The sequence below is a fragment of the Centruroides vittatus genome, unplaced genomic scaffold (assembly GCF_030686945.1).
Source record: "Centruroides vittatus isolate TY-2023 unplaced genomic scaffold, ASM3068694v2 scaffold_576, whole genome shotgun sequence".
In the NCBI taxonomy this organism is placed as follows: Eukaryota; Metazoa; Arthropoda; class Arachnida; order Scorpiones; family Buthidae; genus Centruroides; species Centruroides vittatus.
The window spans coordinates 54,167-342,524 of record NW_027122713.1 but is presented as its reverse complement, the minus strand read 5'-3'; the positions used below and the strand labels follow the sequence as shown (position 1 = coordinate 342,524).

Below are 288,358 nucleotides of genomic sequence, written 5' to 3'. Positions count from 1 at the left end.
ACAAATATATAAATTTGTACTATCAACATATACGTGATATCACATATTTGCTTAATCTTCATATTAAAATCTCTATAAATAATTGTATCATAAACATAGATCCTCATCAATACGATCTAATTGGTATCTGGAATATCGTCGTAAAGCGAGACATAACATTTATCATAAGCTGAATAGAGTAAGTCAAGATTAATTCCCGAAAATGCAAGTTTTTTAATACTAAGAAAGCCAACACCACGAATAACAAAAATTTTGTATCGGTCGTAATAACCGGGATGTTAAAAAGTGTGCGGTCGTAAAGCGGGTGTAGTGAACTACTGTACTTTTCCTTAAATTAGCTACAAATATTCAAAAAATCTTGTCTCAATTCCTTAAAATTTATGAACATATATTAATAAATAAATGAAGAAAAAATTTATATATATTTTTTTATAAAATATCACCAGAAATTAATTCTGTAAAAGCTCCTGACCAAATCATGTTCCTCAATCAAAATGTTGTTGACCATTTCGTGAGAAAACTGACGTGGTTAAAACTATAAAACTTGACATCATTTTTTTACATTATTTTTTTGTAGGGCTACAACCTGTTACAACTTTATTAAATATTACTTACAAGCCAAAATTCTTCTAGATCATAGTAAAATAGGCCAATTAGTAAAGCTCTTCTTAATCTCTCCCTTCAGACAAGTCTAAGCTATGAAAATAACATAAGAATCTATGTTTTCAGGTTACTTTTTTCTTCTTTAAAGGGTAAATATTATATATTTATAGCCTGAATTGTGTAGAATTTCTATTAATACTGTTTAGTAAATAAAAGGCTTCCTTATCTTAAATATTCTTGTACAGAGAAGAGGAGAAAGAAAAGTACAAAACAAATAATTCAACATGATTTTTATTAAACTTTTTAACCTTTAGAAACATTTACATAACGAATAACAATTTAATAAGTAAATAAATTGAATAAATTCGTAAACAGGTTTAAAACATAAACATAAATCCATTAATTTCTTTATACAATAGTTTCTTTGATGTGCGCTTTTTCTAGATATTTTAATGATGTGGTGGTTTGCTGTGGGGAAAAATGAAGAAAAAATTAAATATATTATATTATAATTTTATATAAAAATCAATCATAAGCTTAATAATCAAGTAAGAAACATAGACTTATATAAAATAATTCCAATTTTAAATTAAGAAGATATTTAACTAATTAAACTAAAATTTTAGTTAAAAACTTAATTTTTGTAAAGCCAGAACATAAGAGTGGCCATTATTGAGAGGTGGCCGTTGTTCGGAGGTTATTTTCTATAGTTTTTGTTTAAAAATTGCCTAAAAATATATATATGTTACCAATTTAAGGTTACATATATTCATAAGAAGAATATGCATATAAGTAGCCTATATATGACCCTAACTGGTCACGTGTACTCATAAAAATCACGTCTTTATGATTAAAATTGTCACGTGTATTCATAAGTAGATGTATACACCACTTTTATGGTAGCATTTGCTCATAAGACTCATATATATGAATACGTTTACACGCTTATGAGATCAGTAAAAAGACGAGAATAATCAATCATAATTAATTCTCCGTCTTCTCTTAATTATCATTTAAAGTGTGATCATGTTTAAGTTGAATTTATTAATTTAATTTGTATAGCTTTTTCTTACCAGTCGGGGACGTTCTTTATAGAGTCGCATGTGTAGGTGGCAGGGTTGAACGCAGAACCATATCCACAATTTAGAAGTCTTGGTTTTTCGTTGACACAAACAATTAATTTGGTACAGTCGTGAGGATGAGGATATCTTGGGAATGGATAGAATTTGGTGGACAAACCTGTGATTTTCTCTGGGCATTTGAAACCGACGATATCTGTAAATATTTTCTATTATTAATACATCCCTAACATTTAATCTTAAACTGAACGAATTGTATGTAAATTAATATAATCTTTGTCATACAAGTTAGGTTTTAAAGTTTCTTACTTATTTTGTAGTTTTATGTTATGAAAAAAATTTGAAAACTGTAGCATATTAAAATATTTTAAAATATGACGTCTTTGTTAGTAAGCCAACCATTGATAAAGGCTTCACCCTTTTAGACCTTCATGCACGCGCATATACATGCAAGATTTAGGCTGTGTGAGGCATATAAACCGTAGATTTGTGAATCTTCTATATAAGTTTACATAATTAAACCAGTATCTTTCTTTTTTCTCTCTTCTCTCTCTCTCTCTCTTTTCCCTTTCTATTTCTTCTCTCTTCTCTCTCCTCTTACATGCTATTTGCCCAGAATCCTGGAAAATGCTGGATTTCTAGTCTAATACTAGAAATTCATCATTTTCTAGAATCCTGGGCAAGTATCGTGTAAGAGAAGAGAGAGATTACTGCTCTAAATTCCAGTTAGGTGGATTTCTAATTCAGTGCCACGAATCCAATATTATCTAATATCGTAAATAAATATCTGATGATAGTGGTTTTACATTATTTAAATTTATAGAAAAAGGGCCTTATAAACCCAGTGCTAACTTGATCCTAGTTAGATGCAGTCAGTATCAAAATCCTGTATTACTTAGTTAAAATCCTCAATAAATATCGCGTGATATTATATAAACTTATATAAAAGAAGACTGAAAAATTTACTTTCGCCTAAGGCATGGCACAAAACTAAAATTATTATTAGTGTATTCGCATTTTAAGCCTGCACGAAATGTATAACGTGGTATTTGTATCACACAATGCATTCAATGTATTTATAAATAGAAATTAATATATAAAAAGTAAGCTGTAATTAATATCTTGTCTTTTGTGTGTATCTAAAAATATAAAAATTAAATTCTAAGTTTTTAAACGGATTAATATTAGTAATTTAAAATGTACCTAGCAAAATTTCAGGTTTGTTTGTGCATGTTGAATATGCCTTATAGTTTATATGTACTGTAACTTCTATGTGTCGTTATGACCTGCTATGTGTTTACACGATTTTCTATTTGTCATTATGACCTGTCTATATTCTATTAATTTCGTGTTGATATTTTGATTCATTTACTATGTTTACACCTTTCAACTGCATACTAAATTTTCAAACTGTTTAACTTATATAAATTTTTAAAATTTTCAAAGAAAAATAAAAAATTGCACAGAGAAATAAGTACAATATTACTTTCATCTCTCTCCTTTTTGAATTTCATACATGAGTCATATTTAATCCTTTTTGAATTTCATACATGGAAAATATATACCATATACAAAATTCTCGAACCTGCTGTCCATGTACAGTGAGGCTCAACAGTTAACTAACCTTAACTGCTGGACCACCTGATCTCATCCTATGTAGCCTATAAGTAGCTAACTGACTGAAAACCTGCTATAATTTGAAGGTTATAACCTTCAGTTAACTGACTTGGTTCCCTCGTATATACATTTATGTAGAAAACAAGTTAATTTTTGTATGAGCGAGTCGAGTTATAATATATTTGTAATTAAATGAAATTTCAATCTTACCTTCACTGTTACAACCGTCTACTGTATCGGGCCAGACACATGTATGACTGTGAATGTCATAGGCCAGACCAGGTTCACAATAAGTCAAATTAGCGATTCCCCATTCGCATACAAAATAATGAGTACAGCTATCTCGTTTGGCAAATATCCCCCATTGCCACGGGCAGTTGTCACTCTTAATTGGAGGTTCTATAAAGAAAAATATATAATAAATTATATCGGTTAAACATACCAATTTATAACGTTAAAACTTTTATATTGTTCTTCATATTGTATGAATAAACATTATAGTATGGCGTGTTTAAAAAACAATGATAAAATTTAGTATAAAACATAAAAAAACGCGTACTGAAGACCCTTTCTCAATAACCATTTTCAATTTGACTAGATCATAAGAGATTTTGGCCAAACTCGGGCACTCTTCAGTTAATAGCCAAAATGGGGAATGGCTCGATAGTTGAGGGCCAGTTCTGCGCACCAGGCTCCACCTATCCACGAAATTCGAATCAATTCGAACACGAATCAGTCCGAACTCGAACCGGGACCCTCAAGAGCAGAAGGATGACGACTCTTCATTATATTCGTATTTTTGGTTTTTAGGCCACACGTATTGAATTATAATCGTGTTTCACGCGTTTAAGGGGTGGCCCAACAGTCAGTTAGCCGAGTTGGCCGACTTTTGGTCACTCCGTACATTACAGGAAATGATTTTTCCTTGCGTATAATCTATAAGCATGAAGACATTTTATAGTATTTTACTTCACAATATTGTAAATATGTCACAATTGATTGATTGATTAGTTGATTATCAGGCGTGAAAATGTTATGAAATGTATACTACCGTTAGTATAATACGTCGAAATTAATTAATATGTTAATTTTATACGTTTTAATATATTAATTTAAGGATAAAAATTTAAATGCCAAACCAGATTTAATAAATTTGACTATTTTATATTAATAATCTCATTCATATTCATGCGTTTATTATATATTAAAATGAATATTTTAATTATTTTTCTCTCCATTCCAACCGGTTCTTACATTAAGAATAATAAAATGCACTTAATTAAACGTACGCACAGTAAATTATACCTTACAAAATTAGACATTTTTCCCTATTTTTTCAATATATTTTTTAAAATTTTTTATGCTAATTAGTCTTTTATTTAAATTTTCTATCGAATATTTTTTACCACGTTCTTAATTATAATTTACAAGTCTACAGTTCAAAGTACTGTACATTAAAATAATCGTTTGGGTTATACTTTAAAAATGTGATTAAAATCGACGAGGAATAGCTGCTTGCTTCACTGGAAGAGACTCGGTTGATTGTGTATTATATACGGTGGAACCTCCATTAAAAGACACTCCCGAATAGCGGACGCCTCTACTTAAAGAGATTTTTACAATCCCCAGACCCTTCAAACAGGGTATATATTATATTTACCTCTACATAGCGGAACAAATGTCCCGATAGTGTCCGCTATTCGAAGGTTATACTGCATTAACTAATTTAACAGCTTACAATTTTGCTTTTTGTATACGTTTAAACGATCCCCTTGAATCCATTTTATAGTCCATACCCCGTTTTTACGATCGAAGTGCGTCGTAAATCGAACTGTAACTTTACACAGTTTCAATGTGATGAAGTGAAGATTTATTCCTTTAAATACCTGTATAACACCACGCTAGTGCTTAAATACAAGGAGTCGTAAAATAGGGGGTCGGTTATATCAAATGTACACCATATAAAATTCTAAAAAAATTCGTTATATCGAGACTTTTACATATATTATCGATAGAAGTTTATGTACAAACCTCTCTCTTTTCTGTCTCCGCAATCCACTCTCCATGGGTAATTGCAGAAGTGAAAAATTGGGTGTTTGTCATCGAAAACTAATCCGTTTGGGCAGATTTCTCTAGTAAATGTACCATTTTCGCATTTGTAATACTTATCGCATGCTTTCAGATGTGGATAGACAACGACACCATGTTCGGGACAATTGTTTACAGGTTCAGCTACTTGTTCCTTTGCATGGTGTGGTGGAGGTAATTGAGGTGCACCTGAAAAAATAAATAATTAACTATTTACATGGATTAACAACATATATTTAAAGTAATTTATTAAATAATATCACTCTCGCGTTATTTCTTAATACAGTCGAACCTGCCAACAACGGCCACCTCTATTTTTTTTTACAGGAACTCTTTTCTTAACCAAATCTTCATACAAAATAACCTCCAAACGACGGTAATTTTTTATCTTCCCGTCAGTGTCCGTTCTTTACAGGTTTGGACGTGTATTAATGGAAGTTAAAAAGTAATTTTATTGTTTATAAACATAATTAAATGCTCAAATTTATGTTTTTTAACGGGAGAAAAATCAAGTTTTAATAACCAAACAATTCAATTTTCACTTAATTAAGTGTAGTCACACTGAAAATTTCTAATGTTAAACCTGTGTAAAATGTTAAATATTGGATAATGAAAGAGATAAAAATTATTTGTAGACACCGTCCAAGGTTAGTAGTGGACATTTTTCTATCTTTAAAATGCAGGACCGGTTAGTCTAGGTCGAAATTAGGTCAACACGAGAGGGTCTGATAACTGGACCGTAACTAGGACGTTTCCCCCTTTCGAAGGCCTGGCACCTTAAACTAATTTACGACTACGACTGAAAATTATATTGATGTACCCCCGTCTTTTCATATTCTTCACTCGAATTATATATATAAAAATTGTTGATTTTTCTTTCTTCAAACTTCCTCGTTGATTCCAAATCAATTCGTGTCAATGTGTCACAAGTCTTCTTCACCTAACCTGTGCTTTGTGTATCTGGAGCATTAAACGTGCTAAGGATCAGATATGTCAATTATTAAACGTTAATCAGCGATTAAAATAATTATCATTATCCTTATTTTATAACATAATAAATCCTTTGAAAGGATAATTAAGATTTTAGATATTTTTTCCTATTTTTCTGCAATTGCATTCATTAAAATCTGACGTATTTTGACAGTATATATTAATGATGATGATTTATAGACTATAGGAGATTTCTCTATTTACCTTAAAGGAATAATTAAAATTCTTACATCTACGCATTCTTCTAAGTTTTTCCTCTCATTATTCCTTCACATTTTACTTTATATCATTAGAAAAAAAATAGGAGAAATAACCTTAATTTCCTCATTTTTTTTTTTTTTTTATTGCAATTTCAATGTGTTTCTCTCTACCCACTACTGTAAAATTACTCCATTTTAACAAATAAAAGTTTCAAATTTATCTATTTATTATATTAATCTGTATAATTTGGCATTTTTAAATATATTTTTCCTGCAATAAATTGTTTAGGATATAAAATTTTTCGTTGTCTCCTTAGTTTCAATAGGAAACGACACATATTTTATTAAGCAGTAACTTACTAAAAATAGTTTAATGATTTTTAAAAATAGAAAATGTTACAAAAACATACGTTAAGGGGTCATGAAATTTGCACGAGAGTTGCTCCTGAAATATTATAAAAATAGAACTTATAGTGAAGACTGCAACATCCTTTCTGAATACATCTCTAACGATGGGCTCAATGGATCATTCAGTAGAAGAATTACCAGAAATTCTACAAGTAAATTCCATAATTCACGTAAAATTTAACCTTTTTGCCCTTCCAACCCATCAAATTCTTTCGACTTTCTTTAAAATTTTCAACGAAACCTTAATTAAACGTACTTCGACGCATTTAGCTCATTTGTTGCGGGTATAATATCGAGCCTGTTTATAGAGATAACCCCTATTAATTATAGAATTTTCTGTCATAATATCATCAAAGAAATGGGTTAATCGAAGTACCTCAACTGGTTCTAGACTAAAACACATTTCATACGAATGATTCTGATATTTATCCTTATGGCTCACGTATTGCTCCGAAAGGATGTCATAACGATCGCACGAAGGACTTCAGGAAATTGTTTAAATTAGCGTTAAAATTACAGAAAAATATTGTTAAAATTGTAGATATAGAAGGGAATTTTTTAAAATTTCTAACAGAATTTCTTAAATTTCAATTACTCACATAGGACGCTAGAAAGTAAAACGTGAAGCGTGATGGCAAAGAAAATCATCCTCATCTTCGGGTGCCAATGTATCTTTCTTGAGAGATACGCTGGAGAAAGTCAATGCTCGTAGACGATCGAAAAGAATAAGAGTACGAGTCACGTGTTCGAGTTGGGTGGCGCTGCTATCGGTTGTCAAGACCACTTCCCCAACCCCATTTCGAATTCTAAATCACTCCAATAACAATGAGCAGCATACAACAATATTCACGTTTTTCGCCTCGCGTATCCTGATTATTGAACCGATTTACTTGAAACTTGTCATTCGTGATATTATACACAGAGTCGAAGGTCTTTGCCCCAATCACATGCAATTTTTTTTGAACTAAATTCCAAAATGGGTGTCGACCATACGAGTTTTTGTGGTAGAAAATTCTCATCGAAGCATAAATTTTCCTCTTTCATGAATACAGGGTTATAAAACCCTTAATTTCTCACGGATTTGAAAGGGGTATTTTCTCGCAGCTTGCAGCCTTACATCAGGATTAAAATTATTAAGATTTGTCTGTAGAAATAAGCAAAAATTGAGGTGGAATCGCTTTAATTTGTACGTTTTCTTAGATTTGGTTCAAGTGATAAATTATATAACAATAGAGATATCGGGTAATGGAAATTTGAAACCGCACAATGGACTGCACGAATTTGAGGAATTGGAGTTAATCTATGAAAGTTTGAATTCAGAAAGTGTATTAAATTCTCGATTAAAGTATTAAATTGCCATTGAGAATTGATGAGTTTGAGTGGAATCGTTAATTTGGTTTATGGGATGAGGCAACGCAACACGTGGGCGATCTGCCAAGAGGAGTGCCTCGCGGAAGGACTTTCTATGGAAAACTGGCGTCTATTTAGGTGTTAGACACGAAAAGATAATTCGTAAAACTCCACGAGGTCTAGCCCGTTGGCCAGGTTCGAACCCACGACCAGTTTTATCCATTCGGCCATCGATGACTTTTCAATGGTATTTAACGTTTTCTACTTTACTCATTAACTCGTTTATAAATCTCTGAATAAATTTATCTTGAGAAATTTGCACAAAATTACTAATTAAAGACACGTTTCTCAACGTTTATAATAGTCCCAGTCTAGAGGTCAACCTCTTATAAAAACTTCAAACTAGAAAAAAATTTCTTTGATTGCACTTATCTATATACATATCATTTATGTAAAGATTTTAAAATTTAGTTCATTTCAACCCACAAAAACCTATTTTAATATAGAGCCCAGTTTCTTTAGATTGCCTTTTGCTCATTATAAATTGTAATATTCTAATTTTAATTCCTATTTTATAAAAAAAGGAAATAAAGAGGTTAACTAAATCATATATATTGTATAGATTTATATGCAGAGCTGGGCTTAAGTCTTCTTGTAGCCTTAAGCTATAACACATATAACGGATCCTTCCCCTTTATCGTATAATAATAAAGTAAACAGACTATGTGAGGCCATAATATGAGGCCACCTCAAAGACGAACTCGTTCGACTTAAACAGTCAAATTCGCAATCGTCGGTCGCTTCGGTTAGCGAGGTTCGTTCCAAACCCGCTCCTTCTATTTCTTCCCCCCCGTTATCGTACGCGGCGGCTCTGAAGCTTCGTCCCCCCCGATTAACGATAAAGTTGTCTTTATATATAATAACGATGAGTCCAAATCCTTACAAGAGGTCATGGACAACGTAACATCGAACGTGGACTTGACTAAACTCAAAGTCGGCATTACGGGTTCGAAGGAAATAAAAAATGGCTTGTTACTCAATTGTCATTCGCAAGAAGCAACCAAACGACTCGTCGCCGCTCTTAGCAAACGCCAAGATATACGCATCAGGTCTCTTAAACCTCTAAACCCGAAAATCCGTCCTTTAAATGCCACCCTACTTACCACACGCCTCCTTAGGCCGCCACGCAACACGCCACGCAACACGCCACGCACATATAACGGATCCTTCCCCTTTACCGTATAATAATAAAGTAAACAGACTATGTGAAGCCATAATATATAGACTCATGACACGAGACCCTAAGCTACAACTGGTTTATTTATGTGCAAATCCGGCCCTGTTATATGTCTTTATAGTAAATAACCCATAAGAATTTAACCCCATAAACCTAAACAGTATTCGCTATATCTGTTCGTAGCAACGTTTCCTCGCATTTTATAAATATGAGACTCATTTTTAATTGTTAAACCCACGAAATTTTCCAAGAATGCGGTCTACAAACCCATAAAGCTTCCAGTAGATGGAGAAAATCGTGCGGTGTTAATTCTGACCATAGTCATTCAGGGATTTTGCACAATAAAATTTTATTATAATATTCGATTTTAAATACAATAAATTGAAAAAAGTTACATTTCGAATCATTAAAAATCCATCCCGTCTGATGAATTTTTAAAAGATGAAGAAGAGGAATTTATAAATGCATCAGAAAATTGCCGATAATGCACGGTCGATAGAGTAGTTTATTAATAGAACAGTGTTAAACTCGTTTGGTTTCCTTAAATTTCAATTCCCGAACTCACCACAAATAAAAACGACATCGGCATTCAAGGACGACATTCGAATCATGTGATTAAAATGCGTCCATGACCTAAAATTGTAGATTTTAACCTTCCGTACCCCTTCACATTTTCTCTCTCCATCTTGCTTCATCGATTAAAAATGGCGACTTACCATTTATGACTTTATAAATTAATTGGGAAAAAGTCACAAGAACGTCTCAACTTTATCATTTTATTCTTTTAATTCCACGAAAATTGTGTATTATAAAGCAAACTTCCATAAATTTTAATGAGAATTTTTATAATTTAAAAATTATAAACGCGAGCTCGGGGATTTTTTCCCCGAGCCCAAAGAAAATTTAGGGGCCTACAGTGGTTCATATCCCCTATAAAATTATTGCTATACTTACTAACTAACCGAAAATAAAACCTTAAGACTGCTTTTTATTAATAAAGAAACATTCACATATGTATTACATTCGTTTAAAAAATAACTAAAGAGGCCCACTCTGCTCCCAGGCCCCATGCAAGCTCTCGACGGCCCTAGTTTCCCTCTCTCTTTGTTCACTTGAAAATACATAAATTGGTTTTATACATTTTTTATACACGCGATTCTATTACACAGGTTTGAGCCTAGGCCCCTCTACAGCGCCGGGCCTCATAACCGCAGCCGTGGACTTACCCCCTTTCATCGACGCTGCACACGAATCACATACTGTTTAATGTAAATGTTTAAAATGTACAAGGTTAAAAAAAATTAAGCTACGATATTTCTATAAAATTTTATTCTATATAACCATTATTTCATTTATTTAAAAAATAATAATAAAATAAAAAAATAATAATAATAAAAATGGATGCTGTATCGGAGAACTTTTAGTATCGCCATCTATCGTCCAGGTCTGGAACGAAAGGAGTCTCCGAATGACCCAGTGTTTTGTCGTGAAGATCCTGTGTTTGAAAATCCTCCACTTCTTGAACGTCCTGTGCTTTGTGAGGATCCAATATTTCTAAACTGTCCTGTTTGTTGTGAAGAACCTACATTTCCTGAAAACCCTGTTTGTCTTGCAGATCCTGCACTTCTTGGTGGTGCTGCTCTATTTAATCTTGGATCATCATCTCGATAGCTATAATAATTTTCGCTGTAAAGATTAGAGAAAAAAATTTAAGAAATTTTTCATGGAAATTATTTTATTTCAATTTATGCATTTGAATTTTCCGCTAGTTAAAAATCAAAATTTAATTTCAAATTGAATTGACAGTTGAATTAATGTGTAGCTTTTTTTATTGGTTAAAAAATAGTATAATAATTCAAACTAGCCAATGAGCAGCTCGGAAAACAACAAATCTTATTCGATCCTATACTTGTATGAATTACTGGACTAAAAAATTCATGATTATTTTTTATAAATGATTTGAATAAATTTTAGAAAATTTTATCAAATTATAAATATTCCTTCGAATGTTTAAATTAATTAATGAATATAAAATTAGGCTGTTTAATTTAAAAAATGAAATTAATTAAGTGCATTTAAGGTTGGTGATGAGGTTGATGAATAGGGCAACGCAACAGTTGGTCCTCCTGGGAGGACTTTCTAATGGAAATTGGTCCCTATTTAGGTGTTAATTAAACATTAACTTACCATCCAGAAACTTCTTTGTAAAAGTCACATTTGTTCAATGCATAATTAAAAACTGTTGGTTCTTCGCAAGAAAGTAAACGAGGTTTCCATTCGTTCTTCTCTGTCAATATGCAAACAAAAAACTTTTTACAATCTCCTGGATGAGGGTATCGTAATTGACCGTATTGTCTTATGTCATCTTCTGATGGAACCGGACAAGAAAAACCTAGAAGTGCTAAAAACAAATAGAAAAATTAATTTTTCTCGTTATTTACAAGTGGTTTTAAAAATATAAATGAAAGATAATCTGACAGATCAATAATTCGAATGTCCATTTTTCAGTAAGGTGGATCTGTGTGGCATAATGGGTAGCTTTACAGGAGTTTCATTAAACTTACCTTCTCCATCGCAACTTTCTACCTGATCCGGCCAGTCACATCTCGCTGTTAAATCATTCCATGCCAGTCCTTCGGGACATTGAAACGAATAAGAAGTACCATCTACACAATTCCAGAAACGTCCGCAATCGTGCACATTGGGGTACAAACCCCAAAGATGAGGACAATTTTCGGTGGGTTGAGCTTGCTCTATAGGAATAATTTTATGCGGTAAAACGTTTGATCATGAATTATTATTATTATTATTTATGAGAATTTAATTATTAGTAAATTTCTTATGGTGAGTACTTACGAACTTGTGGTCGATCGCTGCAGTCAACATCGAAAGGATAATCGCAACGAAGATGATTTGGAGAAGAGAGATGATTAAACATCAATCCGTCGGGACAAAGATTTTCTGTCATGGTACCATTTTTACACTCGTAATAACGATCGCACTGTTTCTCGTGTGCAAAATATCCATTTTTATAATCTCTGCACTGGCAGAAACCTAATCAAATCATGTTTTTTTTTTTTAATTTTTTAGAATTTGCATTGAAGCAGTATTTATAATAGAAATTGAATAGAAAATATTATTCACGAGTGTAAAACTTCTCATGCAATTGAAGCCATAGTATAGATTTACTACATTTTATAATTCAAAATATATATATAGGGGCCTACTTATTAAAAAACTCAACAATACGCCTCGTGGCACCATTTTCTCCAGAAGAATTAGAAAATATATACTTGGGTGTTTTATAAAGTCTGAAACCATAGGAGTATGTTAATCTTTATTTATTATTTTATAAGTAAAGAGTGGCACTGAGAAATAAGAAATAAATTCAAGTTATTTTGATAGTGAAGCCAGCGTGAAGTCCCGATGGATAAAATTGTCAAACACCATTATCATTTTTTAACGCTCTATCCTGTAGATAGTAGACAGATTTCAGGACCAGAACCACAATGGGAGCGATCAATTAATGAAAATCGGGATACGAGATCCAGATTAATTAATTTATGCATGAGAATTTCTAATTAGATTCAGACTTGAACCCGGATCCTTCAGAGCCTCCTCGACCATCCTGCCTTCAAAAGTTATCTTTACTAAATATAATTTCATTTCGCGAACCTGATTACTAAATAGCCTGCCATTAAATGCCAATTATCTGTAAATAATTGTGTATATAAACATATTACATATTCACAAAACAGTAAAAAACCTGAAGTAAATCTTACTAACTACAATATTTTAAATAATTGTCAGTTTTCTTTGATTTTGCACCTACAGAAAGTTTAAATATATCATTAATTAATTGCAGCCGGAAAATATCATCAATCAGGAAAAATTAAGGAGAAGAAGACGGGAAATATCATTAATTAGAAATTGTACAATTTCTAATTAATATTTTCCATTTTCTTCTTTCCGTCTTTTCAGAAATATAAAATATTACCATTAACTTAAATACATTGTAAGACTATTCAGAAAGGCTTAGAATCATATTACCATTACCATTAACTTAAATACCACTTAAGCGAGCGTCGTAAATCGAACCCAAATTTCCCATAGTTCCAGAATCATAAAAGTCTGACATTACGTTTATTGTTATTATATATCCATTCAAATTATTTAAGCTATTATAATTTATCTTTTTAAAGCACATTTTTATCATTAAAAGAACACTTTCTCCATCATAAATAAGATACCCCCGCTTTACGACGGACCCAAATTTTCTATAACATTTTATGTAAGCTTCACATTATTCTATTGTTCGTTTACGTGTAATAATTTGCATATCTAGTAACGTAACATAATTTATAATACTGAGCCTGCGATATATTGTAGTTCGACATACGACAGTTTTCAGAAAACCAGTCGTAAAATGGGGTTTACTACGAATTTCTAGTGATATGAAAGAACAAATGTAGCACTTCATTAAAACAGGAAGCGTGATGGAAATTTATAATAAGGGAAAGTTAAGGAGAATCATTAATTTTTCATTGAGTTCACCTATCGTAATTACAAAGGGAAAGAAAAATAGCACAAGGTTATTTGGTTACAACTCGTCTTTTCAATCCCTTAACTAATTATATTCAAACGAAACACGTTTAAACCCCTAAATTGTCAACTTTAAATATTTTATTTACTCATTTTCATAAATTAAATATATATAAATTATTTATTTTAATATTTATACATTGCTAAAGAATATTCCAAGGGTGTGAATTAGCCGATAGACCTTAGCATAAATGACTTTATACAATTTATAAACATCCAAATAAAAACAATTTTAATGCTAATTAAATTGAATTTAATATGAATTGACACGCAATTTGCCATCTTTAACCTTAAAAATTCTACTTGTTTATCTTGATTTAGGTTACGCAATAGTAGAATTTCTCGGGAAATACCCAAATCTTTGAAATTCAATACGAAACAATACATAAATAATGAAAATAAAAGTAAAAATTATAAATTAAACAAGTGTCAAGTCTACTTTAACGAAGATAATTGAGTACACCTGGTCGGAATAATCAGAATTAATTTGATATTTAAATTATTCATGCCGAGCGCTTCCAATTACTTTAAGCTCTTAAATTGGCATTGAAAATAAAGACAATAAACAACACGTAAGCCATAATATATGGCTTACGTGTTGTTTGATGTCAATTCTTTACTTAAATAATAATTCTATAATTGTTCGACCAATTTAATTTACAAAAAAATAATTTATAATTGTGATTTCTGCGCCTATTGGATAAGACTACTAAACACAGTTAGTTAGTCGCGGATTCGTGCCTCCCCACGTGCTATTTTCCGGATTTTTTCACTTGAGGTACAGGGAATTTAATCTTTAATTATTTAGAAAAATTAAAATTAATAATTAATAATTAATCTTGGTAAATACTAAAAAAAACATCGTTTATGATTTTCGGAGAAGGTGCGAGCATTTACATACGTAACTATGAGGATCTCATTTTATCTCTGCAAGGCCCAAGCCCGGAATAATCTGGACGTGGGCCTTGCAGGGGTATTAAACTTGGGCCTTGCAGGGGTATTAGGCTTGGTCCTTGTATAAAAATATAAATATATATAAAAACTCCATAACTTTTTATGGAGTTTTTATAATAAATTATTTATGATTATACAATAAAGGAGTTTTCTAGTCGATAAGTGTATAGCTTCTACTGAGTTCTACCCAACTCCGCAACTAATTAATGGATGAACATTTTCATTGAGATTTAAAAATTGGAAAAAAATTATATTATTTTCCTATAATTTTACTCATCTCTTTAATTAAATGCAAATTTTATGGATAAGTTCTCAACCTGTTCTACTAAAATGAAGTATCTAAAGATCGCGGTAAGGGAATCACGGTTAAAGGAAGGCAAAAAAAAAAAAATTATCAACTGCATCCAGCCTATTTATTAATCAGCAGATGATACAGTTACACAATTACTTTATCTGATATAAATCAGTTTTAAATATTTATACAGTCTATTTTTTTTAAATTAGTTCTATTTTTGGTTTTCTATTTAACACGTTCCTGAACTGCAGCTCTTTTCCTTAACTTCTTAATACATTTTTGGGCTTGGAGGACCTTGAAAAGTCGAGAAATGCAAAAAGGTTGGGAGTTTCCTGTATGTATGGATGTTACTGTATGGGGGGGGGTTTCCTGTATGCATGGATGTTACTGTATGGGGGTTTCCTATATATGTGGATATTAGTGTATGGGGGTTTCCTGTATATGTGCATGTTAGTGTATGGGGGGTTTCCTGTATATGTGGATGTTAGTGTGTGTGGGGGTTTCCTGTATATGTGGATATTAGTGTATGAGGGGTTTCCTGTATATGTGGATATTAGTGTATGAGGGGTTTCCTGTATATGTGGATGTTAGTGTGTGTGGGGGGTTTCCTGTATATGTGGATGTTAGTGTGTTTGGGGGCGTACGGAGCATAATAACTCTTGATTTTGTCGAAAATTTCTGAAATTTTTCAGTTAAGTTTGTATATTAGGAGTATTGATGCTATTAAATTTTGATGGTTAAAGGTCGATGGGATTAGGAGATAGAGGGGAAGTCATTATTATATCTCGAGTGACTCCCTTTAATCGTTATTAGTATTTAAATATTTTTTTTTTTGTTATATAAAACTCGTTTCTACCCTAAAAGTTAATTATTATAAAGTGGCAAAAAAGTTAATAATATAATTTTAACTCTTGCCGGGAAAGTTACGCAACTCGTTGCTGGATTTTTAGTATTTTAAACAGTAAACTTCATTAAATATGCGTATAAATGATACGTAATGCAACTTACGTAAGCAATTCTATATATAGATACACAATTAATTCACTTACTTTATATAGTTTCCGTGTCACATAAAGGTGAGAGTCATTATAAAATTACATTAATTATAATTATTTTACAATATTTAAAATATAAAATTTAAAAATTCATATATTAATTAAGGGTAAATTATATTTTTAGGCTAACATGACTAGCATTATTAACCTTAATTTTATTTTTATTACAGCTTACGCCATTTTGAATTTTTAAAAATTGTGCTTTTAGAAAAATTATATTGCTGACATTAAAAATATCATTAATTTTTATATAACTTTAGGCATTATAAGTTGGCCAGAGTTCAATTGAAAGCATTATTAATCATAGGCCGACATGGAGGAGGTGTTCATAAATGACGTATGAATTGAATTATGTATCAAACAATTGTTTCGACTGATTTGCCCTATATTTTAAACACATTAAAATTTTTGCAAAGATATTCGCGATTGAAATGTCTGATAAGATCTTTTATGTAGTTCTCTTACGATAATTGTGTTCTTAATACAAAATTTCCAGTTTGAGAGCATTACTGGACTTGCTGTAGCCCTAAACTATAGCATTCAATAGTCTTCCTTTCCATCAAATGACAATATATGTAAAAATGTGAGGCCCTAAGTTGTAGCATATAACAGGTTCTTCCTTTTCACAAAATGACAATACACGTAAGATGTGAGGCCTTAAGTTACAGAGGCCCTAAGCTGCAGCTTATAACTTATAAGCATACGTGCAAATTCGACCTGTTTTAGCACTAAATTTTTGATTATTTCGATAGAAATTACTTCTAAAAAATTGTTTTTTTCTGTATTTTTATTATTAATTGATGTAAATTTCTAATATTTTGCATAAAAACTTACGTCATAATGTACAGTTTAGTGAAAAGCTAATAAGAAAAAAACGAATGCATTTGATACTCTTAAGAGCATCGATACTAATAATTAACTATAGATTGAACTAATTAATTAATTATGGCACGTGATATCTGATATTACTATCCATATCAACAGATACGTAAGAGATCTTTCCCTTTTACCGTGTAACAATACGTATTAATTATTTAAGGATGGCGGCCCATGGAAGTTTTTCCCGTTTAGTCAGGTTTTCGTTTTATTCATGTTCCGTTTTAGACAGGTTTTACTGTATAACCATTTTCTACCCTATTATATGAAGTTTTTATCGTTTTATTTTCGTCATTCATGAGTGAAAAATTCTCATAAATACTTCTCAAGTTCCTCACTGTCGTAGGACGAAAGATACGTTATAATCCTTTTGTTTTGTGTTATATTTTATTGTTAATAGCCATCATTAAATTATCTGGTGTGTTAATTCCTTCCTCTCTACATTTTCACGTTATTTCCTCATTCATACTTACTTGTAACTCCTAAGATATGCGCTCTTTACATAATACACTTTCCATCTTGAATCCTGTTTTCTCTATATTTGTAACTTTAATGAAGCATAACCTCAACATCTAACACTTTTCTGTTATAAATAAATTATGTTTAAGTACTATTTAAGTACTTAAATATAAAATTACATAAGATACAAATGTATAAGAATGCAAAAATGTAGAGCACTTATATTTTCGTATTGAAGCAACTTAGAACTTCAGAAAAAAAATAATTCAAATCTGAAATTTTACCCATTTAAAATTAAATTTACGAATAAAAATTTCATTAAAAATGTATTTTATAATAATTAATTCTATTTGAAGCCATTAAATTTAAAAATTCTTTTCGTAGTGTAGCGTAGGAATGCCCACTTTTCTTCTTGTTCTTATAAAATCCACGGTACTTAATTAAAAATAAATTATTATTTGATTTTAAAAAGTTGAATCTTATAGGAAAATCTACTAAATGATGTTACTAGTCACGAATTTTAAACATTATTTTATTTTTAAATTGAATTTTAAACATCTCTACACCGTTTACAAAACGGGAAATGTTCTTACTTCCCAACCTTGGATCAATAAATTAGAGAGTTTAAAGGTGAAGTATGAGAGAAGGAAACATGAAAAATATCACACTATGTCAAGGATGTCGTCCTGATTCACGCAAATCTTTGGATTTTACTAAATCGTGTTAAAACTTTAACAAGATTCCCATGTTAAAGATTGAGTGCCACTACCATTCACGGTAGGAGCAATCAATCTTTAATATAGGAATCTTGTACACAGTAAAGTTATAATTACACCCCATCAAATTATATATTTTCCCTTATAAATTTTACATCAAAAGAATAATTTTGTAACCATAAAAACAAATATTTAAATAAATCGAAATGGAACATTCTAACGCTCTTGGAGAATCCACGACGAAGCTGAAATATAAATTTGTGAAGATCCTGTTGAGTCCCAGTTTTATTTTCGCACACAAAACAAAAATTTTTCTAGAAAATGACCCCAAAAAGTTATATTTTAAATACGTTTACTTACAGGCAGGAAGTGCCGCAAGAAGCACCAAGACTATCGAGGTTGGTACCATAATCACTTGCTTCATAATCCAACTTGCTTAACGAGAAACTGGAAAATTGCTCTTTAACTAAGATATATCTTCTGAATTACTCAGGGAACCGATCTACAGGTGGAAAGAGGACAAAATTTCAAATCTTCTGATTGGTTAAGCTGTATGCTTTAAGGAACTAATCTATACATTCACTCACTCTCTCTCTCTGTCTCTTTGTTTATTGCATGCAGAGCTCATCCATACTAGATTTGCAAGATAGAGAAACAGGTATTATTTCATAATGATTTTCTATTTTTTGGTTTGTTTGGCATTACGTGTGCAATTATTTATCTAGAAATATGCGATTCTGTAACCTGTTTATTATGTACACGAGCCAATAATACAAAAATACATTTCTCTGGAAATTTTCCAAAAACAGAAAATGCCCGTTCATTTTTTTTATCCCCTCAGAAAAAAACCGGATCAAATAACAAAAAAATAAGCTTACAAATGATAAGTCATGTATAAATGTCGATAAAAATAGAATTTCAAAATTTCTATTCGTAATTTTTGGGTTTTTATACTTATTCGTGTAGTCAATTACGAATTATTACATCATCTAGTTATTGAGGTTGTCTAGAAAAGCCACCTGTTTAGTAAGAAAAAAAAAAAAAAAAAAAAAATTGGGGTCAGAAATACTAACGGGGAAAATTTCGTTGTTGTCAAGGATGACCTATAACCTAGGGGGTCACTAGACGAGTGAGATGGAAACCGGTCCATCAGCTTAAATAGCTCTCTATCTTCTCCTCTGCCAAAACGTTGTAAATCAGATTTTAGTGTATAAGTTCAGGGAGAAAACCTGTTTGTAATGTTTAATACGTTTTCAAACTGATCAAACTCTTTAAATTTCTGTTTAAACTGTCAAAGTATTCGCCAAACTTCCTCTTCTAACTGTTTAAAGAATTCTCCAAACTTTCAAATTCCTCCTCCAACTGTTCATGTATTCATTTAAATTAGCCAAAATATTATTTAAATTAAACTCTGTTTAAACTGCAAAAATTTTGTTTAAACTGCAAATTCTTTACTAAAGTTCCATATAAACCGGCCAAAATGTCCTTCAAAATTTCTGCCCAAACTGTGAAAAATGCTTTAAATTTCAATTCAAAACTATTCAAATTTTTCTTCCTATTTAAAAGTTTAAAATTTTTGAACAATAAACTGTTCAAAATAAAATAATTTAAATGTAAGTCTCATTAAAATGCAATAAAATCTCAAAAACTCGAGCTCGTATGTAAATTTCTTCAACGTTCAAATAATAATTTTACGGTCATTGAATATAATTTACTCGAGAATGAATCTGCAATGCTTACTTTCACTAAATGAATAAAATATTTAAAATTTTATAATAAAATAATATAATTTTGGGCACCTTTTTGTTGTTAATTTAAGTATCACATTTTGAATTTTTTAAAAATTTCATTTTAAATAAAATTCCTGCAAAATTTAATATTTAAAAAACAAATACACACGCCAATTAATTTTCTTTTTAACGTTAATTAAGACGCAAAAATGTAATTTTAAAAAGAGAAATTAAATTAATTTTAATTAATTTTCGCTTTTCTTTCTAAGACGAACTGCGTTAGTACGTTGCGAAACGTGTGTAATAAAATTTTAACGGCGTAAAACTTGGTTAGAACAGTAAACATTTTACTAGAAAAGAAATAAATTAAACGGTGAAAGTCAACGTTGAAAATAAAAGAAAAAAGTTACCTTAATTTATAAGAAAATGATCCTCAAGTTTTCATGTCGTCGGAGATACCGGAATTAATATGTTGCAGTTGTTTAGTGATCCTACATTTTGGCCTTGACTCTGAAGTTGTGCAAGCGTGAAAGATGCAAATTGCCGTGTTGAAAATTTCTAGGAAATAATAATGACGATACGAACTGACAAGTTTGAACAATAAGCCATATTTAGTAATAAACCAAGAATTCCTCCATCGAAAATTGTAACTTAGACACGTGATGTAAGAAGAAATCTAACACTTATAATATTAATTTAGGGTGAATTTTTATACTAAATCTTAATATTTTGAGTGATTTTAGCTTATTTACACACTAAATTTGCGTAAAATGAAGTTTTCTTGAAGAAATGAGTCAATAGGAAAGCACTAGCTTATGGGAAACTTCTATGGTAGAAGTCTTTCCATGATGAGAAGACGTCGTATATTCAATTTTATGCAGTTATACATACTAAATTATAACATTTTGAGAGTTTTTAAGGCTTATTAATACTTTAAATATGCGTAGAATCGATTCAGTATGAGGAGCCTTCTTGAAGGCCGTACGTAGGAAGGTGCTACAGACGTCTTTTCTGGTAGAAGTCTTCTTACAATGAGAAGACATCATATATGGAATTTTATACAGTTATGATTAATTTAATTAATGGAAAATTAATACCAGTTACATGAAGACACGACAGAAAGACTTCTAGTATTAGTATGCAAGTTAAACATGTTTTTATAAACTCTTTATCCATATTAATATACGCAAATTTAAAAATATATATATATATACGAAGAAATGCCTCATCGAGTTTATTATAAACAGTTAAATTATTGTTTTACGTTTATACAGAACGGAACACGAATATTCTGTCATATAATACAAGTGAATGTCATTTAAAGTATGAATAAAACCACAAAAATTCAGGTCATCGGGAGTACAGAATTGTATTATAATTAAGGAAAACGTATTAAAATTCAGTTTAAAATAAATATAAAAAATGGTAAAACAGTTTATTTTTTAAAATTAATTTTAAATATACAGTATTTATGCTTGATTTTAATTGATCATTTGCATTATGTAATTATAGTAGAATATACGCGTTAGTTCGATTTTTAAGTGAAATTTTGTATAAATTATCAATACGGAAAATAGATCATTTAAGTTATTACATTATTTAACAGAAATATATTCGATTTTATTTGTATTTGTACACCACAACACGACACGGGCGATCTGTCGAGGGGATGCCTCCCGAGAGGACTTTCTATGGGAAATTGGCCCCTAATTAGGTATTACAAACGTGAAAAAAAACCAAAAAAATTTAGCTTGTTGGTGAGACGCGAACGCATGACGAACTGTCAGTGTTCAGTGGTTTCAGCCACTCGTCCACTGGTAGGTATTGTCATTCGTAATTTGCATTAAGAACATAAGTGGACGCTAATATACCCATCTTAGATAATGATTTAAATTATATCTAATTTATATGGTAAAACTTGTGTACGTAAGCTGGTTCCTTGCCAAATATTCAATATTTCTATTCTATCAAAGTTTTTATACATAAATTTTGTTTAATTATGCTTTCTCGGTTAGTTAGGATACATTAAAGTATAACATATATATATTTTTTTATTATAGCATATTTATGCGATCGAGAACTAGAATATATAGGTCCTGTAAAGCCCCCTTAGTCCTTACAGACACTAAGAGGCCTTTAATTAAACATGCTAAGGGCCACAATGGCAACTGCCAGGTGATGAGAGTCAATCAATTCAACTACGAACATTTCAGAAATAATTCAGACTCGAACCCGGATTCTCCAGACATCTATACATATATACATAAATATATGATTTAATATGTAAGAGGAAAAACAAAGGGTTTTTCATGTAGTTTACGAATAGGCTTGAATAATGTATCACACATAGTGACGAAGTCGCAAAAAAAACTTACAGGGTGCCACAAAATCTATATATTCTTTCATTTATATGGTCCGCATCATTGGGGCCTGAAGGATGCCGGATAAGTAATTTTGTCGAATTACTGATGGTTTTATTTATTTTTTAAGTTCTTTCAGCCCTGTGGGCACCAAAAGAGCCTTTTTCGACCTGTATACACGTACACATAAATCAACCGGGTCCTCGAAGGTCTGAACCCTCGAATCACACTAATCACAAATTGTGCTGAAGTTTATTCTTAATTTAAACTTCATTCAGTTTTTCAATGATGTTTATAGCAAGTATTCACACATTTACACATCGTAAGTTATAACACTTTCAAACTGCAGAATGACTTTGTGTATAATATATACCAGAGAGTGATGAGTTTTGTAAGTTTTCTTTATAATAAAGTTATTATAATAAAACCAATTTTTATGGAAAATTGAGATAAATCTCGCTACTTCTTGGTAGCGAGACGTCAAAACATTAACCTACAGAGCCATTTACAGTTTTGCTCATTACGAAATTTCAGATACTGTACTGCTCGACTTTCGTGGAAATGGGCTCTTAAATGTGTACGAAAGTTGAGCAATAGAGTTTCGTATTATCGAGTTCCCTTCCAGAGAATTAAAAAGACAACTTATAAAGTTTCTTGTTAAGGCAAGAAAGTGTTATTTTTATATAGTAAATATGTTATGATGCATAAAAGCATTATTAAGAATTATAAATAAAACACAGAACAAGCAACAAAGATTACTTTTTACACAGATTATTGTTGTCACCAAAATCAAAACTGGCAGGAATTCTGCTGCCTGATTCAATTGAATTGTTGGGGTAAGACAATACAATACATGGGCGATCTTCAGGGAGGATTTTCTACGAGAAATTGGCCCTTATGTATGTTAGACACGTAAAGAAAATCCGAAAAATTCCACATGGTCAGCGTATTGGTGAGGCGGGAACTCGCGACCAACCATCACTATTCACTGGTTTTATCCACCACTTGCTATTTCGAATTTTTTTCCAGTTAAGACAGTAAGAAAACCCACTTAAGGGTATCAAAATGTCATGTACGAAGGAGCGAGATGTTCGAAATGCTGGGACCATCTACTTTTTTTATAGAATGCACTGAGTAATCCATAAATTGTTCATTTAATTTCCTACTAAAGCATCCAAATTACATAGAAATATCAGCAAGTATTTTTTTCCGGAATTTAAATAAAGATATCTGAGTTGAGTAATTGGATTATCCAAGTATGATGTATTAGTTCAAAACATAAGTCATCATTCCTTGATTAAAAACTGCAAAGTCATTATTTATTTTATTATATGATGATTGGTTTTTCCGACTTTTAGTGGATCTTATACATTGTAATCAAGAACATTCTTCACCCTGCAGAGAAGTTTCTTGATGACAAGGTATAAGATATTCTACTCGTATTTTTAAAACCGATGCATTTTTAGCACCAATAAGTAAAAGAAAAATGAGGATTTTTCATGTAAATAATAAACACCGGGTACACTACTGTACAAACATCACAATGAAACCTTTATACAAATGATAGTTACTCGAAAATCTTACTCTTTGAGTCAAATTATTCTGCACACTTCACACAAATTTTAACAAATGTTGAGTGACAAACACACAAACTTGTGACATTTACTGTATGATCTTTAAGATACTCTGTCTTTTCTCCTGTCACAAAGATGATGAATCTTTTTCCTGAAGTCTGGACGTTGCTTTGTCACTCACTATACTGGATGTTCACGCAGATCTCATTGCTTGATATATTGATTGTCTTTCAGCAATGCTGAAGAATATGGTGAATAATAAACCCCCATTTTCACAGCCATCAGAAACTGCGGGAGAGCATCACATCGATTTCTTTGACACTCAGAAAATGTGCTGACAAACAACAGCCGTAAAAACGAGGTTTGCTGTAAGTATACATTAGTGAGCATTGAACCCAGCGGTATCGAGTGTTATTGGAAATGTGCATCGGCCATTAATTCATTTTACAGCAAACAAAACTAAATCAGGGTTTAAATCCCGTTCTTCTGATGCAGTTGACTTGCCATAGAAAATAACAAGCGGGATCCGAGATATGCTTATTTACAGACAGGGATGGGACTGACAGTCACAAAATTTAGGAATTTGATCATTAACGGTTGCAAAATTACTTTATTAAAACGGCTTGAGATACAAATGTATTCCTCTTATTATTACAAGAGCTGAGCAAGCGGCTCCTTTCCCACAAGCTCTGTTATTAACGATTACGTTCCTAAAAATAAATTACTATATTTAACACCAGGTTTTAAAGGTTTTAAAAATTCAGTTATATAAAAAGGGAGTTTGTAAAACTAACAGCCGTAAAAGCGAGGTTTGCTGTAAGTATACATTAGTGAGGTCGAGGCCGAAGTTTTCAACGCGAAAACGTGTACGTCGGACGTACAGCGCCGCCTTCCTGTAAGCCTTGAAGTTTGACAATGGCGTTTGGAAAGTCAGTGGAATCATGCTCGACATTCCAAACGCCATTGTCAAACCTCTAGGCTTACAGGAAAGCGGAGCTGAACGTCCGACGTACACGTTTTCGCGTTGGAAACTTCGGCCTCAATCTCGCTATTAATTTAAGAGATTCCATTCGAGCACGGACTCTTATAGTGGATGCACGATCCGAATCCACATTAACACCTTTTTTCTGAGTGGCAATTATTATAATATTAAACAGCATAAGCTGAAATTTTTAAAAACTTTTTCAAAAATAATATCCTTGCACCTAAATTAGAAAAGTGTGCCGAAATAACTTACATTAATTGCATTTTTTTTATTTTTAATTTTTTGCCTACACTGAAGAGAGAATTAAGTAGTTTTTCTAAATTTAGATTACCTTATGCTAATTAATATAGTTTTAAACATCAAATGCTCTATAATTGATTAATAATAATAGATGTAGCACTCAATTAACACTAAACAATATACTGTACTGTATTTCATTTTTAAATGTCCACAATATTTAAAAAAATCCAATGAGTTACGTCGCCATCTATTATCTAAAAAGTAAATTAATTTTTTTATAGTTTTTGCAGAATCCTGAGATTAAAATTTTACCGCTTCGTCCGTCTTAATTTGAATAATAATAATAATAAATCCAACAAGAAGCATCATAAATTGAGATTAAAATTATATTTTCGGAAACGAAATTATATAATGAGTAGCCAATAAAAAGAAAACACCCAGGAACGAGTTGCTCATCTTTCCTGGCAACATTTAAAATTTTGGTGGCGCCATCTGTTATGATATTTTATTTTAAAACTTTTCATATTTTTAACTACAGGTAGCCCTCGATTTTTTTTAGCTCTTTCCTCCCTGTGAGCACTAAGAGGGCCTCTTTTAGTAGGCCCATTATGGGTTCGGTTAGGCCCACAATGGGTCGACCGGGTAGTGAGGGACGGGGCCCGACATATCCGAACGGACCACCCCCCAAAAATTCCTGGGGATTATTCGACCCGTTTGGGTTTGATCCCGGGTCCCCCAGAGCGGTAGGCTGCCACCTTGACCGCTCGGCCATCCGGCCGTTTCCTATACTAGACTGATTTTCTTTCAGTGTTGACGTATTTACGACATTGTACAGTACATTCGTTAAAATAAAGATTTTTATTGAAGATATTTATTTTTTCTGTTTAATATTATTGGTATGTATATATTTGCATTAAATTAATATTAAAATACTAAACGTTTAGGTACCCACGAGTAAAGTTATTAAACCTAATAGTCCAATAAACGGCGTCCGAATCCAGAGCGCCAATGAATACGAATAGTTCGTATCCCGTATCAGTTCGTTCAGGAAAACACCTTACGACGCAGTAGCACTTCCGCCGATCACAAACTATCGTTAGTGAGACGAAACCTACTTCTCATTGGCCAGACGATACCTTCTTATTAGCCAGACGGGTTAATGTTACCTATGGTGCCAAAATGGTGGCTCATCTGTGATTCAAGGAAACAGAAGAAAGAAAACAGTGGAGACGCACGTTCTAACCTAACCTAACCTATTCTAATAAATTACCATAATTATTACCAACCAAATTATTAGAATAGGTTAGGTTAGAATGTGCGTCCCCACTGTTTCCTTGAATCAGAGACGAGCCGCCATTTTGGCACCATAGGTAACATTAACCGCCAGACGATATCTACTTCTTGTCAGTTAGACGATATCTAACTTTCCTTAGCGAGACGAAACCAACTTCAATTTTCCCGCCCAAACTGACCTTATATCAGTGTTTCCAACCATTCGTAAATAAATGTCGCTACATTAAAATAAATGTCCCTGATTTCGCCACAGATATTTTGAAAAGTCGCTACTCAATAAACAACAAATTTCCAAATCGTCAAAAGGCTTTATTACAAAACAAATTTATTGATACAATACAAGAAAAGTTGTACACATAATAGTTGCGTTATAAAACAATTAACGAAAATAATTGAATTGTTAACAACACGAACCACATATAATTATAATACATATACAGGGTGGGCCAGCGAAAACGAAACGGCAGTGTGTTCGTGTTCATCCAAGCAAAGCGCTCGGACAGGTCGATTTTACTCTCGAGGGGACATCTTTTGCAATAAAGTTTTTGCGATTCTGAATACGACAGACAACAAGAAATTTTAAAAACTCATTTATTTTGTAATAACTAAACAAGCATTTATTTCGAAAAAAATGTTTGTTTAGTTAATATTCAGAATCGCAAAAACTTTATTGCAAAAGATGTCCCCTCGAGAGTAAAATCGACCTGTCCGAGCGCTTTGCTTGGACGAACACGAACACTCTGCCGTTTCGTTTTCGCTGGCCCACCCTGTATAACAAAAATAGAAAAAGGAAAAAAATAATAGGTTTTAAAACAGAACTCAATAGGAGTGGCTTTCGTATTCCGACAACTGTTTGTCAATGTCAGCCTCTCTTATTTTAAATGAATACATAGCTTTGTTGATTCTTTTAATGTTTTTGAGTAATTTCGTAATTAGTACAACACGAATTTGCATTATGTAACTCAATTTTAATTCTTTTCAGTGCCGAAGTTAAATTAACTCCAAGACGATTTCTTTTTTTGGTTTTAATGTCAACCAACATTGAAAATACGAGTTCCACATCAGCATTTCTATGTGGACTAGTTAAAGCACTTTGTGCCACATGTACAATGTTTTTAAACAAATACTCATCGTTGAAACTTTTGTTTTTTTATGTTCCGGTCCATAAATTACAAGTATTATCAATGGCTTCATCAAATTTTAAATAAAGTTTAATTTTTTTGTATTCATTTTCAAGTGTGTCGACAGTAATGTCAATTTTCATAATTTCAATAATTGGTTACAAGTTGCATATTTTATTGACATTAAAATATTGTTTTTATCAAAAAATCTAAATTTTTATAAAAAATGATTTGCAATTGGAAATCTTTTAAACGCTTCACTCATCGCTTTCTGGTAAAACTTTAGACATTTCAAAATAAATAATTCATTGTCAGTATTACTTAAATCATTAATCAGTGCTCTTGTGGTTACCTCAACATTAATTTTTTCGATAGCAATAGATTATGTGGATTATATACATTAAAAGTTTCAATATTATCATTATAAGCCGATAATACTTTTGGTTTGATAAAATTAGAGGCTAATAATTTAATAAAACGAACACTTTCTATGTAAAGATGAGATATGATTTGAAGAAGGCATTAAACTCATTGAATACGGGTAATATCAATTTTAAAAATAATAAATAAGCTTTAACATGTAGATTCTACATTTGATTAAAAATAATCTGACATTGTTTTTTCTTCAAATTCTGCGACTGGAAAAACTACAGCAACACATCCCTATGTAATGATGAACGGTCTATGTTTTCTTCATCCCCGGCGACAAAAACGTGAAATGAAGAAATAGTCATTGTTTGTTCTCGAATCTGGCGTTGTGTCGTCTCGATATTATTGTTGTCCTTACTTAGCGAGTTATTAGTATGTAAATCTTGTCTCTTTAGTTTCCAGAGACAATTTATAGAAAGTTGAGTTCGACCACAATCGAATTGGATTCCTCTAAGATAAAATTATGATGGTATATAATTACACTTTAAAAGATTTCTTTACATTCCTGAATTGCAAATACCTATAAATATTAATTTTTTGTATAATTTATATTGTAAAAAACTCGATTAAATATGTTTTTAACCTATTAAGGTTGGTTCACATCTACAGACACCGTACGTAGCAGACACGGCACAGACAATAGTTTTCACATCTACAACCCAGCATGCACAGACGCCTTCAGGCATACTAGGAATTGCACGCACTTAAATCATAAAGAAATGTATATTTCCGAACTAATTCAATGAATTCCTCTTGATTCATCATTTTAACCAAGCTCTGTCTGTGCGTGTCGACGATGACGTTCATACTAGCCGCGCTGACTCCCACAGAGTTGTACAGACACGCGCCGGCACAGACAAAACACTCTCGCAGACAATGCTGGCCGATGCCGGCCCGTGTCTGTGCGGACACGATCTGCTCACGCGCGGTATATGTAAACATGCCCATTGAAAATGTAGGTAATAATATTTTTATGTCTGTGCTGTTACGTGTCTACCACGTACGGTGTCTGTAGATGCGAACGAATCTTTATGCGTAGTACACACGGCTGATATGTGTTCTTTTGAAACTTCGTTGTCCAATAAAATAACTGTAATTAATCTCCAAGTTTGTTATTTTAAAGAGTTTGCAAGGATAGCAGCCAATTTCTTTTCTATAATTTTATTTCATTTCTTTCTGTAAAAATGATCATAAGAAAGTCCTTTGTAATACACTTCATATCTGTCTTTACACGCTGATTTGAAATTCCCTGTATTCCTAATACTTCGAAACTACGATTTTATTCGGGAGTTACCACGTTTTCAATTTAGCAATTTAAAAAAAAAAAATCTCCGGGCAGATTTATTTTTGTTAAAAAATGTTACCTTTAGAGATTTCTAGCTTTTCACACTGTAGAAAATTTAGAAATAGTTTTGTATATCGTAATAATATTAGTCTTCGCCAGAGAGTGCTATAAAGTAGAGAAAAATCTGTAAATTTAAATTTCTCAAAAAATAAATAAAAATCTTTCAAAAGTCGCTACTTTTGGCTGATTTGTCTGCGATCGCCGCTACGTCGCCACGTTCTTCTAAAAGTTGCTATTGTGGTGACAAGTCACCACGGTTGGGAACACTGCCTTATATGAGCTACGGCGGTCGGCGGTCGACCAATCAGAGTCTCCGCTCGTCTGTAGCTCTATGGGTGCGTTCGTTAATAGTGGTCGTTCTGCGTCTCCGCTACTACGGGAGTGCGCTGCTGTTTGTAGGCATTTAGGAACGACGATGAAAGAAAGAAAGATGGCGGCGCCCGCACAATCGATAGTATAGTGATGAAGGAATCTATAATTCTAAAATATGAGCTTTTAAAGGCAAAAGAAGAGTCCCAATTGTAAAATTTAACCATAAAATGGATTATTTGTTGAAAGAGCATTCAAAATAGCCACGAAAGAAATTCTAAAAGACACATCACCGCGTGTACTAACTTGCGCTTTCACAACTTCTAAATTTTCATTCATAAAACCACATAATGGACCCCGAAACGAAACTATCTGAGCCATGGAAAGCTATTGCTTTCCACTGTAAACTACTGCTACAAACGGTCGTTTTTGCCGTTCGACGGCGCGCACTCCTATCGGAATTTAGGAACGCGTTCCGCAGGAATTTTTAAACGGATGTCACTCTCGCGGAGTTACGCGGAGGAATAAAAGAACGCACCCTATGTCAGTTACCGTATCCTTTCAACCAGAGTTACCACTCCTTGGTTTTAAAACCCAGATCTGGGGTTTTCGATCTTCTCTTGGTTTCTAGGTTTTTTTCTAATTTTCGTAAAATATGACTTTACATATACAGGAGAGTCTCGATTATCTGACCTAAACAGGAGGACAAAAACATCGGATAAGCAAAAGTGTCGGATAATAGGGAAGAATTGAGAAATAGTTTATTAAATATCAAACTATGTTATACTTTTAAAAATTAAGCACCTAAACATTATATTTTATGACAAATCAACATAAAAAAATCAATGTTATACAGTCATTTCTAGTATGAACATTGGTTCTTTATACCTTTTGGTGGTTCCATTCTTACATAATAAATTACAGAATCTGATGACAGATAATTCTGTGTTTGCCGGTAACTCTTTGGGATCTGCTTCACTATCATGAACTAATTGCATTCTTAGATGATCTGATTCGTAGTCACTGTCAAAAAGAAAAATGTCGTCATTGGAGAAATTGTCGTTTTTCTCCAAAATTTCTGAAGATAAATTCTCATAAGCAACAAGATAATGATATAAGTCATTTTATATTTGTTGAAATAAAATGACTTAACTATTGAATCATCAAAGAACAGGTTGCTCGCTAAAGAAGAAATCAGTAGGAAAAATCTTAGCTGTTCGCTGTATGAAGCCGAATTGTGAACTAATTAGAGATGCAGTACAAGGAGTTTGCCAACAAAGGTATAAGAAGCGACAAGAAGAGCATAAAGATTGTGCAGTACTGTTAATGGAAAAAGAACAGAGTAGCTGTGAAATAACATTAACTGCTGTGTAAGTTAGGTAATAAATGGTTTTTTAGATTTGTAGTACAGTATAGTGTCTGTAATTATAACAGCATGAATGTACTATGATAAAGTATTTATAATTACATTTTAATCATGAATTTTTCTGGGTAAATAATCTGAGTTTTTAAAATCTCCATCTCGGTTTTTTCCCATCCAGACCCAAGTTTTTTCATATGTCGTGAGTGGCAACCCAGGTTCCAACTATGGAAAGTTTGACGGATGAACTTTGTGTGTTAGGGTGCGTTCTTTTATTCCTCTGCGTAACTCCGCGAGAGCGACATCCGTTTAAAAATTCCTGCGGAACGCGTTCCTAAATTCCGGTAGGAGTGCGCGCCGTCGAACGGCAAAAACGACCGTTTGTAGCAGTAGTTTACAGTGGAAAGCAATAGCTTTCCATGGCTCTTTTTTTTTTTTTTTTTTTTTTTTTTTAACTCTTTCCGCCCTGTGGGCACTAAGAGGGCCTCTTTTAGTAGGCCCATTATGGGTTCGGCCAGGCCCACAATGGTGCGACCGGGTGGTGAGGGACGGGGCCCGACATATCCGAACGGACCACCCCCCGAAAAATTCCTGGGGATTATTCGACCCGTTCGGATTCGATCCCGGGTCCCCCAGAGCGGTAGGCTGCCACCTTTACCGCTCGGCCATCCGGCCGTCAGCTTTCCATGGCTCAGATAGTTTCGTTTCGGGGTCCATTATGTGGTTTTATGAATGAAAATTTATAAGTTGTGAAAGCGCAAGTTAGTACACGCGGTGATGTGTCTTTTAGAATTTCTTTCGTGGCTATTTTGAATGCTCTTTCAACAAATAATCCATTTTATGGTTAAATTTTACAATTGGGTCCCTTCTTTTGCCTTTAAAAGCTCATATTTTAGAATTATAGATTCTTCCATCACCATAATATCGACAGTGCGGGCGCCGCCATCTTTCTTTCTTTCGTCGTCGTTCCTAAATGCCTACAAACGGCAGCGCACTCCCGTAATAGCGGGGACGCGGAACGACTGCTATTAAAGAACGCACCCTTACACAACAATTGGGACCGAAGTGCAAATGTAAAAAGGAGCATCATCGCATCCATTCGGCAATATTCCGAAATTCTTAATGAAAGAAATGAAAAATCTAAACAATTAAAGATGGATACTTTTTCTGAAAAACGTAAGAGATCCGAAACTTTGAAATATCATTTGTCTTTCTTAAGATTTTTTAATAAAAACATTTCACTATATTTTATCATAAAATATATTATAAATTAATTTTTAAAATGTATGTATTTTGTATTATATTGTATTAATAAACAAAATTATTTGCTTATTCTTCACGGTTAATGTTACCTATGGTAGCGAACATGGCGGCTCGTCTCTGAAACAGTGGGGACGCACGTTCTAACCTAACCTATTCCAATAAATTACCCCTATTCTAATAATTTGGTTGGCAATAATTATGGTAATTTATTAGAATAGGTTAGGTTAGGTTAGAACTGCGGCGTAAACCGAGGGCTACCTGTATTATAAAATGGCAAAAAGCTTAATTTGCAGGGTAGGGATGGGTTTTATAAAAATTTGTAAATGCTAATAACGAGTAAAGTTGTCATTAAGTCTGACCCTACTCCAGATACACACGACGTCCGATCTATTAAAGATACATCTACACGCACACGTAAATACAGTATATTATGTAAACACGTGTGCCTGTGTGTGTAAACATAACAAAACAATAAATCAAATCAAAGTTTCATTAAACTATTTTAATAAATCATAACAATGTACCAATTTTTAATATTACAACTATTTTGTACTTATAATACATAAAATAAATGAAAGCATAAATCACAATATAACATTTGTTTTTATATACAGCATTGGAAGACAATATTTTCAAAAAAAAAAAACATTTTCTTTGTAACAAGAAACATAATTTGTTGGCATTACCATATATATAAAGCTTTGTACAACGTTGCTCATTTGTTCAATTCAATATTGCATATATATTTTTATATCACAAATATATTTTATTTAAATATTCTACATCACGATTCTTTATAAGATTATATTTAACAATAAAATTGTTAATTTCATATCATAAAATTTAAAATTTTGTCCAACATTTTAACAATTCTATATTTGTTTCCATATTACATAGCAGTCTTATAAACTTTTCCATTTATAATATTAGATTTTATAAATTTAAAGTCTTTATTAATTCTTAATAGAAACTTTATTAAAAATTAATAAATAAAAAATTTTAATACATGTATTTAAAATATATATATAAATGGAAATTAAATTCATTCAAAATTTAAATGTTTTATATCAAAATATTGTTTTTACACTTAAATATAATTAAAATAATTATGACTAGATAACTTGTGACCTTTATATTTTACCTATGAAAAATTATTTATATTAATGTAATTACTACATATATAATTATATAAAATAAAATTAATTATATTGTATGCAATCTTGGTAGTAAAAAATATTTTGATTAGGAAATTAATAAAAATATAAGTATATATATATATATATATAAAATGGTTGTTATAATATGGACAAGTTGCTATTTCTTAATTCTACTTAGCTGCAATTTTTTTAATGGAAACTTAAAATTTTTCAATTTTACTATTAATTTTTCTGTAACAAATAACATTTTTAACTTAATGTATTATTCCACCTTACATAGATATAAGATATGTTTTTGCATAATTCCCTTATTTGTTTGGCCCCATGCATAATATTATGCAATTTTTACATTAGAAATGACACTTTACCAATGTAACATTTTAAAAATAGACAATTTACTTAGTGGCAATGTTCGGTGACGTCGACAACGGTGGCCTTCTTCCAGCCGAAGAGAAAATATCCGACTCCCGATCCGAGTACCACGGCAAGACATAACCATATGTTATATGTCATGAATATTAACATTAAAAAGTAGCTGATAATCATTTGTACAACGTGCAACACAGTTTGGAGACCATGAGACCAACTCAGCATTTTATGTCTGAAAATATAAATAAAATTTTTATCATATGGTTACTTTTAATAAATACGAGTTATAATAATGAGTATAATTAATTAAACAAATCTTATGAATTTGGTAAATTATTTTAAAAAGATAAATTTAATATACAAATTGTTAGTAATCACATTTACTATTCAGCAAGCTGATCCGGAACATCTTTACTGCTATTAAATCAATTTTAAAAACTGAATATTTTTATAATAATAAAGTTTTCTATTTAAAACATTTTTTAAAAATTTATGCTAATCATTACTTAGAAGAAAAAAAATAAACTTTGTCAATCTCTTTTTATCAATTCCAGTGAAGTATGGAACTATGTTTATCATATATCCTCTGCTGGACATTTCTAAATTTACAGTATGGCTATCCAAAATCATACTATGTGAGAAGGGCAAATTTAGGGAGTGCACAGGATACAACCGCACCCCTTCTGGGAAGTTTATTCTGATTAAAGAAGGTAGTAAAAAATTTTGTAAGGCATATTGTTTCTTTTCTGCACCCCTCTAATGATTTCTGGATCTGGTCTGTTACATGATAGCAGTATGAGACAATTTTCTATTAAATGCTATATATGGTGTGTCAGAAATAGAAAGAGCTAAGTTTGAAGCAATGTTTCAAACTTAGCTCCAAGCATGCATCAACAAATCACAACATGAAAAATTGTACAGACTGACTACTTGTTATCTAATTCATGTAAACAAAATCTTGCTTTTGAAATAAAATTAACACTTAATATCATAGTACTTCATATATTGTCCTATTATTTCTGACACATCCTACAGCGCATGCCTTGTAACTACAAGTACAGATAATATTATTTAAGTTCTGTAATTAAGCCATTTTTAATAAAATTGTTATTTTGTAATTTAAATTAAATTTAAATTTTGTATTTCTAAATTGCAAAAACTTGATTTATTTCTTTACAGAAAAAATTTGTTTTGATTATATATCAGTTGTGATTTATAAATTCAAGGCAATCCACTAAAATATGAATTTCAAATAAGAACTGTCTGGCAATGTAGCCAAATCTCTGTTCTATTGAGACAAATATAATTTTCCTATTATATTAATAGAATAAATTTTATAAATAAATAAACTTTTATATTTAAAAGTTAGAATTGTAACTATTTGTTAACTATTGTTTCTGAATAGTAAATATATTGATTTTTTTTTTAAAAAATCAAGTTATTTCAGGAAACACAATTACTTTCCAATGCTTTTTATATAAAAGTTTTAATTTTGTGTTTTAGTATTTATTAAAGTTTATAAATATAAATTTAATGTTTACAGTTTTAAGTACTAGTTTTAATTATTTTATTTTATTATAGCTGTATTAATATTTATATTTCAAGTATTTAAAATGCAAATCAAATTTACCAATAAAGAAGAAATTCTAATTAAAATCAGCACTAGTTTGAACAATTGACATCCTGGTCAACTTAGTGTCAGTATTAATATTTTTTACTCTAGTCTTTTAAAATTTTCAGTACTCTGAACCAATGCTTACTTGGCTCTTATTTATCTACAGTTACTCTTAATTAAGAATAACAGATTATTATTGGAGTCAGATAGTCAAGCAGAAAAACCCAGGAGGAATCCTCTAAAACTCAAAAACTGTCACTTTGTGAAACCCAGGAGAAACTCTGAATCAAATTCTCCGAAATAATATAAAAGCTTATACAAGATGCAATTTAAAACATATAAAAACTTACCTTGTTATATTATGAACTTCTCTTATAGAGCCACCATTCTGTTCTGTGACTGCTACTGTAGAGAATTGGATCGAAGAAAGATGTATTTTAAAGAGATGCTCTCGAAAATACTTTAAACCTTCGTAAATGAAAGCTAATAAAAATATTCCTATTACAGAACCAACAATTCCTAAAGAAAAACAAAAATTAACAAAAATTATTTCAAAATAAATAAAGAAATTTAACACTTGTTATAGAAATTCAAACTTAATATTACAAATATGGAATTATTAATTAATATATTAGAAACAACACTTAATAAAATCTCAGTTACTATTTCATTTCATTCATTTAATAATTATGAAATTTTACTAATTAACTTAAGAAAAACTTTTGTATGTTTAAAATAGCTCTCATAGAATTTTCATAGCAATATATTGATCAAATAATACTATGATAGTTATTTCTGCAGAATAATGCCCAAAATGCTGGCAATTGACAGCCCTCCTACATTAAATTAATACTCTGAGTTAAAAATTAAAAATATTTTTTCTAATAACATTAAGTTATATTCTCTGCATAGAATGATATTAGTAAATTCGCAGAAAAATTAGTAATTTCATCATTATGATAAAAAAATAACTCCAAATCCTTTATTATATTTAAAGAATTTGCTTTATTGGTGTTCAGCTATTAGAGTGACCTCTAATAAAGCAGATTTTTGCTATATCATTCTGATATTTATATTTTAAAATCTATATATAATATTACTATTTTTTCATATGCCAGGATTATTTTTAGCAGTTGCAACATGCCAAAGATCTCGTGAAAATTCTTTGCGATAAGATTACAACACAAAGTTTATCAAACTATAAAAAGTTTCATAAAAAACTTTACAAATTTGTCTGATCATTAGTTCTTCATAAAACAGATATTACAATAGAGTTGATAGCTTTAAGTTTATATTATAATAGCCTCTGTTCATAAAAATCTGAATTGTATTTGAATCTAGATCCTTCAGAACGACAGGCTGAGATTTTTATTGCATCAGCCATCCAAATATTCTGATTACAGATTACTGATAAAAAAAATTGCAAAGTCATGTCCTTCATCAAGACACTTTTTCCAATTCTATTTTAATCTTATGCAAGTTAAATAGAATACATATAAGAAAAACAATTTTTATACAAACTTTCATTTTAACATTATTTTAAATCTGTTGACTAATTTTAAAGAATATTTTGGAAATTTTATCAATAAAAATTATTATTTATAAAAATGGATTTATACTTTATACATGATGATTATCTGTATTATAAAAATAATAATGGCAAATAAATTCTTACCACCAGCAGTCGAAACAGCCCACTCTTTAAAAAGTATTGTAACCTTAACACCAGCATGAAAATACATCTAAAAATAAATGAAGCATAATTTTTAATTAGCAACAGATACAAAAAGTACAAATATCTGATAGCTCATTATTAAATAAAAATACTGAATAAGGATTATGATGATGCTAATCAATAAATATTTACAATATATAGAGCTGAATGTATGGAAAATTGTATAACAGATACTAAGGCTGTGTTAGATGAATTGTCCAACAACTGTTGATTAGTTTAGTTGCATAAAATTTTGGCTAATGAAAAAGACATTTTGTACTTATAAACTGCCATACAATAGTGATAAAGTAGAAAATAAAATGTATGACAAATGACAAATAGCATTAATGTCACAGTTTAAATATAAAAATCAGCAAATGAAAATTTATAAATAACTCTTTTAATGTATTTAATAATAATACAAATATAAGTGCATGCCAATGTTTGCTAATAATCTATATCTCTCTTACATCACATAAAACATGCTGAGGAATTTATAGTTACACAATCACTTCTCATATTTCAGCTACTATATTTGCATACCAACAGGCAAGAGATTGTAAACAAAAAGAAAAACAACTCTAAATATTAGAGTTGTTTTTATTTAATATCTAGAATTGAATTTTTCTAATATCTAACAATTCTAATACCCATACTCTAATATTTTTGATCTAGTCCATAGATAAGCTGAGGTAATCCTGAAGATCATATTTTATATTTATTTTTTTATCTTTGGTTTTAGTTTTACTTTATTTTTAATTAATTTTTTTTTATGTCTTTTAATTCATATTTATAGCTTCTTAAATGTGGGCTGTTTAAGAGTTGACTGTTTTAGAACACTTGTTTCAATTTTTTATTTTGTAACATTCTTAAAAATAATTCTTTAAGGTTAAAACCTGAAGATGATCTATGGACTAGATCAAAGGCATTAGGGTGTGTTTACTTTTTTCTTTTGTTTACAATCTCTGTCCTATATGGCATGAAAATATAATGCTAAGAAATTTTTTATCATATATAAATTCAATCCTAAAGTTACTATTAATATAAAGTTCTGTGGAAACAGCATAGATTACATACAAATAAGAGTTGATTGTTAATTAACACCCAAAAAACTGATTTTCTTTACATATTTATCTGTCCTTTTGAATAACACAAATGTCTGAGATGTATAAAATGTCTTCCTCAGGCAATGTAAAATTAGAACAAAAATATAGAACAGTTTTTAAAAATATTTAGTCATGTGCTGAGCAAACATAAAGAATGAATTTACATAAAAATAACAAATTTATAAAGGTTAAAAATGTAACAATAATATAAAAAATAGGGGTGGATCTATAGCATAGTAAAAGATTAAGATAAAAATTTGTAATGGGTTAGTCAATGGGCTGGTTAATGATGTTGTGCTTGGTAATTAATAAGGTTCTCCAAATAAAAACATGTTTTGAATCAGAAATGTGTTGTAACAAAGACATCTTTCCATTATGGTGTATATTCATCTGCCCTTTGTTAATAGCATTTTATGATCTAGTACATGAATAATTATTTGCCTAGTTGTTGCCCCAATATACTGTAGGACTAGATTATTGGCAGGGAGTCTGATTTTATCTGAGTATTAAACTTATTATGGTGTTTACCAATGTAATGCAACAATTGATAGATAAATAAATAACATTCTATTTGTATAAAATTAGTTTAGGAAGAGTCATGTGACCAGTTGGGAATAGTGCAAATGGGAACAGACTATAAAAATGAGGACACAGGCTATAAAAAGGACATCGTACATTATGAAAGAAGCTTCAAACTCCATGATTCAATGTCCAATGAGTGCAACCAACAATGCTTCCACAAGCACTGCTGGTTACACTCAAGAGCTAATTTGGCCTTGTAAATAAGGAGTGTGATTTTGGTCAACTTACAATGAAATAACTACATAGGAATTGTTGCATGCAACATCCTATGTGAGCATCCACAGACACAGACAATGGACACTTGCTTTCCTCTAGGATTGAGTAAAATATTCTACAAATTATAATCATAAAACTGATTGAGACACATAATCTTACACTCTCGACTATGGGATGCTTTGTTTGTCATTTTGTATTGATCTAATACCATACTTTATAATCTACTTGTGAAACCCCTCAGAAAAGTTTACCGTATTTTACGGACTATAAGACGCACTTTTTTCTTCAAAAAATTGCCTCCAAAATTCAGGTGCGTTTTATAGTCCCGTAGCGTCTTATAGTCCGTAAAATACAGTAATAGTTAAATAAAAATTTATTAATGTAATTATTTGTCTCTAAACTTTGCCCTCCTGAAAAATTTTCTGCAGATGCCATGCATGGGACAATGGAGAAATATCGTTCATTAATTTATTTTGTACAAGTATTTGGGGAATAGTTGTGCATTTTCTGTTGTTTGTTGATAATGGAATTTGGATCCTCTTGGGGATTAGAAAAAGGGCAACCCTGATGAAAGGAGAGAGGTATGTGTTCCAAGTACTCCAATGTACGTGTGCCCCTGATTGGGAATTACGCGACCGTTTAAAATCATTTATTTTGATCATAGATATTATTTTTCAATATAGTTATCATTTAGAAAGGCACATTTTTCTAATGCATTTTTGCATAAAGAAAAAATCTTTCTGGTTTTTTCTTGATCCATTCCCATACCAAAATTAATTTAAGTATCCAAAGTAAATCATTTATCTTCCAACATCTTTAATTTTACAAACAAACAAATGGTGCTAGATCTGAACTGCAATGAATGTATAGAATAATCTCACTTCAAATTCTTAAATATCTTCTCTATTTCCTTAATGCATTTAGATCTTGTGTTACTATAATGCAAGGAAAAAAAGGTGGTTCTTTCTGGTTTTACTCTGCAAATATATATTTCTTGACTGCTTGTAACATTACACAGAATTGACTTTTTCTATCTTTCCAGATGCTCGATGCAAGCTGCTGTATGGAAATGGTCAAGAAAAAACAGTTTTCTAAGCACAATATAGAAAAATGATTAAACATTTGGAAAAACTTATCATTCTACATGGCAATTATGTCAAGGGATGAACAGATTTAAATATACAATTTTTATTACTTCTTAAATCTTACATTATTATACTTCTTCCCAAACTAATTTAAAAAAAAAAAATTGAAACCTTATCAGTCCTTGTACAATATGCACCAAATGATATAGTACAGAAATGATGAGATGAACAATATTGTTTTAGTAAGGTATATTCTGGCACATACTGTACTTCTTAACTTCTGTGAGAAGGTTAACGAGCGGTATGAAAACAACGAAACAAAATTGAAAGAAACAAAACACAATGAGTTTTATTTTCTTCGCTCGTAAATAAACAGGATACAGGGGATACCAACAAACACCTTTTCCACCGACAATACTCGAGAGCAAAAATACCGAAACTGGTACAATAAATATTCCCGACAATATCTCCTTAAACATAAACCTTAATTCTAGTGTACATAAAAAAAAACTCCCGACAATATTACTTAAATTATAAAGTTAAAAATATTATACAAAGAGATAAAAGGAAGAGAATATCAAGAACGGACAGGAAAGAGGGTACCCACGACTAGATGACGATGACAAAACTACCGGCCGAAATATCACGGTGAAACGGGGATCGGCAAACACTTTCACTTTCTCTTTCACTCTCTAGAACAGCTCAAATCGTCCTCGTCCCTATCTTTCTGGCACTCGGCGCACTTGGGAAACACCACTATCGCTCCTTCCAACTCGAGTTCTCGCTCCAGAATGACCCACGTCTTCCTCTCTCACCCCTCAGGGCTACACTCCCTCTTTTGTTTTAGGGGTGAGTCATCGAAATAACAAAGAAAGGGTGGGAGCGGTAGGTACATTCCAGGAAGAATGGACAATTAGGTTGGGAAGAAAAGAACAAAGAAAATAGAAAATATAAAATATGAAAATGATATAATTACATATAAAAATATACAATTTAGGCATGGCGTAGCCACACTTCACACTATTATTAGACATAATTAAATACCATGTATATCACAATAAATTGTTTTATCTGTTGATTTTCATATTTAAACTGTTACATCATCCATGCAAATTTCACTGTTTATCTCTGATAAATATCAAATGATAAAATAGCAAAATTGGTATGCTGATGCAACAATTTCCTCACAGCTTTATTTGTTTATAAATTGTTAACAGAACTGAAAAAAGTTGCAATTTCTTTAAAACCTTTTATGTTTTAAACGTATGCCCTTATAACTTTTCAATCCTATATATTATCATGCTAAAACTTTCAATTTTAATGTTAGTGCTTCATGATGTACAGTACATGGTATTTTGTGTTGTTTCAGTTTTTCCCTCTATCCCTTCGTTTTTTCCATGATACTGCCTTTTCCCAATCTACACTATGTTGGCATCCGGATTGGCCAGTGGGAGCAGAGATACAGAGAGATAGCAATAAGAAAGAGCATTTTGGGCAAAGGGACAGTCGCACATCAACCAGGAAAGGAGCTGCGTAAGGTGATCCAGGACCAGGGGAAGGCCATCACATAGGAATCTGTCCCCATTGAAATATGAACATTCAAACATTGAGCAAGCACATACTCAAGGCAAAAAGGAGTAAGGGGAGCTTTGAGCAAGGAGATTAGTTTTCAGTTTTTTTTTTTGTTCCCATACATTCAAGGAGTGTATCATGAGTAGGTGGGTTTTTTTTTGTTTACGCAGCTCTCAATTGTAATGTGTTGAGTAGCCATTGAAGGGAGAGAAGGAAAGGAAAGGGAACATGAATCACGTGATAGTTTGTAGTGTTATTGTTGTGTATTGTAAGTGTCAAATGAATTGTGAACATGTGGTAGTTTGTATTTAATTTGTATATTGTCAAATGGGAAGAATTAAAAACCCCAACTTATTGTTAAGCCTACTCGTTCATCATTCTTTTGTTAGTTCTGCAGAGACTCGTTCTATGGGACTCTTTACAAATGTATTGGGTTGATTGTTACACACACACACACACACACACACTGGGGTAAAAGCACACGTTGGCTAAGTGACATGGAGGGATGTGGGTGCTAAAGTCATCCCCAGTTGACTTTGTGATTAACCACTATGTTTATATCTGAATGACTTAAGTAATTAATGCTTCTGAAAGCAAAGATTAGATAGACGTCTAGTAGTGTAGCTGGCAACACAGCTGCTATTTTCTTCCAGAATATTCTAAATTTAAATTTATTTCTAATTATAAAACTTGTGAAGAGATGGGTGCTTACCTCTAAAACAAATTGTTTTGTTTCTAATAATTAAGTAACCATAAGTTAGGTCAATAAAAACTCTGGCAGATCATTTAGAAACTTCAATTTGTTGTCATGCTTTTTAGTTATATATTTTAAAATATTCAATTCTTTAGAAAATATCCCTATGATCAAAAAGTATTGGGAATGGTTCAATAAAATACAAGATTTGAATTTATTCATCAAAATTTATTTCATCTCCTTCAAATTAATCCCTCCCACTGCAATGCACTTATGCAAACATTTTTCCAATCCTTGAAACATGCTTTAAAGTCATTTTCATAGAAGTCCTTGAGGACTTGCAGTGAATTTTGTTTTATGGCATCAATTGACTCAAAACAGTGACCATGAAGTGAAAATTTTAGTTGAGGAAACAGAAAAAAGTCACACAGTGCCATATCACATGAATACAGTGCTGTTGGAACCATATCTGTTGAATTCTTGGCTAAAAATTCACAAACAACAAGAGCATTGTGAGCAGGTGCATTATCATGGTGCAAAATCAAGTTCTCTCATCACATATCAGGTTGTTTTCTATGAACTGCTTCATGCAAATGATGCAAAACATTCAAATAATATTCTTTGTTGACAGCTTGGACAGTTAAAAAAAATTCATGATGCACAACATAATTATCGAAGAAAACAGTCAACATGATCTACATTTTTGACTGACCCTGACATGGTATTTTCAGTCTCATTTCACCCTTTGAGTGCCATTCATTTGATTGCTTGATTGTTAAACAGTTTCAGTGTCAAAAGCATAGATCCATGTTTCATCACCTGTAATTATGTACTTTAAAAATGATTCACCTTGAGAAAGCATTTCCTCAACCACTTGAACATATTGTTTTTGGAAAAAATTTAATATTTTCATATACTAGTTTAAACTCTTAACCTTTTGTCAGGTGTGACCCCATCCTCAGAATGGTATTTTTCTTCTTATGTACACCACCGCTTGTGATCGGCATGAAAAGTATGTGTATTTTCAAAGGAATATGTGCACTAAACAATACCAAAATGAGAAGTGTTTTAGATTCGAAAAACAGTTACTACTTTCAAAAAAATACATGTAACTCATCCTCATTATAAATTGCGCCTGCTTGTGTTACGTGGATGTGTAGAAAAGATGTAAGTAATTCCTTTCATTTCTTCCCGCTTTTTTTACCTTTCTTACCTTATTTTTGTTAGTAAACATTAAGAGTTAAAAAATATTTATTTTTGAATAGAAGCAAACATTTATTTTATATTATGGATAATTGGTAAATTATAAGTTATAATGGTTAAGATATGTTTGTGGTTTTATATTTTTTACTAGACAAATAGATTGGTTCATTTTTACTACTTGTTTATACAACTTTATGCTTTTATAGGTTCATACGACTACAAGACATACCTTGTATTCTTCAAAATCATTCGGAAGACAAGGAGCAAAATGCCAATACTACTATAGAAGATGAAAGTAAAGGCAAAAAAATTTTAGGAAGTGATCATTAAAGTTGTGGTGTTACTGCACAATGTTTTATGTTAATATATTTATCTCTCTCCCTTCCTACATACCTACATATATGTATATATTCGTGTGTTTTTTTTTTGGACCAGCTGGACTACCACCCCATAATCTAGAGTTGTAGGTTGGAGCACCAATAATCGTTTTGTGAAATGTGGATCACCAAAGTTATGCAATGGGACAAGAATGATCTTTTATCTTTGTCCTGCAACACCAAGCAATTTTTTGTTCTTTATAGTTTCATTCTTATAAATACTCAGGTCAATAAATGCATGTTTTAGTTACTAGGACCATTGTTTTTATCATCCTCTCTCAGTTCCATACCCCCTCAAAAACCCGAGCAACACTGGGCACATGTTGCTGGTTATGTATAAAAAAGATATTTTATTTTTTATCCTAATATACACATTCACATATAATTTACATTACTAGCATCATGAAATGTTAATTAAATTATTGATTTGTTTTAAAGAAATTCTTACCATAGCTTTTATTTATCAGGAATTATTTCAATTATGAATTAAAAATTCAATCTGGAGACTGTCCAATTATAAAATTTAATTGATAAATTCGTTTATTTCATTACAGAAAAATTTAATTTATTGTAAGTAAAACTTCATATACAAAGTATAATATTCTAAATAAATAATTTAAATTGTTGTTGCTGGTTTTTTAGGTTATTGCAGTATTTATTAATTTCTAAGTTTAACCAGTTGTCTAGTAGCAGTTGTTAATATTCTATATTCTAAGATGCACTGACTTGTAAAATTACTACATTTTAATGTATATCACCTGTGATTGCATATACCGTATTTACTCACACATAAGATGAAATTTTTATTCATTTATCACAGCTTCAAAATCCTAGGTCGTCCTATATGCACGAGCGAAAGATTCTTTGCATTTTTGCAAATAATTTTTGTGAACCGTGTATTTGCATTTTTTACTGGATGCTTACCCTCTTGTATTTAAAAACAAGTATTTTATCTGGGTTGTTTGAATCGTTCTTGTATATTGTCAGGAATAAAGATGAATAGCAATAGGAAAAGCAATTTTGAATTGAATTCCAGATTGAAATTCCAAAATCACACGGGAGCATGATGTGTTTTAATCCATTCCCACGTGAAAACAGATGATTATTCGGAAATCAGAATTCAGAGAAACTCATAAGTGTAATCGTCAGAGAGTGGATTCAATTGTTAAGAATTGGCAAAAAAAGGTTCTTGATTGTCCAGCTTTTACATGAACAAATTATGTTGTCAATTTTACAAGATTTTTCCTTAAAGTTTAAAATGGTAGTAATTTTTGTGGGACAATGTGTACATTTATGTTCATTTGATGTTTTACTTGTGATTAAACAAAATAAAATTAGAATTGTATTAAATTTAATAAAACTAATTTTCTTTATTTTGATATTTAAAGTCACACCTCGTCCTACATGCGAGGTCGTCTTATATTTGAGTAAATATGGTTACTCAGAAAATTGCTACAATAAAAATAAAACCTTTTCATTACCTGCAGTTTATAAACATGAAAATATGGTAATGCAAAAATTATGAATAAAATCTTTAAAATCTATAAAAATATCTTTGTTCTCAACTTTGGAAAATTAAAATTATTTTAAAATCTTATTAATAATAAATAAATAAATACACTCTTGAAATGAATACATCTTACCATGTGATCCATATTCATCATGTCATGCTTAGGTTTTCCAGTTGTATCATTCGTTTCATGATCGTTGTGACTGTCGTGACCATTATGTCCATTGTGACTATCAGTATGATTTTCATGCATTCCATCATGTCCACTCATTCCTTTACATGTATTTATACACTCAAATACTACAACACTTAGAATAATATAAAATATTGTCAAAAATCCATTTCTTGAACTCATTCTTCTACTCTTTTCTATTTGGTATATCTTTAAAATTAACTTTTCAAATCCTGAAAAAAAAAAAATGTTATAATTTCAAAAATTAAATGTAACATTCAAAAATTTCTTTATGATACTTCTTAATATACAGTACACTGCTTTGTGGATGATCATTTACAACACTACTCTTAAAACTGATAAATTTTCCATTATACCAGTATGCAATGTTGTATTTAACTACCATAGAAATTTAGCTATGTTCAAAACATAGGTTGAATTAGATTTAGGGTTCCCTGATTTAGGGGGACAGTGTTCCCCCTAAATCAGGGAAGTAATTTACAAATCATGATGTCTTATGAGCAGCAGTTGGATTGCTATTTCAGTGACCAATACAAGTGCTAGATAATAGACCATTCTGCCAGCTTTAACTCAGTAAAACAGATAATCTAAAATTACTAATGACTATTTGAACTATATACTGTTCTAATAAATACCTCCCATGTCTATGTAATGAATAAATTTAAATTTTTTAAATTTTAACTTGATAATTATTTATTTATGTAATCTTACTAAAATCTAAATTACTCTTTTATGAAAAATTAGAAACATTAACCTATTTTATGAAGAAATTGTTGTCTAGAGCAGTGATGTGGACCAGTTCTGGTCTGTGAACAATTTATTACTTGACCATTACGAGCTCTTCAAATTTTATCATTTTATATATTCCATTAAGAAACTACTTAAAAATGCCTTTTAACGTCTTTTAAAAGCATATTTTATAACTTTTGTTTTTCTTTATTATTTAAACACTTAGTGACAATGACTGAAATTGAAATCAGTCCAGGAAATTACTTGAAAACATACACAATCCATTTTTTAAAAATAATTAGAATCAAATTTTGGTTTTGTACTTTTCTTTCTAATTTAGTCTAAAACTTAAAATAAAATGCATTCGAACTTCACTCTCTTTGTTTTATAATCATTTTTATTTAATTTCACAAAGAGTACTGGTCTGTAGGGATTGGAATAAAAAAACAAACAAAAAAAACTAGTCTGTGAACACAAAGTTTGAGAAGCACTGGTATAAAAAAATAATAAATTGCTAGACAACATTTCAATTTGCTTTCAGGTTTATCAAAGATTAAAGATTTGTGTTTAAAAAGACTTTAAAGAACATCAAAATATTGCCAGAAAGTAATTTCTTGATAATAAATTTAGGCATTCCTTGACTTTCTCACACGATACTTTGATACCTTTAAAATTACTTTTTCTATACCAACTTCACATTATCACACAATTATCTGACAAACAAGAAGTTTCGAGCTATTGTTCAGTGATGCTGTCTACCAGTTTTGATTTTGGCATTGTAAAAACTAATTTTTATTGTATGATTTCAGTTTAATCTATAACATTAACATTTATAACATATTTACTGTAAAAAAAAGAAAAACACGCCTTTAAAAAATCCAGCAAAGAAATTTACTAATAAAAATGTTTTTTTAATCAGTTTAACCAATCTTCTTCAGTTACAATGAAATAGAACTTGAAAATAAAACATAAATTTAAAAATAAACAATAACCAGAATTCTAAAATAAATACATAAATAAATAACTGAAATGTTCTATTTTCAAGTTCTATTTCATCGTAACTGAAGAAGATCGGTTAAACCAATCGAAAATGTTTTTATTAGTAAATTTCTGACCGCGCATTGCTATGTGATTTCCCATCATCTAGGTGTACTCTATCTCTCCTGAAAGTTTGTAACTGCTGTATTATTGATACACCCTGTATATATATATATAGCCTATATAAAAGAAAGATACATTTTCAACATTCCTGAGAGAAATAGAAATAATGTCTTGAATAGAGAAATTCATTATAGGACTTCGTAATATAGAAGTCTGACTATAATATATACATGCAGTTAGCTGTTACTTCACAACTGTTCACTATATAATCTTCACTCTAAAGAATAATATAAATTTTATATTATGTCCATATATAAATACTGTACTTTTGTTTTTATATCACATTTTTGTATTATTATATGCTTAAAATCATATATATGGGATGTCATCCTCACTTTATGACACAGATTATGAAAAATACAAAAGCTTACTTAACAGCAGTTTCTTAGGAACCAATTAAACTATAAAAGTATATCTATTACGTATAATTTACATTTATTAATTTTCTCAACAATATACTCACTTTTTTGATTTAATTACTATATCATTAATTAATTATGTATAGTACAGGCTTGTTTAAATATTAAAATTAATTCCTGTAAATAAAAAAGAATACATATTTAAAATCTTAATTTTTTAGATAAATTTCCTCTTAATTAACTTTATTTAATAAAATTTAATTGATTATAAATCATATATTAAAGCTTACTATTTCTGGAAAGTAATTATTTTAACCTAATTAAAATTTATTTGCAATAAATTCATTAAAAGAATACATTTTTTTAATACAAATTTTTTATAACTTTTTTGCTTTTATATTTTAAAAAAAGGAAATAAGATAGAAATTTCAAATAAACATATCCTGTACCCCTCCCAAAAACTATTCCAATATTAGAAAATATTCTATAATAGATATAAGAAAAACAGGATGTATAATGATAAAATATTTATTTTTCCCTCACAACTGTAAAAACATCACAACTGTAAAAATTGATTGATTTTATATCTTATTTTTATTTCTTGCTTTTCATTGTTTTCATTCTATTCATTTTATGTATGCTTTCACTGTTTATTCACATTTTGCATGTTCCTTGTTATTGTTTTTGCTTCTCCATTAAGCATTACCTGATTTTTTTTTATTTTAATATATCATTAAATTAACTGAAAAAGTTTTATTAATGAATAAAACCAATTCAATTTCATATTTTTATTTGCAGCTTTATAAATCCTCTATTTGTAAAAACTAGAATTCAGTTCAAACATAAGACATATAATACTTTAACATCTTTTATTAAAGATGTTTTGAAATTATAAATATCAAACAGAACAATAATTACAGAATATACAACTTTTATTAAGATAAAAATAATGTTAAAAAGTATTATAAAATTTTTATGCATATAGAAAATATACATTGTGTCTTTGGCAAACTTTAAATTTTAATAACTTTGGATGTTTACATGATAGAAACATACTGTAAATGGAGTATAAAAGCTTAAATTCCTGAGTTTTTATATATTAGTGTTATTAAACTTTTTGTTAAATTTAATTTATTTGCAGATCCTTTTAACTACTGAAAGAAAATTTTAAATGTTTATTACAGCCTGTAGAACTGAAGATCATAGCAGCTGCATGACGCAATAAAACATTACAAATTAAACTTTTATATACCATTTACATTGTATTTCTATCATGTATATGTCTAGAGCTATAAGAGTTTAAAGCTGTATAAAAACTTTATCATCACCCATTATATAGAAATTCAATATATAAAATATGTATATTTACTTATATAAGAGATTCCCCTGGTGATAAATTTGACACATTATCAAAGATAAAAACGACATAAAAAATCAAAATATATAAATGTGATAAACAGGAATAAGAAATTTTTAAATTATGCTCAAAAAACATTAATTGTTAAATGTTATTTTCAGTAACAAAAAACACATTTTTGTTTCATGAAAAGCATTAAGTAAACATTTTATATATATATTTTTTTATTATGAAATAAAATTATCATTCAGATAAATAATTTGTATAAACACAGAGAGAATAATGACTCAATATGATAAACAGATATATTTTCAAATTTCCAGACCAATATTAGGTAATTTCCAATAAAGAAATGATGTTACCCAATAAAGACGATGTTATGCAAATTTAAGTTAATATTCTAAGTTTTGTTTATGCTCTAAACGGTCAATGCCATTCTTGTTGTTTCCGCAGTAGGGCACGTGCGTGACGATGTTACGCGCACATTTTTAAATCTAATGTTTTAAGTTCTCTTATTTTAAACTTGTTATATTCTATGCAGCTAATGCCATTTTTGTTCTAATTTTTTTAAAAATTTGTTCAGAAATTTTATTTAATTCTATTTCTGCCTGAAGACATCGTTTATAAATATGTCGAAAGTGCTCGCAGGAAAATAAAACATTTATTTTAATGTTCTTTAACACCTCTTCATGTGAATATTTCTCTTGTATCAAAGAAAATTTCTAAATTGAATATAAAGAAAGTTAAAATGTTGAAAGTAAAATATCTGAAAATTTAGTTATTTAGTTTGAAAGTTGTCCTATTAGAAAGCAACTGCTATTAGGCTAATTCAAAAACATTTCTATGTAATAAATTATTAACTCCTATACTTCTGTCTATTTTGATTTTGTTTTTAAATAATAACTTCCCATAAGATAAAACAAAAAATAAAAATCAATTATAAATGCTTCTCTTAATCATATTTTACTTTAGTGCCATGAAATGCAGCAGAAATTTCTTTATTCTCGAGCATTTTCAGTTGTCTTAAACAATCCTCAGGAAATTACATTCAAAATTACACTCTAAGAGAGCAAATAGCAAGCTTTAGAAAATAAAGAAATTTTTATTGAATTTCACAGTTGTAGGGTTGATAACTTTACTGGAATTGCACTTGTAAAACTAAGAAGTTAGATATTTTACTTTTTTAAGCATATTTGCAAAACTTCCAGTAGAAGTAGCAATGATACTTGGTGATTTTTGTATATCTTAAACCAAAAGGTGCACAACATATGGTTAGTAAACCACATTCATCCTGCTAAATGTTTCAGTGCAGCCCATTGCTTAAGTTTGGTAAAAATATTTTTATGTTAATAAGCTTATTCAAATACTCATAAATGCATTAGCATTATTTAAATTTAAATCTGTATAATGTATTTGAGTTTAAAAATAGTTTTATATTGTTAGATTTGTAAACAAATGTTTGTTTAATGTATATTTGAATTTGCTTTAGTGGAAATATTTCAGTCTGTTTAAACAATGATACAGTAATAAGGAAACATAACAATTATGTGGATAGGGGTATTTGGAGGTAGAAGTTGAGAGGAAAACAAATAGGAGTAGGTCAAGAAGATGGAAGGACCATACAGAGATACTGGTCTGAAGGAAAAATGATTAACTGGAGAGAAGTATACAAAAGAAACAAGGTAGATAGTTGATAAAAAAAATAACAACACTACAAAGGCATTGAGAAAGACAACTTGTAACTATGAAACTGAAGTCAAGTTAGGTCATATGGGAAGCAGGTTATTGTATTTTGCATGTAAACACACACACACACACCTACAGAAATAATTTGTTTCATAACATTTTGTCAAATATAAAAATTCAATGTTTAAGTAAATTGCTTTATCAGAAAATATTTTATTAACATTCTGAAAATCATTACACAATTCAAAACAATATGATTATATTCATAAACAATATAACTGGTCACTTGTTAAAGAAGTCCTCAAGCATAAAATCTAATGCAAAATGCTTTTCTCAGAGTAAAAAATTTCACTCCAAGAAAAGCATCTTGAATCATATAAAAAATATTTCTCTTTATGAATTGTCATAATTTTAACAAATCAATATTTATAAGATTTAATAGGAATGTTAAAATATTTTCATTTTTTTAAAATTTGTATTTAGGTAAATTAAATTATACAGATAAACTACACAAAGTAATTCATCAATGGCTGTTAAAGATACAAAATAGATAGATGCAATACAGAAACAAAAGCACAGATGGACCAGACAATAATTTCTCTATAATTGTTGCATCTTATGTATTCTATATATGCATCACTGAAATACCTGAATTTCTCATGGGATATAATTTATGCTATTTTATATATTTTATATTTTGAAGTAGAAATCTGATTTTTATTTTATTCCTTCTTTCCATTATTATAAATTACAATATTAATATTTTATGCATTAAAAAACTAAAACTTTCAATCAAGATCAAGTTTATGTATAAATATTAATGATGTTTATTGATTATAATGTAAATAAAAATTTACAAAATAATAAAAAAATAAAAATGCTAAAACCATTACAACGGCATTCTATCTGAGCATATTGAAACTAAGATGAAACTTATTGTAACATTTCAGAATTATGCATAAAATATAATAATTAGAAAATTGTAAATATAGCTAAATTGTTGAGTAAAGTACAAGTCATACATTGCTTCTATAGAAGATAAATCTCACTGACTGAATTGAAAGTTATAATTTCATAGCCCATAAACATAACTGATGATTAAAAAAAAATGGAACCTCAAAAACAATATACTGCATTTTTAGGAATGACCGACATGCTGCATATAAACGGGGTGACCAGCATGCCAGTTAAACTGAGACTAAAATTTAAAATTAATCAGTAATATTAATTAGTCAGTGTGGACTATACCATGACCTTAAAAATAACATTTTCCTCTCAAATTGTTAATCTGTGTAAGCAGAGATAATTTACTGCCAGTTTCTTAAATTTAATATGTTATTTTTGCATTTTGAATCAAATAACAATAAAATACACATAAGAAAAAAGCGCATTCGGAATTCCACGAGTATTTTAAGTCATTAGAAAAAAAAAACAAATTGAAGAAATTAATAAACATTAGAAAGTTCAAAAAAATTTCCATTTATCTTCAGCCACATCAAATGATTTTATAATTATTTTAATACGAAAGAACAATATTCAATTTTGAAGAAAATTTTATTTTTTGAATTTACAAAAATAAAGGATGTGCAATAGATAAAGCAGAAAAAATTGCTTCAATATATAATATCTGTATTATATATTAAAGCAATTTTTTTTAATATTTATATTCAAAAATAAATTACTAACCTAACCTTAAAATATCTTAAAATAAAGAATTATCTTAAATAAAATTATCCATTCTTTAAAAACTTTTATTATGCAATATTTTTTTAAAATAAATTTATTAAATTTTATTTTTAGTATTAATTTAAATAAGCATATCTAAGCATATTTAACTACAACTCTCCTCTTCTTTTCCTACAGTAAAATGTATACAGATATAAATAATATTTTTGAAATTATATATTTTTTTTATTAAAAATAAAATAATTAGCAATGATAATTTTAAAGTTTTAAATAAAATTATTTAAATTTTCTGTTGCAGTAATAAAGCATTTAATTGTTTTTTAATGTAAAAAAAAAAAAATGTTCATATTTATGATAAACAAATTAACTTATAGAAAAATAAACAGTTACAATGTAATAAATTAAAATATTAACAGAATTACTATTAATAATATTATTATTTATATTTATTTTTTCTTTATTTTTTCTGAATTGTATCAATGTTACATGATTAATGACATATTTTCATCTCTCATTTTCTATATTAATATGTATAAAAATCACTTGATATAGTAAATATCTGTTTAAATTATTACAATTTTTATTTTTAATTTAATAAAAATTAATTTATTATTTTACTTAAAAAGTTATTGAAAAGTTCATATTTCTAGATACAGCAATGAAAATTCTATATATAAAAACACTCAGTTATAAAAAAAAAAAATAAATTTATAACTTATTTTAAATTAAATAAATAAATATAATAATGTTTTACATCTTAATATTTCAAGATAAAGGATTAATAAGTTCATAAATAAAAATTTTCGGTAGACGTTACTTTTAGGTCATTTACTTATGTAATTATATACGGAGGAAGTATCTAAAAGTAACACCTACCGCTAAGAATTAGGTATTGATATATATATATATATATTTAATATTTTAATTATAATTATTATTATACCTGTATAAGCGGAATATTTAGGAAACAAATTAATTAATTTTTACTTAAAAACCATCCTTTCCTTCATCATCCTATGGAGGAATCGATGAATAAAGTTTCCGTACTTCACGTGTGAAATTGAAATCGATCCAATAAATAACAATCACGTGGATTAATTCAGTGATAAAGCGGATATGACGAAATAACACTAGAACAGCGCATGATCCATTGAGTGAACGGGTGGAAAATTGTCACGTGCTCGACGTGACGTGCGAAATATTTTGAACTTGCACACGACAATTTGTCAACCTCAATGCCAAAATTTATCGATCGAGTATCATTTCGATACATAAAATGGTATAAACAATGTCAGTTTGTGATGAAATAGATCTATGAACGATCAGTATCATAATAATAACAATAATAATAATAATAACGTTATTATAATCTTAATTAAAGAAATAATTCTATTGATTTTTATAAAGAGCAATCTCCTTATTATCATTTTTCTTGCTGCAAATTCGCTGATAATTCAGAAAAATAAGCATTAACATCAATTTTGCAAAGTAGGATTTCTGTCATTAGTGATAAATTATATATATATTAAGCAAGCAAATATGTGTTAAGCAATGATAATGAGTATGGAATTTGATAAATCACTGATAATATATGTATCTAACTTTTTAATATAAAGTGAGGCCCTATATATATATATATATATACTCGGTTAATTGACGTTTGGACCAACCTGTATTTAAATTTCTTATCTTTCAAGTGAATGATATTTGAATGATGTAAAATATTATCTTACGAACGAGAAGCATGAAATTCTAATCAAAATCAGGTTAATTTTGATTAGAATTTTAATGAAAATTATTGAATTGATTTTAATTAGAATTTGATAAAATTTCGCATCATCATCAAGTTCTGTAGAAAATATCAAATAATTGGAAAGATTGGACTTTCTAAACACTTCTAAATTTATTTATAAGCTTAATATTGATTTATATTTTATAATAAAATGTTAATTTCACTTTAAAGAATGTAGATAATAAAACCAAACATATTTCGCAATACAACTTTGTAAATGTTGTTATCAAACATTACTGTAGTCCTATAGTATATAGGGGTCAAACTGTTATATTTGTTTATAAAATATAACATTATATAAACAATGTGTTTAAATACATTTTTTTTTTAATTTAAAAAGTATAAGAATTTATCTTTATTTAATTGCATATATTATAAAGTTAGCAAAACTTACAGAATTAATTATATTTTTCATGTGTAGTGTAACGTGCATGCAGTATTCTATTCAACTTTAACCTTTATGTATAAAGATTAAAGTTCTATATATAGATTTTTATTTAAAGTAAAGGTTTATATATAGGATAATATCACATGTATAATGTAGAACTTTAACATACGTAATTAATAAATTTTTCATTTATTTTGGTATATTATTTCCTGTCGTTTAGTTCTTTGAACTTTGAACTATATAAATGTTTTTTAATTAACTAAACCGAAACAGACTATTAATTTATAAATGAATGAATCTCTTCTGATGCTGTTCACTTGAGTAATCTAAATTTCGTATTTTTACTCCATAGTCATACAGACTATGGAGTAAAAATACGAAATTTAGATTACGATAGGTTTCGATCTAGTGAGGTATCATAGCCCTCAACTAGTAAGGTCCTCTATTTACTAGAGTTACCACAGATCTCATTTATAGTTAACATCCTTCTTACATGATATGCAGAACAATACAAAACACGCAACTTCATGAGTCCTCATGAAGTTACTACAATAAAGATATGAGCCCACTATGGGACTAGTTTTAACACATTATCACATATCTTAGACCTTTTATTGCTCTCAGAGCGGAGAGAAGACCATGTGCTAACAGCAACTGCACCCGTTAAGAAACAAAAAAAGTAAATAAATAAAAAAGAAAGACCTCATTTATGAGGACACACCCTCCAAAATGCATTTTTATAGTAATTAAGTCAAAGGCTTCCGAAAGTGAAGGCTCATTACATTAATTCCTGTTACTATAACGTGCCTTTACTTTTTATTATTGTAACTCCTATATTTAGAAGAATTGTTTTTTCAAGACTTCATGCTCAACTCGGTGCGTCGAATTGGTTTGTGGTATTTTCCTTTTTGGGGTTTCACCCTGTACCATAAGTTGCATACCACAGTTTGGTGTGGTATGCGACTTATATATACTTTAATACTACAATTACTTTTCTACCGACTCTTGAGCAACAGCTATTTTTTGATTAATTAATAGTGGTTTCTAGTTTTTGCTTCTAATCAGTGTTTCGTTTCGTCTTTCAATAGCCGTTACCATTCACAATTAAATGGTATAACTCTAGGTAATTTAAAAACAGTAAAATATTACAATTATTTTCTTTTCTGGCTTTCTCAATTGAATCGAATTAATATAGACTATAATATCAGTCTGTTGTATAATTTACAGGTAATTCCATTAAGTTTGTTTGCTTCAAAATTTCAGGAAATATCATAACTTTTAACTTTAAATAAATTTGTGGTACTACACTAGTACTTATTTACGTAATTCTTCATAGAAAATTGAAATTTTCATGTTAAATTAGTGTTTGGAATTTTGGTTCTTCGGAAGACCATCAGCAAAATATCCTTATTTTTATGAAAATTTTAATGGTTGCTTTAATTTACATTCAATAAATGATAAACAATATGTCAACTGTCAGCAAAATATTCATATAAATGTGGATCGTTTCAATGGCCTTCTACTAAAGATCAACAATCTTACTGAAGACCAATCAACAGAAATATGGATTTCTTGTTGATTGTTCTTCAGCAATTTACAAAAGCAGGATTTGAATTAACCTGTAAGTTATAAGTACTTACTAAATATAAAATTTAATTTAAAAGAATGATAGATATTATTTAAGAACCCGTGAAAATTGTAAACTTAATTCTATTCTCTTTAGTAAGATCATTTCAAAATATGGCATAACTCAAGCAGAGTTTTCAAAATAATAGAATATAATCACCATTTTAATGGTAATTTCGTAAATCTATATTTATACTTATAAATGAAATCGGCAGTTAAATTTCCTAATGATATTTATTCATGCACTTTCAAACTCGAAGATACAATCAGTTGTATTTTGTCAACAAAGTTTTGATTATAGAGTTTGATCATGTGATAGTTCTTACATGACCTAGATTTTAATGAATTGATAAATTCAAATGAGTTTTTAAGATATAAAATATTAATTAAATATTGAATTTTATGTTTTATAATTTTCTAAAATATTTTACTGTTAAAAATTTCCGCGTATTTCTTTTATAGTAACCGATTCATTGATCAATTTTGCCATCTATAACAAGGTTATAACTGTTTACATATACAGATATTGTATATTAATTATATACAATTAATATTATTTTTAAAAAAATGAATAGAAAAATAGTTTTGTGTTATATTTTTAAAATAAAAATAGACTTTAACACAGGTTTTAATTATGAAAAATATAAATAAATAAAATTTAAATACGATGTCTTTCAACGATACTCTCACCGAGCAGTGGTGAGAGAGTTGAACTTTGACCTTCCGAAAGTGAGTAGAAAACTCACTTATTTGATAATTACTCTTCAACACATCATACTAAAAGCTTTGTTTAATACACTTTTTAAATTTTATTTTATTTTGAACGTTTATATTATAAATATATCTAATTTTATTGTATTGTATCCATCCATCTCCTCTGTTCTCTTAGAATATTTCAGGACTATTGAGACTCTCGAAGCTAATTGTTTTGTTATAGCTACCCCCAGTTTTTTCTGTTTCTGCACCTAATCCATGAGCGTAGCCAGGAAGAGGCATGGGAGGGCACGCCCCCCAGTTAACCTAGTGCCCCCCAGAAAATTACAACCTCTACTAGGCTTCCCATAACAAAACCCTGGCTACGCCAATGATCTAATTAGCTATCATTGAAAGTGCTATAGAATACACTTTAACTTATCAGATTGTCATAGCATTGGCGTAGCCAGGATTTTGTTATGGGAGGGGCCTAGTAGAGGCTGTACTTTTCTGGGAGGAGCACCAGGTTAACTGGGGAGGGCCGTGCCCACCCATGCCCCTTTTTGGCTACGCCCATGTGTCATAGGTATATCTTGAGGCTTTGTGTAATAATATATAGCAGGAGTGGACAACAAGTCGATCGCGAAGCCAATTTTGGTCGATCGCTCGCGATGTCTTTACTTTATGTGTTACATTTGTAACCGAACGCAACGCCTGAACGTAACACGCAAAAGCAACAGTATGCATGCAGTTATGACTCAACTCATAGAAAAACACAGCCATTTAGCTTGAATATTTGGTACTGTCATACGGTAGCTTCTTTTCTCTAGTACAGGTATTAACAATATTATACTTTTTCTCCCATTATTATTAAAATAATAAAATAAATTCCAAATCTGTCTTTATCTCTAGCTAATTTAAATTAATAAATATTGTTAATAATTACTCATGTTGTTTTAAATCCTCTCGATGTGAGGTTTTTGGCCCTTTAAATAATGATGTTTTTTACGTAGGTAGATATACAGGGTGTTTCAGTACGACGTGTACTCCCGCGATTGATAGATTAACAAAGAATAAGTCTAAAAATCTTATATCATTCTTCCATGATAAATTTTCCTGGCCCAAAATAATCGCGAAAGAAATCTTAAAATCAAATTATCAGCCATACTGTGCATTTTTATAACAACTTTTTCATATTTACAAACACAGTACCACAACTTATACATCGCAATTGATAAAAAAAAAAAAAAATAATAAATTATATTTAAAGTTACTAAAAATCTATCTTGAAAGATTTTTGTCGGTACCGCCTGTACGGAATGAACTCGTAGCTGCAAATATCAAAAGTTGGGTCTGGAAATTTATTTTTTTTTATGATCCTTATATCTCTAGAACTTAATAAGTGATTTAAAAAATAAAAAAATAGTTTTGAATATATATTTTGCTTATCTATCCATAGCTCGCGGGAGCGCACCTCGTACTGAAACACAGCGTATAAACATAGTATGTATTTCACACCTCCCCCTCTCCACTTAGACTATGCCTATGACAACAAGTCGATCGCGACACATTTTTAAAATAAAAAGATCTTATGCACACAAAAGTTGGCCACCCCTGATATATAGCAGTCCCTTAACCGTTCACAAAATAGTTTAAAAACTTTATATCTTAACTATAAAGCTTTAGGGCCTTCATAGAGTAAGTTTCTTAGCTTAGTTTATGTGTAAAACCGACCTTTTCTTCTCTTCTTCCTAGTACTGTAAGACCCTACCTGATATAAGATGCAAGCATACTGCATCAACAATCCAAGTTTTGTAATATTTATTCTGTTATCCACACGATATGATCCATTGTCTCCCCGAAAAGAAATTTTAAAAGAAAACCGGAAAATTTCAGTATTTTAAGTCATAAGCAGGCGCTATACATTGCAAAACGCCGTGTTTGGGTTTTTGCTTGTTTTTTTTCATACTAGTTTATGATGAAGATGACAGAAAATATTTAAAATAGAAATTAACATATTGAAGGAACATGATTTTAGTGAATCAATCAGTTGGTTAGTTAATTAAAATCGTATAGACTACGTTTTACTTTCCCTAATACCGAGCCCTAAGCTCATGGTTCTTTGAATTTAAGCCACGGATGGACCTCCTTCAGCCAGTGTCTATTCACAGTAGAAACTGATATTGATCTATCAATGGCATTAATCCATGCATTTCTATTCCAGGAGTTTTATTAGCAATATGTTTCAAAATACGCAATCGTTAATTGTGCATATGGGGAATTGGTGAGAACGTGGAGAATTTTATTACAGTAATTCAAAAATATATTTAATTATTATAAAATTAAATTATAAATAGCATTAAAGAGAAATATTTCGATTTAGAAAATAAATATTTATAAATATTTTAAGCCAAGTTTTATAATCCTAACTTAAATTTATTTATAATTATAAATTTAATCGATAATGTTCTATTTTCTTTCAACTTTTCAACATATACAATGTGAGAATGTATATATATTCGATTCATTTTTGTATAAACATTATCAATAGCCTTTGATATCAATACAAAGATGTACAAATTGAATTGTATACACGATTTCAATGGCATTAATATTGTACACGTATAAAATCAGGCCGTGTACGGAGGAGCTGGGATAGAGGGGGACTTTTCCCCTCTCTTTAGCGGGTCCTTTTTTGCCTTTTTTAAACAAATGAAATAATAGAATTCCTTATTAATAAAAACAAAATGAAATTGAAACCGTTTATAATTTTAAAAATAATATTTAATATAATAAAGTTATTTTTATATTTATATCTCATTCCTAAATGTTTTTCAGAAACTTTTCTTTGAAATACGAGCGATTATTTATTGTGACACGATCACAATGCCGGGCTGAAATTTTTAATCATATTTTTAATTTATCTAATTTAAAATAAATTATTGAGGTGGAATAGTCTTCTCTCCACCTCAAATTAGTAGTGGCTTCTCCTGTACCGGTACATCATACTTTTCCTTTAACAATAGAGTCGTGCTTTCAGGAGAAAACTTTTGAATTGGAATAACATGATTTTCGGTTTGTACCGGAAGTTCATATAAAGTCAATCGGGGCCTCTTGCGCTTACAGTTTCCATATCTGGTCTCGGATTTCATCTATCTAATTTCTGGTTTTGGGATTAAGAAGAGATAGACAGATAGACGGACGTATCCCTACAAAATTTCAGAAATTTTCAACAAAAAGCTTCAAACAGAGAGAACAAAATCGTGCCTTCCCCACACACACTAACATCCCTACATATAGAAATAACCCTTTGAATTTTTCTTTTTTGCATTTCTCGACGTTTCAAGGTGTTCTCAGTCCAAAAATGTAAAAAACTTGGGGGAGTCACTTTTTGACCGATCACCATACTGTCCCTCTGTTATATATAACAGCAGGGAAAGTAATTAAACATTCAAATTTAATGCAACATTAAATTGGTACAGTAGAAACCTGTTCGAAAGGGATCTTGAATAAAACGGAAACCTGCCAAACCGGAAAAAATATGTGGTGCCATACGATTTCGGTTTATACAGGCTTATGTACAGGTTTTACATAAGTTATAAACATGAAAAAAAAATGGCATAAATATTATTATTGTTATCTTTTTCGATTGACTTTTGGGCACTAAGAAGGCCTTTATGTCGATGGAGATATTTAAATTTGTCGCGTAAATCTATACACGACGAACAACAAACTAATAACAAGAAAAACTTTATTTTACAATGCGGAGTCTATAGACAAATGGAAATAAATTATAAAAAAATAATAAAAACAGTTTTAGATGCCAACCTCAGGAGTATCAATCGAGAATTCATCCAATTTATCCCGACAAATCTCAAGGCACAAAGAAAATCCCATGAGAAACACTCTATGAGCCGACAAAGTGTCAATTGCCAACATCGCTCTTAAACACAGATCTTCCTAGAAGACCACGTTTTTTAAACTCTTCCATCCCTCGACTGCCCTCTATACCAGTGTTTCTCAACCGCCGGTCCTCGAAAAATTATTTGATCGTACTGACGCAGTTGATTACGGGTGAAATTTAAGTCGTGAGCCTAGTTACTTTCAACCCATCCTATAAATGGGTGGAAAGTAACTAGGCGTTGAGAAATAGCTATAATTTCTATATTTCTAATACGAAGATAATAAAAGTTATTTCACACGTACTTTACTAAATGGAAGTACGGATGCATATGTTAAAATTCAATGTAGTAACCGGTGCCATCCACCAACGGCACTTTTTTCATTCGATTGTGATGTGGATGGACGGCCATTTTTCTGCTAGTCATTAACTTCGAATGATATTTTTTGATTGTTTCCGGACGAATTGTGGTATGGCACCCTTTTACTGTACGCCACCATCTCTGTGCAGAAATTGCTGATTTCCATATCTCAGCGTGAATCAATCTACGTTTGCTCCTAAACTAACAAATAGTCGGCCATCTTTCTTGCCATTGCGCGTGTGGTCTCGCTCAATTACATCGCCGAAGCAGGAATTTTAAAATTCTCTTGACGGATGCACATGAGAATATTAATTTTATTATTATTTCATTATTATTACAAAAATTAGTGAGATTTTTCAATGCCTACTTAATTTGAACCCACCCTGTAGAGTTTACATTGTTACGCACAGCAATACCAGATAAGCATAATTCAAAGTCACATATAATTATCTATCATACCGGTTTGCGATGAAAAAAAGGTTGAGAAACACTGCACTATAGCTTGTTCAGCTGGTTTCTCCCCGGAAGTGAGAGTCCAATCGAAAAAAGGGGATGGAAATAGAAACAGAAGAGCAAAAGAGGAAAAGAAAGCACGTGATAGAGAATAAATTATTTTGGGATAATAGAAAAGAAAGGAGAGCAAAATAAGAAAATAAAAAAGGAACTTTCCAAACTACATAAGCTAAACATGGCAAACAACCACACCGGTTAAGGTCCGTTTCCCCGAATCTCGCATACAAAACTTCCCTCTTTTACTGTCGCATTGCTCAGATGAGAAAACTTTTGCTTCAGATAAGCAAAACCTTCTCCTTCTCAGTCCTTACCCTTCACAAAGTTTTCTATCAAACCGAGCTTGATACGAAGAGGAGGTAAGAGGATTATGGCTTTCTCCACCAGAGCAGAAAAAGCAATATTCTTTTGACCTTGTACTGTACATTTGCTGCGCGATCGGGCCACTTTTTTACCAAAAAATGATTGCTTCTTGCTCAACTGTCCCATTAAAACTTGCTCAACTGTCCCACATAAAAAAAAAACCAGCAGAATTTAATATATCCTCCTTATATTTCATTCAAAGAACAGTCACAGAAAGTTTGCCTAAAAGAGGCATTTTTCTGCAAAAAGTGGTATTTAAAAAAAACTATGGGTAATAGAAGAGTTTGGATGTCAGATTCATATTCAGCACACTAAAATACATTTAAAAATTCACATATTCTTTCACGGAAGGAATTTGATACAGAGCAGTGTAATTCTCATCAGTATATTAAATCGCACTCTTCATTTCTGCATACAGTGAACATCATTTAAAATAGACAAAATTACTTTTAACTGGAATGGCTGATAACACAATTAACTACCTGCTGATACATCCTAGAAAATCCCAATCTTATTAACATTTTTTAAAATTCTTTTCACCCTGTGGGCACAGTCATCAGTCCGTATTAACATACAAATTGGTACATACCCGGTACCGCAAAGCATTGCCGGGTGTGGTTACAAGGTATACAAAATATTAAACATTATGTGATACAATATGCAAACAGTATAAAGGTAAAGCACAAATCATTACGTCACGATAGTCGCTCGCATTTATATTTTTTTTTATCATGCCGTTTGCTCAAACACGTCCTGATAGTTTCATTGAACTGTTCTTCACACACAAATTCGGTTTGAGTCTGATTTTGTCCTGTATTCAAAGCCATTATTTTGATAATCGTACAAATTACAAGGAAAATAAAATATAAATGCACACGACTATCGTGACGTAAAGACTTGTGCAATGCGGCAACTAGCCTGTTGAAGGGACGAGGGGGGTGGGTAACCAGGGCAAGCAGTGCTATGCAAGTCCTGACTTGTTTATTTTATCTTTTCACTAAAATAGATCAAATCACATTTTTTTTTTTTTTTTTTTAGGGAAATGAATTGTCATTTTATCATCTTCAGTAAATTGATCATCTCCCTTAGGGATTTGATCAAATCCCCACTTTTATCATATCCCTGCGACATATAGCCTATATTATAAGCAATATAAAGGTAAAATGGTAAAATAAATAATAAAAATGACATTAAATACAGATAACAAATAAGTTAAGTACAAAATTACACTACAGAATGATATAATGTTACAGAATAAGGGAGCGTTGGCACCGCTACAAATTACGGGAATGATTGTAAATCACAATTGCAGAGACAAAAGAATACGTCGATGCATAAAGACGATGGTTAGTTCGGTAGGAAGGTACTGGTACACAGGAGTCAGTTCCTTGTAGTATGGCAGCAATTTTTTCGTGTTTTCTGATGAAGGTGAAGAACGTAAGGCTCTTTGTGCCTTTGAAGGTCGCGATGATGACACGGCCAGTTGATGTTCAGTTTGCTTGCAGTTAAATTAATCGCTAGTCTTTCTGCTTCCAGGCAGATACAATGGAAGAGATAGTGATCTGCACCATCCTCCTCGTCACAAACTGTACAGTGTGGTGGTGGGGTGCTTTTATTGACGAATCTGTGAAGGTATAAAGAGAATTTTCCATGGTTGGTAAGAAACTGAGATAATTGCGAGCTAGGAGTAATCCATTTGAAGCTGAGGTATTCTTTAATGTTAGGAATAAAACTGTAGGTCGTAGAGTTGTGTTTACCATTCCAGCTGTTTTGCCATGTCCTAAGCAGGTCTTCTTGTAGTATTCTTTTGGTTGTCGCGTAACTTATTTTGTCGTAGATAACTTCGAGGGAGTCATCGTTGGTGGTTTCCTTTGCAAACTGGTTAGCCCTTTCATTGCCAGCAGTTCCTTAATGCCCACGGGTCCAGCTGATGCTGTAAGAGTTTGTAGACGTGAGGATGGTTTTTCGAATATCTGTGGCAAGAGAGTGTAGCTTTTTGCTGGGGAGGAGAGAGATGATATCTTGACAGTCGGTGATGATAGATATGTTACTGTTGTTGTAATACCGAGTGTCCAGTCTATGGCCTTCTAAATAGCTACAAACTCGGCTTGGAAAACAGTGCAGTGACTGTTAAGCCTATAACTTTGATAGTAGATTTCCTGATGGCTCTGATAGACGACGACGGCACTGCCGATTTTGTTATCAAGTCCTGAGCCATCAGTGAAAACCTCCAGGTCTGGATTAGAAGATGGTTTAGTTGTGATGAGATTGTTCACATAAGGAGGAACGACCTCAGTAATGGGGCTATGTTTTTCTAGATTGCTTTCAAGGAGATTGCAAGTGTCGGTGTTTATGTCATAGCCTTTCTTTAGACTCCAAAGGTTGTAGTTTAAATTGATGATGTTGGTGATAGGCGGTCTACAAGTGATGACTTGAAGGCTGCAGTTAGGCATGGTCCGTAAGCTTTTGAGATAAGAATTAGGGCTTTCCGCTGTGAAGATATTAGCTTTCTGTGTAGATGTACTTTTGGGTCAGCCCATCCCCCTGTGGGCACAAGAGAACTTTTATCAGGCTTATCGTGGAATGGGCCAGGCCCACAATTGGGCAGTATGATGAGGAACAAGGCCCGCCAACGGCCGAGTGGATAAAACCTCTGACCACTAGTCGTGGGTTCACACCTCACCAATGGGCTGGCCATATGGAATTTTACACGTTTAAATAAAAGCGTTTAATATATTATTGTCGGTATAAAAAAAAAGAGGAGCGGTAAAAATAATCGAATTGTATTCGATTAATTAGACTTTTTCGTATATTTATAATATAAAAATCCAATAAGAATTCCTACGGAATTTAATTTCTTCTGAAAAAGTTTAAACAGAATTTTCACAGAATAATATATTTCAAAAAAAATATGGCGAAAACGCCATCATCTTTGAAATTATCTATATATATCTATTAAATCTATTAAAACTGTTTTAAAAAATATCGGGATGATAAGGCTCGGTAGAGGCAAGATGTCAAGTAAGTGATGGAAACAACGAACGTTAATATACTTTTTTTTTAACTCTTTCCACTTTGTGGGCACTAAGAGGGCCTCTTTTTAGCAAGCTAAATTATGGGTTCTGCCAGGCTCACAATGGGGCGTCCGGATGGTGAGGGACGGGCCCAACATATCCGGACAACTCACCCTTTTTCCAGAAACTTCCTGTGAATTTTCGACTTGTCCAAACCGGGATCGAATCCGGACGAATCGAAAATCCATCGAAATTCAAATTCTAAAATTTGAATTTGAATGAATTTACTCTCAAACACTGGAACGTTTCAAATTCAAAACATTCGAAATTGAAAATACAATTTCGTCGAATACGAATTTGAAGTTTAGAAAATATTTGGTAAGATTTACTTTTATTATTGTAGTTTTATTAAATTATGGATCGTTTATTTGCCGAGCTGTCTGTTAGGAATAAAACAACAACTATTATAAGTAAGAGAAAACTATAGGATTCGCAGGTGAATTGTTATGCCCATATTCTACAAAAAAGTGTACTTATTTTTTCTGTTACCACCAAATTATATGGAAAATCCTGCCGTTATTTTTCCTGTCAGACCCGATATTGATCATATAAAAATTCTGCGTAGTAATGACCATTGTATTTGCTCTTGTTACCACACAAAATGTATTCTTATATACGATTGTATCAATAATGGAAAAATATTCTGACAGAGATTGTATCCTCACGTTAATATTGAACTTTCCAAAAGTACGGCAACAGCCAAGTGGAGTGGACTTTGGTATTTATGCAATGGCTTTTGCTGTCTCCTTAGCATTTCGTTTTAAACCCGATACGATTTGGCATGATCGTAGATAAATGTCTTCTCGTTTCTTGAATATATTTAATTGGTCTAAATTAGAGCATTTTTCACCGATACCGCTTAAAGATGCAACTTTCAAATTGCAAACCTATAAATTCCCACTGGCATCCGTCTGTCTGGTTGGCTGTTTCTCTGTCTTCCCTTCCTTAATCTCGAGAACAGAGTTAGATAGATGAAAGTCGAGACCAGACATGGAAAGCTTAGGAGACCCCGATTAACTATAAACAAAAAATCCTTGTTAATTCGGACTTCGGATAGTCCGAAATCCCGTTAGTTCGTAACTGTACATTTGTCCTGCTGGGGATATAGAGATTTACATGTTAAAAAAAAAAAAAAAAAAAGGAAACACTCATTGACGATAGCGTTACGAAATTAAAGTGAGATTTTACAATTAATATTACAAAATATTGCTATACTTATCCTAATAAATTTCGTCTTACTTAATTTCAGGAAAAAGGCTAAAACCATGGTAATTGGCATCATTTGCCTGTTCCTCGTCGTTTCCTTTGACGATATTGGTAGAGTACCTTTATTTCTCTCGATTCAGAATTTAATGCAAATAATATTTAATACGTTTTAATTTACAGAGAGCGTCTGGAAATTTTCGAAAGAAAGTCGGATTTTTAAAAAGTTACATCAGATTATGACTTCTAAGCAAGTCTTGAAAGTCATAGAAACAATTAGCATGGCGTGCAATTCTTGTACGAAATTTATTAAAGAAAAAATTGAATCTCTGTTTCCCAGAATTATCTGCGGTTCTAGGGGCATTGCAGTAAAAAAAAAAAAAAAAAAAAAAAAAAAAAAAAACCCGACTGGATGGCTGAGGAGCCTTGATATAAAAGAATGTACTGCCGACTTCCAAGCAGAAAAAATGTTGGCTATTTTTACCCCGAAGCAGAGAAGAAGAGCGCTTTCAAACTGGCAGGAACAAAGATCATAGAAGCGCAGAAAAAAATGGATGAGTAAAGAGAAGCAACGGCTGAACGTAACAGAAGAAGTAATGATAAAAGGTTTTCGTTTGCTTCAACTTCCAAATCCAATTCAATTCCAAATTGAATTGAATTTGGAAAAATGCCAAGACTCCTCACCAAGTATTTGATCGATAGATGCCATCTGAGACGAATTTGTCCGAATGGAAAAATTAAAGTCGTCATGCACTTGAAGGATATTTATGTCTTTTACCTTCGAGCGTTTTGCTTTATCCTCATAATGACCATAGTAAGTTACATATCATTACAAATGGCCCAACATATTTTTATCTGTAAAATTTTAATCATTTGAGTTGACGTAATTGTTAAGATATTTAAGTAACGTATGCTTATTCGTATTATGTTGTTAATATTTCAGGCCATTTACTTTTTCCCTTTCTTTTTGGTTAATTGTTCTAATTATTTTAGTTGATTTCGCTCCATTTGCTGCTGATTACATCCGAGAAGAGACATAACTTCAGCATAAAATTTCAACTGTGAATCTCCCGCAACATCGAATGAAACTCTAAGGAAATATTTGGCTCGGAAGATTCTTCAAAATTTTTATATTTAAATTCAAATAATTTCGTTAGAAATAAAAATTATAAATACCACATTAAAATATATTTTTATAAACAATTAACCAGCCGTTACACCCTCGAATTTGAGATAACATCTCCTATCTTCTATAATTCATTAACCTGATATATAGATATATATATAAATTTGTCTATTCTTATCGTTAAATAAATAAAGTATTATGCACATTAATATTTTAGAAAACGTCTTTATATCATTTTAAGGAGTTTTTTAAATTGTTGGCTCTTTCCACTCCCCTGTGATACTAGGAGGACATTTTTCCCGTATTCATCGCAGATTTGGCAGACCCACAGTAGGGCAGTCGGGTGGTGAGGACGCGACTCGACATATCCTAAACAGACCGCCCACGAAAAGTTTTTGTTGTTGCTTGCCCGGATTCCATCCGGTTTTCGCAAAACGATAGGCTGACACCTGAACCGTTTAAGCCAAGCGGCCATTTTCTAATGAGTATCATTATAAATTGCTAGAAACAGCAACATTTAATAGGCTCTAGTGCCAGGGCCGGATTTACATAAGGGCATTTGGGGTCTGTGCCCAGGGCCCCCACAAAATAGGGGCCCCCACAAAACTAAAAAAAAAAAATTATGTTTAAACATAATTTTTTTCTATTACCGCGACAGCCTAGTGTGGCCTAATGACGGCCGGATGGCCGAGCGGTAAAGGTGGCAGCCTACCGCTCTGGAGGACCTGGGATCGAATCCGAACGGGTCGATTAATCCCCAGGAATTTTTCGGGGGGTGGTCTGTTCGGATATGTCGGGCCCCGTCCCTCACCACCCGGTCGCCCCATTGTGGGCCTGGCCGAACTCATAATGGGCCTACTAAAAGAGGCCCTCTTAGTGCCCACAGGGCGGAAAGAGTTAAAAAAAAAAAAAAAAAAAAGTGTGGCCTAATCATGAGGGCAACAGGCAGAGAAACCGAACCCGGGAAAAAGTCTATGAAACATCGGAAAATTTCGGGAAAAAATTTCACATAGGTATTTTTCAGTTAAATTAAAATAATTAGTTTTACACAATAAAATATATGTATGTTTACAATAACCTTATTTTAAAATGAAATTTACAACTTTTTAGTTCAAATCTAATTGAAAGTACAGTATTTTGTGTAAATTTTCTAAATCATCAAATTTGCCTACTCTTAAAGGAGGGACCCCCACCGAATTTGTGCCCAGGGCCCCTGGATTGGTAAATCCGGCCCTGTCTAGTGCACTAACAGCAGCAGGTCTCTTGATGGAGGCAGCCATTTTTCTTTCGGGAATGCTGTATCACGTAACTGGTTGTTAGAAGAAAATGTTACCTAGTGTTCGCCCGGCTTAAAAGGTTCTGTTTCTGAAACTATCCGTTAAAAAGTCGTGTAAGATCCTATTTATAATATATTATAGCTATTAAATGTGGATGGACGGATGACTGGGCGGTTTCAGGTCGCAACCTACCTCTCTGGGAACCCGAGATTGAATCCGTACGGGTCGAACATCCCAGGAATTTTTTGGTGGTGGTTTGTCCAAATATGTCAAATCTCGTTCCTCACCCAACCCTCCCACTGTGAGCTTGGCCGAATCCACGAGGATTTGCCAAAAAGTTTCCTCTTAATGCCCACGGGGAGGAAAGAGTTAAATTAAACAGACTTTGTTTTGGGTGTCAGGAACAGATTAATCCATTTTATATTGTTTCTTATGGGAAAATTTATTTCGGTTTTAGAACAAATCAGTTTTCGAACAACTTTTAGGAACGAATTAAGTTTGAAACCCGAGGTTTGACTGTATTTAATTGCACAATGTTTAACTGAACAAGATAATGATATCCATCTTAGCAGAGCGAACTTCGAAAGTTTAAACAATTAAGTTAGTTGCATTTGCATTTAATTTACACTTGATTACATTGTTTATGGTAATATCTAGAAAATATTTTGCTAAAACTGAAATAATTTAGCATTTTATTTTAATTATTGCATTTACACAAAAAAATTGAAAGCTTTCATTTCATGTTATCATGGTTTTGAAAATACATAATTATTTTCAAGAATGATCAACAACAGATTAATTACAAATAGGAATCCAAGTATTTTCTGAGATGAGTCATTATTTCACATTAAATTAATTTATAGGAATTGATTTTTTAAAACAAATATTTCGAAATTTAATCAAATAACAATACAGTACGATTCCCATTTGCACTATCTGATTGATTTCTGGTAACCTGTCAATAAGGATTCACCCTAGGACAAGCCTTTGTATTTCCTGTAGATTTAATATCATAAATTGAAGTTAACTCTTTTTAGCTGTTTTTCATGTATAAAAATGACTATAAATGCAATGTAACTCGTATATAACATCCCACATTGTTGGCCATTTAGACTTGGTATGCGATTCAGTTTTCTTCCTAGAATAGAACCACAAATTATTATTTCGATTTAGACGACTCGCTGAACGACAGTTCTTCAAAACACATTTTCGAAGTCATAAATGTGGGGATCTACTATAATTAGAGAGGAATAAAAGTAGACATTATAGAGTTTAGACTGACTGGAGGGCTTGGGTATACAGAAAGGAGTTGAGGAAAATGACGAGATATGCTAACCCACGGTGAGCTTGATAAAAATGAGGCCCTCTTACTGGCCACAGGGGGAAAGTGTTAGAAAAAGACGGTTTAGAAGAAGAATTTAATTAGCAAACTTTATATCAAATGTATTAATCTTAAAATAAAAAGATATTCTAAAAATTATAAAAGAAACACATACAATTGATAGGTGATATTCTAAAATAACTGAATCTTATCGTGAGAAACACAGATAATAATTCTATCATTTAGATGAGAGACTCTCTTAAGTAATTGAGACTGGTTTATTAGAGTAAATTTTCTTATTATGAATACATGAAATATCCCTTAAATTTCGTTAGTCACCTTTGTGTAGTAATGTATAATTAAAACTGATTTGCAGAAACGAAATTTTAATTTATGAAAATAAATTTATGAGAAATATGCGGCTCGCTTCACGATGGAACCAATTAGATCGTATTAAGAAATTTTACTGTATTTTTTGAATGATGTACAATTAATGGAAAAAATAAACAAATTAGGAAATTCATAAGTTAAAACTTCATATGATTAATTTAGTAAATCTTTTTTATTATAAATAGAGATCCATTTTTTAATATTTTCTACCCTGTAGGAACTAGAAGGGGTCTTTTATCCAATCTCCATCATAGATTTGATTAGTTTTTAACTCAGTGAATGGTTGTCTCTTTAATCCGAAAGAATTCACTTCGGTAGACTATCTTATACTATAAAACTAGCCCGAAATTCATATGTGAAAATAAAACTAGCCCGAAATTCATATGTGAAAATACAATAAAGGAGTTTCTTAACCTGAATTGCTGTAAGATAGTCTACCGATGTGAATTCTTTCGAATTAAAGAGACAACAATTCACTGAACGAATAATACAGCTACCATTAGAAAATTTAACGTAGTTTTTAACTTTTTCCGTCATATGTGCACTAAAAAGGCTTCTTTTTAGAGTCCTTTTAGTGCCCACAGTGGCACTATTATGGGTTTTGGGCAGTCCTGACCGAATGGTGAGGCTTCCCTCACTACCCGAAACCCGAATTATCCGAAAACACCTTGAAAATTTCTTAAGGTTTTCGACTCGAGTTCGAATCCTGATCCCCTAGAGTGGCAGCCCGAACTCTACCATCTGGCTGTTGAAGCTTGAATTTTGCATATACAGTAGCGAGTTATTAATCCGAACCCCGGTAATCCGAATCGCCGGTTATCCGAACGATTTTCAGTCAAACTGTGTCGTGCTGAATCGAACGTTTTTGATACTAGATTTACTTCTAAAGTATAATTTTCATGTTTTTATATTTTTCAATATATTTATTTTGTTTGTACAAAATAAAGAAATAATTTTTAACGATACGATAGCCTCGATTATTATAAAAATTTTCGTTAGGCTTAAAATCGACGAAAATTCAACACGAAGCGACACGAAACGGAGAAAAATTTGAACATCGGACAGGTTAATATATTTTTTCGTACATAATCGGTTATCCGAACAAATCACTAATCCGAACAACCCCAGTCCCCAATTGATTCGGATTAACGACTCTCTACTGTATCTGTTTAAATTAGCTAATTGAATAGCTTTTGAACTAAGAGAAATTAGTAAAATGATGATAAAGTATAAATTATATTACATCGATAATACAAAGTGTGACCCAAAATTCAGTTAATTGTGATGTATTTTTTTTAAAGAACTGTTTCAAACTCCTGCGTGTTGTTATTAATGAATAACAAGCAACAGTTCCGAAATGTGTGTTCAAATAAAATTAATTACAGTTTAATAATTTTGTCGTAAGAAAAGAATCGAATCTCACCTTGCAATATAGTTTTCAATATAACATAAAATTCAATGCCTGTTGATACTTCAAGGGTCGTTATACAAGAAAGATATCTGATCCAATGCTATATTCGCTAGACCAGACAATGTCTTTTGTATCTTATCAAGCTATAATTACGATAATTCTTATCAAGAATACATAAAAATTTATTTCAGAATTCCTTTACATTTAGTACTTATTTTATTTATTTTGTCTTTGCTCATCATAGTAATGTATATATTTAAGACGTATACGATTTTTTTCAAATTTAATTTGCATTATTATATATACTATATTTTACTTACGAATTTAATTTACACGTAGTAAAATTTTCCTGTAAATAATTTGTAATTTAGTTGCTGTTTAACGTATAGTAATTATATTTAATTACTCCACAAATATTTACGAAATATTAAATGAATATATATTATAGTTTTCTTTAACTCTTTCCGCCCTATGGACACTAAGAGGATCTGTTTTCCGTACCCTTCGTGGGTTCAGACATACAATGGGACGATTGCCTACTGAAGGGTAAGGGACAGCTACTCCCGACCGCCGACATATCGGAGACAGATCGCTCCAAAAAATTCCTGGGGTGTTCGACCTCCAGGATTCGATCCCGGATCCCCCAGAGCTGTAAGCTGGTATCTTAATAGCGAGGTTGAGGCCGAAGTTTTAAACGCAAAAACGTGTACGGACGTTCAGCGTCTCTTTCCTGTAAGCCTAGAAGTTTGACAATGGTGTTTGGGAAGTTAGTGGAATCGTGTTCGACATTCTAACGCCATTGTCAAACTTCTAGGCAGTGGCGGCCTTAGGGGGTGTCGGGCAGGGCAATTGCCCGGGGCCTCGCTCTTGCAGGGGCCTCGCGCAACAACTCGAGTAGAAAAAAGTTGATATTTAAAACTTTTTATTTTATCCTTAGCTATTAGTTATAAGCCGCAAATATCATTTTTAAATCCATGCGTATATCTTTTAAGGCATTTATGTGCCTTTGTTTATCATCATTACTAATTTGTCGTCTTAGATTTATAACAATTAATTGTTAACTTTTGTAAATCTTCTAATATAATATTTTAAAACTCTAAATTTATATATTTATAACTATAGCCATTTGCTAGCCCGATAATTCGGCAGTTGTTGGTCTTTATATTTATAACTTTTGCATTTCTCGTCAATCATCAGAAATATCTATTTTCAATTCACATACTTTGCACAAAGGACAAGGGCCTCCCAAAGATCTGCTGCCCGGAGCCTCGCAATCATTAAGGCCGCCGCTGCTTCTAGACTTACAGGAAAGTAGCGCTGAACGTCCGATGTACACGTTTTCGCGTTTAAAACTTCGGCCTCAACCTCGCTAATAGCTCGGCCAACCGGGCGTCAGCAAAAGGTTGATTGGATTAGATCGATGGAATAAGACCACGCGACACATGAGTGATCTGCCAAGGAGAAATTGTAATATTTTGGGCCTAAAAAATTATTAATTGATTTATTAGATTCTATAAATGATTTTAGGCCTATATGAAGATAAATTTTTAATAAGATAAAAATCTTATTAAAAATATCTCATTATCATATCGTAAATGAATAATCCTAGATGAAGTTCGTTCTTATCCAAAATTTCTATAAGAATGAGGATATGTTATCAAAGTTGGACTTTTGATACAATGCAACAATACTTGTTGTTATCTTATATTATTTTCCTCCCTATTTTACTTGTTCTATAATATTTAAATACTACATTCGATATAAACGGATAGACTATACGATAAAATCGAAAAAGAAATGCCATATTATTTTGTAACAACTAAGATTTTTTCGTAGACCATCTAGATCTTTTTTTCTTTTTTTCTTGCTCTAGGGGCACTAAGATGGCCTTTTTTAAATCAAGCCCGTTATATGTTTATCCAGGCCTAGAATGGAGTAGCCAGGGCCTCCAACATGTCCGGGATAGATTACACTCGAAAGATTCCGAGGAATTTTCGATCTCTGATCCCCAGAGCGGTAGATTGACGTAGTGTTCAGAATTTTGAAAATCGAATTCATTAATTCGCTACAAATTTTTAAAATCGTAGAAAATATTACTGCAGAATATGAACAAATTCAACTTCCGAAATTCTGAACTGTTCTGCTGGAGATAGCGTGAATAATTAAACGAAGTTACAATCAGTCTTAACCCATATTTAGCGTGAATGTCGACATAAATAACAATCAAGGATATTTTGTTTAAAAAACAGTATCCAAATGGAAGTTTGAATGTTAACCACGAAACGAAAGATTATACTGGAAGATTTGGAATGAAAATTTGCTTGTGTGATGAAGGCGTTGCTAAACCGATTACAGTATGGATGGCTTTAACAAATTGTGGAATGGCCTTACTGGAACTCCATTGTTTTTTGTACAGGTAGACTAAATATACCTTGACCTAATAGGTCCATTACATACTAGAGTCTTTTTTTCTTTTTTAAACTCTTTCTGCCCTGTGGTTATTAAGAAGGTCTTTTTTTTTGGCAAGCCCATTATGGATTCGGCCAGGCCTGTAATGGGGCGGCCGGGTGGTAAGAGACGTGGCCTGACATATCAGAACGGACCATCCCGAAAAATTCTTGGGACTTTTTCGACCCGTCCGGATCTGATCCCGGATCCCCCAGAGCGGTAGGCTGCCACTTTGAGCGCTCGGCCATTAGGGCCATAACATACCAGGGTCTGGGGATAGGAAGTATCTCCCGGACCCTTGTGCATAATGGACCACGAAAAGGGATCCAGGAATTTTATTTACAATATTTAACTATTCCGTGAATAGGCGAGAAATGAATACAGATAAAGGAGAATAAATTCGCACGAATAGATCAAATTCATTTTTATATTCAAATTGAAAGTATTGCAAGAATTCAAAACAATATTTTAAGATTTATATATATATTCTTTTAAAAAAAAACAAATTTAACTTTTATACATTTACTGCATTTAAAATAATGTAGAAAATTTAAATGCAACGAGAAAAAAATTTCCCCGTAATTGTAGTTCTTAAACGAGTTAACAGATGGCGTTCTCAAGAATATATTACATAAATGTAATATTTAATACGTACATATTTAAAATTAATTAGATATAATTATTAATATATTTAATCTTATTAAAAATAATAACATTATACAATAAGTTTTATAAAATGTTTATTAATTTAATATTTTATAATTGACATTACGAAGTGGCGCAGTGTAGCTGTTATGTACTGTACGTACCGTACATGGGGAGGTGTGATTCACGTACTGTTGATGTTACAAACGAAGAGTTGTGTATATATTGAAAGAAGATTCATCGGAATTTAAGAAAAGAAGCATATTTTGCCTTTCTGTAGATACAAGAGCAGTAGAAAATGCTTTTTGCTACTGACGACGACGACAATGATTTTTCTTTAACTCCAGGCGGTGGAGGGTGAGCATTAATTAAATAATTAATTTTTTTTTTTACCTTTAAATCCCGTGACAAATTGTCCTACAGATTTGTCAATAACTAAATTACTCAAATGCAATGATTGGGTATCTACACAAATGACAATGTGATCAAATTCTATGGTTAATTGAAGTTCTTTTAAATGGAAAATTAGATTTTATGCTCTGTTTGTTACATTTGTGGTTCAGGAATGCAATAACTAAGTTACTGCTTTATAATGAAGGAAACTGCCAAAGAAAAGATAAGATGTGAATGCTGAATGAGGTGTTTCCCACCTACCCTGTATGAGCAAAAAAGTCCAAGGAACCATGCTTTTATATGTGACCCTCTGCAAGATATTTGCCCCAGAGGCAGTGGCGTAGCAGGGGGTGTATCATGCATCGGGCACCACTCGCAGAGGGGCACCCAAATGGTCTCCAAGACAAACTGTGTGTTTCTGGAGGGGGAGGGGTGCCAATAAAGTGTCGTGCCCTGGGCGCCAGTTATGTTTACTACACCACTGCCCGGAAGTTGGTTTTTACTGTGTACCGGTATATTGCTTATTCTGTATTTTCCATGTTGGTCGAGGCAAGTGATGGTAAACCCCGACCGATGCTCTGCTTGTCACATGCTGTGGGGCGAGTGACGGCCGGCATCTTGGCACCCTCTTTGGGTGAGTGTCCACGCCCCCTAAAACTGTGTCATTGGTATTCTGGGAATGGTCGAGTGGGCTACTCAAAACCGGCATAGTTGTCTGGGCTAAGTAATTAAATGCAATGCTCTTGGTGAAGGAACGCAACTCTCGATCGTGCGTGACCTGGAAGTAGGCTGTTCAAGCTGGCCAAGGGTCATGTTTAGAGGTCTAGTTCCTTTGTTTTGCTCTTATTGGTATAGTCTACAGCTCTGGTAATCTGTTTCATTCAGAGATGTAATTGTACCAAAGAGAAGTAAAAATAAATTTATAGATGATGATGATAAATAACACACTTCCCCATTTTTACTAATTTCTGAAGTGTAAAAGTTAAAATAAAGATTTTATAGATTAAATAACAATACTTTTTAATACATCTTTAGGCATATAATAAGAAATTAACATCTTATATGCTTTATATGTATTATGTTTATATTAAAGTTTTTCTATTTGTTTTTAAGATAAATCTACACATAACATTTTTAATATTATGGATTGTATATTTGTTACTGTGTTTTTATAGAAATTGAAGCATTCGTACTAATGATTAAAAACTTATACTTGAATGTAACAAAAGTAAATAAATACATTGTGTAAAAGTACGTGTACATGATCAAATTTTTTGAATGAACTTGCATTTGAGCTACTTTGATAATTTAGACAAGACAACTTCTGCCTTCAAAGTTGTTAAGTTCAAGAATTCTAAAGTAGATTCTACTAGATTCAAGATCTTAAAAGCTTCAATCAGTCAAGATAAAGCATTTTTGTCATGTGATGTGATGTTTTGTCATGTCAATGGTAGTTTGAACAGAAGAGTGTGTGGAAAGCTTATAACTGAATATCAGTTAGGGTGTAATCTCTGAAACATGGCTTCCTGTTGTCATTACAAGAGAAATACAGGTACTCCTCACTTTATGACCTATCTGCTTAACGACCAGTTGAGTTTCAACCTGCAATTCGGGGAATCTCAGGTTGAGTGTCGATCAGTGGCGATTGGTGACATGCGAACTGAGCGTACTGTAGGCTTACTATACACTTTTTAGTCAGTTTGATGTAATTGAAACAATTATGGGCCTTGCCAATGCGCTTAATTTAGATGTTGAAGTGGAAGACATTGTTGAATTAGTGGATTATGCTGATGGAGAGCTAACAAATGAGGATTTAATAGAGTCAGAAGTGATGCAGCATTTGGAAGAGGAAGAAGAGGAAAGAACTGAAGAAGTGAAAAAGAAATTCACAGTACATGGGTTAGCTGGTGTGTTCTGCAAAATTAATGCACCTATGTTGGAACTTGAGGCTATGGATCCAAATACTGAACATTTTAGTAAAGTTGAACGTGGGATGAGTGAACTTTTGAAGTGCTAGAGAAATTTATCAAGAAAAAAAGATTACAAAGCAAACCACACTTAAGAGTTTCTTTTCGACTGTTACATCCAGAATCTCTGCCCTTGAAGGTACAACTTCTATTTCATCGTCGTCATCTCCCTTACCTGGACCCTCTATAGCTCCAGATAACCAAATAAACAAATAATAATATGTACAGGTACATATGCATGTCTTTTTATGAATAAATTTGAAGTTTGTGCATAATTCGTATAATTTTACAACGATCCTATATTCCCGGCGCAAGCTCCTCGCTTATCGACCAATTCGCTTAACGACATAGTCATCGGAACGGAACTTAGTCATAAAGTGAGGAATACCTGTAAACATATGGAGTGACTCACAGAATTGGCATAAGTATTCTCATGCAACATCAATGACATTAAAAAATAAAATTAAATACTTTCAGAACTTTGTATTCAACTGAATATTCAAAAATTTATAAATCCCAGAAAAGTGGAATGTCGACATGAGCAGTGTATCAGTCTAAATGGTGTTATTTCTCATAACTTGCTCTCCTTTGTGCAATATTTAAACTACAAAATCTGGAGCAAAGCCAATATTGCTACCTGCAAGTGTCTATTATGATGTGTACAAGTTCAAATAATGTTCATTTATTGAAGCTTGCAAGTACTTTACAATCATGTAGAGAGAGTATTATTTTAAATTTTTTGATGCAAGAAATTTGATTGTGTAGACATATCTTAAAGAATTCTCTGAATGAGTTTTTATCGTTCAGTAATAAATTTAGTCCGAATTTAATTGGGTTAAATTTATTACTTAATTTAACATATTAAATTATTTATTTAACTAATTCTTAAATAAAATGAGAAATTTGCATTAAAATAATAGAATTTACTGCTGATTTGATAGTTAGGAAAGTATATTCTCCATATTTTACTAATAATTAAAGCATTTTTTTTTTTCATGTAATGAATCATTGTTATAGAATTCTAGTTTCTACTAGAAACTATGAAATATTGAATTGATAGAGTTAACTAGATATAATTATTATTTATTTCAAATACATAATTAACTTTAAATAATTTTAACTTTCTTATATCTTAATTTTGCTACCTGTCTTTAGAACATTATAAGGAAAGTTACTAGCATAGAAAAATTATAATTCCTATACCAAAAAAGCACAGTTGTAACAGTTGTTCTCAGACTTTCCTCTCAACCTCTCATTTGAATGTTAACAAATTTTTCTGATCCTAACATTAAATGTACTGTACACAAAAGAATTTTTGATAAAATTTATTTTTATGTAACATTTTATTTCCAACTTTTACCTTCAAAATAATAATTATTTTTTAAAAATATATTTGTAATATTGTAATATTAGCAATATACTTTTCTGTATAATTCCAGTTTTATTATTTGTTTTTTGGTTGGTGCATGATTTTAATTCTGAGAGTTTCTTTATCTACCAGTCTATATTTCTGGATGAAACAGTAACATAAATATGTTAGTAGTTTTTGTGGTAAGAAAATTAATTTTTTGATTTGAGTTCATTTCATACATTTAATTATTTGTTATTAAATATGTAAAGAGCAACAATATACTAAATTTATGCTCTTTAATTTATCGTATTTTGAAGTAGAACATTTTCAAAAATGTTTTATTAGATTGAATGCCACCAAAAGTGGATTTATAAAATATATTGCATAAACAATAAAATAAGATGTACATGAAAACATATAGAAATGTTATAAAATGTAAAAGAATTAGATATTGTGATTTGATCATTACCATTCTGACATGTAAATTGTTACTTAGGACAATAATCACATACTGCAGCAATTGTCAATAGTAGTCATTTTCAATTACTGAATAATTGCGTTTTAATTTTACATTTTATCAAGATTATCTAGTTTTATTAATAATAATGATTTGCACTTAAATCAATATAGAATAAAATATCCAGTAATATTTTTATGGAGCCAATTTTCTCCAAGTGTTGCCTATATTTTTTCTTTGGCAGTTAAAAATTATTTTTTATCTACAGATTGGCAGTTGCAAAAGAAAACTTACTGTGACTTTTCTGAGTATCTGCACTAGTTCTTTGACATGAAATGCAAGATGACTATTGCTGTTATAATCAGTGTTATTGGTGTTGCTATTGCAGTCTCATACAAAATTTTTGCATTTTGATTTCTATATTTTATTAGGAATCTCTTAAAGAATTTATAAACAGAATAATGTTTATTAAAAGGAACTTGCACAACACTGTTTTATAGAATGTGAGAGGATAATTCATAATTCTGAATTTCTAATTAAGCTGCCAACTATATAAAATATATAGAAAAATCAAAAGTTTTAGTAACTATGCAAAGGTAGATTTACATTTATTTCAAATTACTAAATTAAAATGTCAACATTCTGTAGTGGCAGATTTAGTTTGCTAAACATTTTGTTATAGCTTTATGTTGAAAGATGATATGCATACATTCCTATTTGTGATCAAGTGATAGAGACAAGTAGTGTGAACATCTCTGTCTGACATTAACTTTATTCTTTAGAGATCATCCTCCAAGTTTCTATTTGAAAAGGAAATTGGACTTAAAACCCATATAGCTGGTGACTAGCTGCCACCACAATAAAATTCTGACTGTCTGTTCAGTAATATGTTGTACTAGTAGACTATTATAGTCCCTATTTATAGCCTGTGATATTTAGATATTTTAGCAAAGTCTGAAAATAGTATATTATTCCAGATAAGCAAAAATTTACTATAGTTTAAATTATTTTCATGCAATATTAATTTTTTAGAACAGAATATTTCAAAATTTTGAAAGATTATTTTTCATGATCAAGATACTATGTAAAGTGTATTTATTTTAGTCTCTTCATCTACTAATATATATTATATATCTCAATAGTCTCTTGAGCACTATTGTTGTATTAAATGGCTTTATATTTTCTTAATGATAACATTAACTTATTTAAAATACTTTAAAAATTTTTATAGATGGTGCAACTTGATTATTTATTTAAATATTTACTTGTTTTTAATTTATTCAAAATGAGTATTTGAATTTTCATTTTATTCTTATCAGATATTTTGGATCTGATAAAACATATCTTACAATAATACAGTTAAACTTGATTAAAAATTATTGTGATAAGAATTAAATCAAGAGAATAAAATTTTGCTGATATAAACTATTGTCATTTATATTAACTCTGTCTAGAAAATTTTCCAATTATAATAAATTCAATATTCTAAAACACTAAATATCAGTTTGACTGATCTATTTTAATGCAAATTAAACTTGAGTTTAATGTAGATTTATTTAGGAATAGATTGAAAAAAAAATCTATTAAAAAGGATAAGAGCAAAACAAAAAGTTAAATTTTTTCTATTTAAAACCCTTTAGATGTAAGTTATCATTCTTAAATTATAAGTTTATCTTATCAAATAGTGATTTTATTGCTTTATAAGAGTATTTATCATATATAAAATTTATAATGTTGGTTAATCCTAAAGTATCCCTATTCAACAATGTCTGGAAAGAGATTTAGCAATTCAATTGTAACCAAATCTGGTATGTGACATTTCAGGACGTATAAGACACTTCCAAAAAAAGGTACTAATAATGCTTGTTGCTATTGGCACTGCAAACCACAAACATTTTTTTTTTTTGGACAAGACACTCATGCTCTACAGACTTTTAGTGATGCAGAGGCTACTGTTCACTGTGATCTCCATTTTGTGAAAACCTGAAGTTCAACAGTTGACTGTAATTGATCCTCTATAATACTTCTTGTGTGCAGTGCAGTACTATTATTCAATGCTCTCAATATACCAAACATTTTAAATGTACCCAGCCAAAAATCATGCTGATTAAAATCCAGAGAATGAAGTGGCCAGGCAGTAGAAAATGCACAACTAATCACTACTAGATAGGTGACATCAAGAAACTCAAGATGATGCTTATCGATGTAATTAGCCTGGGCAAGCAGTTTGAGCATTAATATGTCACAAATGAAAGGTTATAAGTGATTTATTGTTGAGAAAGGAAGAAAATATGAAAAGTACAGATAAAAAAATGTAATAAAGAAAGTAAATAAATAAAGTAAACTAAATTAAAAAATAAGAAATAAAAGAATAATAAAATAAAATCAGTTGGCATTTAAGCAGGAAAAGAATTGGATAAATTGGAGTCGTTTGTTAAAATCAGCCGCATTTGAGATTTTCTCCAGTCTGGACTGAGGGAACTGAGTCTGAAACATAATGTCTGATGAGTTGCTTGACACGACTAAAAAACATATATTCGAAATAGTTACATAAAAGTTAAAAATTTCGGATGGAATTAGAGGAGGGAGTTGCGCAGGGTCAGCAGCTCACATTCAGGTTTGCCTGAGACTCATACAAGTTTATTTTTACATAAATTTAATATTTATTTTTAAAGAAAATAATTCTAAACAGTGAACATGAAATATTTTTGTCTTGATAAGAAATGAAGAGCTTAAAATCTATTTTTGTTAATTGTGCTTAAAGAGTAGGATCTCGTTGTGATATGTTCTGCTATGCTGACTCCCACTGCCGAACTGCCCAAGCAAAAGACAAAATTGCTTTCTCTGCCAACCATTAGGTCTACACGACATTAGTGTATGTAGTGTTGACATATTTTTGAAAGATTCATAAAATATATCAAATTGTTAAATTTGTTTTCTGCTACTGTCCCAATTAAGTGTTTAAATTATGCATTAGTTTATTAGTTTGGTTTCCGTTCATTGAGATTTGGCCCAAAAATGTGGCTGCTCCAATTAATCGGTGGCCCAATTAAACAGAATCGACAAATTTTAGTACAAAATGAAATCAAAAAGTCCACACCTTGAAAAAAATGACAAAGTCCACATTGTTCCACAAGCTTCCTGTTATTAGAGCAAGGCAATTAAAGAGCTAGGTAACGTGGTGCCATCTAGTGGGTATAAGGGACATAAATCTGGTTCCTTTTTTTTAGAACTTGGATAACTTTTCTGTAGTTCAACTGAAATTTACCAAACTTTGGAAAAATATCAAGCAAATGTGTGACTTTATATTGCAAAAAACAGCATCCAAAAATGTCAAAACACTTTTTTGTTATTAAGTGTGAAAGAGGCGAAAGTCGACACTTTTGTTTTTCGAATATATCTTTTCTCCAAGTTAATTATATTTTCCAAAAAGTAATTTATGTGCACATCAGGGTTCTACTGAGCATTTTGACACCAAAATCATCAAAATCTAACATGGGAATTTTTTTTTAAAATTTGGACAAAAGTGTAAATGTTACCCCAGTAGCCTAGGCTTCCCCCAGGCAATTATCAGTGAAATTTTACAGAAACTACTGTACACAGCATTTGATGTGTAGATTGCATAAAAGTCAATGACTGAAAGTATTGTCACTGTTGCAGATGGGATAAGACATAAGTGTTGAGCATCTGTCTCTAGGTCATCACAGAGCATATGGAACATGTTGGTGGTACTACTACTACTACTACTACTACAGAGAAGAATGGTACAAGGATGTGTCTGTGAATCCATACCATGTTAACTTTAGATGAGTACAGTGGAATCTGCTGGAAAACTATTTTTTTTTTTTTTTTAGTCCAAATGCAATAGTTGTGTATTCACTGTTCCCTGAAGTGAAAAATTGTTGTTTCTCTGTTAAATCTTCCATTACCACAACATGTTCAATTCTATTCTGGCAAGGAAGGTCAATGTAAAAGATCAGTTTGGCTTCGCTATTGATGGTTAGCATCTGCGGATTGTGACTGATTTTATACAAATAACAATGCACCAACTTTCTCAGTACCTTTTTTATGCTGTCAGAGGATACACTCCAACTTCTGTAACACTGCATGTGCACACTGGAGCCTGCAACATTGTCTGTTCAACAACAGCTGGGTCAATATTTTTGACACCTTGTGAAGTGAGGTTTGTACCCTTAATCGAGTTGAACTTGCAGATGTCCAGTTTCCTCAATTCAATAACAGTTCTAAGAGCTTGTGGAATCCTCAGCATTATTCTGATGGCCAAATTCTCAAAGTAAAGCTACAGTATTGTCATTATTTTTATAAAACAGCTTTATAAGAAATGTGAATTCTGGCAAAGCAATGGCCATCATACCTGATAAAAATGACATTCAACAGTTATCACTTTTTTATATTTAGAACTTTGCTGGAACATGTGTGTCTAGGCAATGAAATATGCTTTTTCAAAATATAACCTACTTGAACCTTTTAACCAGTGCATACAAAGTTTATTCATTCAAAACAAACGTTTTCCTAACCCCTTCTGGGTTCTTTTTCAGGTAAATCAGCCGGATTGAACTCGAATATGAAAATTTGTACGCACTGGTTAAAGGTTCAAGTAGGTCATATTTTGTTATATACAACCCAGTGTGCGGTTTCTGTTTTATATGCTTTTTCATTGCTTGCAATGCCAAATGTGCCATAGTGGTGAGTTTGATACTTTATTTTTTTTTTTCTTTTCAAGGAAATGCTTTCTGCATGTCCTGAAATGTCACCATATCAAATTTGGTTACATTTGGACTTATAAATATTTTCTGAAATGGCATTGAATACTTCATGATCACCCATATATTACATATTATAGTACAGTACATTAAAATATTACCATAGTAATTACAATAACACATTCCATGATACTATATACAATCCAAAGCAAAAGTTCAGACATAAGACCTGTTGCTAAAAAGTAAGAAGTATACAATCAAGTATTTAATGTTTACTGTACATAGAATATACAGTCAAACCTCAGGTTTCAAACGCCTTGCTTTTTGAACAGTTCGGTTTACGAACAAAATTTTGAACTCGTATTTACCCTGGTTGCTGTGTGATAACAATCTTGCTGAACAAGCTACTCACTGAGAGCCAGCCACAGATGGTGAACTTCCTATACTTCTTATGTTAAAAAAGGTCCAATCAGTGACATGACTACCAATTCAGAAGTTAGTGGCTGAGTGTTGTGACTTCTAATGATGCAAGGTGATCTTGGCCTTCATCATTAGATATCACGACACGAATCACCGATAACATTGATGTTTTAATTAATTTCAATGTGCATATGGAAAAGATACTATTTCTGTTTTTTGGTTTGTGTTGCAGTCAAATCTAAATAAAATTAATTAATAAAAACTGTTACTTGACTTTCATGTAAGATAAATGGCATCCAAGAATTTGTTTAAATATGCTTAAGTTAAATAACAAAAATTTATTAATATTATCTATAATGGACTATGAACCCAAAGTTGAGTTTTAATTAAACATTTGGCTTTATTTCCATCTTTATTTAGTTGATATGTGCCATTTGCATGTTTCGGGCATAGAGCCCCTCATCAATCAACTAAACGATACAACAATTAAAATATTACACTAAGTATTTGACAAACAAAATTAACACAAGGTATGGTTTTTACCATTATCATATTCGATCTGCCATGCATACAAGATTTAAACTCAATCACATAATAAGACACATGTATCTTATTTTTTCTATAAATGGAGTAATCCCTTTTACACACAGTATTTATATTTGGTATAAAAACAATGTATAAGAATATAAGCCGTATACAATACAATATTTTTAAAAACGTAAAAATTCTTTAAAAACACTAACAGGAAGTAGATTAACCGATTACCTGTTGTACTGTATATACTGTATTTTATGGACTATAAGACGCACTTTTCTCTTCGAAAAATTGCCTCCAAAATTCAGGTGCGTCTTATACTCTGTAGCGTCTTACAGGTATTTTTTAAAAAAAATTGCTTAAAAATTAAGGTGCGTCTTATAGTCTGTAAAATATGGTAATCTTTTGCTTATTTTACGATATCCAGTTATCACAATATCTAAATGATGTAGACTATGGTTATGTTCATATTACGGAATATAATAAGTGATTTTTCACAGTGCAGCAAATGAGCACAGCCGCAGCGCAGAAAATGAGGCAGAAACAGCCGTAAGACATTAATGAAAAAGAATTTTTATGTCCTTGTGAAAAATAACCTGCCACGGATGGTGAACTCTGTATTGTCAGAGTTTTATTATTAAAAAATAATAAAAAAACTCTGGCTTTTACACCAAAACTAAAATTAAAAATAAAATTAATTAATTTAAATTGAAATCAAATCAATTGAAACTAATATTTTGGAAGGTGTGGATAAAGTGCTTTGTTATCTGTCTTGATTGATTTGGTTATATTTCATCCAGGCAGTCAGAGTTGAGTATTTATAGCATTTTTTTGTAAAATGTTAGTTTTGGTTAGGGTTTCAGTTGGTGGTGACAGAACATTTTGCTTTTAATGTACATATAGAATACAGATATAGATACTATTATATTTTATTTGTAGACATTTTTATGCATGAAATACAGCTAAAAAGGTTAAATAAAAAAAAAAAAAGGCTTTGTTTTGGGGGTCAGGATTGGATTAATCTATTTTATATTGTTTCTTATGGTAAAATTTGTTTTGGTTTTAGAAGAAGTCAGTTTTCTAACAATTTTTAAGAATGAATTAAGTTCGAAACCCGAGGTTTGACTGTACTTTGTATTATACAAATTCAAAACATAAAGGTTGAATATATACAGTATTTAAATCAAGTCATAAAAAGTGCATGTTGCAAACGTTCCTTGTTGGAAGCAAGATATTTTTTTAATTATTAATAGTGTTACCATTTCTCTTTATGATCTCCAAACACAATATTTTCTATAGAAAGTCAACCAGTGATACTCAACCAAATTGTTTTGTTGAGTATCAATGTATCGGGCTTTGGAAAGTTACAAAATTTTGTACTTTGTATAGAATATAATAAAGTTTCTAGATATCAAATAAGGCTTTCTCAATGGCTGCATTTAGTTCTTCAATAGAAGAATATGGCTTGCCAGTATCATACACAGCATGTGTTAGAATCCCTCATAGGTTTTCTATAGGATTCAGATTAGGACAGATAGCAAACCAGTCTAGAACTGAAATGTTTTGAGAACTAAGCAACCTTTTTGTGGATTTGGAAGAATGGATCAAAGCATTATCATACTGAAAGGTTCATCATAAACCTTTTAAGATTTTTCCAAAAGTTAAAGTTGATTTTGAGAGTTCTTTTGCTATTTTTTGTCTGTCTACCATCCAAAAATGCCAGGGAGGTCTGACTATTGAAACAAAAGCCTTTCCACATCATAACTGATGCTGCACCATGGTGCCTACTGAATATGCTTTGTGAATATTTCCTTAAGTCGTATCGGCTATGTGAATTTCATTTTTTTTAACGTAGAATATTGCATTTGCCATTTATCATCATAACACACATGATGGTGAGCCTATTTTTATGGCCAAGTTTTAAGAAAGGTTTACAAGCCTTCTTCCATTGTTTAAAATAACCTAACTCAATAATGCATCTCCTAATGGTATGTTTGGATATTTTCTTACTTGGTTTTTTACTTGGCTTTGTCAAAACATGTCTGTAAATCATATTCAACATTTTGCTGTTTAGATGTGGTCACTAGTGATCTTCTGGAAAGTAATTTTGGCTCATATGGTTCACCACATGCAATAACCTCATTTTCACATTTTTAAAGCAGTTGTAATATCAGAAAGAGATTTACCTTCTGCTTTGATATGTCATATCTTTTGTTACTGCTACACTAGAAAACTGGTGGCTTTTATATTTTATTTCAGTAAGAAATTATTGCCTTTACATACTTAATAGATAAGAGAAATTCTCCATCATTTAGCATGTCATGTGTCTATGAAAGTTTAAATAGAATTTTTTTTTTTAGCCTTAACTTTTGCAACAGTCAAATCTAAACTTTTCATGATTTTGTTTTTTTATAATTTTTGTTTTGAATTTTTAATTGTAAAATATGATTAGAAAAGTGCTTATATCTTAAGTAAAACATTCAATATAATTCATTGATTACTTTTGATTTTATTAGTTTTTATTAAATAATTACCTCTTTCTAAACTTTTGCTCTGGACTTTATCACTATATTATAGTGTCATATTTCAGTTCTGCATATGAACAATTATAACAATAAATTTCTGGGATATTTCTATTATAATTGACAATGCTGATATTTAATGCTGTTTAAGTTGGGTTAAATTATATAAATCAGTTAGTCACATTGATGTTTCTGTTTTTAGATTCTTAATGATTTATATTTGAAGATAGTGATGGTGAAAATTTCTTATTTTTCATTTTTAAATGTATAAATGATAAATCTTTTAGAACTTTTAACTGACACAATTTCATTGAAGCATCCTAAAATATGTTAAAAGATTGTTTTAATAAAAATGAACAGTTTCTGCATAATCTGATTCCAATAATATGATTGCAATTGTATTTTCTACATCAGACAGGATCTGGATTTTCTATTATATCAAATGTTAAATACAGGACGATTCAGCTAAGCATCTGAGAGAGGTAAGTTGCACAAAGACAAATTGGAATCATATAGCAATGCTGGGTCAGAAATGTCTTTGTGTGCTAGTGTACAGAGAAGAGAAATGAAAGAATAGCATGTAAGAGAATGAAATACATTTTATTACTGATAACACATTTACAAAATAAATTGAGGCTTACAGAAGGTGTACAAAGTTGTGACCATGAACTGTAACATGTGCTTGATGTTACTGACATGTGGAATTGCATACATTTTGGAAAATTCTTGGCATATCTTGGACTTCCAAAGCAGCTTCAGAAATGAGTGCTACAAGGTCCTCATCACTTTCAATGGGGATGTTGTACACTGGTGCTTTGATGTAACCCCAGAAGAAGTAATTAAGACATGTTAAGTCCAGTGATCTTGCAGGCCAATGAATGGGACAGTATCCTGAAAGAACGTATGAGCAGTCTCATGGCCAAATAACTCCATCTATCACATGAAGATGGCATTTCCGACCTGGCATTGCTATGTGATTCCAAGTTGTCTTTGTGCAACCTACCCTTTCCAGAAGCTTGTACATGCTTAGCTAAATAACCCTGTATATGTTTTTGAAATAGTTGAGCATACTTATTTGTCCATTACTACACAATGCACTTTCTTAATCAAAACTTCTAGTCTGGTTTGCTGCACTGTATCAAACAATGCATGCATGACAAACTTGCATACAGATAATATTCATGTCATAATGATAGCAAATATTTTTAAATTGCTCAATTTACTGGAGAAGTTTGGAATGATTGTGAGCTATTTTGCAATGTTAACAATATACATCAAATTTATTGGTATTCCATTATTATATTATTAAACTATAAATTATTATTATTTTTTTAACTTTTACAATGTTGCTTGTTAGAAAATTTAGTAGTAGAGGATGACTAATAGATGAGGTAAATACATGGATTTAATTGTTATGCAGTAGCATGATTGAATTAGACAAATGTATATGGTCAAAAAATCCATTTACATAAAGTTTATTTAAATAGTTAGAAACCACTTATTTAAACAGTTAAGTATGTGTTTTAAGGTATTTTGAAATTTTTCAATGAACTCAATATTTCAAGTTGATTATAAATAGTATAAAGCAATTGTATAGTATGAGTATATAACAGTGTTTTAGATATTGAATTAGAAATAAGGTGACAGAGTAAGTTAAAATTAAGTACTCTTGTTGATATAATGTTGACTTCTTTACAAAATATAGCTCAATATATTTTTAATTTAACTAACTATGTCATCTTATTTTTAATGTAATACCTGAGAAAATAGGTTATGTAATAGAGTAAATAGAACACTTAATTTTAGAAGTGAAGACATGATTTATTTCAGATAAACATTTTCAGAATTATAAATTCCAGTTTCAAATCCATAAAATATGAATGGAACAATAAATTGAAAACAGAATGTCAGCAGCTGTTTTATTAAATGTTCAAATGTTTTTTACTTAAAGTATTGTTTGATGGATCTGAAGCTAAAATTTAAGATTCCAAAAATATTTATCTGAAATAAATCATAACCTGACTTTTAAGTATTTTATGTTGAGTATTTAAGTGAAAATGGAATTGTATGAATCAATATAAACGTTGCAAAAAGATCACTGAGTTCAGCGTTATATCCACGTTTGCTTGTCGCAAGTACTTTCGACGAACCTTACTGTCGTCGTCTTCAGGCGAGTTTGTAAATTTGCCGAAAAACTTTAAAAAGAAACAAATCGATGCAGAATGGAACGCATAAAGCTTTACCAAAGCCGTTACGAACGTAAATTAAAAATTCAAAAAACATTCGAAAGCCGATCGAGCATCTAGCTCCACGACTAGCGAGGCAGCGCATGCGCAGACCCGCGCTTACGCTAATTGTATATTAGATAACGCTAAAGCGCGTTTAAACGCTTGAATAACGTGACCCAAATATTGGGCAGCTCAAGAGTGGGAGTGTTGCATGCTTCTAACGTGGTGGTAAGGAGGGATTCCCAGATGAAAACTGTTTTTCTATCATTGCAGCACTTGAGCATATGTGCTTGCGACCATAGTGGATTGAAATCCTGTTCGAGAGCCTTTTTAGCTAGCTCTGTGGTGTGCCTACCCCTCACCACATCGTCCTGGTGCTCGGCGAGGCGGCTGACAAGCATTCTGGGAATCCCTCCTTACCACCACATTTGAAGCATGCAACACTCCCACTCTTGAGCTGCCCAATATTTGGGTCACGTTATTCAAGCGTTTAAATGCGCTTTAGCGTTATCTAATATACAATTAGCGTAAGCGCGGGTCTGCGCATGCGCTGCCTCGCTAGTCGTGGAGCTAGATGCTCGATCGGCTTTCGAATGTTTTTTGAATTTTTAATTTACGTTCGTAACGGCTTTGGTAAAGCTTTATGCGTTCCATTCTGCATCGATTTGTTCCTTTTTAAAGTTTTTCGGCAAATTTACGAACTCGCCTGAAGACGACGACAGTAAGGTTCGTCGAAAGTACTTGCGACAAGCAAACGTGGATATAACGCTGAACTCAGTGATCTTTTTGCAACATTTATACGGTCTTTGGCGTGAATATTGTCGTACTGACAATTGTATGAATCAGTTAAAAGTAATACAATATATATAATGCATTTAATAATATATTGTATGCAACTCTGTACGTTCTATAAAGAACACTGACTAACAAAATATGCAAGTATAAACATTCAGACATCATATACTAGTAGTGTATTTTCTATTAGGACTTCCTATTCTGTTTTTCATTAGGAACACAGATTTATCAAGTGCACATTTTTTAATAGTTCATGAAGCCTCTTCCTGCAGAAATATTCTATTTATCAAATGTTTTCAGGTGTTTAGACCTAGGCAGCCACCCTCACAATCAAACATTAACAAATTGGGAATATGGATTTTAATGTTTATCCTAAGAATGGCTGCCCACTCAGATAAAAACATTTAATAAATAAAATATTTCTGCTAGAAGAAGCTTGAACTGGTATCACTTCACTATTTCACCCAATTTAACCTCTTGCAAAGTGGAAAGTTTCTTGTTTGTTTCTGTTTCTAAAACAGTGGTTCTTAACCTGGGGTGCAAGACTGTTGAGACCATTTTCTAGAGAATAAAATTTCTTTTATTTGAATTTAAAAAATTTTTTCCATTGAGAATAGTGTCTTTTTTGAAATAAGATTGATAGAATTGCACCAATATCAAATTTAAATGAATAAAGTGTAAATTTCTAACTTAGACCTAATGTTTTTTATGATGATGATTTGATATAAATTTTATTTAAGTACTATCAATAAGCTGTACCTAAAGATGAAATAACACACTTGAAAATATGAGATGACTTTAATCCCTTATATAATAATAAAAAATTTCATATAGATGCAAGAATACATCTTTAAACTTTAAGGGATGCAAGCAGTAGGAAAGGTTAAGAACCACTTTCCTACAAAAAGGTAATTGGCAAATACTTTCATAAATTGACTATAAAGTAAAAACATTTTAATATATTAATGTATCCAACTTCATTGTATTAGTTAGTCATTTATTTGAAAATACAGTAAACCATTGAATTAATGGACTGATTGCAGGAAAGGGATGTCTGTTGTTGCCAGAAGTCCACTAAATTGAATGTGCTTTAACCTGTATTAATAACAAACTTAAAATATGCAAGATATTCTAAAATGTTATGATGTATACTGAATAATTTAGTCATATTTATATATTTGTTATTTTATACTCATTTACTCATTCCAATGTTTTAGCATGCTGTTTACAAATAGAAAGGCTTTCTAAATTTTTCCTCTAGAACAAATTCTTTCTGTTAAATCCAAAGTTTGTTCAATCAGGATTTATTAAATTGAGGGTTTACTGTATATTATTACTATATAAAATATCAATTAAATTTGTCATTCACATTAATAACTGTTTAAACATTGGAACTGAATGAGTTTCACACAAAAATTCTGCAATTCATGTAAAACTTTAATATTAAATCTATTATGAAATACTGTGTTAGAAATATAACTTTTTGAGAAGTTATAAAGTAAGATCTGTTAAATTAACCTACTTTATTTAATGTGATTAAATATTGATTGTTGCTTAATATACATTTTTTTATTATTTATTAGGTCAACATTATATATAATATATATATATATTTCAGTAAAGAATAAGCAAACATTTACAATTCTATTCTGAATATATTTGAGAATGTTATAGATGTGTGTTTGAGCAAATTATTGACAAATGTAATACTGATATTTTAATTAAACTATTCTAAAAAAATCTTTAATTTTGTAAAGTACGATTTGCATATGTTTTTAATAATCATTCAATTGAAAATATTTTTAAAAAATATATTTGTAAAGTTTTATGTAATTGAGTTTAAGTTAAGGAATCAATTAAATAATTTAATAGAAATTTTAAATATTTAGACCATATAAAAGTAAATTTTGAAATCTGAAAACTGGAAAGTTTTTCTTCCTATAATATAAATATTAAGAGAATTTTATAAACAAAAATTTGTACTGCTGAAGAAATATAATTCTTCACGGGAAAAAAAAAATGTAATAAATCATTCAGCTGACAGTAAACTCAGACTTTTTTGATACTTCTACCAGGGAGACATTTAATATAAACAAATTGGATAAATTATTAGTTTAATTAAATTTTAATTTTTTAACACATTAAATTTAATTTGAAATTTGTTGCTTTTTAACTAATTTCATTAATGAAAAAATTATCTAATTAAATATGATATTTGATTTTATAAATTTAATTATTCTAAGCTGTTTTTTGTTTGGTTAACAAAGTTAAAACTTGTTTTAAAATTTGAAAAAAAAGTTTTGAATAAAATTAAAGATTTTTATTTATTTTTTTAAAGTAACACACACAAACTACTATACTATGATACGCTTCTTGTCTAGTCTTCTTAATGGCTTGTGAGCAGTAAGATTGGCTTTACTTAATAAGTCTAGCAGTAAAGCCAATCTTAGTGCTCACAAGCCACCACACACAAACTAATTAGTCAAATATAAGAAGATAAATGTTTGGAAATAATTACCTATATTTTTAACAAATGTAAGTTTAATTTATGTTCAGTATTAATTTAAAATGTCTAAAAGTTAATTGAAATATTAATGATATTCTGTAAAAGTAAAATTTTAATAGAAGAAATAAATTCTCTAATATTAATTTAAGATTACTTTTTAATTTATTTTTTTTATTTTCAGATCAAATTTAGCAAGTCTATTTTCATCAGGCCAAAGTAAAGTTGATAACAGTAACCAGAGCTTGAAATATACACCACCAAAACAGCCAAAAAAACAAGGTTTTTATAATAATTTTTTTTTCATTCACAAATATTACTCATTCTGGTTTAAATAGTTATAATTTTAATATTCATTAATTATGATCCACTAATACCAGTTATCTGTTGTCCAAAGATCACCATCTTTGGACAACAGATAACAGACAAAGATGGGAATCTGGACACAACAGACATCATGGTCAACTACAAAATAAACTTTACATGAGATAAGAGGCAGACAGTCTACACTATGATAAATGCAAAAGAAACAAACACTGCACTTCCAAACTGTGGTGTAAACAATAGCTGCTGTTAATATACTGCCTAGAGGCCATTCTGCACATTAACATTCACATTCTGATATTCTCAAAAATTGTACTAGACTTCTACTCTAATGTCTTGCAACAAGCAAATTTTGTTGCAAGACTCTTGTTTACAAAATACTTGATTACAAAATACATTATATCAGGATTGTAAAATTGAAAGTCAATATTATTTTAATATTTAATAAGTATTTTAATATTAATTTTATCAAATATTGTCCCAAAATTTCAAATAAAACGTAATTATACTGTTTATATATACTGATAATTAAACTTCACATTAAATTTATCAGAATTATTTACTAAACTTGTTAATCATTTTTACTCAATAAATCCTTCTAATTTACATCAGTGCTTGATATCTTAACATTATTTTAAAATATTTAATAATGCAATGTCATTTTAATAAATTAAGAAACTATTGTAATTGGCATTCACTATAGTTTATACTGTTACATGACTTGTTTAAATTATTTTGAAGTATTAAATATTTTGTTTAAATTCCCTTTATTTTAATTTATTGTTACTTATTCTACAGATTTTACACTTCCAATAGTTTTAAATATCATATTTAATTTATATATTGAAATATTCAAATGAGATTGTGTTGTAACTATTATTTATATAAAAACCAAATATAAAATTAATACCTAACAATAATAAATTAAAAATATAAAAATAGAAATATTTTTGATGCAGAAAAATTTCTATAATAGTCTTTCATTAACAATTTATATTTTATCTGTTTGTTTATTCAATAAATCAGTAATTGTTGATTGCTGATAAATTACTTCAGTCTAAATCACTAAACAAGTTTTATTGTCAATAGTTACAAGTTTTTACTTATTTGATAAGAATATTTTTATTCTTAAAATTATTTTATGAACATCTTTCTGTACATCTGACAAATTTCTGTGACTTTTGGTCATGTTGTAAAGAGGTAAAACTCTAGATATAGCATACATATTATAAAATGTGAATATAAATTATTTAAATAGTTAATATTTAATAGCACTTACTTAAATTCCCAAAATCAAAATTTTCATATTAATTTAATTTGATATTTTTTCCCCATTATTATAAATTATTTTTATTTTTAACAGCCTTTAATTCTGGTATTTTATTTATTATATATGTAGGCTGTTTCTTTTTCAACCTCTGATGGGCCATAACACAAAGACAAGTGTAAATAACAAAATTAATTTATTACCAAAAGTTAGGTACAAACATGGTTACTTCTCAACATAATCACCGTGAAGATTGAGGCATTTGTCTATGAACATGCTTTGAAATCCCCTCTTCGTAGAATGTTGTCACCAGTGACTTGAGATGGCCTTAACAACAATGTTTTGAAGATCCTCATTAGTCTCAAACCTCTGCCTTCCTAGCCATGTTTTCAGTTCAGGAAAGAGGTGGAAATCTTCACACATTAAAAAGTTCCAAGCTGGGTGGAAGTCTTCACTGTCTTTAAACACCCAGCATATAGCCCCACTTTAGCTCCAAGAGACTTCCACGTCTTTCCTGAACAGAAAAAGTGGCTAAGAAGGCAGAGGTTCGAGACTAATGACAATCTTCAAAACAATGTTGGGGTCCATCTCAAGTCACTGGCGACAACATTCTATGAAGAGGGGATTTCAAAGCTTGTCCATAGACAAATGCCTCAATCTTTGCGATGATTATGACGAAAAGTAACCATGTTTGTACCTAATTTTTGGTAATAAATTCATTTTATTCACATTTGTCTTTGCTTCATGGACCATCGGAGATTGAAAAAGAAACAGTCAGTCATGTAACTACAAGGGCTGACTTGTGAGTTATTTATTATTATGGTAGAGCATAAATTATCTGAAACTATCAGAGTGGGACAATTTTGAATAACAGATCTTGGTAGAAGAGTAAAAATAAATGTCTTTTAAATAGAAATAAAATTTAACATTTTTACTTTATTACAATAGCTAAAAAAAGATTAAGGCATAGAAACTTCATACATATGAAGGGTAAGAAATATCAAAAATATCGTCTTAATTTTATTGTAGGGGAGGGACAAAATCAAATGTCTGTCAAGACTTTTCCATTAAATGTAATGAAATAAATAAAGCACTGGTCTTTCATAGCAATTTACTACATAAAGAAAATTATTACTTTATTACTATTATTTATTACAATTACTACAATTAAAAGTGATTTACTACAGTGATTTTGAAAGAAACCACTTATTTTTGCTTTTTTTACATATTTTTTTTCTTTTGTTTAACTTTGCTAAATTCCTGGCTTGCTTTATTGTCATAAAATTTGAAAAAAAATCTGCTTTAAGTTGCATTTCTAACAATGTCAATGCTGTTACTAATTCATCAGATGCTTAAGTGTACAGGTGCAGTGTGAAGCATTTAATGTGTTAGAAGACTCATTAATCAGGATTTTGTACTTGTACTGTAATAAATAAAACTCAATACCAGTATTGATGATGAGAATGCTGAATAACGAAAAGAAACCATTTTTCTTAATTTCGGCAAATCAGTTTAAAGGCAGTTTCTTGTGTTACCTATTTCTCCGATTTTTCAGATATTGTGTTAATACTGTGTCATAAGACAGCAGAATGGCAGCCTACAGAAAATTTCTGACTATTATTATTTCATAAAAACTTCATAATCTCTGAAGTTGATTTTTGTTAATTGATTTTTGGATAATTGATGTTTTACTGTATTTAAGAAAAAAAATAGACTTAGCCATTAATTTCTTTTTATCGAAAGGAAATAATAATGAGAGATAAGCAAATTATAATTACAAATACATACCTACATTTATTGAAAATACAGTAAATATATAGTGGTGGTGATATCCAATGATGATATCTAATGACTAACAATTAAAAGATGATTATATTACATTTGAATCTACTTCCCCTTTTAACATTTAGATATAGTTTTAATGTAATTTTCTAAATTATTTAATTAAAATTTAAAATTAATTACTATTTATTAATCTATTTATGTAGTGTGTACATCCACCTTAGGCCAAGTTTTAATGATAATTATCATTAAAATTAATTAATGCTAATTTAATTACAAATGTAATCTTGGACTGTAAACTTATCTTTGGAAATTGATTTTAGACTTGCATAAATGTATTAATTTATTAGTTTGTAGTAATTTAATATCACTCACCAATTTTACCAAAAATTGTAAAATAATTTTATTTCAAGTTTTATAAATACATCATGTATAATGTTTATTTTGGTCTTTTTGAATGGTTTTACATTCTGTTATTTTTATCAGTGAACAAATTAATTTTATCTAAAATTAATAGAGATGATACAAGAAGTGAAGGTCTGCTTATCAGATTTTGTTAAAATTATGTTAAATATATCATAAAATATGATGACAGCTTTATTTTTTAAATTAAAAATATATTATTACATTTGCCATTTCTGAAATATTATTTAATGATTTAGTATTACACAAACATGGAAGAATGGGAATTATTTCGAACTTATTTATATTTGCATAGTAATAATAGAAATCTATCTTTTTATAATACTGAACAGCAACAAATATATGAAGGTATTTTATTATAAATTATTGATTTTTAATAATAATAATTTTAAATTTGAATATTATTTTTTCTGTAGAACCGACACAGGGAGTTCCAGCCTTACTTCATGCAGCTGTTGTTACTGCCTACAAATTGTAAGTTTGTTTAGAAATTCATGAATGATTTTTGTCATTTGTATCAAAACTGCAATAGTAGCTTATCACATAAATAGTAATTAAAATCATATACAAGAAATTTTTTTTTATAAATAAATAAAAATTAATTTTACTTTAAATTTAAGTACCAAATATCTTTTAAAAGCTGGAATTTCTTGGATAAAATCACAAACACGCCTTTTGTACTTTTTCAGCAATGACTTTAATCAAAGAACAAATGTTTTCAGCCCAATTTACAGGCCCGTTTTTATCTTTGAAATGGATTCTAACCTGTAAATTAAGCCAAAAACATTTGTTCTGTGATTAAAAGTTATTGACAGAAAAGTACAAAAGGCATGTTTATGCACTTTTTATCTAAATTTAAGAGAGATTATTTAAAAGTACTGAAAATGTTTGTATTTTAAATGTACAATATTCTTATATTAAATATAATTATATCTTTCACGTACGTTTTTCTTTTTCTGTGACAATATACTAAAAACGATTGCTAAAATACTTTTACAAGTCATGCTTAAATTATTTTTTAAAATAATTTAAAGAATCTTTCATCAATTAGACAGAATTAGGATTTATTAATAACTGTAACTATTAAACTACTTAGAAATAAATTACAACTTATAAGTCACATTTTAAGTTAAAAGTGACAGAAGCAACTAGTTAGATATGTGGGAATATTTTATATCACTTGAGTTTCAGATAGTTAGGATATTTTGTTTGTGTAGTTTTCTATGTTATCATTAGATATATCTGAATTTATTATACATTGTCATTATCCAGCCCTAACATACTTTTATTCAATTACAGAATCTTTATAATATTCCTTAGGTAAAGCTTGATGCTTTAGCTAGTGTTGTTATACTATTTTACTTCTTTTGAGTTTGTGAAGAAGAATAAATGTTCAGACCTTTGTGTGTGTGTCTAAGACATTCAATTAAAGTTTAAAGCAACTCAACTTTAAGAATCTCCAATATGAAATAGTTTTAATTGAGTAAAATGCCAGTATTATTTCTAGTAACTTTCACATATATTTTAATATTGGAAAAAAAAATAAACAATGAATAAATGCTATTTTCAGGAACCAAACAAATTGCTTTTATTCAGAAATGTTTTTGTTTTTTTTATAAGAACATCCTCAGCAGAAACTCTTTTAAATTGCAATGAAATGTACATTTTTAGAATACCATTACCTTTGAACATTAAATAAATTACAAAAAATAAATAAATTTATAGATTTTTTTAATTAATTAAGTCTTATAAAATGGATAATAGTTAAGTAAATTAATTAAATAGTACACTTAAAAATGTTGCAGATATGTAGATGACATCTTCATAATATGGAATGATGATAAAAAAGTGCAAAACTTAATACAGGAAATTAATAACTTCGTAGGAATACAACTTAATTTGGACCAAATTAGCAAAGGAGTTAATTTCTTTGATCTATAAATCTTCAAGTTGGGAAATAACTATGCCACGAAAGTATATATATATAAAACCCTTCTAATTATGATTCATACATTGGAGATTGAATGACATAATGGTACTGTACAGTACATAAACTAGGAACTTTTTAGAACTTTAATAAAAAGAGCTGTAATACGTTCTTTTTAATGATACACAGAGAACAAGTGTTCAACTGTGTTATGCAAACAGCAGTTACACCTGGCTTCCCTAGTAATGTTATTAAAGGTCTCATCAAAGCAGCAGTAGAAAAGTACAAATTTGGTCCCAATAAAGAATATAATAAAGAAAATAAAGATGATCAAGCTACTAATAAGAAAATGTGTGTAATTACAGGATTAAAGATGGCCAGTTTACACTAAAAGGAATATTTCTTTAGCTATTAGACATCTTCCTTCTATTATGCAACTACTTTGTACGGATAAGGAAGATATAAAATAAATGTAAGGCAGGAGTATATATGGTCGACTTTAAAAAAATGAACGATAGCTTCTACTATATAGGATTGACATACAGAACCTTAAGGCAATGCCTTAAAGACCAAATATAAACACCAACGGAAACCGATGCATAGCTAATGAACACCCACACTGCCGTAAATATAATTCCTTATAATTCCTTATAATACCTTATAATTCATAATTATTATTTTCAAATTATAGCTCCGATTATTTACGGCAGTGTGGGTGTTCGTTTGCCTAAAAGAGCATTATTGAATCTGTATTAAACGACAAAAAATGTGCTACAGCATTAACAAAATGGGCACTTGATAATGAAGTACAAGTTTCCTGGAAAAACCCTATTATAATAAAAAGCTGGACAGACAAATGTACATTAAGGATTATAGAACAATGTTATATATTTTCACACAAAAGTAATGTAATTAATGCAAATAACTCCATGATTTTAGATTTGTAAATGGGTTGACATTTTGAGTGTTTAAAATTACAACTCTTTTGGGCAAAAAGCGATAGAAATTTAACTAGAAAAGTAATTAGAGATACGATAAGGAGAAAGTTGTTCAAGGTCAAAAGAAAGGATAGTAAGTAGCTTACATCTTTGTTATACCATTATTTCAGGCTATATTTTAATTTTTAAGTCTACTATTTAATTAATTTACTTAACTATTATCTATTTTATAAGATTTTATAGATTTTTTTAAAATTTATTTATCTATCTACTTTTGTAATTTATCTGATTTAATGTTCGAATGTAATGGTATTCTAAAAATGTATTTGTTCCATTGCAATTTTAGAGTTTCTGCTGAGGATGTTCTTATAAAAGAATAAACGTTTCTGATTAAAAACAATTTGCTTGGTTTTTGAAAATAACATTTATTTATTGTTTATTTTTTATTATGGTACCAAGTATGGATGCTTTGTTTATTGATTTTAATATTGATTTTTAAAAATACTTTTTTTTTGTATAAAATTTTAAAATAATGTGGGTATATTTCTTAATCTGATTATTAGTATTTTTACTTTCCTAACTGTTAGGGAAAGTATATATATAATATATATATACACACACACACACACACTCTTTCCCTATGTTATATACATAAAATAGGAAAATTATGGGGATCAGTGAAAAAATGACTCCCCCGAGATTTTAACATTTTTGGACTCAAAAAAAATTTGGGGATTTTTCTGTATGTATTGATATTAGTGTGTGTGGGGGGGCACAATTTTGTTCACCCTCTTTGAAGCTTAATAACTCCTGTATGTTTTCTCAAACATTTCTAAAATTTTGCAGCAAGGTTTCTGTATTAGTGGCATTGATACTATTAAATTTTGATGGCTAAAGATTGCGGGAATGGGGAGATAGAGGGGATGTTGTCATATCTTGAGTAGAGTCAGATCTAATGATTTTACTCATTATTAGCATTTAGTTTTTTTTTTTTTTTAATAAAACTCATCCCTACCCTCAAAACTAAACCTTTTGCCATTTTATAACAATTAAAAATATAAAACTTCTTAAATAAAATATCATAACAGATGGTGCCACAAAAATTTTAAATGTTGCTGGTAGTTAAGCAACTCATTGTTGAATTTTCTTAATTATTTTTAGAAAATACTGCTGTCTAACTAAACAGTTAATAATAAACAATTTATATCTAAAAATAAATTTGTTCAATTTGAAAATTTAGTGATGGAGGACATTATGTGAATCAAGGTAAAATGGGAGCAGCAATCTTGGAAAATCATGATCCCTTAATGGTAAGTTGATAAAAAATTAAATTTTATTATTTGGGCATTATAGTGCTAGACAAAAATACAAATTTAAGTAATGTTTTTAGACTGTAAATGAATAAATTGTTCAAATGAAATGGTAAGATACAAAAGTAATCAATTATATATGTATAATTTTAACATATTAAATAGTTCTATACTCAAATTATTTGAAAATGAAATATTAAAAAAACAATCAGAATTTTTCCGAGACAAGATTATAAGTTCAATAATGAATAAATGTTTTAATGTAAGGAATTAATTTATTGTGAAACCTCCTTGGTAATGAATAACATTTTACATGCGATTGGGCATTGAATCAATTAACTTAATCAACAGCAAATTTCATACAGTATTTTGAAATTGACTATATACTTCTTCAGTTTAGTCAATCATTAGTAGGAAATTAACTATTATTGTAGTAGTCTGAGTAGGAGAAACTAATTTCCGGACCAATTTATTACGTCATTTGTCAAATTGTTATTTTTTGCATTTTGTTGTATTTAATTTTTTTTTTCTTGAAAATAATTAAATTGAATTAAATTTTTCATAATTAACTAATAAAAATAGAATTATTTTGGCTATTAAGATGTGTGTTTCCTTATGTAATTGAAAGTTTTTCCAAGATAAATTTGTTATATCTACTTTTTTTATTCTCACTATCAGTTTTAGTACAACTTTTTATAAAAAGTTTTAGATAAAAATATTTGGACACCCAGTGGTATCTTTCTTATAAAAGTATGACCTTTTTAAAAAGGGTAAGGTCAGACTTGGACTTTTTGTTTAGCGACTCCACCACACTGGTTGCAAGTAAATAAATCAGTCAAAAGTGGCCTAAAAGATCAATTGATCTTTTAGGCCACTTTTTAGTGGATCTGTCAATTCTGTGTTTTATAATGTTAGCTACAGTACATTGAGAACAGCTAATTACAGTAGGAATTTCCCTCTGGGTTGCTCCATTGCCAAGAAATTTCCAAATTTGTCTAGTTTTAGGTTCATTGAGTTGACATCCATAAGGCATGTTTCTTGTTCTTTTAATGATTGTTGATTGTTACAAGTAATGTATCTCTTTGTATGCTATACGTAAATGCTTGATATAATTTTATTCGTATACTTTCTCCCGTGATTGTGCTTGAAATTTACAGTAAACTTATAATTTTATCCCTGTAAAATTTTGAATTTTTTTTAATATTTTGTTTTCAAATAATTTGAGTATAAAACTATTCATTATATTAAAATAATAGATACAATTGATTATTTTTTGTGTTATTGTTTTATTTACAGTCTAAAAACATTACTTGAACTTATATTTTTGTCCAGCACTGTATAATTGATTTCATTTATACATGAAAACTAAGAATTATTTGAAATTTATGTACTGTAGTAGTAAATGCAAAACTGATGTTTTATAAGCTGAAGAATTTTATTACCATTTTATTTTACTTGCCATAAGATTAGATCTAAGACAGTTACTTTTAAATCAGTTTACATATAACTAGTATTGATTTTATTTGAATGTAGTGATGTATGTATGATGTGTCAAGAAGAGCTGTTTTCAGCTTTTTTTGAAACGTTTTTTAATAATTAAATAAGTTTGGTTACCTTAAGAAGCACTCTTTAGTCCCTTTCACAGTGATGTATCTAAATAAATTACCTCACAAACATCAAGAACAGCAAAAACAGATAATTTTAAATGAAAACAAATGTTTTCTTCCAAACATTTGTTTAAATTATAGTAATCTGTAGTGGTCTGCAAATATATTGCAGACCACTACAGATTGATGGAATTTTCTCTTGTCAGTTGTAGTAGCAGTAACTTGCAGCATTGTGTAATAAGTTCTAACAAAATTCCCTCTTTCTTTTTACATAACTCTACCCCTTTTGGAAGTTTTTAACATGATAATAAGTGTAAAAAAATAGTACCCTAGATATAGATTTCTTAAATCTGGATATAATAAACTTGTATCTGACATAATAGCCAGATCTTTATTGTACTTGACAAAATAGATCCTTTCCTGATAAATTTTATAAATCTGTAATACTGGATTATTAATAAGATAAAGGATCTAGAAATAATTATTGAACAGTAGTGATCTATATCATCTCTATTCTAGCAAAAATCACTGTAAACATCATTTATAAAAGGGTTTTCAAACCACATAAATTCAAAGTTATCCTATCAATACACTTATAAACAAGGATTTTCCACAGCTGATGCTTTAATGCATCTTAAGCAGTCTATTACAACTGGATAAATCAAATTTAGTAGCTTCTGTTTTTATTGATCTTTCAAAAGCATTTGACAGTCTGAGCCTCCAACTCTTAGAAACTAAACTGCAAAACATTGATTTAAAGAGGTTCTCCTCTAAAATTGTTGCAGTCATATTTGTCAAATCGAAGGGGTTTGGTTTCCATGCTTACACAAGGAAACCAAAACTTTTTTAGAATTATTTAATTTCTTTAATATGTTACTTAAATAATTTATGGAGATCAATAAGCTAAAAATTAAGTGATAAAATTTCTACTTTGCCAACAGAAATAATTTTGTTTCTGTTGGAAAAGTAAATCACTTACAAATTAAAAAATAAAAGATAAAATGATTAGAAGAGCAAATGGCTTAAAGTACCTGGATATAGACATAGACAGTAATCTCTGATGGAACATGTAGGTAGATAATATTGCCTCATCCTTGGCCAACTTCACTGGAATAATAAGAAAACTTCAAGAGTTACTAAATATTGTCCAGGTAAGACAATTCTATCCTGAACTATGAATAGTTCAGAATTGTTTCATTTGGACTATTCATAAATTACATTATGCAGTATCAGAATAGCTATCAAATTGACAAAATTGATAAAATATGAAACCTAAATAAAAAGCGAGTTTTACTGCAAAGCTATAAATTGATAAGACAAAACAACAAAAAAACAGCTATCTTGGAGCTTTGAGAGAGAAATATCACAATTGTATCTTTGCATAACTCCAAAAGGACCTAGTTATCTTCTCCTGGTTATCAGGCTCACAACAGGGAAACTATCACCAATATACGAAGGGCTAAAATTTTGGAATAACTTGAGCAATGAATGTAAAGATGCATTGAGTTATAAAGTCTTTAAGAAAAATGTCAAGAATTTGCCTCTTCCATAGTTTTATGAGTTATTTTGATTAATTAAATCATTCATACTAATATTATCATTTTTTCTTTTGTTTCTTGTTGTTTGTTCAGAATGTTAATGTTAAGCTTAAAGACCGAAATCTCTTATTGAGCGAAAAAAAGACCACAACGCATTGTGGTATTTGTTAAAACAGCCACAATGCGAAATTCGTGTCGTTGCTTTCGTGATATTTGACCACGACACATTGTGGTGATTGAGAAAAGCCATAATGCGTTTCGAATGTTAGCTGATACAACCTATCCTTCGTATCGTGATTGCAACTTGTGAACGGGCACGTTGCAAATACTTGCGGAGTTTGTATTGTGTTCATTCTTGACCAGTGCTGCTGTTTCTAGGGTAGTTATCCTTTTCTAGAGTAATTTCAAACTTCTCAGAGTAATGTTTCGGGTAGTCTTATATTTAGGGTAAATCCTAGAGTAAAACAACCCTGTGTTCTGTGGTCTTATTACTCATTGTGTCACAAGTTTTAGCCTAAAACCGTTCTGTTTTTCCCTATAACTGGAGGGTTTTATGATAGGACAACAGAAGCTAAAGAAATAATGCAGATTGATGCTAGGTACATGGGTGTACACTGTACAGTGATACCTCGGTTTTTGTCAATAATCCATTCGAAAACAGTTGGTGAAAATAACTCTGCAACATTCTCAATTCTCATAAAAATGACTGATTTATTAATAAAAGTTCCTGACAAAGTAATTATTTTTAGTAAATTAGTTGTTAGAAAACGTTGACACCTCGAGCACTCGCAACAGATTTTCCTGAATGATTAGATGTTGAAAAGTAACAAAGTTACATTTCTGTATGTCATGAATAATTTTGTTACCTACTTATATAAGATGATTGAAGATAAATAAATCATAATGAAAAAGAAAGTTTTTTTTAATCTCGTTATTAGTTAACATCCAGAACATGTGGTGGCTTTTAACCATAATAAATCCATTGCACAGTGGTTTTTAACTTTAGCAGCTGATTTTTATTTCATCGTGCATAGTATATCAAACACCTACAGGTAGTTAGACCTTTAGCCCTTTTTAGCAAAACAAGAAACAAATGTGTATTTTTCTCCATACCTTTTTCTTTGAAATTTTTTTAAGTAGGGAAATTAATTCTAAAAACTTTAAATTAAAATCCAAGTAAAAAGCTACTCTTTAAAATCCGACTTCGAGTGAGTTAAGAAGACAAAAAAAGAACGAAAAGATGCTATACTTTCATAATTTTATTAATTCCATTTCCCAAATGCATTTCGCAACGCCTCATCAGTGGGTAGTTGAGTTTTGGTAACCTCTGTTCCTTTTATGCTGGATGATGTTTTCCCAGCATGCATCTATCTGCATACCGTCATTCAGATTGATTAAATTTGCATATTCTTTTATACAAAAATGTTCTATTATTCTACGTTTTAAACAATTTTCTTCTTTATAAAGTATTTTTATATTATTTCTGTCTATGTTACAAAAATTATTTTTATAATGTAGGTACCACGGCGATTCTTCTCTTTTTAATCTTATTGCTGCCTCGTGCTCTTTTAAACGTACTTCTAACTTCCTTCCGGTTTCTCCGACGTAAGACTTCGTTTGTGGACAAGTACAAGATAATTTATAAATTACACCTGCAACATCAAGTTTGTTTAACATATTGGCATCATCTTTGTTTATGACATTAACTATATTCGACAATTTGTTCTTTTGTTTTGCCACGATACATATAGAATACTGTTTAAAAATTAATTTATATCTCTCATAAAGTTTATGTACATACGGAAATTTAACATATATAATATTATCAATATGATTCTTTACATTATATCTGTAATTTACAAATTGATTGTACCACTTACATAATAAATTCTTTGGATAATCATTCAATAAATATTTTTTAAAAGTTGTTTTATTTCTTTATCTATGTCTTCTTGTAAGGATGTCCTATTCACTATTTTTTTGAGGTCCATAGTAAAGACGTTTTTCTTGGTTTCTACGGGACAATATGATTTGTAATTAATAGTCTTTTTTGTATTACATAATTTTTCGTACTTACGGAATAGCAATCGGTTTTCCTTTCTCAATATAGTAATATCCAAATAATTTAATTCCTGATTTTGTTCTTCTTCACTGGTGAACTTTAAGTTGTTACTCAAACTGTTTGCATAGCTTTCAATATCTTGGGATGAAGTTATTTGTGAGTCATATATAATTAATATATCATCAACGTATATCAACGTAAATTTTTTAAAGAGTAGCTTTTTACTTGGATTTTAATTTAAAGTTTTTAGAATTGAAATTTTACCGATCCCATTGGTTTTTTAAATTTTTTGAATAGTTTTAGGGAAATTAAATTTCTGGAAAAACTTACAGAACTAATGTTTGGCATTAAAAATTGTAAATAAAAATGTTTTGAGGCTAGAATCCATATTTTAAACTTACAAACCACTGTGCGTCATATGATCCGCTGTTGTGGTTGCATCAGCTAACGCTCAGAACACATTATGGCTTTTCTTAATCACCACAACACATCGTGGTCAAATATAATGAAAGCCATGACGCGAATTTTGCTTTGTGGCCGTTTTGAATTAGCAACAATGTGTTGTGGTCATTTTTTTCGTTCAATGAGTGATTTTGGTCTTTGAGCCTAACATTAACACTTCAAAAAGTCCTAAGAGCCACAGTGTCTTTATTGGAATGAAATTTAAATTGAATTATCTGTTTTTGCCAGTTCTTTGTGTTTGTGAGGTTATTTACATATAAAGCCAGTATACTATCAGTGACACTATTAGTTTAGCTATGCTGGCCAAAAATGAATGATAACATATACAATTCACATTACTTAAAATTGTGCAAATTAAACATACAGATGTATAAAAAAAAATTATAATTAAAACAAATTACAACAGCTAAGTTATAAAAACTTGTATTTTCTTACAGTTTCATGTAAGCTTGTGCTTTTATATAAGCTTATCTAGTTTTTAATATAATCTCAGAAAAGTATTTTATAACTATTATAATTAAATATTTTAATCCATGATATAATTTATAACAATTATCCAAAATTTTTATTTTTAATATATTGCTTTCAACTTGTTGCTCTTTTAAGTATTAAAATAATTGTATAAAAATTTTTTAGATTAGGATAATATTGTACAAAAATAAGCAGCACCCATTATCCACTACTACAATTTCTGTACATTTCAATTTTACTGTAAGTATTATTATTTTTATATATATTAATTTAATAAAATCACTTCATGTATGTTTTGACTTTTATGTTTAAAAATTTATTATTTCTTTAGATTCAAGCAAATAATTATGCCAGTTTTTACGATAATCAAAAAGTAAATTGGTCTGTGTTGTTTGATTCAGAACAGTTAGCAAGTGAATTTGCACGACATGTATGATATTTTTTCTTTAGTAATAATCAAAAGTTTTTTTATAATTATTAGAAATATATAGATTTTGATATATTAATTGTATTTAAAATTTAAAAAATTAAATTATTTTCTAATTTATATATAAATATAAACATCCACATCAAACCCCAATACATAGCAATAATTATCCCTCCAACTGCCCTATATCCTCAGGCTATAATTTGGCAATAATAATTATAACTTACTAATAAATTTGGCCCTAGAGGGAGATGTTAGGTGCCATCTTGTATTAAATTTAATAATTATAATTTAATTAAATAAATTTAGACTAAACTGGAAGAAAAGAATTGACTCAAGTGGGACTCTAACCTGTAACTCCTCCTTACTGTGCAGATGTGTTTTAATTAAATTTATAATTATTACATTTAATACAAGGTGGTGCCTAACACCTCCCTCTAGGGCCAAATTTATTAGTAAGTTATAATTATTATTGCCAAATTATAGCCCAAGGATATACGGCAGTTGGAGGGTTATAATTAATTTATATTTAATCTACTTTTTTTATTAATTAAAATGACCTTTTAAAAATCTAACTTTTCTTATCTTCTACATTCTAAGATATTCATTGAATAGGTAAATGGGCAAAAACTTATTTTATAATTTTATTTTCTTTGATGAATAATAGTTCCGATTAAATTTGTTTTAATTTAGGTTGCCTTTACTAAAGCAAAAGTACATGGTTCTCATTTGAATTCACCTTTAATTCAAGATCTTAATTTTGGGGAAGGTAACGAAGTGGATAATGGAGATTCAATAGAAATAAAATATACAGGATGGATTATGAGTAATTACACCTGTGGTGAAGTAAGTAGTTAATCATTATAATTATTTCATAAAAGTTTTTTAGTCAAAGATCATTGTCAAATTGAACCTTGTCTGAGAATAAAAGTTAGTCATTACAAATGTAATAATTTTTTTTACATTAATTTTTTAAATTAAATTATTATATAAATTCAAATAAGTAATTTACTTCATAAATTTTATCCATTAAAAAGTAAGTCCTTGTTTAAAATTGTTAATCAGATGTTATGCAAAGTAATTAAGAAATAAATACAATTAATCATAACTGTTTAGTTCACTGGATTATTTTATAATTTAGCTAATGATTAAATGTTATGCAATTATTCATATAAATAAAACTAATAATCAGTCTGTCTGTCAAAAATCATATTTAAGAAAGTTGAGATACTGTTGATTGACTTCCATATTGAATACATAGTGCTATTTAAAATATTTTATTATGAACAATTCTGATAAACATTGTAATAAAAACCATCAGCTATGAATATTTATACATTTTACTTTCCCAGCTGTTACATGCATGGCATGGGAAACTATGATGATTGTCATGTTTGACCCTCTGGGAATTTTGCAAATCTTGACATTTTGGAACCCCCTGAACCCAAGAAGTCAAAAGGGGGAATTCTGTGTGGGGATATCTACTTTGTTTATATTTCAGGATGGGGTAAAGATTAAAAAACAAAATTTGGCATGGTAACTTGTACATGAGACATTCATGCTATTAAAGTTTGGAATACAGAACTAAGGGGATGGAGTCATGTTGTATTTCAAGGTGCTTAATGAAAATTGTACTTGTTATTGGCATTTGCAATTTTTAAAAATGCATCTCTAAACTCAATTATGCTTTTTATAATAATTAATAATATAAATGTTACTTTTTAATATTATTTCATAACAGATGGTGCCCCACACAATTTTAACTTTGAGCTAGTGTCATAGTGTTTTTTAAACTTAAATATCTCCATTAAAAAAAAATATTTATTATAATTCAACAAAATTACTGCTTTTTAAGCTTTTGTTGTTACTTAAATTTTATATCCTTCGATAATTGCAAATTATCAGACTTCCTTATGGTCTCCTCAACCTCCTGTTTGAGTGCCAAGAAAGTTGAGCAAGAGCCTTTGACAGACTTTTTTTATTACATTGTATTATTTAGAAATATAGTAACAGAATTTTTTCTTTTTATAATTTTTGAATGTATGATATTTATAGACAGATACATGAATTTTTAAAATTGTAGTAGTTGTTGTTAGTTGTTTCCAGTTGTTGAATAATGATACTTAATCACATCATGATAATTAAATAAATCTATTGATTTATTCAGAAAGTTACTATAATGCTTCTTTTTTTGTGACTTTACATTTTTAAAACCCGATATCTCTAGATGTGAGATATAATTTGGATTTTTTACATGTTATACGTGAAAAATATATTCATTACATTTACAAAAAAGTTTTTAAATTTATAACTATTCTTATTTCATTTATCGTATTTTCATATTTACTTCTGGTAAAGAATAATTATAGCCTTTCCATGAATGCCATTCTATTCCGTCAGCAAAAGTACTGTGATAACCATTTAAGTATAAACCATTTAAATTGGATTTGTGACATTGGATGTACCACCATCCACCTTTATAAGATTGCGCACAGTTCTTTTCTGCAACATCATTGTCTCTATCTTTTGTTGTAAACTTCATTCCATTCATACCACCAAAAGAATCACCTTAAATAAATAAAAGCATATTTTAAATATAAACTGTACTTAATTATAAATTTAAATTAAACTACTGAGAGGAAATTGTGATATATTTTTTTACTATTAATTTTAAGTTAATATAATTGTTAACAATTTAAAATTTATTCATATGGTTGCACAGTAAGGTCTCTGTCAACCACTGTGCTGCATCTGATTTCAAGTCCTGTCTAGACTCAAAAATTATCATTTCCCTTATGGTCGACACCATAGTAGGTCTTATCTGCCTTAATGATTGAAGCTGTGATGGACCATAGAGATTTAATGGACTGGCACTTCATATTAATCAATCATTTATTATAATCTAAAATTTTATATTATGTACAGTACTATTATATATATTTTACATTACAGTACGTCTTGGTAATCTGACAATATGTGGGACTGGAACCGTGTCAGATTAAAAGAGATTGTCGAATTATTGGAAGTTCCCAAATTTTGGCAAATTAACAATTTAAACATAATTGATGTAATGAAAACAATGAGCATGTAGACAAATTTGACAGTGAGTCAGCTATTAATGACAGAGCAAAATGCAGAAGTTTGACTGCTGATCAAAACATCTGAGTGTGCTGCTGTCACCAGTAATCAGTATTGCTGAGTTGGTGGATTCCCACTAAACTTACTGGAAATTGGAATTAAACTAATAGGAAGTTGTCTACAATTTGGCAACAGTGTTGGTAATACCTGACAGTTGATTAGTATTGGATTACTCAACATGTTGAACTAGCAAATGGTTGGATTATCAAGGTTTACTGTATATTCTTTCATTGATGTATTGGACTTTGCTGTTTTACGTTAACTGAGATTGTTTTAAAATTTTGTTTTTTTCTTTGGTAAATAATTTTAAATAACACTTTTTAGTCCAAGAAAGCATCATTTGTATATTATTTTGTTTGTGTAGAAAAAACTGTTGAGTTAGGGACTTGGCAATAAACTTATTCCATAAGCAATTTAAAAGCATTTACATGAAATTCAATTAAATAAGAAATAAGTAAACATCAACTGTAGTTATTAATCCATTGGAATTAATAAACCTGTAACCTATATAAATTTCTTAAATTAAATAAAATTTGCCTTCTGGACAATATCTTTTGTATATAGTACTTTGATACATTAAATCATTTTTTGTGCGCCAAATTTGATTAAAACACGATGCATTTTTGCTGTTGTCAGCTGGAAATGTAATAGAAATGTTTCCAGAAATTTAAGCTATTATTCTGTGGTCCTTTCACTGTTTTTGAATCCAGTAAAAGTGAAAATCATCTTGAGAAATAAGTTTGTTTTTTGTTTAATCTATGTTTTTAACATTATTTAAAATGTTTTATGCATTGTAATAAACTAGCTATTAAAGACTATATATACTGTATGACTTCTAGCTTAATTAAGAGGTTTGGTTGTTTCTCTTATTGGCTCTCTGTGAATTGAATGCATTTATAATGTGCAACTGTATTTATGTTTGTTGGGTCAGCTGTTTGGGCATGTGAGAAAACGTAACCACCCAAGGTCCAAACAGGTCACTTTTACAGGTGGTTGCGACATTCAAGGTTATCTTTTTTCTTACAGGCTTTTTACTTGAATTTTTGGGAAACACTTTTCTATAAACTTTTCTGTGTGCGTATGAGCATAAAAGATATGTCAAAAGTGATGAGGAGCCAAAAACCCAAAAAGCATTTTGTAAAGAGCATGGCAATAGAGTTCATTAACACATCAAATTTGTTAATAGAAAATTGAAAGGAAAAAAAATGATTCTAGAGTTGTAGTTTTCATAAAGAAAAAACAGCAAGAAGCATAGTGGAAAACTCAAGAGTAAGTGTATAAAATTGTATTTTCTAATACAGCTTTAGAAAGATGCAAATCAACTTAGTCTGAAGAAATTTCCTTACAGGATATTGGGGTTTTCAGTAATTTATAAATCACACCTCCCCGAAGTGGGGAAAATTAAAGTCCATCAAATAGTTCTTAATTAATATACTTTTTATATTATAGAAAAAAAATGAATATATATGAAATCTTGATTGTTGATTTACATTACTACCTTATCAAAAAATATTCATACCTGCATCTCCTGTGAAATCAGAAACGTGCAATTTATATTGTTGCTTTTCATTTTCTATCCAGAAATTGTTATACAGAGCAAAACGTTTATTTCCTTCCTTGTCCTTCATGTCGATTCGGAGAGAATAATTGCCTTGATTTGTTAATGCGAATATCTTGTCGTTACCTAAATTTATTTCAAAAATATCGAGGTTAATATTGAATGGAGTTATGGTGTGAAATTTCTTGACAAATCACCTACCTAGCCAGAAATCTTCATTCAATTTACCAAATCCTAAGGAATATTCTTCCCAACCCTTGTAGAAATATTCTTTTGGTTGTTTGTAATCTCCTCTCCTTTGAATTACCTTCAAGATGAAAAATGTGCATTAGAATTTAAAAAAATAGACTATAAAGATTTGTAATTAACAAAACATTTGATTAAATAATTTGGTATTACCGTCCAACCTCCTCCATCGTTGTCCATATCACAGTAGACAAGAAAACTCCCAACTGATTCCCAATTCAGAGGCCAAATTCTATAAATGCCAGATGCTTTATTACCATTTTTCTGAATTTGTTGACAGTCAGTTGGGCCCGGATATGGATCGTGAATCATCAAAATATTACCTAAAACTGTGAAATAAATAATTTAAATATTGTATCTAAAATTAATAGAATTAAGAAATATGTATACAAATACAATACCTTCATCCAGAAGGGTATCGATGTTTTTCAAAGTAGAAATAATTTGAGAAATGATCTGAGTGTTTGCATTTTGAAAATGTACAGACAAAACTGCAGTTATCAAGAAATAAATGCAATTCATCTTGTTTATAATTAGCTAAGTTTTACCCAGATAAAGATAAAATAATTTTGTCTGACATAAAATTATTTTATCTTTTATATAGTAAATTGTTTGTTCTCTGATCACGTGAATGAAATTTGATATCGCACATAACTCACAAAGTAAGTTTTGTTTTGCTTCCAGGAATTAACACACACTTCAATGACTATTTTCTCTATCTTCTAAAAAAAAGTATGCACAGAAATTAGATCTGTATTAAGTTGACTCAAGAACTTTACATAATTATTTACAGAAATTTTGAAACACTAGAGCAACAACCTCATTTGAAAGTTCTGTAAATTATATTTTATATTGTTTGGTGTTTTTTAAAAAGTCCATTGCTGGCATTTATTGTTAATAAATAAAAAAAATTAAGCAGTATATTTAAATGTTGAAATTACAGAAATGGTTTTGAAATTTTGAAAATAATTTTTTTTTCTTTCAAATACATGTTAAGGTCTTTACTAAGAATAAATATGGATTGATGTGAATGTTATCAAGTTACTTGCTAATATATAAACATTTCTTAGAATAATTTTACAAAATTTTATATGGAAAAATTAGATAGCTCTTTCCATGAAGGGAAAAATAATTTGGAGAATGTATAATTCTGTTAATCATTGATAAAATTTTAATTGATAAGCAATAATAATTTTAGTGAGATTTTTCTTTAGATATTCAAATGAATTATCAAAACTGAAACTTACATCTGTCACCAAAATGGTTAAACAACACTCTAAACAACTGTCTTTTGATATTAAAACTTTTTATAAATGCAACATATATAAGCAGATACTTTCAACATTAGTCTCCATCAGGCAAGATTTTTGTCAAAATGGAACATCAAACAAAATATTCTTATATAACAACTAACATGCATAGACTCATAACAATCTCTGTAGTAAATGATTAGACAACAGGGAAAACAAATTGATGTAAAACAAATTATCAATTTGTTTTCCCTGTTGCCTAATGATTTACTAAAAAGATTGCTAAGAGTCTATGCAAGTAAGAAGAAATTTAAAAATAAATTTTAACAAAACTTACAATAGAGGACAAGTCATCAATAATGAAATATTTAGTGTGTAATGGTTGTAAAAGTTTGTTTCTTAAATAGTTATTTGCTGTTTCATTTGTATCTAGACATAAATTAAGTCAGTGAAACTGAGCTAAATGTAACTTTGTTTCTTTCTTGTCTACCTGATTAGGATTCTCCTTTTACTTATGTACTGTTTTATTGAAACTACATTACATTACTGCTCTTATCAAATGTGTGTAATTAATATTTAAAAATTTAATATGGATTATCCTTCATAAATAACATAAATAGAAAAATTATCAAAAATCAGTGAAAGAATATAGGCAATTTGAGAAACTTTTTGATAGGAAAAATCCAGTTGTGGAAATGAGTGGAGATAGAAAAGCCAATTTAACTCATCTTCCATTTCAATGATGTCAAATGAAACAAAACTTGAAAATTAATGATATCGGGTATATATGCTTCAAAAAGATGCTTGCAAATTACATTTATGTTTTAAGCAGTGGTGTGCCGTCATTGGAAGTGATGGAAGCGCCGCTTCCACCTTCCAATGACCTTCCCTTGTACTTTATAAAACATAACTTTTCATATTTTAACGTACTTTGAATTAATTAAAATTAATATTTTATTATAACTGCATTATGTATCTTCTACAAATTTCTATACTACATGTGAAAAAAAATGATAAGATTGCTATTGTATATTCGAATAATTCGGTGGCGGATGGAATGTCGAAACCGGGTCAGTTTCCAATCAGCCAGATTATATAGGCATTAGCACATGCAGTTTACAGTGCACCAACGTCACCCGGTTTAGCTGGTAGAAGCGACACATGTGTAAAGTGTCCAACTTTATATCTCGGAATGGTTGTGGGCTGTTAGCCGCCTGCTAGATATTCGGCCACCCTCGCCCGATTATGTGAATCATGAGCAGACTAGATCAACAGCGGGCAACCCCCAGCCCGCGGGCCAGCTACGGCTTGTGAAAAGTTTCTATCCGGCCCGCGAGATCTTTAATAGATTATTAAATTGGAAAAATAACTAATTAATAGTTATTTTTCCAATTCTTTGTAATTTTTGAAAACGATAAGAGAAATAAATGTAGTAATTAACTTTTTATTTATTTATTTCATATTTGCAAAATAAAAAAATTACGAGTCACAAGAAGGCGTCAATTAACTACTACGGCTCGCGGAAAAAACATAAAATTTATTCTGGCCCATGTTATAAAAAAGGTTGCCCACCCTAGACTAGATTTATAACTTAACCCAACCGATAGAAGTTTACTGGCATGTTTTTATGATAGTTCTGTATAGTTGACAGGAGTTTTAAAAAATCCATTAAAATATTTGATATATTTATTCTGCATTTATTCTGCTCTCCCATCTTATATTACTTACGGATTTCAATGTTAAACCAGTGATATTATGATTTTGTATGTCCTATCTGTAAGCGGATGCAGATAAAACGTGTAAAATTCTTGTACAATGTTAAAAAATTAACTGTTACTTTGGCATCATCATTTACAACCATATTTAATGAATGAAATGCACAAGGTACAAAAAAGCTCTAGAATTTATTTTCCTTAAATTTACGATCTAAGTATCAGTAGTCATAAAAATTTGTCTTTCCAATGTTTTCCCAAGACTACAGATATTCAAGTACAAAGTAACTGGTTTCGACTTATTTCTAGTTAAGAAGTAATTAAATAATTGAGAGATCAGGGAATGGGGACATAAATAAAACCCTGTTGAAAGAGCCAGAATTTTACTTAAACAAAAGCTTGACCGAACCAATCACTCGCTCAGTACAGTGGGGAACTGATTTCCGTGTACACCTGGTATTAAAACGAATTAGTTAGAAAACAAATGACTATTAAGTTTAACATAGTTAGATTTTTACAGCTATGGTGAGAAACGTTCAAAATTTACAACAGCCCTGTGGCGTCCTTTGAGATATACTAGTAATGCGACAAAAGAGGCATTTGACATTGACCAGTATCGGCACCTTCGGGATTTGGCACGCACACATTACACACCTACCTAGACCGTCTCTGATTCCATCCATTAGCTACTCGTATCGAGCTATTTGACTAAGTGGATTGTTTTAAAATTTAAAAAGTAAAGAATATTTTATGTTATTTTTATGTACGTTTCTTTACAAAGCTATATTTTAATTATAATTTTTTTTAAAAGTATATTAATACAATTGAACAATATATTGTACCAGGTATGTATATCCATTGCAATTTTTTTCACCGAGTAAGTTTTTATAATTTATCTTTAATTTTAGCCCTTATATTGTGGCTAGAGATTCAGAATGTAATTGTGATATTAAAAATACTTTTAGAGAAGTCGCCAGTTTTTACTGGCTTATCGAACAAATGAATACGAATGGACCCTAGACCAGTGATTCTTAACAGGGGGGCCGCGGCCCCCTGGGGGTCCATAAGAAGTTTGTTGGGGGGCCACCAAATTATGCAAAATTTCCTTCAGAATATAATAAAAAGAAAATTGATGTATAACCGAATATCGTATTGAAAAGTGAAATAAGAAAAATAAAGTTTTCCTATTTAGTTTTTTTTATTTGTTTTTTATTTCTTCCTACCTACAACTTTGTTAGTACAGAAGAAATAAATGCAAATATGCTACTTACACTGCAGTATTTACTTTTTTTATTCCAAAGTAATTCTAAGAAACTATTAATGCCTGGAATTTTAAAAATAATTATGCAAAAATAGTAGGCTTAGTAGTAGGGTTAGAAAATTTAAATATTTTTGCAAAAGTTATGCAAAATTTTTACGACAAGTTGTGGGTGTTTTAGTTTAGTTTTAGCATCAGCTTTGGATCTAATAATAGTGCATTTCTTTCTTATATTGTGTGTTTAGTTTTAATTATTTATAATTAACCCACAAAAATAAGCAAAAAACAGAAAGGAACATTAGAAAATTTTTTTAATTTAAGTAATCACAGACCAGGACCTTCAAAAAGAAAATATACTGAAGAAAATACTAGTGAAAGTTCCGACGATGATACAGTGAAAAACGCAACGGAAAAAAAACCACAAGTCCTAAACTAAAGGTATAAAATTAAGTAACATTAAAATTAGAAAATACGATCGTGATTATATTGAATGTGGGTTCGTAAGAATAGAAGTTCAAGGAATTACAAAATGACAAGAAATCTCGTTAAATTATTTTCGAATATTTTTTGTTTTTTCTATGAATTTTTAATTGTTTATTTTATTTTTTGTTAAAAAATAAATGAGTTTTTATGTTTAATTGTGAAGTTTGAATGTTATTTAAATAGAAAATGAAATAATAAAGTTATGATTTACATTTATTTTATAAAAAAAATAAAGCAATAATAAAAAAATCAATTTATTATAGATAAATTATCAAATAAATTATTATTTAAAAAAATGAGGGTCACAAAAAATTATGAAATATTTGGTGGGCTGCAAGTATAAAAAGGTTAAGAACCACTGCCCTAGACCATCACTGATGAGCAATTAACTGATTGCCCCTGGAAGTCGGCTTCTTACAGAAACACAGCTTCCCTATCATCAAATGTCACGGCACGCCACTGGTTTTAAGTAAGTGTTGTAACAAACCATCTTTGCCTTTTGTAATCTGTATATCTGTTACGATATGTACTAGTGGCAACGCTGTTGTCAAGCTTGGTACTAGTAATCCATCGTCTGTCATAGAGCACACCACGTGTCTCCCCTCTTGTAATGTGTTTAGTTGTTGTAATAATAATACATAAACTTTGCTAGTCATCTCAATAGTGCAGTATACAACTTATAACAATATCAATGTATGATTTTGATGGACAGATTTTACATGTTCATTTTTATTTTTATTTATATCTTGGAAATATACTTGTAGTGCTGATTTATACAGTGGATATATTTTCTTTTATATGCTGTATTATTTAAAAATATAGTATAGTCAACACAACAAAGGATTGCACTTGGTCAATACCAATTGTGCCTATTTTAGAGGAGATAGTGACTGTTAAATCGATAGATCATTTCTCTGGCTCTCATAATTTCTCAATTATTCTTTAGCTACGAATGGTTTGGCTTAAGTATTTGCACGTGTAGCAAAATTACCAGAGAATATCCCATCACTGTCTCTCCTAAAATAGGCACAGTTTGTATTGACCAACTGCAATCTTTCATTGTACCAACATATATATATATATAAAAGGAAACAAAACTATAATTTTACTAATTAACTATCTGTGCACTTACCACATACTTGTAATTTGAATTTCAAGGTTGCAACACTTGATTATAATGTCATTAAGCTATACATTAACTAAAGTCGAATATTATCGGGCGAGAAATGGCTATTAATACTAATAATTTAATAGACAGTTTGGCATTAGAGTTTGGCGTTAGGTGCCATCTCTTGATAAATTTAATAATTATAAATTAATTAGATAATTTAAATAATAATTTAGAATTACTGGAAGAAAAGAAAATCAGCCCGAAGCGGGACTCGAACCCGCAACTCCTGCTTACCGTGCAGATGCGTTGCCAATTACGCTACCCAGGCCTTCGGTCCGATCTCCTTTTCCAGCATATATAAGCTAACGATATAACCATTATATTGTTAGCTTATATATGCTAATGGTTATATCGTTAGCTTATATATCGGGAAGAGGAGATCAGACCAAAGGTCTGGGTAGCGTAATTGGCAATGCATCTGCACGGTAAGCAAGAGTTGCGGGTTCGAGTCCCACTTCAGGCCGATTTTCTTTTCTTCCAGTAATTCTAAATTATTATTTAAATTATCTAATTAATTTATAATTATTAAATTTATTAAGAGATGGCGCCTAACTCTAATGCCAAACTGTCTATTAAATTATTTAGTATTATAGCCATTTCTCGCCTGATAATATTCGGCTGTGGTTGATGTATAGCTTTACATGTATCGGGTGTAGTATGGATGTTTGATTATATAATGTCATTAGCTCTTATCTCTTGGAAAAGAATAGTGAATCACATCATAATTAATGAATGAATCAATAGATTTAGTTCAGATATTATGGTTTTTATTTAAGAATTTTTGTTTTTTTAAATTCAAATTTTATTTTTAAACACAATGGAATATAATGTGAATATAATGTGAAAAGTACAATACATTTATACTTCATAATTATTTCATTTTTCTTATTTTCATGCTCACTTCTGGTAAAGAATAATTATGACCTTTCCAGGTATACCATTCTATTCCGTCAGCATAAGTATCGTGATAACCGTTTAAGTATAAACCATTCAAGTTGGATCGATGACATTTACCATACCACCATCCTCCTTTATAGGCTTCGGCACAATTTTTTTCCCAACGGTCATTATCTGTATCTTTTGTTGTAAACTTCAATCCATTCATACCACCAAAAGAATCACCTAAAATGAAGACAAATAAAATTAAGAGCATAACCTTCATAAATTTTTATAAATTGGTAGTTCTAAAACTAAGGCATAAGCCTCTCTGGCTGGGGTGCAAAAAAAAATGATACATCTTATTTATTTTCTAAGACAACTCCTACCTACTTGATATTCTATCAGCTAATTTCAATATAATATAGCAATAAAAACACTTAACTTCTATCTTCATTTCATTAACATGCAATGTACTGTATTTACTCGTGTATAAGACGAGGTTTTTATTCATTTTTCACTACTTCAAAAACCTAAGTTGTCCTGTACATGCAAGTGAAGGATTTTTTGCATTCTTGCAATAATTTTTGTGAACCGTGTATAGTTCATGCTGCCATTATAGCAGGGTGCTATCAAGGTCAAGGTGAATGTTGCTTTCAAAGATACTGTTCGAAAATAACTTTGAGGAAAGGAATTACCAGTTGCTATTTCTGACTCATCAAATACCAGTCTAGTGACAGGTCACTCACTTTTTATTGTTATGGTATTATACTGTTAGCTTGTGTAATGGAAAGATACTCTTGGTTTTTGACAATGGAAAAAGTACAGAAAACACAGTACAGAGCTTCTTTTAAGAGAAAAGTAATTTTGCATGCAGAAAAGACAAATAACTGTGTAACAGGCGGTGAGTTCAATGTATCAGAAGTGTGTGTGCGCGGAAGTGGCATAATCAGAAAGATTCATTGTTGAATTGTGAAAGTACAAGAAAATCATTTTGTGGATAAAAAACTGGTGAATATCCAAAGTTAGAAGAACAACTACAAAATTTTGTGAAACATATGTGCAATAGGTGTATGCACATGACTGGAAATTCTCCAAGCCCAGAGATCTCGTGAGAGAATGTTGAATTCCACAGCATTCAAAGAATTCAAAGCAAGTCATGGTTGGGCATCCTGCTTCATGAAAAGAGCAGGATTCTCCGTAAGACATTGGACCTCCATTGTTCAAAAATACCCCTGATTACAAAGCCAAGCTGGTCCAGTTTCAGAGGAATGTCATCAATTTAATAAAAGAGACTAAATTTCTAATAAGCCAAATTGGGAATGCAGATGAGACCGAGTAATACAACTAATCCATCAAAAACAAGAAAAGCAAGTATTGATTCAGTCAGTGGGAATGAAGAGCAAAGAATCATGGTCATTCTGGCATGCACAGCAGATGGTCATAAATTACCATCATACATTATATTGAAGTGGAAAACAATCTCTAAGGATGACACTTTTCTAAGAGATGATGTTATTCAATGTCACAAGAAAGGCTTGATGAACAACGAACTTATGATTGATTGGTTAAATACAGTTTGGCTATGTCGACCAGGAGCATTTCTAAAACTACAGTCAATTTTAGTGATGGATGCATTCAACTGACACCTCACAGATGACATATCAAAAATCTTCTAGGGAAAAACGAGCACACTTGTGATGATTCCTGGGGAAATAACATCATAATTATAGCCCTTGGATGCCAATGCATCAACAAGCCATTTAAAGATTGTGTGAAGAAACTGTACACTGACTGGCTTACCTCTGAAAATAGTGAAGTGACCGCAACCGGCCGCATGAAACGGGCTAAAGCTTCACAGACTGCTATATGGGTATCAGTTGCGTGGAAGAGCATTCCTCACAAGCTGATAGCGAAATCATTCAGGAAATGTTGCATTTCAAACTCACTCGACGAATCCGAGGATGATGCTTTGTGGAGTGAAAGTAGAAAAGAGGAGAGTCCAAAGCTTCGGAGGACAAGTCCAAGTAGACAAAAGGTGATAGTGTCAAGAATACATGGTTGTTTGCCTTAATACATGCATTTGATAATATTTTGTGATTAAATGAAATAAAATTAGAATTGTATTAATAAATCTAATTTTCTTAATTTTGATCTTTAAAGTCACATCTTGTTCTATATGTGAGATTGTCTTACACGCAAGTAAATACAGTATTATTACTTGGCATGCTATTATGGTGATTATGACTATACTGTTGATTATATTGTCAAAATTTGAATCCATTTACCTGTAATTATATCTGTTATTATTTTCAAAACAAGTAAAATAATCAAAGAACTAAGAAAGTACTAATTCAGTTGGTATAAAATACAAGTACACCAAACAAAACCTTTATAATCTTTATAATAATCTTTAAATAATTTTAATGTATAATAGACAAATGTATTGATCTTACACAACTTCTGCTTCGGGTGAACAAAATTCTAAACTTGGAATGCAATATAAAGGTTTTGTTTGGTGTTAGTCATTGATCCAGTTTTTGAGAAGGCAATTTTGGAATAAAATACTTTGAAAGAAACAGAAAACACATGTTATTTGCTTTTCTGACAGTTTGGAATGGTTTTTCAAAATGTTTTTGGCTTTCTTGAGAAGCCTTCTTTGGGTTTTCTAGTTAGAATGTTGATGTTTTGATCTTTAAAATTTGTTACAGATTCTATCTTTCCAAAAAATTTGTGGAATGTTTTTTTTTTCTTTCTTTTGGGCATTGTCAAAAACACACACACACTAGGTTTCATCTTCTTGCCGGCTGTTGGATTTCTTTCATAGAGAGTTGTTGGGACAGTGAAACACAAAATAATGGCTCTGCAATCATCATATGACTACCCCATAAGAAAGAAGCCTGACAACTAGCAAGAAAGTCAAACCTAGTTTATGCACACCAACACTACCCAAAAGCAAACAGAAAGCATTCCATGAACATTCCAAAGATAGAATCCGTAATGAACTTTAAAGATCAAGCATCAATATTTTAAATAAAGATACACTGTGCATTTTTTAAAACACACTGTCATTGTTCAATTTAAAATTAATATAAAGTAAGAGACTATTTTGAATGTAAATTTCAAATTAAATTGCCAAAATTTAAGGAACTTCAGAAATATTTAGGATATATGAGAGTAATTAGTAGGCTAAAAGTCAAATAAGAACTTAGAAGCATAAAAGATTGAATGACATTTTCATTAAATTATGTACAAATAATTTAAACGAACATAGTCCAAAATGACTACAAGATGACACAATAAAAACTGTAAAGAAATTTTTAATTCACCCTGAGTATCAGTGGTTGGATCAACAGTTTTTGTATTTTAACCCTACCTAATGAGCAAAATTAAAACCCATTCTGTAGCTCAGTGCATTGATGCTTCGTGTTAACACTCGAGATTAATTTTTAACTTATAAGAGATCTCGTATTTTATCTGTGTTAATAAATTATTTTTAAAATATTCATACCTGCATCTCCTGTGAAACCAGAAACGTGCAATTTATATTGTTGCTTTTCATTTTCTATCCAGAAATTGTTATACAGAGCAAAACGTTTATTTCCTTCCTTGTCCTTCATGTCGATTCGGAGAGAATAATTGCCTTGATTTGTTAATGCGAATATCTTGTCGTTACCTAAGTTTATTTCGAAAGTATCGAGATTAATATTGAATGGAGTTATGGTGTGAAATTTCTTGACAAATCACCTACCTAGCCAGAAATCTTCATTCAATTTACCAAAACCTAAGGAATATTCTTCCCAACCCTTGTAGAAATATTCTTTTGGTTGTTTGTAATCTCCTCTCCTTTGAATTACCTTCAAGATGAAAAATGTGCATTAAAATTTTAAAAAAATAATTAACAAAACATTTGATTAAATAATTTGGTATTACAGTCCAACCTCCTCCATCGTTGTCCATATCACAGTAGACAAGAAAACTCCCAACTGATTCCCAATTCAGAGGCCAAATTCTATAAATGCCAGATGCTTTATTACCATTTTTCTGAATTTGTTGACAGTCAGTTGGGCCCGGATATGGATCGTGAATCATCAAAATATTATTTAAAACTATGAAATAAATAATTTATAAATATTGTATCTAAAATTAATAGAATTAAGAAATATGTATACAAATACAATACCTTCATCCAGAAGAGTATCAATGTTTTTCAAAGTAGAAACGATTTGAGAAACGATCTGAGTGTTTGCATTTTGAAAATGTACAGACAAAATGGCAGTTATCAGAAAGTAAACGCACTTCATATCATCTGTAAGTAGTTAAAATAATTTTTCTATCTGGCTAAAATTTATCTTTTATATAGTAAATTTTTGATTCTCATTAAGTTTTCGATCATGTGAACAACATTTGATACATCATGAGTTACGTGTGATAAGTTTCTTTTTGCTTCCAGGAAATATCATATGTTTAAATGATTTTTTTCCCCTAGTTTCTAAAAAAGTAGACAGAGAAAGTAGATCTGTATTAAGATGAAGCAAGACATTTTAAAATTGCAAATAATTACGCAAACTTTAGAGCAAGAATTTGTCATTTGAAAGTTTTCTAAATTATATTTTATATTGTTTTTTTCTCAAAAGATTTCATTCCTGTTATGTATAGTTTAATGTTAAATTTATTCAGATTTTTATGTAAAATTATTAAATTAAAATTTAGTTTATAGTACGTTTAGATAATGCTGAAATTAGAAAAAAATGATGCAGAAATAATAATTTTTTTCTACAAAAACATCTAAAAATCTTTTACATTAATCCATATTTATTCTTAGAAATGTTATGAAGTTATTTGCTAATACATAAACATTTCTTAGAATAATTTTACAAAATTTTATATAGAAAAATCAGATCCCTTTCCATGAAGGGAAGGGAAATTGGAGAATTTATAATTCTGATGATGATTTTGATAAATCTTAATTGATAAGCAATAGTAATTTTAATGAAATTTTATTTTATAGATATTCAAATTAAACTATAAAAACTGACATTATTAATAACAAATGAATTATTTCATATGCAAACTTTATGTAGCGCTTCTAAACTGTTAACTTCACAACAGCTTTGACATGATTTTAAATTGACAGATATTCATTACTTCAATATGAATTATAACATGTGCTATTTGTACCAAGTAATGTCATTGGTATTCCTATTCTTTTAGAAAACAGGAGTTTTATCAATTTTCTCCATCATAAAATCAGAGGAGGCAGTATATTATTCATTTTTCTGAGTTTACACACTATTTTTGAAATTTACAAGTATTGGGACACAATTTTAGCAGCTAGTTTCTAAACTTTCCTTTATTATTACAATAGTTTAGGTACCACAACTAAAAAGTGCATTTTTATTCACCTTGAGCATTTTTTAATTATGAGGGCTGATTATGATTAAATATCCAGGACAGAATTTGTTGTATGAAAGAAAAGCAATTAAACTGAAATAGTACAACTTTTCCACATAATATTAAATTGAGAAAAGACTGCTTTTATCTTTTTATTTTAATATTCTTTCTTAACCTATTAAAGGTCTTCTTTCCTTCCATACACAAACTTCTCTCAAATCTCTGACCATATAAACTTACTACAATCAAACAAGATATATAAAAATTTCTTAGTGGAATTTTTTTAAGATGAAATGATATCTTCAAACACTTAAAACATATCACAATGAATGTAAACTACAATACACAGATTATTTTAAAGTAATTCAGATTTCACATAAGATCCTAAGTTTTTTTGGAGTTTTATTCCTGGAGATATTGATTTTGTGTGTTGTTCATTATTATGTTCTCCATTCAGTTTCCCATTTATTGTTAAGAAACAGGCAACACCCTACACTAATATCAGTATCTAAAACACTGATAGTTATATATTAAAGTCAAATGATTGCTGGATTATATTGTGCTGTATTACTACTACTATCAATAATTAAATGCTAAGTAATTTGGCAGTAGAGATAGGCATTAGATGGCATCTCTTCCTGAATTAAATTAATATTTTTAATAATTTAGAAGGTTTTGGAAAAAGAATCTGCCAGAAGTGGGACTCGAATCTGCAACTTCCGCTTACTAAGTGGTTGTGTTGCCAGTTATGCTAGCCGAACCTTCATCTGATCTTCCCTTCCAGAACTATTATAGATATAACCATACTCTGTTATGCTCTGTCACTTTTTCTTAGTTTATAAACCAAGTTATTTTGGTATGGATTTTCTATTCCAAATTTCAATTGTCTAGAGCTGCAGCACACCAGTAACCAAGCTGTTTTTTCATTCTCTAGAGAATAATAAAACTGTGAGATCTTGACCAAAATCTGTGTTAAAAGAAAAGTTTTCAAGTAAAATGTGTTTCATAAATAACAAGTCAAAAAATTATCAAAGTCAATGAAAGAATATAGGCAATTTGAGAAGTAATTTTGAGAATCTTTTTGATGGGGAAACTCTAATTGTAGAAATATCCATGGTGAGTGAGTTCCATTAATATTAAATTGGTTTTTCCATATTTTTCATTCCAATGATATTAAATGGAATCAAACTTGAAAATTAATGATATCAGGTAAATAAGCTTAAAAATGATGTATATGAATTGTATTCATGTTTTATGTAAGTACCTTAACAGACTTCTACAAAGTTTTTGCCTTGTGTAATCTGTATATCAATGAATAGTGGACAGAATTTTACATATAAATTAAAATAAAAATGAGCATCTTGGAAATGTATTTTTGATGCTGATTTATACAGTGGATATCAGCATCAACCATTGTCAAGCTGCTACTGGAAGAAGTCTCCATTAATCTTTTCCATTTTTCCCTATTCAATGCTTTAGTTTTCCAATTTATGTCAACTATTTTCCTGATTACTACGTACTGTACACTGCATTACTACAAACAAACTACTTCAAACAACCTTTACTCTGCAGTAAAATTAATTCTTTAATCTAACGTTTTCAGTTAGCTTTACTAACCCTCTTCAGGATTGCCAAAAAAACCGTTATTTCGAAAAATACGTTTGAAAAACTCTTTACAATTTAGAATGCTTTTAAACTTTCCGGCTGCGCAATCTCAGATCATTCTTTCACAGCTGCATATCGGCCGCTCTCCAAGCGGAAGGGATTCGATATGATTCTTTAAAATTAATGCTTTGCCCTTTTTCATTGTACTTGTTAATACACCACGCCTCCGTATATTTAAGTTGCCTTATATTTGCCACTTTCTGTACAATTTTCGCATCGTCCCAGTTGATAGACACCTCGTCCGGATCCGCTATCGCATAGTTGGCTAACGCCGTAACTGGTTGCCTGCATCTTACATTTCTTTTATGCTCCTCTAACCTTACCGCCAGCGATCTCTTCATGGCTCCTATATAATACAGCTCCGTACTCCTCCTTTTATCCTGCACTGGTATTCTGTAAACCCCTGGAATTTTCATTCTGTCTATGGGCGCTTTGTCGTTCCGTAGCAACTGAAATACAGTAGGGTTCCTCCTGTATGCTATTTTTTTTATTCTTCTCTATTCCTATTCTTCTATATATGTTGCTTAATTGAGCTCTATACTCCATTATGGTAAATTCTCCCTTTTCTTCACTCTCGTTATTACGTTTCTCCATTTCCTGCACCAACTGTTTTATTTTGCCACTTTTTACTCCTACATTTTCTGCTATTTTCTTGATGTATTCCACCTCCCTTCTTGTGTCTTGCATACTGCTACAATGCGTGTATGCTCTTCTAAGCAGTGCTCTGAAGGCTGCCAACTTGTAGTTCGTCGGGTCATGGGAAACCCATGGTATCATCTCTGGAATGTACGATGGTTTACGATACACTTTAGTAGTTATTTTTCCTTCTTCCTCCACTTCTACATCTATGTCCAGGAAATGTATTTTTCTATGGCTCTGCTGTTCTATTTCTAGCTCCAGCCCGAAGATATTGCTATTTATATCTCTACTAAATTTTTCCACGTCTGGCTTCTCGTTCCATATATACATACATACATACATCATCTACATATCTTGCATACAGTAATATTTTTCCTTTATATTTATGCAATTTGCTACATTCTAGAGATCTTACTACTAATTCGCATAATAACCCTGACACGGGGCTACCCATTGGCACGCCCCTATGTTGCTTGTATGTAGTATCTTCAAACTCGAAGAACGACGAAAAAGTGGCTAAGTGCGCCAATTCTAATACTTGCCTTCTTACTTTTGCTGCATTTTCTATCTTTTCTAACAAAAAATCTCTCAAGTGCCCAAAACACGGCTCCAACTTTACCGATGGGTACATTGCCTTAAAATTGAAGACTGTCATGTAGCTTTTTTCGTTTAATTTCAATTGCTTTAACTTCTGTATTACCTCTACTGCCTGCGTTACGCTATACTGATGTGCAGGCATGTTTATCATAATAAATTCTTTGAGCTTCCTTTCTAGCAATATCGTAGGAGCAGAGTACTTATCTACTACCGGCCTTATGCTTTTTCCCGGTTTATGGGTCTTCGCAAACCCGAATAGTCTTGGAACGGCCGGGGATGATACGATAATGTTCTTCATTTCCAGCTGCTTAGCCAAATCTGTCTTACTAAACCGTTTTACTCTTGCTTGTATCTGGTCTACAATCATCGGGTGCGTTACCCTGCATTGAGTGTCCTTTATGTAATCTGCTAGCAGTTCTTTATATGTGCCCTTCTTCATAATTACCATGTTTTTAGACTTGTCTGCCCTTGTTAGCACTACATCATTATCATTCATCCATTTTTTACTTTCTCTTATATCTTTCCATGTCTTGTCCTGAGTTTTTCTTTTACATTCACTGTTAATTTTTCGAAATAACGGTTTTTTTGGCAATCCTGAAGAGGGTTAGTAAAGCTAAACGAAAACGTTAGATTAAAGAATTAATTTTACTGCAGAGTAAAGGTTGTTTGAAGTAGTCTATTTTCCTGATTTCGTCACTCCATTATACTGGGGTCTTCATCCTGGCTGAGTCCGGCCCATTGCCATTTTGAATGTTTGATCCTCTCAATGATATCATATACATTTTACTTCTACATTGTATCATTTTAAAATATAGTACAGTAGAGCGTCGTTAATCGGAACGTCGGTAATAGGAATGGCCGGTAATCGGAACGATTTTCAGTCGGACTGTGTCGTGCTGAATCGAACATTTTTGATACTAGATTTACTTCTATAGTATAATTTTCATGTTTTTATATTCTTCAATATATTTATTTTGTTTGTACAAAATGAAAAAATAATTTTTAACGATACGATAGCCTCGATTATTATTATATAAAATTTTCGTTAGGCTTAAAATCGACGAAAATTCAACACGAAGCGACACGCAACGGAGAAAAGTTTGAACATCGGACAGGTTAATATATTTTTTCGTACAAAGTCGGTAATCGGAACAAATGACTAATCGGAACAACCCCAGTCCTCAATTGATTCCGATTTCCGACGCTCTACTGTACATATAAAAGGAAATGAAAATATAAGTTTAATAATTTACTGGTGTTTGCTCTGTACACAGATTACTATCATCATAAAATTCAAATAGTTCTTATTGATTATAGTGTCATTCTTACCAACTCTTGGAAAAGAACAGTGAATCACATCATGATTAATGAATCTAGATTTAGTTTAGATGATATACTTTTTATTTTAAAATTTGTTTTTAAAATTCAAATTTCACATTATATTCCATTATGTTTATAAATGAATGTATTTTTTATTTCTAAATTTAAAATTTACAGTTATTTCCGATATCTTCATTTTATTTTTCTCACTTTCATGCTCACTTCTGGTAAAGAGTAATTATAGCCTTTCCATGAATGCCATTCTATTCCATCAGCAAAAGTACTGTGATAACCATTTAAGTAAAAACCATTTAAATTAGATCGGTGACATTTATCATACCACCATCCTCCTTTATAGGCTTCTGCACAATTTTTTTCCCAAGCGTCATTATCTTTGTCTTTTGTTGTAAACTTCATTCCATTCATGCCACTGAAAGAATCACCTGAAACAGACATGAGTAGAGTATAAATTAAGAGCATAAATTTCATAAATTCTTTTAAATTGGCAGTTCTAAAACTAAGGCATGTGCTTTTCTAGTGGATGCAAGAAAAAATGTTCCATATTATTCATATTTATTTTCTAAGACAATTTCTGCACAGTATGTGCAGAAATTGTGATCCCTCACAGTAATTGCAGAAATTGCAATTACTGTGAGGGATTAAGTCCAAATTTGTTCCAGGATGCAAAATACATTGTGGTTAGTATGGGTTGGACACTACCCAACCGTTATTGCATCAATGCATGATTTTGTTGCAAATCAGACTCCTTATGCACTTATATTTGAACAATGGTGGTACATTTTTTTAGCATACTCTCATTGTTCAACTTAAAATGAATATGAAGAAAGGAAACTGTTTTGAATATAATTTCAAATTAAATTGCCAAAATTTAAGGAACTTCAGAAATATTTAGGATATCTGAGGGTAAATAGTAGGCTAAATGTCAGAACTAAGAAGCATAAAAGATTGAATGACATTTTCATTAAATTATGTAAGAATAATTTAGACCAACATAGTCCAAAATGACTACAAGATGACACATTAAAAACAGGATGAATTAAAAATTTCTTTACAGAGTATCAGTGGTTCGATCAAGTTTTTGTATTTCAACCCTACCTAATGAGCAAAATTAAAACCCCTTCTGTAGCTCAGTGCATTGATGCTTCGTGTTAACACTCGAGATTAATTTTTAACTTATAAGAGATCTCGTATTTTATCTGTGTTAATAAATTATTTTTAAAGTATTCATACCTGCATCTCCTGTGAAACCAGAAACGTGCAATTTATATTGTTGCTTTTCATTTTCTATCCAGAAATTGTTATACAGAGCAAAACGTTTATTTCCTTCCTTGTCCTTCATATCGATTCGGAGAGAATAATTGCCTTGATTTGTTAATGCGAATATCTTGTCGTTACCTAAGTTTATTTCGAAAGTATCGAGATTAATATTGAATGGAGTTATGGTGTGAAATTTCTTGACAAATCACCTACCTAGCCAGAAATCTTCATTCAATTTACCAAAACCTAAGGAATATTCTTCCCAACCCTTGTAGAAATATTCTTTTGGTTGTTTGTAATCTCCTCTCCTTTGAATTACCTTCAAGATGAAAAATGTGCATTAAAATTTTAAAAAAATAATTAACAAAACATTTGATTAAATAATTTGGTATTACCGTCCAACCTCCTCCATCGTTGTCCATATCACAGTAGACAAGAAAACTCCCAACTGATTCCCAATTCAGAGGCCAAATTCTATAAATGCCAGATGCTTTATTACCATTTTTCTGAATTTGTTGACAGTCAATCGGGCCCGGATATGGATCGTGAATCATCAAAATATTACTTAAAACTATGAAATAAATAATTTATAAATATTGTATCTAAAATTAATAGAATTAAGAAATATGTATACAAATATACAATACCTTCATCCAGAAGAGTATCGATGTATTTCAAAGTAGAAGCGATTTGAGAAACGATCTGAGTGTTTGCATTTTGAAAATGTATAGACAAAACAACAGTTGTCAGAAAATAAACGCACTTCATCTCGTCTGTAATTAAAATTACTTTACGTCTGGGTAAAACTTTCCGTTATATAATAAGTTGTCGGCTCTCGTGTGAACAAAATTGTATATCATACGTAACTTGTAAAGTAACTTTATGTTGCTTCCAAGAACTATCACGTGTTTCGATGATTCCCCCCTCCGCTTCCTAGACAAGTAGTCATAGAAAATAGCTCTTTAGTAAGAGGAAGCACGACATGTTACATAATTATTTGGCAAAAATTCCGACACTTCAGATCACTTCACAGCAAGAATTTATTCGTGCTGTGAAGTGCTCTGAAGTTATTTGAAAGTTCTGTGTACTACATTTTTGTGTTAGCTGTTTAGGAGTTTCCCAGGAAAGTGCTTGGCCATTCCTGGCTTAAGTTTAATGATTTTATAGTTAATGTGGATAAATTTGAAAAAAAAGACCGTAAACAGGGAAGTACAGTACTTGAGGTGCTGCAGTACCTCATTGGTACCAAAGAACTCAGTTTTGTTACTTTAAAATAACAATAGAAACAAAATTCTCCCGAATCTGGCTTGAGTAGCACCCGTTTTCGTAAAATCCCGTATACGCCATTGACGGTATACTTCATCTGAAATTTCAGGAAATAGTTTTAAATACTTTCCTCTGCAAAAACATCTGGAGATCTTTACGAAGAATTTTTGGATTAATAGAAATTTTTCCAACTTATTTGCTAATAAATAAACGTAATTTTGCCATTCCTCTTGTTTACAGTTTTACATTTTATAGTTTCATAGAATAATAATTTTATATGAAAAAGTCGAAGTGGGTTGTACCGATTTCTGCTAAGGAATCTGTAACCTGTGAGTAATTGACGATCTTCTAATTGGCAAACAAATTATTTTAATGAGATTTCAGTTTTCAAACGAGTTTGCAAATGAAGGTATAAACAGAAGCCATCTGATAAATATAAATATATTACTTCGCACGAAAAAAAATATTTTTTAGTATAAACGCTCTAATTTATTGTCATTTCAAGGTTGTCAGAGAATTTATAAAATATTTATGATGTTGGCAGATGTCCATTATTTCAAGATGATAGATTACAATATCGATACCAAGTCATCTGGCTTTCACTCATTTAATTTGGTTTTTAAATTTATTTATTGTACTGTACATGTACAGGACGTTGCTGATTGGTTCCGCGTGGTTTTCCGAAATTTTAAAATTATTCACTTTTACACATTTTATTCATATTCACATACACACATTCATATTCACACATTTTAAATTTATCACTCGAATATAGATCTCTAGTACTATAGATTCTTGTTAATTCGAACTCGATCGTGATGCCTCCTGTTTGTTCGAATCAACAGCGCGTTAATAGATTAACATTATCCCACTTCCGAAATTTAAAGATAGAATTTGCATAATTAATTTATTAATTTGAATGTTTTGAAACTGATTTTTTTAAAATCAGTTGGCGTATGATTTGGATGGTTTATGGTCGCCTATGACGTTTGCTCGTCATGTCTTTTTTATGATTTTTTTTCTTTATTCTAATGAATCTGTTATGGTACCTTTTGTTTTATATTTCTCATTGATTAAACATTAACACCACATGGCAAACAGAATAACGTGTTAAAATCATTTCCTTTTTTTCTGTAGCATCCAGAAATTATCTTATAATTTTAACTGTTCAGGCCGTCCCTCTGGGTTCGAATTAAGAGAGAGTACTGTAATATAAAATCTAAAAAAACTAAGTATAACGGTTAGAATTGAAGATAGAATCCTAAGCATAGAGTTCTTATTCTTTGGTTACGATTTTACTACGAGTATTTTTTAGTTTTCTGATTTTCTTGTTTGTTTTTTCTATTTGTAAAAATTATTCACCAGAGTCTGTTTAAATTGAAAAGGGATAGAAAAATAACGATATGGAAAAATTTTTATAATTGTTTAATACAGCAAGAATAAGATATATTTAGCTTATTTCGATATACATTCATTGGCAAAAAAGTTACGTACTAAGGAGTTGTCGATGGAATCGAATGAAACTTTATTAATACGAATGTATGAGCGATCAGCAAAGGACAGTAAGTGATTAGTAGTTTTATGGGAACAATACAATTCAAAGGAATCTGTAGTACCTTTCTTGGATATGTCATGGTTATGCCAACAGATTTTCCCACAAATGTTGCAACTGCCGTTCCAGATTCCTCACTCATAGATGCCCAAAGTTGACATCTTATCTTGTTCCACAAATGCTCAATGGGAGAAGAGACCGGACTGGCTAAGGAAGTGTAGCAACGTTTCTGGGAAATCCTAGATGTTTGTGGCCAAGCATCATTTGAAAAATTGCAGTTTTCAGTCTTACCATGAAAGGCAACATACCAGGAGGCATGATTTCATGAACTTACCGCCGTGGCATCAATGTCTCTCATATCATATATGTTTTTAATAAATTAATATTTTCAAACGTTCATACAAGGTATTTTCAGCCATTTTATAAAATCTTAGTTGCCCTTTCTTTTCCTTTCTGTTTCAGAAATTTCACATCGTGGTGATATGCAGTTGACACACACACACAAATGTGAAAAATTTTTCTCATTTAACCTCATCACTGTTTACGATCATATGAACACACTACAGTATAGTATCCAATCTCTTCAAACCTTAATAAAGTGTGTTTTTTAGTATCGTTAACGGGCACTAGGAAACGGATCAAAACAGTAATAGGGCGCCAAATAATTCGTGTTTTCGATTTATTACATTTTTGTTAGGGTGCGTTTACTTCTGAGCTAACAGTGCTACTTGTTAACACCGGAACTGACGTCAATAGCATGTGTATTCGTGCTTACATGTCCAGTTCCAAAGTAAACGCGAACACTAACAAGAAATATGGCGGTTTCCTGCAAATAATATTGTCAAAGCTGCTATTTTAAACGTTGCGTTACTGATAGAACTACTTGATTCCGAATCGGACGAGGATGATCTTATTGTGGATGTAATTGTAGAAAAAATGAAAAAAGAAAAGTAAGGTCAAATAAAAAATGATAGAAACTTTTATTGAAGAGACTGTACCTTTTTATAATCCAACCTATTTTAAACAGAACCTTAGACTTACAAGAGAATCTTTTGAAAGTTTCCTTTAAAAAATAAACCTAATTTTAGACACAGAAAAATTACTTCCTGTGGAAGACGACCTGTCTCCTCAAAAGCCGCTTTTATGCTGCCTATGGACATTGGCAAATCAAGAGTCATTCAGGTTTGTTTATACGAAGTAATATATGAAATTAGATGCAGTATATAAGAGAATAGCAGATAATACATATATATAATACGTATTTAATGCAATTGTTTTACCCAGGAAATGGATGTGACGTTGCTCTTTTATGATTTAACTAAACTGAGTTTTTAAAATCAACAAATAATTGATATTAAATACAAAACATTTTTTTTTCTTTCTTTTCTCTAAGGGAATTGGTGATCGTTTTAATGTGTCTAGACAGACTGCGTGGAATATTTCAAATAAGGTTGTTAAATGAAAATGAAAAAATAATTTCTTGGCCATCACAGAGCAGAATGATGTAAGAATAATGGAATTTTTATATCCAATCTGGTTTTCCTGGAATTAGCTCTATTGATGAAAAGCATATGGCTATTAAGACATCAACTGAAGAAGCAGTAGCTTATTTCAATAGAAATAAGTATTACTCTGTCATCATATAAGTTTAATTTGTAATGAAAAAAGATATTCAAATGATTCAATTTCTTGAAGTCATTTCCCATATGTAAGTAAAAATTCATTCAAGTATACGAACTTATGTAGTTTTGGATTATTATTAATGCTGTTCATTTCTTTACGATTTATTTAATGCTCTGAACATAGCATTTCTGAAAATTCCAAACGTGTATAACGTAAACTTCACTTTTAATCATAAACAATGAGTCGAACTTAATTTTTTTCACATTTGTTTATGAAAAAGTCATCTAAAGCTATTGAACCTTACACAGTAAAAAAAAGATCATTGTAAACATTTTATACAACAAATAATTGAAATTTACCAATAAAAATACTTTCTGCCGTTTATTTTTCCAAAAATAATTCCATTTTCATTACTTTGTACAGAAAGTAATTTTTTCATGGGAGCAGCCATATTGAATTAGCGCAAAGCTCGACAACGAACTAGCTAGTTACCAATTTCGCTAAACACGACGTCACATAGCTCTAAAGTAAACGCACCCTTAGAGAGAGGCATATTTCTGGCAACATTGCACAAAGTCAATTCTTGAACAAGAGCACTCCACGATCTATGGTATTTAAGATCGGTGATTTTGCTGACCATTCCATGCGACAAATATCTTCACTGTCAAGTCATTGACGAGTGCAACCTTATGCTCGGGAATTTTCATAAATAAAATTGAAATCTGCGCTTAATGCATCTCGGATAAGTCTCGCACGGGATCCAAAACCTCTTCTCTATCATTTTGCAGTAATGGCACTCTTCAAAAAGTGGAGTTCAGTGCAGTCATTAAGCATAATGCTGTCTCCGACATGATACTACCATCTGTAAACTGGTCTTTTTCTGAGATGTTCGCGGGATGTATCGGGTTTCTCCCCCGCTCTCCAGATTCTAATCCGACGAGAATCATTGTGAACCCGGACTCCTGCTTTTTTTTTTTTTTTTTTTTTAACTCTTTCCACCCTGTGGGCACTAAGAGGGCCTCTTTTAGTAGGCCCATTATGGGTTCGGCCAGGCCCACAATGGGGCGACCGGGTGGTGAGGGACGGGGCCCGACATATCCGAACGGACCACCCCCCGAAAAATTCCTGGGGATTATTCGACCCGTTCGGATTCGATCCCGGGTCCCCCAGAGCGGTAGGCTGCCACCTTTACCGCTCGGCCATCCGGCCGTCTGACTCCTGCTTATGGATTGGATGGTTATTCTTATTTTTCAGACATGAATTTAATTGTTCTGCATCTCGTTACATACTTCTTACAAGTTTCTTTGTAACAAAAAGGAACGTAGTTCTTTCGCCATGTAGATTCATTTAAAATGATTTTGTGTTTTTTTTCCAGAAAATACTTGAGCACTGGGTTCAATTTTCAAAAATAAATATATGCTGATATTAATGCTAAACACAAATATGAATTAAATTTTGATTTAGATGGTCCTGACTTGCTACTTTTTTAGCATTTATTGCCTGAGGTCTGTCCCTTTTTCTTTCTTTTAACATTTTAGTTGTGGATATCAGTGCCTAATTGTTGGGTGATTTGTAACGTTTTCATCAGAAGAAACATTTTTTCACAAACTATACAATATGGACGGCCGGATGGCCGAGCGGTAAAGGTGGCAGCCTACCGCTCTGGGGGACCCGGGATCGAATCCGAACGGGTCGAATAATCCCCAGGAATTTTTCGGGGGGTGGTCCGTTCGGATATGTCGGGCCCCGTCCCTCACCACCCGGTCGCCCCATTGTGGGCCTGGCCGAACCCATAATGGGCCTACTAAAAAAGAGGCCCTCTTGGTGCCCACAGAGCGGAAAGAGTTAAAAAAAAAAAACTATACAATATGGCTCTTCCATCAGTTTTTAAAATATCTGATCCAAATTTATCTGCTCGCCAGAGGCCAAGTGGATAAAACTACTGACCCTGGTAGTGTGAGTTCGCGCCTGGCAAACGGGCTGGCCACGTGGTTTTCCAAGTTTTCTTCATTTTTAACACTTAAATGGAGTCAGTTTCCCATAGAAAGACTCCCGGAGGCATTCCCCTCGGCAGATCGCCCACGTGTCGCGTTGCCACAACCATATAAACCAATCCAAATTTATTCACACATTTTCTTACTTTCGAGACCCGTTTATTCAAATTAGAATGTAAAAACGTAAGCTACAAACTGTCAACGAATTATCATGTATGAGACAATTCTGGGCTGTTCTGTGAAAGAGATTTGTTGCTTTTCCATCTGATATTTTAACGACTAAGAATTTCTGTAAATATAAATCGGATCTCTGTTGATTATAAACACTTGATTCGATTATTAGCGAAATGTATAAAGCAAGTCTTTGGTCCTTCTCTAGAAGTGTTACAATGAACAAACATCTCCCTTTCTTTCGCTTGTAATAAACATCGTTTTTATAAATATATAGCCCCTTATTTTCGTTGATTTTTCTAAACAATTTTCACGTTCTTGAAGTTAATAAAGTGAAAATGCAATTTGCCAGTCGAATTAAACTTCCGAGTCCCTTCGGTACGCTTAACCATGTGCCTTTTTATTCGTAGTAGCAAAATCAGTTGTCTTAGTGGGAGTGCATGCTTCTAACTTCGAGATTTTCCTCTTCATTTATGTGAATGGAAATAAACATTAGCGCTTATAATGGTGAATAAAGAATATCGAAATCCAATTGCTGGTCCTCAACATGATTTTCATTTTTTAGTGTACAGTTATGCAATAAAGCAGTGGTTCCCAGACTCTCATAAGGCCAAAGAATCAATATATAGTTATTCGTAAATAAATTGTTTCGTTTTATACAAAGATCTAATAAGCAATATGGGCAATTTTGAAAATATAACGCTTAATTTTCCTAAAGGTATTTTCGACGTACTGTTCGTAAATTGTATGCTAACTGAGATAAAGTACAGAGAAAAATATGGTACTGAATGACAATCGGGGCCTTTTTTAGTTAATGTTCCTCAATATAAAACATGGCGGATCGGAGAAATGTAAATCGAAATGTATTGTACAGTACCTCATGCTGATAACTTGTGGATCAGGTGCACCGGCCATGTGTCTACAATGAGTGGTGCTGTCTTTAATCCGTGAATTGTTGACAGATTTGTAAACGATTTTTGAATTAAATGCACCTGTAATGAAAATAGGAAAGAGAATACTTTAAAACAGCGATTCAAATAGTAGTAATTACTTACTGTGACATCGTCACAATGCCTAGCTTCAATTTTTAATATTTTTAATTTAAAAACATTACGCGACTTCCAGTCGAGACCAGAAGTTTACTTAATCGGGTCCTCCTAAGCTTTCCATACATAATCTCGATTTTCATCTAATTCCGTTCTCGAAGTTAAGGAAGACGATAGTGAGAATAGCCGGGTTGAGGCCGAAGTTTTAAACGCGAAAACGAGTACGTCGGACGTTCGGCGCCGCTTTCCTGTAAGCCTAGAAGTTTGACAATGGCGTTTGGAATGTCGAGCATGATTCTGCTGACTTTCCAAACTCCATTGTCAAACTTCTAGGCTTACAGAAAAGTGGCGCCGAACGTCCGACGTACACGTTTTCGCGTTGAAAACTTCGGCCTCAACCTTGCTAATCTATAGGCCTGCAGCTTGAAAATTACAGCCTAAATATATGAATCTCAAAATTCAATTGTTTCTTTTAAAAATACTTATGTTTTAGTACTGCTCATAAAGTCTATGCGCGTTATTGTGGCGTCACTCGGCAGAAAATTCAACTAGTTCCGGTTGACTATCTATTTCCAACGACGTGATCAACGTGATCAAAAGGCCATTCGCCATTTTTCGTTTGTCTCTAGTAGGGGCAACTTTGTGTGTTAAGACCGAACCAGTTAACGCCCAACATCATCACACAAGACAATGATTGTGTTGTTTTTAATATAGAATACTTGGTTGAGCACTGTTTCATTATTACTTCCCTAGTTCCTGTTATACGTAAGAGGGAAAGTGTGGCGATCGGTCAAAAAATGCCCCCTCCCAGATTTTTACATTTTTGTACTCAGGCGACCTCGAAACGTCGAGAAATACAAAAAAGTCGGGGTAATTTCTGTATTAGTGTGTGTGTGGGGGGGCACGATTTTGTTCACCGCGTTTGAGGCTTAATAACTTTCAGAAATTTTCGACGAAAAGCACGGAAGTTTGCAGGGGGATTTGTTTGTTTAGGGGATCGATGCTATTCAATTTTGGTGATTAAAGGTCAAGGGGTAGGGAGATAATGGGGTCGTGTGTATCTCCAGTAGGGTCGGACTTAATGACGATTTTACTCGTTATTGGCATTTACAATTTTTTATAAAACACTTCCCTACCCTCAAAATTAAGCTTTTTGCCATTTTATAATAGTTAAAAAAAAGTTTTTAAAATAAAATATTTTTAACAGATGGCGCCACACGCAGTTTTAAATGTTGCCAGAAAAGTTAAGCAACTCGTTGCTGGAAATTTTTTATTAAGAACTTCGGAAAAATGATTCGTTTGACCATTTTACTGTTTTTTATTTTTTAACCCCCTCCTCCTCCTTTTTCCCCTTTCTCCTCCTCCGCCTTTCCCCCCTTCTTTTCCTTCCTCTATTTTGCCCCTTCCTTTTTTTTTTTTATCCCTCTCTTTTCTCCCTTTTTCTCCTTCCTCTTTTTCCCCCTTCTCTTAAACTGGATTTTTTTTTCAGTTTAGTATGTTAAATCCTTCATTATTTGCATAATTATAGACTGAAACTGATTAAAATAACGAATACTTTCAGTCAAAATTATTGATTATATTGATGCTTAAAATAAGGGGAAAAACAATGAGCAGCTAGAATGTAGTGAGAGTATCTCAAATTTTATTTCAATGCACAGTACATCTAAGTATAAATTGAATTTATGCATGCAAGGACAATTTATAACTGCTTATTTTGTTTGTTCTATGTTTTGAATCTGAGGATGGCTGTTAAACACAATAAACACAACCCAAACTATTTTGTTTCTTAATTATAATTAATTACTGGATTAAAGGTTGTTTATTCTAGCAGAATAGAATCAAAGCTATAAATTTCAAATGTTCTTTTTGTGAATTGCAGTTGTTTTTAAATTTGACTTTTAATTCAGATTTTGTTTGTTTGCTAATATATTAAAATTTTTCCAGATGTTCGATTCAAATGAAAATTCCGATAAATTTCTCAGGCTGAAGTTGGGAAAAGGAAAAGTAATCAAGGTAAATGAGACATATTCAGTTTTCATAATATTATATTATTATGGATTTAAGTTTCTTGATCAAAGTTTAATGAGTTATATCCAAATTATATCAGAAATTAACTGTATACAGTATGTTCTCACTAATCTGAACTCTGCTCAACCTGAACCAGTTCTTTACATTTAGCAGAAAAATGTTCCAGCCGAAAAGAAAAAAAATTGTAGATTATTTTTAAAACCACGATTAATTTGTAAAATTAATGTGTACTTCACAATTTACAGCATAAAAACACTTTTTTAAATGTGTGGTGCAATCTATGAAAAGGTACCGTAAGTCAGAAAAGTAAGTTTCGCTTTAGAGCAAAAACTCTCAATTAAGGTATAAATTGGCAAAATTTAGATTTTTGTTCATTAGATCCCTGTACAAATTAATGAAGTAACCAAGTTTATTGAGTTTAATTGAATGTAAATTTTATTTTCAAATTTGAAGAAAAACTGTTTTACTCAGTGATTTTACAGTGTTTTGAAAATTTAGTTTGTATCTTGCTCAATTTTTAACCAATCAAGCTGTCTTTCTTCCTTAAATATTCCTCTTTCTTAAATAATATCTTTCTGTAAAATATCAAAAAATGAAACTAATTTTTTTAAAAATTAAGGTACTGTTTTATAGATCACATCACACATCATACCTTGTATATACAGGTATTCCTTGTATAACACAGATTTGCTCTAATGTAATTTAAAAATTGGGGAAAATCCTCTGTACAAAATTTCACAACTTTTAAGTGCAAACTCATTATTCAATATTTTTATTTATTCAAGTAAGTATGCATTTTGTTTCAAATTTGCCCATGGATTTTAGAATACTGACATTTTCAATTTGTTTAGTGCCTTATGTCAAGTAAACTTAGAAAAAAAATTGTGTTGTCATTTTTCATTATTCTTGTTCTAGTATTTCTATCAACCAGGTGTTGTCATTGCTGTTAGACTTTAGTCCTTAAGACTGTCACTGTGTTTTGGTTTTATAGATTAATTTTCGTATTTAGTAACATTTTTAGGTAAGTGTTATTAAGCCTTTTTTTAACTGTAGGTAAGTAATCATTCATAAAAATAGCAAACATGACGGTATCTCAGTATTCAAACACAAATTTTGGAGAAAAAAATCGCTGTGTACTCGACTGAACAAATTCAACCCACTAGAACAGACTTTCAATTAATAACATATTTTTATTTTGTCGTCCATAAAGATTTTTATGATAAAAATAAGAAAAATAAACATACAGATAAACTTGAAAATATGATATTGAATTGTAAACTATCAGAAGAGCCATTAGAAGAAATTTAAAAACAATGAACAATTATTTATTATGACATCATCACAATGCCGGGCTACAATTTTTAATCATATTTTTATTTTTATCTGACTAATCAAATCACACTTTGTTTTTTAAAAGAAATTTAATCAAAAGTACCGTATTTTACGGACTATAAGATGCACCTGAATTTTGGAGGCAATTTTTCGAAGAAAAAAGTGCGTCTTATAGTCCGTAAAATACGGTAACGCATAATGGAAAAATTAATGTAAATCTACATAATTCAACAATTCATTGCACAGAGGAGTGCCAGATTAGTGAGATTGTTTAGCTTAAAGCCTGCTTGAAAGGAACAGATGATGTGACCTATTGACCTTCGGTATCAATTCTTATTTTGAGGTAGGCGAAAAAATAATATTGACATGCAATATTGTACACAGAAATAAAACCCAAGTAAATGGTGTCATACAATTTGCTTTCCCGAGTAACATTTTCATGGGAATAAAGGTACTGTACATAGGTGATCACATTGAGGATATGCCAGATAATTAAGAGGTCAGTTTAGCAAATGTGTACTCCATCACAATTGTACATTTTGCCATACACAGGTCATTATTTTAAACATTTTTGTAAATGTAATATTGTAAGCTAATTTAATAATCTAATTTCTATCACTACTATCTCAATTGTTTAAATGAATTTAAATTTAAAATATTTTTAATAATAGTCAATAACAACTAAAAAAGAAGCCAGTTATTTTAGGAAGGGAGAAAAACATATTTAATATAATTGAGACAAATTTTTTATATTTTAGAAATTTATAATTAAAATTAAAACTTTCTAAACTGTAATACACACAACTGAAATTTAAATTGAATTATATTTATACTTTGTATTGTTACTAAACCTTCAATTATAAGCTTTAGATTAGAATTATGGTTATACTTTACTTTTTATGCACTTACACTTCATAGAAAAGAGTATTAATGTTAAATTATGTTTTTTGCTAGTATAATTACTTTTTGATAGTTATTTTTCTTCATATGTTTTTTGTATTTATTCTAAAATGTAGGGTTTGGAAGAAGGACTCGTAGGGGTTCGTAAAAATTGCAAGCGTCTAGTTATTGTTCCTCCTCATCTTGGTTACGATAGTCAAGAAATGAGCAAAATTCCACCAAAATCAACTTTAATATTTGAAGTTTTTGTAAATAAAGTAAGTTAAATAGAACACTCCTTATTCTTTTCAAGTTTTTAAATAGACTATATTTTTTAATATTCAGTTTTTTTACAAATACATAAATATTCTTTTGAAAATCTCAATATTGATTTGTTTGTCATGTATACAATCCTAAAAATATATGATATTGTACTGAAGTATTTTGAAAATTAGGTTTGTCCCTTGAGTTTTGATGAGCATTACAGTAGAGCGTCGTTTATCCGAATCAATTAGGAACTGGGGTTGTTCAGATAACCGATTATGTATAAAAAAATATATTAACCTATCCCATGTTGAAATTTTTCTCCGTTGCGTGTCGTTTCGCGTTGAATTTTTGTTGATTTTTAAGCCTAACGAAAATTTTTATAATAATAATCGTAGCTATTGTATCGTTAAAAATTATTTCTTTATTTTGTACAAACAAAATAAATATATTGAAAAATATGAAAACAAAAAAATATATATACTTTAGAAGTTAATCTAGTATCAATAAGGTTCAATTCAGCACAACACAGTCCGACTGGAAAGCTTTCGGTTAACCGACGTTTCGGTTGATCGGCTTTCAGACAAACGTCGCTCTACTGTATATACAGGAACTGATTGTTTACTTTGTTGAATTTTTTCAGTATTTTTTCTTGTGCAAATTTCTTGGAAAATGCTAGTTATGTCCTCTCTTTGAATCCTTGTGGCTAGACTCTATATATATTCCTTTTGTTCTCAATATTTTTTGTGGTTAAAATCAAATGGCTGCCGAATTATTGGTCTATAATATAGCTATGTAATTAATTAAACAGTAAATTTCTCTAGAGGTAGGCATTTATGCTATCATCTTGTACTAGACTTTATAAATAAATTTATTATAATTATCATCAATTACAGAGCTATGTTATAGCCCGATAATTCAGCAGTCGTTTGGCTTTACCCTTTTGTAGATGTTTTTTATTAATTGGCTGCATTGGCAACGAAGCAAGAAAACCAAAATTCAACAAACAATAAAGAAACGTATGTTTAGATTTTCAAATAAACATTTCACCGTGCCATCTGTAAGAAATAGCCAGAATTTGTTAACTTGAAGTTTTTCCTTGTCATAACAGTTATGAGGAAAGAACTTCATGCTGTGCAGCTTGATGATTCCACACAGTAAACATTACAATTAGAATTGAAATTTGCAACATACCCGTGTTCACTGGATTTAACCCTGAATGGTTTCTTTACTTCTGCTTCTGTGACTAAAGAAAACTACAAAATGCAAGTTCTTTTGAATTGATGAAGAGATGCACAGAGAGTAATGACAATAATTCTTCAACATTGTCAAAAAATAGATTCCAGAAAACACATGATGTTATATGGCAAAGGAAGAGATGTATACAGGTCAAGGGAGTGTTTTAAGCATAACATCAAAAGACTAAGAAGATGAGAATAAAGAAGAATTTAGCATTACCCATAAATTAAATGATCAGTCTTTGCAATTAATGTTTATTTACTTTGATAATTTAATGATAACATTAATTGTTTCAAAATTCAAAACCTTTCTAGGTGAAATTTGGGAAAGAAACCTCTCGGTCATCCACGCCTTCAGTTAATGAAGTCGATTCTGGAAGCGAGATAAAGAAGAGAGATTCAATATCCACTAAAACCCACTCACCCAGGTTTGATATCTAATAATTTTGATAATTGTATTTAAAAAATCTTACTGCATTCATGTGCATTACTTTTATCTTTTATTTGCATTGTAAAATTGTAGAGTTAATATGTTTTTAAAGAACTAATTTAGTTGTACCAAAACATTAAAGTTGAACAAAATTATAAACAAGTTACTTTATTGGCATAAACAGTTCTAGAATAGAAACATTGGCAAGTGCTTTCAATCAATCAACTTATATTGGGTCAAATTAACTTGAAATGGAGGAATATACTACAGTTGTTTACTGTTTATTTTATTGAGGTTTTGCTTGTTGAGCTGTAGATTCTTCCCAGTCTGGTTTTTAAATTTTGGACTTGTGTTTATTTAGTAAAGTTTGCACACATTAGCATGTAATACTGAATTTTATTCTAGAATGCAGTTTTTACTCTGATTTTGATGGATCTGAAGACGAACATTTTACCAAGTAAAGAGATTTTCAGACTTGTTTTGTGTTATGAGCGAATAATGTTACTATTGACATGTTCAAACATCTCAAACACAAAATTGATGCTAGGTAATCTTTGATCTCCTGTAGATTATGGAGTTTTTAATAAGAATTTTAACTTTTCTTTAGAAAGCCAGTTCCATGTTCAAGTAGGGATTCAGTCCTTTTTATCTATCTCACACTGATTCTCTGCCTAAACTGTGGTAATGGCTTTCTAAAGAAAAATTAAAAGAAAAGAGCTTTTCAACACAGTTTCCTTGCACTTTAATTTGCTGTAATAGTCCAATCCTCCTATCTTCAGTCATTTCCAAATTACAAGATTAGTTCACACCTTTTGTAACACCCTGTATATGTTACACATATATATAATTTTTGTGCGTATACATGCAAATAATTATATTGATGATTGTAATATAGGTAGTTCATATAAATTTAACGTTTTAAAGATCAGAAATAAATACATTATAAAATTCATAGTATAGGAAGTGAAGATTCAATAAGAGCAAGAGGAGTTTCGATTTCAGAACAGTTGTCTCAGGTAACAAAGATTTGATGTATGTCATTCATAAGTGTTTTCTGCATTAGGCGTGATATGATATAATAAACTTGTTTTATTTAGAGCCCAAAGGATGAAAAAGCAAAAATAATATCTCGGATGGCTAAAATGGGAATGTCTCTCTTACCAAAACAAATTGGTGGAACCAGTCAGCAAAGCAGCGAATCTGAAACAGATGTAAGTATAAAATATTTTAAATGATTCTCTATTTCGGTTTATTTTCTGCTTTGTTTAATGTAGTAACTTTTCAACTGTTTGTGCTTTAAAGACACATTTGAAGGTTTTAAAATGATTTGTGAATTTAAAAGTTTTAATGATAATAGAAATTCGTGCAATTAATAACAAGCCAAACGACTACTGGATTACATTGGACTACTACTCTGCAATTATTTTTAGTTAATCTATAAATAATTTGTCACTAGAGGGAGGCATTAGGCATTTATAATTAAATTAACACCTAATGTCTCCCTCTAGGGACAAATTATTTAGAGATTAATTAAAAATAATTGCAGAAAAGTAGCCCAATGTAATCTGGTAGTTGTTTGGCTTATTACTAATGCATCAGGTTTAGAGATATTTGTAAATGCATGCAATTAATTTAAAAACTGTTCGTTTTTATTTCTTTATTGTTTTATAATTAACATTTTCTGTATTAAAATAGGAAGAAATACATTCCAAAGCAAGAAGCTCTCCAGTTACAAGTCAAGAAAATTTGGCAAGAGAACAGTCTCCAAAACCAGTACCAAAACCTAGAAGCACATCGAATGCAACTAATTTTCAGCAACTAAATCAACCTGCACCAACACCAGGTTACTACTCAAATACAATTTAAAAATTCTGTCTTTTTCAAAACAAATTATATTAAATTTATATTTTAGTAACACAACAAATGGCTGTTATGCAACCTCCACAATATTTAGTAAGTATTGTTTTATTACAAATACGTATTAAAGATATAGTATCTTAATTGCACAACATTGTATCTCCGAAATCTTACAGTATATACTCTTTTTAAATTACAAAACTGGCCAAAATGCATTATATTTTCAATAGATGTAGCAGTGTCAATAAACAATTGATGTATGTATATTTGTGCAATTTCCAGATTTGTTTTATTAATTTTTTTTCATTATTTTAAGGATGAAGATAAATTATAACATAGTATCAAATTTCATTATATCTTTAATTATATTCCCTGTTTTAAAAGATTGTCTAGTGTGAAAATTCCCAAATGTTTAATAAACAGATTTGAAATCTTTCATTTGTGTACTTAATTCAAGTTTAATTTAAGTTAAAATTTTAAATATATTTTAATAAGTTTATTATTTATTTTAATGGCATTGTTCATTGTTGTTTGCATCACATATCTGAAAATAAGATAACATTTCACAGATTACCAATTCTTAAGTCAGAAAAGTAAATTTTGCTGTACAGCAAAAAATCACAACCAAAGTCTTAATTTGCATATTTGAAGTAAAACTTTAAAGCCATTTTTCTCAAAAATTATGGTTTTATGAGCTAAATTTTCAAAATGCCGTATCTCATTTAGGTTTAACCATTAGAGCTGTTTTTCTATGTCTGTAGGACGATATGCGCTCAAAAAATGAAAATTGATTTTTCTGACTTAAGGTACCATTTTATAGATTGTCACGTATAATAAAATGTTTGATTATTTGCCATATTATCTATTTAAAATTTAAAAGAATTGTATTTTTCTAGCCAAATAACATTTATCCATTTCCGTATTCTGCATCAACTGTACCATTTAACATGCTTCAACAACCGTTTCCAAATCATGCGATTGCTACCGGTTCTCCTGCCGTAATGACGAGTATTGCTGACACTCATCTTCCGTTGTTGTTGTCCGAGACCAGGACTCAAAACACGGAAGTCAGACTTGCATTAGGAAAGATTACGGAAAAAGTAGATGTAGTCTTACATAAGGTATAATTTTTTATTTAGTAGTGTATGAGAGATGTTGACTTTATAATATTATAATTAAATACATATAGTTTTTGAATTTAATATTAAACAAAATATCTAGAAATTAGCATATAAATCTGCTAAAAGATGGAAAAACTGCTTCATATGAGAGTTTTTCAAGTCAAAAATTATACTATTTACACACAACTTTCATTGCATTCTGATAAAAGTAATCTTTAGTTTTAAATCATATTACATTTAAAGTTATTTTGACTGTACTGTATGTGCTTATATATAAAATTATTAGGCTGTATGAAATTGTTTGAATTGTGTATGAAATGAACTAATCGTTTGATAAAGTGACTCATTCTAAATAATTATTTCCTTAATGTAAATTGACAATATTATGATTATAATTAAATCAAATGCTAATTTGATCTGAACCAGATTAATTTAGTCATAGGTGAATTTGAATATAAAAGTTCTTATTGAAAAATTTATAAGGAAAAACTCTCTTTGTTACTATATATAATAATACTTGTATGAAAATCAATTTGAAGTGATTCCAATAAAAATTGTTACCAGTTTGAAATTAAAATCAAATTACGTATTTTCAGTTAGATGACGTAAAACATCAGTCAGCATTTTCTGGACAAATTCCGTATCTTGAATCGTCTGTATTATTGCAGAATATCCAAAGAATAGTACAGGTATGCAAGATGTTTGTTTAAATATTTGTTAGCATTTACTCTAAAGATGATAATTATTTTAATAGAAAATAAACTTAAGCTATCAAAATTAAACTCTTCTCTTCAATCAAACTGGTAGTTTATATTACACAAAGATTTTCTTCCCAAAACAGAAATCATGTAGTGGCTTTTTTGCCAAAGTACTTTATTTCTCTGTGGTATCAGTCTTTACAAAATGCATTTTGTGCTGTCAAAGTGCATTCTCAAGAGGAAAAAGAAAAAAAGCAACGGAATTTCAAATTTTAATAGAATACTGTAAGGTTTAGACTTTGTGATGAGCTATGTTTGAATGGGAATGTTATCTAAATAGGCAAATTTACTGTAAAGTGTTGTTTTGTAATTGATGAGGGGTTTGAAATGTAAAGATTGTTACCATAGAGAGAGAAGGTACATTGACAAAACAATTGTCTGGTTCCTATCTTGCAAAAAAATATACTTTTGTACAGTATCAAAATTAAAGTTTTCATTCTGTAGAATTTTTTGTTAATAAGTATTTAGTACAAATGTCACTGTTAACTTCCTTCAAAGTAAGTTTGAATTTATTCTGATATAATTAAATATTTTTTGTAATATTTGATCAATTATATACTAAAACAAACTTGTTGATACTCAATTGCTGCAATATATTTACAAAATTTATTTTAATTTTTACAATATGAGGATTAAACTAGATAACAAAACATCTAATATTGTACCTTCTGCAGTATTTTGTTAAAAAAAATTGAGCAGAATGAATAACAAACACAAATTGTAAAACAGCAAAAACACTGAAACGTTTGTGTTATAGTTTTAGTTAAAGAAATAAGTTAATACAAGAAGTTAAATAATAAAAATTTAAAATATAATTTTCAGAAAGTCAAATTGTTTTTATAGTAATTTTTTTAAAACTTCTTAATGTTAGTATTAATATACAAACAGTCAAAATACCATAATTTTCTAGGAATAATCAAATCCACAGATGCTGTAATTACCAACTGATCAACTATTTTTTTTTACCAAAATGCATTTTGGAAATCACGATATTTCTCTAATCAGTAGATTTACTTTCATATGGACTAAACAAGGCAGAGACCATTTCCAATACACTAGTAAATATATAAAAGTATTGTTTATATTAAAAATGAACAACATAATATAAACTAATTTTTTATTATTTATGTTGATATTGAAGATATGGAATAGAAGCGTAGTATAAATTTCAGATCATAGTTTTAATGTCAGTGTTTAAAATACTGCAGTTTTAAACAAATTATTCATTTATTGAGTTTCAAGTAAAATATCAGTTCTGCATATTTTTTAATTATATTTAAAATGAAGATTTACATTTATTCTGAATTAATATCAAAGTTAATGAGCAATTATTTTATTGTGATGATGTCACAATGCAGGGCTGCAATTTTTAATCATAGTTTTAATTTATTTAGTTCAAAATATATGCTGTCCACCTCAAATTAGTAGTGTCTTGCCCCTGTGCATCATACTTTTCCTGTTAGCAATAATCTTGTTGGACATCCTTCTAACTCCTTTCAGGGATAAAATATTTGAATTGAGATAACATGACTTTTGGTCCAAACCAGAAGTTTGTATCGGGGCCTCCTGCCACTAAGCTTTCTGTGTCTGGTCTCGACTTTCATCTAACTCCATTCTGAAGATGGACAGGACGACAACAGTGGAAATTTGTAGGTCTACAAGTTTTTCGAACTACAGCCCAGTCAGTTCCTTTATGACGTGAAGAATGATATTTAAATGTGACATTGTTGTTAGGCATTTATATAATTGTTATATTTAAAGCATTTAGCTAACATCTTTGAATGATCATGCAACTTTAGTAAGCATTCAAGTAACTTTATCATAAACCACACAAAAGAAAAGGTATTTCTCTTCCTCCTTACTCAATATTTTCTCTTTACTACTAACAATGTTTATAATCTCGACTGTGTCATTTTTATTTTGATACTTTAGTCATATATCTTTTCTTCTAGTATTCAAAATTATTACTACAAGAGTAATCCCAAAAGTAAGGTCTCCTATTTTTTTAAAATACAAAGAAATGTTTATTTTCAATAATGTTCATATCATTTTAAAGCTTGAACATTTATCTTTTTTTCTACATAATTGCCATTTCGGTTGATGCATTTTTGTATGCGCTGTGGCAATTTTTGTATTTCCATGTCATACCAGCTCACCACCATGGTGTGTTAAACCGATTGAAATTCATCGCCAATTGACGGATGTGTATGACGAGTTGTGCATAGATGTCAAAAACATCCTCAAGTGGTATAGGGAGTTTGCAGCTGATTGTACTGAAATTCGTGACAAAGAAAGAAGCAGGAGACTGTCAATTTCTGACGAGACAATTGCGAAGGTTGAGCAAACCATGCGTGAAGATCAGTGAATCAGTCTGGATGATCTCTGCATTTTGGTTCTTGGGGTTTTCCGATGCACCAATCATAGCATTTTAATGGAAAAGTTTCAATATCAAAAGGTGTGCGCAAGATAGTCCCGTGACATGGTGGCAAGTCGGTATGACACAGGCATACAAAAATTGCCACAGCACATACAAAAATGCATCAACCAAAATGGCAATTATGTAGAAAAATAGATAAATGTTCAAGCTTTAAAAATGATAGGAACATTATTAAAAATAAACATTTCTTTGTATTTTAAAAAAAATAGAGACCTTACTTTTGGGATTACTATTGTAAATTTAATGTGTTCAGTCTAAATTATGTAGCATTAGTTCATTCAATTAGCCAAAACATAGCCCAATAATAAATCTGGCTTGTTATTTGTTACTTATCTGGGTACATGAGATTAACTAAATTTTACTATTATTATTTAGACTTTTTGCACCATTTCTAAATTGAACATTTAGCACAATCTATAATAAAATTTTCTTCATATTTGTAATGTTAAATTTAAACAGTTGTTCCATAATGTTTAAAATTGATATCTTGTAAATTTATTTGTTGCTGTTGTCTCTACTGCAATTGTCATAGTGTTCTATGTTCTTTTTCTAATAATAATTATGCAGTAGTGTATTATTATCTGTAAAATTGATTAACTGATGTCAACTTTAGAGCATACTAATTCCAAAAATTAGATTTTTTACATAATAATTGTTGATGATCTTCTAAGGCCCACTATTGAACTATTTTGTTGTTAATTTTACTATTATCTACTTTTTGTCTTGAATTGAAAAGTTTCATTAGTACATTTGACTATTGTAATGAAAGACTTGTACTTGTTTGTAATAAATTAGACTCTTTTTAAATTTTAATCATTCTTACATATTAAATTTCTAAGCGTTAATCCCTTTTTTTTTTTTTTTTAATATTATACAGGAATTAAAATTTTCTATCCCTACAGAGTGTAATTGGTTGTCCAAAAATGTCCTGCTCTGGTTATTTTGGATAACTGATGCTCTGCTGTATTAGATTATTTGAACTTTTGCTTAATTACATAAAATTTAAGAGCTTTTTTTTTATAAATGATTATTTAATATTAATTTTGAATCTTTTAACTTTTTCTAGGAGAATAATAAATTAAAACAGGAAATTGATGAAAAGAGTGGAAAAATTCAAAGTTTAAATGAAAAAATATGTGATTTATTACAAAGAAATCAAAGGTAATTTATAATTATTTTAACCAATGTTCATGTGCAATAGTGATGATTTTCCACACCTACCAGATTTTTGTGGGATTGTTTGACAAGAAGTGATCTTTGCACTCGTTAAAAACAGAAAAGGCGATCCTTGTACCTGATGGTCGCAGACAAGTGAAATTTACACTTGCCATCATGAAAGAGGTATCTTTGTGCCCACTGGTCATGGGAGAGGTGATCTTCACTCATACCTGCTGGCCGAGAGATAGGTGATCCTTGTAGCATGTTGGTCGTGAAAGAGGTGGCCCTTTTACTGGCTGGCGCACAGAGATGATCCTTGCCCTTACTGACACAAAGAGATGATCCACGAACAAAGCAATCAATGGCAATGCCCATCAGTGGTGATGTGGATAAAACCATTGAACAGTTGTAACTTTGCACCTGGCCAACAGGTTGGCTACATGGAGTTTTTCAGGTTTTATTCATGTTAGTAATGCCTAAATAGGTGGCCAGTTTTCCATAAGACTGCCCAAGAGGTATTCCCATTTGGCAGATTGCCCATGTGTTGTGTTGCCATATTTGAATAAAACCAAAACTAAAAGCAATCAATGCTAATTGCTTTGTTCTTGTACTCTGTTCATTTTCTGTTAGATGCATGCAATGCTGTTTTTTTATTTGACCCCTAAATTCTATTAGGTGTGCTTAAGGAGCATGGACATTGTCACTTTGACTCCACTTTAAATCGATAGCAAAATCATGGACTCGTTTTTTACATTTACATTTATTTAATTTCTAGGTTCTTCATTGCAATCAATAGAAAATAGCAAAGTTTTATCAAAATTGAGCCCATCAAATTTTGAGAAAGAACTCAATTCTATAACTCGCATAGAAGATGTGTTAGCAACTTTGGGACATTGCTTTATCACACACACTCATGAAACGGCCTTATATCTCAAACAAATAAAAATAATGAACTTACTGGAACTGGTATAATAAAGAGAAAACAACACCTTTCTTTCAAAAATTCCAGCAAACAATAATCATTGATGAAATCAGTTGAAAATATTTTTATATGATTAAAGTTTGCTGGAATTTTTGAAAGAAAGGTGTTGTTTTTTCTATCTCAAAGTTATGGACCCTCATTTTTTCTTTTTTTTATTACATCTTTGGATTCCTGATCATAATTAATGGAAAATGGCAAAATTTAATCAAAATCTATCAAACAGATTTTGAGAACAAACACAATTCTGTAAACCACATAGAAGAGGCTTTGCTAATGCTCTGCCTCAATGAAGATGTATGTTTGTTTGTTTGCTATACACTGCTAGGCCATCATTCAATCAGTTGCTATAAAACTCTGCAGTTATGTAATGTTAATGCATTTCTAACTTAGATAATGTTATACATGCAACTGTGAAATATCGATCGGATTTCTGTATATCAATTAATTTCTGTCTACATTTGATTTGCTGGGTTTACACATTGCATCATCTATTGGCAAAAAAATTTAAAAAGTAGATAATTAAAAAAATGTTTACAAAAAAAGATGTGACCAATATAGCAACACATCACTGATATATTGTTGGAGACAAAATGTGAACAACTGTAGTAAAATCACTTGATTCAGTTGTTTCTTAAGCTCTAATTAATTAATTGCCTGTTACAAAATAAAAGAAAATATGTGAATAATCGCTTATTATATTTGATTGTCGTAATAATAGTTTTCTGTAATTCGTATTTCATTTTCCAGAAAGATTGTTATATTAGAACTTATCAGAAAGAATTAAGATATGATTCATATATACAACTAAGAGATGAAATCAACAATGATGTAGCTAGAGGAGAGCTTGGTCAACTTTGCATTCTTTGAAGTACCTTTACAGTAGAAAAAATACATTTCTTAAGACTATACATACTAGATGAGTCAATTTCGTCTGTCCCTTCACATGCTGTTGAGGCAAGAAGAATTCCACGGCAGAGTCGACCTTTTATTGTAGGCTATTCGTCTGCCATACAAGAAGTCCTGGCATTTTAAAAAATTTGCCGGGGCTACTTGTCCCAGCAAATTTTTTAAAATACCTTTACAGTAATTTATACCGGACTTATCTGCTAATATATTTTAAATTTTGTAATATTTTAATTATATACTATTTTACATTCTACATTCACTTGTAAATTCATTCATTAAAAATGAATTTACAAGTCAAACTGAGAAGTTATCAGTTTAAAAATTAAAGTAATTTTAGATTTTCTGTTGTGTGAGGCATAATCACAATTATGAAGTAACAAATTAAATGTAATAAAAACACGTACAGAATAATTTTAAGTAATGAAATGTATATAAATATTGTAATTATGTTAATTATTATTCAATAACATTGTAATGTACATTAAAACATTGAAAAACTGTCCAAGTTTCACATTTGCCCATTACAATTTCTGTGTTCACCTCATATCACATGGCAAACGTCCAACCAATAGTTTGATTCTTCCTACGCCCACTAAAGTGTTTGTTTTTTCTCTTTCTACAGCTCCTGCAGATTACTTATGTCACACAGTGATGAGCAATTCAGACTTCGCAAACTGCAGGATACAAAATGTCTTTTCTATTAAAATCAAATGTCTTGTAGACATTTGAATGCAGATAGGAGATGAAACTCAGACAGTTACTCTATTGATTGGTGTACATTGTAGGCTTTTTAAATAATTAATATAATTGCAATAATTTTAATAAGTAAAAACGTTTTTGAATTTGTTGAGAAATAATTGTAATTTTATTTTTATCTTGAAAGGTTTATTGAAGAAAGCAACAGTATGCTTGAACAAAGAAGTGATTCCTTACATTCCACGGCTTCTCAGTCTCATGCTAGACTTTTAACTCTTGAACAAGAGAGAGTATGTTGTAATTTACATTAAATATTCAAAATTTTGTAAACAATTTTCTTGCGTTTTTTAAAATTGTATTTATAAGATTAAATAAGTTTTTTTTTACTTAATTTGTTGGTAAAAGTAAATTTCTACCATTTCAGAATATATAGAAAGCTACAAAATCCATTTATCTACTATAATTTCATAAAAATATTTATTATTTTACAACTTGGTTGTGGAAATATAAGAAAGAATAGAATATATTTGGATTATATTAATTACAGAAAGAAAATGTTAGTAATTGTTGCTCAAAATAACCTCCACGTGCCTTGATATAAAAACTTAGATGCTACATAAAACTATTACAGATGTCACGTCTCTTCTGCAGGTATTTTGTTCCATTTGTGGATTGGGGCAGCCCACATTAAATCTGAGTTTTGGCCTGAGGTAGCATAGCCTCTACTTCAGTATCAACCCATATGCTGTAGTACATTGGGTCGAGGTTGAGGCATATGGTGGCCATTCTGTTCATGGGATAAAGTTAATTCCATGATTACCAACCAGACTTGGACTTCTGTCTTCTTATGGGCCAGTGCACTGTTTTGTTGGAAGATCCATTTCTGGTTGCTGAAGTGGAATTTGGATCAAGGAAGAAGAGTAGCTTCAAGAGCATCTTGAGTATAAATTTCATGAATTTATTTTCACACCATTGATGAAAATGAGCAGAGTTTTGCCATTTTCATGGTTTCTACCCCACAGTGTGACTTGTCGAGGGTGTTGTGAGCATGTGACCACTTTTGAAGCATCTGGAGGAGTTTTACTCCAAATTCTATCATTTTGATGATTGGACAATTGTTTAATTGTGAAGTTTTTTGGTCAGTAAAAATGATAAGTCATCCTGTGAGTCTCTCCTTCAAGGCATGACATCTTTAGGCTTTACAGCCTTGGTCTTTTCAGTAAGAAATTGAGTTCTTTGCATCTTGTATGGTCAAAGGCCTGTCTTGTAATTGGCTATTTTCCAGATGGATTCATGCTTTATACCAAGCTGAAGAGCAGTTTTTTTTCTTTTACATTTTTACTGTTAATTTCTTTTGCGATTTCTGATGATCTTGTGCATTCTATGCATGTTGACAGTTGGTCTTCTAAGTAGTTCTAGTATAGTCCTTGAGTATACCAGTCTCCTTGTCCCGAGTTATGGCCCTGTAAATGGTCACATGTGGAACAAGAAGTAATTTAACTATCATTGACAGTGGATTTACTAAGTGACATCAAATATGTTAGTGAACAACTTATGTTTGAAATTTAGTATTCTAAAGAATGTTCCACAATATAGAACTATTTAAATTTAAAAAGCCATACTTTTCAAGAAAAATTAAAGTAAAAGTTTCCCAGAACTTTGTTGTCACCTTTATAGATAAATGCACAAACACAGTTATATTATAAATTAACAATATAACTTTAAGTAATTTAATTGGAGCACTATTATTTTAAATGAAAGAAAGATATAAATAAAAAATTCATATTAAGATGAAATCTAATTGTAGATTAATAATAAAGAACTAACACTGAATAAATTAAAAGATTTTAAATGAATATACTGAAACATCATCAATTTAGTGTGTGCAATCTATGTCCATGTGATTTATTTGTTTAGTTTTTCTTTATCATATAGCATTTTTAAAATTTGGAAAATAAGAAGACATAAAATAAAAACTATAATATAAATGTAATCAAAAGATGCAATATTTTTAAAAAGAAATTTACCCTTTTACAGATAAAACTTTCATCTGAACTTGCTGAAACAATATCTAAAGTGAGTGAATTGCAGTTGGAACTCTCTGCTCAACAGCAACAGGAAATGGATTTAAAGAACAAACTTCAAACTGCAACATACAACAGTCAGAAACAAAAGGATGAAACAGAATCTTTTAAGCTCAAAATACAAGGTATGATAACTAGATATATGCTGTACATAATGTATAAATTTGTAAGAGAAAATTAATAGAAAATGTACTTTAAACTGAAATTTTAACATCGATTTAATCTTGGTTAAAGAATCATCATAAAGTCAACCACTGCCGTCGTTGATATGACAGTGGTTGGCTTTATTATTATAATGTATCAGGTTTTCGTAGAGTTGTTCGTTTAGAAATATTTACCAATATTTTAGAAGCACGCAGTTTGTTACTTGATCTGCCATAGCTAGACGAATATTTAGGTTTTTGAATTTGATTGGTATAAATTTCACAATAAGAACAATTATTAAAATTAAAACTTTGTAAAGGTTACAGTTACATATTAAATGATTATCATACTTCTATACAGTTAAATCCTTACAAATTAGTATTTCATCCTACTAGTTAAGGATATTTAAGAATACTTTTTATTAATTTTGAGTTTTCTTAAATTATTTCTCAATCAATTATAAAATCTTATTTTCTTTAACAGAACAGGAAATTTTAATTACTACATTGCAGCAAAATTTAAAAGAAATTAGACAAGAAAAAAGAGATTTGGAGAAAAAGTTAGAAAACTTGGAAGAAACAATTGAAGATTTTAAAAGTACAAAAGAAATGCTTGAAAAGGTATTTTAATTGTGAAATCTTAATAATGAATATGTTAATTATAGAATTTTACAAAATTTTTCTGTAAATTCTTTGCTTGATTCATTTTGAATATGTTGTGCAATTTTTGTTTTACAATATAATAATATATTTAAATAATCCTTTTAATAGAAACACATTAAAGTTCAAATTTAATTAGTATTAAAAAATAAAACCTAAAATTACTTTTATTCTACAAAAATTGTTTTTGAAATAATTTCATAATTGGGTTCTTAATTTGATAAGGATATTTATATATACAAAATGCACCTGTACCTGTTACTGGTGTTGTCGAAAAAACGAAAAATTGTAAACGTTTTTGAACTTAATAGTTCTTCTTCAGACGAAAAACGAAAGTGACGGAACACAGAAAAAATAGAATATCGAAGTTTAAACAGAATTCAAACAGATGTCTCGTTAAAATCGTTGTATTGGACATGCGCATTCGATGCGGGTAGACAGCTATTCGTCTGTACACACCTCTGTCTACCATAAACCGGGCATGGCCCCCTGTACAGCCCAGTTGGGTCATGTGATCTTTTTCAATATAAGACCACCACATTCAACACGTTAATCAAGAGGGCATTCTCACATTCGTCCACTCCAGCAGCACTGGCCACTGAATTAGAACATATCAAACACCTAGTGCCCATCCACGGGTACCACAAGCTAATCAATGGATTAATTAATCGTCACCATCGCTCCGCACATGTTTCTGACGTCTGCTTATGTGATGTCTTCCCTCCTGAAGATGAGACATGGATCCCCGTCACGTATAATCCTTACATGGCGTCGTTATATAACGGGATCGTCAACAAATGCCACATTAAGATCGTTTACAGATGTCCTACCATCTTGAACATCCTTCGTAACTGGAAGGATTTCTCCAATCCTAATAGACTCCTGGACGTTTACTCTATACCTCTTAAGGACCACAGGTATGACAGGAACCTGCTTTACATTAGTTCAACCAAGTGATCATTGGGAACAAGAATACGTGAGCACAAGGCAGACATTCTACATGGGAGGAACTCTATGGCCCTTGCTGTTTACGTGGCCAACCCAGACATCGAAGCGGCCTTCAACCAAGCAAGGCTCCTCATTACTTCGCCTCACCCTGAACACCTGAGGTGGCTGGAGGCTATCTCCATTTACAGGTCTAGCCATGCCACCACCTGCATAAATTATAAAGATGAACTTAATTTGTCCGTCACCTGGCAGGCCCTCATCAACACAGACCTTTAATAGCTGTCTACCCGCATCAAATGCGCATGTCCGATATAACGATTTTAACGAGATGTCTGTTCAAATTCCATTTAAACTTCAATGTTCTATTTTTTCTGCATTCCGTCGTCATCGTTTTTCGTTTGAAGAAGAACTATTAAGTTCAAAAACGTTTGATTTTTCGTTTTTTCGTCTTTTCAACAACACCAGTAACAGGTACAGGTGCATTTTGTTTACATCCCGATGTTCTGTGGAAGTAGAAGTTTATTTATTTATACTTTAGGAATTATCATTAGAAAATTTAGAATTAAAATTTGCTCTTTTTTTAGAATAGTTTTATGTTAGTGCCATAAATCAATTGCCAAAAAATAAATCGCAAACAGAAACATCATAAACACTTTACCAGCAAAGAATTTAATGAGAATTATAAATGTTTTTGGCTTACTTAAGAAGCCTGCTTATGTTTTAGTCAAAAAACACATTTTGAATACCAAATTACAAAAGAATTTTGATTATCCAAAACAGATGGATTGTGTGATGGTTCTAGATAATTAAATACTCTACTAATGTGGAATGTTTGGTACATTAATATACTCAAATCCAGTTTATTAAATGTACATAACACATTTTGTCCTTGGGTTAGATCTATTTATTGAACAAACATAATGACTTTTAAATTATGCTATAAAAAAAAATAAGGAGGATTTTTTTTCATATAACAGAACAGAAATGTTAAAAATTTCATTTGACATGATCGAATGGTTTTTCCTTCACTAAATATCAAAAATATTTTACTCTGAAAGGACTTTTCCAATTTTCTAATGCCAGTATTCACAATCAAAGATCAAGAGTTTGAAATTAACCAATAAGAGTTTACTTATTAAAAGTAAAGTGAATAGTAATTAAGTAACTTCTAACTCTTGATCCTTGGTTGCAAATTTGGCCATAATTATGTTAGATCAAAACTGTGTTTTACAGCAGTTTTTTGTGCTCTTCACAATTTACTTTGTATAATGTGGAAAACTCATTTTAAACTCTACTGTACTTAAAAAATATATATACAGTAAGACCCTACTTAATGCTGCCTCGCTTAACGCTGATTTGATATAGCGTGGTCTGCTCGAAACCTTAAAAAAAAACGTAAAATTTACACTGATTTAAATTATCGCAGCATTTCATTGATTTGTATATAATACGATTATTTACAAACATGGACCAATCAGAAAAAGGTGGCAAAAAGGTGTACTTTCTTTAAATCTGTTTGTTTGGTGCAATTTTGGAAAAAATATAATATCGTGGATGCCATAGGCAAAATTGGCTTTGCTTGGCAAGAATTAACTGATAAATGCACGAACGAAGTGTGGAAGAAGTTATGGCTGAAGGTATCCAAGAATTCTCAACAAGAAGAGCCTATCACTGTATTGTTAGGTTGACTTTGGTCAACCTAATCAATACAGCAGGACTAAGAGATGTGTAGACAAGCAAGATATTGAGGAGTTACTGTAGGTTTCTGGTGAGAGCCTTGCCAACGATGACCTTCAAGAACTGATATAACAAGGAATTCATGTAGAACTGGAAAATAGGGATTCTGAAAATGAAGAATCCAAAAACACTCTCTCCAGATTTCCTTAGTAAAAGTTTGGTAATGATAACTGAAATCATTGATCAAATTGTAGCGAATGAACCAGATTTTGAAAGGAGTGCAAAAGCAAAATGAGGCATTTTGTATGCGATCTTTCACTACCGACATTTGCTTAAGGGAAAAAAAAGTGACAAATGAAACTTCATGACTTTATTGCAAAAATACAAGAATTTCAGAAAAGTCAGGACCTTCATCACAAAAAATGAACTTTACATTTCTGTGTGCATATGTTAATGTGTTATTTAACATATATTATATAAATGTAGAAATAGTGATTGAGATAGAAATAGAGAGAACCAGAATTGACAACAGTCTTCCAGCGTCTTGCAACCATTTTGATAGAACGATAATCTTCTTCGTAAGTCTTTCGTCCTTTATCCCTTTTGCGCCATCACCAACTGTCGTCTTGATCTTGACGTCACCCACTGTAGTCTTGCTTCACATCTCTTACTCGTTCTCGCTCCCTCGTTCCCTTCGTCTCCCCCGCAACCCCTCATAAATCTTAACAGTTTAGGAATGTTACTTGTCCAAACCCCACATAAATTAATATAAAAATAACTTAAAATTAAAGTAAAATTTGTTTATTTTTGGTTGCGTATTTCCCTATCCCTATTTATTCTGTTTAGATGACCTTGTTTAATGCTGTTTTGTTTAGTGCTTTGTCATCTAGAAATGCATTCCCCTGCATTAAGTGGGGTCTTACTGTATATATACACTATTAAAATAAATTCACATTATTTTAATAATCACCAACTTAAGAAAGTGTTAATAAAGAAATGCTGAATATATCTCATTTTATGTAAAGTGTAAGTTATGAAATTTTTGATACTTTAGTCTTGATTATTTAATAATATACATATAGATTAATACTAGTATTGGCTAGTTATGTATAAAATACTTGTTATTGAACATATTCACTATAAAAATTAGCTATAAATACTTCAAACTAATAAACTAACCAGATTAAATTTATAATTTTATAAATAATTCATACTATTTAGAGTTTGACTGAAAGAAAGAAACAGATTCAAGATGAACGAATTAAAGCTGAAAATGCAATAGAGGAAACTCGGACATCTTACGAGGTTTGTTTTGTTTAACTTATTATAGAATTTATCAAAATTAAGTCCTATTTTTCATTGTACTTTAGTGAGTTTATGATTTTTTCATAATTAAAATATGATTCAAAATTAATGAAATTGTGTCATTATTTGATAACTACCTTTTTATCAAATCATGGCCTATCTTTAGGTGAACTCCATGGTTTAAATTTAGGTATTCTAAGTTCAAACCAGTATTTCACAAGGAATGTAGGAATACTTGCAAAGATTCAAAATATAATTTATAGAATCACTAGTTTGAAACAAAAAAAATATGCTCGATTGTAATTTCAAAATTAAAATAATTCTGAATGTTAGAATATCAACAACCATATTATTATTGAAAAGGGTTAATATCTATTAAAATGCAAAAAATATGTATATTGAAGATAGAGAATTGTCTTCATCATTTTCTTCTGTCGTTTACGATCACCAGCGACAATCAGAAAACAATTTTCACTTACAAAATTGACTTCTTTGTCATCTCTGTATCTTCAATACACACATCTTTTGTATTTTAATGTAAATACTGTTGGCTGACTTTTAATTTCAGACAACTAAGGTTAATATTCATTTTTCCACATCTGAATCTTAGAGTTTTGATGTTTCGCTATATTTACTTTTTAACTGCTTTGAGTGTTTCTAGACATCAAAAAAACTTTTTTTAGGGGAATGCAATCTTTAGCCTGAAAAAATAATTCTATTATGTCTAGTTTTTAATTAAATTTGTTCCACCAAAAGTTCTAAAACACTAATTCTTTTACTGTTCTATTTTCCTTCAGCAAAATTAATTTATAAGTACAGTTCCTATATTATCAAACATTTCTTTAGTCCTGTTTACACACTATTGCTGTTATCTGATATAATTTCAAATAAATTCAATATTTAAATCATATTTTAATTTCTAATTATAATTAATTATGTCCGTATTGTTATATTTGTTCATATTATGTACAAATATTATTTCAAATGTTACTTACTTTAATATAATATCATTAATATAATGTATTTTAATGCTTCTTTGATTTGAGTGTGTGAGTATTTTCTTTTTTCATTCTTCTTTAATAAATTTAACTATGTATATTAATTACAATATTTCTTTCCACAGAAAGAAATTGAAATGATTCGGAATAAATATCTCAATAAAAGATTGGTGCCTTCTTCCGAGCAGGTAATAAGTAGTAGCCTTGTCTTAAAGTTTAAATAATTTGGCTTGGCTAGTCTGCAGTTTGAGATCAAATTATGAAGTTTTTAAATTAAGCAACAAGCTAATTTAATGGATTAAATTAACTTAATCCTAGATGTACTGTACAGTGTGTCAAAAATGTTACCATGCAGTGAGAAATTTGTACGATGTTAAAGTTACAGGTATCGTATGCAATGACGTACTTATAAGTGGTACATCTCGCATTTCTACTTTGTGGTAGATGACTGCTTGCTCACAATCATTCTGCTTTTTAGACTTCAGTTGTCAAAAGACTTCTTTGCCAATTGAATAATCTCTCGTGAAAGCTGGCCTGCTAGGTTTCTGGACCTCACTTTCCCAGATTTGGGGGCCTCTGAGGCAATTTCCAGTATTTGCTGTAGGAGAAACTGCAATATCATATGTAAAACTTTACTTAAACCTTTTCCACTGCAGAGTAACTTTTCAGACATACTGTATTTAATGCTAAACAAAACAAACTCTTAGACACCTTTTTACTCGCAGCCATTTTTTGATATAATGTGTTTGATGTGTTGTAAATAATGCAGTCATAGAAGAGTTTAAAGTATGCTAAACAAAGAAAGGATAATACACTTATGTTTATTAGCACAATAATTTTACTTGTTAACACCAATGGTGGACACTTATACTAGTAACAATGAATGTTGAATTTCAGTAAAGGTCTTTTACATGAACAGATAATAAAATGTTTATGTAAAGATATTGTGTATAGCAATATCATAACTTTGTACACATTTGCAGATAAGCTGGAATATATTGGCTTAAATAATCTGGCAGTAATGATAGATGATGTAGTCATCTTCAAATATTAATAATTCAAATTAAATTAATAACTTAGTTCTAAATAATTTACTTGTAAAGTAAATTATTAGCATATAAGAAAATAGCTCAAAGATGTTATTTTAACTGTTTCTGATAAATATTCTTCTCATTTAAGTTTTTTTAACTAATTTAAAACTAAAAATGTTAAAAATTATTATTTTTCTAAGATTAAACTTGTTGGATTTATCAGTTGGTATTATGAAGTATTGTTGCTGTTAAAATAATTCTAGACTTCAAATAATTATTTAGGTAACAGAAATTGAAGATGTAGAATCAAAGTGGAAAAAAAGAAGTGAACAAATGATTTTGGAAACTGCAGAAAAATACAAAGAAGAAATAGAAGTTCTCAATAAAGAAAAAACCATGTTAGAATGCAAACTGAAGGAGATAGAAAGTAAAGTTAGTTGAATGTTATATTTGCATATATTTTTATAATTTTTGTTTGTTATAATATAGATATGAGATCTTATGTATGACATTCTGACATATATTATTAATTAATATACATGTTTTGCTATAAAAAAGGGAAAGGTTTATAACCTCAAACTGGAGGCAACATACACAAATAACCCAAACTAAGATAAAAACTTGTTTCCATAATTATTCTGGACTCTAAAATCCATCTTTACAACTTTTTAAAAGAATTCTTTTTAAAGAATTTCAATATACTGTATTTACTCAGATATAAGATGATCTCGCATATAGGATGAGGTGTGACTTTAAAGATCAAACTAAAGAAAATTAGATTTATTTATACAATTTTAATTTTACTTCGTTTAATCACAAAAAAAATTCAAATGTACATATTAAGGCAAACAACCATGTCACTATCACTTTTTGTCTACTTGGAATAACCTTCTGAAACTTTGTTAGAACACTCATCTTTTTCACTCTCACTTCACAAAGCATCCTCTGATTCGTCGAGTGAGTTTGAAATGCAACATTTCCTGAATGATTTTGCTATCCGCTCTTGAGGAATGTTCTTCCATGCAGCTGATACCCACATAGCGATCTGTGAAGCTTTAGCCCAGGGATGGGCAACCTGCGGCCCGCATTCATATATTTTGCGGCCCGCGACGCATAAAATGTGAATAAATATATCAATTTCCCAGCTTAAGGAAGTATGTAGCAAAAATTCAAACGTTATTTTTACAACTTATGTATGTGAATACTTTTTCCCGCAATGAATTTAGTAAAAATTAAAACAAGAAACCGGCTAACAGACATATGGAAACTAATTTAAAACTAGCAGTGACGAATATTTAACCAAATATTTCCAATATATTACGTTTACATCAGTTCCAGAAGCTAAATTAAGAATACCTAATCTAATTTATAATTATATATGAATAAATAATTCTGATTTACCAACATTTTTTTTTCCTCTTTCTCTTGTATGCGGCCCGCATCAGTTCAAAAGTCTTAAAATGCGGCCCTTACATAGAAAAAGGTTGCCCATCCCTGCTTTAGCCCATTTGATGCGGCCAGTTGCGGTCACTTCACGCTTATCGGAAGTAACCGCTTAGGTATTCTAAGTTCAAACCAGTATTTCACAAGGAATGTAGGAATACTTGCAAAGATTCAAAATATAATTTATAGAATCACTAGTTTGAAACAAAAAAAATATGCAATAAAAATATTTAGCAATGCTCCTGGTCAATGGAGCCATACTATTTTTAACCAGTCAATCATAAGCTCGTTCATCCAGCCTTTCTCATGACATTAAATAATGTCATCTCTTGGAAAAGTTTTGTTTTTAGGGTTTGTTTTCTGCTTCAGTATAATGTATAGTGGCAACTTATGACCATTTGCTGTGCATGCTAGCATGACTGTGATTCTTTGCTTTTCATTCCCCCTGACCTAATGAATATTTGCTTTTCTCCTTTTTGATGGACAGTTGTATTGCTCAGCATATCAAAATAAATTGGCATCTCATCTGCATTCCTAATTTGGCTTATTAGGAATTTAGTCTCTTCTTAAATTGATGACATGCCTCTGAAACTGGACCAGCTTGGCTTTGTAATTGGTGAGTAATTTCTGAACAATGGAGGTCCAGTGTCTTATGGAGAATCCTGCTCTTTTCATGAAGTGGGATGCCCAACCATGACTTGCTTTGAATTCTTTGAATGTCATGGAATTCAACATTCTCTTACGAGATTTCTGGGTTTTGCTTGGAGAATTTCCAGTCATGGGCCACCTATTGCGCATATGTTTCACAAAATTTTGTAGTTGTTCTTCTAACTTTGGATATTCACTGGTTTTCGGTCCATGAAATGACTTACTTGTAATTAAACAATGAATTTTTTTGATTACGCCACTTCTGTGCACACACTTCTGATACACTGAACTCACGGTCTGCGACACAGTTATTTGTCTTTTCTGCATGCAAAATTACTTTTCTCTTAAAAGAAGCTCTGTACTGTGTTTTTCGTACTTTTTCCATTGTCAAAAACCAATGGTATCTTTGCACTTATACTCACTAACAGTAAAATACACATTTGAACTTGAACTCCCAAGATCCATGAACGTATGCCTTACGTTCCTTTATTTATTATTATTTTAAATGTGTTGTATCTAAAATATCTAGTTTATATTAATAATTGTCATTTAATTAATTAATTAAATATTATAATAAATTGTTTTATCCTACAGTATATTTAAGTTAATGCATTAATGTAATAATAAATGTAAGGAAAGTGGCAACCTGATTGATATTCAGACAAATGAAGAATTAAAATTGAGAAAATATATGATAGTTTTCATGTACTAATACTTGCACTTGACAATAAGTATCAATAAGTACTTTATTATCTGATTTATACAAAACTTATTGCAAAACCACAAAGAATCCTTTACTTGTGCATATAGGATAACCTAGGTTTTTGAAGCATGAAAAATGAATAAAAACCTTGTCTTATATGTGAGTAAATATGGTACTTACTTTAAAACTTGTGTGATTGATTCAAAAACAATACTTTATAACCGTATGACACTTTTAAAAAAATAAATAAATAATCTACATGTAAGTCGTGTCATTTTTTTAAATGACAAAAATATAAACTCTAGTATATTAATGTTAGTGCAGTAGTGTGTTGATTATCCAAATTTGAGATAACTGATTAAAAAAGGATGGTGTTTTTTATGGCATTTGTGTAAAAATTCTGAAAGAAATCACTTATTTCTCTGTTTTTGAGAGGATTTTTTTCCTTTTAAAGCTGAAAATCTCCACCTAGTTTGATCATCATCAGAGTTGAAAAATCTCCTCTAAGTTGCATTTCTTACTGTGTCAATGCTGTTTCTAAAGTAGCATTCACCAAACTTTGATCTCACAGACCACTAAACTCACAACTTTGAATTTTGCGGACCACTATAGTAAATTTTTTTCAACAATACAAACATCTATAGAATAAAGATCATAGAAGTTCCATTTTACTTTATTAATATGAAAGTCACTTCTCTAATTATAACAAATTAGTGTGAATTTTTGTAATAACCAAACCTGTTGTTTAAATTTTAGGGCTTATCACACCAGTGAATATGTTACCAAAAAGTTTTCTTAGTTTATTTTATATCTAAGTTTACAAAATAATAAAGAAATTTTTCAATGATTGAATTTAAAGCATTTACAATACACCCAACTCCAGAAACATTAATGAGTTTAACTCATTAATGTTTCTGGAGTTGGGTGTATGAGTAAATGCTTTTTAATATTATATATTTACTGGTGTGATAAGCCCTAAAATTTAAATAGCTGGATTGATTATCATAAAAAATTTAATGTAACTAAGGGCAAAAAGCAATGAACAATTTAATTAGTGTAAAATTTGTTACAGCTTGTTTGAAATAAGTTTATGAATTCTTGGCTCTTTTTCAGGAAGGTTGCACTCACATTATTTGTTTTGCATTTCTTTAGTAATACTTGCATAACCTCAAGTTGGTCAATGTCAACATTTCTCCATGGACTACCAAAATTTTCTTGCAGCCCATCAGTGGTCCATGGACCACTAATTGATGACTGCTGTTCTAATCCATTGAATGCTTTGCTGAGTAGGCACAGCAAAGCATTAGAAGCCTGTGACTTACAATCATGCTTTTCTATTTGTATAATACAGAATATTTTTTTCGGATAATTTATTTTCAGATAAATGACACACTATTTATTTATTTGTAATGGAATTAGAAAAAATAATAATTACTTAATTTTAATTGTTGTGTAATGAATTTTATATTAAATACATCTAAATTCTTCATTTTACATTTGATAATTATTAGTCACTTGTTAATTTATAATCTGTTAAGTGTATTACAAATTAAAAATAATATACACAGATGACACATTGAAAATACAACTTCACTGTTGTTTACAACCCTCCTATAATTTGATCATGGTGCATGGTGCAGCATGGCCAAAGTGGCTCTTGTGCCAATAAAATTCCACTAAGTTAACTTAACTTAATCCTTTTATAAGCATAATATAATGTTATTTGAGTATGTCTGTAAATGAATATGAAAACAGTCATTTGAATAAAGGAATTTAATATAATAAAATAAAAATGCATATTTTAAAATTTATTTCAGTTAGAAAAATCTAGAACTAATCAATCTTCAGAAAGAGATCGGATATTTCAACTAGAAGAAGAAATAGAAAATTTGAAAGAATGGAAACTTAAAGTAAGTTCTCACAGTTTTGTCATTTAATAAAAGAAATTTGATTTCAAACATTAACTTAATTATAAAAAAAGAATAATAAGTGTTTTTTTCAATTACCTTTTTTTCATCCCCTTTTCATTTACTGGTTTTAATGCATTTTTTAATATTTTTAATTTAAATCTTAAATTTTTTTCTTTTTTTACCTTAAGTTAAATACTTGAAGTATCTGTTTATTTTTCTACAAATATATTCTTTATATTTTAAGAATATCACCATCAGTAATGAATATATATTTATTTATTTATTTTACATGTATTATACATATATGTATATTTTGTTACACATTTTATATATATAGTATATAAAATGTGAAACAAAATGCATGTGCACTTAAAGAAACTTTCACACACTCAAATAAGAGAGTATTGAAAGCACAAGAGTCTAAATTTATAATATAGAAAGATTTTACTGTTTGTGTATGTTGTTAAGTACAAGTTAATTGTAATTAAAGTAAATCCTATTCAATGTTTAGAGATACAAATAAAATGTTTGTTGCTTGCAATATTAATGTGCCCATAGGGGTTAAGTTTTGGTACTAGTTTTGTTCATACAAAAATGTCTTCTGCCTGTTTTTAAATGTTACTTTAGTAAGATTTAGTTGCTTTTGGACTGCTAAATATCACTAAACATTGAATAAGGGTACTTTAAAATCTCTTGGTATATACATTAAATTGTTGATACAATATGCAGTTACTTGATATGATCGAAACCAGTCATTATTTAGCCATTTAAAAAAGTTGATTAACTGAAAATTATGAAATTTAAAAGTTGGCTATTTTTAATATTAAAAGTTAAAATGAAGATTCTGTTGAAACAGTTACCTTGATATTCACTTCCATATTCAGGAGTTCTTTTTGGCCTGACCTTCCAGGAAAGGCCAGGTCACCAAAAAGATGTATTCCATGAAAGTGAATATAAAAGTGACTGTCTTCAATTTTAATGAGTAATTATTTATTGTGACATCAAAATTTGCAGCCCGGCATTGTGATGATTGTATTCTTATTTTTTTATTTAAAATATATGTTGTTGTTGTTGTTAAATTTGTAGTGTCTTGCCCTGTATGTCTTTTCCTGATAACGGCAGTGTCGTGCCATTATCTATCTGCAGCAGTGTCATGCCGCAGTTATCCATGTAACTCCATTTAGGAGATAATTTCTTAATTCAATTCATATGAATTTTTGTCTAGACTGGAAGTTTGTATATAGTTAATCGAGGCCTCCTGTCCCTCAGTTTTCCATATCTGATCTTGTCTTTCATCTATCTAACACTGTTCTCGAAATTAATTAAGGAAGAGCAGATGGACAGATGACAGTGGAAATTTATAAGTTTACAATTTTTTTCATAATTGCAGCCCAATCACCTGAAAATAATAAGGTATTATTTAACAAAAAATATATGCATAATATATAATTAATCAACATCATTAAGTCCGATTAGTATATAATGAATTACCAACAATTGCCTTAAAAATCGGGCTATAATTCGGCTAATTAAATGATTAATATAAAGTAATTTATCACTAGAAGTAGATGTTAGGGGCACCATTGCTTAACTACAAATTAATTATAATTTATAATTAATGCTCATTAATAATTATAATTTTAATAAATTAATAATTTAGAAGCTTCTGGAATAAATGAACGGGCCCATGGCTGGGCTTGAACCTGCAACCCTCCACTTGCCATGCGGTGCACTTGCTAAGTCTCCAGGTCAGTTCTTTTATTCCAGAAGCTTCTAAATTATTAATTTATTCAAATTATAATCATTGATGTAGTTAAGAGATGGTGCCTAATGTCTACCTCTAGTGACACATTACTTTATATTAATCATTTAATTAGCCAAATTATAGCTCGATCTTTAAGGCAATCGTTGGTAATTCATTATATATGCATAATACTCCAGAGCTTTTGTCTGTGTTAGATATTGTATTAAAAAAAATCTAGTAAATGTAGTTTCAAGTATATTTTTATGGTTGTATTATATTTACTTGAGGGATGCTAATGAAACAACAATGGAAATTTATATTTTTAAATTTAAAGATGAGAAGACAATAAAGTACATTTTAAGTACAACAATCCATTCAGGTTAGACAAATTAATGACCAAATTTATTATTTTCAATATATTTTAGTGGTTTTTTTTATATATATATAATCTAATTAGCATGCATCGAAAATAAATATTCGTCATTATTAGACTGTTTGCGGAATCTTGAGAAGTTACAAAAATATTCTATGGATATCCTTGCAATAACTTGCCATTAAATTCTTCACTTCTTTGGAATGTGTTAATTATGTTTTGCTTTAATTTGCTTTTTATTTTTAACACTTCTTGTCCTGTGTGGACTAAGAGGGCCTTTTTTAGCAAGCCTGTTATGGGTTCAGTCAGGCCCACAAGGCTTGTTGATGAGGGACAAAGCCCAGTATATCTGGATGGTCTACCCCCCCACAATTATGTGGTTTTATTGATCCACTCAGATTTGATCTGGGGCCCACTATAGCAATAAGTTTTTACCTTAATCATCATCTGACTGTCTAATCTGCTTTTCATTGGTATGATTTCAATTTCTATATGTGGTTTGCTTCAATCTTTTATAAAATTTCAGTTAGATATGCTTATTTCTTTGCTTATATTTAATGAAAGATAATGAATATGACCTTAATACATTTTATCATGTTAAATTTAAGACAAAAGATATTGCACAATTAATTTCAATGAAAAATTTTACACATTTTTCTCCTGTATTTTATATTTAAGATTTACTGAATGAACTTTTTGTTTAAGATCAATTATTAAAGTCCTTGATTGATTATAGAGGAAATTTATAGTAAAAATAATATAAACTGTAGTTTTGTTGTTGTTAAAATAGTATTAATTTATATACTAGATACTGTAAAATTGTAATAACTATATTTGAAAGTGTCAAGGCAGCATAAATAAAATCACCAATTTAAATAATCATTAGAATACTGAAGATCTCAATAAATTAAACTAAAAATCAGATAATTATTAAAGCAAGAAACATGAAATATATATACATTTTTAAAATTTGGAATCTTATATGATAACCCCAATTATTTTTCCATTTATATTTCTACATTATTTAGATTAAAGGCACAATGATATCATATTAATTGAAATTTTGTGTAATAAATATTTAAATTTTAATAGAATTTATTTATTTTCAGTATGAATTGCTGGGTAATAGTTCAGAAACAATGAAGAAACAGTATGAAGAGCAAATAAAAGAACTTACAAGACTATTAAATCAAGGTGGTAGTTTTGCAGAAAGTAGTGTGAAGTTTTCCAATGAGGTAATTCATATTTTCTTCTGATTGTAAATTATACTATTCACAAATTTACTATTAATCGGTTCAAATTGAATTTCATAATTTAAATTAGTGGTTCATAACAAACGAATGCTACATCAGACTATAAATGTAACACATTAGGTTAAACTGCACTTCAGTGGGTCATATTATAGCTAAGGTTTACTCATGAAACACAAAACAAATGTTTGTGAGCAAATTTAACAATATAAAACTATTTTTTTAATATAAATATATAATATATATTTGAGTTTAGCAATGTTAATGAATTTGTTAATATTTGACTAGTGTTAGCATTCAAAATATGATGTAACCCTCTATATATGTGGTTTAACCAGTTCCACAATGGGAAATAAATTAATATACGAGTTAGCTATTAATTAAGTATACATCTATGAGAATCTGAATTTGATATTCATTAGTTTTTAAATTGTCAAAAACAATGTAATATTTTATCACAAAAATTATACATTTTTCCAAATTTTTGAAAGGATAAGGAAATAGTTTTCTTTTTCGACATTTTATTGTCTTAAAAGTTTAGATCATATTCTATGTCTAAACTCAGAACTAACCTGACTCATTGTCATATGATAAGAATATCTAACTCCTCATTGGAGATAAAATTGAGTATTAAAGGGTTTAACACATCAGATTCCAGGCGGATTAACGATTTTCAATTATCTGTCAAGACACACAATTTTGTGCCTAGTCTCCCAACTTCTGCCTTCTCTATGAAACTTATTGTTGCCTCATTCATGACACTCATTCTGAGGTATTATATCTAGTATATTGTAAACTCTCTCTCTCATTTTAGAGATATAATAATTAGTGTAGATATGATTAATATATTTTTATTTGTAATTTCTTTTTATTTTTATTAAACTTTCGTTATTCATTATTAATTTGATTGTTCATTCAATTAATATATGTAACAGTCACCCTATCGATGTACTCATCTCACTATCCACTCAATATAAATACATATAGCCTTCCTTTTTAATTTTATTAAAGCCTTTTATTGCAAGTTAGGGTGCAAATATATTTTCCTAGCTGGTGTCAGTCCTGACTACACTAGGATTTCACTATCTTTAGTCTTAAATTTTCTATTAAAAGCCATCCATTGACTCAGTGAGTGAGTCTCGCTGACTTGTTGCTGATAATTGTTCGATAGATCACCCTTATCGAACCCAGTTCTTTACACATCTGAAATCATAACTTTCATATTTATATTTGCTTGGCCAAAGTAAAAATATTGGAAATAAAATTTGAAAAAGAAAAATTATTGTAGAATTATTGAAGATTTATACAAAGTGGAGTGTAGTTACACACAAAAATAAAAACAAATCATAAAAAATGATAGTCTAAATACTCTATAATCGATCTTTATTAACTACTAAATTATTCAAAAAAGAGAAAAGGGAAGTAAAAAATTATAAAAATTAAACAAAATATTTATCAAGCATTGTCTATACAGTTGATTTTTTTTTTTTTTTTTTCCTTCATAGTAATCTGTAAAAGCTAAAGAATTAAAATAATAATGTTTGCAGGAATTACATTAATTCACTTTAATTTCTATTTTCACATTAAGAGCACAGCAATAGAAAAACTAAATTTTCATTTTCCTAAGTAACAGTGGTAAAAAGTGGAGAGAGAATTGGTTCGACATAGCCAGATTCAAGTTGTATCAAAGCAGCAATCTTGAAACTTCCTTGGAATAGATCTACTTTAACCAAAATCCACACTATTTGAGACCACATATATTGAGGGTCGTGTGTATTTTTATGTTATTGAAATGTTTAGTAGCATGTTGTACGTCTTTGATTTAGATGTGTAATATAAAATACTATCACATTCAACATTTTATAATAAAGAATAGTTTTAAATTGAATATAATTTTTATTTACAGATTTTAGATGGTTTGTTATAAGAAATCTTATAAACTTTTTTTTTTTTAAAGCTGAAAACAGCAATGAACAGGCTATATCGTTGTCTCCAAACTGAATTTCATCCAGAAAATTCGTACAGCGGAGCACGAATTAGACAAGTAGCTTTAAATACAATTCGGGTAAATAAAGTACTTTGTTATATATATATATTAGAGTATCAGTGATTTATCAACAGATTTTTAAAGTTGAAAGTTATTTTATAATTACTATTTTATATTAATTCAAAAAAAAACTTTATATAATTTAAGGCTGTAACCTTTGAATTAATAGAAGCTAAACAAACAGTTCCTGTTTCAAGAGATGAACCAGATAAAACAGGTTTGATTATTCAATATATAAAAGATTAAAATATTTAAAATGATTGTTCAATATTTTAATTTTTTATTCATATTAGAGATAAAAGGTAATGAGGAAACAGTTAAGAAGCAAATGCCTGATAATGAAGTTAGTCATTCTGAAAATAACAGTAATCAGACATCATCTGAAACTGAAGCATCAAAGGAAACTGAAAATGATACTCCAGTTTCAACTGTTCCTATTGAAGACAATTCAAAATTAGAAGATAACATTACTAGTCAAACAAAAATTGATAGTAGTAACTTAAAATCAGTTGGTGAAACTTTAAATCAAAATGATGATTCCTCCAAATTGGACAAAACAAAAGTTGACGTTGTAAATTCTTCTAATGATGCACTCAAAGAAAATGAAATGGCAGTAAAAACAGATCAGTCTGAAAATGAAGAAGATAAATCAGGTAAATATATAAGTATTTATATGGAAGAATAAAATAATTTTTATTCTTTATATACCTCAGGCCATTATAAATAGAAACTATTGATTTTTTATATTAACAAAATCAGTTATGTAGTTATTAAATTCATAATATTGCAAATACAAACCACTTCAAGAAAAATCACTCTTCAAAACTTTGTTCTAATAATTTCTATTTGCTTCGTAAATCAGCAGAAAAATATTTCAAGCGCCTTTTATATATTGCTGATTCATATAATTATTAATAAATATAACATGACAAAATATTTTGATTACGAAAATTCATTATTCATTAGTTTTGTCATATTAGTTTTAATTTCATTGTAGATAATCATCAGAGCATTTCCAAATAAATAAGTAAAACGGCAATGATAAATCATTTTACTTCAATAATTATCTCCCTTTTGAAACTGCCTTCTCTTGTAAATTTGCCTGACTTAAAATTGAGAAAAGGTTGACAAGGAAACGAGTTTCAATGAAGTAATAAAGTTGATTTTTTGAAAGTATGTTGATTATTTTCATTGCAAAACATAATGAATCACAAGTGAAAGAGTGATTTTGCTGCATGAATATCAATTATAGATACTTATAAAACAAGTTGCATAAAAATTTATAAAAATGTAATAATTTTTAAAACTAATAATAATCAAGAACTTTTTGGATGATATATATCATGTGAATATGTATTTATTTATTAAAAATTACTTATGTTATTACTTTAACTTGTGTTAATTAGTTTATATTGGCAGTATTTGGATTCACATATTTAAAATACTTTTGATATTGTTATGTAGTTTCATAAAAACATGTTAATAAAAGTAAACAATAAGACAATTTACTAGACAGTCTTTAAACATATATTTAAATTACATAAATATGTATTAATATTGTTAATAGAACAAATGAAACTTTTTGAGATTAAATAACAATGGAGTAGTTTTTACAATAATATAATAATAATTTATTATATTGTGCATCGTTATTCATTCTTAAATATTAGTTTCTATGTATATATCAGAATCAAGAGAGCTGTTAACAATTTACCTGAAGCCTGATTATCAATTCTTAATTACACTATTTACTCAATTTTAATTTTGTTTTTTATTTAAGAAAAATTTACTATAGCAGATAATCAGTTTTCATAGTTTATAAGTTTTATTATTTTTAAAATTACTTTCAGTTTTATACAAGAAAGACTTTGTTCTAATGCTTTATAATCAATGATTAGTCAAAATACTTTTAACAGAAATAATAATGGATTCCTAATAGCTTTTCAAATATAAATAGCTTAAAATCTGAATATAAAATAAACGAAAACAATGTTTGTTTTCATTTTACCAGAATTTTTACTGTAAAACTATTTTTAAAAGTATTATTCTAAGTCAGGCTTGGCCAACCCAAATTGTTTTGCGGGCCACTTTGATCACACGTAACATTACGGTGGGCCACAATTTAGGCAAACATGCTTTTAAAAAAGTAAAACAAATACAAAATGAATAAGATTTTATTGTTATACGAAGAGTTCGTACTCACACTTGCGCATTATAACAATGACACATGCAAATTTTCATTTATTTAATTGTTTTGGTATACACATAACGGGAAACAAAAGTTTTAATAGATATATAATATCACTTAGAGGGCCACACAATTTAACTTGACGGGCCGCAGGTTGGCCAGGCCTGTTCTAAGTGATAGATTATTTTTTCTCATTTATAATAATGCTTAAAAAGCAATTGATGGTTTAACAGCTGTTTAAGTAATTTATATATTCATCAAATCTACATTATAACACAGTAGCCCCTCGTTATATCACACTTGTCAGGAGTCAAAAAAAGTGCAATATAACCAAATACTAAAAATTCTGGGCTTATACTAAACAGATTATACATGCTATGGAATCTCTATCCTCTATTCTTTTATCAGCAAGTGTTTCTGATATAAAATAAGCTTAGTTTTTCAATACTGAATTTTATTAGTGGTTGTATTGTGTTAAATGATGATTACATAAACATCAATACCACAAATGCTCATTTAGCATTATTGTTTCTTTAACAATGACATTTAAAGACAAAATATCAGTTGCAATTTTATTATACAGTACTATATTCCATAATAAATCGCTTATTAAAAGTTTGTATAATTTGTATTTGTCAATAGAAATTATAAATACAGTAATTGAAAATTTAAAAAACAAATATTGAACATATAATAGAACATCAAAATTTTTAAAATTTTTACTGTGTAATTTTATAACATTTAAAACTTTCAAACCAACTCAGGCCACACATGAGAAAAAAGAAAACAAATGCAGGTAAATCACAATTATTTATTCATATATGATTATAAATTAACATAGATATATTTAATATGACCTCCGGAACTATATAAATATAATATATTCGAAATATTTGGCCGAATATTAGTAACTTTTAGTTTTAAATTATTTTTGAGATGTGAGTCTGTTAGCCAATTTCTTTTTTCACTTTTTACTATTCATTGCAGGGGTAAAAATTGTTCACATACACAAGTTGTAGAAAACAAGCAATTATTTATTGTGATGATGTCACAATGCCAGGCTACTATTTTTAATCATATTTTTTAAATTTATTTAATTTAAAATATGTGCTGTCCACCTCAAATTAGTAGTGTCATGTCCCCGTATATCATAAATTTCCTGATAAGGAAAAGTTTCGGGGGAAAAATTTTTAAATTGAAAACATGACTTTCAGTTTACATTGGAAGTTCATATATAGTTAATTGGGGCCTCCTGCTCCTAAGCTTTCCATATCTCGTCTCAGCTTTCATCTAGCTAATTCAATTTTCAAGATTAAGAAAGGACAGACAGGAGACATCGGGAATTTATAGGTCTACAATTTTTTCAAATTGCAGCCCAATAATGATACAATTTTTTTCTGCATACTTCTTTAAGTTGAGAAATTGATTCACTTTGATAAAAGTTTATAAAAGCTTGACAGATTTTTTTTCCTTAAAGTATCTTTCAAATCAAAATTATTTTGCAAGTCTATTATCTCCAATTGAAGTTTGTCTGAAATATGTTTCTACATTTACTGAGAAAGGTGCTGTAAAAATCTCTATTTCATTTTCTTGGCTAAGGAGTAGTATAATAGATATAGATTAATGGTATGTAATTTGCAAAGAAACCAAAAAACTAAGTGCAACGACAGAAAACATTTTTAATACTTTACAGCTCTACACAAAGTATCAAGTGAAGTCAGGTTAAACTACTGGACATATACAAAGTGGGCTTTTAGTATTTACTAAGAGTACAGACCATTCAATGTCTGCATTTAAAATTTTTATTTTATATATATATTTAAATATTTTGTGCAATGTGGACCGCACAAAATACTAATGTGGGCAACATGTTGCCCATCCTTGCCCTAAACCTTGCTGTAGGATTCAGAGTAGGCAGATCTGCAATATGAAAGAAAATCCAATCATAGAAAAAATAAAAACTGCCATTATTAATAACAACAACAGATTAATAAGATTAAGATTAAAAGATTATATTGTCAAAAGATTAATAATGCTAATAGCAGCAATAATGTTTAATGACAAATAATGAACAGTTTGTGACCAGAAAAAAAGATATTAATTTGTAAATTTTTGTTCACTGGAGATTATATTTTTTTAATAAAATTGAAGACAAGGTCTGCCCAAAAGGGACCACCATTTATTTTTTCTGTGTTCCAGACAATACACATTCTTGGTGACTGACCTTTCTTTGTAGGCTACTTGTTGCCAGATGTTCAAAAAGTCTTAAAAACATAAAATATATCCAATTAAAATTACGAATAATTTTTAAAAACGGAACTGGTGACATATAGACATCTTGCTCGCATCCATCCACACCTTCATTGGGGGTGTTACTGCTTTTATTAAAAAAATATAATCTCCATTGGATGAAAATTTACAGACGAAAATTCTACATGTATCGTCACCAGGGGCAGCTTTCTTAAAATTTACATTTTCCAGTGCTTGTTTTTAGTAGATAAAATGTTTTCTGTATGTCACCAGTTCCTTTTTTAAAAATTATTTGTAATTTTAATTGATATATTTTATGTTTTTAAGGCTTTCTTTAACTTCTGGCGACAAGTAGCCTACAAAGAAAAGTCAGTCGCCAATAACGTGTATTGTCTGGAACACAGAAAAAATAAATGGTGGTACCTTTTGGGCAGACTTTGTCTTCAGTTTTATTAAAAAAAAGGATATTAATTACAGTTCAACAGGCTATTGATGATGATGATGATTAAGTAGAACAACAAGCAATCAATAAACACCGGATTTAATTCAATAATTGAAAACAAGTTAACAATACTTCTTCACCCAGCACCTACAATTACTTAACGATCATCTAATAACACTAGGATACTATTACTTGACTCCACTGAGCTCTCATCAATTTATACCTCTTCCTTGTATTACAACCGCAGCCTGTGTCATTTATATAGTCTCATGAACCTACTGTAGATTTTGAGTATTCCCTGTTTGCAGCAACTTGAGTTTTGACAATTCTATAATATCAATTTACTGATGGACTAAATTAGTTTTATAATACTAATTGATTTGTTTCAAAGTTACTTCCTCTTTCTGGAAGTTGGAGGTCACAGTCTCTGACATCCTCCAGGGAGATCTATTGCAGTTGGTTAGATTACTTTTGTCTTTCTGGTCAGGAATGTGTAACTAAAAATCCCCAAAATAAACCTAAAAATATATAAAAAATAAAACAAAATTTGTTCCTCACACAGTAAGTTATAACGTTTTAATACATCTTGTATATTATAAGTTCATTATTGATATATATATTTTTAAAATGCACTGGACAGACCTTTGACAATAGCAGATGTACATTCCTCTAATTAGTTCATTAACTTGAGGCCTACCGGAAATAAAATTAGAATAATTATTTGTAAGATTTTACAATAATTCAATTTTTAATACATATTTAGTAGAAAAATATTTTGCCATCTTATTTTAGAAGAACATAAACTTACGTAATGTAAATTTACATAAGCTTACGTTTTTTAACAATGATTTGTTGTAAAGACTTTATAACAAACCCGAGCCTTATCTGGACATCATAAAGATATATGTATAAAGTAAATTATATAAAACAAGATTGTTTTTTACCACTTACTAAAACTAAATTTAATGTATCTTGTTTCCATATATATAATATCATATATTTAGACACCATCATCTGTATTATACCTATACCATGTCTACGGAGTTTTATATTAAGTTTTACTTGGAACTCTCTTGATTTTGTTATGTATTAAAAGAACTGTGAACTAATATATAAAAGTTTAAAATTGTTGTAATATCACAATAAATCAGTTTTTTCTTGTGAAATTTTGTTTTTATATATTCATAATTCAAAGTATTAATAAGTTGTATTGAAAAAATATATATATTGTAATTACTTTACATTACTCTCTTTTGTAACTACAATTGATCTAGTTTGATTTGATAAACATAACAGGTAAAGAGTCAAGTCCAATAGAGAAAACACAGATAAGTGAAAAAAGTTCAAAGTTAATTGAAGAAGAAAAGAAAAATATAGTAAGCACGGTAAGAAATAATAAAATATAAATGTAGTAAACATGGTAAGAAAAAAATCTAACAGACTCGAGATCTACTTATTCATTTGCATGAATATGTTCTTGCATGCTCTGGTGATGGTCAATACTGTATTTCTCTTTTATTATAATAATTAAAAGCATAAATCAATTCAGTTGCATTGTAAAATGTAACCGAATCAATTTTTTAGATCATAGAGATTGGACTAATCAATTACAGTTGCTATATTTAAATGGAGGACTAGATACAAAAAAAAAAATTTATATAACGTCACACAATTGTAAGAGATCCTACTTCAAAACTAATGTATTTTTACTAGACTACGAATATTGAATTTAATGTTAATACAATTCAAAGTTTTAAGAAGAAATTATATAATTAAATACTTTAAAATTTACCAATTAAAACATCAATTTGTTATTTGACAGACTTGTTTTCTAAAATATTTAGAATATTTATTGTAGTATCAGAAAGCCATTTGTAATATAGAAACATTAGAAATAAAGAAGATAAAGATGGAGAATTGTTGCTAACTTTATGCTCGTTCCGTGTTGAAAATTCCAAATATTAAGTACAAAAAAAGAGCTAATTAATCAAAATATGGATATATTTTACTATAAACTTTATACTGAATCCAAATTTATATAACTTTTAATAAGAAAAATTGTGTATTTTCATTGGATACAAGTTTTTCTAGTATGATAATATAAACAAAAATAATTCGATAGTTTAATGAACATAATAAAATGTTATTCTATTTTTGTTAGTTGTAATAGTTGCATATTTATATTGTTAATTGCAGCCTGCATAAAATAAGGATTTTTTTAATGTTACACCACATCAAAACTCGTTAATTTATACAGCAGAACATATATCATCAATACGTTGGAGGTCTTGTGAATATTTAATATAAATTTTAAAAAATTGTTAAATATCTTATTACTGCTATTAGTGATTAATTCAACAATGCACTGTTATAGAAATTGTAAATAAATGTTACCATAAATATTACTTTATTACAATTTTTCTTATTTTAGAAGCAGTTTGAATTTAAAAAAAAAACTGATTCTTAAATTCTTTCTATTCTGAATTTTTTTAACACATAGTATGCTCTGACAATAAAATAATAAAATATTTTTGGATTACTTTATTTTAAATTATTAAAATTTCAAGACTTGGCAATTTAGTTTTAGGAATACAAATTTAGAGAATATTACATGGTATAGGGAAAGAAGCTTTCAGTTATAATTGATACCATTTTGAAGAGATACTAACATGTAATGTAGGACACTTGTTATACTACATTTATACAACAAAAGTTAACCCCAGTCAAGCCTTTAAATCTGCTAAACTTTGTCATTTAAAGCTGGAATTAGATGAACCCAATCAGTATTTTAACACCATTTCAATGGAATTAACTTCTTAAATCAGGTTAGTGATGCGATATCACATCATTTGCCACCTTCCGGTATTAACAACTGTGAAAGAATGGCATCATTTTTACTTAATACAGTGGTAAAATGTGAAGTAGATATACCTGTAAATAAAATATTTAAATATATTTACTTAGTTATCTAACTTTATTTAAGATAAAAAAACATGGATTATTTCTTTTTAGCTCATTTTAAATTTTCTGCACTAATTCTTTTGTCACATTAAATTTAATGTTTGCTGCATCCTCAGTTTATCATCTTTTCACCATTGACTTAGTTTTGATGAACAAGAAATAATTTGTGGAATGTAAATATAAAATAAAAGAATAATTTAAATCTGTAATTGCACGTATTACCAAAAATTTTGTTATTATTATTTAAAAATGAAACTTTGCATTTTAATACAGTATCTCCTCTTTTCTCTGAAACTGAATTTGTTAATATTAAATTTTATTTTCTATTATTTATTCTTTTAGAGAATTGGTCAAATGCAATCAATTTATAAACATTTGAAATGCAAAAATAGTTTAATAATGATGATCACTTACCATCTCTGAGGTCCTTATTGCCATATTTTGGTTATTAATTTGAAACGAAATTTAATATTAGCTCTCCTCTACTCTGAATAACAATAATGGTTTGCGCAACACAAAACCTCTAATGGAACTTCAATGACAAATGATATATGGATAAGTCTGTGCTGGGATAAACCTGTCACGGACAGGTCGTGTCAAACATTGAATGTACTCTTACGTATTTGTAATGGATTCATTCCTGAATTTAGTTATATCATGTATTTACAAGTTCTATTTAATAATGCATTGTCAGATTAATTACTATAATACAATCTGAGTTGTAACTGAAATTTGAATTGCAAGTAGAACTGTTTAAAACTAAAAAAAATATATATATATATATATATATATATGGGAATTTATTCTTGCAGTTCACTTTATTTCTTATAAAAAAAAATAATCACCACAAAGATAAAAACTGTAATTTAAATTAACATTGAAAATAATTTTTAAGTTTTAATTATTTGATTTTTTTTAATTTTTTCCTGTTCCAAACATGACTAGTATGTTACATAAAAGAGATAATCTTTAACTGAATATGTGAGCTGTAAGTTTTGGCTCTCGGGAGGACTTATCATACACTATTGATGCAGTAGGAGAAAACCACACGGAGCCTGAGAGTCAAAATGTAGAGCTTGCATATTCAGTTACAGTAATATAATGACAAAAAGTACATCACCATCTATAATAATAATCTTTAGTAATTTCTTTTTTCTATAATATACAGTCAAACCTGTTTTTATGCGGGGGATAGGGACCACATTAAAAAAAACGCATTAAAAAAAAATCTCACGAAACTTCACGAATGGCTGTAAATAATAGTTTTCGCAACACAATTAAAAAAATAATTTTTTATGTGGTCAACAGGGACCGCATAAAAAAAAGTCTCACATAGAAAATAACTCAAAACCGTACGAAATAGAATTTATTGACAACAGATGTCAGCACTTGACTGCATCGTCTGGTCTGTCGTCTGTTTTACATATTTTTGTCCAGGTGGTGTTTTGTTGACTTAAAAAGTAAATTATTTCATTTTTTCGCATATTCATGCAATAATATTACTATAATAAGTGCATTTATGCTATAATAAGTTTATTTAGCTATAATAAGTCAACGTAAGACATGACGAATCGCACGAGACTAGTCGCCAACTATACCGCACAAATTAAAAATTCGCATTAAAAAAATCGCACAAATAAAAATCGCGCATAAAAACAGGTTTGACTGTATATATATATTCACTCTTTGGGCACTAAGAGGGTGTTTTTATGTCCATCATCCTGGGTTTGGCAAGGCCCAAAATGATGGCTGCTGAGTGATGAGGAACAGAATCTTGCTTATCCAGGTCAGGTCACACATGAAGATTTTCTAAGAATAGCTTGGTGATGCCTTTCCTGCTTTGGCCGTTTGGTTTTCAATAATCTAAATTTTATTCTTTAATTAAACTAACTAAATTAATTTTGATTTGTTATAAATTTTTGTTTTATAGTAGGTATAATGGACAACATATAGTATATTGTCTTATACAATGAACATTAATTCTTCTCCAATATATGAACGAGGATTCTATAGACTTTTTCTAATAGGAACATTAATTTTTGTAGCTGAAATATCTGCTGTTTACAGAAGAAATTCTTATTTTTATTAGTAATTGAAGTTGGTTACGCAGGAGGGTTGTAAAGATAGTAGTTGCAACATGTCTATATGTGACCAAATATATATTGTAGGCCCAACGAGCATTTACTTTCCTTCAATATAATCTCCTGCCATATTGACGACCTTCTGTCAGATATCTGGAAGGTGCTGGATGCCAGTTTGTTGATGTATACAAATGTGCTCTGATGCTTGGATGATTTCATCTTGGATGTGAAAATGCTTTCCTCTAAGTGGTTTCTTTTAGTTGTTTGAATAGATCAAAGTTACAGTGGCTTATGTCTGGAGAGTATGGTAGATGTTTGAGAACCTCATTGCTGCTGTGCTAGCATATTTCTCAAAGGAGCGGCAGTATGACATCAAGCATTGTCATGCAAGATAATGGGTGGACATATTCTGAAAAATTGCTATTTTTGCTGCATGGTAGATCAAAGTGATGATCCAGGAAATGTTGGTAGTATGTAGTGGTAAGTCTTGTTTTAAGGAACTGCATGGTATAGTAACATGCCTTGGTCATCATATGTCACTATCAGCATCACTTTCATGGATCTGGGTTCTTGGTGCAACTTCTTTGGCCAAGAAGTTGGGTACCACCAGTTGGATTGTGGTTTCAATTCTGGTTTATATAACCTTTTCATGTTTCATCTAATGTGATGATCCTCCCAAGGAATGCACAACCTTCTCAGCTCTAACATTTCAAATGTTCATTTAGAAGCACAGTTGTGACATTTCAGCACCTGATTGAGACGACAAGGCACCCATTGTGCTTCAATTTTGTGGTACCCAAGCACTTCTTTCAACACATGCAACACTGTTGTTTGGCTGTCTGTCTCACTGTCCATCATCAATCCACCTCCATCGACAGTTCAATTAATTGAGTGTGATGAGATTTGATTCTAGGATGATCAGAACTTTTTGCATCATTCACAATATTAAGGACTTTGCAAAATGTTTTCTCACATCACATCATACCACCATCTGATAAAATAATCCATCAGTGCCGCATGCTTCTCGCAATCCTTTATAAGGTTCTTTAGCATTTCCTTCACTCACCACCTCAATCTTTATCTACGCACACTGTTTCTCCTTCAAAAACATTATATAGGGCAGTCTAGTTCAACACCACAAATTTAATGTTTCATACACATTTGTCTTTATGACATGAACCAATCCATTTGTGCCCTAAACACGAACTTCCCACTACACATTCTAGAAAGAGCAGTGATGTCACTATCTAATATTTGCAAAGGAGACAATGTGTTGCCGCTACTTCCTTTACGACCCTTGTAAATAAATTGGAAAAAATTATTAAATGTCATTTACTCAAGAATATTAAAGGTGATGAAAGTATTTCTATAACTTCGTGTCACACAACATAAATTTACATGAATAATTATATATTTATAATTCTAAAATTATACTAATTATTTTTGCTTCAAATTAAACTTCTAAAAGCCTTTTGAAAATCTTGCAACACTGTGTTTAGCAGTTGGAATAAAGGTGGGGATATCATTTCTAACAGATAATTGTTTCAGTGCTTGTATTATTGTAGTAAGCTGCCAAAATTTTGAGTCGGTATTATTAATAGATTAATAATTACATTCAGTAAAATGTAAGATGAATCCTTATGGAAATAGAATAAATAATAATATAGTTTAAATCTTTCTTTTATATATATAAATTTATATATATCTAAAATTGCATTACTTTCAAGAAATCATCTTGCACAACAACTATAAATATTTTATAGCAGTAGAAATGGTATTTTGATATTTCTGATTGTTGACAAACTTGAAACAGTGCAAGAAAAAGATTGAGAGCATTTTTCCTTACAAAATAAGCAAAAATTTTTGAAATAGAATAAACTCGACAAGCAATTATTTATTGTGGCATCTTCACAGTGCCAGGCTGCAATTTTTAATCATATTTTTTAAATTTATTTAATTTAAAATATATCCACCTCAAATCATTAATGGCTTGCTTCTGTACATCATACTTTTCCATTAGCAATAGAGTCATGCCAGTCATCTAACACCTTTCGGGAAAACTTCTTGAATTGAAATAAGATGATTTCCAGTTTGCATTGGAAGTTTGTATATAGTTAATCGGGCCTCCTGCCCTTAAGCTTTTCCATATCTGGTCTTATCTTTCACTTATCTAACTCTGTTCTTGAGATTAAGGAAAGACAGACAGATGGACGACAGTAGGAATTCATAGGTTCACAATTTCTTCAAGTTGCAGCCCATTGAAAAATGATGAGCTACATTAAAAAATTCTTTGTTTCTTAAAGGTTAAAAGTTTAAAAGTTAACTTTGTTGTGCAAAAATCAAACTTTATTTATCTGAAATTGTTTGCCTATTAAATAAACAAACACTTACTTCACTTACTTTCTACATCAATTAATGGACATGCTATATATTTACATTACTTACAGAAAAATTATAATCTTTTCATCAACTTTTATGTTAAAAGTGCATGGTTAATTGAAAATAGAACTCTTTGAAGTAGCACAAGGAATTTGGTGATGCTTTGAGTCAGATTTCACGACATAAACTGGCAGTGCAGCAAGCAATGTTGGCTCAAGTTATCAAAAGTATTTGCGAATAAATAAAATTTGAAGTTCAGATGTTAATTAAGTAAGATGATTTCTTGAAAATTAATGTATTTTCAATATTTTGAAGATAACAAGTATTAAATTTATGTATTTATTGATCTTTATTAATTGTCTAACAGATGTTATTTTATTAATTAGGGTTTCCATTTTAATATAAAAACAGTAATTTATAAAAATGCAATTAAAGTTCAAATTTTCTAGTACATATCATTCATGCAATATAAACAGTTTTTTAGAGAAAATAGAAAAAAAATGGGTATGAGCAGAAAAATGGAAGCTCTAATGCAGGATCGGAACATTCATTAAAGATGGTATTAATTAATTTAATTACAAATTGCAAAATATAATAGAAATTCAGATTTCTCCTGTCTTTTTGACAGGCCAAGACACAACATTCTGCCTCCCCTGATAATTCAGATAGTGGGGAGGACACCTCTTCCAAGCAATATCTCTTTTTTGACAACAAATCCAAGGTAATAACAAGAAAAACTTCTAAATGAAAAAATATTATAAGCGAGGAAACTTATCTTTCTCTTATTCTTGCATGATAATACTTGTTATGATATATAAATGAATATTTTCAAATGTATTTATCCCCTTAACTGTTGTGGAATAACACCTGCAATACTTAGTGAGAATGAGCAAGTTATTTTCTTTTAATTTGGTATCTAATTTTTTTTTATATATCTTGCATACACTAATCAATAAATCAGTCAGTTAAATTAGTTTTTCAATTAATAAAATTAATTTCTAAAATTAAACAACAAAAACTGAATTTTAAGGTTCATTTTATTTTAGTAGTGTCCAAAGTATAGAATACAAAGAACATAGAAACAAGATTTGTTTTTACTGTACCACGGCCTTTGCTGAACTGTGTCTTCCATTTAAATGTGTTATTAATAATTAAAATATATTTTTTACTTCATTTCTATTCAGAGTGCTGCTGAAAATTGTCTCGCATGCCACAGGTTGCCGACCTCTGTTCTAAGTGATTATTTTCAGTTTTAGCTTTTTTTTCCCTGCAGATTACATCTTGAAATTATGAGAAATATTTGTTTAAAATAGTCTGCAACTGCATTAGAGCAGATAGATTGGTTTTATTTGAAAGAAATTTGGGAATAGTCAGTCAGATTAAATAATGATGCTACTTAAATTAACTTGTAGCAAACAATAGCCTTTACTTACTTTAATGGGAATGACAAAATTTATTATTTACATAATTTCCATGTATTTAAATCTGTTCTGAAATTATTTATTAAGATAAATTTATGCAAAAATTGTAATATAGTAGGCATTACATGTTGTAATTGTCAATATTGTTGTTTAATGTTATCAGAATCGGTATTCTCAAAACACGAAACTTTACTTATTACATGTATTTAATGATGATAACCAAACTCTGAAAATATTCACTTAAATAGGCATTTTTAAGTGATCTTTTTGTTCTGTCTCACACATTGTTAGTTCAGTCAGGGGTGGCCAAACCTTGTCTCAATACAAGTCATGTATCAATTATTGGAAATATGCAAGAGCTGTATTCTCTAATAGAACAGTATTATGTATATAAAGTTTACCATTACTAAACCTTTAATTCTGGTAACATAGCATTTAAAACAATATCGAACTAATGCTTTTGACCTTAGGGGTAAGGTCGAAAGAGTTAGTTTGATAGTGTTTTAAATGCTATGTTACCAGAATTAAAGGTTTAGTAATAGAGTTCATTGGTACCTGTAATTAAACTAGAAGATTTTGTTACATTAAGTTTATAAAAAGAAATTGTGTAAGTAGCCACAGTATGGGTCTTGAAGAGCCACTTGCAGTTCACAAACTGCAGTTTGGCCCCCACGGATTTAGTTGATAACATGCAATAATTATCAGTTATCGGTGTTAACCAGTGCATTAAATGTTAGTTGGTTTAATTTTTGTTTGTAGTACCATTAGTTTTTCTTTCCATTTTGTCCCATGGATGTTAAAAGACCCCTTTTTTCCTTACCTATTGCATTTGGCCAGACCCAAAATGGGGCAGCCAGATGGTCAGAGATGAGCTCGGCATATTTTAGGACAGACCACCCAAAAAAAAAAATTTGTTGTTTGCTTAGATTTGATCAGATCGGAGCAATAAGCTTGCATCTCGACGAACTTTGGCCATCCAGTACCAACAGTACCATAGTTTAAATTATTGGCATTTCTCACTTACAAACAACACTAGGGCAGGCAAACATATTATTTATCATTATTACTAATTAATAATCCTGCAAATTATATAAATTTTTAATGTTCGTTCAGTGTCGGGATTAACAAACCAGAATTTCTACAAATTGTCATCTTATTTACTTTTTTGCTTAATGTTGCCTATATTGATTAATATCTGAATGATGATTCCCAAAGTGGTTGCAATTGGCAGATTACATCATATTTCATTTAAAGCACAAATTCTTTAATAAACCTTTCTTACAGATTATTTATTGTATATGTATTGTACTTCAGTAACAATAAAATATTTTTTTATATATAAACAGTATCAGTAGCTCTGTTTGATATGATTAAATTCAAATTCATTTCTTAAAACTATTTATTTTTCTGTTCTAATGAATTTTTTTTTTTTTATTCTCCTTCAAATTAGGACCTCTCATATTTGTCTTTTTATAACATTTTTGCTTGTATAGTACTAATTTATTTAAATACTTTTTCTGATTTAAACCAGTGCTTCTCAACCTGTGAAGCCACAGAACACAATTTGCATACTTTTTTATGCAGAACATTAGCATCAATATATTCAAAAAACTGTAAGCAATTCTGCATTTACCATTCTCAGAAAACAATGGAGCAATAAAACTGATAAACTTTATTGTATTGAATAAAATAGAAATGTGGAACTGCTACAAATAAAGTAATATGTTGTAGTACATTAAAGTGTTTATTGCAAATTTATTACAAAGTGTTTACTTGCAGAATACAGGTCGAGAACAACTGATCTAAACTAACAGATATTATGATTTGTATGTGTAAAAACTGTTTTAAAAATCTTCAGGTTTGGAAAGTTCAGTCAACATACAGAAAGCACAATCACTTAATTATAAATGTTTTTGAAAATACGTCGGATGGCAAAGGTTTTTTGTAAAAAAAAAAAGACACAGTTGTTCCAAATAAAAAATGTAAATGTTATATAAATGCTTTTATTGTTTTAAATATGGTAATAATAAAAGATGGCTATTAGAGGATAAATTTAAACCAGTGAATAATGAGAAATTAGTTTGCTGTTGATCAAAATCAGAATAAATTCAATATATTTAAATTTTTTTACACAGTTGCCATTAGACAGTTAGCAGAATCAAAGACTCTTGATAAATTATATCAACAGTCAACAAGTTTGTCATCTTAATGATTATATAAAAAAAGATATTGTGATTTTTACATGCTATATTAATTTTAATGTTTTTTTTATGTAAAATAATTAAGTTAAACACTCAAGGTTTAAATCTTTTAAATGATGCTAATACATACTTGTACTTACTTGTATGACTTTCTCTTACATTTATAACCCTTATGAAATTTCATTTATGTGTATTTTACTTAGTCTCATACAAACAAAATAAAACACTGTTTACATAAATGATTTGACTTAAACCAGTGGAGAGATTGAAAAATCTTTAAATGAATGACTACTCGTATTTTCTTGAATGGTGAAACTTGGAATAATAAAAATGATAATAGTAATAATAATAATGAAGAAATACAGTATTCATAACAATATAAAAACCATCAAATTTTAGATTTATATAAAATTATATTTTAATTTTGAAAATTGATAAGAAAATACAACTGTTCTAAAATATATAATTAATAAATACATTAAAAAATTTGTTATGAATATTTAAATCCAAAAATATTTTTATATTGCTCATTCTTGCCAAATTTTGCATACATCTAACAAAGAATAATTTACTAACACCAATCTAGAAACTGAGTAGCTCCTTTTTTTGGCCTTGCTTGCAGCTTTTCCTTCGAGTGACTACACTCTTACTCCACGATCCCATGTGGAGATCTGCAGTTAGGGCCGCATTGTGTCTCTTTGTGCTCGGAATAATCATCTTGTGGCTCTAGTGTGATGGTTAGTGATATCCCTCTTCCATCTCCTTATACTCCCGTCGTAATCGCTGTACTAATATGCTAACAAACTCAATTAGCCTTATTTTTTTTCTCAAAGATAAAGCTAAATAAACTAAATTTAATTAATTTTTAAGCCAAATGTTCTATTAATAATAGATTATTTTTTTTTGTTTTAGTCTTGGATACCTCAACCGCCTCCGCCACCCCTTTTTGATGATGACGATGAAGATGAAGACGATTGGTTAAAGTGATTAAAGTAGATATTTTAGTAAATGAGCTAAAACTTGTTTAAATCTATTCTCAGAGGGATGATAATTGGTGAAAATGGACGAATCACGAATTCCAAACACTCCAGTATGATTAATTTCTCTCTTGTGAATTTAGTTGAAATGATTTTTACAAATTTATACTTACTCATCTAATATAGTATACTTTGTATAAAGACCTATTCTTTCTAATTATAAATGAATATTGATCATGTATAATGTATTCAATATATTGATATTTATTATGTCTATAAATAAAGAATATACAAATAATTTGCTTATAAATATTTGCATTTTGTAGTTGCATTTTGTTAGGATCTTTAATATACCAAACTGAGAGTATATTTTATTCATATTTCTATTTATAAATGAATGTTAAATCCAATTATATGTTATAATATAAAATCTGAAGCTAATTAATTACATTCTGATCTATTTAATAATTAAATCAGTGCTTGAATTTACAGAAGTTAAACAAGCTACAGTTCAGGGCAGTATTTTTCAACCCTTTTCTAATAGCAGCACCCCCAACTTTGGTCATTTTTTTTGCAGAACCACTACTGTTTTATCAATTATGTGGAGTTATTACACTTTTTGTACTTTTATAAAACATGTAAGAAGTGTTACAACACTGCTCAGCACTATTTGGTGGCACTTGTGTTGTTGCAGCATCTCAATTGGAAACCACTAGTTTATGTCCTCTTGTTAGGAGTTAGAGTTTAGGGCTTTGTGCTTTAAAAATTTTTCATCATTTAGAGACAGGGAGGGCTGTTTCATTCAACATCCCACAGGTGTCAAGGACCATTTTTCCCAGGTCCACAGTGGGACAGGCCTGACATATATCTGGTACAGACTGCCATGAAAAATTTATGGCAGTCTCTTCTCCATCTAGATTCGATTCCCAGTCTTCTGGAGCAGTAGATAATGCTTTTATTACCCATATGAATAGCCTCTTGTAATATTACACATTAGGGCTTAAAGTTAACATTCTAAGCAAGGTCACATTTAATGTCAAATGTAAAAACTAACAAAATTATGATAAATGATTAAATTTTCTATCAAATAATCATTGACATTTTTCTTGTTACTGTATATAGTGTGAAACAAAATCTCAAAACCACTTCTTAATTTTAAAGTGATTTTCATTATAATTGTGATTTGGTTTTTCTCTTCGTTTGAAAATACTGTATTTAATCAAGTTATGATAAGTAACCCTCAGACTTATGTGTAATGTTATATTAATGGTATTTGATTTTCTTTCTCTTTTTCATGTCTTAGGAGCTCAATGTAACTTACAACACGCTCGAAAATATTAAAATTCATTGTCACATAATTTTACTGTATTTACATCATGTTAATTTCTGTTCTTATCAGTGGCGTGCCATGACATTTGATGATAGGGAAGCTGTGTTTCTGTAAGAAGCCGACTTACAGGGGCAATCAATTAATTGCTCGTCAGGGCCCGTTCTATTCGTTTGTTCGATAAGCCAGTAAAAACCGTATACTTCTTTAAATGTATTTTTAATAGATTATCCGACGTACTTAATAAATAAGAAAGTTCAATATAATTACCTCCGTTATTAGATTCAATAAATTCCCTATGCCCCTAAATGCCAATTCTCGCTTTGAGAAAAAACATATAACATCTATTAATTTAGATATACCTATTAATCGTAATTATCTTGTTATAATTTTCAATATTCATTTTATATTGTCTACCAATGTTAAATTCTATTCTATTTTGATTTCCAAATTGCTTCAATTTTACGAAAGAATCGTCATCCGTCATAAATTTTATCGTCAAAATGTCGAAATATTTTTGTCCACGTATTTATATTTAATTTAGGCATTGGTCTTTCTCTTTTAATAATGTTTTCTTTTTCATTATACGGTTTTGAACCAAAACTTTTTTAAAATAAATTTTTGAATCACTAGCCACGATAAAGGGCTAAAATTAAAATTATAAAAAAAAACTTACTTAGTAAAACAAAATGTGTGACGAACATACATGCCTAGTACAAAAAATTCTTCAATTGTATGAATATACTTTTAAAGAAACTTATAATTAAATATAACTTTGTGAAGAAACGTACATAAAAATAACAAAATATTCTTTACTTTTTAAATCTTAAAACAATCCACTTACAAGTTAGTGAAATAGCTCCCTACGAGTGGCTAATGAATGGAATCGGAGACGGTCCAGGTAGGTGTGTGCGTGCCAAATCCCGAGGGTGCCGATACTGGTCAATGTCAAATGCCTCTTTTGTCGCATCACTAGTATATCTCAAAGGACGCGACAGGGTTGTAGATTTTAAACGTTTCTCACCATAGCTGTAAAAATCTAAATATGTTAAACTTACCAGATTGTCCGTCGTTCGTTTTCTAACTAATTCGTTTTAGGACCGAGTGTTCGCGGAAATTTCCAAAATTTACAACTTTTCGGTCACTCTCATTGAACTGGAAAAATTTCTGTCTTTATTACATCTAATATTACGAAGAGATCAGACCCCACTGTACTCGGCAAGAAATTGGTTCGGTTAAGCTTCTGTTTAAGTAAAATTTCGGCTCTTTCATCGGGGTTTTATTTATGTTTCTAATTCCCTAATCGCTTAATTATTTAACTACTAAAGTAGAAATAAGTCGAAACCGGTTACTTTGTACTCGAATATCTGTAGTCTTGGGAAAGAAGTGGAAAGAAATTTTTATGACAACCGATACTTAGATCGTAAATTTAAAGAAAATAAATTCTAGAGCTTTTTTTGTACCATTGTATGTCTCATTCATTAAATTTGGTTGTAAATGATGCTGCCAAAGTAACAGTTAATTTTTTAACACTACGGGAATTGTACACGTTTTTTCTGCATTCCCTTACAGATGGGACATACTAAATTGTAATATCACTGATTTAACATTGAAATCCGTAAGTAATATAAATCTAGTCTAGGGTGGGCAACCTTTTTTATAACATGGGCCAGAATAAATTTTATGTTATTTCCGCGGGCTGTAGTAGTAAATTGACGCCTTCTTGTTACTCGTAATTTTTTTAGTCTGCAAATATGAAATAAATAATTAAAAAGTTAATTACTACATTTATTTCTCTTATCGTTTTCGAAAATTACAAAGAATTGGAAAAATAACTATTAATTAGTTATTTTTCCAATTTAATAATCTATTAAAGATCTCGCGGGCCGGATAGAAACTTTTCGCGAGTCGTAGCTGGCCCGCGGGCCGGGGGTTGCCCGCCGTTGATCTAGTCCACTCATGATTTGCATAATCGGGCGAGGGCGGCCGAGTATCTAGCAGGCAGGCGGCTAACAGCCCACAACCGGTCCGGGTTATAAAATTGGACGCTTTATGCGTGTGTTGCTTCTACCAGCTAAACTGTGACGTTGGTGCTCTGTAAAGCGCATGCGCCAATGCCTATAATCTGGCTGCTTGGAAGTTGACAGGCAGGCAGCTCACAGCTCAGAACCGGTCCGGGATATAAAATTAGATGCTTTATGCGTGTGTTGCTTCTACCAGCTAAACCGGGTGAGGTTGGTGCTCTGTAAACTGCATGTGCCAATCAATGCCTATATAATCTGGCTGATTGGAAACTGACCCGGTTTCGACATTCCTTCCGCCACTGAATTATTCGAATATACAATAGCAATCTTATCGTTTTTTTCACATGTAGTATAGAAATTTGTAAAAGATACATAATGCAGTTATAGTAAAAAATTAATTTTAATTAATGCTGTACGTTAAAATATGATAATTTATATTTTATAAAATACAAGGGAAGGTCATTGGAAGGTGGAATTGGCGCTTCCATCGCTGCCAATGACGGCACGCCACTGGTTCTTATATCATCATTAGCCTATCCAAAAGAACCCAAAAGGGGCTAACTCAAATTTAAAATATTTGAATTATTAATAAGATCCTTTATTAACATGTGCACGGGGATTGTATTTTCAGATGATCTGATAAAACTGTATTTACCATCATAAATGTTCTTGAAAACAATGAAGTTCAAACAGCTGTTTTTTTTTTTTTTTTTTTTATTTCAATGGGAAGAAGCCCCTCTTGGATCAGCCCCTGTATATCATCAATTTTATTGTACTTTCAGTAAACACAGTATACTTACCAATCACATTACTTTGTTTTACTCAAAAATCAATATGTGCTCTAGCTGAGGAGATGCAAACATCTCAACTTCAAAATTTCTGAATGTCTGGTAAAGAGTGGTACAGTATAATAACGAATAAGTGCCACCTTAAAGTCACGTGACCTCAAAGCTGGTTGCTAATCGCTTCTTGCTTCATCCACTCAAGGCAAGGGCGTCGCCAGCCAATGGGCCAGGGGGGGCAAGATGATATAAATTGATAGAGGATATGAATTGTATGTAGGTAAAATAAAAATGATTCATAAATTTTAAGAAGCTTAAGATTATTTTAATTAAAACATAATCATCATGGGTTTTTCGTGCGGGAATTATAAATCGGGCAATAAATGACTTAGCATTTAAATAATTTTTTTCGCATGTCTAGGGAGGGGCAACTGCCCCTCTGCCCCCCTCTGGCGACGCCCTTGACTCAAGGTACAGTACATGTGATCTGTGCTGTTTTGTTCATACAGTATGTATTTTATATTTTCTTAATACGTAATCACTTCTCTTATGTGCCCAATGAAACTTGTTCATTATGATCTTGTAAGAACTCTTGTAGCTCTTTTTGTGTTAAAAAACTGGCCAATGGAACATTTCACTAAATTTCCACCTAACATACCATGGTGTAGAACCATGAGACCATGGCCCTGGATGATTTATGGTAAGATTAAAAGTTAACTAATAAATTTTCCGAAGAAAATTGCTTCCTTATACGGATTGCTGCTGTATTATCCCGTGCCCTGTTAATGGAAGTCCCACTAAAGTAAAACAGGGGAGAAAATAGGGAACTTGGGAGAGTGCTCTGAAGCCAACTGTTCCCTTACCTGATGCTCTGTGAGTGGAATGTTTTATAATTTTGAACCTAATTGGCTCAAAGATGATAAACTTGGAAATTTAAATGTTCATAGAATTTTATTCGTTTATAATTTAAGTTTTAAATTATGTTTCTGATCCGTTATCAACAGCCCTACGGTTTTGCTGCTTAATTTACGTTCGATGGTTGAAAATATGAATTTTATTGGCTGGAAAATTTCAACTGAATTTAATTTTAAAAGTAAACCGTTTCAAAAGTTTAACTTTCATGCTGTTATTGGTTAGAAAAAAATTCAGTTGGCTGGGGATGACTTGGAAACTAAATACGATATACGTACTCCATCGAGGAGAATTATTTCTCCGCATCCATTGTTTTCGAGTTCGATGCATTGCAAGAATTTAATTAAATTGATTTTTACATCATTTGTAATTATAATAAATTATTTTTTAAGTTAATTAGGAATTGCTTAAGGGGCTGTCTGTAACTTGTCTAACGTAGAAGTGGGTGGGCGTGCAGATAATCGTTACGATGTGTTTACAAAAACGTTACGTAATGCTAGGTAACAAAATGATATTTGGTTCTGAAGTGGTGCATAGTGAACCATATTGTTTGTCAGTGCTTTGTCCGTTATACACGTAATTAACGCATGGACATACCTTACCATGACAGTCTTAGAGTGCGATTATGCAGACGCGAATTTAGAGCGAGCGATTTAGTTTTCGCAAAGGAAAACCATGCACAAGTGAGAAATAACGCTGGCGAGAGCGAATTTCTGGTTCTCGCAGGTTTTGATATTTATCGCGTCTCGCCTCTTCTCGCCACATATTCTCGCTCGCGTCTGCATAGTCGCACCCTTAGGGCTTCATCTCGCTACTGGTTACACGTATTTTTGTTCTAAGTCTGTCTGTAAAAAGCCTTTGGAGGCCGTTGTCCGTTTCTCTAAAGTGCTTAAGCCCTGCACGTAGCTTTGAGTTGTTCTTCTGAGATCCAAGTTTGAGTGAAGATTTGAATCCTCAAACTTTTGTGTGTAATTTGATCCAGGTGTCAAGTTCTGTTCTTGCATCTATTCAATCCATTATGGGGTTTGTTGAATCCATAATAGACATGAAATAAAGTTCTTATGCCATCAGTTAGATGGCTGCTCTGTGAAGAATTCGGTCCGAATTCTCTCAATTTACAATGGTCACTTCGGGTAGATGCATCGCTCCCATTGGAAATTCGTGTCAAATGAATCGTGGATATGGCATTTTGAATGAGATCGCAATGGAAACTCGAAAAATAGTAGTGACGTGCCTAATATAATTCATAACAATTAGGATCTATTAGTAGTAGTATATTTTAGAATTTAGATGCACTTATTGCAGAGCAACCAGAAAGAATTTCTCTATATAAGGTGCTCCACAAAAGGATAGAACCGCTCAAAAAGTTGGTTTTAAAGTCAGAACATACACGTAAAAAAATCTATTTCTATCTATCAATGCAATTCACACCTAACTTATAAAAACATAATTTTAGAAAACTAATTCGTTGCTGACTGCAAAATAGCGAGGAAATCAAGTTACATACTGCCACATAAGTATAGAACCGCCATCTTTCTCGCAAGTGAAAGTATTTTTTTCATCATGCCTCGTAGTACCCATTTTACACACTTTAATAAGAAAGGACAAATTGTAGCTTTGAGAAGCACTGGTTTAAGTCATCAGGCAGTAGAAAACAGCAGCAAGCGTTCGAAAAAGGTCGTTCAGCATTATTTGTCAAATCCTGCAAATTATGGACCAAAGCGTAGAAGTGGATGTCTTTCAAAGCTTACCTTGCAAGACCGCAGATGAATTATTAATGCAGCTTCTAATTCCACATAAATGGCACGCGTAAAATTTGAGATGATTTGGATATTCAAGTACATCACGAAACCGTTCGAAGGGTTTTACACGGAAACAACAACATTGTTCGGTCTCGAATGTGGCCCTGCTCTTAAGCCTGAGCACAAAGCTGCCAGACTTAATTTTGCTAGAAAAAATATGGCCACTTAATGGAATAAGGTAATTTTTTTGTTTCGTTTAGACCTATCGTGCTAGCACAAGAAATAACCTTATTGTCGTATAGATAATCTTTTCGGACAAAAGAAATTAATTTGGATGGGCCAGATGGTTTAGCATCCTACTGGCATGATTTACAAAAAAAAGCGCAAGTACTTTTCGGGAAGGAACTTCGGTGGTGGGAGTGTTATGGTTTGGGGTGCTTTTTCTGCATTGAGAAAATTGGATTTGGCATTCGTTACCTGTTGATAGTGGGCACGGTTCATGCGACAAATTCTGGAGAACAAATTGCTGCCATACATAGATTCAGAAGAATTCCTCTCATTTTTCAACAGGACAATGCATCTATCCATGTATCACAAGAAACGAAACAGTGGTTTGAAAATAAACGAATTGGCCAGTTTGTTCTTTTGATTGCAACCCTATAGAAAATGTTTGGGGATCTTGGTTGACCGAATTTATGACCAAAATCATCAGTATACCGACGTTGAACACTTAAAACAAGCAATTGTCACTGCTTGGAACTCCCTTGAAGCATCAATTATAAAAAAAAACCTTGTTGATAACATCGAAAATACAATTTGGCATGCTATCAGTAAAGAAGGTGTGCAAATAAATAACGAAATTAAACCATTTTGTACTATACGACTCCTTGACAAAAAATTAGAACAACAGTTTGACTATGACAAAAAATTAGAATATTAGCAAAATGTGTGTTAAATATAGGAAATATAATAAAATAAACTTAATATTTTGTGGCGTCGCCGTTTGCCATAATTACTGCTGGCAATCTGTCGGGCATGGTGAGGATTAATGCTTCGCATTTGTTTCTGGTGATGCAATTCCAGATGTGTCGAACGCACGTCACTAGTTACTCCGTAGAAGTTGGGCACCGTTAATTAAGTCGTTTCATGACTCCCCACAAGTTTTCAATGGGGTTTAAGTCTGGGGAATTGCTTGGCCAAGACAAGATTGCAATCTGTCGTTCTTGTAACTAACGTATCGTTGACTTCGCAGTATGAGAGGATGCCCCGTCTTGTTGAAATAGAAATGTTTCCTCAACTAAATCCTCTGCCGATGGTATCATAAATGTCTCTAAGATGTCTTGATATGTCTGTGCATTGACACGTTCCCGAAGAATGCACAGTTGTCCTACGCCGTTCGCACACATGCATTCCCAGATCATGACAGACGATGCAAACTTTACGGATTTCTTCATACAGTCCTTTTCGAAGGCCTCTTTGGTTATTTTCCATACATGTAGGTCTTGGTCGCCACAGGAGAGACAAAACAGGGATTCGTCACTGAAGAGAACGTTATTACAGTCGTCCCCACATGAGCCTCTTTCTGCACCATCTGACACGCGCTTGTCGTTGTTTTTTCGTTAGAGATGACTTCGTCTTGGAAACACGGCAGTTGAAGTGCAAGTCGTGCAACCTTCGGCATGTGGTTCGGCTACTAACGTTCACTCCAGTTGCTATCCATTGTGCATGCAAATGTTTAACGCTCTTAAAGCGGTTTCGCACGACAGTTCTCCTGAAGTTTCTCTCATCCCTCGCAGTCGTTGCTCGTTTACGTCCACATTTTTGACGTTTGTTAGTAAAACTTCAACACGGTTTTGTTGGTTCAGTATTCTAGAGACTGTTAGCTGAGAGCACTTTAATATCTTTAATTCTGTCACTAATGTTGCGTTTACGCCCCATGTTGTACTGTTATACTGGTCTGCCCAGCAATATGCAAATTTGCATTACAATTTAGTTTTTTGTGGCTGTTTGTCTGGCTGTTTTTGCTAATATTCTAATTTTTTGCCACGGTAAAAATGTTATTCCATTTTTTTCTCATTTCATTTCCATTCATAAAAAAAGAACTTTTGAGTTAATTTGTCTGATTAATGGGTATATAAATATACATATACATTGTTTATATAGTGTCAAAAAAATTTTGTACTCTGTGTTGTTCATGAGAAAATGTACACTAAACTTTCAGTTAGGTGAATATTCTAATTTTTGTCTAGGAGTTGTATAATTCTTTTCGCATTCATTTACTAGTCGATTCTATACTTTTGTGGTGCTTAAAATCAATTTTTTTTAATACAATTTCTGCTGTTTGCTGCAATATAGGAAAGTATGGATTTCGACAAATTATGTTTTTATAGATCCTGAACAATGTAAGTAAGGTAGCTACATCATATGTGTAATTCCTAACCTTCGTGTAGTAAATTTTCAGCAGTTCTATATTTTTGTGGAGCACCTTATAAATCTTAATTGCAATGAGTTGTTCCTAATTTAATTAAGCCTCTGGTTATTAGTTTTGACCATAGCTAAAATATGTTCTCATATTAACAGGTTTCATATGTATTGTAAATAAGGATTCGCATGATGTGAATAGTAGACATTAATCGAATATTCTGTTTAATTGCGTAAACAAATTATCATAATTTAAGAATATTATGTTATAACTTAATTTAGGATCTATATTCAAGAAAATTTGATATTTTTAAGGAATCTTTTATTAAAATTTAGCCATGAGCATGAAAAACGCATTAAAATTAAAGGAAATAACGACTTTCTAGACGTAGGAAGGTGTTTCGTGACTGAAACAAGCTACAGTTTTCCTCCAAAGATTTTATATCCTATTAACAAAAAGATAACTTTGTGTTTATCGAAGTATAAAATTTTATAGCTTACATACATATAACTATATTTCATAAGAGAAAATAATAGTTTGATTTCAGACTGTAAACCGTAGTCGGAATATCCTACGAGATACCATTCCTTATCCATTAACGGCAAGGAATGGCATCTCGTAGTGTTCTGGTGCAACCACATTGTTAGTATGCATAATAGGCGAGAAACGAGAAACTTCTTGATATAATGGGCAATAAATGGCACCAGAATATCGAAATGTTCCCCATTCCTCGTCCACAATTTGCAAGGGCATCAGAACACCATATGGGATGCCATTCCGTACCGTTAATGGATGAAGGATTGTACCTCGTGGGATATTCTGAAGCCATTTTCTTGCCCATTACAGGTCAGAATGTGGGATGAGCCTTATTTATAATGGGCACAATTGAATCCTGTCATACAGCCTGTGTCATGGACATCCGCAGAAAATTTCCTGGGAGGGTAAAGTCTGAAGACATATAATTGCATCAATAAATTTCTATTTAATTATTTAATTTTCTGGTGCTAACTTGCAAACTTTGAACTCGCAAGTTAGTTGCAAATTGCCTAAGATTCGCGTATTTCTAGTTGCAACTAAAAATCATGTAACTGTCATTGTTTTAATTACATCATGGAAATTTTTAAAAGTTCATGCAATATTTTCTAATAAATATTTGCCAACATTCACTCTAATTGGACTTTTCATTGTTCGTTAGTATTTTCAATCGAAGGACGTCATCAAAATTCATCACGCGATGCTGCAATCTTATATAATTGCTGAAACCAGAATATTTCACCTTTGTTTGCATAATTCGTCTTTGCTTTCTAGAAATGACCTTCGTTTCCAAATTAGTGGTCCAAATGCCTTCTAAATAATCGAAGTAATTTGATTTTAGCTCATTTTAAATGCTCTAAAATTGGCGAAAACTCAATTAAGCTGCCAACTATCGAACCAAGAATATTGCCATCAATTATTCTTTATATTTCGTCATATTTTACACAAAAATATGTAAAATCGTAATTTTTAAACTAAAAGTTCGTTTATTCCGGTTCATTTGTTTTATTTCCAGCTGATCTATAAACTTAATTTTTTTTTAAAATTCGGATATAAACAATTTATGGACGAGTAAACACAGCAAGAGTTTAATAAACTCAAATAAACAGAAGCGTGATCCAAAAATTGACCTAGAAATTATTTCTTCCCCCTCCGTAAACGTTGAAGTATCGAAATCGCTGTCGTAGGCAGGCGTCACGTGACGTTACGTAGTAATCAAGGTCTCGTATTTCATCTTAGTTTTTCTTGTTTGCATTTTACTTCTCTGTATTCGAAATGGACGTGACATCACAAAGAGTTTCTCGGCCCAGGAGAAATTTCCCTGGAAGGTAAGTTACTTATTATTATTGTTATTATATAGATGATAATTATTGTTAACTTTATGAGAACTTGTTCGTAAGTACAGTACATGCCAGATTTATTTTAAATACTGTATTGTACTGTTAATGTAAATTGTGCATTATAATTGTAATTTGCATGTTATTAATTACTAATTAAATTATTATGTATTTAGAGGGAGGTCCGGAAAAAGGGGGCATTATACTGGATCCAAGATGTAGAGGGATCATTACGGTCATTATACCGAGTTTAGAATTTACAGGAAACATCACAGTCACTATTAGAGGGAACATCACGGGTATTATACCGGGTCCAGAATATAGATGGGACCCAAAAATTTAGCGTTTTATATAAGAGAATACACAAAAATGTCATATTGATTTTTGTGTTTTCGTAGGATCGTTTTAAGCACTTGAGGCTCCAGCTGTTCAGAGGTGTTACACAGTTGCTATTATTAAAGAGTAGTCAGTTGAGGCCATGGTTGGGACCTTATGCGACAGCTAGGGTCTTGCTGTCGCATCTAGAGGGACAAAAGAATCTGTTGGAACCATGATTTTAGGAGGACCCAACATGTACTTTGTTTCCTCAAAGTTAAAATTTAAGAAAATAATCTTGTAAATAATATAAATATTTATAAACAGGTTTTTTTTCAAAACTTGATCAAAAATGTGTTACACATAAAAAATCAAAATTAGTTAATATTTTTGGTTTTAATACATTTAAAAAAAAAACAAGTTAACCTTCAGTTAATGAGAATATTTATGCAGCAAATCGCGATTTTTAAGATAACTTAATAATTTTTAAATGTTCCTTTCATTAAAAATCAAACGACAGAACTAAAGATATTATCATAGCCTTGTACAAAGTAGAAAAACACATGAATAAATTGCGAATTATTATGCAAATTACTAAATTTAATATCGCAGAATAATTAAAGAAAGTTTAAAATGGAAAGGAGAGTCAAAAAAATTCAAAAAATTTTTACCTTTTTCTTTTAAATTATTTATTTATTTTTTGTGGGTTTATAAAGAAAGTTGCTTAATGTATTTTTTCCTTACGATTTAACACCGAATTATCCATTTTTGTGGTAAATTTTCTTAGTGTAATTTTGTTTTAGAAAATTCCAAGAAAATATTTTCCCCTTACAAAATAAAATATTTTATAAGGAAAATATTTGAATAATAATTGAATGTTCTAGAAAATACTTCCGTCCATTTTCTAAAAATAAATAATTAAATAAATAAATAAAATTTAAAATTTATTTTTTAAATCAAACTTAAATTAAAAATTAAAAACAAAAGTAAAAAGATTAAAAAAAATTAAATTCTTTTGAATTTTTTTCCATTATTCCTTACCAGTTTTGTACGAAAACTCATTTTTGTGGCGCCCATCAGTTGCTTAGTTCAGTGGTTTTCAATCCATGGTCCGCGGAACATGGGTGCTCCGTGAAGCCAGTTCAAGTGTTCCGCGAAAAAACAAATATACAATTAAAAATTGTTGCAAAAGAAAAACCAGTACGATGTAAAATAATTTTCGTATGGGAATGTAATTATCAAACACCAATGTCATCATCTACTAGACCGAGTGCGCTTGATTTCAAAAAGGTTTGCCACCCCTGCTTTAAAGCTGATGTATTGTAAGTGTTCCGCGGAAAAATATATGAAAATTTAGTGTTCTCCGACTTCAAAAATATTGAGAACCACTGGTTAGTCGCGGGTTCGCACCCTATGAACGGCTGGCCTTTTTAGAAAACTTGTTTTATATTTTCTTAAATAATCAAAATTGACAAAAAAATGAGTCCACCAGTGGACGGATGAAACCACCGAACGCTGGTAATCAGTCGTGGGTTCGACCCTGGCCAACATGGAGTTTTCCGGAATTTTTCAATAAATAAAATAAGATTGCCTTTTCATTTAGGAATTGGTCTGTCGATAACGCTCTCGTATTTGTTTTAGAATTATATATACAACTTCTAGACAAAAAATTAGAATATTCACCTAACTGAAAGTTTAGTGCACATTTTCTCATGAACAACACAGAGTATGAAACTTTTTCGACACTACATAAACAATGTATATGTATATTTATTATACCTATTAATCAGACAAATTAACTCAAACGTTTTTTTGTTACAAATGTAAATGAAATGACAAAAAAATAGAATAACAGTTTGACCATGACAAAAAAAAAAATTAGAATATTAGCAAAAACAGCCAAACAAACACCCATAAAAGCTATATTGTAATGCAAGTTTCCGTATTGCTGAGCGGAGCAGTATAACAGTACAACATGGGGCGTAAGCGCAACATCAGTGACAGAACTAAAGATGTTATCATAGCCTCGTACAAATATGTATAATGCTCGCAGCCAACAGTCTCTAGAGTACTAAAACAACAAAACCGTGTTCAAGTTTTATCTAATAAACGCCAGAAATGTGGACGTAAAGGAGCAACGACTGCGAGGGATGAGAGAAACTCGAGAAGGATTGTCATGCAAAATCGCTTTAAGAGCAATAATCAGCACCATGCCCGATAGGTTGCGAACACTGATTATGGCAACACACCAAAATATTAAGTTTATTCTATATTTCCTATATTTAACCCACATTTAGCTAATATTCTAATTTTTTTTTGTCACAGTCAAAGTGTTATTCTATTTGTCATTTCATTTCCATTCATAAAAAAGAGCTTTTGAGTTAATTTTTCTGATTAATGGTTATAATAAATATACATATACATTGTTTATGTAGGGTCAAAAAAAAGTTTTGTACTCTGTTGTTCATGAGAAAATGTACACTAAGGTGAATATTCTAATTTTTTGTCTAGAAATTGTATGTGTAAATAATTCCATTAAAATCGTTATTTTCGTGGCTTTTTTAAAGAAAATATAAGAAAAATACTTCTAATTTTAGTCAAAAATTATCCATAAAATTTATTAAAAATTGCAAAATTTACAATAGTTACTAAAGGAAAATATTATAAGTTTAAAGAATAATGCAATAAATTCTTTAGTTATAAAATTAATCATATAGACAATAAGGCAATTTCCTTATTATTTCCTGTCTATATGATTAATTTATAAGTGCAATTTATAAATGAAAAAAAGTAACCTAAAATAAGGTAAAATTTATTTGATTTTAGAAAAATAAACAAATAAAATATATTTAAATTACTGATTCGGATTTAATCATTATTTACGAACATTTTTACAATTTTTGAAAATATGTTTTAAGTATTAAATATTAAATTTCATTATTTTGAATAGTACGTGTTGCTTGTAATTAGGTTTTGGAAACCCGTCGTAAAGCGAGCCTTTCTACTTTCCATTGTTCAATGGCATAACTCAAAGTTAAGTTCAAGAAATAATTTCCAATTTATAATACCGCACGCTGAGATAATTAACTAAAAATACGTCACCTAAATACTGCATTTTACACATTAAATACGTTCCTAATAGAAAATTTATACCGGTCACACAAGTTGGAGTCGTAAAGCGAGATGAAATGTTAACGCTACAGACAACGCTCTCGAAATTTCAGGAAATTTTTTCTTAAAAACAACTGAGCCTAATTCAATAAAATTTTGTAAAGTTATACAGCATCTCCTATAATATATATATGCAAATTTTTTATGCTTATGCCTTACTTGATAAACTTTAAACTCCTTATTTTGATTATGCCTTACTGGTTATCATACATTGCTTCTTTACTTTTCGGATTTTTTTTCTTGAAAACTACTGCAAGTAATTTGTTCAGAATTTGTAAAATTATACAGTCATTAGTCTGATATACGTGTAAATTTTTTTACGATTGTGCGTTACTTTACAAAAGTTACACGCCTTATTTAGTTACTCCTGATAATACCTGTATTTCTGGAGTGGAACAGTGATGAAAGAAGGCAACACGACACACGGACGATCTGTCAAGGAGTGGTGCCACGAGGAAGGACTTTTATACGAGAAACTGGCTCATGTTTAAATGTTGGACAGGTGAAGAAAACCCGAAAACCCCCACTAGATCACGCGAAAAATATGCAAATTTATATTCATTTACAATTTTTAAGCGTTGTAGGGACCCGTTCTGAATCAGCGGATTTCGCCCCGTCGGTTCGTCACACAAAATTAAAACAGTCAGATATTTCTACACAAAAGACTTTATTCTACACTCAGGGACCACCACTTCGCCTTTCCTCTCTCTCCCATGTCCCGAACTCCTCTCCCTGTCTCTCTTCCCGCCTTTTCTCCCTTCTTTTTATGGTTCTTTTCTATATTTATTATTTATTTTTACAACCCTTTATTACCGCGTGCAAGTGGATTGCACCCTTTTCGACAAAACCGCAAGTGAGGGAGGACGAGGAGGTCCGATATCACTACAAGCGTTATCAGCGGATATATTCTTCAATATTAAAATTTTTTTTGGTCCTATCTCGTTTTTAAATTCATTTTCATGAAGAATTTTACAGTGGCATAGCGAACATAACTGGCGCCCGAGGCACGACACTTTATTGGCGCCCCCTCCCCCTCCAGAAACACATATAGTTTGCCTTGGAGACCATTTGAACGTCCCTCTGCGAGTGACGCCCAGTGCATGATACACCCCTTTGTCCCCCTCGCTACGCCACTGGAATTTTATGCTTAGAATGTAAATTTTCATTAAAGAAATATTTATTCATCTATATATTGTGTGTCCTTGCAGGTTTTTATGCAAATTATAAACATATTTAGATTATCGTCTATACAAAAAATAATTTATCTTTGATAAACTTCAATATCTAATTAATTCATAATTATAAGTGTATATATTAACGCATATTTATAAAAAGAAGCTGTGCATTACAAGATGTAAAATCATTACAAGCCATGAAGGTGACTTCTTGTAATGATAATTTTGTAGCTGTTTGTAATGTACAAGCTTCTTGTAGCGATTGTTTTGTAGCTTCTTGTAATTTTGGTGGTTTTAGTTTTTAATGACGATTTTACGGTAATTGGTTCGATGATCCATCCGAGTAACGCGTCGTGTATTCTCTGACCATTCCCATTTTGAGAAAAACAGAACCTGAATAAAGCGGAAACCTGTCTCAATGGAAAAAGTTTTGTACACTTACCCACGGCACATGTACAAAATTTTTTCTAGGATTTGTTAATCGGTATTATTACAGAAAATTAATATGCAGAATGCAAAATATATAAATTTCCCATTTATAAACTTAAATCCAAACCTGTTTAAATGTGGCAAATAACCCAAAAGCCACGAATTTATTTTACGTATAAAAATTATCAGGTGATAAGAGAGATGAAATGGGGGCACGAACTAGTCTCAAACGTGGGGCCCTACTGTAGGGCCTCGCATTCGTGACTGGTAGAGGGAAAAGGTTACAGCCTCTACTTTTCTCCGAAAGACATAAAAAATTTATGAATAAAATCAATAAAAAATAAATTTTTATCGCTTGTTAAAAAGAAACTAACTTATATTAATTTCGTATCAAGTTTCTTACAGCAAAAATTAAAATTTTGAGGCCCCACTTTGTCTGGAATCCGGCTCTACGGGCATCATTATCTGGACGTCCTACAAATGAGAGATCTGAGCCTGTTGACCTCTGAGTCTCTATAATGTATTGAAGGCTCTTTTTAATATACCGCAGGCCTCATAAAGGCCTGCAGTATATTAAAAATAAATAAATAAAGTTATTAAAAAAACATACTTTTGATATACAAGGCATATAATATAAGAAGTGTTTCTGAAGCCCAGTCCAAATTGTCTTGCTGGCTCCTTATAAGAGGGCCCGATATCGAACAAAACATATTTTTATATACAGCCAAACCTTTAAAAAGTGGTCTCTGACGTGAATATAAAAATGGCCGTTATTTGGATGTTGTTTTGTATGCATTTTTGTTTAAAAATAAATCAATCAATCAAATATATTAATTGAGGAAGTATTCTAGAAAATTAATTAATTAATGAAGATTAATATTTTATGCAAAATATAATTAAATTCAATTACATATTGCATAAAATATTAATCTACAAACGCAACTTAATAAAAATAAATATAATTAAATTTAATTATATTTATTAAATTGTGTTTGTTTATTTTTATTAAAATAACCAGATATTTTTATGAGGAAGACTTTCTTTTCCTCATAAAACACGTAGTTGGTCGCGAATCCGCAACCAATTACTAGTGTTCACTGAAAAACTGGGCCCAGTTTAGTTTAGAAATAGGGCCCAGTTTTTACGTTGGTGAACGAACTAGTCACGTGGATTTTTCCGGCTTTACGTGTCTAACAGGAATTCCTCAAGGCCAGGCCTGCACAGTTATTCCTCAAAGGATTTCCTGAACGTGTGTGGTCCCCTTAATACTTATAAAGAGGCCAGTTTTCCGTAGAAAATTCTCCCGCGAGTCACCTCCCACTTGGCAGATGGCCCACGTGTTGCATTGCCTTATTCCATCAATCCAATCCAACTCACTTTTCGAGTCACAGCATACAATTAAACTTTTCTTCTATCAAAGCCATTTTTAATCTGTTAAATATCTAAAAATAAATTAAAACTAATTTTAAACTTTAGAAATTAAGTCTTTTTATTCCGTTTGCATGACGTTTCTATCGCGTATACATCCACAAAGTTACGTTTAAAATTGTACATGGACATTATCTTATAATCATCATCATCATGTCTTTATAATTTTCTTTATAACTTTTATAAAATACTTATATAAATGTTGAAAATTAGCAATTAATTCCTGACAGATATTTTCCTGGTAGACTTTTATGTAAATTATACAAAATATTTTTCATTTATACAGCTTTTTTTGTATTTTTATAAATGTTTATTCTTTACTTAGCCTAAAATTATATTTATTTTCTCTCGGTAGATTCTCATAAACATTTAATTTTCAATATAAATAATAATGATACTCCTTTGATAATGGTAGTGTAGTGTTGGTGTCAAGGTTGACTTCTATCTTATATAAACAGTAAAAATTTGGATTTTTTAAAAATATAATTTTAAAGATTTTATTTATTACAGAAAGGTCATGACTTTTAATAATTTATCTAATTAACCGGCGCCATTTACATGCAGAATGCTTTAATGGGCACCATTTTGTTTCAAGGATTTTGAAGAAATTGAAGTATTTCTCTAATAAAATTTATACCTAACGGTCAAAATATTAGTAAACAATTCTTGGCTTAAATTAGGCAATATAAATTCAATTTTAGAATCTATACATAAATTTAACGTAGATATTTTACTAGTTATAACTTAATTTATGATTTCCACGACCGGATTTAGACTTGTAATCATAAGCTTTAATAAATAAGAAGCCCTTACCTTGTATTAAATAATAATAATAGTTTAGGACCTCACTGTTTTAAATTTATGTCGTCATAACATGAGGCCTTAAACTGTAACTTGTTTAGCTTATACGTAAATCTTGTCCTGGTGATCACCCTATAAATATATACCTTAAACAGCTGTTTAACATATATATTATCGAATTTATTTTTAAATTATTTAATTTAAACCAAGCTGATTTCTTTAAAAAACTTTTAATTTATTCGAATAAAATCCAGTAAATTAGGCCGGATGGCCGAATGATTAACATGGCAGCTTACCACTCTGGGGAACCCGGGATTGAACACGGACGGGTCGAAAAACCCCAGGATTTTTTCGGGAGGTGGTCCATCTGGATACGTCGGGCCCCTCCCTCACCAGCCAGACGCCCCATTGTGGACCTGGTCTAACCCATAATGGGCATGTTAAAAACAGGCCCTCTTAGTGCCAACAGGGGAGGAGAGTTTAAAATAAAGGGAGGGGGAAATTGGTAAGGATATCAAAAAAACTAAATATTTGGCCTTTAAAATACTCGATACATTTGTAGTAAGGAAGTAAAAGTTAAGTAGGCTTATCAGCAGTTTGTCTGTTCTAAAATTTGGGTTAAAGTTATTTTTATTTTGTGAAATTCAGAAAAAATATCCTTAAGTAAGCCATTGCAGAACGATTACGATTAATAGAAAGATTAATTTATAGTTGTCAATCGTGTTTCTTGTAGTAAAATGGTATTGGGGCGTATCTTTAATAACAAAGTAGATATATATATATATATATAATGGGATGTTTCCCTTAAATATACGCGACAGGTATATGAACTTTTTATGTTTCATTAAAGGAGTGGGCTAGCCACGTGTGTTTTGGATTATCTTCACGTCAGGAACATCTAAATAGGGACTAGTTTCTCACTGAAGACCCTTCGGCAGATCGCCCATGTGTCGTGATGCCGTATAAGAATAAAACGAAATCGATTCGGTCAGCACATTTGTAAAATATAGGATTCGATCAATGGGATAAGGCAACGCAACACTTGGGCGATCTGCCAAGAAGGTAGTGCTATTCAGAAAGACTTTTTATAAGAAGCTGTCACCTATTTGTGTCAGTCACGCGAAGAAGACTTCCTATTGGTGAGGCGCGAACCCGCGACCAAATAATAGTGTTCATTGGTTTTATCCACTTGGCTGTCGGTGGCACTAAGAGGATCTTTTCCATTACCGTCGTGGGTTCGTCCAGGTCCACAATAGGGGCGGCCGGACGGTGAGATACGGAACTTTGTATTCGTAACAGACCTCACACGAAAAAATACTATTGAATAAGCATTTGCAATTATTTATTAAAGTAGAAATTCTATTGTCTCTCTCCGAATGCAGTCTTTTTATAGAATTTTAGTTGGATTCATTTTCTTTGTAGCTCTCGAAACAGAATTTTTCATGGTCACGCAATAGAAACGTACAATTATTATTAACATTTATTCAATTACATTTTTATAGAGTATTTGCGTGTGTCACAATAAAGTAAAACGTTCTTTTATAATTTCTCGTCCATTAATAGTTAATCTATCAAATCTTTAGAAAGAGAAGATAAAGGTGTGACGTTGAACTTAGTGATTTAAAGAAAAAGATGATATAATGTTATACAATATTACTATTCTTATAGATACTGACTTGGATCTTGCTATTGAGAGCATTAATTGAATTAAAGATATTAAAAATTGTAATTGCTTACGGAAACTTAAATCTATAGTATTAATAACGAAACTAAAAATTGAAGCCGGTTTACACTACGATTTTCCTACAACTTCCCTCAATATCTCTATTGGTATTGCATTATAAATGATATGCACGTGACATTTTTGTAAGCAGAGGCTCATCATTGACACTTCCATTTCGTCTACTTGTCTAAAATGGATCATCTACAAACGAAAACATGCCAAAATGGAAAAATTCTGAAAGCATTCTGTTGCATTCCGTTTTAAACAGGTTTTACTGTGTTTGTAGGAATAAGAGAAAACTACTGAAGAAATTACTGAATACTGGCAATTGACTTCGGTTTTGGCTGAACTCGCGGAATTTTCTTCACGTGTCTCACCTAAATAGAGGACAAGCTTCCCGTAGAAATCCTTCCAGTGCTTTCTGGCATGACTTTTAAGAGTTTCTGTAATCTTTGTTCTGCAGTTATAAAACGGAAATCAATAAAATGACAAGAATTTCAAGTTCTAGATTTCATAATTCTTCGTTAAGCAGCAGGGTACAGTTCAACTAAACATTTCTTGAAGTGTGTCCAAGTTTCAAACTTCGGTGGAGCAAACTCTTTTGTTGAGCCAAGCAAGTTAAGGCATTGTCTATTCAATACTACTATGGTACATTGTAAACACAAGAATGCCTTACCAAAAAGAAACAGGCCTATAAAGTCATTAACCTTATAACCTGGCAGTCGTCGCCTGTTTCACCACGGATATAGAACACCGTGTCTCTATAGGAACACTAAATACGATCTCCTGCCGATAACGGATTATCGTCTCCAGAGTCTCCGTCACGTCCTCTACCCAAGGAAAATTCCTACTCCTGTCCCGGATGATCGTTCGACTGTCACCTTTCTTTGAGCTGTTCCCGGTGTGCTCCGAACTCTCAAGTATAAAATACTCTAAGGACAGTCGAACGATCATCTCGTATACAAGCTGCTTTCTCCTGATTCCAGGTATTTATAACAACGCACAATTTCATGTAAACTCTCTCGCGCGAAACGTGTCCATGTCACTCTCATATCCAATGTCTAATTGTCTTGCTACCGTTAGCTTATAGATCTAGAACAAAAAATAAATGGGGATTTGTTTTGTTAACCTAGTATCTGAGTGTCTTGCTTCCAACGCTGTCTCACTCGCCTCCATGCGAATCCGATCGCGCCATACGCGGCCACTCGCGTGACCTACTTTCTAACCAAAACAATTTCACTGCTGCTGCTTCCGTGTCGCACGAGACACAGTGGTGTCAGTCCTGACGAGGCACCAAAGAGGTGCCGACCCTCCAGTCACACGAAGTTTCTTAATGTGGAGTAATTCGCATACCTCCTTAAACATTTGGATATCAGGTTTGAGCAGATCTGTAAGAAGTTGAATAGGTGTAGTGTGTCTTAAGACAATGTTGGTAACAAAGACTTTAGCGATGTTTTACTGTGAATATTCGGTACCTTCGGCGTATCGACTAAAATGGTCTACGAAGACTAATATATATTTATTTCCATCCATTGTGATGGGTAAAGGACCTATGATGTCCATAGTAGTTCGTTCAAATTGGTGCGTCAAGGGAGTAAATAATTTTAGTTTAGCTTCTTTTCGTTTAGCCGCCTTTTTTGTAGAGCAGTGGCGTGCCGTCATTGGAAGCGGTGGAAGCGCCGCTTCCCTTGTATTTTCTAAAAAATAAATAGATTGTGCGATTATTTTCATATAATTAAAATTAATATTTTATTATAACCGTATTATGTATCTTATTACAAATTTCTATACTACATGTGAAAAAAAAGATAAGATTGCTATTGTATATTCGAATATTAGTGGCGGAATGGAAGCGCTGTATTGTCAGCTTCCAAACAGCCAGATTATACTCATTCGCGCATGCGCTTTACAGAGCACCAACCTTACCCCGTTTAGTTGGTGGAAGCTACACACATATAACGCTTCCAATTCTATCCAGGACCGGTCCTAGGCTGTTAGCCGCCCTCGCCCGATTATGTGAATCATGAGTAGATTTATAACTTAACCCAACCGATAAGAATTTACTGGTATGATGTTTTTATGCTAGTTCTGTATAGTTGACAGGAGTTTTAAAAAATCCATTAAAATATTTGATATTTTTATTCTGCTCTCCCACCTTACATTACTTACGGATTTCAATGTTAAACCGGTGATATTACGATTTCGTATGTCTCATCTATAAGGAAATGTAGAAAAAAAGTGTACAAATCTTGTACAATGTTAAAAAATTAACTATTACTTTGGCAGCATCATTTACAACTAAATTTAATGAAAGATTCATAAGGTACAAAAAAAGCTCTAGAATTTATTTTCCTTAAATTTATGATTTATATATCCGTAGTCATAAAAATTTGTCTTTCCACTTTTTCCCAAGACTACAAATATTCAAGTACAAAGTAACCAGTTTCAACTTATTTCTACTTAAGAAGTACAATAGTTAAATAATTAAGAGATTGGGGAATTGGGGACACAAATAAAACCCTGCTGAAAGAGCCGGAATGGAACCAAGATCATCACTGACGCGCAATTAACTGATTGCCCCTGGAAGTCGGCTTCTCACAGAAACACAGCTTCCCTATCATCAAATGTCACGGCACGCCACTGTTGTAGAGCACATCGTTGACAACTTTGACAATGTCCTTGTTTATTGTTGGCCAAAAAGATAACGATCGAGTTTCTGTTGCATCTTTTGCGCTCCTAAATGACCTCCATAGGAGTATCGTGATAAATACGTAATATATATGGGATCAAGACGGACGGTATAACTAATTGTTCTAGTGGTTCTCCCTGGCTAGTAGGTTTAACTTATAGGGGGCTCCCTCCTCATCTAAAAAGTTTTTCTCAAATTTAGGTCTAGGAGAGTTTTATCTTCTGAATTATAGAATTCCATTTTGTATCTCGTCTCTGTAATTCTCCAATTTGGGCCTTAAAATAAATGGGTTCAATCTCCGCAGTCTCTATGATTTGTTGAATAAGGATGTCTCGTCATAACCATTTATCAATGCCACCCGACTTCTCCCACGCCGTGCGAGAGAGGTGCCGGGGAGGCGGTGACAATATAATTTGGAGGGTTTAGATAGTAATTAAGTACGATAGCAATGGACGGTAATAGGTGAATCTGGAGCCTCATGGGCGAGTGGTATGGTGACGGTTTCGTTGGTGGTTCGGTGGTCGGTGGGGGGTTTGAAGTTCAAAGAAATTGTGGATTATTATCCCCAGCCAATTATATATTGACAAGGGAGTTGTGGTGGACCTTCCCTCTTTCCAGGTGTTGATTCTCTAAATGATGTACCCACCAGTGACCAGTGGATAAAAACCACTGAACACTGGTCTGCCGAGGAGATGCCTCCCGGGAGGACTTTTATGGGAAATTGATCCTTATTTGATGTTGCAAACGTGAAGACCCCGGAAAACTTCAGTCCGTTGGCTAGGCGCGAACCCACTACCAACTACCAGTGTTCAGTGGTTTATCCACTCGGCTACTGGTGGGCTGGTACACTAAAGATCCCGGGTTCATTAAATTAATGTTTTTGAAGGTTTTTCAGTCTTAATGAAGTGAAGTTGTATCATCTTCAGACGGATTGCGTGCGTAAACAAATCGGAAGAGTGCAGCAGCGTGCGCAGATACAAAATGTACGAAAGTGGTTAAATATAGTGAGTTTTAGCTATTTTTATTTTTCATTACATTAAACAGTTTTATTAATTAATCATTTAAAATTGAACAGAGATTGACACTAGTTAGGCAGTGCGAAAATGATCCTGGTGGCGGTAAACTGAACTAAAGTGTAACTAACCCTGTTTAACATTATAAAGTTATTTCAAATTATAGTAGAAATTCTAAATTTACTTCATAGAGGGAAGCACTTTATTAGTTTGTTACATCCTTTTAAATTCTTGCATAATCCAATCTATTCTATTATGATTACAATAGATTTATTACAATAGATGTATTACAATGTTACGTCAAAATGGTGCGACAGAAAACAACAGATAATTTAAAAATAATTTTTATCTATTACAAAATAACTAATACTGTACGCTTAAAAAATAAATTAATATACTGTATATTCAATAAATACAGTAAAACCTGTTTAAAACGTAAACCTGCCTAAACGAAAAAAATTCTTCGAAACTGACCAATTTTCTGCGTTAAAAGAAACTTGTTCAAAACGTAAACCTGCCAAACCGGGGGAAAAATATTCGGTACGGTGCGAATCCGGTTTACACAGGTTTTACCATATCATAAATTGTATTTATCTTGCCGAATCGATCGTGGTCTATAGCATTAATTATCATTTAGAATTTAGCTGCTGTTAAGCCCAAAAGTTTCACGTTACACAGGCTCTTGTAGAATCGACTTTTAAATAATCTGTTTCCGCCTTAGACAAGTTCCCGTCTATTATATAAAAAAATTGTTCTGTTCAGAGACTTATTTTCCGTTCTGTAGAGGTCTTTCTTAGATAGGTTGTGTTGTTGTATTTGCATAAAGTTTAAGTGTAAACTGCGTTTTTTTAAGTTTGAAAAATATAAATATAAATATTAATTTGCCTAACAAGAAATAAATGCCCGAACGAAATGAATTTTCTACATAAAATAATAATACGGAGTGGAAACCTGTCTAAAGCGGACAGGAAAGACTTTTTGGTGTCAACTGCTTAATATTTCTGGTGCAGATTACCCTCTGTGACTATCCTATTATAGTCACTTCCTGACCGACAATGGGACAAGGAAAATAATTATAAATGCTGTAGAATTATAGGAAATATAAAAACATCCAGCAGAATTGCTCAACTTTACCGGTAACATTTGGTGGCGCCATCCGTTGTTATATTTTGTTATTAAAAACACTTTGCCATTTTATAATAGTTAAAAATATATAAAAAGCTTTATTTCGAGGGTAGGGATGACATTTTATTAAAATTTGCAAATGCTAATAACTTAATAACTAAGTTTATTTTTAAATTATGTAAATAAATAATAAATAAATAAATCATAGATTTGTTAATTATAAAAGATTTATAACTTGTAATGTAAATATTCGTCCTGTAATGTGATTCATCGTGATGTATTGGCGATGTCAAATTACAAATAATTTTGTACGCCATATTTTAGTATAGAGTGGCCTATGTGTCAGTTAACCATGCCAAAGACTAAACTGACGTTATATTATTTCACTTTCTTGGCTGTTATATTTAACAGAGGGAAAGTATGGCGATCGGTCAAAAATGAGTCCAAAATTTTTGCATTTTTGGACTAAGAGGACATCGAAACGTCGAGAAATGTAAAAAAAAAAAAAAAACTGGGTTTTTTCCTCCCTGTATGTATGGGTGTTTGTGTTCCTGTGGGTGGATGTGAGAGGGGGGCGATTTTGTTCACCCTCTTTGAAGCTTTTTACTGAAATTTTCTGAAATTCTGTGTATTAAGGGATTGGTGCTATTAAATTTTGTGATTAAAGGTCGAGGGGTGGGAAGATAAAGGGAATCGTGTCATATCTCGAGTAGGGTCTGATTTAGTGACGATTTTACCCGTTATTACAATTTAAAATTTTTTTATAAAACCCATTCCTACCCACAAAATAAATCTTTTTGCCATTTGATAATAGTTAAATATATAAAGAAGTTTTAAAAATAAAATAGGATAACAGATGGAGCCACCAAAATTTTAAATGTTGCCGAGAATGTTGAGCAACTCGTTACGTGTTACGTACTCAGTTTACGATTCGTGTTCACAACTGCATCCGGAACATGCGGTTAAACGACTTGGGCCATAATTATTACATAAATTAATTCGGTATCGTTTGAAATATCCTTCAATCTTACATTTCGGACATTATAACGTTTTATGATTACAATTGAAAATTATTTATGCCAACCGAATTTCTTACCTTTGGCTTAATGCCAAATAAACTACATTCGAATCGCGTGTCGTTTGTCACGAAAGTTTTTTCAAGGTTGGGGAGTAAATCATTTATATTTCAGTTAAGTCTTTTTGCTGTCGTTAGGAATATACAAATTTATTTACTTTGTAAATTAAAAAAAATAAATAAATTATGTGTTTGTGAATAACAAACTGCATTTATTTATGGAAGAAATTTCGTTTTAAACGCAACCGGTAGATCGCGAACTACAAATTCTTTACTCTCTTGTAATCATTCCTGCCATATTATATATATATATTTAATATATTGTAAATATTTTAATGAATATCTAGCTCCAGTAAACACTAACTCCATTAATTAAGTGGAATGAATAAAAATAGACGAAACAAATAAGGACATATTTAACACACAAGTAATTTTGTTGTGACGTGTCATTTCTTCACAATTATAATAGTGATTTCAACTGTATTTTCACTAATTTTACGCTTGACTTGAATATAAATTTCCATTATTAAACTAAATGTCAGTTCTGTTGCATTTAAGTCCAGGTTCCGCCCCTGTATTAAAAGAGTTTGAAAATTAACGCCATTTTGGAGCGCATTGAGAATTCCATTTGAAATAAATTTTTGTTCTGATTTTTTTGTCGATAAGGTAAATTCATACTTGAAAAATAGGCCTATTTTAATTAATTCAATTTAGGCTGAATTTTTTAGGGTATTGTTCCGTGTTAGCCGAATTTCGTGTTCTAACCACGAGAAAACTCTGAGGAATCCGAGGGATTTTTTTTACACTTTCCTCCCTGTGCTAGTGGCGCGTTATCCTACAGGCAAAAAGGGAAACTTCCTGGGGCCCTCACCAACAGGGGCTCCAAACCGATTCCTCGAAGAAAAATGTCTGAAGTCAACACTACATGGGATCCCTAATTCAAATTCGCCTGGGCTTCGTGTAGTTATAACAAGCCATAGCATAAACAGGGTTTTTTTTTATCCAATCGTGAGTTCGGCCATGCCTGCTCAAGGCACAAATCCGGGCAAAACTCAAAGAAATAAAAAAGGAGTGACTTTTACTGCGTAAAAGTTGCAATGATAAATATCAGGGCCATGAATAGAAACTTTGGGACTCGGTGCAGGGAATTGATCCCCCTTGCTTAAATATTTAAGACACGAATAATTTTTACACTAGTATCTTTGATGGGGGGGTTTAAGTATAACACAAACTTAATTTCCTGGATACATCACTAGAGATAGTGTTTAAAATTTCAAAAATACGAGTAAATGTATGCCACGCCATAATTAATTAATAATAATTGTGTTTAAGATCACTTGATTAAGAATTCCAAACAGATCGTCCACTCTTTTATTTCATAGAAATAGAAATTATAATTATAATCAAGGGAAATTCACGCAAGAAGACCTTGATCTTTTCAGTGGATTTATTAAAATAAAACTTGTTTTCTGTAATTCTCCTGCATCTTATATAAGAATCATCACATTATCGACAGTCGTTACACACATTTTGTAAACCAGTTTTGGAATAAAACTCCTGAATACTGATGGTCGTGGGTTCGCACCTCACCGACGTGGAGTTTTTCAGGTTTTCTTTACATGTCTAATACCTAAATAACGGTCAGTTCCCCATAGGAGGAGTCGCTCGTGGCAGATTGCCTACGCGTTGCTTTGCTGTATCTCATCAAACCAAACTAAATCAGGCCTTATCGCGAAACATTTAGCGCGGGCCTCTCATTTATGGGGCCTCAAAGATATTTTTATAGATAATCACACTTCTGTTTATTAAGAACATTTTTCTTTACGGCAACGCGACACGTGGACGATCTGCCAAGGTGGAAAGGAAACTGGCCCCTATTTAGATGTTACAAACATGAAGAAAACTAGGAAAACGCCACGTTGGTGAGGTGCGAATCCACGACCAACCACTAGTCTTCAATGGTTCTATCCGGCCACAGGCCTCCATTCTTGTCAAATTTATTTTAAAATTTTCAATGCTTCTGCCTCATTTTAAAAATATATTGTAACCTCAGTTAAGTGCCTCAAACAGTTAATTTTATTTTTATGAAGAAGCCCTGGCTTCTTCATAAAATAATACTTTATATAAATAAAAAAAAATTATGATATTTGAAATTGTTTCATTCCGTTTCTTCATCGTGTCCTACTTTATTCTGAGGCTATTTATAATGTTACAATTGATAGTTAACATTCTCGCAATGTATCAAGCATTACTTTAAGAGGGGTGAATTAATCGAAATGACGACACGCACGCGATTCAATTATTCACGAGTAAACACCGTCAATTATAACGTTCTATCGATGCAGAAAATTATGATAATAGTGAAGGAGTTTCCATGAATCCGTGCTGTCGACTCTTGTACTAGGAAACAATGCTACAAACGTCACACGGGGCTCACGTAATCTGATAAACCACGATGAGTGAATAAATTTTAACAGTCGAATACACTTCGTTGCATTATAATGCACATAAATTTACATATTTAAGCGTCGGTTCACGTGTTCTTAACATAGATAAGAGACAGGAAAATTCATACTCGCCTCAAGAACGCAGCGCGGAACACACACTTTATTCAATTAAAACTTGGCAAATAAAGGAAAATGCTGTATAATTTAGTTGTATAAAAAACTTGTATTTTAATAATTTGCAACGTAAGTTTCATTTTTTATAATGGAGTCGAGCGGGTTGCAAGTTGCTGTATTCACAAATTAGTGAAAATGGCCACATGAATAATTAGAAAAGTCAAAGATTATTTTATGGTTTAACAAACTTTTCCCCATGTAGAGTTCATTGTCATGCCTTAAAGCGTAATGAACTCTTAAGTGATGGCCTATATTTTGCAGAAGACGATTCGAGAGTGCGATGCATGTGGCTATAATCGCTGATAACTTGTTCTATATACGTATAAAAATCAAGATGAAAGCGAATAAATTGGACGTTTATCGTTAGCTTTATATATAGAGCAAGTTAGTTATGATTAATTATATTCATTTTACTCATGCAATAGTCACGCTACATCGTAATACTCGTTCAATAGTCACAGGCCGCCATTTTTATATAATTACATTAATCTGTTTTATGGTGATTAGTAAATATTTAAAGGTCCTTGAAATGAATTCCTGCCTGATATAATTGTTAAAATTGTATTTCCAGGAACGTAATCTTAAATTACAATACTCTTCCGCCCTATGAGCACTCAGAGGGCTTTTCTAGCAAGCCAATTATGGGTTCGGCTAAGCCCATAATGGGGCAATCAGAAACTGTAGTGAATATCCAAATTCTCGATTATACGAAAAAGCAATACTTCAAATAATTATTGATCCTGGTAAGGATAGTTTTAGCACAGATTATACAGATATAGAACGAAAATATTAGTAAATGAGCGGGGAGATGAGGCCCTAAGAAGGTGGGCTCATCAGTGCTTAATCATCGGATAAAATCACTAAACACTGATAGTTTGGCGAGGGTTGCCGCCTCACTGACTGGCTGTCCATGCGGAATTATAGCAGTTTTCTTCTCGTGTGTCTAAATAGGAGTCATTTATCCATAGAAAATCCTTCCGAGAAGCATCCTCCTCAAGCAGATCTCTTAAACGTTGTGTTGCCTTATTCCATCAGTCCAGTCCAATCCCCTAACAAGGCGAGGCCTCGGGCCAAGGCCAGGTATGCCCATGCGTCAATGAGGCCCGAGCCTTGTAGAAAATATAGAAAGATATTTTAAAATATTGTACTGTATGATTACACACCCATTCATTGACATTTCAAAACTAGTTTAATTGGTCCTATTAGTATCTTAATTTGTGTTTATCTTACTAAATCTTTTTTTGTTACCACTTGAGTTTTTTATTGTTATTAAATTTTTTCCATTGAGCAATACTACAAAAGTATTTTCAAATATTAAACGTATGAAAAGATTTATACAGTTAATTTTCGCAATATAAATTTCGTACTCGTTGGGACAATATAATGCTACTTTAACTTTGCCTCGATGAAATAAGGTCGATTGTATACTTTTTTCGTGCTTTTAAATCATTTTAAACATCTACAACGTTGCTAAATCATCATTTTAAATAGAAGAATGTAATAAAATTATTTAAAAAATGAATTATAACTGTTTTTATGACCTCAATAATTAAAAGACGTTGTTGTTCTTATCTACAAAAAACAAATGGGTCGATACATTTAAATTAATAATTAAAATAAAGAATATTTACCTGAACAAATAAATTAGAATTAATTTAGCTAATTCTTACAGGAAATTTATGTTTATAGAACTTGAAACATGATTGTATTTAGAGTTTTAATTACGAGAATATCAGTAAAATCCTGAAAGACCCTCATTGCTTTTGTTGTAAAATATTAATAATAATGCTTAGATGTTGCTAGCAATGTTTACAATTAGATTTTTATGTGTTTTTATGAAATTCATAGTTAAAAAGTTGTTTCTATGGCTCTAAATTTTATGGTTAAATAAAGATTATTGATATCCTCAAAAAATGCCAGTACAATATATAATTACAAAACGTTTAACTTGATGTTCTTCCACATATTCAACATATATGAATGATATTTTCAGAAAATATTGAAAAAAAAAGCATTGAACATGTTGAAGATAATGCCAATGTCTTTATAGCCAGACACCATTTTCAATAGTATCCCCTGAAAATTGTATAAATTGGCGAAATTCTCTTATAAAGAATAGCTCTTCTCTCTTTACTTGACGCCATCTTTATTGTTTTTTCAAAACAGTTCAATTTCGGAAGTATAAACGATCAATATTTCAATTTTTTAATCGCTAAGTATCCATGCAATCGATAATATACCGGTAGACTCCGCCATGTTGAATTACATGAAATGCGCTTTGCTATAACCGGCGGTGGTAACGTATTCTTATTTAATATGGCGGAAAGCTCATGGTAGAGAGAGAGAATGTTTGAATATTACGCTAATGATTAATAAATTTTTACACATGAGGAGTCTAGGTCATTGCCCTGGGCCTCATTTATAAATGTTTTTGAAGACTTCCTCATCGAGGGGTCTTGGAAAAATTTACAAATTCCACTGCAATTTTTGTGTTTTAAGGGGTGAAAAACCTTTATTTTTGTCAAATTTTATTTTATAAAAAACACTTTTTGCCGGTGGCGTGTTACCCTATGGGCAAAACGAGCAACTGCCTGTGGCTCCACTAACAGTGGGCCCCAAACGAATCTTTTATATGAAAATATTTTTCCCGAAGAAAAATGTCTGAAGTCAATACTGTACATGGGGCCCTCTAATTCAAATTCGCCTGGGTCCCACGAAGTTATAACGCGCCGCTGCTTTTTGCTTTATTATTATATTAGGGCCTGAAAAGTAAATGACTTGTGCCTTTCTAAATCTCTCATAAGCCTTAATGACAAGCCAAAGCTTTTAACAGTTATGAAAGCTATTATGAAAATAATTTTCTCTTTTGGTCTGTCATTTAGCGTAAAGGAAGACGCATTAGATAATTTCCCTCCTCACCATCCGGCTGTCCCATTTATGGGCCTGGCCCAAGCCCACGATATGGAGAAGTGCCTTCTTAATGCCTGCACGATAATTTTTTTTTAAATTATGATAAATACGGAAGGATTTTCAAGTCAATACTAGCTTAGGACTTCACCAGTGGCGTGTTATAGCTTCACGAGGCCCAGGCGAATTTGAATTAGGGGGCCCCATGTATAGTGTTGACTTCAGACATTTTTCTTCGGGAGAATATTTTCATATAAACGATTGGTTCGGGTCCCCACCAACAGCGGACCCTAGGAAATTGCCCTTTTGTCTATAGGGTAACGCGCCACTGGACTTCACTAGTGTAGGGTTACCCAATAAGCATGTGAGGGACATGCCTAGAAGCTCCGGGTTTGGGGCTCAAAATTGAAAACAATTAAAGCAATTTTACCGTTGCAATTGTACATCATAATTCGTAAAACAATCTTAGAGCCGCCGCAAACTACAGGAAGCAAGAGCTAGCGTACTCTCGGTCGCGATCCTAAGCCCCGCCTTTTTTCCCATGATGCTATGGGCCATTTTTGCTAGGTAAGCTACTCGAGCACGAAGCAGCCGCAAATTACACAACGTTTGCTCGCGTAACTAGTCCACATGACGTGGAATCCAGATGTGGATTGGCTATAGAACAAAGATTTTATTATAACTTATACTTGTCAGTTTTCGTTCCATCAGTTATTATAACGGAACCTATCTGTCAGTTTTCGTTCCGAACTTTGAAACAGAATGGGAAAAATATGTTATAAGTTTAAGCCTATTAGTTAAGCCTAACTAGGCTTAAGCCTATTTATAAATAACTATTTTAATATACAACGTTTATACCATTTTCTTTTCAATACTGAATGTATTAATCATGTAATTTACGTACATCGAGAAAATTCTATTATTTCTTTTTCGACGTGTGGCATGTTTATGTAGTCATCCATTTTCCGCTGCTCTCTCTTGCTAGCGTAATGCTCTCGTTGTTGAATTCTGTGAACAGCGAGAGTACTCTCGTATCGCTGCTCTAGCAAACGAAAACCACGTGAGCAAGAAGAGAGGGGTGGAGCCTTTGACGTCATCGGTTGTGCTAGGACACGTTTGCTAGCATTTTGCTCTCGCAAAGTGCTAGTTTGCGGGGGCTCTTAGAGTTCCAAGTAGACGTTATTAATTTATGATGTCGTAAAATTATGTAGAGGGGTCCCAATTTCCTTGTTTAGGAGCCCCACAAGGCCGTAATCCATCACTGGACTTCACACGGCCTTGTAATACGAATGTTTTTTGAGCCTATGATCCTCCGAAAAAAGAAGTACAGTCGAACCTCCAAACTACGGCCACCTCAGTACAACGGCTATTTTTTAATTTTGCCTTCAATGGCCGTCGTTTATAGGTTTGACTGTTGCCTATGTTTGAATAATAGGTTTATTATTATTATTTTTTATTAGTATAATCGTTTATTTAATTATTTAAAGGAAGAAATATAAATATTTAAAAATAGATTGTTTCTAAACACTTAAAAGTTTTTCCCACCGAAATTCATTAAAATTTTCTGGGGAATGTTACAATTAATACGCAAGAAATCTTAAATTGCATAACCTTGGCATGTAAATTTGAGGTTTATAATTCGTTCATTTTTAACAATAACAAATTACTCAACTGGCACTAAAAATAAATTTTTAATGTTTTTTATTGGTCATGAGTTTTTCGAGATTGGGGGAGGATGGCCCCAGTAATGAGTTTATAAAAAATTGGTTTGGGTCCCCTGTTGGTAGAGAGCCCAGGCAATTGTTCTTTTTGCCCAGAGGACAACGCCCCACTGTCTTCTGGAATTGATCCCCTTGGCAGATAGCCCACGTTTTGCAATGTTGTATCCTATTAAGTCTATACTTAGTTTATAAATATAATTCCTATACTTAACACGTAAAGAATCCTCTACGCAGCATGAAGGCCCTACATTAGCGCAAACGTGGAGCCTATACATAAAGACTATGGGCTGTTTGTAGAAGTTCCATTTATGGTTGGTTTTATTATTTATATTCGTAAACGGCAACGCGACGCCCGAGCGCTCTGCCGATGGGGAACGCCTCCCAGATGGAGATGGTCTTTTATGAGAAATTGGCTCTTATTTAGTTGTTACTAACGTGAAGAAGACCCGGAAAACTCCACGTGCCCTTTGTCTAAGCGCGAATCCACGACCAGTGTTCAATGGTTTTATCCATTCAGCCACTGGTGGGCATCTATTTATGGAATTTCTATTTACAGCTGTTGTAGTTTACCCTAGTAAGCTATACTTATAATTTACATGGCGCCCGTTATATGTTAGCCTATATAATATGTAGGCCTATAGCAGCTCCATTTCTGGAGGCAAGCCCTACGAGAGAGGATGCAGTCGGAGTCCAAGAGCTTTAGAGGACCCAGCAGAGAGGGAGAAAATTTTTAAAATTTCTGATTATTTTTTCCAAATAATGAAATAACTTTGACCATGGGCTAATATTTATACTAGATTATTTTTCTACTTCAATATCGTTATATAAACTGCCATCTCCGAAAGAAGAGGCTCAAAATAGTCTTTGCACCGACAGCTCTCCATTCTCTTGGGGACCTGTCTGGAGGTTTTATATAGGCCTATTCATACTATAGCTCATCCTGCTATATACCTCCATAAATGGAGTCGTTACAATCGAGATTATGTATAGAATGTCTAAAAACTTTTGGAAATAGTAAAATAATTTAACTCAACTTATGTAAAACGATTTTTTCCGATTCATGGCCATTGTAACTAAACCTCAGCTTGACTTTTTGTGTATTAAGGTAACGAACCATGTTCTTTTAACAACTGACATAAAAATCTGAAAGGGCAACATCTGAAGTACTTTTTGTACGTAACAGATAATTTCTTTTAGTGATATTCGTCACGCTACTAATACTTTCCACAATGAGGTCCTGGCATCGACTCGAACTGACTTTCAGAATGTTTCAAGGGGTATTATCTCGAAGGAATGTTACTTTTTTTGAAAGTTTTAATCAGTGAACGACCTTCGAAACTACATCTATAACACAAACATAAAGATTTCTGAAGGTTATTACCTCAACGCAAAGCATTTCTAATGGTATGTTCTATTCTTAGATATGTTGCAAATTCGGTTAATTTTGGCTGAAATTTGTTCTAAAATTAAAAATTTTAATTTTATTTCTTTATTTAATGAATATCTTATATGCCGCTTACACATCAAAGATGCGCAATGTGTCTCTCCTCTTCCAAAATTAGTGGCCGAGTGAATAAAACCACTAAACACTGGTCGTTCGTCGTGGGTTCACACCTGATTAACGGGCTTACCGCTTGGAGTTTTTCGGGTTTTCTTCGTGTTCTAACACCTAAAAAGAGACCGTTTTTCTATAGAAATCCTCCTGGGGTGCGATCTACCAAGGGGATGCTTCCCGTGTTGCGTTACTATACCTCATAGCACCACTCCAAAATTGAATTATTTTATTATTCTTTATGGACGAAAAGGCAATATTTTTAATAAATTTTTCATTTAGAGCATAAAATTTCCTTTTTTGTACCGAAAAGTTCTATATTTACACGCTCTCATCTCATTTTCTGGTAATTTTAACGTAAAAGTTAATTTTAAAAGCTAAAAGAATCGAAAAATTTAATTAAATTTTCTACAATTTAAGTAAAAAAATTGTTTATTAGAATGACTAAGGAAACAGAAAATATCGCTAAGCGGATATAAATCGTAATTTCCTGTTAATTTAACAACTTTTTATCATAATACCGGGGAATGGGGCAAGATGACGTCTAAGATTCAATTCTTTTAACGTAATTTTTGTAATAATTTATGATTTAAATTTCATATTTTAAACTCAGAAACGTAATTTTTATGTATGACAAATGAATTTCACAGCGATAATTAAATTTTCTTTAAACAGCAAGCATCGCTTTATGTTCTGTCGCGTCGCCTCGCATCGCGTGTAAGCGCGATGCGAGGCGACGCGACATACGAAGCATGCAAAAATTTACGATAAACCAGTTTCTAAAGTCATAAATACACGTCATAAATGGAAAAGTGAAAGTTATTTATACGTCACTTCCTTTTCGCTCGACCGTGTCTAGAAATGCCAGATTTTTATCGACTGAAATTAAGTTTAGTGCTTTTTATATTATGTCAACATTCCAGAAAAAAGTTTTTTCCCCATAAATTATAAGTTAAAACATTCTTTATCAATGATTTCTTTAAATTTTTGCGGCTTCTCGATTTAAAAATATAGTTGAAATTGGTCCAATATATTTACTAGTAATTCAAGAGGTTTAATAACCTTGTTCAATATGTCCAGGATTGTCTTCAGACTGCTTTTCTGGAGAGTCCAGGTTCGAATCCTGGACAAAATCTCATATACAGTAGAGCGTCGATAAGTGGAACCAATTGGGGACTGGGGTCCTTCCAGTTAATGATTTGTTCCAGTTTCCGACTTTGTACGAAAAAATACATTAACCTGTCCGATGTTCAAATTTTTCTCCGTTGCGTATCGCTTCCTGTTGAATTTTTCTCCGTTGCGTGTCGTTTCATGTTGAATTTTCGTCGATTTTAAGCCTAACGAAAATTTTTATAATAATCATCGAGGCTATCGTATCGTTAAAAATTATTTCTGCATTTTGTACAAACAAAATAAATATATTAAAGAATATAAAAAACATGAAAATTATACTTTAGAAGTAAATTTAGTATCAAAAACATTCGATTCAGCACGACACAGTCCGACTGAAAATCGTTCCACTTTCCGGCCATTCCACTTACCGACGTTCCACTTATCGACGCTCTACTGTACTTTGATGGATAGTTTGATCCGGATGTGTCGGGCCTCTACTTTCATTATCCGGTCACCTCCCCGAGAGCCTAGTTAAGTGATGGACACACAAAAAGGGCCTTCTTAGTATCATCTAACATTCTAAAAATAGTACTTGCAGTGGCACGTTTGAGTTAGTCCCCGTCCCTCATCACTTGGCATGCCCTACTAGATTGCTGAAAAGGCCCTACTAGCGTTCACATAGCGGAAAGAATCAAAAATTGAAAACATTTCTCAATTGTATGAAGTTTCCCTGTTCCACAATAGGAAAACTATCTTCTATTGTTAAGATTTAATTACGGGAAACTTTTTTAGTAATTTAAAATGTTATTAAAATTCAGGGTAATTTATTATAATTTATCTCCTCAAAAAACAAATTTAAAGGAAATTTATATACAGTAAATGTTCTAATTTCTTATCAATCAAGAAAATTTGTTTTGAACACTTCTATTCTATTCTATTCGTCTCCTCTCTGGTTCATATGGAGGTTGTAGCCTTGTATTCGCCTTTCTTCCGAAGAGTGGTGTAATGATCGCTTCGCGACCGAAGAGCCAGCCGTTTATCTCACGGCCTAAACGTGCGCGCGGGAAACCGTGCCTTCCGGGAGGACTTTTATGGGGAACTGGCCTCCTATTCAGTCGTTATTGGCTAGGAGAAAACCCGGAAAACTCCTAGCAGCCAGCCTGTCCGAGTCGCGGCGCGAACCCACGACCGAACTTTCCAGTGTTTAGGGTCCGGTCACCACGTTTTGAACACTTCGTGATGAGTCAATTTTATAAATGATATTTTGGCTTAAAACTCATGATATTGTGATTTTATCACTGATTATAATCATAGAGGAAGTTCAAAATATTAATATTTTATTATGAATCATTACTTTTTTTATGGCTACTCATTACTTCCGCTGAAGTCAAAAACGGTTCCATCGGAAGCACGACACATTTTCACGTGGCTGCTCGAGCAATTTATTATTATTATATCTATGTTTTTACTAATAGGCAGGGTTGTAGTAGAGGATATACCGTGATATACCCTCTACTATATCCTGCCTACTAGTACAACGAAATTTTTACGAAAAAAGGGGTATGCAATGGGTTTAGCCTACCCCCGTGAGTTTTTTCGTAGTCTCTGGTTACACGAATTCTTTTTTGTAACTAGAGTGTTAATAATTAATAACTTTATTCAAATAACCAAATTAGTATCTTTATTTTTTACAAATCATTACTTGTTTTCTTCTTTCAACTACCACTTTTACGTTGAAGGGGGGGAAATAGTAAAAATTTCGTCTACCCTCAACTGATTTGACGACTACCCGGTCGCTTAAATGCCCGGATGGTGAGGATAGGGCTGGCATAGACACCCCCGAAAAATTTCTGAGGGTTTCCTGATCAGGACTCGAACCAAAATTCTCCAAAGCTTCAGACTGACGTCCGAACATCTCGGCCATTCCGCGTTTTTTATCTCGTTTACTTAATATTATACTCTTTACGGGTATCATTGCTCAGTGAACATTCATATTAGGGTCCACTGGTGGTTTGTCCCGGATTTACGCTTGACCAACAGCCTAATCACGTGGAGTTTTACGGATTTTTACACGTGTCTAATAGGGGGGGGGTCAGTTTTCCATAAAAAGTCTTTCCCGGTAGGCACTCCCTTGGTAGACCGCCGCCATCATGTTGCATCACCTTATTTGGTCAATCAACCTCATACAAGGGGGAAAAATCCTAAAAATTTCGAAATTATTTAAATTTGCATAGAATATAACCGTTTCTATCAATAGCAAATTACTTTTAAAAAGGAAATTTCTAAGAATATTTCGAAAGCTTTTCCCCCACTTGTAGTGAAGAATTTTAACGAGAGAAAAACTTACCATTTCTCTTTTCGATGCATTTGCAAATTGTAATTATTTTTCGCAATTCCCGAAAAATAAAAATAAAATTGAATTGAATTGAATTGGATTGACCTGAATTGGCTTAATACATAAATGTAGACCTAGTAATTTTTTTATTGTAAAATATTATTTTTGTTTTGTGAATGTTTTTTTTTTATAAAGGTTGATATATTTATCTGATTGACGGAATAAGGCAAAACACAATACAAAGGCGAGCTGCCACTCGGGAGGCCTCTATTTAGGCGTTTGACACACGAAAAAACCTGGAAAACTCCGCCTGGCCAGTTCATAAGTGAGGAGCGAACCCACGACCATCATATTTAGTGGTTTTATCCATTCGGTCCAGTAACCGAATGGATAAAACCATTGAATATTAATAATTGGTCGTGGGTTCGAGTGTTACTGATGGACTGGCCAGGCGGAGTTTGCCGTTTTCTTTCTAGTGGATCTTTTTATACTGGAATATAAATTGAGGAACCAAATTCTTTATTCTATATTTTTACAAAATATAATGTTCCATAAACAGTTTTGTTTCTGTTTATAGTACCTTCGTGTGCTTCGATTTAATGAATAATAAAAACATGCGAGAATTCGTCCTATAAAAATGGAGTCTTCGAAATAGTGCAGTGTCTGCGTATGGCTAAGAAAACTACAGGGTCGTCTTGTGTCCATGGACTGTAATTACCTCAATGTAACGATTATTAAAATAAATTTACTGTTACAAAACATCTTTGTTTTATAAAATCGTTAGTTGGAAAAGAACAAAGAAGAAATATTAAAGAATAAAGCAACTGTCTCTTGGTTCATCTCTACGTTGCCTTTAATATTTAATTGTTACCTTATCCTGTTTATTAGGCTATGATAATTTTATCATTGCTGTATTAGTTTTTATGCATCTCAAATAAGCTATAATATGAAAATCATACAGTTGTAGTTATTTTTTTGATAATTACAACGTATATGAGCAGAAATTTACGATAAAATTTGGTTTAGAGGATTGGATAGTAGAACGGTGCATTTAAACAAGATTAAATCTAGAGATATATTCATTATAAATTTATTTTATTTAATGTATGAAAGAGTAGTGGTTATATTATTTAATGTAATGAAAGAGTAGACACGAGTCAGCATGAGCTAGAAAGGTCTTTGTAGACCCTTCCAACTCATGCTGACTCGTGTCTACTCTTTCATTACATGGACTATAGTATTAATTTGAAAGTTTCGAGAGTTTTATGCAATTTTTGTATCTTCCGGAATAAATACAGTCGAACCTCCAATAACAGCCATTCCCCGACAATAGCCACCTCTAAACAGCAACCACTTTTTCCTTCAGTGGCCCTTGTTTAGAGGTTTGACTGTACAGTACATAGATTTTTTTTCTCCTACAGCAAATTTATTCTTTAATTAATATTAAAAATACGCTACGTATGCATCTTTATTATCACATACAAATTACGAAGGTCATAAAGATGTTCAGTCATTCATTCAATAGACTATCCTATCATGGATCTTTAAATGTTTTTCCAGTTCTATTTATCTTCAGACTTTATTTATGTTCATAATATCTTTCAATTGAAATATTTTTGTAAAATATCAAAATAAACAATTCCCATCTATTTACTCTTGGCTCTTTCCCTCAAAGCTTATTCTTATACTCTTCTCATCATGTTTTTCATTCTTGGTGGAGATCCCATTCTAAAGCTATGTTAATGTAGTAATTTTGCTTGCTATTTATAATAGAAACAACGTTTTATTATTATAATTTAAATATATCTTAATTCGAGTATTTAAAATTGGTAATAATATGGTCAACTAAAATCAAATCTACCATAACGTAACATAAGTGACATATCCTATGCACATGGCCGAATTGCAGTAATGATCCAGCCATGCGAATACAATTGTACTTGATTTTTAGGTCCAAAAACTTCTTATTCTGAAAGGTAGATACGCATGGAGAAGCAGAGGATCATATACATCTTCATAAACAAATATATATATAGTGACTGGTGTCTTTAAAGATATGCATATATTTATTCCTGGTAGCAATACCACTTGGATATGCAACTGCTAAAATGAAATAAAATTAAGTTTAAGTACTTACTTACATAAAAAATGTATTCACATATTTAATAATTTTATAATAATTTTTATGATCATAAAATACAGTTAACTATTTTAATGCTTTCTTCATATAATTAAAAGTAATTACTTTTCAGAAAGAACATGAAATACTTCATACTAAACTTATTTATTTGTTTTAATTTCATGTTCAAATTGCTTCTTATGCTCTCTAACTGATTATGTAATACAAGTTTACAACATTAAAAGTGAAATTTGACATTAAATAAAACTGATTCTGGTCATATTTAGTAATACAATAGATCTATGCCACTTAATGCAAATTAGAATTGCTAAATAAACGTTCTAAATGCCTAAACTTAAGCATTAAGATCGAGCTTAAAACTCAATTTTGCTTAGTATCTTTAATTAGAAACTACCATTAACAGATATTAATCAAAGTACTAAATTTTAAGATTTATCAGTCACATTTTCCATTTCATTTTAACACCAGGAAAGATCACTGACCTAATTTGTTGCCAGTAATAGCTTGTAATGTAGTATAATATGTTCAAAAATAAAAAAAAGAGGAATAGGAAAGGGAAAAAAACAATTTCTGTCAGTAATAAGGATGCTGGAAGATCTGTTTTAATATGATATGGTCAATAATCATCTGGATCAGAGCTTTTAATGGTTTCAGATTTCTTTATTTAACAGTTTACTTTTAATTAAATTATAATGTCAACATTATTCATGAATAAATAATTAAAAAGTTAATAATAGCCTAATTCACTTTATATTATTAATAGATTAGATATATTTAAGATCAGATTATTTGTAAACAGAATCAGATAAAACCCATTTGTAGATGATGTAAACAATGCATGGTTTACAGTTTTATCTACTTTATGAAATTGTTTTAGATATTATAAAGTCATCTACCTTTTAAAACATTTTATTTATTTTTATATCTAATTTGTGTAAATAAATGTCTTATTAGAATTAAGGTGATATATTTTTAAATTGTATAAATGTGAAATTAGTAAATTTGCTACTTATTAAAAATAAGAATAGCACTTTCAGTATGTGAATATATTTAGATTACTTTTGACCTAATTTCCTAACAATTCTCTCCAGTTTTATTGTTTTTTCTTAACTCATCAACTACATTTAAGTAAATTATAGACTTAAAACATGAATAACTATACAAATTCATGTTTTAAGTCTATAATTTATTTAAATGTAGTTGATGAGTTTACACTTTTCTAGATGCTCATTTTACACTTTAAATTGTTAGAGTGACTTTTCATTATTTTAGTAATGAAATGATGATAAAATGCTGTAAATTAATGAATTTTTCACTCTTTGAATATTTGTTTACTGTATTTTATCTCAAAGTATATTAAATAGATGTAGTGAGAAAGTATAAAGGTTACTTTATAGTTGATTTGGGCAATGTCATTCAATACGATATAGTAATTATGAAATCAATCTTTGATAAATTGATTTAAAAGTGATAAATACTTTATAATGTGGATTAAAGAATTAAATTTTATTTTTTTAAATGTTTCCAATGAAAAATATATTATAAATGCTGTTAATATTGAATAAAATACTTTAAATAAATGCATAAAATGAAGTAAATTTATAATTATTAGTGAGTGATCTTCATATATACCTAATATGCAAATTAAAATGATTATTTATAATTTAATTCATTATCTATCAATATTAATTACAAAATTCAATTTGGTATATTTTGCAAATTATAATCAGGGTCTTTATATAAATTAGAGTTTTTATTTATTTGTTGGAATTATCATATATTTAATTGCTTTGATAAATTAAATGACAGCAAACAAGGTATATGGAATAGCATGATTATTCCATTCATTCCATTAGTTGTTACATCAAAATTATTAATTTTATTAAAAGTAATTGGCAATAATTCTCATTTATCTTGCTTTCAATCATTCAGCTTCAGTGGCGTGATGTTTTTAATGATAAAAAAATTGGCTGATATTCAAGTTTACTTTCCGATAAACAAAATAATAATACAGATATTTTCCAGTTGGCCAAATAATTTATCAAAAAAAAAAAAAAAAAAAATGTAATTTGCTAAATCTAGCGAAAAGTTTAAATATCCTGTAACAAATTTTCAGTTTTTTTCTGAAGAAAACATAATGAAACGTAAAAAAAAATTAGCATAAAAACGACGACGTTAAATATCCAGGGTGGCCCTAAAAATCGGTTAACCACGCTTTCTTTTCGTGTGTTCCAGAGATACTTGCGATTGTGACTGGCTTTTTTTTTTTTTAATGCAGATTGATGTTAAATAAGAAAAGAAAGTAAGATTGTTTTCTAGTATAAGTTATAAAATTAATATATATATATATATATATATATATATATGGATAACTTGACAAGTTTATTGCATATTTAATGTACAGTATAATACACGAACATCCATACGTATGAAACTGAGGGGACACCCACTTAAAACCCAACAAATAAATTTCTCTTATACATTGCAGTTAAAAAAGATATTTGCAGAACTTTCGGTAAAGTCATTTCTCAATCCCATGGGGTTGATGAACTATTGTACAAGTAATTAGGTTTGTCAAACTGTACACAAAGGAGGGAGGGATCCAAGATGGCTCAAAAAGTGTGCACGTAATTAATGAACTGTCCCTTAAGCACGTTCTTGACATATAAGAAAATTAGTCAATATCAGATATAAAAATAACATTTTAGTATTTTTATTTATGAATCTATATCTACTACAAGTTGCTGAAGGCCTTTAATGTTTGTCTGATTTAATAATTTAACAAAGACAGAGGTGTAACTTAAAAGAATGTCAAGTCTAATTATATAATCTATACACAAATCTATCATACATACTGTATATAAATCTATTTTATAAGGGCTTATATCTTAGATAAATAATCTTACAATTTTAATGAATATCTTATCTAACGACAATAGTCGAATTTATTTTTAAACTGCATATTTCATAATATAATTTAATCATTTTCTCAAGTATTTATATATATAGCCTATACTAAATATACAATGTATATATAATGTATATATATTGTACAGTTTAGTTTCATAAATAAAATATAGACAATCTCAGGAAAGTTAGCTTTACAGTGAAGTATTTGTTTACAGTAATTGAATATAAAGGAAATTTTATTTTTAAAGCTAATTTTCCTCCTTTAAACTTCTTAAATTAGATTTTTATGTTGAAACTTCTATGTCAATTTTCATTAAAATTAAACTTGAAGATTTATTTTTATTGAGTTCTTGTCCATGGAGAGATATATATTCACTTAAAATCATGATGTTATTGACACTGAAACCTACTTTTCCTCCCCTTCAGCAGGTCAATGTGTTACTAATATAGTTCATTTTTACATAGGCAAACAATGTATATATATATACATACATTAAAAAAACTTTAATATAAATTTAAAAGATTTCAAACATGTTTAAAGAAGAACACGCTTTAAAATATTTCGCAATTAATAAGAAATATGAATTATGAAATTGAAGGTCACTTTTTCTCTTTATAAGGAAAATTCTAAATGAAGAAAATACAGTTAATTTTAGTGAAAAATATAATTAAAATTATAATTAAGTTATATATTTACTATAACTTCCTTGTTGAAAAATGATTTTTTTTATATTAATTTATATAAACTTTTGCTTATAAATATTAATATTTAAATATAAGAGTTCTATTATATAATTTTTAATATTTGTTTTATTACTTTAAACATAATTCAAATATTTTATTTCATTTTTTATTTAAGATATATAAATAAAAAATATATATATTTGTATGTGTGTTATTTTATGTTATTCATAAAAAAAGTATATTTTAATTGTTTCTTGAATATTTAGAAGTGAGTAAATTAATTTTTACCGATAACCTTCAACTTTTAATACCTGTCAATGTACAAGTATTTTTTTTTTTTTTTTTTAAATTTTATCCTTCAATTTTTCCCCTTCTTGTTCTAGCAAATTAGGAATAAAGAATTTAATAATATAAAAACATAAATAAATCAAACTTTTATCTTCTCAGTAAATGTTATGAATAAATTTAGTTTGTAATTTTTTATGTAGCATGTTTGAAACGCTTACAACTTATTCAATATTATTTAAACAAAAAATATATAATCATATATAAATTCTGCATCAAATTTAAGAAATTATATTTAATTTCATTTCTGCTTTTAGAATTCGCAATTTTGATATTTGAACCCCGACAGCCTTCTCTAAAAGATCCGGGTTCGAATGCGAACGGGTCGAAAAGCTCCATGAATTTATCGGGGGTGGTCTTCCGGATACGCCCGGCCCTTTACCATCCGACCGACCCATTATTGATCTGGCCAAACCCATAATGGGTTTATTCTTAGTATTTTTTAAAATATTTGAACCCCTCATTCTTCTCCCGTCGCCGTTTCATTATTAAAAAAAATTAAAGTATACATAATATTAATATTATTAAAAATTAATGTTAATTAAAAATATTTAAATAATCTTAATAGTAATAAATTAAAATTTGGCATTGAATTTAATTTATAAAAAATAAATATTCGATGTTTTAAAAAAAATGTGCCGCAATTGTCGCTGCAATCGCCGAGATCAGCAGACGAACGAGGAAGTTTACTTCGAAACTGTAACATACACTTTTATTAGATGAGAGTAGTCGTTCGACCCACACGCATTTTAAGATTGATCATGGAAAATCAATCGATAATCAGAGCGGCTATATTTTGGGGTTCGCTCTCTATAATATGGTTAACTTCTATAGGAAATTTAATATCTGCACTTTTAATTGCAACAATTTTTTATTCATTCAGCGGAGGATGGAGATATTTGAAAATGATGTATAATACGGTGCCCAGAGATCTTAGGTAAGTGTTTACAATTCTTTTAATATTAAATTATCAAATTAAAATATTCATTATTACAAAATTGCTGATGCTTCTTTATAAATCCTGTGTTTTAGAGATCATTGACACCATTTTGTATACTCTGTTGCACTTTTATATATATATCTCTTCAATTAATCATGCTTACTGTGTTTTGATTTCCACGTTTCGCAGTTTTTATCACCTGAGATATGTTAAGTCATACACATGTTTACATTTGTATATGCTGTGTATTAATATAGAAACAGAGCATTCTATGTATAGTAATTGGGTTTTGGCCATGTTTAATTTATAATTTAGAGTAGGCAAAACAATTTATTGAATTGCAGATGTGATGAAATTTTGCTCACTGTGGTCTGCTGCCGAATGTCCAGTTTTCTACGCCTTTGTGATGTCTTTGGGAGCCAGTTTCTTGTAGAAAGCCCTTCCGGGTGGCCTTCCCTTTTGATGGATTGCCTGCGTGTTACGTTGCTATAAACAAATAAATAAATGAGCTGTTAAAATTTCATTTGATAATGTTAATATAATTTGGACAAAAGGAAAAGTTAAGAAAAAACGTGTCGTACGAGGAAACAAATAATTTGATGAGTGTTTTTTTTTTTATACATAAAAAGGAAAAATAATTGTTTGTTTTACGGGTGTATAATCTCCGGTTCTTATAAGTGTGTTGTGTTATTTTATCTAAACTACTTTCTTCAGAAATAACTTGAAACTTAGATCTTAATCATTAATTATTTAATGAAGTCTCATCTAATCTGAGTTAAACGGAGGCCACAACCAGACAAATTGCCTTTTATTGAAAAGTATGCATTTTGCATTGGAATTCTGGAGGGATTTTTACAGGGCCTGGCACCCTCCAAAGGAAAAGGAAAAAACAATTCTAGAAAATTTTCCAAAACTCTTTTCCTAATTAAAATTCATTTTTGTACGTATAATGTATTGTGTCTTCTGTTTCCACACTACTAATGAATTAGCAGTTGCATAAGGTGGGAATTTTATTGAATTTACATTAAAAATGTTTTTATCTGTTTGATTCAGCTCCCCAGATTAAATCCTGAGTCTGCCCCTGTGGAATTCTATCAATCCCTCTTTAGGCTAAGAAAAAATACAAGATGCAACTTGCATTTTGTAGTGAACTACCCTTGCATAGAAAAGAAACTCAAATATTATATTTAATCAATGCAAATATTTTCCTAGTTTCAAAAATATTACTGGCTACTTTAAAACCTACACCAAGTTGTAAATATGCTAAATTCCATCAAGTCAAGATCATTAAAAACTCTTATTTTTAAAATATTCGAATATCTATGGAAGCTCCATACAAATTTTTGCTTTTGCATACTAATGTTATTTGGGATAAAGTGATATGCCCATTTTTAGAACTTAAGAAGGAATTGTTGGTCATTTTTCAAAATGAAAGCACAAATGCTTTTATAAAATGTCTTAAAAATGATATTTAGTGTGTTAAAATGGAATACTTAGGAAATACTTGGATAGCATTAATACAAATGTCCAACAAAAAAATGAAAATATTTTGACATCATCAACAAATGTCAACATTTCAGGAAAATTATCTCTTTGGAAAAATTGCATATAAGAAAAAAATACAATAGATATGTTTCCTTCACTTCATAATAAAAATGTTAAAGAAATTATTTCTGTTATAACAGAACATTTAACACTATTGGAAGAAAACATTGTAACTTTTTTCCTTAAATATAGAAAATTATGATCAGATATGAAATCAGTTTGGTGCAATTAGTATATCTAGTTGTGAATTTTTGATATGAGTAGAATAACTGATTACCTTGTTAATTGGTGGTATATTAAAAATGAAATTCTCTGATACGTCTCTCTAACCTTGTATAGCTTTGTAGATAATACTTAGAACGTATTACTAATGTTTTTGACCCATTTCTAGGGTCTTTTATAAAATGATCACTCAAACAATGCCTCCATGAGCACAAAACAGACATCGAAAAAAGAAAAGCAATACTGTCTTAGTAATATATGCCAATGAAAAAGGCATTACACCTAATCTACAACAAATGGAAATAATCTGACAAACTTGGCATATAAACCAACTGTGAAATCTGGAGGCATTAGAAATTTTTAAAGCAGACTGCAAAGGCCTGTCAATCAATTTTAAAGAAGAAAAACAACTATTGAAAGCATGTCAGGCTATTTATGACTCAACGCTATAATAGCCGGCACAGGCACACATCTTTCAGAGATTTAAATTTTGAAAAATAAATTTGAAGATAGAAGCATTGGAGACTGGAATGTTTAAAAATCAGAATCAAACCAGAAAAATTTGTAGAATACCTGAAGTAGACTCTAGAAATGGATTAAAAATGTTAGTGATACGTTCTAAGTATTATCTGCAAAGCTATACAAGGTTAGCGAGATGTATTTGTATTACCACTTTGTTCTTTGGATGGATTTGAAATTCTCTGAAATAACTCTGAGGAATTTGAATTTTTGTCAATCTGAATAACCAGGTCTCTTCACGAGGCATTGAAAATTTTGTTAGTTTTCAACATAATATTTATGTGAGCTCGCATCTCATATACACAATCTCAAAAATGAGAGACCTCCTAATATAGACTAAGAAATGATAATCTCATGTCACATATTAGACATGAAGGCTGCAAAAGCCGACAAGTTCATGTATTGCATTATACTGTAATTAATTTAAAGAAGTTCCATTTTTATAAAAGATTTACTTTAGTTAGTTTTTACAAATAGGATTTTTTAATTAATATTTTTTTTTATTATGTATTCTGTAATCTATAATTTTTACTAAAAAGGTATGTTTATGCCTGTTTTTATTGTTTTATGATTTTAGTGATTTTGCTGTTCTGAAAATTTTTCTTATATTCAAAAGTGTTCCGTGACTTCAAAAAGATTAGGAACCACTGATCTAGATAACGATAAATGTAAATTGTGTTTTGGGTAGTGCAATTTATTGTGAAGTATTACACAGATCAGAGATTAGTTTATTATTTACAATTTAAAAATGTTATTTTTAGAATTTCCTCTTAAAGCACAAATTATATATCCTTTTAAATTATGTTTAGACAGCTCGTATAATTTATATTAAATTAAATATATAGATAGTGTTAATGATTCATCATTTTAATTAATTTTTGAAAGTTTTTATTATATTCATTAGGTGATAAGTGTTGATAAAATATAATGATATTATAAGAGGAAGATTATAGGAGTCAAGCTTCTTGACTCCTATAATCTTCCTCTGATAATAATTCTAATTCCTCTTAATCTTCCTAGAAATTATGCTTCTCCTGATATTACTTGGGGTTGACATACTTTGAAACTAGTTTTTTTTTTTTATATTTTACATTCATGGCATCAATATTTTATCCCCAATTAGAAGATTACCCTGTCTATTTAAAATTAAAATAGTTTCATTATGGCATTCTTTATAATAAGACTATGGCTATAAAACAACTCATTATTCCTGTTTGATATTTATCATATAATAATTAATAGGAATATTATACACTTGGACATTGTATTAGAATTAAAGTAGTTATTGTCAGATGATACTGTACTGTACATACAGTATATAATAATACTAACATATATCCTGATCTTATTTTGCTCAGTATCGTTTTCTTAGAAATTTTAAATATTCCATGTTAAATTAAGTATAAAATTTAACTGTTCTGTAAAATAAAAATGTAAAAGCAATATTATAGTTGATCAATAAGAAAATTGTTAAAGGAACTTCAGAAACCCAAAGTATAGCTTATTTTGGTAATGCCATTAAATCAGAGGCATTTAAGTTGAATGGAAACATATCACATAGACTTAATTATTAAAAAAATATTTACTGTTATATCACACATGGTTTATACACAATTAAATTCAATGACATACAAATGTTAATCAGTTATTTGTACTACATTATATCAACTTAGAAAATAATAATACAACTCTACAATATGTTAACTTAACTACAATAGATATAATCAAAAGCCGATACATATTAAAGAAGATTCATTTTATCTCTTATATTTCAACATAAATTTTCAACAATTTTGAAATGAATGATTTAAGATGATGGATTTACCATTTGAAAATTAAATTTATGCTAGTTTAAAACATATATTTTCAAAAACCTAAAAATATAACAGAAAAACTTTAATGGCATTTATAATATAATCAGTAAGATTATAAACATGATGTAAGTTCAAACTTCTTGCTCAAATAGTTTGCAAATAAATTTGATGAAAATTAAAATTATTAAAAAGTAGTCATAAAATATACATTTTATATATCCAGTAGAATAATATAAATAATGTCAAATATAATTAGAACAGGTAAAATGAATGTCCTACTTATATCCTCTTACTAGTGTTGCAGTTGTGTTATAAAAAATTATTGAGTGATAAATTATTAATTTATTATATTTATTACATTTTCTCCTCCATGAAGGTAATGATAATATTAACAATTTTGGCTGCTTTGGTGTAAACAAGTGGCGCAAATCAGTTTGTCAGTAAGGATATTATATTTTGAAATAATGAATGGACCTGCTAAGTCTACACCGAAATTTCCCTTTCCATTTACTCTTTATGACGTCCAATTAGAGTTTATGAGTAAATTGTATAATACATAATAATAATAACAATTTTGCAATATATAGTATCTGTTTTATATTGTTCAGTTATTATTTGACAGAATATGTCAAGTAAAATGTGTTGCAAATTGTTTGTTGTTAATGTATTTATAAAAGAGCTATTTAATTCAATAAAATAATTTGGTTAATGTTACCTTAGGTAGCCAAGATGGCGGCTCGTCTCTGAAACAGTGGGGATGCATGTACTAACCTAACCTAATCTATTCTAATAAATTACCATAATTATTGCCAACCAAAATATTAGAATAGGGGTAATTTATTAGAATAGGTTAGGTTAGGTTAGGTTAGTACGTGTGTCCCCACTGTTTCAGAGACGAGCCGCCATCTTGGCTACCTAGGGTAACATTAACCAATAATTCTTTATAATTTGAAATTTTTTTTTTTTAATCACAATTTGTAATGTCTCTATTTTTAAAAGAATATATATTAATCTTTATTTTATTTCAGTGCCATTTTTTAATAGTTTTATTGTTTTTGTTAGGCTATTTCTTTTTACAGCATTCCATTTAATCATTATTTACTACAAGATAATGGGGTAAAATTTTATTTGAATATATAAATCTTTTTCAAACAAAAAATTAAGCTAACATATACCACCTAAGAGAAGGTTTGGTGCTCTTAAAAGTTGAGAGAGTAAGCATAAGTTGATGATAATAACACACTTCAAGTGTCAATTTTCAACAATTTAAGCTTACTCTCATGATTTTGAGAGCACTAAATATTTTAAGTGGTATATTCCCTCAGATAGAAATATATCTTCTAATACTCTTCATTCTCTCAGAAATATATAGTTAAGTATACATAATTATTAAAATTTTATAATCTAATCCAGACACAAAAAAATATGAGTTAGAATTAAAACTCAACTTTTGTTTTCTTGGAGCACATAACAAGTAATTATTGTTTTTCTAGCACTTTTAAACACTTTTGAACAAGTTTCCTCCATTAGAAGGAAAACCTGACGAATATTGAGCTTTGGGTAATTTTCTAGTGTTCACATGTGATTAAGCTGAACTAAACATTTAGTATGTAGTTACTTGTTAAATTGTCTACTCCAATGAAGCAAAATTTGGATTTTTACCAGAAATGAGTCAGAGTTTGTATTTTATAATATTTCTGTAAACACTGTTTCATTTCTTAATTCATTGTGATAAATTGGACATTACATTATTTCTAACAATGTGAAACAGTTCATGTATTTGTTTTTTGTTAACAGACAATTTACAGATAGCTTTATACTACACAGATATACAGATTTATGCATTAAAATTGAGGATTAGTTTGCACATAAGATACACTTTCAACTTTTATATTTGATATTATTTCTGGAAGTTAGAATTATAGAATGGAGATATTTTGCATTAAAATGTAAAAAACAGAAATCTAAATAGGGGGAAAACTCAAAAATTTAGCATTCATTTTAAAATGTAATAAAACTATTGTAGATAATGTTAATAGCTATTTATATTTAAATACTAGAATTGTCTTGAATAAAATGCATTTTAATTCTAGTTTAAGTAGAGAAATTTAAAATATTCTAAGTTAATGCAAAGCTATATCTTTTCATTAAAATTCATTTATTTTAACATAAAGATATAGCTGTTTTTTGTTAAGTTTGAAATATTAAATAAACAATTAAAGACTGTAACACTTTGTTTTTAATATTTAACATGTATTCTTAAAACAACTTTAGCTATCTTTTACCTATAACATTACCTGTTTCTAAATGTGAAATTCTAAATGCAATTTCATGACAATATAAGAAATAAACTTTTCAATTTTAATATCTGAATAAGCCTTATTACAAAATGATAAAATTGCTTATTTAGTATTAAAACAAATTACCTAGAAAACTTAATTTAAATTGTATAATTTATTTATATTTGTGAGATTCCGAAGTTAATTGAAATTAATTTGTGATTAATTTTTGAAAGTGGAAAAACCCAGTTTTTTCCTACCACCTCATATTTTCCACTGTACATGGAACTGTGAGATAAAAAAAACAATCGAATGTTACAAATCAACAGTCTTTAACGATGTTTCGACTAAGTGTCAAGACACAGTCTAAACAGATGGTTATTAATGGGGAAAATGTCAAAATTGGTTAAATTATGAAGTAAGAAGAGTCACAACACCTTGTTGGTGACATCAAAGAGCTCCGAATTTGTTGCCTTATATGGTAAAAAGAGTCTGAATGCTTTGGCCATAGCAGGACGGATTGTGAACTTTGAACCACAACAATGAATTACTGGAGAAAAAGTCGCACACGCCGGGGATAAAAAGGGCTTGAACTCGAACCTCAGGGCAGACACTCCCAAGAAGCTAGAGGTCAAGCTACTGTCCACCGCCATTCTCCTTTCACCAGCTCCACGGTGTCTCAAGGATCCACCAATACTTGACTAGATTCACGATCGTCTTGCCGATGTCGTATGAATAGGATCCAGAAACATTGAGTTATCTTCAAGAGTACATAGAATTGTACTTCCACTTGTAAACTCTCTCTCAGTCTTTAGTGTATAAGATAGTTAGATAGTCGGGCTCTAACAATGACTTATCCAAGCAAGAATTTGGTTGTAGTTGTATATAGAGTTATTGTATTCATTCCCTTAGTTTATTAAACTTGTATTATTCATTAACCTGGCGAGCTGTCTTTATTTGGACACCCTGTTGACTTATCTGCAACCTCCCACTCAAACTGCAGAGCACCCTCCTGTTGGAACTTATTTAAGCTGAATATATCGTAATAATTGTGAGTTAGGATGCAAATTTTTACTATCCTAACTGGTGTCAGGAAAAATAGTTCTCAAGATATAATGATACTGAGACATCATCATTTCAAAACCATCCAGTGACCCTGTGAGTGGGACTTACCATCCCAACGTCAGAGAATGAGTTAAGCTTCGCACCTTAACCCCCTCCCCCAACTTCTCACATATTTAAAACAACAATTCAATAAACTCAATTTTTCATTAAAGTTAGACAATCTGGCAGTTTAACTGCCCACCTCTGGACAAGTTACATTGTATCTAATTATTAACTTAGCATAATCATAGCCCAATAATTCAGCAGATCGTCTGGCTACTATTTATTTAATTTAATTTTACAAAAATTTATATCACAGGATAAAGTCTATACAAGAAATAAACATTTGATATAAAACTATAAAAGGTTAATAAATTTTCAATTACTAATAATAACATAGGCAATTAAATATATAATATTCAGTCAAGCTTTATATTAGAAATAGCCGGGACAATTTCATATTTAGAAAATAAAAATATATTTCTTACTAGACTATACAATAAATGAGTCCATTTTGATCGGTCCCTTTACACGCTTTCGTAGAGGTATTAACAAGTCTACAGCAGAACCGTCCTTTTATTTGAGGCTACTGTTCGCTGACAAATGTAAAAAAGTTAAAAGTCCTCTAGCGGTGGCTTACATAATCTTTAAAAATAAATTATTACATTAGAAATAGTCGGGATGATTTTATATTTAGAAAATAAACTTTTTTGCATTTGTCGGTGGACAGTAGCCTCAAATAAAAGGACGGTTCCGCTGTAGACTTGTTAATACCTCTACGAAAGCGTGTGAAGGGACCGATCGAAATGGACTCATTTATTGTATAGTCTAGTAAGAAATATTTTTATTTTCTAAATCAGTCAAGCTTTATTTACTATTGAAAGTGATGGATACATTTTGATATTGAAAGATTTTTATACTATAAATTCTCAATTAATAAATATCTTTGGTATAAAATTGTAAACACATAAAATTAGGTTATCTTTAAAATACATCAATTTTATTGATTAATTTAATTTTTATATTAAAAATTTATCACAGGAAATTATCTTGATAAATTTATTCAATCATTTCAAAAAATAATTATTATTGATTTCAAAAAACTTTAGTTTCTGGAATATTTTTATTTGATAATTTCTTTTCTGTGAAGTAATAGTTTGATACTATCATTTCTTTTTATTGAAAAATTTCTATTGAGATAGAATTTTGATTGATTCATAAAATAAATGGAATATAATTATCAAAGTAATTTAATAGTTCATAGTCAGTTATGAAAGTTTCTAATTTGTTTCTAAGTACCCATTTATTGAAATAATTAAGAAGCAGATATTATTAGATTTTGTTAATATGTTGGAAAGTTGCTTGATCTAGACACCCTAATACAATATCTATTTTCCATATATACAGAGTACACTAAGGTGAAATTTGTTTCCAGTTTATTAAGGTATGTTCTAATTTATATGAATCATATTTACATCTTATACATCATTCTGATGTTTAGCTTATTATTTGAAACAAACCATTCACAGTCAAATATGAAATGGTAATCAGCCAACCAAATCCAAAATCAAATTTTGTGAAAAATGGACTAAGTATACACTGTTTGCCCTTGGAAATTTAAAAAAACATATTTTTGTGCTTTTTGGTAACTTTGTATTAAGTAATTTTTGTATTCAAATGCCACCATCCTTCTGGTCAGATAGAAAGGGGGCTGCTATGGGTGGGGGGTGAAGTTAATTCAACAAAAAGAAATCATTGATCACCTCTTGCTTGAGAGGATGGTCCTAAAAAGTTTCATTGCATTTGTTCAAACCATGTCAAAATGTATAAAGAACTGCCAAGAAAGACTGATGATAAATATTATCATCAGTCTTTCATTATTTTCTGTTTAAACTGGAATCCATAAAAACAGAATGCCATCAAAATGACTAAAGTACTTTCAGAACTTTTTGTCCATCTTCAGAGTTCATACTGGCAAAAAGTGATCTTTTTGAATTCCTATGTTAACATATCTTCTTATTTGGAACCCATCTGTCACAGTTTAAATTTAAATCAACATTTCATTCTAGAATATCTTCCATATCTTTCTGTTTACTCCTCCTTACTATTCTTTTTTACCAACTATTTTCAGATGACTAACAATGTATCCATATCCTTAATATTGTAACTTTTCTATCAAAAAATTTTTTTTTAATTTTTGGCCATCTGTATATACTCATCATCATCCACTGATAATATACTTTTGCCCTATCAAACTCTCTTTCACTTCCTTATTATATGCTTTGCTGGCTGAGCATCATTTTCTCTATTTCCTATGTAATATTTCCAATGTTATCCATTTTGCTAAATTCTTTCTCTTTGCTCCAATGTAAAATTCTTTGTGCCTCTTTCCATATACAGTGGTACCTTGTATAACGTACTTAATCCGTTCCAGGTGCACGTCCATTAAGTGAAACGTTCGTTATACGAAACGCATTTTCCATAGAAATACATGTTAAATACATCTAATTTGTTCTGCAGCATAAAATAACCATACTGTATCATAAAAAAATGAACATGGGGTGCGTTCTTTTATTCCTCCGCGTAACTCTGCGCGAGCGACATCCGTTAAAAAGTTTCTGCGGAACGCGTTCCTAAATTCCGGTGGGAGTGCACGTCTGTCGAATGGCAAAAACGGTCGCTTGTAGCAGTAGTTTACAGTGGAAAGCAACATGGCGTCTTCCATGGCTAAGATAGTTTCGTTTCCAGGTCCATTATGTGATTTTACGAATGAGAATTTAGAAATTGTGAAAGCGCGAGTTAGCACACGCGATGATGTAAGTGTCTTTACGAATTTTTTCTCAAGGCTATTTTGAATGCTCTTTCAACAAATAATCCATTTTATGGTTTAATTGGTACCCTTTTGCCTTTTAAAAGCTCATAGTTTAGAATTATAGATTCCTCCATCACGATACTATTGATAGTGCGGGCGCCGCCATCTTTCTTTTCTTTCACTGTCATTCCTAAATGCCTACAAACAGCAGCGCACTCCCGTAGTAGCGGAGACGCAGAGCGACCGCTATTAAAGAACGCACCCATGGAGCAATCACCAATTATGCCTGGAAAGTCCGTTGTTCGCAGCCAGTCTGTTGCTCGAGTCACGTAACGGCCAAACAGAAAGTCCGTTGTTCGCAGCGTCTGTTATTCGAGGCGTACGTTATACGAGGTACCACTGTACTAATAATATCCTGTACACTCCTGCTCTACTCCATACAATTATCTATCATTCATCAGGAAACTGAACACTGTTCTATTTCCCTTAAACACTAATGTCATACAGGTCTTTTATCTATCTTCCACCAGATATTCTTACTCTGGCACTCAACATAATGGACTGGTACTCTTTGCACCACCTTGTCTTCTCTCTTCTTGCTTGTGTATTCCGTTGCAAACTTTTCACTATTTTCTTATTTCATTCCCTTTCAAACCACATGACTGCTAACATACAAATTAGGTTTATCTCGTTTCTGATATCTTCCTCTTTGGATGTCACAATGTACTGACTCAGGTCCTAGGATATGCTTGGTATATAAATAGGTTTGTATATGTTTTTATGGAATATGGACATCATGAATGCCTTATCGACCTTTCTAATCATAACAATAAGAAGTATATATTATTTTTGTTCTGTTCTTAACACAGTGTCAGCCCCAGGCTATCATATGAAAAACCTCCACAAAATAAAAATAAAAATGATTTAAACTTCAATAGCTTTAATCCATTTATTTTCAATTCTTTGCACATAAAATTCCTTTATTTCATCCTTCTTTATTGCTACAAAATGTATGAAAGCTTATGATTGTGGTTATTGCACAACAACTTTTTTGGCATTTTTTTTCAAGAAAATGTACTTTTAACTAGTATATTTCTATTCATGACTTAACTTTCTTTTCACTCATACATAAGGATACCTTAAGGCTTGATGTTATCAATAAATCTATTCATAAAAGGTAATAACAAAAAAGTAAATTAAAATTCTTTCCATATTCTATTGATTGAGTATATTCTCTTAACAATATATATTTCATGCTTAGAAGATAAGCATTTAATATGAATGAAATATGAATTTAAATGTGAACTATGCACTATAAGAGAATGATTATCAATACACTTAAAAATGGATATTTGGATAAGATTACAAAGATCATTCAGCCATTCAAACTCTTATTAAACTTTCACATTTATAATTAATGTAATAAAAGACAGTTCATGTTTATTTAATAACTCTATATTCATGAGTCTTTATACTTTTACATGTATACTATATTAGATATGTTGTGATTTAATTAAGATGAATAAAGTATATGTTGATCATAATTAAATCTAAAGTTAAATATACATAAAGAAGAAAATAATTATTTCAGGATGTCTTTTTTAATTTTTGATATTATCTTTGGAATATTAGATGTAATCAGCCTTAAAGTAAATATAAACTTTATGTTTATAAAATAATGATAAGATTCTATAAAAAGCTTAAATATTTTTTTTTGCATTTGTAATTTATATGAAAGCTCTTATTTACTTTATCAGGAAATATATAAATATTTGAATAATTGCAATAATTTAAAAGTAAATAGTTTTAAATATTTAAAAAGCAAACTTTTTATTAGTATAACACTTAAATAATTCATTTAAATCAGACTAAATATAACTTTCAAATAAAAATACTAATTATATAATATATTTAATATATATATTCAGTAGAGCTATGTTTAACTAGATATAGAATAAAATAGATAAGATTATACATTCATTAATCTCAAAAATGTACTTGTAATATCTAATTTTGTAAATTTGAGTAGCACACTTCAGTGTTATTGATTTATTTTCAATAAAGCATGATTATTGAAGCAAGATAAACTAAAACAATATCAGTCTTTTATTTGAAGAAACAGTAATTTTGTTTAATGAGGCACATAACAGCCATTTTTTATTTAAAAAAATAATGTTTACAAACTTTAAATGATTAGGTTACATAGTGTGAAACTATTGAAGTGAGCTGAAGATGAGTCATGAAAGTTTTTAGAATACATATCTTTACTAAAGTTTAATTCTTTTATACTTATTCTTATTACATCTAAATATTGCAGTCATACAGTTAGTTCTCAGTGAATAATTGTGAGTCTATGAATTGCTTGGAATTTGTTAATATTTTTAATATGATTAATTATTCCACAGGACAATTGATAAAAAAAAAGACATTTAAATGAATTCTACAGCTTTATTTGTAGTAACTATTAAGTATAAATAATTAAATTTAATTACTTTATTCAGTTATAGTGATTACTGTATGAATATTATAATCTATTTTATTATTTTGATACAAAAATAATTAGTTTTTAGCAAACTTTAAAAGAAATACCATAAATGTATTTATCAAATTTTATTTTATGCATAACTTCAATTGTTTAAGTGTACGTAAACAGTCTTGATAGTTAAAAATGTACATATTACTGATGATTCATAACATACGTGCTTCTCATTTAATTAATTAATGTACATTATTGTAATTCTTGTAAAATACTGTATTTACTCGCATATAAAATGATCTCGCATATGGGACGAGGTGTGACTTTAAAGATCAAAATAAAGAAAATTAGATTTATTAATACAATTCTAATTTTATTTTTCATTTAATCACAAATAAAATATCAAATGCACGTAAATGCACACATTTTCCTGCAAAAATTACGGCCGTTTTAAACTTTAAGGAAAAATCTTGTAAAATCGACAACATAATTTGTTCATGTAAAGCTGGACAATTGGGAACCTTTTTGCCAATTTTTAACAGTCAAATCTACTCTCCATCAATTACACTTATGAGTTTCTCCGAATTCTGTTTTCCGAATAATCATCTGTTTTCACGTGGGAATGGATTAAAACTTATATCGGGCTCACATGTGAGTTTGGAATTTCAATCTAGAATTCAATTCAGTCGTCGTTGTATATTTGGAATTTCAATCTGGAATTCAATTCAATCGTTCATCTCTACTTCTGACAATATACAAGCCCAATTCAAACGACCCAGATAAAATACTTTTGTTTTTAAATACAAGAGGTTAAGCATCTGGTAAAAAATGCATCTGGTAAAAAATGCATCTGGTAAAAAATGTTAAAAAATTGGTAGAAAAAACACAGTTCACAAAAATTATTTGCAAAAATGCAAAGAATCTTTTGCTCATGCGCATATAGGACAACCTAGGAATTTGAAGCTGTGATAAATGAATAAAAACCTTTTCTTATATGCAAGTAAATATGGTATATTAAATTTAGATATTTATATGGTATGAATATTTGTTATTCATTTTCCCTCTTTAAAAAACTATAAATGAATTTTTTAAATTTAACAGTTTGCTTATTTTTCCCATATTCGTTAAACTTGTTTGTTCTTGTTCATCATCACAGTCATATAATGTCTTGTTTTAATTATTGATTACTTACTGTATTTTTCACCTTATAAGACACATCATTCACATTTTTCACATTGATTTTTGGGGAAAAATATTATTCACGTTATAAGATACATTCAACTTATAAGACATCCTAATTTTCAGATCAACTTTAAGGTCGAAAAAGTGTCTTATGTTAGTGATACTTAGACCAGAGATTTTCAGATGGTGGCCACTAAGAAGATTTTGTGTGACCATCAGGTCAGTTTTATCTGATTCTTGAATGCAACTGATTTTGCAACTTTTAATTTGCTGATTTTCATCAAAATACCTGTCAGTTTGTACAGTTTTTGACTGAGGTTTATCTTGGATAATAAAAATGTTTCTGCATGAAATTCTTATTAATGTTGTAATGTAGGGATCTTGCTAGCTTTTTAAAATCTGTAGTTTTTTTTCCTAATGTTGTCTTGAAAACTAGCAAAATTTAGCAAAACAAGTAGTGTAAAAAATGCTTTCAACATAATAAAAATTGTAGATTTTATTTTGATATCAACCAGTACGAAATTAGAAATGCCATAATTTACTCATAGTCATACTAAGGTCACAATTGAAAGTCTCTCTTTTTTCTGGCACCATACAGTAAAGGCAGCTTGGAAATCAAAATCTCTTTGAGATGGTCCATTGATTGATATATTCATCAAATTGCTGACATTTATTACATCTAGTCTATTGAGATTTATTTCACTAAAACCAATATAATAATAATTTCACTTAAAATTATTTTACAGCCATCTCAGTCCGTTACACTTACATCTTCTACTCACAGATATACAGTAGCCCCTTGTTATATCACAGATTCAGATATATCACACTTTTTTTGATCCCAACTTTTAAAATATCAATTGCCATTGAATTTCTTTTTGCAACAAAATACAGTATTTTATTCCTACCATTGTCCTTGAAACTACCACTGCAGGTGAAACAATAAATTTGTCAAGATTTAAATAAGAAAAACAAGATGGACAGATCAATTATCATTTATGTTTCCTTTTGATATTAAATGTTGTTTATTTATTAGTTTTAAGCACCATATTCACATTCAAATTCACTGAAATGTGTAAGGGAAAGACTTCAAAAATGTTAGTGTTTGTTTAATGAACATTTCTCAGCATCAGGTGTTTGATGATTCATTAAGGAAAAGATTTTTTTATTTCTGAACAGAAAGTTTTAAAGTTTTTATATAGTAATAACTTTATTTTGCTTTTTAGACAATTTTTATTCTGTAATTTTATAAGTTTTGATGTTCTATTATATGTTCAATATTTGTTTTTTAAATTTTCGATTACTGAATTTATAATTTCTATTGACAAATATAAATTATACAAACTTTTAATAAGCGATTTATTATGGAATATAGTACTGTATAATAAAATTGCAACTGATATTTTGTCTTTAAATGTCATTGTTAAAGAAACAATAATGCTAAATGAGCGTTTGTGGTATTGATGTTTATGTAAACACCATTTAATATGATCTAACCACTAATAAAATTCAGTATTGAAAAACTAAGCTTGTTTTATATCAGAAACACTTGCTGATGAAAGAATAGAGGATAGAGATTCCATAGCATGTATAATCTGTTTTGTAAAAGTGCAGAATTTTTAGTACTCTGTTATATCATACCACCGGATATATCATGCTTTTTTTTTGTCCCCCAACAAGCACAATATAACAAGGGGCTACTGTATTAAAGCATTTTTGAAGTAATTCTGAAACGTACAAAAACATTGTCGTACAGGAAACTATCATGTTTGCCTAAGTATGAAATTTTCCATCACTTTATTGTGAATTTGCAGACAAAAGTTGTTGCTAAATTATATCATTTGTCACAAAACAATTGAAAAAACTACTGATAGCGAAATCCCTATATAATGTCTGTAATAGTTATTTTTAAAATTAGTAAGAGGTATATACATTATCCATTTCATTCATACTTGGATAAAATCTTTTAATTACAGTATATAACATCCAATGCAGAAAAATATTGGTGCAGCTGTGGAAGTGTTTTCTGAGAATCCCTGACTTAGGTTATAGGTTTTGTAAATTAACTTCTTCAGATTTCCAGCAAAATCTATTTAATTTAATGTAGATTAATGCTTTTGACCATCTTAATGGTCTTCTTCAGGTAAACTGAACAAAAACAATACAGGCATGCCTTGATTAATGTGATTAATTAATGTTATCCTTGATGCTACTGCATGTATCAAAATTGTGATAATCAAATACAGAGGTACCTCTGTACTTGACCGAGCAATCACCATTCTCTAGAACAAATTTTCAGTTAGTAACAAATACTTTTATTTTAATAAACAAAAATATCAAATTCACCAACACCTTATTTGCTGAGAAAAACATATCTATGGTAAGTAAAGACAGCTGTTAAAGCTGTGTTAATTAAAATTTCTGCCGCATATAAAAAGGGATTGCTGTAATTAATTTTGTACATTAATCAAATTCCATGTTAAGCAAGGGATATGTGTATTTAAAAACCAATGTATAGACAACAAAATTAGAACAAAAATTATGTATATGTTGGATTACAGTATGTTTTGTTTTGCACACAAGCATAAAATGAAATAAACAACATACTAAAAATAAAAATATTGACAAAACAATTCCAACAGGTTATGGGATATCATAGAATGTTTTTCCAGGCATTGGATATAATGTTTTGCTTAAATTATTTTTCAGGAACATTCCAATTGCTTGTGATTTGTAAATTCATACAAATCAGTTTGATTTTTCAGATCTGTATCTAAAAGTGTTATTTATCTGTCACAGAAGACATTAAAAATGAACCTTCCAAAAAAATATGTTGTATATATAAAATTCTTATCAGGTAACCATTATATCTATTACCTTGAGAAATTGCAATGCTTTGAAATATAAACAAATTACTATTTTCCATTTTTCGATGCTATTTACTTCTATATTTTACATTGTAAATAATGTTTTTTAAATACATTTTACTTGAAGAAAATTCTAATTATAAAATTTACAAAATATTTAATTATTATCCTGCAAATTTTAATTTTATGGATTTATTTTTTAGGGGTTTATATCATTTTATTCAAATGAAAGTTCTAATTCGTCATTTTGAAAAGAATGACATAACAGTTGGCATAAGATTTCAAGAAATAGCAAGGAAATTTTCAAATAAAGTATGTTTTTATTATGAAGATAAAACTTGGACATTTCAAGAGGTAATTAATTTAATTTTTTTAGCATAAAGTTTGATTTGATGGCTAATTAAAATTAATTTTCAGTTTATTAGGTACAGTTTTATCTTAAACATTTCTCCATAATTCATAAACCTGAGCATTTAAAACAGTATATTCAGTATCATTTGTAGATTGCAAACTAAAAGATTCTGACAGGAACAGTAATATTCTAGAATATGTAATGCATTTAATATAAAAAAATTACATGCAAACTTTAAATTTAATGAATTTGGTTAAGTGTGAGAAATAAAATATAGGAATTTAATTAATACTTATTACAGATTATTGGAATTAAGGATGAAAAATGAGTAATGAGTATATAATCAACCAATAAATTTAAATGCAGCAAAAATTTGTTGCTATTTAAATAATATATTACATGCTTGTTTTTAAATTTACTGATTTATTTATTATATTATGTTATGGACAAAGTGATTAATATGGGCATTATGAATAATGACCAACAAAATCAGGCATTGAAATAAATTTCAATAATTTATCAAATTGACCGGTTATTATGAATACTGCTATCATCTAGTCCAGGAATGGCGAACCTATTGCACACATGCCCAAAGTGGCACGTAAGAGAAATCATCTGGCACGTAATGTATCATATGATTTCTGTCTTTTTCAATCATCCTTTCTGTTTATCATCTGATCATCTTTTCTTCAATCAGATTTTTTTACATTTATTCGAATTAAAGCGTATTCATTTAATTTCTTTAAATATTGTTATTCGAAGTCTAAGACATTGGCACGCATTAACATCTTTAAAAATAAGTATGATTACAATATGGCACGCAGACTCAAAAAGGTTTGCCATCCCTGATCTAGTCGAGCAAAGTGATAATAATATGTTGAGGAGTGATCATCCAACATACGCTAGCCAATCAGCACTCGCATCTGAATTGCACGTGCATATTGCATTTAGTACCAAATTTGGCGGTGGTTGTGACTGTTTGTGCTCTTGACGGATTTCCCCTGGAGGGGAGCCGTCAGCAGGCCGCCGATTGTTTAACATCACTAGTTATTTATTCATGGTAGTTCTTGAACACACGTATCAGTAACTAGTATGTATCAATATCTAGTGACATTAAACAATTGGCGGCCTGCCGGTGGCTCTTCTCCGGGAAGAATCTGTTGGGAGCATAAATAGTTGCGACCACCACCATGATGGTGCACATAGGATGATCACTCCTCAACGTATTATTATCACTTTGCCTGACTAGGTGATAGCAGTATTCATAATGACCGGTCAATTTGATAAATTAATCAATATTTATCACACTGTGCGCCCTTTTTGGTCATTATTCATAATGACTGGCATTATCAATAATGCCTGATTAATCACTTTGTCCGTAACATATACATATTATTTTTCACATTTAATTTAAATATTCTGTAGGTATTCATCATATTTTTGTACCTTATTTCTCACATTTAGTTCTATTGGCTAAAAATATTTAATTTTGTATGTTAGTTTTTAAATTTAGATATGCAATAGGTGATGAAATGATATTGGTCACATTTACCATCTTTTAATTTTTAAGATGAAGATGATTGCCCAATATAAATATCCTTACTGGATATTAAAAGTTTTGTTATGTAGTTGAAGAATATAATTCAGGAACTTTACAAAATGCAAACAGAAGGAAACACTAAAATGCTTTAATGGAGTTAAAAAACTTAAATAAATATACAAAGTTGAGTGTTTATGAATTTAATGATTCACCTTCAGGAAGGCTTCTGTGAAAACTGGCAGTGTTTCAAAAACAAATGTGACATACAGGAAGATATTACAGTTACTGTAGGGTTAAAAACTGCACAAAATAAGGTTTCTTTCAAAAATGTCATTTATGTTTCATTTATATTTTTTTTTATATTTTCTAACTTTCATAACATTTCTTTGTTCTTAACAGTAGAAAATTTTATAAAACTATCTTATGAATAGAAAGAAAAATTAAATTATAATAATATAAAAGATTGAATTATGGTTAAATATTTCATATTTAAAATATGTTATGTTAAATGCTATTATAGATTGTTGATGAATTATAATAGAATTTAAACAGAATTTTATTTGATTACATCTACACATGTGAAATATGCAATACAAAATGTAATATTTAAATTAATAAATTAAAATTGTGTTATCTATTAATAAGTAAACAAAGTTTAATTTTTTTGTTTTTTTATTACTAATTTAAATATTTCTAAGCTTCAGCTAAATTAATATAAAAAGTTTTTTTTTATAAATTTAAAAGAAGCATTCTTCTTTACTTATTGATTCATGTTTAGTATTATAAATATGAATTATTTAAAACTCTGAGTTAACTAAATAAGTAGAGCTATCTGTAGGTCTAAATTATAACAGCACTATAAACAGATTTAGTTTAATTTTCAACCATATTGATGTGGTTTCATACTAACATAATTATCTCTACAGCAGTAGGATTTAGAACGTCCCATAAAAAAGAAAAATTATCTGCACATAAAATTTTATTTTAATCCAATCGTTAATTGACTACATTTTTAAGATACAGATGATTTATGTTTCAATGATTTAAATATATTGTATAATCTTAATAAAAAGTTTTAATACCTTTTTCATTATTTCTTTTGTCTAGGTAGAAGAATATGCTAATAGAATAGCAAATTGTTTTGCTGAATTGGGATTTAGACCAGGTGATGATGTTGCCCTGTTTATGTCATCTTGCCCTGAATTTGTTTGTATATGGCTTGGACTTTCTAAGATAGGAGTGATTCCTGCATTAATAAATTATAATTTGAGATTGGAAACATTGGTTCATTGTTTAACTGTTGTTAAATGCAAAGCTGTTATTTTTGAAAGTAGTCTCCAAAGCGGTGAGTATGCAGTTATATATTTAGTATTTATTTAACATTCTACAGTTTTAAATGTTATATGCTTAGTACTAGCATAGAAGGCAATTAAATTAATAAATTATGTTAATAATTTTAGTAATATCTAATGAAAACAACTATGATTAAAATGACAGCTAAGTTTTTTATTCAAAGAAAGAAATTTTTTATAAATGTTTCATTTGGAATTATTAAATAAAAACTACATTTCAGCTATTTATTATACTACTACTACTATTATCTCTATTTCTTCATTGTTGAAAATTGATTGACGTAGAAAATCATTATATTGTCTTTGTTCTTTTGAAATAAGAAAGATTTTTCATAAAGAATCTTAAATTGATTGGTTGTTGAATGTTGAATTGATTGTCAAGGTTTTTGGGCAGCCTTGTATCCTTTTAATAGATGAAAATAAACAATAAGTACAGTATTGTCTTGTAAATAAATTACAATATGTCAATTCTTTTGGAAGAATTTTCTTGAATTGATTATTTTTATTTTGTAGATGTGTTTTGTTTGATATAGGGAGAACAAATTTGCATTAAAAAATAATGTGTATTTACAATATATTTTTATATAAAATTAAACAAGTAATGATATTTTTCACTCAATAATTATGAATCAACAAATGTTTGTTGATTCATAATCATTATATTTATAATAATAACAATAAATAATGATAAAAACAATAAATAAATTTTAAAATTTAAGCTGCTCTTGTTACTTCTTTTAAGAGTTATTTGTAAGAATTTAGCATAATAAACTTTAATATCTATTTATCGTGAAATGCAGAGTATAGGAGAAAACTATGTAAATTTTTTGGAGGATCTAATTGAACTAAACAAAAATATTTTATTTTTGAGATAATTATTGTAAACTTAAATTCAAAATTTAAATTAATTTTTCAAATATTATTTTATATTATATTATTTTTCTGTAACTAAATTCAATAAATTTTTATTGTAACTAAAATAATTTTTAAACATATTAATTCTTCTTCTGTAGAAGGTTGATATATTTGCTGTAGACTATTGTTTGATATTTTTGAAATAAAAATTGTGCAAATGAAAATATTCTGGAAAAATAATATTAAATTCTGAAACAATGATTTATAAAATATGTCCAAAATTTTATACTTAAATAATTAGGGTATTGCTCTTATTCATCTACATGTTATGATTGTAATATATTGTAAGCATACAAATCTGTATTTTTTAGTTTTTAATGGACATTACTTTTTTAAAAGATGGATAGTTGTAATCAATAGCAACAATAACTATTATCTTAGATAATTTTATTTTAAATTTTAAGTATTAACGTACTTTACTTTTTAATATGTAGTTTTTATTTTATGTTGATAAATGAAATGAATTATAATTTTTTTATCATCAGATAGACTATGGAGAATATTTTTATTGAATGTTTAGTCTGATTTAGGTCAACTGTTTTTTCATATGACTTATTTTTCAATTATTTATTGATCTTACTACTAAGAACTTGTTTCTATATCTTAAGATTAGGATGTGAATTTTTTCTGTATTTATGAAAAACAAGAATTCCTTTTTTGAAAATAAATTTTTAGGAAGGAAGTTTTAAAGACCTGAATGTATGATTTTTAGATGTAATGAGTTAGATTTCTACAAGCATTTTAGCATTATATTTATCGATTAAACTCTCAAAGTACCAGTTTTAGTTTTTTCAGTCTAAGTTATAAATATTTCAATAGTAAATGTACTTAATAAATATCAGTAGGAAAATAGAACATAAAATATATGATAGATTTATATATTATCATCTAATATTTTTAAATGAATAAAAGACCTGAGTATGTGTAAGTGTAAAATTATCAATATAAGTTTATTTTGGCTAGAGATCAACATATTATAGTGAAAAATTTATCTAAAGTGTTGAATAGAAGCATTTTTGAATGTTTAAAATAAAATTTCTTGAATATTTAGAAAAATAAAAGTATAATGATAAAAGTAAAATTTTTCCTCTTAGAAAATAAGGAAAAAATATTTTACCTTTAGAATTATTCAATCAATAGAAATTATTTTATAAATAAAAATATAATTTAATACAAATATTATATCTGGAATTTTTTTATACTGTTGTCATAAAATTAACATTAGTTCAGAATATGTAAGAAGTGTTTATTTTTTATGTAAATTTTGTTGCTTTATTACACAACACATTAAAATTTAGTTTCTAAAAAATTTTATATCTTTGAAGTTTTAATATTTGTGTTTAATTCATGTTTTGTAAAATGTAGCTGTCTAGTAATCCATTTATACAGTTTTTATGAATAAAATATATAAATTTACCTTTTTCTTCAAAGTTTTTAGGAAATATAATAGACAAGATCAATACTTACACTAAACTTGTATATATGTATTTAATAGTTACATAAATATAAATGTTTGGCATTATGAATTTTATTTTGTATGATTAATAATTTTATGAATTTACTAGCAGATAAGTCCAACATTGCTTGGGCAAAAAGTAATGATAGCAAAGATTAAGATTATTACATTATAGCCAATCTTACCCGTTTTCACAGAATGCAAGAATTAGGTCCCCATTTCCAGACTAATTAGAGAATTTTTAGATGGGTCTAAAAATATGTTTGATTTTCTGCAAAAACGCAAAAAACCGCATCTGCGCCTGTAAATCTTGCACATCGCTTTCTCTTAACACTTCCATTCTTGACACTTCCATTGTTAAGGAATACACTTCTTTCATCCCAACATGGTACCCCTACTAAAATGCAGTTAAAAACAAAAAATTGCATCTAAAATAGTACAGTAGAAGTTGAGTTTTTTAGGACAAGCCTTCATGCTTTCCCTCTCTCTGTGGGAAGGAATTTTGAACAATCCCTTCTTAGTATACATTCTCGTGACATACCCTAACTGTGTACCAAATTTCAACTCCTAACCATTTGGGCTCTGTGCTTATTATTATTATCATCAACCCATCTCAATTATATATATAGATTATAAATAAATTTATATAATTAACTTTAATGTGTTTCAGATTTGTAATAAATTTTTGTTTTAAATTAATGTTTTGTTGTTTGTAGCTATTAGAGATGTTGTGCCAATTCTGAAAGAAAAGACTACCTTACAGTATTTTTGTCATGGTGACTTTGATGGAGTATCTTTTCCTGCAAAATCTTTGAATCTCTTAGCTCAAGAGTCTTCACCATATCCTCCTAATAATGGTCATAAAGGAAAATATTCTGGTAGGATGAAAGAAAATTTTATTCAAAGTTATTTCTAAAAAATTATTACAATTGTAATTTCATTTCAGATCGGCTCTTTTATATTTATACTTCTGGTACTACTGGGATGCCTAAAGCTGCAATTATTAAACATGCAAGGTAAGAAGTATTAATATTTGAAATTGTCTAATTTTAATAATAAAATCAAAAGATTATTTTATTATCAATTTTGTCACTATGTTAGTGTGAATTTGATTCTACAGCTAATATGCATAAATTCAGCAGTAAGAAGAAATTGAAAAATTTTCATACGAAGGTGATAATGAATATATTTTAATTTATTTTAATTATTTCAGAAATTTATAAAATCCTTAACAACTATTAAAAAAAACCATTATAAAATTGTGTTTGTGTGTGTCAATGACTATTTTGCATTATATCTCAGGACTGGATGGACCAAAACTTTTGAAACTTGGCAGGGTTACTTCTATATACAGGGCATTGAAACTATTAAATTCTGATGGCTAAATGTCAAGAGGTGAGAGAAAAGGGGGGGAATCATATGTCATATCTTATTATTGGCATTTACAATTTTTTCAAAAACTCATCTCTACCCTCAAAATTAAGTATTTTGTTAATTAAAACAATTTTTTTAATTAAAAAATAATATACAAATTATTTTTTAATAAATTCTCATAACAGATGATACCACACAAATTTTAACTTTGTGCTATTGTCTTAGTGTTTTTAAACTTACATACTTTTTTTAAATAAAGAAATTTCTCATAATTCAATAAAATTACATATTAAACTTTTGTTGTTGTTTAAATTTTATATTATAATATAACTGAAAATTATCAGACATCATAATGGTCTCCTTAACCTCCTGTTTGAGTGCTGGGAAAGTCAAGCAAGATCCTTTTCCAGCTTTTGTCTTAGTAAATTTAATCTAATTTACATTACAAAATTTAAAATATTTCTTTTATAATAAACTTTTAACTTCTTTAAATTGAGTTATTATTTCTTTAAAGTGAATGCCTATATAAATAACTATTTATGCAGGCACTCATATGAATATATTTTTTTCTATTGATTTTTATGTTTTTGACATTCTCATAAAATTGAAAAACAATAAAAATTAAGAGAAAAAATATAAAATTGAGATTGTACATGTTTGCTAAATTGTAAAGTTTTATGATAAAAAGCATCAATTGAATAAAGATGAAAAATTGTAACTCTTGTGATTCAGAACAAATACAATGTTTAGGATAGTATCTTTGATGAATATATACAGTTAAATCTTACTTATTTAAATAGATATTTATATAAATTTTTCAGTTTGCAATGATATAATTAAGCAAATAAATAATAATCATCTAACTTTATGAAAATGTAACATAATAATTATTTCATATTGGATTAAATATTTTTTATACATGTGATAAAGGAAAATTTCCTACACAAATGAACCAAAATATTTTTAGGTATATTAAGTTCACAGTTTTCATTCAAGTTTGCAATATCAATAGAATCATTATATTTAGAAATGAAATTAGAAAAACACTTTTTTTTTCCTAATTTCCATTTCTAAATATAATGATTCTATTGATATTGCAACCCGTCTAGATAGTCCTATAAGGGTTCTCAATCATTACTTTACACCTGTGGAATGAATCTTTCACCTTTGTACCAATGTAAGGACAGCAACTGTTTATCTGGAAACTTTATTAATTGAGAAATTGGAGCCATGTAACAGGCTCACTCTAGAGCTCCCAAAAATATGGGTTTCACTATTTAATAACTTGAAAATTTAAATCGCAGCTGCCAATAATTTTCAATTATAGTTTGACGGTTAATTAAATGTGCAAGTTTAATAGGGCACAATTTAAATTTAACACATGAATTCCAACTAATGCAAATTAACGTTAATGTTAAAATTCATATCAATGTTCAAAACTTTGTTTTGTTTCACCTGAAAAACCTATTCTATACATGTGGAAAGTGCTTGCAAAACATTTTGTATTTATTTTGTGTTTTACTTGTCAAAACTTCATTAATGCTGATAGACAGTGTTTTTAAACTTTTATCTAATGAAATATTTTTTAGTGAATATTTAAAATTATTTAATAGAAAAATACACATCTTTTCCTATATAAAGTAATTTAAGTGAATTAAATACATATAATGTCTTTTTTGAACAACATAAAAATTATTATTATTATTATATCTAAAATAGCTGTATGAGCATATAATATTTTTCTTAAATGTATTTTAAAAATAAATATTAATTTGTTCTAGATATGTTTGGATGGGGGCAGCAGTAAAATATCTAAAAAATGTTAAAGATAGTGACATTATATATTCGTCCTTGCCTTTATATCACACAGCAGGAAGCATTGTGGGATGTGCACAATGTCTTATATTTGGAAGTTCCTTAGCTATCAGAAATAAATTTTCAGCTTCAAAATTTTGGGATGATTGCATTAAATATAATTGCACTGTAAGTTATTTTGCATTTCTTTATTATATTAATATTAGAATTTGTATTTATTTTTTATCATGTATTGTATGTATATATCAAACATGCTGTTTAATTTACTATAATCTTGTACTGAGAAGTAAAATGGGTTATTATATAAACTTTATACATTGTAAAGTCTAAAATTTTACAGTTCATTATTGCAATATAATTGTCCCTGATGTATTGCATTCAATTATTGCATCAGGGACAAGTATTTAGTGTACTGGTTATATGATGTGTTATTTCAGGTCTGCAGTACTGTCAAATGGAAATTAATTGCACATAATTAGCACATGTATTATGTGCTAATTAATTTTCATTTTTTAATACTCAATATGCAGATGATAGCAGGAACATGACACATTATTGGGTTGTTATTATTTTTAGTTTTAATTATATAAAATTAAACATAACACTAATAAAAAAAACCAGTAATGTTTCTAGTATTAAATAGAATAACTTCAATCTTCACAACATAACTAGTTGTGGATTACAGAGATGTGCAGCTGAACCTAGATTAGTTGAAAGTGATTTGACCAAGCATATCAATCAATTACATGCAATTAATTTCCATTTGACAATATTACAAACCTGAAATGAAGCATCACATAACCAGTATACTGTACACTTGCTCCTGATGCTTTGCCTAATAAGCTTCTCAGCACAATTTCCTATGGTGCTTTACTTTTGAAAAACCCTGTATACAGAGGTGGAGTTAGTGTTTTAATTTATTATTTATATAATCACTTGTTTTAAGATATAATTATATTTGTATTAATATAGTATGCTTTCCTAATTTAAATTTCTTCCATAATTTTCAGAAGCCATAATTAATAAATTAATTATGAAAGGATTTTATTATCCAAAAGTTCATCATTTATTATTACAAATTTTGTGTAGCTTGTTTATTAGTTTCAGGTATTTGACATTGTTATTACACTCTTGTTTCATTGAAATTCATCACTAAAAGACAACGTGCTACCAGTCTGTAGCAGTCCATGCTTCTCTCATGCATCACAGCAAATGAAGCTGACAGTGTTGGGATGGCAGGATGCATAGCAATTGTCATGCTGTAAATTCGCCTCTTAGTCACCTGTTAATAGTATAGAAAGAGAGATAGTTTTGTAGTGAGGCTTCTTGTCTCTGGATGGTAAACAAAGATGTCAATTGCAACTGTTTACACTTGTCTCACAGTCAGGTGATCGATCATCTCTCCTAGTGTTTTGTCTGTGGTGTCCAGAGCCTGATGAGTTTTGGTACTAATTTTTAGTTTTACAGAAATATGTTCTGCATGTCCTGAAACATTATTCAAAAGGGATACTGTAATTACGATCACTGCATGCACATGTGTGTGATGTAATATTTATTATTTAATGATGTATGATTATTGATATGATATGTCTTAGATCTAAGCCTACAAATTTTAATAGTGATCTTGAGCTTTCTTTGATTCTTATTGCAAAGTTTAGTTTAAGAAAGTATTGTAACATTTATATAAAATAATTATACAGAATATTTAAATGGATTTATTTACTAGCTTAATTTTTATTAATTGTTGTAATTATAATGATGAAGGATTTTGAAATTTAAAAAATAACTAATAATAATAATAGAGCATATTAGAAACTGAATTTATTGAAAATGGAAATGAAACCACAAAAGAAAATTAAATATTGAAAAAATATGTATTTAGTATAATAGATTATTATTCCATGCAGCAAATTAAGAGCTGCTAGAGTAGGATTATAAACAATTTTTCTGTTTTAACTACTAGTAATCTTTTTATAATAATTATTCATAGGTTGCCAATTACATTGGTGAAACATGTCGTTATTTATTAGCACAACCAGAAAGACCTGTTGAAAAACAGCACAAAGTAAGGCTAATGTTTGGAAATGGACTCCGTCCACAAATCTGGGAACAGTTCAAGAATCGTTTTGGAATTAAGGAAATTGGAGAATTTTATGGTTCAACGGAAGGAAATGCAAATATTAGTAAGTCAAATAAAATAATATTAGGAATGTCATATTAATAATTAAATGATATTTACACAAATTTAAACTTTCATTTAGGTAAAATTGAATTAGGTATTCTTTATCATAATGAAAAATATTATGATCTAAACATTAAGTAGATGCTGTTGTGGGACAGTTAGTACATTACAGGTACTCCTCACTTTATGACCGAGTTCCATTCCGACGACTACGTCGTTAAGCGAATTGGTCAATAAGTGAGGAGTTTGCACCGGGAATATAGGATTGTTGTAAAATTATACAAATTATGCAACAAACTTCAAATTTATTCATAAAAAGACTATTATAGTATGCACAAGCCTATTATAGTACGCTTAGTGCACGTCACCATTCGCCACTGACCGACACTAAAGCTGAGAAAGGGAATTCCCTGAATTGCAGGTCGAAACTTGATTGGTTGTAAGTGTGAGTGTTCATTAAGCAGATAGGTTGTAAAGTGAGGAGTACCTGTAAAAATAAAAATATTTTATTTTTCATTTATTCTATATATGTATGTATATACCATATTTTTGCAGATTGACTGGCATGCCACATATAATTAGGTGAGACTAGCATGCCAGTTAAATTGCAATTAAAAAAATAAAATTAATCAGATCTAACAAACTAGTTGTTAAATAAATGTTAAAGAAAACATTGTTCTGAGTACAATAAAATAACAACATTGTAATTTGACTGACTTAAAATTAGGAAGCATTTTTGTTTACAGGACAATAAAACAAAATAAAACAATTAATGGCTTATTAACATTAGTAGTAGTAGTAAGTCAGTGTGGGCTGCACTGACAATCTATCCTGACCTTAAAAATAACACCTTTCTCTTAAAGCTCTCACAAAGTAGATGTTAATCAGTGTAAGTTGAGATAATTTACAGCGAGTTTCTGAAATTCGATATGTTTATTTTTGCATTTTTGGATCAAATTACAATAAAATAAAAATAAGAAAAGCATTTTTGGTACTCTATGAGTATTTTACATAGTTAGAAATAAGACAAAATGAAGAGATTAAACATATAATCATAGTTTTTGATGTAATGCTGACAGTTTCACAGTTTTAAAATAAAAACTTGTTTATTTTTATGTGATGTAACTTGTTTTTTTTTTTTATGTGCTCTCTAGAGAGGGATGTAGGATATTATATAGATTACTCCCTATGGAATTTTGGGACTTTGAGTATATATTTGAACTTAGGACCGAGACGAGTTCAACAATACCCTACTTTTGGACTGGAGACCAAAAATAAGAAAGTTATCATATTTACAATTTCTTGCCTTTCACAATGCATTCTATGCCATTTTAGAGTTTTCCACTAGTCTGTGCTGCTTGTAGTTCAGTATACATTTCCTTTTTTTTTTTTTTCTTTTGTTCAAGAACTACCTTGAATCAATAACTAGTGTCGTTAAACACTCTGTAGCTCCCCTCTGGGAGGAGTCTGTCGGGAGCATGAACAGTCGAATGCCACCTAATGGAAAACTCTAAAATGGCATAGAATGCGTTGTGAAAGGCAAGAAATTGTAATATATGATAACTTTCTTATTTTTGGTCTCTGGTCCAAAAGTAGGGTATCATTAAACTCCTCTCAGTCCTGAGTTCAAATATATACTCAGTCCCAAAATTCCATAGGGAGTAATCTATATAACAGCCAGGATGTATAATCTCACTGAAACCGGCATGCCGATTACCATATGGAAATCTTATTTCATGGTTTCCCCAGATAGACCAACATGCCAGACAAGCTGTGAAAATACAGTATATTTAATACTATACATGAAAAGGAATGGATATGGGTGATCAGTTTGGCTAAAGATTGTTCTTATTTTCATATTTTGTTCATTGATGAGAAGTTCACAATGTTTTAGTATACTTTGAGGGAAATCTGACTTCATTTTTCTTAACTGTTTATTTTTAGTTACATTTATTTTTGGGATTTTGTTTAGTTGTGGAGACTACTTTACACTACTGATGAGGAAAAACAAAAGTAAATTAAGCTTACTGATACATGTCTGTTTTAATACTGTAGATGCTATATCTCATGACATTGACATCTGGAAGGAAGGAGGAAAATAAAATAAAATAAAAAACAGTCAAATCAAAAGAAACCATTTTATTCGGTGGTAAAATATTAAGTACATAGTTATCAGAACTAGAGTTGTTGCCAGCAGGAGAATGGATAAAAACATAGGTCCAGGCAGATATGTAAATGATGTAGGTGACAGCTATAAACTGACTGATATAAAAAAGATGGTCACGATATGGCAATATTGAAGTTTTTAGAACTGCTAGAGAAAGGTTAAACTGTGACATCATTGGAGTATTGTTTCAGCATATTGCTTAGTGCTTATGATTAATAATTATTGTTTCATAATTTTTTTTTGGATAACCATTGAACTTATTACTAACACTGTTACTTTTTATAACTATGATGTTCCTGTTTATTATTATTATTATTATTAAATAATCTATTAACCACTTTCATTGTTCTATTATTATTACACATGTGTACTTGGTATTTTTCTAATCATTATTTTTTCCTTTTGCTTTCCTTGAGAAGTCAGATCTGCTCCTCTGACAGACTCTGAATTAAAGTTGGTTAAGTGGTGTTCTCATGCTAAGATCAAACTTTATAATATTAGTCTCAGAAAACAGACATAACCTAGAGTATACATTGAAGTGGAGAGGACTGTTCTTCCAACAGTTCAGTGAGGACTGTCTTTTTTCATAAAATGTGCTCAATTCATCTCCAAAATTTTAAAATTCCCTTTATAAACAATGGTTTTAGTAGTGGACAATTGATATTTCCATCAATTTAATTGAAACATCAAAATGTCAATAAAACTTTGAGAATTATTCAGATTGATTCTTTTCTTTTCTTATGATATCCCATCTCTTAGTTCTTGCATTTATTTTTTTTATATTCTGTTTGTTTCAAAAGTTTGATTTCTGATACTTTCACATTAAAGCTATTTACAAATAGACTGATTCATTAATATATTGTGAATATTGAGAAAACTGTTTTCTAAGGGTAATATTGCAATTTGAGTTGAGCCATTTGCAACGTTTTCAGTTTTTGAAATGTTTTTATTTTTGTAAGAATTAGACTCAGAGCAACTGTAATCTTTCAGATGCTGTTTCATAAAGTATTTCTTGCACACTTGTTAATCTTTAAAAATGATGGTTAATTATTATTAAAATTTGCAGAGATATATAAATTAAAGTATTACAAATTATTAATTAATAGAGATGATTACTGATACTGATCTGATACCAATATATCGGTATATCAGAAAGTTCCCTACATTGGAATTGGTTTGTAGAGCATTCTGATATATCAGGAACATTCTATATGCTAATGTATTGGTTCAGTATCAGTTATACCTCTATTAATTAATTATATGAATTTTATTTAAAATTTTTATAGTTAATTTAGATATTAAAGGGATAATTTTCTTCTTTTTTTTATTTTTAATAACATATTTTTCATTATATTACTTCATAAATTATTCAGTTCAAATATTTTAATTATAAAATATTTTCAGTAAACATTGATAACACAGTAGGATGTGTTGGATTTACTTCAATGATTATCCCAAGTGTTTATCCAATTTCATTAATTAAAGTTGATGAAACAGGAAAACCTATTCGGAATAGTAAAGGATTATGCATTAAGTGCCGCCCAGGTATGAATAAAATGTTTATTTCATAAATTTTGTAGTATAAAAAGTTATCTATAAATATTAAATACATTATTATATTTTCTATAAATCTCAAAATTATATTTAATTAGTAACCATCACCTAACATATATTTTCAGTTATAATTCTAAAAAAAAATGCTGTGACCATTAGTAAAATCTATTTCACTGTTCTTATCATTTTTATCAATGTTCTAATTAAAATAATCCAAAATGCTATTAAAGTTCTTTTTTTTGTTCAAATTGGAATGAAATTCCAAATAGATTCATAATTCCTTCTCATTTAAGTGATAATTGATAAATTTTATAAATTCACATTGTCTTTATTATTCAGTTTTAAGTATGATTAATGTAATCACTTTTCTTGTGTAAAACATATCAAATTCTATTGATAACTCTGGAGATATTGTAATAGTTTAATACGTACATTTAAATGGGAAGTGCTTTATAATATTTACTGATGGTGATGAGGTTTTGGACAAATTTGTTAATAGACAACTGTAATGTTTTGGATGTAATTTGTATAATTTATGTTTATTTTTATTTTAGTTTTATTAATTTTTTAAATTTCAATTTGTTAATTCATGTTTTGTTACTAATTGGAGGCATAAAATATAATCCCAGTCTCATAGTCCACTTCCCTTCCTCCTTTGAAGTCATCCTCATCCTCAGTTGGGAACATCAAAGATTGCCTAGTGAATCAGTTTAAAAAGCTCAATGGCTAGATTCTGTTTTCCTTTTATTGGGTTCATCTTGAAGGTTTGGCTGTGTAATTACGAGATATATGACTTTATTATTTTTCTTTAATAAAGTAAAATTATATTTTACTGTGATTATTTTTATTGTGAAAGAATAAAATCATTAGTAATGTTAATGAATACATGAATATTAGATTATTAATTTTAACAATAAATAATAATCTTTGTTTTTTATATTATTAAAATTACATCATTTCTATTACATAGAAACAATATAGGAAATTATGTAATAAATAAATATAAAATCTTACCTATTCAGACAATGGTTATTAGCTTCCAGCCCAACTTTAGAGTCACACGATACCTGATTGTTCTGGCCTTCATCACAACTACACATATCATCATCTTGCCATATTCTGTTCATTAATTGATTTTATATCGCGTGATGTAAGCAATATCCATTATGAGAAAGGCCAACACTCAACGGGACTGATCACTGAGCATGAGAGATAGCAAAATGACACTTTTTAGCATCATTTTGCTCTCTCTGAAGTAAAAATAAAAAAACAAATAATTCATGAGTGTTTTTTCAGTTTGCAGCATGGATGAATTTGTGGAAGATGCATATGTACATTATATGTGGATAAAATGTACAAGTATTATACTTTGGATAATTGGGATTGGATTTCAAATTTACTGTTATCTGAGATAGCATCTGTCCACATTACCATGGATAATTGGGGTTCAGTATTATAACTCTGTATTATCATAGAGAGCAGTGCAAAATGACAGAATAGGATCAAGCCCCTAGTAAAATGTATCAATTGCCATCTTTAAATTTTAAAACATTTTGTGATTTTAGAAACTGCATTAGTTATATGATATTACAAATTCAAGAGAACGATCTGTAATGCTTTAAAATTAACGATCTTATGTCGATAAAATTTTTTCCAGACTTTTCACCATTTTATGCCTTCAATTTGGGGGGTACCCTTTAATGAAATAGTCTAAAATGAAAACAAAGTATAAAAGGTTACAAATAATTGTGATTTAAATAATATATAGCATTTATCACTTTTCAATTTTTATTTTAATAATTTTGATTATGTAACAAAAAAGTTAATTTCAGATTAAATTTTCTTGCAGTTTATTAATATTTTAAAAATTCTGAGTATTTATTAAGGGGAAAAAAAACAAATTTATACTTTTTAACATTATAGACATTATTAATGAATAATAAATAATTGTTTTTCCTCTTTATCAAAGTCAGTTTTCCTGTTGTAAAATATTATAAAATACTTTTGTATGATAAATCGTCTTATTTTAAAATTTTAATACTACAGCAATTTAAAAAGATATTTCTCAAAGTACCAATCTTAACTAAATAAAAATTTTTGTTTTCAAAATTGAAAATAATAACTCATTCAAATGTTCAATTAAAAACAGATTTAGCTCCTTTATGATTTTTCATAATGTTATCATAATCTTTCAAACACGTACTAGAACACTTGATGTTCAGTACTAGTACTGTATATACAGTTACTTGTGATCACATGAACCCATGGTACGAAAATAAACATATTGGGGAAATTCCATTCTCAACAAGTGCACGCGGTTCTTTTCTCTACTTATATTGCCAAGTTTAAATTGTTTATGTATTCTGTTCTAATTTAAACAAAAATTTTGAATCCATTTGTAATGCCAAGAAGAATTTGTTTCAGACTAAGGTCAACTTTCTGATTTTGAAAATTAAAATTCTGGTGAAAGTTGGAAGTTTGTTAATAAATTGAGATTAAAAACCCACGTATAATAATATTTCTATGAATAACTTGGCCTTCCCTAGTTGAGTGCTTATTGTCTTATTTGGGATTTTCATTTGCTTATTTTAATCAGTTTCCTGATAAAAGGCTTTTTTAGCTGAACTTTTCTAGTCTTGGAGAGATTAATATTGGGCTCAAGATAATCTGTACATAGAGCAGAAGCACAGCTTCTTGGAAACTTTCCTATCTCCCTGTGGACACCTTGATATTATCTGTTAAGAAATTTCACTTGTAAGATCAAACCCTTGATTATATAGTTACGACTTAATAATTTACTGTTTTTTTAAATGCAGTAAATTTATTAAGAAGGTTACAGAATTAATATAACAGCCTATTCCAATTGTCCTTTTACTTTTTTGAAAATATTAGAAAATGTTTGTATCCTTCAAATTTACTGAACATTTAAAGGATTTTTTTGTTTTTGGTCAATTGACTTAAATTATCATCATATAAAGAAGTCATATTAAAGTTCTGTGATGTTTAATAAATATTTATAAAGTTTAAATTTTATTAAAATAGTTTTATTAATTTCAAGTTATACATAATTGTACCTAGATAATAAGAAATATCGCATTGTACTGTAAGTAATGTTTGTTGTTTTTATGTATTTGTACCTTCTTTTAAAGCCAGAAGCAACACCAAATAAATGGTGATTTGATTGATTGATTGATATTGAAATGAAACACATTTTTAAAACATAATTTTACAATTTAGAATTAATAATAATAATAAGTAGTATAATAATGATTTTTTTCAGGTGAACCTGGTGAGTTAGTAGGAAAGATTATTAATACGGACCCACTTCGTTCATTTGATGGTTACGTAAATTCATCAGCAAATGACAAAAAAATTGTGAGAAATGTTTTTAAACATGGAGATTTTGCCTTTCTGTCAGGTATTTTATATATAAAAAAGTGACTTTTTAAATTTCTTTTGATAAAATCAAAAATAATTTTATAAATTTTTAGAAATTCATTACTGAATTTTTTTTATATCTTAGGAGATACATTAGTTATGGATGAAAATGGTTACTTGTATTTTGTTGATCGTACTGGTGATACTTTTAGATGGAAAGGTGAAAATGTTTCAACTACGGAAGTTGAAGGTGTTATTAGCAAAATTGTTGGAAATAAAGATAGTGTTGTATATGGAGTTTCAGTTCCAGGTAAATTGCTAACATAATAATTAAATCTCAAAATAAATAATTGGGTTTAAAATAATTTTGATATTTTTTTTCTTTGATAACAATGTTTGCATCATCGTCGTCGTCATAATTTTATTTTATTAACTTTAAATGAGGTGAACTATAGCAGATTATATTAAATGCACAGACTTTCCATTTCAATTTAAAACTTTGTAATTCTCAATCAATGTCCTTTTCAATGAGTATTATTATTATTAATTCTAAAGATTTGTTTGTTTAGGTAAAAATACAGAATGAGAACATTTTAGAAATAATTATTTAAAAACAAATTTTCACTGATACTGAATATTTAATCATGTGTTGTCTTTATATTATTCCATAATTGAATAAACTCATGTAATACACTTAAAATATATCTTGAAGTTGTAGTGGCTAATAATCAAAATTAAATTTTATATGTTAATAATATGCAGGGTTCATACAGACCTGGAAAGTCAGGGAATAAGACTTTTAGCAGAAAAGGTCAGTACTGCAGAATCCATCTGTTGCTTTTTGATCTGAATACATCTTTAAATTTGGTTCAATAAAGGGAGGGTCTAAGAAAACTGTAGCGACCAAAAAAAAATGGCAATAGTTGTCATGCTTAGATCATCATTTATAGTTTATGAGATATAATGAGTTAAATTTTATTCAATAGAAGGTTTATGTCTGTATTTAAAATGGTGCATAGTGGGGTGGGCTAGCAGTTGCACGTGAACACTGAAAATGGCAATGCTGTGCGACGACGTTTGGGCAACGAAACTTTGGATTGTGAATATATAGGACATCGAAATTGGTGTTGATTTGTACAGGACAATGGGATCTACAATATTATTTAGCAATAATAGCTGATAAAATAGAATTTGTAAAGTTATAAGCCAATAATTATGTAGGTTGAAGAAAATTTTCATAATGTTGAAGAGATTGGAAAGGAAATATGAACAGAAATGTAAGAAACATATATCTGGAAAGAAAAATTTAAAAGGAACAGAAAAGCCCAGAATGACTAATGCTGAACAATGCAGATTACATATAGAGTGTAAGAAAACAGAGTGCATCAACTCTGACAATATCTTGATTGCACTGCTGCCTGAACCATGATAGATATTGACTTGGAATGTGATAACCACCAGGACTTTATTTGTTTACAGCTTATCCTTCCTCTAATAACACAAAGAAGAATTCATGGCTTAAATAATTATAATTGTGTCCATACACAATCCTCCCAATTTTTTTTTTGACTGCATAACATCTAGTTAACCCTTTGCAGTCAGTTTATGCCATGGTGAGTGGTTAAAGAACTGTCAGTCGGCTTAATGATAATGTGTATGGAACATTTCAGACCACGTGGCGGACCTCATGCAATTTGTGTATTTTTATTTGTTGTATTCTTTGCTGCTGGCCACATATAGTATGTGGAGATAATAATTCTGCCAATTTTGATGGCTTGATGATCTACGAAGTGTCTTCTCTCTAAATGCAAATTTTCATCTTCAGGTGGCCTGCGGAATTTCAGAGGTATACCAAAATATCGCCATAGAGTTATAGTAGTTATAATGGAAATGGCAGAGTTTTGACAGGAAAGCAAGTTGTTGTTGATGGTGTTTTTGAACTATAAGTTTCAGGGAGGGATGGGAAGAAATACAATGACCTTAAATGGGCTCGTGCTGGACCAAAAATAGTTCACGATAAGCATTTCTCTCTCGCATAGAGTGCACAATTTATTCTGTTTAAATTATTTTGAATTTCCCACCTCCTCACTTTAAGAAAATTTGATTTTATGATGTAACGTGAGTCTTTTTCTTATTTAAATAAAATCTATGAAATAAAAAATTTCATAATTATTTAAATTAAATGACAAAGAAACAAGACAAAGCTAATTACGTAATAAATTTTTCATGAAGTTTTTCGTTAGTGAATAAAGTGCTTTCTAATGAAAATTTATATAATTGTGTAGAAAATGGGCTTAAATAGGCTTTGCTGAATATTACATAATGGAAAGGGGAATAATGTCATAATAGGTCAGGGAATCACAGATGGAATTACCTGTACATATCCTGAATATGTTTCTTAAAGCAAGTCAGGTTATATTAGACAGATTGAATATTTATGAAACAAATTTAATAAATCGGTATTACAAAACATTTGCTATATGAAAATAAATACAGAAAATCTATTAGAATATTAACAGGATCTAATAAATAAAAATTAATATTACGAGGGCTGTTCGGAAAGTTCGCGGCCTCAAATAGAACAACAAACAAAATAATGTTAAAACTTTTTTTATTTTTCAATGTAGTCTCCTTTGTTAGCAATGCACTTATTCCAGCGATGTTCTAGCTTTTTTATGCCATCACAATAGGTCAATTTGTCAAGGTGTGCAAAATTCTCATTCACTTCAGAGATGACTTTGTCATTTGAGTGGGATCTCTTTCCAGCCAAGAATTTTTTAGGTTTGGAAAAAGGTGGAAGTCACTGGGGGCCAAATCGGGTGAGTACGGTGGATGTGGAACTAATTGGAAGCGAAGTTCGTTTATCTTTTGTTCGGAGATTCTGCCGGAATATGCAGGTGCATTATCGTGGTGGAACGGAACCCTTTTTCTTCTTCAAGTGTTGTCTCTTTTCTTCGATTTCTTTCTTCAGTTTTTCCAAAAGTTCACAGTAATAGACAGCATTGATGGTCTTTCCTCTTTCTAGATAGTCAATAAAGATGATGCCTTTAGCATCCCAAAAAACCGAAGCTATTACTTTCCCCGCTGATGGAACTGTCTTAGCCTTCTTTGGTGGTGGCCAACTGTGGTGTTTCCACTGCTTCGACTGTTCTTTTGTTTCAGGAGTGTAGTAATGGAGCCATATTTCATCAGTAGTCACAAACCAATGCAAGAAATCCTGCAGATTTTTCTCGTAGAAGTCCAAACACTCCTTTGACATCAAAGTGCGAACACAATTTTGCTCGGCGGTCAGCAGATGCGGCAACAACCTTGTTGAGACCTTCGTCATACCCAAATTTTCAGTTAAGATGTGGTGCACTCGGTCGACAGAGATGCCTGTTGTCTCAGCTATCTCACGCGTTTTCAAATGGCAATCTACTAACACAAAATCGTGAACTTTGTCGATATTCTCTTCAGTGACAGCAGTTGACGGCCGTCCGCTGCGAGGGTCATCTTCCACACTCTCTCTGCCAGATTTAAAAAGGGCTGTCCATTTTTTCACAGTGGTGTACAAAGGAGCAGACTCTCCCAAAACTTCATCCATGTCAGCTTTGATTTGAGATGGGGTCAACCCTGTTTTCGTCAGGTATTTTATGACTGCACGAGTCTCCGTCGTCTTCATTTTTGACAAAGCACTTGCACACTATCTATCTGCTAAGCGATCGTGGCAAAACTTTACGACAAATCAAGCGGAAATTGGTATTGTATCTTTAGCAAAGATGTCTGAATAATTCCCGCCAAAAATTAAATTGATCGCAGCGCCGCATATAGGCAAGGCTGCGAACTTTCCGAACAGCCCTCGTAGTATTGATTTCTAGTAAAATTTCTGTGAATTCATTTTTATTTTAGAAATTTATTCCTGTTTTTGGTAGGTAAGAATCTCTTTAAGCATTTTCATCTATTGACAATCGTTAATTAATTCCATTAAATTTTAGGTTGTGAAGGTAAAGCTGGTATGGCTGCAATTTGTGATCCAAATCATGAAATTAATTTAGACCATTTGTTAAGTGAAATGAGGAAAGTTTTGCCATTATATGCTGTTCCATTATTTCTACGATTTGTCAGTGAAGTAGAATTAACAGGTATTATTTTTTAAATTTTAAACTAAATAGCTAATAAAAAGAATTCCTGTTTAAGTAATTTATAAATTATAAATAATTAAAACTAAAAATGCATCATCTTGAAATTTAATAGTATATTGTTCATCTGCAAAAACTTTGTTTGAAAAAGTTTCATTTCTAAAATTTTAATACTGTTTATAAGTATTTAATTACATTACTTTTTAAAAATTTGTAAATATAATAAAATTTTAAATTCTAAAAAGTAAAACATTTTAAACAACATTGACCAAATTGACTATTAGGTTGACTAATTAATTTCATAGATATTACATAATTTAGACTAAAGATAGGTTGTTATGCTCCCATCTTGTATTAAATTGATAATCATTTTTTAATTAATTAATTAAATTTAATACAAAATGGCAACACAATTGCCTACCTTTAGTCAAAATTGCATGATATCTATGAAAATAATTAGCCAGCCTTAGCATTTAATGATTAGAATAATTTGGGCTTCATTGTTTATATATATATATACGTGTTACTGGCCAAACTCGATTTCAGGCCAAACTAGTTTGTCCTACACGTTTCAGGATATACTAGTTTAACATAGAACAATCTAGTTTGGCCAAGGCCAAACTGATTTATGTACTACAAATAGGTACCAGTGTAAAAAAAAAATCATTTTGTGTAATTCAAAATGCCACCACAGTACACCCTGTAAAAATAAATAAAAGATTAAATATTTTGTATGTTACACTAAGAAGCACAAATAAGTTCATTTTTAATTTTAGTTTGACTCTAAAAGTTATTTTGGTTAAAGTGTACCTAGGTAACCCTAATGGCGGCACTCCCAACTGTTCGTGCTCCTGACAGACTCCTCCCGGAGGGGAGCCGCCGGCAGGCCGCCCAGTGTTTAATGTCACTAGTTATTGATTCATGGTAGTTCTTGAACAAAAGAAAAAAAAGGAAATGTCTACTAAAAATGTAGTTAACCTAACTGAAGCACTACCATTGGGGTTACCTAGGTACACTTTAACCATTATTTTTATTATTTCGTTTGAATTTTTGAAAATATTTTCGTACCTTTATATTTATAAACCCTTAAAAGTGCATGGCTTAATTAAAAAAATACAAACTGATAAGTACTGATTAGCTTATTTTTATTTTATAGTTTTGTACAGGTGTTGTATCACTTCTAGTCAATACCGTTTTTTATAATTAAGTAGACTGTGTTTGAATAAATATTGTTCATCTAATTGATTGTCTTTTAATTTTATTTTAACCATTAATGAATGTACTTGAATAATAATTCTAAATCAGTTTGGCTTAGGACAAACTAGTTTGGCCTGAAATCGGGTTTGGCCGGTAACATATATAATACAAAAATATATATAATTCCAGTATGGTGTGTGTGTGTGTGTCCACACATCATGCTGGAATTTATTTGAGAATCATGGAAGGTTGTTGGTACAAAGTCATCCCCAGTTACAGAAGCAGAAGTTGCAAGATCAAGTTCCACTCTGTGCTATTTTTCATTGAGAGTCATTTTGTTCAGCATCCAATTGTATTATGAAATTTAAATATTTTTTCCTGCCATATTTAAAAAAAAAATTCTTTCTGAATAAAAGCTATGTAAAAACAAAGCACTTTTTATAATCCCCATGAAAACATTTGAAGAAATTAAACTTAAAGAATTTTAATATATTTGCAAATTTTAAGTTCTTTAAAGTTTGTGATTTCATCATTTTTTGCCTATTAAACTTTCTTTTTCATTGTTCTGTGATTATATTTAAATGTCTCAGTTTTGCCAAGATGTGTATTATATATTTGTTTTGGTCTGTGTGAATTATAAATACAATTCATAATTTTACATATTGCACTTTATCCTAAATGAAAGTAATAGCATTTATTCTCTATTTAGTTGTTTGATTAAAATATATACAAAGTGTTCAAAAAATAATGCACCATAGGAGTACCTGGTGAAGTAAGAATACTGCCCAGCAAGCACAATGTGCAGTGTTCTGTCAGTTATGTTATGTTATGTGGAATTATGGAAAATAGGAATAGCAATCTTTGTACTACATACATACAGTTGTACAGTACTGACTGAGCAATAGCTACAAGGTTGTTTTAAATCAAAAATAAAATTACATGTTAATTTCATGCTGCTTTGTTGAAATGAAGGAAAAAAGAAATTCTCTTGTAAACTCCAAGAAAAATGAAATTATTGACAAGGACATTTTATCAATTTCATGAGGTGTTTGAAATGGGTGCTCTGTGCTATCTGACAGTATGCAAGGTGAAAAAGATTTTGAAAATCTTCCTCAACCTTCCTTAGCTTGTTAACCATTATCTGCATGGAAGCATCAATTATGTTTAATAAAAAAAATTGTGTTGTTGTTGTAAATCTTCAATGTTTTTAATTGCCTCCAGAGCCATGTGACTGTTCAATAAACCCTGTTCTTTAGAATTTTTCATTGGGGCTATGTAATGGTGTCAAATCAGTGGAGCAGGAAAGCTTTGGATATGGACCTCTTCCACCAATCCACATTCCTGGTAAAGTGGCATGTAACCATTCTCTAACAGGAAGATCCCAATTGGTGGGGATGCCATTATGTTGGTATAAAATGGTGTTATCAAGAGCAACATCTACAAGAAGTGGTCCAACATGCTCTACTAAGAGCTCCAAGTACTTTTGGGAGTTAAGGGTGTCATCAATAAAAAACAACCCAGGAAATCATCAGTCTAGTAATCCAGCCCAAATGTTAACACTGCCAACATTGAGTATACTCACTTGCAAGCGATGTGGATTTCCCTGTGCCCAGTAGCACATGTTAGTGAAGTTTACCTCACTGCAAACATAAAAGAACGCTTTGTTTGTGAAGCAAATTTGCCTGGAATGGTAGGGTCTTTGTTGCTAAGATCCACAAATATTTCTGCAAAGTTTATCCTTGCATTGTGGTCTTTAGGGAGAAGCTCTTGATGACATTGGGACTTCTACAGATGTTAATGGAACCTCTTGAGAATTACACACATATGTTGACCCAATTTCTGCCTCCAGAGCCACAGGGCAAATGGAAGTAGTTGGGTGTACTGTAAATGTGGCCATGATGTACAATAGATGATGCAGCTATGGACAACTCTTGGGCCTCTCAGACATTGGTACATCATCAAAATTTAGCTATCATTCTTAATATTGTATTATGTTAGGGATATGGCTGATGGGATGCAATGCGTGGAATTACACCACGACATCCCTCATGCTGCATCCCTGAAGTTAAAGTTGTAACATCTCATTCTGTCACAGGCTGCACTCTGCTAAATCAACTTTAAATACCTGTCCAGTGTAACAAAACACTATTGTCACAGACACGGAAATTTGCATAATTACCATAACAATGGATGCTTGCAACATACAGTACATCTTTATTATTAATTATTGAAAATTGACATCAGTAATTTTTGAAAGCACTTTGTGACCATACAGTCTGCAAACCTATCACATACAGGAGGTAGATGCGATCACCCATCAGGTACTGTATACCATAAGAATGCCAGACAACATTATGAATGTCGTCCAACATTGCCATGCAGCGAAGCACTGACATCATCAGTGCTGGACAGCATTCTTGCCTCATCGGGTGCTCCTACAGTGCATTATTTTCTGAACATCCAGTAATATGTTATACAAGTATCATTTATTCAACTAAAATATATATTTTGTTATATATATTGTTATTTTATTAAAGAACACTCAAAATTGTATAAAATATGATTTATACAATTTTGAGTTTTCTTCATTGCAGATGACCAGTATAATCACATTTAACTATAAACAAAAACAAATGTGTATAATACTGTATATAAAATAATGGCTCTGAAGAAATTGGAAACATTTTTATTGGTTCTATAACTAAAACTTTTAACAATGACTCTTAATTATTTTTTAAAGGTACTTTTAAATTGAAGAAAAACAAATTGAGAGAAGAAGAATTTGACATATCTAAGGTGAAAGATCCTTTATATTATTTAGATATTCCAAAACAGTGTTATGTACAACTAAATGAAAGTTCTTATAAAGATATCTGCGAAGGTAAAATACGTTTATAACTTATCAATTCCAATTTGAAAAATTATGGTTTTACAAAGCATACAAGTATTATGGTATTATTGTTGGGACCATGTCAGAATGTACTTAGAGAAGGTATAAGTGTCATTGACATTGAAAATAGCTCTAACAGATAACAAATCGATTGTTGTTATATTGGCTACTATTTTATACAATTAATTTGATAATTGTAATGTTTTCTGTACTTAGCTAAATTTCTAATATATTTTGTTTTGTATATATTAAAGTACTTTACACGATCTTAAATATTCAGTTGTTCATTGTCGAGTATATTTTATGTTATGCTAATTATTTGTACAAATCTCTTATTAAAAATATCATTCCAGTTGTAGTCAATTTTCTATCATCTCTTTTTATTATTATACAAAATCTGTTTCTTATGCACATAATGAAAAAAAAATGTATAAGGGTTTACATATTTTTATTGTAAGTTATTTTAGAAATTATGTGCTACTTTATATATGTACTGATATAAGTACAATTGTACATTCTGAAATCATATTTTTATGTTAAATCATTTTGTGAGTTGTTTACACAATACTTTTAAGTGAGCATCTGATAAATTTTTGAGTTTATAATCATAATATATATTTGTCCTCTAAATGACATTGTAATGATTAAGTATAATTTGTATGTATTGGTGAGATTGAATTTTGTTACTTACATCTTAGGCCATCCAACAGTTATTGAAACTGGTGTACAAGTGCTTGTTAAAGATGAAATATAAAATATAAAACTTACAAAATTTCCTATAGGAATAAATTGATAAACTTGAAAACAATATTGCTGCAAAACTTTTCACAGTTAAAAATTATCTTTTAATTTTTAGTTCTGATTAAGATGTTTAATTGAAAGGAAAATATATTTACATATGTCAAGTAAGTTTGTTAAATATGAAAGAGAAAGAACTAAAAATTTAACATTCTTACCATGTTGGGATTCTTCAATAAGTTTAAGAAATTCTATATAACAACGGATATCTTCTAAATTTGATTCTATATCCTTTTACTTTCATTGCTAATATTTAAAAATTCAAACAATTTTTAAATTATTTTACTTTGACGGTAATGCACAATAATAATAGTAAACTTTTCATAGATAATAATAATTATTTAGCATCGTAACTTGCTGATCTCAAGCACACAGCTTTCTTATCTGTATTTACAGTTTGCCATCACATCAATTTTGTAAAAAGATTTAAAAATATATATATATATCTACACTATTTTTCTGCAATATAATTTGCTATGTAATTCCATATCAGATTATTTTGTACTCATTTTACAAATCACTACTGTATTGGAATTTAAAAAGATTAAGATTAAGATCTGTATATCTATCTGTTAATAGTTATTATTAAGTATTCAGTTGATTAAACTTCAAACTGACATAGCTTCTGAAAGTAGATTAAAAATTTTTATATGTATCATTAAAAGTAAAGGGCATAGACTTACAAAACTTTTATGAAGATGAATTGCAATACATCCCTTAGTGTTCAAGAATGTCAATTTATGGTCCATAAAATTGTCAAAACAGAGGGAATGCTAACTTCTCGAATAGAATAAATAATAATGTCGATTGATTAGAATATAATAATTTTTAGTATTTAATGCAGCTTTTTTTCCCTTCAAATTACTATGTAAAGATTTGATTTATATTAAGTTATTAAAAACTAAACATAGTAATAGACTTAAAAATGCAACTATGTATTAAAAATGACATGTACACGGAAGCTAGTAAATAATGATCGCAATATAATTTTTTCTATATACTTCATTAAATACACAATTTTAATTTTTATATTTCATTATTCATCTTGTTTGTTATAATAAGAATTTCGCAAGTTTTTAACAATATGAATCTATGAAATTAATTTGTTTAATGGAGTATTAGGAAGAAGAATAATAATTACTTTAGTATTTTGATAGAAAATAAATTAAGACTACGTCATCATCTTAGTAACTGAATGTGATTGACCCTTAGTTATCTAGATTTGAATGTTGAAAAAATAAAATTGAATAGAGAGAGAAAATCTCTAAAGTATATTGCAATAGCAAAAGGCTTCTTACAGAGGAAAAGTCACTACTATACACTACTAATATGTGACATTGCACATTACAAATAAGCATTAATATACTATAATCAGTATCTGTTGAAGCACTTTACCATAGTAGTAAATTTTTTCTGATGGTAGAAAGATTCACCTTGAAAGTAGGCAATATTTGATTCTTGAATACCTGCTTCAAACTGAAGCTTAGGCCTTGAAAATGTTTTTTTGGTTTGGGGGAACAGATAAAAGTCCAATGTTGATAAATCAGAATTTTAGGTAAGACCAGGAAGACTTTTCCAATGCCAAGTGTCCCAATAGATTGTGATAAGAAATACAGTGAAACTTCTCTAATTCAAATGTCTGTAATTTGCTTAATTTTCTTTTACCAAGTTAATATTTCTTTATTAACTCAGTCTGAATGGAATAGTGCAGAGATTTAATGTCTCCAACTTGAATTGTCTCCATGTCGAAGGTTTTCGTGGTCCCCAACACCGATTTATATTACTTTCAACTTCCCCGATTCGAATTTGAATATTTATTCTATCCAAAGTGATCCTAATTATTGGATTTTCATGAAATTTTCAGTTAGTTGTATCTACTTTCCAACACCCATTTTCAATGTTCCAGTCTAAAGTGAGGACCTCTCAAGATGTCCCTGCAAAACTGTTCAATTCCATTGCCTGCATTGAACATTTTGCTGAAGGGTGTTACACTGACTGTTTAAAACAAAAAACTATCAATTTATCTTTATATAATACAAGAGAAGTTAAAGAACAATAGAGTGAAAAATGGCAATTCCAAATAGATTTGTATTTTAACTCAAATCGTCTGCAACTCTAACTTTTTTCCTGTCCCTTGAAGTTCTGAGTTAGAAAAGTTTACTGTACTAGGCTGGGCATTATTCCTTTTGATAACAAGTAGATCTACTTTTCATCAAAGCTAGTCTAATGACGACATCCAAGAAGAAATTAAACATTGACTATATCTCGGGATGATCTTTATAGATGTTGCTATAATATGTTATAAAATAGATCAAACACGTGTTCGCATTACATTACTTTCAAAAGAAATATCAGAAAATATTATTGGTTGTATTTGTCAGTATAAATAAAATGAGATTAGATTGTTTTTTATGAAAAAAAAACTTATTGAAGAAACTCATGGCATATTATTAACATATCTATAAACAATATTAGTTTTGAAGTTTATTGAATAAAGCATTTAAAATATTATTTTAAGCAACAAAAATTATGTTTAAATAATCTTTCTTGGAACACTTGTCATCATTTACTTCATAATTGTGGTGTATTAAGAAAAATGCAATGTACAAAAATGAAATTCGGCTTTGAACGAGAGATTTGAACAATTATTGGTGGTTTTTCCATCTATATTAACATTTATCTAACAAGAAATGAATTGTTTTAATGCTCGGAGAGGAAAGAAATGTTGTTATATTTGTGATTTGTTTCGGAATTATAAATAAAGTTAGAATTTGTAAAAAAAAAATAATTCTGCAAATATTTGTACTTATAATATTTAGAAATGTAGCAGAAATGAATTATATTCTTTGCTTTTGAAGTGCTCTTCCCAATTGTTTATACGGTGGCATTTCTGTTGACATAAATAATCAAATTATGTATAAAAATGCTTAAGAAGTACATTAAATGTAATGTATAAATTATACAATAGTTACTATGATGATCTATGTATAAAAGCTTTTGTAAATAGACAAAAATATTTTCTGTTGTGAAATGGTTAAAGATAAGATATAAACTGTTGTCAACTTAATTTCTGTTGTTATAGATTTTAAAATATTTTATAGAAAGATTATATCATTATGCGTAGCTTTTATATATAAAATTCAACAGCAGCTGCAAAATTGAACTGTATCTATAATAATTATTTTCAGAAAAGTAAATCTATTATTTTATGTATGTTTTCTATTATTACTACATTCAATTATATGTTTAAAATAACTTTTCATTCTATATTTTTATATTAAACAATAATACACTCGTTGACAGAAAAGTTACGCACCTGAACATATTCGAAATTGCCCTCGGCAGGAAAACATTTTAACACACCAACACTAATAACACTTTATTTTTGCTGAGAAAATGTTTAAGAGTATTAAACACAGATATAAATGTCCGATTACTTCCAAAACTCTATTTGAGGGTATGTAAATGCTTACAGTTGTGGTCTGATTGTATGCAAGAAATGCCCCCGGAGTGCCTTAAAATTGCTACTCCAATATTATATAATAAAAATGTTTCCAGAAGCTCACCTTGTGTACCCTTTGTTTGGAAGTCTTCCAATACCAGTCAAAGACATTATGCACACCTGACGAAGTTTGAGAACAACTGCATCATTGGGCCGAAGGAAGCAGGCTGGCCATTTTGCCGACTTGCCTGTCATCTGGGTCCTTCTGATCTGACTGAGGAACTGTTGGGGCAGTGAATATGTGAGGACATGTGTGCACACTTGGTGAGCAAGTTCTGAACACCTCTGATAGACGATCAGGCAAGACGATTGTCTCATTGTGAGAAAAGAACAAACAGCTGCAATGACATCTTTATCCACCACCAGAGACAGACAGAAACCTTACTAAAGAACCCTGTTCCTGTACAGTTGGCAGGTAAATTTTCACAGTAATTGTTACCTGAGCTTCCATCAGCAATCCCATCATTAGCTTTTGTTTGCAATGATGCAGGGACAGAACCATGGACTACTACAGAGTGGCAGCAAATTGTCTATATACTTGTGAGCACTATGTTGGCCTCTTTATTCTTAGACTTATTACACCATCACTGGACACAACATCAGCCTTAGAAAATCAGTTTATTTTCCCAAAAAAGTATGCATTTTGGACCGTAAGTCCCTCATCAGCTTTTTATTTAAAAAATATTTATGAAATGCACAATAAGCTCTCAACGTTTGGTAAAATACAGATTATATACATAATGATTGGATTTGTTATCTGTATTTTACCAAATGTTGAAATCATACTGTGCATTTCGTAGATGTGGATATATCAATTTCATAAATATTTTTAAAAAAAAAAAAAGGCTGATGAGGGACTTAAGGTCCAAAATGCATACTTTTGGGACAATAAACTGATTTTCTAAGGCTGATCTTGTGTCCAGTGATGGTGTAATAAGTCTAGGAATAAAGAGTCTAACATGGTGCTCCAAATATATACTAGACAAGAAGTATATTATAATAGCATATTGTCTTTAGTGACGAATTTTGAATCTGAGAACTGACAACCATCACATTAATGTGGAGGACCACTAGTGAGCACTTCTAACTTACTTTTGTGTTGAATGGCACATTAGCAATTAACCTTGCTATTAACTCCACTATTGGCATGCTAGACTGGAGAACCATCACATAGAACAGTTTATTAGTAGCATGAAATGCATTGATGGAACAGCAAGAAATCCTGTACTCTAATGTATTGCCTTTCACAACAGGACTTCAAGCAGCTATTTTCCAAAAAGTTAATGTTACATTTCTTTGGTCTTCTGATTTGTCACCCGTCAAGCATTTGTGAGACCAGATGGATGCCAGCTTTGGCCATCTGTGAGTGTGAAGGACCTGGAGTGGCAGTTGCAACATCTGTGGCCAAATCTGTTGCAGATTAATGTATAGTACCCAATCATATTGCTACATGTATTTGGGCAAAAAGAGATCCTACAAAGTAAAGATTGCTTTAAAAACTAAAAAAGTTCCTACCTTAATGCAACTCCAGCATTACTTTTGACCTAATTTTGTAGGTCTTCCTCAGTTGCTGAATATATAATAGGTATCAAACGAGCAAATTTTGAACAAAAACATAAATTTAAAAATACAAAACTAAAGCAAAAAATTAAATTTTCTGTTAGGTATGTCTTCCTAGATAGTAGGCATAAGCCTGACAAGTAAATAGATCCATTCACTAGGTTAGATTATAATAAAACATGTATTCACAGCAACTTTGATGTCTTGTGATGCATGGGAGAGGCGTGAAACTAAACAATAAATATGAAATCTTGCTTCAGATTTGGAAAGAGCCACAAAAACTTATTTTGTAAAAGTTTACAAGGATAAAAATACTCTAGAAACTGGGTTGCGCCATACTGCAGAAATTCCCTTCCCTGGTATTTGCCCGGTAAAATGAATGTTTTCGGTCTTCTAAGACCCACTTTGGGTCACAAATTTCAAATAGATGGAACGTCTAATGTTTTGGCATTCAAATGTGTTGGGCACAGAAGAGCTTATACAAAAATTTGAATTTAAAATCCTCTAAAAGCAACCAATTGGATGCATCCAAGTGTAGAAATCATAAAATGGTTTTCATAATGACATATTTGTGACCCGAAGTGGGTCTTAGAAGGCTGAAAACGTTTGTTTTTTCAAACTTGCACCATTCTGAAAGGTGAATACTGATGTAGGGAGTTTATGGGGATTTTGCACATTAATTTCAGAATGCAACAAAATCATTTTGAAAATTCACAAAATGACACAAGCAAACAGTAGGCAATCTGAAAAATATTCAATGAGTTGTCAGTGTTTGCCCAACCAATCAAAATTTCAAAAGTTTTAAGCACAAAACAACTTGACAAAAAGGGCAATAAATTTCATGCCACTGGAACAAAAAATAAATGCTTAGTTAAACAACTCCAAGGAAATTAACAAGAAAATCTAAAGCTTGCACAAAGTTTCGTCACTGAAGACAAATCTTGAGTACAAAGCTACAATCTTGAGAAGAAAAGTGAAAGAATTTTCAACGGATGAGCTTACCTCGATCAAAATGAAGAATGGAAGTCGTGCAGATCATTTTTTTCCAATACTGGGAAAATCGTGCAATCTGAGGAAATGTCTTGGAAAATATAAAATTCAAATACAGGTGAAGTTTATATTTTCCAAGACATTTCCTCAGATTGCACGATTTTCCCAGTATTGGAAAAAAAATGATCTGCATCTAATGCAATTTTATGATGTCTACTTTAGTTTCCTTAGAGACACTTCTTGTGTTTATTACCATCTCCACTGCTACATTTACTATGATGTTTTGGATGCATTTTTGAAGCACTAATTGCAATTTTTATAAACTTTTACAAATGATGTCAGAGTAACAGCATTTTTCACTGTTACCGACTTTGACCTCACATCACTAGCAGCAACGGAACCTTATAATTCGTACGAAAACAAAACTCGGCAATACGTGATAACAAACCCACGTGAATTATTTATTACCAGCCAAAAACCGACTTCAAATGGCACCTCACTAGCGGCGAGAGAATTTCAGAATCCAAGTGAAATATAAATTTTAGACGTGTGGTCGAAATGTTTGTAATTAGAGGAGTGCCCGTACAGTAAACAAAACAATGTGAAGTGACTAAATTTTGTTACATCAATATACAGTGGGTGATCGGTTAATGAACATAATACATTCCAAGACTGTTCACTATCTGAATTGTTCATTAACTGATTATCAATTTACCACAGATTTTTGTGAGAATTTGATTAATTCATTCTGGAGACTCCAAAAAATAAAACATAAATAAACATAGTAAGAAAGTATATAATGTGTAATAATAAAAATACATATATACACAGTCTTGCATTTTTATCAGTCATGTTGTTTTCTATGGGACATTAAAGAATCTGTCCAACGTCAGCTGCTTTTCTCACTTCGGGATTTTTCAAAAGTAATTAACCGATCACCCACTGTATCAAACTAAATGAAGATCCTACATCACACATACGTGAAAACTTAGAAAAAATAACTAAGATTACAACTTAAGAATCCCTAAACTCAATATTTAAGTTAAAACACACAAATTGCAAGAATCATGCAGACCATTAGTAGATATTAAACTAAATTATGTATGATAAAAATAGATCATATTATTAGAAACCTCAGAGGCATAATAGAATACAACAGATATGTAGATGACTCCTTCGTAATTTATGATAATACTTTAACCAACCCTCAAACCATCCTTACAATAATATAGTAACCAACACGGCTTTTGATATCAAACTTGAATATAACAACAATTTACTGGTTTTAGACATCACAGTCCAAAGGTCTCATAACAGTTTATATATTAAAAATATATTAAACCATGTAATGTAAGGAAAGTCATTAACTATCATTCCAGTATACCTATGTATATCATCAAAATTAAAGCACGTATGAGCAATTACCTTGAACAAACTAAAGAAACAGAACACATTTAGAAAAGTCTTTCAACTAAACGACTATCCAAGTAAGATGCTAGAAAACTGGCTTACAACCCAAAAAAATATAATACCGATTCAAATGGCTTATAGAAAACTCGCATCCCAATTCGAAAAAATAAAAAAAAACTATTAAAACCACATAATATAACTCTAGCCCCAGTATTTACTAATAATATTAAAAAGTTACTAATAACTAAAGAAAATATTATTCAAAATATTGAAATAATGCAACAAAATAACATTATATATAGAATGTCCTACAGCTGCCAACCAAATTACCAATACATAAGTGAAACCGGAAGAACCCTAAAACAACATTTGTGGGCCATTAGATTTAACTAATTCTGTCGTAGCCATACGTTGCAATAGTGAAGGTTGCGAGATTTCGTTCGATAATCTAAAAATACTCAGGATAGATAAAAATTAGTGATGTAACGAATAGTATATTCGGCCTCAGCCGAATACCGAATATTCGGCCAAACTATTCGGCTTGATTAACGCACATATAAAAATTAGCGCGCAAACCTCATTATTCAAGGATTGCGCACCCTGCTCTCTATTGGCCCGATGTCACTACGATTTTTTCTTCCAGTAAGTCTAAATTATTTAAATTAATTAATTAAATTATAATTATTAAAGTTAATATGAGATGGAGCCTAACGTCTACCTCTAGTGCCAAATTGGTTTATAATTTATGTAATAGCCGTAAATAGCCCGATACGATTCGGCAGTTGTTGGTATTTAGATGTAAGTTATAACTTATAAGTTATTTTATTTGCAATCAATCTTTTTAACTCTTTAATTAAGCAGTAAAATTTTGTATTTGTAGACTGAATAGTATCCTAAGGATATATACTTTAGTGGGGACATATGGTCTAGTTTCTCCCCAGATGTGGAACAGTTCAAATATATTATTGGGGGGTTTCTATTTGTGAAGTTTTGTGATAATTTGTTGCTGTTGTTTTTGTCAATATTTTTAAAATTAACATGATTTCAAATGTTATCTTTTGCATATAATGAGAAATGCTCATTCTTTGCTTTGTATATAAAATAAATTATATATTAGTTACTCATCTTCTAGAAATAGATAAATAATTCTTTCATTAAATACGATAAGTTTCAATAAAACGTTTCGTAAATCATTTTAAAATATCGTAAAAAATATTAAAATATACAAGAATACGAATATAACATAATTAACTAAACAATAACACTAATGCCCGATACATTCTAACCTACATGCCATCGATGCCATAAGATATCGGGCTAGATAAAGGCTATAATATTATTTTAATTACGAAATAATTTACTAGAGTTAGACACTATTTCTTATTAACTTTAATAATTATAATTTAATGTTTAGCAGTAATAACAGTTTCCAAAATGATTAATTTACTGTGTTTTTGTTATTTCTTACTCCTGTTTTTAGGTATTCGGTATTCGGTCGAATAGTGACTTAAATATTCGGTATTCGACCGAATAGAGAAAAATAGGCCGAATAGGCCGAATACTGGGTAGTAACCGAATATTCGTTACATCACTAATAAAAATATTATAAAAAGGAAATTATTTGAACATTTGGAAATTA

At 30.3% G+C, this 288,358-nt stretch overlaps 6 protein-coding genes and 1 non-coding gene across 22 annotated transcripts; 2 read left to right on the top strand and 5 right to left on the bottom strand.

Moving 5' to 3' along the window:
• Nucleotides 1-878: 878 nt before the first annotated feature.
• LOC136989500 (protein obstructor-E-like) lies at nucleotides 879-8,243 on the bottom strand. Its single transcript, XM_067287682.1, has 5 exons — nucleotides 7,585-8,243; nucleotides 5,331-5,576; nucleotides 3,510-3,698; nucleotides 1,677-1,878; nucleotides 879-1,071 (listed from the first exon to the last, which is right to left on the bottom strand). Exons 1-5 carry the CDS (start codon nucleotides 7,637-7,639, stop codon nucleotides 1,053-1,055), a joined length of 711 nt encoding a protein of 236 aa, XP_067143783.1. The 5' UTR covers nucleotides 7,640-8,243; the 3' UTR covers nucleotides 879-1,052.
• A 2,297-nt stretch (nucleotides 8,244-10,540) lies between these two features.
• Nucleotides 10,541-20,817, bottom strand: LOC136989499 (protein obstructor-E-like). Of its 2 annotated transcripts, XM_067287680.1 has the most exons (6): nucleotides 20,670-20,817; nucleotides 18,890-19,031; nucleotides 12,429-12,626; nucleotides 12,137-12,325; nucleotides 11,760-11,973; nucleotides 10,541-11,258 (listed from the first exon to the last, which is right to left on the bottom strand). In XM_067287680.1, the coding sequence occupies exons 2-6, from the start codon at nucleotides 18,951-18,953 to the stop codon at nucleotides 11,006-11,008; spliced, it is 918 nt and encodes a 305-aa protein (XP_067143781.1). In that variant the 5' UTR covers nucleotides 18,954-19,031; nucleotides 20,670-20,817; the 3' UTR covers nucleotides 10,541-11,005. The 2 variants fall into 2 exon arrangements, with proteins under 2 accessions (XP_067143781.1, XP_067143782.1); XM_067287681.1 differs by lacking the exon at nucleotides 20,670-20,817 and having other exon boundaries at nucleotides 18,890-19,142.
• Nucleotides 20,818-33,941: 13,124 nt separating this feature from the next.
• Nucleotides 33,942-54,174, bottom strand: LOC136989441 (high affinity copper uptake protein 1-like). Its single transcript, XM_067287594.1, has 6 exons — nucleotides 53,853-54,174; nucleotides 48,285-48,357; nucleotides 45,872-46,143; nucleotides 37,355-37,421; nucleotides 36,030-36,198; nucleotides 33,942-34,296 (listed from the first exon to the last, which is right to left on the bottom strand). Exons 3-6 carry the CDS (start codon nucleotides 46,091-46,093, stop codon nucleotides 34,095-34,097), a joined length of 660 nt encoding a protein of 219 aa, XP_067143695.1. The 5' UTR covers nucleotides 46,094-46,143; nucleotides 48,285-48,357; nucleotides 53,853-54,174; the 3' UTR covers nucleotides 33,942-34,094.
• Nucleotides 54,175-75,609: 21,435 nt separating this feature from the next.
• LOC136989437 (FK506-binding protein 15-like) lies at nucleotides 75,610-190,367 on the top strand. 9 transcript variants are annotated; one of them, XM_067287577.1, is made up of 32 exons: nucleotides 75,610-75,795; nucleotides 93,517-93,614; nucleotides 97,545-97,602; nucleotides 101,234-101,303; nucleotides 107,609-107,683; nucleotides 107,775-107,873; nucleotides 108,564-108,716; nucleotides 140,052-140,120; nucleotides 142,484-142,624; nucleotides 144,164-144,276; nucleotides 145,234-145,294; nucleotides 145,376-145,489; nucleotides 145,974-146,121; nucleotides 146,191-146,231; nucleotides 147,032-147,256; nucleotides 147,853-147,945; nucleotides 151,518-151,612; nucleotides 154,381-154,483; nucleotides 156,231-156,402; nucleotides 156,905-157,041; nucleotides 160,927-161,010; nucleotides 162,134-162,196; nucleotides 163,322-163,471; nucleotides 167,651-167,743; nucleotides 170,970-171,095; nucleotides 173,068-173,175; nucleotides 173,305-173,374; nucleotides 173,451-173,810; nucleotides 179,334-179,413; nucleotides 186,087-186,179; nucleotides 189,703-189,817; nucleotides 189,993-190,367. In XM_067287577.1, exons 1-31 carry the CDS (start codon nucleotides 75,737-75,739, stop codon nucleotides 189,808-189,810), a joined length of 3,459 nt encoding a protein of 1,152 aa, XP_067143678.1. In that variant the 5' UTR covers nucleotides 75,610-75,736; the 3' UTR covers nucleotides 189,811-189,817; nucleotides 189,993-190,367. The 9 variants fall into 9 exon arrangements, with proteins under 9 accessions (XP_067143678.1, XP_067143677.1, XP_067143681.1 ...); XM_067287576.1 differs by having other exon boundaries at nucleotides 179,334-179,422; XM_067287580.1 differs by lacking the exon at nucleotides 162,134-162,196 and having other exon boundaries at nucleotides 179,334-179,422.
• LOC136989440 (techylectin-5A-like) lies at nucleotides 110,008-131,318 on the bottom strand. 6 transcript variants are annotated; one of them, XM_067287592.1, is made up of 5 exons: nucleotides 131,103-131,318; nucleotides 112,966-113,141; nucleotides 112,768-112,873; nucleotides 112,528-112,692; nucleotides 110,008-110,438 (listed from the first exon to the last, which is right to left on the bottom strand). In XM_067287592.1, exons 1-5 carry the CDS (start codon nucleotides 131,221-131,223, stop codon nucleotides 110,197-110,199), a joined length of 810 nt encoding a protein of 269 aa, XP_067143693.1. In that variant the 5' UTR covers nucleotides 131,224-131,318; the 3' UTR covers nucleotides 110,008-110,196. The 6 variants fall into 6 exon arrangements, with proteins under 6 accessions (XP_067143693.1, XP_067143691.1, XP_067143692.1 ...); XM_067287590.1 differs by lacking the exon at nucleotides 131,103-131,318 and adding an exon at nucleotides 123,746-123,930; XM_067287591.1 differs by lacking the exon at nucleotides 131,103-131,318 and adding an exon at nucleotides 113,214-113,372.
• Nucleotides 118,883-118,954, bottom strand: TRNAT-GGU (transfer RNA threonine (anticodon GGU)). Its single transcript has one exon. It is a non-coding gene; the product is annotated as a tRNA-Thr (tRNA).
• Nucleotides 190,368-201,060: 10,693 nt separating the features above from the next.
• On the top strand, nucleotides 201,061-278,695 carry LOC136989439 (long-chain fatty acid transport protein 4-like). 2 transcript variants are annotated; one of them, XM_067287587.1, is made up of 13 exons: nucleotides 201,061-201,128; nucleotides 235,293-235,346; nucleotides 252,373-252,523; nucleotides 255,169-255,406; nucleotides 258,501-258,662; nucleotides 258,731-258,800; nucleotides 260,940-261,141; nucleotides 262,964-263,156; nucleotides 266,727-266,867; nucleotides 270,157-270,294; nucleotides 270,400-270,564; nucleotides 274,229-274,375; nucleotides 278,310-278,695. In XM_067287587.1, exons 1-13 carry the CDS (start codon nucleotides 201,076-201,078, stop codon nucleotides 278,465-278,467), a joined length of 1,872 nt encoding a protein of 623 aa, XP_067143688.1. In that variant the 5' UTR covers nucleotides 201,061-201,075; the 3' UTR covers nucleotides 278,468-278,695. The 2 variants fall into 2 exon arrangements, with proteins under 2 accessions (XP_067143688.1, XP_067143687.1); XM_067287586.1 differs by lacking the exon at nucleotides 201,061-201,128 and having other exon boundaries at nucleotides 235,073-235,346.
• The last annotated feature ends 9,663 nt before the right edge of the window (nucleotides 278,696-288,358 follow it).

What these genes read in the sequence shown, in the direction of transcription:
- LOC136989500 (XM_067287682.1), bottom strand. Translation starts at nt 7,639, where the DNA reads ATGAGGATGATTTTCTTTGCCATCACGCTTCACGTTTTACTTTCTAGC. An exon ending in CGGAGACAGAAAAGAGAGAG is followed by an intron (nt 3,699 to 5,330) that starts GTTTGTACATAA and finishes TTTTCTTTATAG; the next exon opens with AACCTCCAATTAAGAGTGAC. An exon ending in AGACGGTTGTAACAGTGAAG is followed by an intron (nt 1,879 to 3,509) that starts GTAAGATTGAAA and finishes AAATATTTACAG; the next exon opens with ATATCGTCGGTTTCAAATGC.
- LOC136989499 (XM_067287680.1), bottom strand. Translation starts at nt 18,953, where the DNA reads ATGAAGCAAGTGATTATGGTACCAACCTCGATAGTCTTGGTGCTTCTT. An exon ending in CAGCGATCGACCACAAGTTC is followed by an intron (nt 12,326 to 12,428) that starts GTAAGTACTCAC and finishes TTATTCCTATAG; the next exon opens with AGCAAGCTCAACCCACCGAA. An exon ending in TACAAAGAAGTTTCTGGATG is followed by an intron (nt 11,259 to 11,759) that starts GTAAGTTAATGT and finishes TAATCTTTACAG; the next exon opens with CGAAAATTATTATAGCTATC.
- LOC136989441 (XM_067287594.1), bottom strand. Translation starts at nt 46,093, where the DNA reads ATGAGTTCAAGAAATGGATTTTTGACAATATTTTATATTATTCTAAGT. An exon ending in TGATGAATATGGATCACATG is followed by an intron (nt 37,422 to 45,871) that starts GTAAGATGTATT and finishes ATTTATTTTTAG; the next exon opens with ATGTATTTTCATGCTGGTGT. An exon ending in GGCTGTTTCGACTGCTGGTG is followed by an intron (nt 36,199 to 37,354) that starts GTAAGAATTTAT and finishes GTTTTTCTTTAG; the next exon opens with GAATTGTTGGTTCTGTAATA.
- LOC136989437 (XM_067287576.1), top strand. Translation starts at nt 75,737, where the DNA reads ATGCTTTTTGCTACTGACGACGACGACAATGATTTTTCTTTAACTCCA. An exon ending in TTATTACAAAGAAATCAAAG is followed by an intron (nt 151,613 to 154,380) that starts GTAATTTATAAT and finishes TTATCTTGAAAG; the next exon opens with GTTTATTGAAGAAAGCAACA. An exon ending in TTTTAAGCTCAAAATACAAG is followed by an intron (nt 156,403 to 156,904) that starts GTATGATAACTA and finishes TTTCTTTAACAG; the next exon opens with AACAGGAAATTTTAATTACT.
- LOC136989440 (XM_067287588.1), bottom strand. Translation starts at nt 131,223, where the DNA reads ATGAAGTGCGTTTATTTTCTGACAACTGTTGTTTTGTCTATACATTTT. An exon ending in ACGATGGAGGAGGTTGGACG is followed by an intron (nt 130,775 to 130,850) that starts GTAATACCAAAT and finishes TTCATCTTGAAG; the next exon opens with GTAATTCAAAGGAGAGGAGA. An exon ending in GAATGAAGATTTCTGGCTAG is followed by an intron (nt 130,594 to 130,668) that starts GTAGGTGATTTG and finishes AAATAAACTTAG; the next exon opens with GTAACGACAAGATATTCGCA.
- LOC136989439 (XM_067287586.1), top strand. Translation starts at nt 235,129, where the DNA reads ATGAGAGTAGTCGTTCGACCCACACGCATTTTAAGATTGATCATGGAA. An exon ending in TCATAAAGGAAAATATTCTG is followed by an intron (nt 258,663 to 258,730) that starts GTAGGATGAAAG and finishes ATTTCATTTCAG; the next exon opens with ATCGGCTCTTTTATATTTAT. An exon ending in GCAATTATTAAACATGCAAG is followed by an intron (nt 258,801 to 260,939) that starts GTAAGAAGTATT and finishes AATTTGTTCTAG; the next exon opens with ATATGTTTGGATGGGGGCAG.